Source organism: Uranotaenia lowii, chromosome 2 (assembly GCF_029784155.1).
Source record: "Uranotaenia lowii strain MFRU-FL chromosome 2, ASM2978415v1, whole genome shotgun sequence".
In the NCBI taxonomy this organism is placed as follows: Eukaryota; Metazoa; Arthropoda; class Insecta; order Diptera; family Culicidae; genus Uranotaenia; species Uranotaenia lowii.
The window spans coordinates 34,408,557-34,647,088 of record NC_073692.1 but is presented as its reverse complement, the minus strand read 5'-3'; the positions used below and the strand labels follow the sequence as shown (position 1 = coordinate 34,647,088).

General features: G+C 36.5%; 1 protein-coding gene and 1 long non-coding RNA gene across 11 annotated transcripts; both read right to left on the bottom strand.

Moving 5' to 3' along the window:
- Positions 1-32,269: 32,269 nt before the first annotated feature.
- LOC129744111 (nuclear pore complex protein DDB_G0274915-like) lies at positions 32,270-193,874 on the bottom strand. Of its 9 annotated transcripts, XM_055736495.1 has the most exons (7): positions 193,529-193,868; positions 124,233-124,708; positions 106,466-106,578; positions 78,833-79,056; positions 78,230-78,475; positions 48,497-48,775; positions 32,270-33,223 (listed from the first exon to the last, which is right to left on the bottom strand). In XM_055736495.1, exons 2-7 carry the CDS (start codon positions 124,325-124,327, stop codon positions 32,771-32,773), a joined length of 1,410 nt encoding a protein of 469 aa, XP_055592470.1. In that variant the 5' UTR covers positions 124,328-124,708; positions 193,529-193,868; the 3' UTR covers positions 32,270-32,770. The 9 variants fall into 9 exon arrangements, with proteins under 9 accessions (XP_055592470.1, XP_055592464.1, XP_055592465.1 ...); XM_055736489.1 differs by having other exon boundaries at positions 78,230-79,056; positions 193,529-193,874; XM_055736490.1 differs by having other exon boundaries at positions 78,230-79,056; positions 193,533-193,874.
- On the bottom strand, positions 84,573-90,291 carry LOC129744112 (uncharacterized). 2 transcript variants are annotated; one of them, XR_008736814.1, is made up of 3 exons: positions 90,080-90,291; positions 87,061-87,182; positions 84,573-84,831 (listed from the first exon to the last, which is right to left on the bottom strand). It is a non-coding gene; the product is annotated as an uncharacterized LOC129744112 (long non-coding RNA). The 2 variants fall into 2 exon arrangements; XR_008736815.1 differs by lacking the exon at positions 84,573-84,831 and adding an exon at positions 85,132-85,231.
- Positions 193,875-238,532: the final 44,658 nt, after the last annotated feature.

Below are 238,532 nucleotides of genomic sequence, written 5' to 3'. Positions count from 1 at the left end.
TGGCTCTGCCTTCTGACTTCCACCGAATTTTCCGGCAAGCAAGTCCAAAGTACCTACCCGAGCTTGCTACCGTTTATTGCCTCGGACAAGATAGATTGCCTCATTTCAATTTAGTTTTTAAATTCTCGGCTTGTGTGTGCATGCCAGTTCGTTTTGTAGCAGCCAGCGCTAAATGGTGATGGGAACAACGTTTTATTGCTTCACCATGTGTGCTTGGATAGATTTGAATAAAAAGAAAAAGTGCCATTACTCATCGTGGAGTTAATTTGTATTCGTTTTCTGAAAAAAAAAAAATAAACGCAGATTTACAGCTCAAATTATTAATGTTTTAATCTGAGCAACATAGAAATAGTAAATGATTTTCATGGGCCTTGAAGCCATGTAAATAGACAAGGATATATTGAGTCAGAAAACGTTAGTTAAAACCATTAAGCATGGTTTACAGTTCGAGTGAAAATGAACATGACAAAATCTTATTCTATCAATAACTCAAAAACACGACACAACTAGCATGTGTAACACAGGGGAATCGATGAGAAATGGTCTAAAGTTGAAATTCCAGTCGGACTCGTTCATCAAAACCTTCTAGAATTGTTTTTATTTCGATTCCCCCGGTTAGCACCGCGGAAATTTCATCATGGCGGAGGAAGCGGAATAAAAACAGTTCTACACTGCAAAAAATCCACATATTTGGAATATGTATTAGCCTTATAGATTTTTGCAATTTGATTCCCATTTGGAAAATACGTGCCCACACATATAGAATTCAAGATTATAACTTTTATATGCGTCACATAAAAGTTATAAAATCCCACACTTAAAAATTATGGGCGTACACTGTACTAAAACATCTGTCTACTTTAAGGCGTTTAAATACTTGCCTACTCAAAGGCGATTTTTAATGTATGAATTCGTTTTTCGGAAGAAAATTTGAATTGATTTTGGCTATCGAGACATTCCTGTATAAATTTTTATTTTTTATTCCGTCATGATAATTTCATAACAATGAACTTTGCTCTTCCTCGTTCTTGCATAACTCGTACTTTTGTCTCGCGTTCCTATTTCACTGGAATTCGGATCCTCATCAATCTCCAGGAGTTTTTGTCGGGATTTTTCTGAAACATAATATGTGTTACAAACCTGAATTCAATCAAATGGACTATAAACTCACCTTCTGAATTGTATGAGTAAACGATTACCGGTTTTGGAAGGGCCAACCACCCTGCCCTGAGTGTAACCGGTACCCGACGGCAAGTCACCAGCTGGAACCCGGATGCGAATGGTATCAAACTTGGACCATTTCCGTGCATCCAATTTCTGGAACGAACGAATTTCACCATCTCGGTCAGTAGCCAGTTTTTTGCGGGGGAGAAAAGAATTAATCAATGAAGATCCACTTCTTTAATGTTTATAAACAATAACTTACTTAACTAGTTGACAATACGCCAACTTTCTCTTCAGGTCGGCCATTTTTATGACATGAAAATTTTCAAAGACTAAAATCATATAAATTATGTGTCAATATCATATAAACTTCATACTTTGAACATACATTTTATGTGTGACATATGATAATCATATGAATCATATAAAATCTAAGCGTAAAACAATTTTAAAGACGTATGTGTGGGGGAAACATAAATCCTAAGTGTGGTTTTTTTGCAGTGTAGGGGAAAAGTTCATATAACGCCCTATGTGGCTAATACGCGCCACAATTGTTTTGAAGAATCTGAAACATTTTAAACCTGCAAAATATTACCAATTTGTTTTAAATGCTGTGATTGGTCATGGCAAGTATGAATTTTTCCTTAAAATGCCCCTATGTCGTGATAATTTCACAATTTAGGTTTTTCTTCATTTCGATCTAAATTTTAAAACACTTTCAATAAGGTGTCACCAAGTAGAGAAAAACGAATAATATTTTCTGACACATCGATAGAGGAGAATCTAAAGTATGATTTTATGCTAAAAAATCATACTGAACTCGCTAAGGTATGCTTTTTATGGGTTTGTTCTATCACGGCCCATGCGCTCGTTATAACGCGCCAATCGTAGTAGGCTTAAAATAGCATTAATTTTTCAAAAAGGCCAATTTTCATTGAAAATGAACAAAAAGTTAAAAACCATATTTGGAGCGTTAAATCAGCCCAAAATATCTACTTTTCATTTTTTTTTTAAATTTTGATTAGTCCATTTTGAGTTTCTTTTCAGTCAAAGTGTCTGTAAGTATTGGTGTGTTTTCGGTCTTCGGCTGCTTTCGGGTGTGTTCGGTCGCTAGGCGCGTATTGAATACATAGCGGCGCGTATTTGCAACACAGTTTTGTTCTGTGGCTTTGAATATGGTTTTTAAAAATCAAGTTTTTGAAGCAACTATAGCAATTTGAGTAATAAAAAATCATAGGCATTTGTAGAAAACACTTTTCTTCAACGATTACACCCATTTTTAACACAATTTGTACGTGGAATACATAGAAAACCAGCGATTCGCTTAGGTGGCGCATAATAGGGCATGTACACGGTTTTAACGAACGAGTCTAGCTGCAATTTCATCTTTCAACCATTTGATTTCACCTTGTTTCAAATCTTGTTTTGTCGCGTTATGGAGTTATTGACGAAATAAAAAAAATAAACGTTGATTTTCACGAGTACTGTAAACAAGCTTTTAGACAGGGTTTTTTTTAAAGTCAGCATTTATTCAAAGCCAATCATTATTTCAACTCACTTCTTCGCCGAATGTTTCAAAACAAGTTTCTTTAACAATCCATACTATCGACAACTGTTTTGTAGTGAATACAGATAAAGAATAATGAAAGTGAGTAAAAGTTTATTCTAAATCGGTAAAAATGAACACGTTCTACTGAAACATGAAGAGAAACATTTTAGCGTGTGGAATCTCGATGCTGTCAGTCTAAAAAAAAGGAAAGAAAGCGTATAATAAAAGGTTGAAGAAAAGAGAGAGTGTATAGGTCATTCTGTTAGCAAATTGCGGAGAGCAAGGTCGCGTCTTTTTATTTGTGAAAAAATTGAATCGTAGGAAGTTTTATGTAGTGTCCGAAAATGTTATAAAAAGTACGACATGTTCAACAAGAAGTTGTCGAATTCTGTGACTAAGAGAAGCTTAAAAATATCAAATATCTTAACCTTCCCATGCCGTTCGCAAAATATCTGTTAAAAGTTTTACGGGTCTATTTGACCTGCAGTTTGTTATCGCTCCCCTGGCCACAAATAATAACCGATTTTGATGATATTATATTCGTTGATTAGGTAATTTTATTTAGTTTCTCAACATTATAAAATTAAGTCAATATGTTCTAGGAAATCACCGGTAGTCGGTTCCAAATGAAAAAAGTCCAAAAAAAGAGCTCTTTTTGAAATGGTTATAACTTCTGAATGATTTATTGTTTTGAACTAACTTAACGATTTTCGAAATTATTAAGAATTAACCTTTCTACAGATGTACAAATATGTGGGGGTCCAGTGGAAGGTTTGGCCGCTATTTCAGAACTTCCGGTAGAAAAAATACTTACTTAAAAAAAACTGTCTCTTAGACTGCCCCAAATTTGTACGGAAAAATCAAAACCTTCAAAATGTTATGCGCTGCAGGCTAAAATTGATCCTAGGCTTAGTGCTAGATCTCATGTCAAATTTGAGCCTGATCGGATCACGAGAAGGGTCGCTCAACGAGCCTGAAGTTTGTATGAGATTTTGAGTCATTTTGTTCAGGAGAAACATGAAAAACTAGTTTTTCATCAGTACCTTTAGTTTTCTGCGGCCGATTTCTTTTCAAAACGGGTTTTCTTAAAGCCCAGATTATGACAAATGACTGCAAAAGACAGCAAATCGATTCGAGTCAAAATAAAAAAGTTATTAGCTTCAAAAATGGGCTAACTTTTCTAAGGGTTAACGCAGGGCGAGATGCAGCATTAACCGGATCAGCCCATTTTTGAAGCCTAATAACTTTTTTTTATTTTAACTCAAATCGATTTGCAGTCCTCGGATAAAATATTTGTCATTTTTGGGGTTTAGGAAAACCCGTTTTCAAAAGAAATCGGCCGAAGCAAACAAAAGTTATCCATGAAAAACTGGTATTTCATGTTTCTCCCGAACAAAATGTCTCAAACTCCCATACAAACTTCAGGCTCGTTGAGCGACCCCTTCCCGTGACCCGATCTGACCCAAATTTGGCATGAGACCTTGTACTAGGCCTTGGATCAATTTTAGCCTGCAGAACATAACATTTTCAAGAGTCGAGTCATTTGGGGCACTCTACTGTCCACTTTTTATATACAGTACCGTACATAATTGTATAGAAATTGGAAGCACGCGCACTGTCACTTCGACTTTGAACTTCCATAACTTTTTACTCTGATGATAGTTTTTGATCAAATTTTCTTTCTAAGATAGATCATCTATTGTGCTATTATATCACAAAATATGTCCTCCTGGATTTTTTTGGCCTGAGCTACAGTAATTCTACGAAAATCGGACTTTTTGGACCTTTTTCATTCAAACTGCAATATCTCAGAAACTACGCTACATTTTTTATTGATATTTTGCAGAGTGTTTGTTGAAATATATAGCTAGCATGTCTGAAGTTTTTGAAAAGTTCTGTTTTGAAATCTGAATCTGAAATCTGAATCTGAAATCTGAATCTGAAATCTGAATCTGAAATCTGAATCTGAAATCTGAATCTGAAATCTGAATCTGAAATCTGAATCTGAAATCTGAATCTGAAATCTGAATCTGAAATCTGAATCTGAAATCTGAATCTGAAATCTGAATCTGAAATCTGAATCTGAAATCTGAATCTGAAATCTGAATCTGAAATCTGAATCTGAAATCTGAATCTGAAATCTGAATCTGAAATCTGAATCTGAAATCTGAATCTGAAATCTGAATCTGAAATCTGAATCTGAAATCTGAATCTGAAATCTGAATCTGAAATCTGAATCTGAAATCTGAATCTGAAATCTGAATCTGAAATCTGAATCTGAAATCTGAATCTGAAATCTGAATCTGAAATCTGAATCTGAAATCTGAATCTGAAATCTGAATCTGAAATCTGAATCTGAAATCTGAATCTGAAATCTGAATCTGAAATCTGAATCTGAAATCTGAATCTGAAATCTGAATCTGAAATCTGAATCTGAAATCTGAATCTGAAATCTGAATCTGAAATCTGAATCTGAAATCTGAATCTGAAATCTGAATCTGAAATCTGAATCTGAAATCTGAATCTGAAATCTGAATCTGAAATCTGAATCTGAAATCTGAATCTGAAATCTGAATCTGAAATCTGAATCTGAAATCTGAATCTGAAATCTGAATCTGAAATCTGAATCTGAAATCTGAATCTGAAATCTGAATCTGAAATCTGAATCTGAAATCTGAATCTGAAATCTGAATCTGAAATCTGAATCTGAAATCTGAATCTGAAATCTGAATCTGAAATCTGAATCTGAAATCTGAATCTGAAATCTGAATCTGAAATCTGAATCTGAAATCTGAATCTGAAATCTGAATCTGAAATCTGAATCTGAAATCTGAATCTGAAATCTGAATCTGAAATCTGAATCTGAAATCTGAATCTGAAATCTGAATCTGAAATCTGAATCTGAAATCTGAATCTGAAATCTGAATCTGAAATCTGAATCTGAAATCTGAATCTGAAATCTGAATCTGAAATCTGAATCTGAAATCTGAAATCTGAATCTGAAATCTGAATCTGAAATCTGAATCTGAAATCTGAATCTGAAATCTGAATCTGAAATCTGAATCTGAAATCTGAATCTGAAATCTGAATCTGAAATCTGAATCTGAAATCTGAATCTGAAATCTGAATCTGAATTCTGAATCTGAAATCTGAATCTGAAATCTGAAATCTGAATCTGAATCTTAAATCTGAAATCTGAAATCTGAAATCTGAATCTGAATCTGAAATCTGAAATCTGAAATCTGAAATCTGACATCTGAATCTGAATCTGAAATCTGAATCTGAAATCTGAATCTGAAATCTCAATCTGAAATCTGAATCTGAAATCTGAAATCTGAAATCTGAATCTGAAATCTGAATCTGAAATCTGAATCTGAATCTGAATCTGAATCTGAATCTGAATCTGAAATCTGAATCTGAATTCTGAATCTGAATCTGAAATCTGAATCTGAAATCTGAAATCTAATGTCTAATGAATCTTAAAGCTGGATATGAAATCAAAATCTTAAATCTGAACTAGTAATTTGTATCAAAATTTGAGTCTTAATCTGAATTCTAAACCTAAAATCTGAATCCAAATTTTTATTCTTTTAATGTGTTAACTGTTGGTCAATTTTATCACTTGTTCTACGACTTTCATGGATAATCAACTTGATCTGACAGAAAAAGTCACAAAATCTCGAAACTATTCCCGGCCAAAAAAAAATTGTGTCAGTTCTGAAATCTTAATCTGAATTATGATTTTTTTTATTGACAAATTGGGTTGTATGCATTCAATTTCCTGGTTTCGCTTGGTTTGTTTGGATTTTTATTGTTTGATGTGCAGCTTGTATTTATTTGTATATATTTTTCTTAAAGTTCTTTTGATTTTACTTTTTTTTCATTTTCAGATGAATTCTGTTTTACTCTAACAAACAATGTTTTTTAAATGTGTTTATTATATCCTATAGTATCTAGAATCACATTCAAAATTTTTGTAAAATAATAAAGCTCTTTCCAAAACTTATTTTGCGAAATTTCATATCTTTGTTCGTATCCAATCCAAAATTCCTTCTTCAATCAATGACAATTATACATATCTCCGAATCCACTGGAACAAATTCTACTAATTTTAGTATCTTTGAGCTACCCAGTGTTGTGTTCAATTTTACAGAATAAAGTTTCGATGTTAACTTTATAACATTTCGATTATTCTTATGTAGCATTTTCGCGGCAAGCAAAAAACCGGCAATTCTAATATTTGGTCCGCTATGTGTTAAGTTATATTTAATTCGCTTTAAACTTCCCAAATCCCTAAACTAAACTTTACTATAAAGTTTGTGGTGGCGCTGCTGTTTATTTAATAATTTTCATCGGCCAACCATCAAATAATTATTATATTACCCCGCACCGGACACGCGCAGAGTTATAAACAAACATCTACATTCAAATCATATGCGGGAAAAGGGAAAGAAACGGATGCGCATCGGGAAGGAAAAAGCCGAAGATCCAATCCCTTGTATGCACACTTCGGGCATCGTGCTCTGGTACGATGTCCGAGGGGCGTTTCTTCCGCTTTCGGAGCTTTCGGATGAATCACAAGGCACTCACTCGAAGGTCGCGTTCACTTTGAGGCGGCTCCGGCTGCAATTTTTGTTTCAACTGTTATTTCGCTGTTGCGCTCCGGATTTATTTCGCTGCGAAGCGGAAAATTCATTTCAAAAATCACTGGGTAGTTGAAAGTCATATGGTGGTAGCTCTGCTGCGGCGATTCCGCTAAACTTTTTGGTCGGCGGATTACGGCGCAGTTAGAGAAGATGTTCTCTAGCTAGCCGTCATAGTCTGTTTTGTTGAAAACGACGATGACGATGATGACCGCGGTTCTCGTATTCGCGAGAGGACCGCGGCGCGGTGGTTCTGAAGGCGTACCACTGTTTGGCTAGGGTGTTGGTGTCTGCTAGCCGATGTGTCGTTCAGGGAATCTGTCGGTGTTCTTAACGACGTGGCTCGGCGTAAGACGATCTCTCCTAGGTTGCTGCAGTGGATTCTTGGCGGAATCTGTCAGGAAGACGAACTGAGTTTTACACAGCGCTCCAATTCCGCGATCATCTTCAAGACATACCTTTTGTAGACAACACTTCTTAGCAACTGTTGCCACTTCAATACCACTCCCTATGCTTTCTAGGTCTAGGCTATTCGAGAGAGATAATTAATTAAAGGCACTGATGAAGGAAATCACAAGTGTTCGAAATTACCAATTCTGACTAATTTTCACGATGAAAGATAACCGATCTTGCCTACGCTAATCACCGGGAATACATTTATTCCCGGAATAAATGGGTTGGGAGATCTTTTCGTCATCTGGCTTACTGGATTAACTTAACTTCGTGACCGGAACTACCCGATCCGACTTAGTCGAATCGCGAAGTTAAACAATTAAATCCTCTCTCGCGAATTCTCGGATAGCCCTTGTCTTCCCCTTCCAAATCCGAAATTAGAAACCAATCTTTTTCTTCCCCAAACTTAAGGTTCACAACGCATCCCGAAGGAGGTCATTCACCTGATGCAAACAAAGTCTGCCGGCGGTGGTCTACGGAACACGGCATCTCAAGCCACATGTTTAAAGTTGTAAGTGTGTTGGTTGATCTAAAGCCTTCAACAGCGTGTTAATGGTTTCGATGATTGTTCGTCTAGGATGGCACTTGAATGTCGAAATGATTTCGTTTTCGAAATGAAATAGTTTAATTTTATGCTTATTTATTTGGTAAGACTATTAAGGTTCCGAATTAAGCTACTTTTTACAGTCGTTTATGTTAAATCAATGTGTTCTAAAGCTTAGTTCTTTTAGAAATGGGACACTTTAATTTGCTGATAGCTCGTTTACTAGTTATCGGATATTCAAAATTTGGACAGCATTTTGTTGCCTGTAAAAACTACTATTCGACCTATTTTTTTCAAAATTTTAAATTAACGCGGTTTTTAATTATCTACGATGCAAGAGAAAAAGAAAAAAAATATTTTGCACAGTTTCCTTTAAAATTCGTCATTATCAAATTGTTAGCTGACAAAACCGTTGATTATTCAAAGAATTACTGAGTTTTTGTGGTGGATAAGTATGCAAACACTGTCAATAATGTTCACAAAGTTCAAATCAAGCATTGGAGTGAAGCACAAGATTGGCAACTACGGTTGAGGGTAATCTGGGAAGTCAAGTCTCATACCAGTATTTTTAATTTTCAATAAGCGAAAAACTAAGGGTAGATCGCTGAAATGTCCAAAACAATTTTCTCCGATAAGCTGAAAGTGTTGCCTAATGATGACTCATTCAAACCGAACCTCAAACATTCATTTTTTACTAGTTCCAGAGCTCGTAAGCTGTATAGCCGGTACCGAAGCTATGGGACAGATGATTTCTGATGAACGACAAAACTTATGAAGTACCCTATTTTAAATAAATTCCAGCGTTTGAATCCTAACCATGTCTGCTCGTTGCAAGATCGCGAGTATATTAAAGTATGTATTTGCTGGTTATTTTGTATAAAATTATAATGATTTGCTAAAATTCTTCTCCTGCGAAAAATTAACAAAAAATTTCAAAACGAAACTTTGGTTTTCGCTGTTTTGAAAAGCCAAAAAAGAGTAATCTTGTATGTACCACCCGCAACCTACGATTTATACTAACCGATTTTATCTTATTATAACATCTTATGATGGTTTTACTTCGTTTTTGTCAGATTTTGTCAGAAGAAATTCCATTAAAAACGTTCAAAAATGTGGTCGAAAATAATCAAATTTGTTCATTTCGAAACTACTGTATCCACTAAAATGCTTCCAGTTTCTTTTAAAAGAGAAGTATTGGACCAAAAAGTATCAGAAATTGAAGAATGAGGGTGAATCCACCTAAAATATAGATTTAACGAAGTATAAGTTGGAAAAACTGATCAATACCATGACTGAAAAAAGTGTGCGCCGGCCAATGGGAAATACCAAGAATAAAATAGAAATTTCTCTAACAAAAAACTATAAACAATTTTTTTCAAATTTTTTCAGGAAATATCATAACATTACCTTCATTTTCTTCATAGAAAGTATTTCGATCAAACGAATGGTTTTTGAGATACACGCATTCGTAACTGTCCCATTTCTAAAAGAACTACGCTTTATGATATTGGCATTATTAAGAAAATGTTTTGCTTTATTAACCCGTTACAACTTGTTCATTGAAACCTTCTAGAATTGTTTTTATTTCGATTCTCCCGATTTTCACCGCGGAAATTTCATCATGGCGGGGGAATCGGAAATAAAAACATATCTACACGGTTTTAACGCACGAGTTCGGCTGGGATTTAATCATTCAACCATTTGATGTCACCTTGTTACAAAACTTGTTTTTGTCGCGTTGTTGAGTTATTGACGAAATAACAATTTAGCGTTGATTTTAACGAGAACTGTAAACGGGCCTCTATGCAGAGTTTTTTAAAGTCGGCAGGAATTCAAAGCCAATCATTGTTTCCACTTACTTCTGCGCCAAATGTTTCAAAACAAGTTAATTTAACAAGCCATACTATCGACAACTGTTTAACAGGCATGCATTGGGGTACCATTGATAAGTCTCTGTTTTGACGGCGGTTTTTATCGAGTTTTCTTGATCATAAAGGATACAAAACACCTCCATAATATTTACAAATGCTAGTAATTGATAAACTTAGGCAGTTCGTGTGTTGAGGCCGAACAACAATTAAAATCGAAAGATGGACCATGATACTGCATAAATTAAGGGGCTAAATTTTGTAATATTACTTTTAAAATTTTAACTTAAACACAATGAAATTTTGCTTTCATTAAATTCTCTAGGCCCTCGCACTATTCCCCTTTTATCATTTGATAGGGTTTCTAGCCTTTTGTCTTAGACTGGCTTACTATTGGAAAACGTCCCTATTTTTTAAATATCATAAATTTACCTCAAAACACAACAAAAACTACACCAAAACTATATATTTACTTAGGAAAAAAGTTGAATTGTCACATAAATCAACCTGCTGCTTCTAAACGCTTTGATTTCATCAGAAAGGGTGTTTGTTTGTGAGCCTTCGAAAAAATAGATGTTTCAAGACTTTCAAGTATCATTTTTACTTACTTTTGAAATTTTCAAAAACAAACCAAGTTTTATCCAATTTGAAACTAAAAATGTAGGTTTTTAAGCGAATAAGAAAGTTTTAAGATATTTACTTTACTTTAGACTTAGCCATTGATAACACTAGTTTACAAAATTTTAAAAAAATCGTGAACTTGATTAACTGACCAACAATTTTAATGTAAAATCGGGCGCTGAATCCGAAAATGAAATTCAAAAAAATCTCAGTAGAACCGTTTTTGAGTTATGCTCCAAATATGAAATTTCGTAAAAATAAAAAAAGTTTTTGTACTTAGATTAAAATATCTCGGACGGCATAACAGTAATTTTAAATCTCTCTTTTGCATATTGAAGGTGAATAAGTTTTCTATCGATCATCTGAACACTGTTTTAGCATTTGACCAACAGTATTGCTGATATAAGTGACTTTATGAGAAAAAAATTTATAAAAAAACGCATTTTTTTAGAGAAAATTTTGTTTCAACGAAGGTTTTAGACTCGATGGTAGCATTTAAAAAATCTGACTTTCTTTTGCGCTTAAATGTCAATTCAAAACAAAGATTTCAAGTGGTTATTTATCAAAATCGGTTGAAAATTGAAAAAGTTATGGCTACTTTACCATAACTGTAATTTTTGCAGTTTTTAATAATTTAACGAACCGCAGTACACTTATCATAGTATAGGAAGATTGAAACATGATAAATCTCACTCGCTCCAAGTCAAAATTATTTATTAGCTTACCAGAAGGTCACATGCCAAGTTTCAAGAAGATCTTACCGTAGGGAGGGGTTGCTTAAGTCTCAAACGTGAATACAATTTTGAGGTATTTTGCCCGGAAGGAACGAAAAATACAGGTTTTTCATCAATAATTTTTTTCATCACTAGCTGATGGTTTTTTATGGTTGATTTTCTTAAAGCCCAAGTTGAGACAAATATTTCACCCGAAGACTGTAACTCGATTGGATTCGAAACAGAAAAGTTATTGCGGTTCAAAGGCCGCAAATTTTGTCCAACACGCAATGAGTACTTTTTACGCATTGCGTTTTATACGACAATTTTCGACCAAAATACAATCTTTGAACCGCAATAACTTTTCTGTTTCAAATCCAATCGAGTTACAGTCTTTGGGTGAAATATTTGTCTCAACTTAGGCTTTAAAAAAATCAACCATAAAAAACCATCAGCTAGTAATGAAAAAAGTTATTGATGAAAAACCAGTATTTTTCGCTCCTTCCGGGCAAAATACCTCAAAAATTTAATCACGTTTGAGACTTAAGCAACCCCTCCCTATGGTCAGATCTTCCTGAAACTTGGCATGTGACCTTCTGGTAAGCTAATAAATAATTTTGACTTGGAGCGAGTGAGATTTATCATGTTTCAATCTTCCTATACTATGATAAGTGTACTGCGGTTTGTTAAATTATTAAAAACTGCAAAAATTACAGTTATGGTAAAGTAGCCATAACTTCTTCAATTTTCAACCGATTTTGATAAATAACCACTTGAAATCTTTGTTTTAAATTGACATTCAAGCGCAAGAGAAAATGAGATTTTTAAAATGCTACCATTGGGTCTAAAACTTTCGTTGAAACAAAATTTTCTCTAAAAAAATGCGTTTTTTATAAATTTTTTTCTCAAAAAGTCACTAATATCAGCAATACTGTTGGTCAAACGCAAAAACAGTGTTCAGATGATCGATAGAAAACTTATTCACCTTCAATATGCAAAAGAGAGATTTAAAATTACTGTTATGCCGTCCGAGATATTTTAATCTAAGTAAAAGAACTTTTTTAATTTTTCCGAAATTTCATATTTGGAGCATAACTCAAAAACGGTTCTACTGAGATTTTTTTGAATTTCATTTTCGGATTCAGCGCCCGATTTCACATTGGAAATGACCTTCAGTTTATTGAGTTCAAAAATGCTGTAAACTAGTGTAATTATGTGGCAAAATTTCATGTTGATCAAATCTACCTCGGTGATCGACAAACGTTCCCCAAACATAAAAAATACATTTGTAACGGTTGATTTGGCAACTTTAAGCGATTTTGCCAGCTTTGCGTGCTAGTAGTTGGGTTTTTCCGCGGTGCGCGAGAAAAATTTTGATACGCTGCTCTTCTGCCTTGGACGGCATTTTGACAACTGAAGAGTGAATTCCAAAATCAAAATAGGAGCAACATTCTACACACACACACACACACACACACACACACACACACACACACACACACACACACACACACACACACACACACACACACACACACACACACACACACACACACACACACACACACACACACACACACACACACACACACACACACACACACACACACACACACACACACACACACACACACACACACACACACACACACACACACACACACACACACACACACACACACACACACACACACACACACACACACACACACACACACACACACACACACACACACACACACACACACACACACACACACACACACACACACACACACACACACACACACACACACACACACACACACACACACACACACACACACACACACACACACACACACACACACACACACACACACACACACACACACACACACACACACACACACACACACACACACACACACACACACACACACACACACACACACACACACACACACACACACACACACACACACACACACACACACACACACACACACACACACACACACACACACACACACACACACACACACACACACACACACACACACACACACACACACACACACACACACACACACACACACACACACACACACACACACACACACACACACACACACACACACACACACACACACACACACACACACACACACACACACACACACACACACACACCTTCAAAATCAGGGGTGTTCAGGTTTTTAAAATGTAAAATTGAAAGAAACACGTCAAGTTGGTATTGAGCAAATTTTGACCGTATCACCCTTTACCAACTACTAAAACGTTTTTTTTTTAAACTAAGAATTTATGATGCGATTTTCAATTCATAGCCTTTCAAAATTTCAAATTATTCAATGATTCTTTATATTCTCAATACTTCAACTGAAAATTAGATTAATTATTGACCAATAATTAAGTCTTCGAGCATATTTCTTACTACCTTACTTTAGGGTTGCCATCCGTCCCGCAAAAGTGGGACATGTCCCGCTTTTTTGTTGAATGTCCCGCTGTCCCGCTTTTTCCTCAAAATGTCCCGTTTTTTTTCTTAGAAAACTTTTATAAAGTTAACTGACTGACACCGGAGAAAATTCAACTTTAGTCTTAATTTGAATTCAATGATGAACAGAAAATCTTTCAAATCAACTGTTTCCCAAAATAAACAGCATTTTTTATAGCTCATATAAGACAATACAGAATAAATCTATAGCTCTTAGCATTACAGTAAGATTCCGATTCAGTTAATTGTTCTTGCAGCACGTAAGCCAATGCATGTATGAAAAAAAATTGTTATAGTATGTTCCAGATACCGTAAAACGGGGTAACTTTGATCACCGGGGTAAATTTGACCAACAATAAACTTTTTCACATTATCATCAATAACTCAGTCGTAAGTTTGAATTTTTGAAAACTGTTTTCTACGTTTGAAAGCTTATTAATTGAGTATCGAATAGGCAAAATTTGGTTTGTATTTGAAATTTTTTTCTTTTAGTAAAAAACCTAATTTCGAAATCCTAAAATATATATTTTTCCAAGGCTCGCAAACAAACAGCTCTCCTGATGATACCAAAAAGCATTTAGAACCAAACGGGTTGTTTAATGTGAAAGAACAACTAATTTTCTTTGTATATCAACAGTTAGAGTGCTATTTTCATAGTCATTCAATGATAAATTTTTTATATTTAAAAAATAAGGACATTTCCAAGAGTAAGCCCTTATTGGACAAATGGATAGGAACCCTATCAAATCGTTAACTATGAAGAAAAAATGAAAATGGAAATAGTGGGAGGGCCTAAGGGAATGTGCGAAGGATAAATTTCTTTGTATTTTGAAGCTCTAACTATTTAGCAATTATAATTATGTTTGCCCCTAAATGTAGGCAACATTATAGTTCTTTTTTCGATTAAAAATATTTTTAAAATAAAAAGTTTCAAAAGCAAAAGGTAAATTGATAAACTACACCCAAAATTCAGCCTCTGTGCCAATGGCGTGTAGTCAATTTCATAGCATCATTGGTACAAGAAGATAACGCGACCGGCACTGATTCGATTTGCGCCCACCGGCATTAACCTCCCAGCGCAACCGAATTGCGTATGTCTGAATGAAACAAAATAAAAACGTTTTCGCGTCCCTCCCCATCGCATCACAAGCCGAAGAAGGATGGAAATAAATACCGGCCAACACCAGGCAGCCAGCGAACCGAGCACTGTGCGTGTGAATGTAGCAAAAGCAACAACAAAAACATCCTTCTAATTCAATCAACCGGCAAACACGGCTAAGCTGTGCGTGTGTATGTAGCAAAAGCAACAACAAAAACATTCCTTCAATTCACAGGCAAACAACACCGGCCAAGCTGCCCGGCTTTAGCAGCTGTGTATATGTAGCGTGTGTATGTAATAGCAGGCAGTAAGCAAAGCACAGTTCTCATTCAATGGGTTTCCCGTTCCTTCACTCCCGTTCCCTTTCCCGTTTCCATCTTACACTGAACCTCGAAAATACCCAAACTTGAGAACTTTCCCCGCCAACCCGAATGAAACTCCCTCCCTACAGGTTTGGCTATTTGTGGCATAGCACAAAGTTAAGCTCTTAAAAGAGAACTCATCCCCCAAACTCTGATACCGCAATAAAAAGGATCAAACAAAAATATTTACTGCAGGTACGAGAATCACACCCATACCTGCAATGGCACTGCGATTACCATCTCAGGATGCTAACCGCTCGACCACCGGAGAGTTGTTGAGAGAGGCAGCTACATCATCGTATATGCGAGACTTTCTGCGAATGAAGCGGGAATAAAAGTTATCCCCCAAAAAAACAGTTCTTCGCTTTGAACTTACCCCCCCAAACCAAAATCTGCCACGATGGAGGTAACAGAATCAGATTCGCTTACAACATAAACCCCCCAAAAAAACAGTTCTCCACTTGAAGGACAAGTTTGGCTTATTTTCAAGCTGTGATTTTTTCACAAACTTCAGTTGTCAATATCGAACTCAGGTTTGGCGGGTGGCAGTTCTCAAGTTTGGGTATTTTCGATGTTCAGTGTAAGGCAAAGGAATGCATTGAAAGGAGGCCAAACGCCGGGAAGCCGCTGTTGTACGTTTTTTGTGATTGATCGGTAACAGAAAGCCTATGACAAATATACCTCGACCTGCATGAAGCTCGAATAGTACACTGGTTAGAATGTCGGACTGGCAAGACGATACAATTGGTGATGTGAGTTCGATTCTCACTACAGCGCTGTGGTTTTAATTTTTATTTTCTTGTTTCTGGGATGAATTATCCAATAGGAAGGAAATCCCATAAAATGTTTTTCTTGTTTCGCTTGAATGTAGTGGTCATCATTCTGGTTGGGAGCCGAGTCCTTATGCCAGTTACGGTTTTTCAAACATACCGTCTTCGGCACAGTGCACATTTCAGAGCATTATCGGCACAGAGATTTGCTAAAAAGGCATTGGATTTTTGCAACCTCTTCTATGGGTGTAGCATTTTTATATTATTGAGGTGTTTTGTATTCTTCATGATCAAGAAAACTCGATAAAACCGTCAGAATAGAGACTGATCAATGTCACCCCAAAGCAATAAATTCTGAACAGATACGAAATCGATTTTTAAATCAAATTTAAAGAGGTCTAATAAACTTTTGCATTCGTGTTCTGTGTTCATAGGAGTCCAGTTCTGGTTTTAAAAATATAAGACATGCCACATTCCCCTTAACAGATAAAATAATCGAAATATATTGAAAAAAGTGATCAATATTACCCCGGATTACGGTAATTATAAATTATAGAATTGTAGAGATAAACTTTTTCGCCGGAATTTTAGTTGAATTTCCAAATATTATACACCACCTTTTTTACCCAATAGTCCAAAGTATGTAAAGATGGAAGTTTTCTTGATGTTATCAAACTTTTGAACAAATTACCAAAGAATCCTATTTTTATAAAAATTACACAATGGTTTTTAACGCGGTATATTTCCTCTCAAATGACGGGTTAATTTGCGAGAACCGTGGAAAAAAACGGTGCATATGGCAAAAATCACTGTAAATAGAAGTCATTTAAGAAAAACTGAGCAAAATCAATCTGCGTTAAAAAAAAACCTTAGTGTACTTTCTATGAACAACTTTGGCTGATGGTAAAAGCATAAGTTTGGGTACAAAATTAAGCTTTTTTTTTTAATTTTCTTAAACGTCCCGTATTTTTCTGCTGTGTCCCGCTTTTTTTCGTGAAATGTCCTGCTTTTTCTGAAAGTATCTGGTAAGCCTACCTTACTTACTTTATTTTTTATATTTAAAACTTAAATTACTATATAATCTGTTTTTTTTGTTAGACGTGCTCGGAAATTTCCTAATTTTTGTTGTAAATAAAAAAAAAAATTTCTAATATGTGTTGTGAGCCTACTTGGTTGAATAATTCTATTGAATCAAAGCAAGCGAAAGATTCTTCTTCTAACTGAATTTAAAATAAAACATTGAGTTATCTTTTGCAGTGAATGCGAAACGTGATAAACTATCTTTCCAATGAAAATCAGAACATTTTTTTTAATGATTTTATTAGAAAATTTTAACTTTGCTGGCAGTGGAAATGGCGAAAATGCGTGGCGCCAAAGTGAACTGGGAGCCACCTTAGAGGTAAAGATAAAAAGCATGTTTTGCATGTTAAACTTATGACACATTCCACGCGCTTGTACCGCTTAAAAGTGATTTTTATCCGTATGCGTATCAAAAAATCTCAAAATTGTCTATAATTTTGATAATTCAAATCCTACAAAACCAACGGTAAAAAAAGGAAAAAAGTTTTTTTACACATACTTTAGATGATTTTGAAAATTAGTTTTTTTTGTTGAAAAAAGTGGTGTTTTTGACAACTTTTACAAAATCATTAATTTTTATATATGGATGATTTTTTTTGGAAATATTTTTAGCATGTTCTGAAGCCAAAAAACACGGCTTCATTTTGTAGAAAAAAGAATTTGTTTATATCCAATGTAGTTGGTTTGAAAAGCGAACAAAAACAGTCGGAAATGAGTGAATTCACGTCACAAAAAATGGGAAGTTTTTAATTTTACGAGAAAACTCTGACTTTTTTTTAAATAAAAAAAATGAGATTTTCTTTGAAAATGATAAGACGATTCTAAAACAGCGCGAATGAGTGAATTCACGTCACAAAATTTGATTTTTTGTTGAATTTTATATGAAAAATGTGCTCAGAAAGCTGTTTTGACCCTCCAAATGGTCGGATTTTTACAAATCGAGCATGATTTAGTAATTTTTTTTTAATAAGTTCATTATTTTCAAATAAAAATACAAAAAGATTGAAAAAAAATATAAATCTTTTTTTGGTGAATCTTTAAATGAAGAGAGTATAATTTTAACATATGATCCCTCAATATGTTGCTAATCAAGTGCCAATAAAAATAAGGAAAAAGTTAGGTGCAGATACTGAAAATTCACGATTGTAAAAGTTGGAACAACAAAATATCGTTTTTGAAAGTGTATATATAATTTGAAGACTCCAAAGAATGGTTCAGTATAACCACAGTATAACTTTATATTTCGTGACGTGAATTCAGTCAACTGTTCTGTTTGAACTTAGTGAATCCACGACACAACTTCAAATAAGCATAACTTCGTTCGTTGTTGTTCAAGGTTCGTACATCAAATTGTGGGTAATTGTTTTCTTTACAACTCATTTGAAGATACCGATATTCTATTTCCACAGAGAGAACAGGAAATCAAAGATGTATGTAATAAAGTCCGAAATGGTCAATTCTAGCGTGAATTCACGTCACAAAAGTAATTAATCACAATAAAAATACAACTTAAATTTAAAAATGACCAAATTATATTCACTTTGAAGGAAATTCAATTTGCGATAGTAAGCTACAATTTTTTTCCATTTTCAAGTAAATTGGTTAACTTCTAGAATGATAACAGTGCAGAAAAGTTCGGAAAAGCGATTTCACGTCACGGTGGAATGTGTCTTATGTGTGTTGGTCTTTTCGATGCTAAACAGTTGTTTGGCTCGTCAAGAACTAATATCTGATAAATTTAATGTTAAGAAACGTTCCCGTGCCTAAAAACTTTATGTTGCGGATTTTTGGCATTTATTAAAATCTCGTACAGTCAGACTGAACCGAATCCCTCGGATTTAATTTTCTTATTTACTTAGGATTTTGAACATTTAAAGATAAAATATGCTTTATTTTATTGCTTACTATCGTTCAGATCGCAACCGGTAAATCGAAGATATTCTGCATTTCAAAAGTGCGAAAAGTACAAGCTTTCAAGCATCAGCCATACTCGTTGGGTGTATTTATTTATTTATTTATTTAAGTCTTTGACTGCTGTCATACAGACCGAGTGTTAAAACTAACTTATGTTTAAATTAAAGTTACGTTAAAGCTAGGGAACGTCACGGATTGCACATTTAAACATTGATTTTGATACATTGAAGTCAAACAAGTATGACACATCGTTGAAGACCTGACAACATCGATTAAGCGGGTGGTTTTGTCCAAAAACTGTTCTGCTTCTAGGTAGCCAGAAGGTGGTTTGGTTGCGCAAACGACGTGCTGGGGCGTGCAAACTCAAGCTTTGGAGCAATTGTGGACAGTCAACAGTGTTCGTCAGGATATCGTATACAAACATTCGCTGCAAATATGTTCTTCTTTGACTCAGAGACGATAGAGACAGAAGTGCGCACCTTTGTGGGTAAGGCGGTAGCCTTACGGGGTCTCGCCAGGGCAGTCGACGCAGTGCATAACGAAGAAATTTTTTCTGAATTCGTTCGATCCGTTCGATATGAACAGAGTGGTAGGGTGCCCAGACTGGTGCCGCATATTCCAAGACACTTCGTACTAAAGAGCAGAACACTGTCTTGAGAGCGTATGGGTCCTCAAAGCTCAAAGTATTTCGTCGCAGGAATCCAAGCATAGCAAAGGCCTTAGCTGTTGTTGTCGCGATGTGCTGATTAAACGAGAGCTTCTGATCAAAGGTTACTCCTAGATCCTTAATGGTGACAACTCTTTCAAGCGGAGTGCCACCAAAAGCGTATTCGAAGACCACGGAGGTTCTGGTTCTAAAAAAGCTGATACACTTGCATTTATCGGCGTTTACCTCCATCCCATGTTTTCCACACCATGCGTGTAGTCTATTGATGTCTTCTTGAAGCGCAGCACAGTCCACTCTCGAGTCAATGATCCTGTAGATTTTCAAATCATCTGCGAACAGTAGTTTTGGCGATTGAAGTAAAGTTGCTAGATCGTTAATGAAAATCACAAAGATAAGCGGTCCTAAGTGACTTCCCTGTGGAACACCAGACGGCATATCGAAACTAGTAGAATGAGTTCCACGAATATTTATAAAGCCATGACGATGTAACAAATATGAATGCAACCATTTGGTTGCCCATTCTGGGAAACCGTAGCGCTTAAGTTTCTCCATCACGACCATATGCGGCACTTTATCGAAGGCTTTGGCAAAGTCGACATATATTGAGTCCACTTGCAGTCTTTTGTCAGTTGCAGCATACAATTCACTGGCATAGCACATCAAGTTGGTCAACGTCGATCTTTTCCGGATAAACCCGTGCTGGACTTCGGCAAGTAACGGTGTAGCTGCTGAATAGAGCCTTTCGTACATCAAAACTTCAAGCACTTTTGAAAAACAGCAGAGGATTGAAATTGGCCGGTAATTCTCCACACGATGAGCATTTCCAGACTTATGAATTGGAGAAATTGAAGCGATTTTCCAACGGCTAGGAAAAACTCCTTCTGAGATGGATCGGTTAAAAATTAGACAAAGCGGTGTTGCAAGCGAAACAGCTATTCTCGAAACCAACGAAGATGGAATTCCATCTGGACCTGGACCTTTCGATGGATCAAGCGTACTGAGAACGTTTAGCACCTCCTGATCGGTAAATAGAGGTAGCGGTAGCCTGACGTCGTAGTTCGGCAGATTTCGAAAATAGGTATCAGCACAGTCAGGAGTTGAGGTGCTGTATACGCTGCTGAAAAATTCAGCAAACAAATCAGCTGATTCTCTTATACTGCTCGAGGTGCACCCATGAAACGATACAGAAGATGGAACCGTATTTTTAAGGCGGCGACTGTTCATGAACTTCCAAAAGCTAGATGGATCTTGTTTAACGTTGCGTTCGATGTTTGATATGTATCGTTTAAAGGCAGTATTTCGCAGGGCTGAGTACTCAACTTCTAAACGAGATAAGATCGATTTGTTTTGATCGGATTTCTCCTTGAAGTAACGTTTCCGGGCTTTGCGAACTGAATTACGGCTTCTTCGTAGTTCAGAGTTCCACCAAGGGAGCTTGAACGGTTTATGTCGGTTTGGTCGTCTAGGAGGGGTGTTCTCACGCAGTATACCCCAAAGTTGGTCATAAAAGGTGGAAAGTGCACTATCGATATCCAGATTGGCAAACGCTGAGTGCCAATTTTTTTCGGCTAGCGAATCTATCACACGATCGGTATCACAGAGCCGAAAATCTAAGCTGCAAGTATCGGGACGAACTGTGTCGATAATCTCTTCATAAGTATTGTCAATCAATAAAATTGAGGAATGATGATGTCGATCGGTGTTTAAAATGGCGTGTGGCGGGTTTACAACTTCTGCAAGATCTGGTCTATTTAAAAATATGAGGTCGAGGATTCTGCCATTGACATTTACGAGCGAACACATCTGAGATAAACCAGATGCAATAGTGCACTCAATTACAGCCAGTTCCTGTTCGGTTGAGGCGTTTACTGGCAGAAAACTATCAGTATCCTCGTCAAAACTCCAGTTTAAGTTCGGTAGGTTATAATCTCCAGCTACGACGATAACATCTCGACAAGTTGCGGTATTCGTTAGTTGATCAATTGCTGACATATGGGACGAATATTGAGCAGTTTCACTATTAGGTCTAAAGTAAACACAGCACAAGTAGACGAAACGGCATTGATCTTTGATTCGAACAACGATTTGCTCTAGATGATCACATCCAGGTACTGCTATAGAGACTGCCTCGATGCCATGCCTAACTGCAATCAATACGCCACCGCCTCGGTTTAGTTGACTTGTGTTTGAATTTCTATCATTGCGGTAGATGCTGTAGTTTAAGGCTAATTCAGAGTTTGCTATGTCGTCCTTCAACCAAGTTTCTGTGATCATGACAATGTCGTATTCACATGAAGAAAGCGCGAGCAGAAATTGATTGGTTTTTGTACGCATACCACCTGCATTCTGATAGTACACAGTTAATTGGCTGTTAACGATAGAGCGATTTTGCATAGATGAGCTAGCGGATGTTGCAGGAGGTGGTACTGGTGAAGGCAAGGTAGTGACGGCGGATTCTAATTCGGCTAAGTGATGGTTATCAACGTTCAGTTCACCTATCATATTGGCGTCGCAAAAGGCGTCTGTTGGTTCGATTTGAAATCGAGTCGTGGCTGTTTCGGAACGGGTAAAAAACCCTCAGGCGAATTATCGACAAACTGACGGAAACGGATTCCTGCTGGCCAAGTTTCGGACGACAACGCCTTATCTTTCAAATCGAGTGAAACACCAACTTTGAAGGATACAAACGAAAGCGTGCTGACTTCTCTGCCCCTAGGAACCAACTTTTTAAGCTGGACTTCATCGGTTCCAAGTTGAGAGCGCACGAATCGCAGAACACTATCATCGGGCGCGTTTGGAAGAATGCCAGAGAGATACAGCCAAAATGACGGAGGTGTTGTATAAAGATTGTTGTTTGTCGCGATTTCATTATTGGCTGCACCAGTACCAACCGCACATAACAAGTTTGGTTGTCGTGCAGAAACGCTTTCCGTAACTATGATTTTTTCACGGCGACGCTTAAGATGGGCGGATGAAACAGTGGCTGAACTCACGGAGGACCTATTTCTCGGATTAAGAACTGGAGTAGCGCAAACGTTCGCCGGAAGAGGATTTACTCGCAGTTCGTTTCGAATTTCTTGAAGAATACTTTCGCGGATCTCAGTTTTAAGTGATTCTTTCAAGGATTCGATCAGGTTGTTGTTGGCAATGTTTGTTGATACTAAAGCGTTGGAAAAGCGGGCTTTAGAAACCATCATTTTACAACTTTGACACATCCACACTAGATGTCCATTCGTGCGAAGGTCCGCTCGAGAATTATCGTGTATACCAGAACATTTTAAACAAACAACTGTGGAACAAAATACTCCACATTGCACGAATTCACCGTCGAAAGTCATGGCACACTTTTCACATAAATTCGCCATTATGAAAAGGTGTTACTTTTGCAGATTGATAGTTACCCAATGTGACGTTCAGATGGCGCTGCTAAATGACTTTTCGACGTAGTCTCTGCTCACGGACGCACGAAATGACGTTACCTTGCCTTTGTTGTCCTCGGTGGCACGAACGAGACGAAATTTTATAGTTGTTCGGTCGATGAGTCCTCGAAGGCGGGAGCGAGACGGAGAATGTTGATGTTTTGGTTGGTAGATCGGAGATCGAATAATAACAGCCAGAGCGAAAATGGTCTTTTATTGATCCGAAATCGGTACAGTGATGTTAAGTGAATTGGAATATACTGTGCAGTCGGAGGAATCGGGCGGTTTTATGCAGCGTTATGTTGCGTTCAGCGGAAGGAGCGTGATGGACGGTAAGTTGAGCGGTGGATTGGTGCGGGCGGTTCAGCAGCGGAAGGTAAATAGTGCGAGGTGGGAGAGTAATGGTGGATGGGCGCTCTATCGACCAGCCTCTAGCTACTATAAGAAATGTAAAAATTTCGTACCTTGCCGTGCGAGCTGGGGGTTTTTGGGGGGTGCTGCTCGTAAAGCGCCTACAAGTAGACTCATACTTTTAGAACAAATGGCCCAGTCAAATGATAGTGCATGGCAATATTTTTAAACATTTTGGCTCGACCAGAGTGAACTGGGTGCAAATAAATTGCTATTAAAATTCAGTTTTCTGCTTATTGTGTCATTTATAAGGTAGACCAGTATAGCCTCGAAGGCTTTATAAGAGTCTTAATGTGATGATAGAATCACCAGATGAGAAATCTAATGGTTCTAATTGGTAGGGCTGTGAACTTTGAACTCGATTTTATCTAAATCAAGTTAAGGGCGTTCAGTCTGGTCTGGTTGAATCCCGATCAATGTATCGCTATAGTTTGTTAAGGTCCCCTGGACGAAGGACGAAGATCAAGATCAAAACTTCCATTTTAATAAATCTTTATATTTTTTTTCTCTATTTTTTCGGGGATTTTTATACTTTGGAATGATTCATCCTTAAAATGTATTTCCCTACGCACGAATGCGAACATTCATTAACGAAGTTATAAATCGTCTGAATTTTAAGAACATGAAAACATAGTCTTATATGCTTTCAGAAACAAGAATATGAAACAAGAAGTAGTTTCCGCATTCTTTAGCTTTATTTTATATTTTTCATAATATTGCTAGATCCAGGATCAGAATCTTTACAAAAATTTGGAAACTGTTTCGGGATGTCTTTTGAAGAAACAATTTTTTAGAACACGAAACTTATTCAGGAAATTCAATTTATACGTTCTAAGTCTAACCACGTGTTTCCGTGAAACGTGATTTCTTTTTGCTGGCGGAACATGTAACGTTTTTCGCCAATTAACTGTGAGTCACACAGTTAAGTTTCACTTGCGAGTGTGAAGAAATCCAAAAAAAAGTAGGAAGCATCCTAGAAGACCGAAGCAAAATTCTCAACAAATCCACTTCCCAGTAAGTGGAAGTAATAAAGAGAAACGTGTTTGTGTTCCACCACCACAGAAAAGGCGAATTTGGTCCGGAAAATAATTTGCTGATGACGGCAACCTTTCAGGAGGATGGTTGGTTGCTTGCAAGGATGGGCCAGCTCGTACTTCCCTTTCTTTCATTGTGCTCGTCGTAAAGGCATGTGGGAAATGAACTGTGGACCGGAGCAAGCTTCCTATACATATTTTATTCAGCAGAAGAAAGAATCATTAAACCTAAGCCCAACAGCGAGTTGATGAGATTGATTGGATCCGGTAAGTGGATGGAAGTTGATTCCATTTGCGGGAAACGCCTTTTAGTAGGCAATCAAGCACTGGATTCGATTTGTAAGTATATTATGGTTAGAAAAATCTAAGCGGATCAACGAGACTGCAAGGGAAAGTATGAGAGTAAGATTAGAAGAACTTTCAATTTGTTTCATATTCTTAAGGTTGCCAGAATTTTTTCCACTCCTATCCGGGCCAGGCAATTCCGGGCATTTTTTCAAAAAAAACCTGGCAAAATCCAGGTATAGATTTCGTTTTTCAAATCCAAAAACCGGGCAAAATTGAGATGTTATTATATATAAAAGCAAAGAAAAATTGCAAAAAAAATTAAATTAATTTTTTATTAATGTAATTGCAGACTTCCAACAACTTTTTGGAACACTTAAATATTTATAGGTTTATAGAAGTAAAACAGCGAAATTATTTGAAACAACCGTTGAAAATTTCCATGCCGTCAATCGATTTAGCTCAAATATTGATTTTTTTTTTTGGTTTCTTTGTGAAAGTTGTGAAAAAATCCGGACAATATCCGGACTTTTTCCACGATATCCGGGCAACCGGGCCGGACCGGACTTTCTCAAAATTTTGCATCAAATATCCGGGCAAACCCGGATAAAACCGGGCAATCTGGCAAGCTTAGTGTATGACCTTCAAACATTCATACTGGCTTTAAAGAAAATTTACATCGAATGCCCGTATCTATCCGTTTCCACTCAATTGCCTATCACTAGGCGTTTTACTATCATTGCTTAACGGAAACTTTTTCTTTTAATGAAGGAAACCCAAATTATTTTTCAATAAAAGAGCTACTTACCAATTACATTTCTGAAACCTTATTATTTTAAATTAAAAAAGGGTCCTTCAATAAAATCCTGTTCAATCTTCATCTTGTTGGATTTAATCCCATCAACCATCGAAAGGCAGCTAACTAAGAATGCAACAAAATTCACTGCAACAAGCTCTTAGAGACGTACCCAGAGAATTGTGAAGACAGTTTCTTGGAAGCAGTTTTTCCTCCTCACTACCTTCGGGAAATTACATTTAGAGTTGGGAAGAAAAAAAAAGTGACTGCTGCTGCTGGCACTGTCAGATAGCCGGGGCAAAAAAGGATGAATACAAGAAACGGAAATAAATGCACTGGCCGTGCTCTGCTGTTCCCGGCATTTATATCCAACTGTTACTGCTGCTGCTGAATGACACTGGTGTAAAATTCAACCAACACTTTTGTTGAAAAATGATACATGAAGTTCATGCTTTCGAGTCAAGATGCACTACGATAGTCAAATACATAAACAAGATTCATTGTCCTATCCACTTTCCTGAAGAAATTTATAATCAAAAAGTCTAAACAAATTTCTAGGAAATGATTTAATTTGTAAAAACTTTGTTATCATTTGAAAAAAATTTCGTTCAACACTCTTGAAAAATGAAAACCAAAATCCATTTGTCTGTGATCCAAGGAAAAGTAGCATCCTTCAAGGTCCTTTTCATATGCAGAGCACATCTTGTCGTGTCGTGTGCCAATGTCAGCAGCTCTCCTCGGTACATGAGACGAATTTGTTAGCTTAAATATTGACATGTGTACTTTGGCATCATGCATTCGCTCGCGTTCTTCCTCTTCTGAGATAGAGAGAGCTGTGTTGTCATGGGATTTCTTAACGAATTGCATTTGGCATCCGACAAGAAATGCTTCTTGACTTCGCAAGGAAATAGGATCTCTTGTAGGATGCACCCTTACACGAGCCTGGAGATTGTTCCGAATTGATACGGAACGATGCAAATCATTTAGAGAAAAAATATTGAGGTTGTAAAACATTGATTTTCCAGGTCGTGCCGGTACACATTATTGATGGAAAAATTGCAATGAAATGGAAAATCGTAGCTTTGAACGCTAAAATAACGTCGATTGTTGGGGTATCATTGACAAATATCTCACAACATTCTTCAAGTTAAGAACCATCGACGATATTGAAATTATCCTAAAGTTTGATAAACGGAAAATTGAGTCACTTTGAACTAAGAAGCGCTACGCGTTACTTTCTCCAAATCGCTGTATAATTGTACTAAAAATGGTTTCAAAAACAGCAGTTGAACTAATATTAGACTACCTTAAGGCGCTAAGAACCAGTACTGTCTGTAAAATGAACTCAAAACAAATTTTGATTCAGACAAGCATGAGTGTTACAGAGGACGTTTTGATTCGTTGAAGACTATTTGTGTACTAACTAGCTTAACATTTTTTTACTTTTTGTCATTTTTGTCATTTTTGTCATTTTTGTCATTTTTGTCATTTTTGTCATTTTTGTCATTTTTGTCATTTTTGTCATTTTTGTCATTTTTGTCATTTTTGTCATTTTTGTCATTTTTGTCATTTTTGTCATTTTTGTCATTTTTGTCATTTTTGTCATTTTTGTCATTTTTGTCATTTTTGTCATTTTTGTCATTTTTGTCATTTTTGTCATTTTTGTCATTTTTGTCATTTTTGTCATTTTTGTCATTTTTGTCATTTTTGTCATTTTTGTCATTTTTGTCATTTTTGTCATTTTTGTCATTTTTGTCATTTTTGTCATTTTTGTCATTTTTGTCATTTTTGTCATTTTTGTCATTTTTGTCATTTTTGTCATTTTTGTCATTTTTGTCATTTTTGTCATTTTTGTCATTTTTGTCATTTTTGTCATTTTTGTCATTTTTGTCATTTTTGTCATTTTTGTCATTTTTGTCATTTTTGTCATTTTTGTCATTTTTGTCATTTTTGTCATTTTTGACATTTTTGTCATTTTTGTCATTTTTGTCATTTTTGTCATTTTTGTCATTTTTGTCATTTTTGTCATTTTTGTCATTTTTGTCATTTTTGTCATTTTTGTCATTTTTGTCATTTTTGTCATTTTTGTCATTTTTGTCATTTTTGTCATTTTTGTCATTTTTGTCATTTTTGTCATTTTTGTCATTTTTGTCATTTTTGTCATTTTTGTCATTTTTGTCATTTTTGTCATTTTTGTCATTTTTGTCATTTTTGTCATTTTTGTCATTTTTGTCATTTTTGTCATTTTTGTCATTTTTGTCATTTTTGTCATTTTTGTCATTTTTGTCATTTTTGTCATTTTTGTCATTTTTGTCATTTTTGTCATTTTTGTCATTTTTGTCATTTTTGTCATTTTTGTCATTTTTGTCATTTTTGTCATTTTTGTCATTTTTGTCATTTTTGTCATTTTTGTCATTTTTGTCATTTTTGTCATTTTTGTCATTTTTGTCATTTTTGTCATTTTTGTCATTTTTGTCATTTTTGTCATTTTTGTCATTTTTGTCATTTTTGTCGTTTTTGTCATTTTTGTCATTTTTGTCATTTTTGTCATTTTTGTCATTTTTGTCATTTTTGTCATTTTTGTCATTTTTGTCATTTTTGTAATTTTTGTAATTCTTGTAATTTTTGTAATTTTTGTCATTTTTGTCATTTTTGTCATTTTTGTCATTTTTGTCATTTTTGTCATTTTTGTCATTTTTGTCATTTGTGTCATTTTTGTCATTTTTGTCATTTTTGTCATTTTTGTCATTTTTGTCATTTTTGTCATTTTTGTCATTTTTGTCATTTTTGTCATTTTTGTCATTTTTGTCATTTTTGTCATTTTTGTCATTTTTGTCATTTTTGTCATTTTTGTCATTTTTGTCATTTTTGTCATTTTTGTCATTTTTGTCATTTTTGTCATTTTTGTCATTTTTGTCATTTTTGTCATTTTTGTCATTTTTGTCATTTTTGTCATTTTTGTCATTTTTGTCATTTTTGTCATTTTTGTCATTTTTGTCATTTTTGTCATTTTTGTCATTTTTGTCATTTTTGTCATTTTTGTCATTTTTGTCATTTTTGTCATTTTTGTCATTTTTGTCATTTTTGTCATTTTTGTCATTTTTGTCATTTTTGTCATTTTTGTCATTTTTGTCATTTTTGTCATTTTTGTCATTTTTGTCATTTTTGTCATTTTTGTCATTTTTGTCATTTTTGTCATTTTTGTCATTTTTGTCATTTTTGTCATTTTTGTCATTTTTGTCATTTTTGTCATTTTTGTCATTTTTGTCATTTTTGTCATTTTTGTCATTTTTGTCATTTTTGTCATTTTTGTCATTTTTGTCATTTTTGTCATTTTTGTCATTTTTGTCATTTTTGTCATTTTTGTCATTTTTGTCATTTTTGTCATTTTTGTCATTTTTGTCATTTTTGTCATTTTTGTCATTTTTGTCATTTTTGTCATTTTTGTCATTTTTGTCATTTTTGTCATTTTTGTCATTTTTGTCATTTTTGTCATTTTTGTCATTTTTGTCATTTTTGTCATTTTTGTCATTTTTGTCATTTTTGTCATTTTTGTCATTTTTGTCATTTTTGTCATTTTTGTCATTTTTGTCATTTTTGTCATTTTGGTCATTTTTGTCATTTTTGTCATTTTGGTCATTTTTGTCATTTTTGTCATTTTGGTCATTTTTGTCATTTTTGTCATTTTTGTCATTTTTGTCATTTTTGTCATTTTTGTCATTTTTGTCATTTTTGTCATTTTTGTCATTTTTGTCATTTTTGTCATTTTTGTCATTTTTGTCATTTTTGTCATTTTTGTCATTTTTGTCATTTTGGTCATTTTTGTCATTTTTGTCATTTTTGTCATTTTTGTCATTTTTGTCATTTTTGTCATTTTTGTCATTTTTGTCATTTTTGTCATTTTTGTCATTTTTGTCATTTTTGTCATTTTTGTCATTTTTGTCATTTTTGTCATTTTTGTCATTTTTGTCATTTTTGTCATTTTTGTCATTTTTGTCATTTTTGTCATTTTTGTCATTTTTGTCATTTTTGTCATTTTTGTCATTTTTGTCATTTTTGTCATTTTTGTCATTTTTGTCATTTTTGTCATTTTTGTCATTTTTGTCATTTTTGTCATTTTTGTCATTTTTGTCATTTTTGTCATTTTTGTCATTTTTGTCATTTTTGTCATTTTTGTCATTTTTGTCATTTTTGTCATTTTTGTCATTTTTGTCATTTTTGTCATTTTTGTCATTTTTGTCATTTTTGTCATTTTTGTCATTTTTGTCATTTTTGTCATTTTTGTCATTTTTGTCATTTTTGTCATTTTTGTCATTTTTGTCATTTTTGTCATTTTTGTCATTTTTGTCATTTTTGTCATTTTTGTCATTTTTGTCATTTTTGTCATTTTTGTCATTTTTGTCATTTTTGTCATTTTTGTCATTTTTGTCATTTTTGTCATTTTTGTCATTTTTGTCATTTTTGTCATTTTTGTCATTTTTGTCATTTTTGTCATTTTTGTCATTTTTGTCATTTTTGTCATTTTTGTCATTTTTGTCATTTTTGTCATTTTTGTCATTTTTGTCATTTTTGTCATTTTTGTCATTTTTGTCATTTTTGTCATTTTTGTCATTTTTGTCATTTTTGTCATTTTTGTCATTTTTGTCATTTTTGTAATTTTTGTAAATTTTGTAATTTTTGTAATTTTTTTAATTTTTGTAATTTTTGTAATTTTTGTAATTTTTGTAATTTTTGTCATTTTTGTAATTTTTGTAACTTTTGTAATTTTTGTAATTTTTGTAATTTTTGTAATTTTTGTAATTTTTGTAATTTTTGTAATATTTGTAATTTTTGTAATTTTTGTAATTTTTGTCATTTTTTTAATTTTTGTAATTTTTGTAATTTTTGTAATTTTTGTAATTTTTGTAATTTTTGTAATTTTTGTAATTTTTGTAATTTTTGTAATTTTTGTAATTTTTGTAATTTTTGTAATTTTTGTAATTTTTGTAATTTTTGTAATTTTTGTAATTTTTGTAATTTTTGTAATTTTTGTAATTTTTGTAATTTTTGTAATTTTTGTAATTTTTGTAATTTTTGTTATTTTTGTAATTTTTTAATTTTTGTAATTTTTGTAATTTTTGTAATTTTTGTAATTTTTGTAATTTTTGTAATTTTTGTATTTTTTGTCATTTTTGTAATTTTTGTAATTTTTGAAATTTTTGTCATTTATCTAATTTTTGTAATTTTTGTAATTTTTGTAATTTTTGTAATTTTTGTAATTTTTGTAATTTTTGTAATTTTTGTAATTTTTGTAATTTTTGTAATTTTTGTAATTTTTGTAATTTTTGTAATTTTTGTAATTTTTGTAATTTTTGTAATTTTTGTAATTTTTGTAATTTTTGTAATTTTTGTAATTTTTGTAATTTTTGTAATTTTTGTAATTTTTGTAATTTTTGTAATTTTTATAATTTTTGTTTTTTTTGTAATTTTTGTAATTTTTGTAATTTTTATAATTTTTGTAATTTTTGTAATTTTTGTAATTTTTGTATTTTTTGTAATTTTTGTAATTTTTGTAATTTTTGTAATTTTTGTAATTTTTGTAATTTTTGTAATTTTTGTAATTTTTGTAATTTTTGTAATTTTTGTAATTTTTGTAATTTTTGTAATTTTTGTAATTTTTGTAATTTTTGTAATTTTTGTAATTTTTGTAATTTTTGTAATTTTTGTAATTTTTGTAATTTTTGTAATTTTTGTAATTTTTGTAATTTTTGTAATTTTTGTAATTTTTGTAATTTTTGTAATTTTTGTAATTTTTTAATTTTTGTAATTTTTGTCATTTTTGTAATTTTTGTAATTTTTGTCATTTTTGTAATTTTTGTAATTTTTGTAATTTTTGTAATTTTTGTAATTTTTGTAATTTTTGTAATTTTTGTAATTTTTGTAATTTTTGTCATTTTTGTCATTTTTGTAATTTTTGTAATATTCGTCATTTTTGTCATTTTTGTCATTTTTGTAATTTTTGTAATTTTTGTCACTTCTTTTATTTTTGTAATTATTGTAATTTTTGTAATATTTGTAATTTTTGTAATTTTTGTAATTTTTGTCATTTTTGTAATTTTTGTAATTTTTGTAATTTTTGTAATTTTTGTATTTTTTGTAATTTTTGTAATTTTTGTAATTTTTGTAATTTTTGTAATTTTTGTAATTTTTGTCATTTTTGTATTTTTTGTTATTTTTGGAATGTTTGTAATTTTTGTTATTTTTGTCATTTTTTTTCCATTTTTGTAATTTTTGTAATATTTTTTATTTTTGTAATTTTTGTCACTTCTTTTATTTTTGTCATTTTTGTAATTTTTATTGTTTTTTTTTATTTGGATTTCGGCATAATTTATGACACTTGAATATTCATTATATTATTTTGTATTTAACTACGTATATAAGCTGCTGCATTTTCAAATCACCCTGTAAGGTTGAGTTTCTCAACCGTAAGCTTAATTTTGATCTTTTTTGTTATCTTCTTCTTTCTTCATCCATAAAATTAAAATAACGACCTAAGTACTTTCTTCTCAATACAAAAAAATCTTACCATAAAGTTTGCATGTCTTAATATCACCGTTCTCAGTTTTTGAGCGACCTTTTGTATTTTTTCAACATTGCCTAACTGCCAATCTTTCGTCGAGGAGTTTCAATAAAATGCGACCGTTATCGGATCACTTCCCTAATACTTCAAATGGTAATCTTTTCCCTTCGGTTTTTTTTTCACTCTTTCAGTTTAAAATACTTTAAAATATTCGGCAAGCGCTGCTTCCTAGGAATGCCTAAAACGGCAGGTTTTTTTTATTCTTCCTCATGGATGGATGGTGAAATCGGGATCGAGGGTGTTATCCAAAATTTGATTTGCCGGATCAGTTGAAGCTCCTCATGGCCCTCTGGTGGGCCTGCAGATGCGAGGTCACAATCACGTCCACCGTCTTGCGGAACATTCCGGCGATAACGTCGGCCGTGGTGGCCAGCTTATTCCCCAGCTGATTGAACAGCCCGACGATCGGGCTCCGGTTTCCGTTTCCGCCGCCAATCGGTCCGACGCCCTGCCCGGGAGGAATGAAAAAGTTATCGATCAGATTATTCGGGGTGTTTGTTTCGAATTGCGGCTGTTGTTGTGCTGGCTGTTGAAGAATCGGTTGACGTGCCGGTGCCGGTGCCGGTGCTAGGAATTGCGGTTGCTGCTGTTCAACAATCACTACATCCAGAACCGGAATGGCCGGTTCCGGTCTGAATTGGGGGAATTGCTGACCCGTTCCTGGGGGAAGTGCCACCGGAACCGATGGTACTTGTGGAGCCAGCTGAGGCTGTGGAATCTGTTGGGGTTGTTTTTGGTGTTTTCCGTGTTTGTTTTTGGGTGCGTGGATGAATGATGGGTGGAAAAGCGGAAGTTTTGGGAACAGGAAAAGGAAGCGTTCGAAGGAAAAAAGAAAGAGAAAAAAAACAAAAGATCGTGTTGGTGCCAATTGTGTTTGTGCCAATCGAGTCAGTGTTGAGAATTTAGAAGCCGTCCTGATACCACGTAGATAACTACAATGAGTTTCGATAAAAAAAGCCAAATCAACTATCAATATTGTCAATCGATTAGAAAATAAATATGTATTGGGTCTTTTCTGTTATGAACTACTTTAAAATATTAATATTTAGATTTTGGGCCACTTAAGGCTTTGTATGGAATATTATAGAATTGAATAACAACTCACTCCAAACGGCTTGTACTAATTTCAATATTTGTTAGCTATCCTTTACTTTTCTTCTCAACAGTAGTTCATTTTTCACTGAATTAGATTCAAATTAATTGATAATTTATTTGAAATAAAAATGCAATATTTGAACAACAAGTTATAATACCTTCAATGATTTTATGATAGTTTGTAACTCAGGCAGTGAATCCAGTAAATCCTCGTATTCCTGGGTCCAACTGGGACCTCTAACATTGGTTCCCACCCCAAACTGATTTGACACTATGCTTCAATGATCCTCAAATTCAAGATCCAACTTGTTCTCGTCATGATACGAGATTAACGCACTAATATTCCTCTTCCATACGACGTGAGATCTAGCCTCACCTCATAATGACTCAAGGTTAACACACATATCCCTAGGGCTTGTGATACAGTACAGTGGTACCAATGGGTAGGCTATCTGTCAGTTCCATTAGATCTTTGATCGCGTAAACACTCGTTTTCAACTTATGTGCAAAGAGAGTGCTTTATGTCTGACGTAAATAAGTGATATTCCTGCTTCAACTTCGCCAAGCCACACTACACTTCAACATCAACTGTCTCGGAAATTCTGGAGCTTAACAACAGATGACTGCTATCAGTAACGTTGATGGATTGCCGATTGTGCAAAAAGGGTGGACGTCACGACTTTAGGACACTGCGACGAGTCAACGGCTATTCTATCTCGTCATCTTGATCATCATTGCGTTTAGAGTGCAGCTGCAAGTGACAATTACACTTAGCACTCGCGAAAAAACCAGTGCTCCGAAAACCTTTAACAAGTAAATACCTAAGACGTGGGCCGTACAGAGACATCCAGCTAACCACTATAGGCCGTACCCGAGCTATGTCAGTCACCATAATCACGATTCTAATTCCCCATCATGTTCGCAGGACCCTAAATTTCATGCTTGAATCTTTTTGAACTCCATCTTTGTATAAGCATTAATACTCCTATCGTTCTCACGGCGATGTATTGGAAGCTCCCGTGGAAGGTACAAAAGTAGGAAGGAAGAAGTTCATCCTACCAATCGCTTTAGCCCGAGTCTCTTAAGCTATCAGGCAACGCTGGAACGAAGGTGAACTCTCAACCTTTGGAACGCAATAACCAGGATCCCGCACTCTAAGTTTAGCGGAGCACGCGATGTTCAACTGGCACACGATCAAATATACCCGTAGCCTGTGTTGAACTCCATCCGGTGGTAACCGGTGTCGATCCAGCTAGTCTCAAGGTCGTCGATTGGCGGGTGGATACTGTACCGTACGGAGAGGATCAAGATCGGAGGTTACCGTTAGTGACTGTGCCTTCTACTACTTCGTATAGTCACCGGCTAAGGTAGGCATAAACATGCAATTGGGAACTACCAAAATGAGGGATTCAAAAGTCAGTGGCTTCTATCTCCTTCCTCCTGTTATCATCTCTAGGTCTGAACTCTCATTTTGCGACTAGAGCTCTGACCTTGTAACTCGCGGTTGCTCAGCGGATGGGTGATTTGTCTATGATTTCAGATTTGTGAGTGGAATGGGTGGAACTCAGTTTCGTATATGGAATGGTTAGCAAGTATTTCGAATAATTTATTTGGAGGAACTGAAATAGGGATGCCCACGATGCGGGATACATAACCAGCGCCACATAGCAAGTGGTACCTTGCATGTTGCCAACCGGGTCAGACTTTTAAACATCAAACTGTTAAAGAATCTGCAAGGGATCGATTTGGAATGAAAAGTGTGGGAGGGCGCTTTCGGTCACAAACGCAACCACAGACAGATATGATGTAAAGGGATTAAAATTATCTACAAAAACAGAAATCCTAGCAGAGTTAATTTTACATTATTGGGGTTTATTTACGTTGATGGTCCCTAACGACGTCACTGACATTTCTCATATTTGCGATTAGATTAGTAAACTTGGCCGGAGTATACACTTTTAGGCCTTCCGTTGAATCCGGGAAATGGGGCGGATATTTTCGGTCCCATTTAAGTTATCATAGGCTCTTGTCCGGCGTCCCGGGTGAGCCCACGATCAGCAGTTTGAGGTTACCAGTCGAGGCGTCCTTCGCAAAACCATGCAGAGTGGTAAATCAGTCAGATGTGAGGTGTTTCGATAGCTTTCTTCTGACCGGATTAGAGAGAAGTGGCTGAGAACTTGGTCTGGGAATTTGGAATAAAGGAAGGAATCCCTGAGAGCCCTTGAGTGTCGTTGGCTTTGACATTTCTAAGAGGATTGAGGTCATAATTTTTCAATGTGTCGAAGACACATTTTAGATGGGTAACGAACGGTTACAACCTCTCCGTATTATGACTCGGGTTTGAGCATACAAAACCTCTCCTCTTGGCTACTAGAGGCCTGACATCTCCTCTATCGTCAGACTTCTTATCACCAGGATTCGAGTTTCAACATCTGTCATGTGTCAGTCAAAAGCAGCTCATCCCCGTAGCTTCCCTCGTATGCAGCGGCCCTACTCAGATACTACCCGACGATGGGTTATCCTACACAAGAACGTGACGCACTCACGACATCCACTACGCAGAAGAACTGTACACAATCTTCCCAGGGCCGATCTCCAGGCCACCACACCGTACCGCAAGATTGACGAGTTCACGCTCTATGACACCCTCCTTCTGCTGCTCCGGATTGCCGAGGAGTTCGGCCATAATCGTTGGCGCTCTCTTGCACGCGTACTAGGCTTTTTAAATGAGCCTGTCGTCGATCATCGCCTTGAGGTACAAAATTGCGCGTTTGGATTCGATGTCGCACGGTCTTCACATGACTTCCAAAAACTAGTTCAATACACCATGATATCGAATCAGAGGCAGCTCGATTTGTGGGGTTTTGTCACGCATCTTCTGAATTTTCCAGGGAACTAAAGGGAGGCGAAAAGAAATGCGGTGTCGTGCCTTTTCCGAACCTAATAGAGAATCATCCGGAAGTAGTAGATGAGCAGTGGATAGGTAAGGCCACTGTCATATCCATCCACAAGACTGGCAGAACCGAACTACACCAGAAGAAGGTATTCTGAACCACCCTGTGGTTTCGTCATTAGCCGAAAAGGGAAGAGAAAAGTTAGACGCATTAAACGTGTCCTAGTTTCAAAAGTATAATAAAGTTAATTAAATTATACCAGTGCTCTCTTTATTCCCTTGCTAACCGATCCGGATTCCGTTGCCCTATCCGTTACAACAAAAATCACAGGGCATTTTATCGTCCAGGAAATAGAAGTCTACATCGAAGATACATATCATACAGGGAGTATCTCAAGCCCAGAGCCCTGAGCAGCTTAGGAAGATTATGGTTTCGAGGTCGGCATGGTCTTACATATAAGGTTTGTACCCACGCGTACTGATAGCTGGACTTCAAAAGCTGCTGAGTTTCGTATCAGATGTTTGATCGCAATAATAAGAAAAACTAGAAGCGCTTAGGATTGATAGCGGTTAGCTGTATTTATTTGTACTGATTGGAAAGTTTTTGTGGCTCTAATTTATCTGCTGTACCTTTGTAATTTATCGCCTTGTTCCTACAAACTGACAGACCGGCAAACCGGTCATCGACAGGCGACATCCCGCCATAACCTTTTGTCTCCAAACCTTTGTACGATTAGACGTGAAAATATGAAGTTTTTTTTTCATTACGCTATAATCGGTCGTTTTTAGTTATATTTCGGTCGAAATTCCTTTTCCTCAGCTTTTACAATGCCAACAGGTTATGGGCCCAGTTGTTAGTGGCATCAAAAAGTTGTTTCAATCCGCGAAAATTGAATTTTTCGGAAGTAAAAGTCCGACGTCAACCTTGTAAAAATTTGACCGAAGACCGAAATGGCAGACCGTCTTCCGATCGAGAAATTAGGGGTTCATAACAGGCCTCTCGGGCTTGTGATATAGCTCAGTTGGCAAGTCTGTTGTCTTCTGAGCCGATGTCCGCGAGTTCGAGCCCAAGAGTAAACATCGAACGCAGTTGTACCGGATAAGTTTTTCAATAACGATCCGCCAACTGCAACGTTGATAAAGTCGCGAATGCCATAAAGATGGTAAAACGACTGTGATCGAAACAAAAAAAAAATAAATAACAGGCCTCTGGAAGTTTAAATCTATCTTTTGCTGAAAAAAAAGAAACGATCGAAGGAGCCATCGGTCGAATCTTCCAACGACAATCGATTATCGGATTGTCGTTGGAAGATTTCTAGACAAAATGGGGAAGACATCATCGAAGGCAATCGAAGGATGCATTACACCAATACCACGAAAGGAAATCGATGACCAGGACAGTATTTTTGATTCGTGAACTCATCTCACTTCGGTTGACAACGCGTACTGAGCAATCGTCTCGCGGCCGTCAGTGAGGATTTGAGAGAACATTTTCGTGAGCTCGCTCATAATGTCATTGGAATCGCGCTCAAAAGAAGAGTTTAAGTTAGCCTTTGTGAAGGGGCGTCTTCTGGATGAGTAGAGACGTCGAGGCAAAACTGTACCTCTGGTTTCGGTCGGGTATGGACAGATCGATCGTTGGACAGAAAGCTTATCGCTTTATCGATCCGTAAACGAATATCGTGACTGTGGGCCGAATGCCAAGTTTCTTGAAAAATTTTGTGGTCGAGAGCACACTTGGCAGATAATGAAACAAAAGTGTGAATCCGATCAAAACCAGGCGAGTGAAATAGTGATCAGTCGAAGTGACAGTGGTGCAGCTGAGTTTGAAGAACCGCCAGAAGAATCTGAAGACGACGTCGTTCCTGAAGAATTAGAGTTCGAGTTTGCAAACGAGCATGAAGAGGATTTCGAAGGCTTCAACGAGGATGAGTACATGCGACGTTCGGGACGGGCGAACAAAGGTCGGCCGCCTTCCCAAATTATCAAAGAAACCAACGATATTCGATTCAGGAGGAGAATTCATAACGAACGGCCAAGCTGTGAATTTCACAAGGAGTGGTTCGAAGCGATGACCGAAGAGCTTGAGTCACATCGTAAACAGAAAACATGGGATCTTGTCACACTCTCAAATTGCAAGAAAGTGATAGGAAATAGTTGGATATTCGTGATCGAGCGACCTTTCAGGTGGAAGGCACGATTGGTAGTCCAAGGTTACACTCAGCGACCAGGAGTAGATTTGGAGGAAGCGCACGCTCCAGTAGCAACCCAAAAAAAGTTTTGCGCCTTGCTAGCTGTAGCCAGTCATCGTAAAACGGTACTGAAGCACATTGATGTATAAACCGCCTATTTAAACGGTCAATTGCCAGAGGAGATTTTCATGCGGTAACCTCCCGGGTATGCAGAACCTGGTAAGGAAGAATAAGTATGTCGGATGAACAAGAGCGTGCAGAGCATGCCTTCAGCAAGCAGCGAGATACTGGAACTTGCGCAATAATGATGTTCTGCAGCAGATGGGATTTACTCCAAGTTCAGCTGATCCTTGCCTTTATTTAGCTGACCGAAATGGTAAGAAAGTTTACATTATTATTTATGTTGATGATGTTGTAATTGGAGGTGAAGATGAGGCCGAGATCGATACATCAATGAAGAGATCCGCAAGTAGTTTGGAACCACAGGTTTAGGTGAACTGAAAAACTTCCTGGCCCTAGATGGTAGCCGTGTAGATGGTCGTTTGAAAGGTTTCATCCGAGCAGTTCGGATTGGAGGAGGCCAATGCCGCGTAAACCCTCGCGAGGATACGCACGCGAAGATGTAGAGAGTCCGAAATTGCCGAATAACATCGACTATCGCAGTCTTGCAGGATCGTTGCTCTACGTGTCTGTTAATGCTAGAACGGACATAGCAGCATTGGATCGCCGCTAAGCGAGTTGTTCGATACTTACGCGGTACTATTAATATTGGACTTTGAAGTTTACTGGTGCCGATATGAACTTACGAGAGTATACGGACGCGGATTGGTCTGAGGATCAACGAACCCGGAAATCTACGTCGGGATACATTTTCACCTTGGGTGAAGCTGCTTTCCTTTTGTGTCCTTTTGTGTCGGAAATCCTTTTATGTCGGCCGCGGCTGCATCCGACCCCACACGTACTTACCAAGAGAGTTGCCAAGCGTTCTAAACATATTGAGACGAAGCAGATGTTCGTGAAGGACTTATGAGAGATGGGTCGAATCCGCTTGGAATACCTGTGTACCGAAGAAATGATTTTAGACGCGCTGACACAACCTTTGGGATCGGTCAAGAACCTGAAGTTTGCTAGATCGATGGGTCTGGTAACGAAGGACCCCGGAGCTGGAACACCTGGCGATGATTAAAGAGGAGTGTTGCTCTACATCATCTGCAGTACCTTTGTGATATATCGCCTTGTTCCTACAAAGTAATAGACCGGCAGACAGACAACAGACGAATTGCCACCATTTTATTTTGTCTCAAAACTTTGTACGTCCATCACTCTCATACACTCTTCGTCGAAGCAGTCGTTCCGTCGAGTTCGTTCCACATGCCCGGTGACGTTCTCCGCAACGCTGTCGATGGCTGTCTTGATGGTATCCCAACCGCCCTCGAGACGAGCTTCGTCAAACTCACCCTCTGCCGGCAGCGGTGCCTCGAGCGATTGCGCGTAGTCTGTTGCGATCTCAGGTTGCGTCTATTGTTCGACAAACAAAAGCGGGCCTCGTTTTCGTATGTTGTTCACATTTCCACCATCATCAGATAGTGGTCTGACTCGATGTTGATACCTCGACAGGATCTGACGTCGATGTTCGAGAAGTGTCGGCTGTCTTACAAAACGTAGTTGATCTGTGATTGCGTTTGATACGGTGATCTCTTGGTGTATTTGTGAGGGAGTTGGTGCCGAATAATGCTATTGTGGCATTCTAGATAGGGCTCCTGGCCAGAGTTGCCAGTTGGCAAACCACCCAAATCCGTAGAAAAATGTACCGGTTTTGGCACAATGGAACTTGATGACCTTTTTTCGGTTGTCAGTTTAAATTTTCGTTAATTCGTTGAAATCCTACACTTTTTCCTATAATCCATACAAAATCCGTAGATTTCAAGCATCGATCCGTAGATCCTTAGATGTGCTCAAAATCCGTAGAAGTATCCACGCTGCTCCTTGCATTCACCGCCAGAATAGTATAAAGAGACAACCTTCCCATCTTCAGCGAAAGCACACATACCTGGATCTATTCCGCCGATCTTTATAGCTAAGCGATATACAGGTTCCGGGAATTGAAGTGCTCTATTGCAATAAACATATAAATTGATAAAAACAACAACTTTTTATTTCAAATTCATTCAATTTCTCTTGAAAACAAGTTGCTTTTTCAAAATTCACTGGTAAAGTTAGACTTGTTCGCCCTTGAGTTTAACCACTCGACGCAGACGGTCAAGGAACGCATCGTATGAGGCCCGCAGGTGTTCTGTTCTTCTTATTTTATCCCAGGCTGCCACGAGATCCCAGGACCAGGACCTCCACACCTTCATGTTTCTTAGAGCAGACTTCGGCCTCCAACATACTCCAAACAGCGAAATCCATAGGGCCACTCGGAGCTCGAAATAAACCCTGGAAAATGTTGCGCAACCCAAAGTTTGGTTTTCTTCGCTTTGTGAGTCGGCACCGATTCTTGTTGGAAAATCCAATCCCTGGAACAAAAATGCCGACGTGCCCACTGTTCGACGACATTCTTTAGAACTTGTTCCCATCACCGATGCTGATTTTTGTCGCCGGGTGGCCGTCAGCAAGTCGGCATGGCTTCGTGATCTGTCTGGCAACCAAACTCAGTGGTTCTGCTTATTCACGAACTGCAGTGTTGGAGTTTCTCGTCGGTAAACACGAAATTCTTCAAACTTCCTTCCGCGGCCCTCTTCAGCAGCGCCTTCGCTCTTTTTACCCCTTCTTGTTTCTGCTTCACCGTAAGGTCTTGAACCTTTTGGATCTTGTAGGGCTTGGTCTGAAGTTTATCTTTCAGGATCCGACGGAGACTTCGATCCGATATGTTGAGATCCTGAGATGCCAATTTATTGCCACTACGACGAGAATTTCTCTTAAGGTGCTTCTTGACGATCTTCGCCATGGCAGGTGTCACCACAGTAGGTCGGCGTCCTCCACCATACCGTTTTTGGCACTTCCAGTCTCCAGGTATCTTTTAACTGTACGGTATACAAAACTTCTGCACACACTTAGATATATCGGACAGCTCACGAACTACGTCCTTCTGCCGTTTGCCAGCTTGGAACAAGGCATCCCCAGCGCTACGTTTCTGTTCGAGATCCATTTTTCTGGATAACACCTGATAACAAAAGTAACACTTACATCCAATGATAGCTAAGACTTAGGTCGAATTCACAGTGAGCGCGAAGCGAAGTGCGAAGCGAATTTCCAATTCGCGCGAAAAACCGCTTCTCATTGAAACACGTTGAAAAAAACATCGACCGGCCAGAGTGCAAGCGAATTTTCGTGCGAAGACCCGGCTGAATCGCGCGAATTCATCTTGTTCATCCGGACATACACTGAAAATATTCTCTCGGATATTTTTTATCGTAAAATGATTTATCCAAAAAATCTTTTTCAAAAGTTTATTTATTTAATTATCATTGCCGTTTCTATGTTGGTAATGAAAAATGCACGGTTTTTTTTAGCGCGAATTTTCGCGGTTTCAGTCTTTTTTAATTGAAACAAATTCTAACTGGCAATAAACGACCGGTGGCATGAAAGCCCCACAATATGTGTATAGGGTGAAGAGGTTGAACGGATAGAAGTTGGAATTTGTTATCCGACGCCATCTTGAAATCCAATATGGTTCCTTCCACTCAACTTTAAAATGCTGGAAGTGACTGAAAAGCACATGAAACTCCCACAATATGAGTATTGGATGAAAGTACTCAATAAGTAGAAGTCGAATCACGTCGAATTTGGCTGTCCAACGCCATTTTGAAATCAAAGATGGCGGTTTCCGCTTAATTCAAAATGCAATATATAACTGAAAATCGTATGGTCCATCCACAATATAAGAAATAAATGAGTAAAAGGGATCAAAAAGTAGATGAAACATTACTGACAAAATTTTTGAGAAAACTGCAAAAAAGCACTGAAATGAATAAACTAAAATATGACAAGTGTTATAAAACTAAAGTAATATTGACAAAAATATAACAATAAAACTGTGGGAAAATATAAATAACCATTACTAAAATTAAAAAATATGACAAAAATATGACAAAAAATATTGACAAATGACAAAACTTTGAATAAAACACGCCAAATGTGGTAAAATAATTATGCCAAAAATATGACAAATATTACAAAGTTAGACAAAAATATGAGAAAAAATTCACAGAAATGGCAAAATATGACAAATGAGAAAAAAAAATTATGACAAAATTATAATCAAAATTTGACAATAAAATGACCTGACAGAACTAATATAAGGACCAATATTTGACAACAAATTAACAAAAATGACAAAATAAAAACAACAAATTTACAATAAAATCACAAAAATCTGATAAGAAATAAGGCAAATGGGCTAGAATATGACAAAGTTCTGAAAAAAATATGACAAAAAAATTTCAAAAATAATGACAATAATCCGACAAAATTATGAAAAATGAGATAAAAATACAACAAAATACTTTCAAATATATGTAAGGAAAATGACAAAATTATGACAAATACGACATAAAAATCACAAAATTAAAAAAAAAATGACAAATCCGAACATATAATGATGAATATATTAAAAATATATCGCAAATACGACGAAAAAATGCCACAATCTATACAAATCTATGGGCTTGTGATATGTGTAACTCAGTTGGCAAGTTAGTTCCCGTTTGAGCCAATGTCCGAGAGTTCAAATACAAGAGTAATCATCGAATGCAGTTGTACTGGACAAGACTTTCAGTATGAAGAGAAGTTGGTAAAACTACTATAATCGAACGAAAAAAGACAAATCTATAAAAAACATACAATCAAATGAACGAAAAATCTGACAGAACTATGACAAAAATACGACAAATGAAAACATGACAAAATTATGAAAAAAATTAAAATAAAATGACAAAAATCTTACAGTACTATAACAACCTTTGTCAACTGTTTGTCATAATTTTGTTTTTTTATCATAGTTTTGTTACATTTTTATCATATTTTTTCATAGCTTTTATACATGTATTTTTATTACATCTGTAAGATTTTTGTCATAGTATCGCCAGATTTATGTTATTTTATTGCAAAATTTTGTCATATTTTTAAATTTTGATTAGTAATTATATTTGTCATATTATTATTTCCATTTTCATATTTTCCATAATGTTGTCAAATATTTGTAAAAGTTTTTATTTCGAGTTTTGGAATTATTGTTAATTTTTTGTTATTATTTAGTCAATTTTATTAATTTTTGTAAGATTTTTTTTAAAATTTGGTCAAGGCTTTGCCATTTTAATGTCAAATTTATCATAGATTTGGTATATTTTTATCAAATTGTTGTAATATTTTTGCCACCTTTGCTATATTTCTTTAAAAGTTTTGTCAGCGTTTCGTAGTTTTTGTTGTTATTATATTGTAAATTTTTTTTCATTATTTTGTTATATTTTTGTCATAGTTTTCCACCGTATTGGATTTCAAGATGGCGTTTCATAGCGTCAGACTGCAAATTTCGACTTTTTCTAATTGATTCTTCTCACCTAATATCCACATTATGCTTGTTTTATGCGATTTTCAGTCATTTAAAGCATTTTGGTGTTAGGCTGAAGCCGCCATATAGGATTTGGGTGTCAAAAATCTATTCTCCGACGTACTCAGAAAGTCCAGGCACCGAGTATTCATGACCTTAAGATTCCTTTTCATAATCCCTGCGGTCCTAGAACGCGCAAGGTTTTTTTCCACGGTTTTCCGGAATTAACGTGGTTTTTAGGAATTAACGCGGATTAATTTTTTTGGCTCGGTACGTATCCCTCGCTCACAGTTTTGATTCTGCAAATTAATTTGTAAAGATTTTTTTCACGAGTGATTAATTTTTGCAAAACTCCGAAGGTTTTTTTCAGTGTTGAACCGCTTCGCAATTCGCGTACACTGTGGCCGGCCTTCAAAAACGAACTTGCGAAATTCATCCGGTGAATGAATATTTCGCTTCGCAGTTCGCTTCGCGCTCACTGTGTTTGTACCCTTAATCGCAGACACCAGATACCCAGACTGACCACTGAAGGCGGATTTTGGCGCTTGTTCCGCAGCGCTATCTACGGGTTATCGTGAAACTAACGGCCACATACACAAAAGGAAAAATCTCGATATACCACACACACCTTTGCATTGTGCTATTTGTTTTTTTACATCTAGCGATGAACACGGTCGTTTTTGATAACCTACTTTTGATAGAAAAAAAATATAACACGATATATACCAAAAACCACTAAACAACCTTTTTTTAATTGGAGCGCATTAACCAAATGTGGTTAGAATTCAACCATAAAGCTTATAAAGAATTACATCGACTTCGACAGAAATGAAAATTGACTGAAAAATTGAGATTTTCTGCTCCACTTCCTTATTGCGTTGTGGTTGAAAATTAGCCATTTTATGACATCTTTGGCTTCATTTGTAAAGACCACTTTCAACTGCAAGACTTCGTTAACCCCGAAACCTCCGTCAATGGTAAGTTCAACTTTCCCTAGTAGAAAAATATTGTGACAAACCCAATTATTTGTAAATAGTTATAAAACGATCTAGAACTTGTTGAGAAAACGACATATGACATCGTATAAACATTCCACTGATTGTATATTGCAAAACTACATTATATTGAATGTGGCTTTAAATTATATTACTGTTTAGAACTGTTAAATCAGTTGAATGGACGAGATTCTTACAAAATTTTGTTGAACAATCTGTTTCAGTTATCTATGAAAAATTTAGTCATATTTGAAAATTGTCTTCTTTTCAAAATATCTAACTAAACTTGGATATCAAACTAGCCCTTTTACTGCCCACTGGAAGAGGCAGTTGTGGAAAAAATATTTTTGGCTTCGAGATGATTCATTTCCCATCAAATTTAGTACAATTTCTAACAAAGTGCGTTGGTTGACATAATGATGATTCTTGACAAACAATCTCAATTATTCGAGTCTGTTTATTCTTAGCTATTCTTAGCTTAACTTTTCCTGTTCTGTTGTTGAGTTATTTTTTCATTATTATTTTTTTGGTTAGATTTCGAACCATTTTTTGAATATCGCACGTGTAATTGAATCTATCCATGGGTAAAACAAAACAAACGTGAATTAGTCACATCAAAATCAAAACATTAAATGAATTCACTCACACATACATACGATATTTGACATTCCATAGAACGACAAGAAAATAAAAATGACTTTCGTTTGCATCAAGATAGTACTGTTCTTTTACCATTCAAAATTCGTTTTGGTGGTGTGGAAAAGCATTGAAATTGATATATATAAGTTTAGTTACAGCGAAATTATTTCTTATTATTAGGCATCGGTTAAGGAACATTAAAATGAACCTTATTCAAATTATAGTTTTTTGAAGAATGGATTCATTTAGTAAACTAATTACTTTCGAAATATGGTTTTAAAAAAACTTTGAATCAAAGAATTTGGTTGAATGTCAAAGGTGAAAAAATTTCGGAAGCAGAGAGAAATGGATTTGAAACCTACATTTTGAAATATTCCAAGTTCAGTGCAGTTTTTCAACAATTTTTTTTTCGAATAAAAGATTTTTAAATTGACATTTCTCACGCGCACTTGCTCTCGTGTACGGATTAAGAAGGGGAAAAAAGTCTAAAAACATGGTCGCTTTTATTTCCAGTCCAGTCCAGAATTATGCCAAAAACAGTTGTTTTTTGACATTTCTCACGCACATTTGAGCAGGGAAAAATACCCGGTCGACAAACACGGTCGTTTCTGAGGTTATTTTTCCAAAAATTTATAAGTTTTAGTGAAACAACCAGCATTATATCACGAACACTTCCAGCGGCAAATAGAATTTAAGATCTTATCAATACATTCATCACTTTTAAATATTATTCAATATACCTATGTCGATAACTTATTTCACTCCTCAAACCTATCTAGGTACGAGCCAAGAAACAGTTAAGATAAATTAGAATTCAAGTTTTTCAAGGATTTATATATAGATTGTCTTTTTGGTCGCAGTCAACCTTTCAGATTAAGACAAACAATTCCGAACTCAATGAATTATTTATAACAGACATTATAATTTTCATACTGTTACTCAGCCGGATAAATTAATTTTGAAATCGAAACTGAATCTCAAAATTAATTGGCTCTGAACTAAGAACCGCTATAACGTTGCGTTTGTATTTTTTCCATCTCAATCGATCAACAGTCATTGTTTGTATAACATTCATCTCTTATTATGATACAGTAAATTAAAATAAACAATTAACATTGAAGACAAAAACGATAATGAAAATGTTTGAGATAGAATTTCAAATACTAATAGGTGATTCAATCGTGACGGTTTTCATTTGGCTTGTTAATTATCAAGTGTAATTTTTTTTCTTGATGTAGCACAGTAGTTTCACGATGCCCCGACAGATGGCGTATGATTCTGGGCGACTTGTAGTTGTATGGATTCAAGCGCCACTGATCAGTCTGGGTATCTGGTGTCTGCGCCTTAATGTAGACAAAGCGACGAGGGGTCGTTCGATGCTGTTTCGTGTGCAACGAAATAATTACTGTTGAAGTAATGTAGCAGTTCAATCGCCGGACCCTGTAAATAAACTTTTTTTAAATTTGCATAAATTGCTGTTAAATCTTAAGTTGAGGCTTCATTTTTAATTTCAAATTTTATTTTCCACGTGGTATCAGTAGGGGAGAGTGGGGATACTTGATCCCCTTTTCTTATTTTCACCATATCTTTTCGGAAAAATTTAGCAACTCTCCGTCTTTGACATTTTCTGACAGCTTGTAACTTCAAGTTTCTATGCTCCAAAAATTAGAACGATACTTGAACCCGTTGATGAACAAGAAGCATTTTCGTGGGAGTAAAAAAATTGCGATTTTTCTGAAGTTAGGGGAGACTTGATCCCCTATTGAAGGAGACTTGATCTTTTATTCAGGAAGCCCTAATCCTTGTACAGAAATCAAACAAAACCCCAAGATAGAATGTTAATTGACTATTTTGGTCATGTTTGTTCTCATTTCAGAATTTATAGCAGACATAAGAAGAAAATTCTATAACTTTCTCTCAACGCTAATATCATTGCATACTTAAAGGCGCTATTTTTTATAATTAAGAGAAAATTAATTATTTTTGCTCTTTTCTTCAGACAAATGTTTGATAAATATTAGTTATTGGATAAATATTAGTAATTTCGTAATCAGCAATCATAACGATCAATTCAGAAGAAGAATATGCCGTTTGGAAGGGGGATCAATTGTACCCAAATCTAGGGGATCAATTGTACCCATAATCAACGTTTTAGAAAACTATTTCTGAAAAAAGTTGAGAGTTTCCCATTGCTTTGAAAATATGGCATTATGAAGTTCATTTTACGCTCGAACGATTGATACATTGGAACAAATATTTTTTTCATAATTTTCCCATGTAAGGAACATTTTAAAGTGATGAAAAAAGATCTTCAAGTTACATTTTGTGAAATTTTTTCAAACAAAGATCAATTACTCAAACAATTATTTTGTTAAATTTTTTTTAACGACAAGCATTGTTATTTTGCTCATTTTGGCACATTTTTCTAGAACATTTGATCTTTGTAAGACATTTCAGTTTCGAGATATAGCTAAGGAATCAAGTATCCCAAGGGATCAAGTATCCTCATTCTCCCCTATGGCAAATAAGGTAGTGTTCAGAAGCAAACAAAATTTATCAAAAAAAAAAAGGGAGTATATTTTTTCCTACCAAGGATGGAGTTTCGCACCCAGAATAGTGGTCTACTTACAAAACGTGTCGTCGTCGTCCTCGGAGCAGTGGTTGTGGTTTGCCTGCTCGAAGTAGTCTGTGGAGGCCTGGTCATCGCCGGCGCTGGACGTCGGGTTGTGGTCGTCGTCGTCGTCATTCTGGCCGTGACCGCAGCCGCAGTTGTCGTGGGCCGCGCCGTACTCGTAGTGGTTCCGGGCCGTTGTCCCGAAGCTCCCGGTGCTATTGCCATTGGGACACCACCATCTTCGTTATCGAAGCCGAATCGATTGCCCAGGTTGATGGTCGACTCGGTAGAAACCTAGATGGATTTTTTGGGTTGTTTTTTTTTTTTGTTATCGGGAAATGGGAAAACATGTATTGCATTAGTGAGATTTGCTGAAACTGGTTGTGGGATTCATGTGGGTATGGGGCATGACGATGGAATCTCCAAGGACAAATCTGTATGGGAATCGAATTTCGCTCATTTGTCGATGGATTTCCGGTGAAGAGCTTCCGGTGGTGTGTGTGGATGTTCCATGATTTGCGGTTTGATGGAAGAATGACTGGTCGACATAGAAGCTCTCGGCTCTGATGGCAATCAAATCTGATACACCATCTCTATCCAATGAGTATTTATACACGCGAAAGTTGTGGGTGGGTGTGAGGGATCAAATTTCGAAATCACAGTGCACAAGTTCTACCGTATTAAAGTTGCTACTGTTGTTTGTGATGAAGGAGGTGAGTCTACTGGCAATCGCCGGCCTTTCCCCTAGGATTAGTCTACTGAGAAGCGTCATGATAGGATCAGTACGGTTGGATGCTGCTGATGCTGTTGCCGACATTTGGGGGTCGCCCGTCAAAAAAGCGGGACGCAGAATTTCCATTTGGGGAATCAATTGCGGTTCGATAAAGGCTGATTGGATTAGTTGGAAATTTTGTTTGCTACCATCGTTCGCAGCGACCAGATCCGGACGACTTGAGGACTGCAAGGGATCTATCCGCACTACCGGGTTAGGAACGAGAACCTGTTGCCATGGGAGTTGTACGTATTAGTTACAGGAGATTAGAGGAAAAATAATAAATGGGTCGTTTAGTTAAAACCTACACCCAGTTTTTAAATAACATGTACATTAGACTGCCCCAAATTTGTAAGGGAAATTCAAAACCTGTGAAATGTTATGTGCTGCAGGCTGAAATTGATCCTAGTCCTAGTACAAGATCTCATGCCAAATTTGGGGCAGATCGGATCACGGGAAGGGGTCGCTCAACGAGCCTGAAGTTTGTATGGGATTTCGAGACATTTTGTTCGGGAGAAACATGAAAAACCAGTTTTTCATCAATAACTTTGGTTCCCGTCGGCCGATTTCTTTCAAAAACGGGTTTTCTTAGAGCCTAAATTATGAAAAATATTTCATCCGAAGACTGCATTTCAATTAGAGTTAAGATAAGAAAGTTATTAAGCTTAGAAAATGGGCTAACTTTTTTAAGGATGGTATTCATCACTGTTAATGAGTCGAGGCGGTCGAACATATTGACGCCTCATTAACACTGATGAATACCACCGTTAAAAAAGATAGCCCATTTTAGAAGCTCAATAACTTTTTTATCTTAATTTTTATCGAAATGCAGTCTTCGGATGAAATATTGTTCATAATTTAGGCTTTAAGAAAACCCGTTTTTGAAAGAAATCGGCCGACGGGAACCAAAGTTATTGATGAAAAACTGGTTTTTCATGTTTCTCCCGAACAAAATGTCTCAAAATCCCATACAAACTTCAGGCTCGTTGAGCGACCCCTTCCCGTGATCCGATCTGGCCCAAATTTGGCATGAGATCTTGTACTAGGCCAAGGATCAATTTTAGCCTGCAGCGTATAACTTTTTAAAAGTCGGGTCATTTGGGGCACTCTAATGTACATATCTATAACTAATTTTCTTTTTTCATACACTTTAATTCTTCGAGTGGTTTGGTCCCAAAATCGTCTTTAGTCTTTTGATATTTGTGCTTCATAATTGTAAATGATTTTTTTGTTGTCAAGGTTTGATATCTTATTTTTTTTATTTTCGATCTGGAAGTTTTCAAATCCTCAACTGAAAAAAAAAGAATCAAATCCTCAACTGATGCTGTCAACTTGAGATAAAAAAGATATTTCGTGTCGAGATTTGTTGATTTCGACACGACATGATTTGTTGATTTGCTGAATGGAATTGTCTATTGTCAATTGTCGTATGCCAACTTACAGTTGGTGATAGTCTAATTTTGCCTCTCAAGTTATTATGTAGATTCTTTTAAATTGTCGACTGTCGTTTTTAAACTCAGAGTCTAACAAATCCTATATTTCGCAAACCAATTTTCCGATATTTTTGATTATGATGTCTTCATGAAGTAACTACAGAGATATGTATGTATTGAAATTATTAAAATTTTCTACAGTCAAAAATGATCAACAGAGAATCTGCATATAAATTTTCCTGTGCTTTCAATTCTTTATAAATTTTCTCCTTATTCATAGACTGTTCGGCTTTTAAATTTTAAAGTCGCAATGTTTGTTTTTGGGCAACAAAGATCAATGTTCCCTGATGCCCAGCACCATATTCTCTTTTATAGTTAACTGCTCACATAAACAAATCTTTACAACATTTAGTCGCACTCATCCTCAATAAACACAAATCATCCCGATAGGCAGAGGCCGATAGACCATCAAAATCTCATCGGTCTGCCATTCGGTCAAATAAATAAACCTAATGAATAACCCAACAATCGCCACAACACACAGAACCCAAAAAAGCCCCTGGAATAAGCATAAAAGTTTATGTTGTTCGGCAGTCCCAACTCGTAAACCAAAACCACATTTTGTAGCGGATATATACACGCAATTAACAGTACGGAATCGTCCGCCCAACCCCCTTTTTGGGTGGGTGGTTCAAGCGTATGTTTCCATCCCCTGACATCTTGTCATCGTTCCACGAACTATACATTTCATTTCATTCCATCACCAGACAGTGGAGAGCAACCCGGAAGGGACAGGACACACAAAACTGAAACCTGACAACCGCACTCTAAAGGATTCGCAAACAGTAGTGCGCCCGCATGTAGGCAACAAGCGTAATGTCCTGCCATACGGATGGATCGCGTATGTTGTTTGTCGTATTTTGTGTAGGCATTAGGTGCCTAGTATCTATGATTTAATTCAAAACTGAAACCCCGATGGTCTATAGAATCTGGTGAAGGGCTTTTGCTGCCCTGTGGCCGAATGAAGCAATAGGGTCTGTCGCAGATTTACGATTTATATTGTTTAGAAAAATATCAATCAATCCATGTGTAAAATTTGAAATAACTCATTCTGAGTTTTGCTTGGAATACACTGAAATTGAGAAAAAACTTTTAACAATTAAGGTAAATTTATATTCGGTATTTTACGTTGCTTGTGCACACCAGTGCATGAAGAGTTTTTGCATTTCAAGCAAAAATTTAAAAATAAAAGGTTATATGCTGCTAAATAATGTACCTACGTAATTTAATTTTTGAAATTAATACGTTAATGTATAAAACAAAATCTTAGAATCTAAACTTTTATTTTTTCTAAGCAAGGGCGTTTTACATATAGTCTGGAAAGAGCATCGAACTTATCACAGTTGGCAAAACACTCGCCTTACCAGCTGATAACCATACGTTCAAGCCAGGGGGATTGCATCCTTATCCTTTGTCATATAACAGGTAAAACAAACCTGACATTTGACTGCCAATGACCCGAACTAAATATCAAATGCTAGAGGAGTATGATTGATAGCACACCAACACAACAATCATTCAGAGTTGTCTACATTATTTCAGAAATTCAGGGAACCTTGAGTATGAAAATCAGGGTAAATAAGGCTCCAATAAAATAAACAAACTTATCACTTTTTTTGTGTTTACTTAAAAAAAAGTTTAATTAACGATGTGATATCATGAACAATCGACTCAGCTCGATGATTCACTAAGCTGTAAGTTTATTAGTGCTTCAGTTTGTATTTCGTGCACATTTTCAAGAAAAACTGGAATAAGATTTCTTTTATCAAATTAGCCTCCTCTTATTGGATTTTTTCCAACTTTTTCACGGGATTCCTGGTGCTGAAAAAACTAAAGTGTGAGAATACCAATCCTGCTTTACGATAGAATCTGTATCAACAAAAATCTTGAGGAATCTGAACGTAAAGAAAGGTCCTTTATGAAAAACGTATCCGTCAAAAAAAAAAAATTACAAAAAAAGTGAGAAGAACAAAATGAATAAATCTGAGAACTGATAAGCAAGCTCATGAAAAATATTTTCTCATAATCCAAAACGTAGGAATCCCGTTGATTTAAGGTTGTTGAGAATATTATTGTTGTGTGGGTACAGAGAAATAATATCGCCCGTTCGTTTTCCCGTTTGATGGGAAAATTCTCTTTAAACCAAAAGATTTCTGCTGCTGCGTCCGAAATATTTTTATTTGTTATGATGGTTGACTCGTCTGTTCGCATTATCGAATGAAAATTTTTTTTTTCGTTTAAAAATGTTTTTGCTATTTTAGTACCAACAGACAACCGTTCCGAATTATTCTACGTAAAACATGTCCTTTAATTGGAAAATTTTCGTGACGCGAGATCTGTTAGCAAATTTCCATTTGTACCCCTATTAGGATATATTGACAGTTCTACACGAACACTACCTTAGCAGGAGGCCTCAGCCCTAACCTCAAACAATGGGAGAACAGAAATGATTTTTGAGAAGGGCGCACGATAACGCGACTTTCCGGTACTGATATCGACAAATTCTCCCTGTGGAGAGCGATACATGGATGTTCGTGTTGTGATTTTTTTAGGTGATCAGAGATCAGATTTTTCGTGATTGTGAATGATTTTGCAGAAACAACTCTTTTTAATCTATCAAGCAGTACATGAAAATATATTTCAGGTGTTTTAAATTTACCTTGAAAATTCATTAGCAAAGGATTGCTTATCTTCATCCATTTAGGGACGCCCCGTAATGAATTCAAACGTTTATCTGTTTATTATTAAAAATTTAATCAATTCAGGAATATTATCATGAGTTCCAAACAAGCAAATAATGCTTTTAGTAACGCACCTAGCATCACTGGTGTGGCCGCCAGCAAATCAAAATTTGAGGTTATGGCTGAGGCCAATTTTTCGCCAATACTATCGTCCGTGTATAGATCGATTCACACACTGCCTGGCCTCACTGTTTTTGACACTTCGCGATTCCTGTTTTGATTCCTTATTTTCCGATTCTACACGCTGAGGAAACAAAGCAAACATCTGGGTCCTCATTAAATTTCCATTCACACGTTTTTAGCAATAGTTCTCAGCTCAATTTTGAAATTAAACCCATTTTTAAAATAAAAATAGTTGTTAAGAAATAAAATGTTTTAAGTATCGAATAATGAACAATTAAACAGTATGTTTGTTAATCCAGCTGAAAACAGATATATTAGAATAAATGGATTTAAACTTAAAAGTTAAACTATCCGAATCGTCGAAAATTTTATAATAGTTTCGGTAAAACCGTATTTTTAGCGGAGAATTTTTCTATATTGGATTTAGTGTTGTCAAACAAGTATGTGCATTTGTTTAAAGATTCCGATCAAATTAATATGAAATTTCCACATTGGACATTCGATGGGATTTTTTGTTACAAGTAGTCGGGCTTTCCCAGAATATTCAATGCAAAGTGGATTGGTCCAGAAGCAATATCAGCACCAACATGTGCAAATTGTACAAAAGACAAAGTAAACAAAACCTGTTTTCTGTGGATTCAAATAGTCTCATATGAGCTCTACTTAACACGAAAACCGTTTTGAGTTTTTCAGTTTTCGTAAGATTTATAATGTAGTTTGAGCAAAGGATCTAAAAAATTTAGAGCCATAAAATGACATTATCCTCACACAGATTGTTTTGTACACCCTTTACTCCACAACAAAGCAAACGGTCTAGATGCAAAACATTAAAAGGGGAAGCATGCGGAAATCTATTCACTCACTCCTATAGCGAAAACCACAAGCCTTTGTCAAAAAATAGGTGAAATTTTATCTCCATCTCACTCACACATATGAGACATACAATACAAAGCGAAGGGTGTATGAAACATTTAAACGAATTTCAAACTCCAGCTAGGGTCTATAAACAATTGCGAGCTATTTTTTCATGATAACAACATAACTTCGTACCGATAAAAATATATTTAGAATGATCCTACGCACCGTTTTGACCATATAGACTTGGAAGATTCCTCGTGAATTTTTATTAGCGATTTAAAAAAGATTGAAAAATTTTCAAACGCGTTTTTCTCGAAACGTCATTCATGAACATAGACCCTTTTCACGTGTTGGTGCTGATATGTTGAAAAAAAAACGGTTTTGAAACACTTTAATAAACAAATACTTAACTGCAACTTTTAAGAATTTTCAACTTTCTGTTGATTTCCGAAGAGATAACCGTTAAGAAACCAAAAAATGTGCTAAATTTAGTTCACAAAATGGAACTTGGTTTTTTACTCTCCTCAAACTGAGTTTTGAGTTAAATTTCTTGACCGTGCAGCTACACGAAAAATTTCGCCGTACCCCATTTCTCGTTCGTAAAATTTTGTAAACAGGACGCGCGAACTGTCACCACAAAAGGGAACATACGTCATCGTGAATCGACCCATAGTGTTCCCGTAATACGTAATTCACGTCAAAGAAACAGATTTTTAAATTTTCGATTTGTTTTTGCTTTTGTTAAATCCAAAATTTATATAAATAAAAGGAATTTCAAGCCAACAGCTTGCTTCATTTTTGAAAGAAAAAAACAGATTGATAAAATATTACCAAAAAAAAAACAAAAAATTTCATTTTCGTGCGAAATTGATAATTCTTGTTTTTATTTAAAAATCATCAGGTGCACTTTGAAAATCATTACTGTAATCATCATTAGTAACGTCAATTTTTTAAGGCTTTTTTTGTTGATTTTTTTTTTTGAAATATTTCATAGTTTTCTGAAGATATGCATTTGCATCGAACGTGTACTATGCCTGTTCTCTGTTTAAGTAACGTTAGTAGTCCCAAAATTTCTAATTGTTTATTTTTTGATAATTATTCAGTAACGTAAGAATGCTTTTCTTATAAACTGTCAGATTTTGCTTTCAAGAATGTGATATATTCATAACGGATTTGGTTTATTTACAATTTTAACAAAGTGATGTTTGTTACGGATCAAATGTTATTAATGGGATTCGAACTCCAAATTTCGGATAATGGCAGTATTCGATCTGGAATTATTTTTAAAGCTCGATCAGATTTAAAACTCGACTTTTAAACAAAATTTAGATCATAAATAGTTTATCTGTAAATTCGATACATACAAATCAGTTTGTGCTCTACATGCTTTGGGCGATTGAGCTTTATGAATTTAATCGATTCAAGTAAAGAAACATAAAAAGCCTCACTCATGTGATTCAAGCGGGAAAGTATATTTTAAACGATTTCAGGAAAAGCATTAAGCAGAAACAGAACTTAAATTGGACATCATACTTCTTATTGAAACTTATAATTTCCGTCAAAATAAAAAAATCAGGTAATATCAGGCTTATTTCCAAAAATTTGAAAAAACGGAGGCTTATCAGGTTATCAGGATGGGCCTTTAAAAATCAGGCAAATCCTACAAAATCAGAAACATTGGTAACCCTGCTCATGCTTAAAAATATATCCATTAACCAAACAACGCTAATTACAACATGATCCATAATAAATACGAAAATCTGTGATCAAGGTTCCAAAACAGTTTTAACACAAATTAACATGATTTGAAAATCTTTTAATTTACTCAGGCATGATAAACATATGAGGACACAATCAATCGATGTGTCCACTTTCGTTTTCAAATACTCCCTCCAGGCGAGATCTGAATCGGGAGCATACTTCCCCAACATAAGCATTGTAGATTGAAGCTCACACCTCAGAAATGAGAGTCTTCACAAAATCGACACTGGGGTGCAGTCTTGTCAGATCTACGGATTTAAAGCATTTCAAGGGAAATACGGATCGATGCTCGAAATCTACGGGTTTTCAGCATTTCTTACGGATATTCCACGGATTATCCAAAAAAATTCAAGGGATTCTGCGGATAAATGAAAAAGCCACCTAACGACCAAAAAAAAAGGTCATCAAGTAACAATTTGCCAAATTTTCGATTTCAGTAAATTTCATTTCAGTAAATTTTTCGATTTTCGTTAAATCTACGGGCTTGGGCGGTTTTTAATCTGGCAACGCTGCTGGGGAGAGAGGATCCACAGGCCTTCGCTTAAACATACGTCTATATCAAAAAGCCGAGGGAGTTTCAAGCCGGACTGCTCGCAGGTCAAAAATCCTTCGGTTAAAATTTCATATTCTCCTCCAGCCAGGATTGAGTCCTTTCCGAGGTATGGCATGGGCTCCATCTTGTTGAAAAAATTACATTCTCGGATTCATCGAAATTTGCCTAAATCCAAAGAAGCACCTGATTCTTCTAAATGTCCATGTTGACTTCAGTATTCACTTTTAAACCAGCTTTCTTGCAAACAGGAGGCATCTCCAATCCATTGGAAGCAACCGCTCCAAATACGACTCCGGTGGGATTTTTGATAGTAAACATAAATTTCTCATTCTCTGGAACATCCTAAGCCATGGTAGGGTAGAACAAAGGAAAATTCCGTGGCAAGCATAAAATAAAGCATGGGTGACTTTCGACAAAAGTAGCCATAAGTTTCGAAAAAGGTTGAATGTTTTGATTGAAAAGCATAGAACTTAGAACTGACTTGGAACATAACTTTGTCAGTCATTATCAATGGTAGGTACAACAAAGGTCTGTTATATATGCGATGCATAACCATGATCGTGAGCTTTCACAATACAAATCGTCCATATGAGCGGCGTTGCATATAGAAGTCATGCTTTCGTTCTGCATGTCGAGCTCGGCCCACACATTAGTAGGGGAGAGGCGGGCTATATGCGCATATTAAGGAAAACACTCACTTCCATCTGTACCGTTGAGCCGTCAACACGTACGCCGGAGCATCGTATCGTTGCTGTGTACCTGCAGGAACATTTTACATTATTTATTTTATCCTTACCTGTATTTCAATCAGCACTTTTCAGTGCTAAAATTATTTTCATTTTCTTTTATTCATATTTTCTCTTTTCTTTCCAGCATGGGGAAGTCTTCGGCCGGCTCAAGGGCCGGAAGAAAACGGATTGCTGAACCTAATCCAGGGCCATCTGCCAAAAAAGTTGAAATTTCCAATTCATTCGATGTCCTTCATAACATCGGTGATGAGGAAATATTCATATTTAATTCTGATAAGAGTACTAAGAAACCTTCTTCTTCTTCTTATACTCTTAAAAACGAAAAGATTCCACCAATAACGGTCACGATTCCCGACTTCAATGCCTTTCGAAAAGAAATCGTCACTTCCGTCAAGGATGTGAAGATTTCTTTTCAGATCGGTCGAAGGGGAACTGCTCGTATATTGGCGGAATCTTTTAATGATTTTCAAAAGGTTTTAAATTATTTGAATAATAAAAAACACCAATTTTTTACGTACGACACTAGAAGTGATCGTCCATTTAAAGTTGTACTTCGTGGTCTCACTGGCGATCAGACACCGGATGAGATCACAGCTGAATTAAATTCTTTGTTAGGTTTTTCTCCAATTCAAGTAATTCAAATGAGGAAAAGAACCAACACGAATAATATCAGTAGTGTTGGTTTTGCTCCTGAACTTTATTTGATCCATTTTAAAAAGGATCAGGTTAATAATTTGCAAATTCTTGAAAAGGCTCGTCTTATGTTTCATTGTCGAGTCAAATTCGAACCTTTTCGTAAATCTTCTACCAATTTTCTTCAAAATATTACGCAATGTCGTCGTTGTCAAGCTTTTTGTCATGGCACTAAAAATTGTAGAATGAATGCCAGATGCATGTTTTGCGGCTCATTCGATCATGAAAAATCTAAATGCCTTTTTGGTGGTGATAAGCCAAAAACAGAATTTTTTAAGTGTGCGAATTGCGCAGGTAATCATTCCTCGAATTCTCTAGATTGTCCCGTTAGGGCAAAAATTGTTGCTTCTAGGAAAAACCCCAAAGTTTCCAGAAAAGTTTTTTCTCCTCCTTCCTCTTTTTCGTCTACACACGTCAGACCGGCAAACAACCTGCCTGTTCGCAGTCAGCCTCGGCCTACATTGGAATCACGGCTGGGTAATACCCGAAGTGATTTTAATATTTAAGAGGAGAAATCACCGTGAATTTGTTTTATGAAATGAATTTGCGGCTTTATCGGTGAGGGTTAAAGAGTTGAAATGAAAGACGGATAGAAGATCAGAAGAAAATTCTAAGGTGGTGAAAAGAGCGAAGAGCATTTGAAATAGAAGCTTGACCACATACTAAATTCTTTGTCCCACACCAATTAACTGTATTGAAGAAGTAGTACCCAATAGAGAAGGCACTACGTTTTTCGATACAGTTAATTATGGATGGTTCGACCGCCATGTGAGTGTGCACATGTGCCGAACGGACAAAAAATTTAGCATGTGGTTGCTCTGTTAAGTCTTCTATTGTGCGATATCGTTCCATCGATGGCTAGGTAGATTTCTTATTTTCGTTTTGTGCGTATGTTCCAACTGGATTGAGTTGTCGCATACGGTCAACGGTCAGAAATCTTGGCCTAACTATTTTCGATTATCGGAACGATGTTTTGTAATTGATTTTTATAGCCGAATTATTTTTTTTTTATTATTTAAGAGGAGAAATCACCGTGAATTTGTTTTATGAAATGAATTTGCGGCTTTATCGGTGAGGGTTACCACCTTAGAATTTTCTTCTGATCTTCTATCCGTCTTTCATTTCAACTCTTTAACCCTCACCGATAAAGCCGCAAATTCATTTCATAAAACAAATTCACGGTGATTTCTCCTCTTAAATAATAAAAAAAAAAATAATTCGGCTATAAAAATCAATTACAAAACATCGTTCCGATAATCGAAAATAGTTAGGCCAAGATTTCTGACCGTTGACCGTATGCGACAACTCAATCCAGTTGGAACATACGCACAAAACGAAAATAAGAAATCTACCTAGCCATCGATGGAACGATATCGCACAATAGAAGACTTAACAGAGCAACCACATGCTAAATTTTTTGTCCGTTCGGCACATGTGCACACTCACATGGCGGTCGAACCATCCATAATTAACTGTATCGAAAAACGTAGTGCCTTCTCTATTGGGTACTACTTCTTCAATACAGTTAATTGGTGTGGGACAAAGAATTTAGTATGTGGTCAAGCTTCTATTTCAAATGCTCTTCGCTCTTTTCACCACCTTAGAATTTTCTTCTGATCTTCTATCCGTCTTTCATTTCAACTCTTTAACCCTCACCGATAAAGCCGCAAATTCATTTCATAAAAGTGATTTTAATGTTACCTGGGCTGATTCTGCGCCACAGACTCGTTGTTTATCGTTCTCAGAGGTGGTTGAAAATGGGTTGCCCTCTTCAGGTTTAACTAATAAAAATGGGAAAAAACCAAGTCTCAACGTTCATGCGAAGGCTTGGGAAAATCCCCGAAATTCAAATACTTTTTCTTCTCCTTCCTCTTCTGATTCTAACAATTTTGTTGATTTGGGTGAGATTACTGAGGAAAAATTAAAATTTTTGCATCAAAATTTAATGGAAATGATGCAACTTATGTTGAAAGCAAATTCAATGTTTGAAGCTTTCCAAACTTCTTTTAATTATGCTAACAAAATTATTATGACTTTACGATTCCCTCATGGATCCAAATAGATGTTTAAATATTATGAATTGGAACGCTAGATCTTTGCTGGCTAACCAAGACGAGTTCTTTTTATTTTTGAAAACTCAAAACATACATATTGCTGCCATCACTGAAACTTTTTTAAAGCCAGACAATAACTTGAAAAGCAATGCTTTCTTTAAAATTTTACGTAATGATCGACTTGATCGACAAGGTGGGGGTGTAGCTATTGTCATCAATAGTCGTCTCAAATTTAGACTTCTTCCTTCTTTCAATACAAAAGTCTTAGAAACAATTGGAATTGAATTAGAAACTTCTATGGGGAAAATTATAATTGTTGCCGCATATTTGCCTTTTCAATGTAGCGGTGAACAGAAAAATTTTTTGAAGGGAGATTTACAAAAACTCACCAGAAATAAATCTAAATTTTTTATTATTGGTGACTTTAATGCAAAACACCGATCTTGGAATAATATTTCATCAAATTCAAATGGGAATATTTTGTTTAATGACTGCTCTGCAGGTTATTATACTGTTGAATATCCTAATGGGCATACTTGTTTTTCTTCAATTAGAAATCCCTCCACAATTGATTTGGTTCTAACGGATTTAGGCGAGCATTGTAGTCAATTAGTTACTCATGCGGACCTCGATTCAGACCACCTTCCAGTAACATTTTCTTTATCTCAAAGTCCCATTGAAAACCCTTTAAAATCAACTTTTAATTTTCAAAAGGCTAACTGGGAGCGATATATGAATTTTATTGAACGTATTTTAGATGTAAACGTTCCACTGAATTCAATAGAAGATATTGATTTGGCTGTAGAAAATTTGACAACTTCAATAGTCAATGCTAGAGCCGCTTCAATACCTAAAGTTAAACATAAATTTAATCAACCTTTAATTGATGATGATCTTCAGTTTTTGATACGACTGAAAAACATTCGTCGACGCCAATTTCAACGAACTAGGGATCCTTATTTGAAATTAATTTATTGCGACCTTCAAAAAGAGATCAAACGTCGTTTAAATTTCATTCGTAATGAAAATTTTGCTAAAGCAGTAGAGGACATAAAACCCTACTCAAAGCCATTTTGGAAATTAACTAAAATTCTAAAAAAGCCCCAGAAGCCAATTCCTACTTTGAAAGATGGGGATAAACTTCTTTTAACTAATTCAGAAAAAGCTCAAAAATTAGCCCAACAATTTGAGTCTGCTCATGATTTTAATTTAAACGTTGTAAGTCCAATTGATGCTCAAATTTCCCTAGAATTTGATGATATTATTTCTAAGCAAATTGTGTTTGAAAGTTCTTGTGAGACAAATATTGATGAACTTAAATTGATTTTCAAAAAATTTAAAAATATGAAAGCCCCGGGGGAAGATGGGATTTTCTATATTCTTATTAAAAAGTTGCCTGAAAGCACTTTAAATTTTTTAGTTAAAATTTTCAACAAATGTTTTCACTTGGCCTATTTTCCCAATAAATGGAAAAATGCCAAAGTAACTCCAATTTTGAAACCTGGAAAAAGTGCTTCAGAGCCTTCAAGTTATCGACCAATTAGTTTGCTCCCTTCTTTAAGTAAACTATTTGAGAGAGTTATTTTGAATAGAATGATGATTCACATTAATCAGAATTCTATTTTCCCTGATGAACAATTTGGTTTTCGTTATGGACATTCTACTACACATCAACTTTTTATTTTTTTTTTATTATTTAAGAGGAGAAATCACCGTGAATTTGTTTTATGAAATGAATTTGCGGCTTTATCGGTGAGGGTTACCACCTTAGAATTTTCTTCTGATCTTCTATCCGTCTTTCATTTCAACTCTTTAACCCTCACCGATAAAGCCGCAAATTCATTTCATAAAACAAATTCACGGTGATTTCTCCTCTTAAATAATAAAAAAAAAAATAATTCGGCTATAAAAATCAATTACAAAACATCGTTCCGATAATCGAAAATAGTTAGGCCAAGATTTCTGACCGTTGACCGTATGCGACAACTCAATCCAGTTGGAACATACGCACAAAACGAAAATAAGAAATCTACCTAGCCATCGATGGAACGATATCGCACAATAGAAGACTTAACAGAGCAACCACATGCTAAATTTTTTGTCCGTTCGGCACATGTGCACACTCACATGGCGGTCGAACCATCCATAATTAACTGTATCGAAAAACGTAGTGCCTTCTCTATTGGGTACTACTTCTTCAATACAGTTAATTGGTGTGGGACAAAGAATTTAGTATGTGGTCAAGCTTCTATTTCAAATGCTCTTCGCTCTTTTCACCACCTTAGAATTTTCTTCTGATCTTCTATCCGTCTTTCATTTCAACTCTTTAACCCTCACCGATAAAGCCGCAAATTCATTTCATAAAAGTGATTTTAATGTTACCTGGGCTGATTCTGCGCCACAGACTCGTTGTTTATCGTTCTCAGAGGTGGTTGAAAATGGGTTGCCCTCTTCAGGTTTAACTAATAAAAATGGGAAAAAACCAAGTCTCAACGTTCATGCGAAGGCTTGGGAAAATCCCCGAAATTCAAATACTTTTTCTTCTCCTTCCTCTTCTGATTCTAACAATTTTGTTGATTTGGGTGAGATTACTGAGGAAAAATTAAAATTTTTGCATCAAAATTTAATGGAAATGATGCAACTTATGTTGAAAGCAAATTCAATGTTTGAAGCTTTCCAAACTTCTTTTAATTATGCTAACAAAATTATTATGACTTTACGATTCCCTCATGGATCCAAATAGATGTTTAAATATTATGAATTGGAACGCTAGATCTTTGCTGGCTAACCAAGACGAGTTCTTTTTATTTTTGAAAACTCAAAACATACATATTGCTGCCATCACTGAAACTTTTTTAAAGCCAGACAATAACTTGAAAAGCAATGCTTTCTTTAAAATTTTACGTAATGATCGACTTGATCGACAAGGTGGGGGTGTAGCTATTGTCATCAATAGTCGTCTCAAATTTAGACTTCTTCCTTCTTTCAATACAAAAGTCTTAGAAACAATTGGAATTGAATTAGAAACTTCTATGGGGAAAATTATAATTGTTGCCGCATATTTGCCTTTTCAATGTAGCGGTGAACAGAAAAATTTTTTGAAGGGAGATTTACAAAAACTCACCAGAAATAAATCTAAATTTTTTATTATTGGTGACTTTAATGCAAAACACCGATCTTGGAATAATATTTCATCAAATTCAAATGGGAATATTTTGTTTAATGACTGCTCTGCAGGTTATTATACTGTTGAATATCCTAATGGGCATACTTGTTTTTCTTCAATTAGAAATCCCTCCACAATTGATTTGGTTCTAACGGATTTAGGCGAGCATTGTAGTCAATTAGTTACTCATGCGGACCTCGATTCAGACCACCTTCCAGTAACATTTTCTTTATCTCAAAGTCCCATTGAAAACCCTTTAAAATCAACTTTTAATTTTCAAAAGGCTAACTGGGAGCGATATATGAATTTTATTGAACGTATTTTAGATGTAAACGTTCCACTGAATTCAATAGAAGATATTGATTTGGCTGTAGAAAATTTGACAACTTCAATAGTCAATGCTAGAGCCGCTTCAATACCTAAAGTTAAACATAAATTTAATCAACCTTTAATTGATGATGATCTTCAGTTTTTGATACGACTGAAAAACATTCGTCGACGCCAATTTCAACGAACTAGGGATCCTTATTTGAAATTAATTTATTGCGACCTTCAAAAAGAGATCAAACGTCGTTTAAATTTCATTCGTAATGAAAATTTTGCTAAAGCAGTAGAGGACATAAAACCCTACTCAAAGCCATTTTGGAAATTAACTAAAATTCTAAAAAAGCCCCAGAAGCCAATTCCTACTTTGAAAGATGGGGATAAACTTCTTTTAACTAATTCAGAAAAAGCTCAAAAATTAGCCCAACAATTTGAGTCTGCTCATGATTTTAATTTAAACGTTGTAAGTCCAATTGATGCTCAAATTTCCCTAGAATTTGATGATATTATTTCTAAGCAAATTGTGTTTGAAAGTTCTTGTGAGACAAATATTGATGAACTTAAATTGATTTTCAAAAAATTTAAAAATATGAAAGCCCCGGGGGAAGATGGGATTTTCTATATTCTTATTAAAAAGTTGCCTGAAAGCACTTTAAATTTTTTAGTTAAAATTTTCAACAAATGTTTTCACTTGGCCTATTTTCCCAATAAATGGAAAAATGCCAAAGTAACTCCAATTTTGAAACCTGGAAAAAGTGCTTCAGAGCCTTCAAGTTATCGACCAATTAGTTTGCTCCCTTCTTTAAGTAAACTATTTGAGAGAGTTATTTTGAATAGAATGATGATTCACATTAATCAGAATTCTATTTTCCCTGATGAACAATTTGGTTTTCGTTATGGACATTCTACTACACATCAACTTTTGAGTGTAACTAATATGATTAACGCTAGCAAATCTGAGGGTTATTCAACTGGTGTTGCTCTTCTTGATATTGAAAAAGCTTTTGACAGTGTTTGGCACAAAGGTTTAGTAGCTAAATTAGCTCGATTTGATTTTCCTGTATATCTCACCAAAATTATTCAAAATTATTTGACTAGCCGAACTTTGCAAGTAAGCTATCAAAATTCATGCTCTGAAAGGATACCCATTAGAGCTGGTGTCCCTCAGGGTAGTATACTTGGGCCTATTTTATACAATATTTTTACTTCTGATCTTCCTGATGTCCCAGAAGGAAAAGGTAGAAGATTATTTGCTGACGATACTTTGCTTTCAGCCAAAGGTCGAAATTTACGGGTGGTACGCAGTAGATTGCAACAAAATTTAAATTCCTTTTTGAATTACTTGAAAATGTGGAAAATTTCTCCTAACGCTTCCAAAACTCAACTTATTTTATTTCCCCATAAGCCAAGAGCAAATTTTTTAAAACCTAATGAAAATCATTCCATAACTTTTAATGGGGTTTCATTAGAATGGTCTGATCACGTGAAGTACTTGGGACTTACACTTGATCGGAATCTTACTTTTAAAAATCACATTGAAGATATTCAATCTAAATGTAATAAATACACTAAATCTCTTTATTCTCTCATCAACAGGAAATCCCGGTAGTGTCTGCGAAATAAGATGCTCATCTACAAACAAGTTTTCCGACCAGCGATCATGTATGCAGTTCCCATTTGGTCTAGCTGCTGCGCGACGAGGAAGAAAGTCATCCAGAGGATTCAGAACAAAGTTCTGAAAATGATTTTGCGGCTTCCACCTTGGCACAGCACCGAAGATCTTCATCGGATTGCAGGCATTGAATCTATCGAAGAGATGGCCAACAAAATCATCTCCAACTTCAGAGGCAAATCGATGCAGTCTTCCATCGCAGAGATTCGTTCTCTTTATGTTTAGTTTAATTTTAAGATAGTGTTTAGTTTTAAGTATAAAATATTTTTGCTATTACTGGATGTTCTCCTACATTAAAAACTTGATTGCGCTCAGCAAATTTAAATCTTATAAATAAATTTTTATAATCTAGTTACTTATAGGGCTATGAACAGTTCATTATTGAGCTGAACACCTAGTTTAATGCAATAATGTAATATAAGTGTAATCATGATTTGATACAAATAAAGACATATTTTAAAAAAAAAAAAAAAAGGAAAACACTCATTTTCTCCCATACTACAATAGATAGGAGTCTGAAAACTATATACACATGAGCGGACATCTGTTTTATATAAGTCAGAACAATTTTTCTGTTAAAATCTCTAACAGTTTTCGAGAAAATAATTATATAATGAAAGAAGTCAAAATAGCCGATTTCCGAAACTGGCGGGCTAAATGCGTATATTTATGTTATTAGTTCTATTTCATTAACACTAGCAATATTTTGATATTATTTAATTGAAAATGGTAGAAACGGATGTTAAGCATACGTCAAGGCTGAAATTTTGGTGAAATTTTTTACATCACTAGTTCTTTTGCATGAAACATATTTAGGTATGTCATATGGCCATATTTCATAGTAATATTTTGTTCATATGTTATTTTAATCGGATCAGTATGAAGTTCTTCTTTTTTCGCTGTAAGATCGTGATTTGAGCGTAGATTTAATGTTTAAATGATATAAAGTAAAAAATTTATAAGACTTATCTATTTTTCTTGATATAGGCATTTAACCTGCCATGATATAGGCATTCAGAACCTGTCTCTTATTCCAATATCTTATCATTTCAAACTTTGCCCAAAGCTTCAATTTGTTGAATTTTCGATTTCCAGGTGAATAAGAAAGAAAAACCTTTAAAACTTTTGTTCACAGAATCTGTACGCACGATAATTAAAGTTCAATATATTATAACAAAACTGACAAAAATCTTGTTTGATTTTTTTATTTTTTTTGACTTCATATAACAATTTAATTTTTTCATGCCATGTGTTAGAAGCGTATTACCCTCAAACTGCACTTATTAGATATGATGAATCTCCAGCCATATCGCCAATCGGCTGTATGCGCATATTACCCAATATGCGCATTTAGGAACACTTCCCCCTAACTTAATTTAACTTTCTCGGAAGTCAGTCGGAAGTCGAAAGTCCTGACTACCGAAGTAAAATTTAGTGGTGGCCCTATAATATATTGCGGTGACAAAACACAATTTTGAATGGGTTTTTATTCAACACGTTGTTCGGATTACGCGGCAGTTAGAATAACCATAGCTCGGATTAGCGGGTTTCTACTGTGAGAGAGCAAGCTTTTGCTAGAAAGCTGTCTTCTCAATTAATATAAAAAAAAAATAATTTAGCTATAATAAAAGTCAGTCACATTCTTAGTCTTAGATGTAAAAGACGTGTTATGCTTGAGCAATCCGAAATCCTCTTCTTGGCTAGCATTTGTCAAAGGTAGATTTAAAGAGGTAAATTTAAGTTGTGACATACTGTAGTTAAAAAAGGGAAAAAGGCGAAAAAGTTAAAGAACTGGAATTTCATATTGAAAGAATTTAAAGTCCCAACAGTGCGTGAACGTTTACAAGTTCCTACTAGTTTGGCTTTGAGATGCTCGTTAAAATCTTCAACCACTTGTTCCTCGAAATGCTGTTCTTGGCCATGTAGTGTTACTGCAAGGTTCTGTAATATTTTTCTCTTCTGTTATGATGATTCTTTACATTTGCTATTCACAGTGCAACCAGCAGGTAGTGACACAACGATGCAATGCTTCAGCTACTGAAAAATATCATGTGAATCTTGTTTGTTGTTCGTTGTAAGGGTGGTGCGAAGGAAAGTCGAGGCAAATTTAAAAAGTAGTAGTCGTACTAAACTATTTGAAGTTGTTCGTTTAGTCAACTCTAGATGGTTTCGACCATTTCTTAGACTTCATATCTGTCACTTTATTTGAAAAGTATTAACAATGTTTAAAAAAAAGCGAAGCAGCCAAGTACACTTAACAACGTTGGCAGATGTGAAAAAGTAGGTAATTAATTTCAGTTTGTTCTGCCGCTGAATCACCCTAGGAAACGTTTTATCACGATTGGAGTTTGGCTGAAAGTGCGCCCGGTGTGTGGGCCCCATTTTGTTGGCAGCTGTGCTAGCTTAACTGTTGTAGGAAGGCGAAGAAGATCTGTGTGGAAGCTATTTGTTATGCGAGTTGCATAAATTTAAGCGTATTCAATGGGTGGTGGTGAATTTGAAACGCTCGCTCGTCGGCCCAGTTCTGCCGATTCGAGGAATACGAAACAGCTCTAACGAACGTACGGCACCAAAGTTCATCATGCAAAGCCGCCGCCATTGCTTGATGGTGGTGCGGCTCAAATAGTTTTCAGAACTGTGAGCTACATATGCATGTGCGGGGGTGTTTCCGGTATTGTTTACACCGGAAAGTTATGCGGTACAGTTCCGATAAATGCAATGTAATTCGAGATGGTTTTCGGTGTTGAAATAGAGCTGACTGGCTGACGCGGGAACAACATCTTTGATGATAAAAGGATTTTTTTTATTCTGATTCTGATTTTAACAAGCAACCGGGTTTTGGGCATGCTGCTCCAGATTTTGTTTTGGGCAGTCATAGATTTTTTTTCTAAAATCTATGAATTTCAATGTTTAATCCCACTGCTATTTGGTAACCATGCATTTCGTATTTAAAAGAATTCAAATTCGATGATCACGAAATTTTCAATCAAACGTTGAATTATGATAACGTGTTTATTACAGTGAGCGAAACAAGAATAGTACCACTATGTGTTTTGCTTGTTGAAATATGAACAATTGAAAATCACCAACGTTTTTTTCTACAATTTGTTTTGACTTGTTTAACGGATAAATCAAGCATAAGTTTACTTTTTTTGGATGTAGCAGTTGTTTGAGGACCAAAAATATGCAAAAAGAGGTGCGAAATAAGAATAGTACCACTTGTGTTTTTCAACAAAAACAAGATTATTTCTAAAAATTTACTGTGAAAAAGTGAATAATAATGCTTCTATGAATTATTAAAATAGAAAACTGCAATTTAAAGAGTATTCTAGAATTCCGAAGGTTTTCAAAGTTTTTAAAATGGGATTTTAAGAGATGCTCTTCTATCGTTAAGGAATTTGATATTTTAGCTTTAGTTTATTAAACTGCTTAATTTCTTCCATAACATTCATTAGTATGAAGCAAAATGATGAAACATAGATTTGAGGCTGAATTGGAATTAAAAAACAGGCTTCAAATTCATAAATACTAATGTTTTAGATAGTCAAATACCTTTTCTGTTTTCAGTCATAGATGGCAGCACTATCTTGCAATTAAACTGAACTGATGCCCGTTTCCGAATATCCGGGATTAGTTCAGGTGTGCTGGATGACTTTGGTCAAGAAATAAGTACTTGGTACAGTGTGAACGCCTTGGAAATTTTAAGATTACTAAATCAAAAAAATTAGAATTGCATCAAGGTCACTAAAAGTGAATTTCTTGGACCGATGTTAATGTTCAAGAATATGTTGTACATTCTGATTGAGCTTGATGGAGGCTAGCAGTATTATTGGTATGATTTGCGATTTAATCCGAAGTTGAGATGAGCAGGAATTTTGGCGGTGGTATGTGTTCTTGTACTGGTGATTTTTTTTGCAAATTCAGAAAAGCTTTTCGCAGCGTGAACTCCAACAAAACTGTGTTGGAAAAGTATCTCGAATTGATGAATATGGAACTAAATAAATCTGCAAAATCAAAATTGACTCTGTTGTGTTGTGAGCCTACTTGGTTGAATGATTCAACTGAATCAGAGCAATCGAAAGATTCCTTTTAATTCAACCACGGAAATTGAAAAGTTCATATACCGGTATTTGATATCAATCGAAAACGCTCACTGAAGAAGGTATTAAGTTCCTATCGAAATACCGGTATATGAACTTTTCATTTACCGTGGTTGAATTAAAAGGAATCTTTCGATTGCTTTGATTCAATCAAAATTGAGACTTAATTTGGTTTTAACTGCAAGATACTTCTGCCATTTACGCTTGAAACTGAAAATAGTGAGGTTTACTGAAAAAAATCAAAATTTTTTAATTCCAACCTGATTTTTTCTCATCACATCAAGTTATTTTAATGGAAATAGTAAGAAGTTTGGTAATGAATTATAGCTCAAATATCGAATTCCTAAGTTCTAGAAGAGCATCTCTTAAAACCTTCTTTTAAAAACTTTGAAAACTCCTTAATTTGCAGTTATCTATATTCAGATAATTCGTAAAAGCATTGTGCAGCTTCGCTTCGTGTTCCACAGACTGAACGAGAGACATGCGTCCTATCTCACTGGAAGCCGTTTGCTAACTGCCGACTGCACGATACGACAGGTCAGTCGTCGTGTGTGTGCGTATAGTGTAATATGGATGATCAGTGTTACCACATCAAAATCTGTACCGCTCATCGAAAAATTCTTTTTAATCTGTACCGAAAACTCAAAAATCTGTACCAAAATCTGTACCAAAATCTGTACCGAAGAAAAAAAAAGTTCTGTATTGAACGTGTTGATATGTGAAGATTGTGTTTCCTTATTTTTAATCTTAAAAAGATATATTCTTTATTGCATATAGTTCAGTTGAGATTTTTGAGCGCCATGTTTAATACACCATTTTTAGATCAGCCGTTTAATCTAACACTTTAATGCATAGTGTTGTTTTAAAACAACACTAATCAAAATGCAAATATCTCGAAAACGCGTGAATATTTTAAAATGATGTATTCACAAAAATCATTCTAGAGATTAAAAAAATTAGCTCATGGTATTTTTATTACGATATTTTAATGTATGTCTGAGATATCGAACAAAGTATGCAAGAAAAAAAAACTCAAATCAAATTTATTTAATTTTTTGAAAAAAAGTCGTTTTTGGATAATCTCTGATATTTCTTCAGATTTGCAAATTCTAACAAATTTTTTAATATCAATCAAGCTTAAACACCTTCCTGCCCCCAAATAGCAAGGTTTTGAAGAAATTACCATATTAGCGTATTGAAATCAACTACGAATTTAAAAAAATATTTTTCAACTTTAATGGGCCATAACTTTTATAATACTCAAAATAACGACTTCAAACCTGTTGAGTTTTGTTATTTGAATTAAAATGTCATTATTTTACTGAATCAATAACTGCAATTATCATTAAAAAAAAAAGTCATGCATTAAAGGGTTAAATAACTTTTCGTTCTAAGGATAGCGTCCAATGTGTCGACTTTGAGACGATTACGAACTTTGGTTTTATTGGCATTTACTTAATCAGATATTTAATTATTTGTAGTAAATTTAGAAATCTAATATGTAGTTACATCGTGTACTTCCTAGTAGAGAACTCCTATCGTCAGAATAATAAAGGCTAATTTGTGACTTTTTTTTCCATAAAGTTTTCAAAAAGCTGGTTGAAAGCAAAATGTGGAAACTTTTTTCAGTTTTTAAAAGCCAAAAATCTGTACAAATCTGTACCAAATTTTGAAAATCTGTCATCTGTACGTACAGATTCTGTACCAAAAATGAGCTCAAAAATCTGTACCTGTCTAGATAAATTTGTACTTGTGGCAACTATGTGGATGATAGTGAGAGATAACCGACTCGGCAAGGCCTATCGGCTGAGAGAGTGCGGCGCTCGCAATTATCGGCTACACAAGCATTATTATTCACTTTTACACAGTAAATTTTTAGCAATAATCTTGTTTTTTTTTTGAAAAACACAAGTCGTACTATTCTTATTTCGCACTCGTTTTTTCGTATTTTTGGGGGACCAAACGCCAATTGCTATATCAAAAAAGTTAACTTATGCTTGATTTATCCGTTAAACAATTCAAAACAAATTGTAACAAAACTTTTAAGTTTGAATCCATTTCTAGAGTTTGTTTTGATTAGGTCGTATGAACCACCTGAGGCGTTTCGAGAAAACAGCTGCTAAAGTTTTACACCACAATTTTAATCCTCATATTTAAAATATGACTCAGAATTGTCTGAAAATTGTGTATGAAATTAAAAAATTGATGCCAAATATACTAGTGTATTCAACTAATGTTTTAATTTAGTTGTTCGTATAATAATGCACTTACAACCTTTTGCATTACGTGTTTGGCGTAAACGTCGTTTTGCAAGAAGATAAAATTTATCTTAAAATTTGATTTGTTTTATCTTAAACTTCGCTTATTCCTGCTCACTAGCTCCAATTACTTAAGTTCTAAACATAATACTACTTTCTAAAAAGTTGCTTCATTATTGGCAAGTGATTTGGGAGGAATCTTCATATGTGCAAATTATCCAAGCACCCCAAAAAATAACATAATAGAAAGAGGACTTACGTTTGAATCCTTGGGGTGTTGTCCGGAACCCTGCAGGTGATATGCGCTCTACAAAATTTTCATTTGAATTGCACAACAATTGTATATATAGAGCAGGCCTTGTCCAAATCTTTACCGCTTCCAGCGAAGCAATCTTTTCTCCATCGCTGCAGCATCCAAATATTGGTACTGCAAGGAACTGTCCATCAGGTTTCTATCCGGATGTATATTGCTTGTTACTATTAATCTAACCGTTCTATTACGAAAACTTTTCCAAAGCTGTTGCCGCTGCGATAACAAAATATCAAGTTAAAATTTGTTTAGCGATGAAACTGTCGTTCATTCAACTTACCCAGCATAAAAATGGAACCATCATTCTCCTAAAATACCTAGATTCACCATTGGTAACTAATTTCATTGAAAATTTTTAACTTTTTACACTCACCGAAGCATTTTCTGATGAAAATGCATTATGTCGCAAGAACCAACAGGCCGAACTGTTTTTTGCGACCTTTGTTTTGCACGCTAATCCAGTGCAGTGCAAAAAGTCGTAAAAACCAAATTGCACTCGAAAATGAGAAAGTCATCATGCGTCCTAATTTCAAATCATTGTGTAAAAGTTATTTAATGATAAATTGAAACCAATTTTTTACCAAAGATTTAATACATGTTTATGAATGGTTTGCAGCAAATAACTCAATTTTGTTTATATTGGTTTATACGACCTAATCAAAACAAACTCTAGATTTATTCTAATAGTTCTGTTTTCAGCTTGATTAACAAACAAAATTATTGATTTTTCATTATTTGTTGCTCAAAACATCTAATTTCTTAACAACGAATTTCCATGTTAGATTTTTTTTATCCCAAAATTGAGCTGAAAACTATTGCTTAAAACGTGTGAATGAGAATTAAATGAGGACCCAAATGTTTGCTTTGTTTCCTCAGCGTGTAGAAGTGTCAAAAACAGTGTAGCGAAGTGTCCGCGAGTCGTTGTTCAATGAAGCAAGTTTAAACTAATCGAAACCGATCCAGCTCGGCAGGAGGATTCGTTTCGACCTGGTACAAATCGGTCGAATCGATTGGATACTGGTGATCAATTGTCAATCCATTTCTACTTGTATCGACCTATTTCAACCAAACTCCATTGAACAGACTTTCACTGAGCCGAAAATTCCCGACTTTTCGAAAGAATTACCGGCTTTATCCCGCATTTTCCCAGTGGATTTCAAATCCCGCATTTCCCGAATTGGTGGCCACCCTGCTTCTACTGGAAGTCCTAAGAAGGCTGAAAGTAGACCTGGAGAATGTAGGCGATACAAAGACCTACCACAGGAATGTGACCGAGTCCATCAATGGCGTCACTTTCTGCAGTCCGGGCTGGACGGGAGGGTGAGCGATGCGTTCACCGATAGCGATCACTTCGCGAGCCGTTATCGTGTGGGCACAAGTACGCGGACAGGTAGAAGGAAAACTTCCGCGGAAAACCTGACGAGGGTACTCGCACGCGCATGTGACGCTGCGATAACGAGAAGAGCCAAGCGGAAAGACACTCACTGGTGGACGACGAAAATTGCTGACCTGCGTACTAGCTGCCTACGGGCTAGGCGATATATGCAAATAGCGAGGACCCCTTCATCGAGAATGGAGCAAAGAGTGCTCTACGCAAGCGCGAGGTCTGCCCTCTGCAGAGCAATCAAGGCGAGCAAAATAGCACGCTTCATTCAATTCTAAGAGGACGCCAACGACAACCCTTGTGCGAAGCTTACAGGATTGTCATGGCCAAGACGCGGAGTAGGGGTTTGTGCCGCAGGAAACGTGCCTGAACAAATTGCGCGAAAATATTAACGAGCTGTTCCCACAGCATGAGGAAGTTACATGGCCGGGTGTCTCATATGACTGGGATACTCGAGGAGCAGATTACGCGTGACATTGCTAAGTGCCTCCCGCTGAACAAAGCTCCGGGTTCGGATGGCATCCCCAACGTAGCAGTGAAGGCCGCGCTCATGGAACACCATGAAATGTTCCGGTCATCAATGCAACAGTACGTGGATTAGAGGGTCTTCTCAGACGTGTGGAAGCGACAGCGATTGGTGCTCCTGCCAAAACCGGGTAAGCCATCAGGTGACCCATCAGCATATTGCCCGATATGTCTCCTGGATACTGCTGGAAAGGTGCCAGGGAAGGTGGTCCAGAGCAGGCACAGCTGTACACCGAAGGTGCGAACGGCCTATCTGATAAACAGTTTGGTTTTCGGAAAAACCGCAGCACGGTGGATGCCATTCAACTAGCCATCGAAGGGACAGACCAAGCCAGGCTGAAGAAGAGGAGAGGAGACCTTTTTTGCGCAGTGGTCACCCTTGAAGTGAAGAACGCCTTCAACAGCATCAGTTGGGCAGTGATTGCATCGTCGCTCATTTGTAGGAGGATTTCGGCATGTATCTTTAGGATGGAGGAGTGTTACTTCCGTAATCGCCAACCACAGTATATGACCAGTAAGGGAATGGAAACTGTGAGTGTCTCGGCAGGGATTCCACAAGAATCGATACTTGGCCCGGTATTGTGGAACATCGTTCACGACGAGCTGGTGAGACTGCGTCTCTCCACGGGAGTTAGATTTGTAGGATTCGTAATTCTCCTGGCATCGGGCCCATCAATTCAATCAGGTTGAAAGTTGTTTGGTGACCGAGATGGTGCTGATCATCAACCTGATTTCAGCACAATCAGGGACGATTGCAACTAAGCCGTGCGCAATCAAATTCAAGCGTGCGATCAAGTACATGGGGGTGATGATCGACGACCAACTGAGTTTTACAGCCCACGCAAAAGAGCGGCAATGCCGACAGCAGCCCTCTCGCGGGTCATGTCGAACAACTCGGCGATCCGCTGCTGCAGAAGGAAGGTCCTGGCAAGCGTAACCTAGTCCATTTTTCGGTACAGAGAGGCAGCCGAGAAGGCAGCCTTGGGCATGCAGTGTAATCTGCGGAAGCTCTGCAGTGTGCAGCGGCTGATGAACCTGCGAGTTATCAGCGCATACCGAACAGTGTCCTCGGTAGCTGCTGATATTGTGGCGGGGGTCATGCCCATCTCAGTCTTACTAGAGTAAGATATCTTTTGCTACGAGCACGAGCACATGTTCGAAGTGCGGAAACATTCCAGAGAGACCTCGATGTCCAGCTGGCAGCACCAGTGGGATGGCTCGGAACGCAGCCGGTGGACCCACGCTTGATCCCTAACGTCGAATTTTGGATGGATCGGAGACATGAAGAGGTGGATTTCTGCATGTTACAGTTCTTGACTGCTCACGGATACTTCTTGCAGTACCACCATCGATTTGTAAACGTGGCCTCGCTATTCTGCCCATCCTGCGGTGACACAGTTGAGACACCAGAGCACGTAGAGCAGATGTGTGCGGTCCTGTAACACCTATAGGACTCGATGATGTGAAGTTTTTCGTAACATTCATTTCACAATGGTTTATCTCCTGCGTACCAAAGATGAGGTGTTTGGTTGCTTTAAGGACTATGAAGCACTCGTTACCGCCAAGTTCGACACCAGAATCTCACGGGTAAGATGTGATAACGGTGGTGAGTGCCAATCCAATCGTTTTCGTAGTTTCAGATCGTAACGGCGTGTTCAGATCGTAACGGTGCGTGATGTTGATTTTGTGGAAATCGGGAACAATGATGGGAAGCAAGTCGTTCAGTGGAAGCCGCAAATCAATCGGCAGTATATTGCGAGATGTGGTGGTTCCATGTCGAACAAGCAATCATTTTCGGAATAGGATGGAGATTCCCCAGTGGGGGTTGAAAACGGTGTTTCAGACGATGAGTTTGATAGTTTTGTGAATGACTCTGATCCTGAGGGGGGAAGTGATGGGATTCTTGTGGACGCTGATAGTGGGGGTGAACCTGCGGAAAGTAGTGAACTTTCAAGGTCAGTGAACTCTGGGAAGAGGCCAGTGCGTATTCGGAAGCCGCCGGAGTGGCATAAATACTTTGAAATGGAATATGCCAGTTTCGCGTTGAGTGCTATGAACTTTGTGGAACATATATATATCGCGAACAATTGCTGGACTGCGTGAACGGGAAGATTGGGAAAAGTGGAAGTGTGCCATACATGAAGAGTTGGAGTCGTTGCGGAAGAAAAACACTTGGATTTTAGTGAAGTTGCCCAAAGGCCGTTCAGTGATCAGTTGCCATGAAGAAAGGATGCAGAGGTGAGCCATGAAGAAAGGATGCAGAGGTACAAGGCTCGTCTAGCAGCAAGGGGCTTCAGCCAGCGGAAAGGATTTGACTACACGGAGACGTATTCACCAGTGGCGAAGCTCGATACGATTTGCACAGTGTTGGCGATAGCGAATCGGAATCGGTTGCATCTGCACCAAATGGACATGAAGGCAGCTTTTCTAAATGACTCTCTAGATGAAGAAATTTTTATGAGCCTGCCAGATAAAGTTCAGCAGGGGAAAGGCTTGTGTTACGGTTGAACCGATCCATTTACGGTCTGAATCAGGCTTCGCGACGTGGAACACCAAATTCCACGAGTTCGTGCAGCGACTTGGATTGTTCGAAGTGAATACGATCAGTACCTGTATGTGCGAGAAGATGGAAAGCAGCAGATTATATTAGTTCTCTATGTCGACGATATCTTGTTGGCTAGTTCCTGTCCCGAAGCACTGTGTACGGTGAAGAAACTCCTGGCTGGTGAATACGAAATGGTTGACAATGTGCAACAATTCCTCGGGATGCAGATTAGACGGAACATGCAAGAGGCTGTTATGACCGTCAGTTAGAAGGTGTACTTCGAAGGCTTGCTTAAGCGCTTTGAAATGTCGGAGTGTAAGCCAATCTCGACACCGATGGAACATCTGCTGAAGTTGACGAAAGGAGTTGAGGAGTTGCGTATCGAGAAGCCGTATAGAGAGCTAGTGGGCTGTCTAATGTATGCGTCGTTGGCAACTAGTGGTGTATTTTGAGAACACGAATTAGATTCTCTCGTGTGTTTTCCCATAATTATCGTAATGATGATGTATGCGTATCATAACAAGAGAGAGAGAGAATATATTGTTAACTGAACGAACGGGTTCTTCTGTGTGTCGCAGTTATCGAATAGCGAGTTTTTGGAGTGATGTTAAAGAGTGAAGATGTTGGGCGTAGAAGACGGTTCAGTTTTGAAGAACCAAGCGGACTTTGGAGAAGTCGAACGGACACGACAGTGACTTTATTGAAAATTTTATCATTTTCTATCGATGCATTCAAAAGTTATTTACAAAACAAAGTGTTACATTTTTTTTTCGAATATTCTCCTTAGATTCAAAAACATGCATTTTTTTAATAAGTTCATGCCAAGTATTCATCCTTTTAGATATTTGATAAACAAAATGTCTTTTTCATGTCCCGTTTTTCATTTATCTTTAAATCCAAAACAATACGTTTTTTAACGACTTAATACAATTGTGCCTCACATCAATGTCATGCAATAAAGGGTGCATAAAAAATCGATTTTCGTTTACTTACTCTTCAGCTGGTAAAGTTGAACTACATCCGACGAACACGAAACAATAGTTTTTAACAAAAAAAATCACTGTCAATCCTTGATTAAGATTGACTTTTGGTAGAGCCTAACATCTTTTAAAAACCAAAACTTGAGTTTGTTGCATTTTTGCTCATAAATACAAATACATCAATAGTTTCTTTTTTAAATGGTGTTATTTCGATGGATAGAATTACAATGCTAAACAACCGATATCTACAGGGGTTAAAAAAAAGTTGTTAGAGATTTTGGTTTATTATATTTATCATTATTTTATTAAAGCATCAAGCGACTAAGTTAATAAGGAGTTAAAGCTAGGTTATAATGCATATTTATATGTATGTATGTCGTAAGCATTTTGAACAGTTACCGGCTTGTTATCGAATGATATTTGTTTTGTACACTATTTACAGAGCAGGGTAGCAGAAAAAGCATGAGTATAATACAAAAATGGATATTTTTAACAGTAAAAAACCGAAACGAACGAAAAACTTAAGCCAAATGATCGATCAATATGAGAGGGATAATCATTTTTGTTTGTTTTCGAAATGATAAATTTTGATTTCTAGCTCTTTTTCAACAGTTCATTCTTTTTCTCCTTCAACACCCTCACTATGTTCACCAATCCGTTAGTTATACTTAGCGCTAGGTTCTGTACCGAGTCTATGGCCACCGACAAGGACGTCGATGTAGGGTTTGTGGCCGGCGGCGGTGAAGTATTGTTAGGGACGTTCGGTTCAGAACCGGCGGCGGCGATTGGGTTGAAGTTCGCTTCCGTTTGTTGTGATTCTCCTCCAGGACTTCTACTACCAGGGTTATTATCCGAGGGGGGGCCACCAGAACCAGAACCACCAATTTCGGATACCGTAGTGCTACTTGGGACAGTAGAGCTACTCGAAGATCCCTGAGCAGTAGTAGTAGTAGAAGTGGTAAGAATGGTAGTAGAAGTGGTAGGAGGAGCTATGCTAGTTGTAGTAGAGGTAGTAGTAGTTGTGGTACTAGAAGTAGTACTACTGGTATTGGTTCTTGAAGTAGTAGTGGTAGAGGTAAGTGTAACGGGTGCTACCGGTAGTGTTAACTGTGCTGACGAGGAGGCCAATTCTTGGGGACGTTGCTGCTGATCGGGACGACCACTCGGGATCGTGTTGGGTGTGGGGGACACATTGTTGTTCGGTGCCAGGAGTGTGGCGGGACTCGTCGAGGACAAGATCAGCGTTTGCAGTAGGATCTGGGACTGATCCCGGTCAAAGTCGTTTCTTACCGGACGATCGCCATTGCCATTGCTACCGATTTGATTGAACTGCAGCTCCCGGAGGTACTCCTCGAAGCGGCGATTGTATTCACCGGTCGGATCCCAGCGTTCCCGCAGCGACTGGTACTGGTCCGGGTAGTTGAGGTACAGGGTGCTGATGATCTTCAGCGCGTTCTCTTTCTGGGTCGTCGAGCAGCGACCACACTTGGTGCGCAACGCTTCCGGTAGGATCCCTGCGGAAAAAACAAAGAATATTGATACCAAATTAGCTTTTTTATGAAGTTCAGGTCAGTATGGCGCAGAACTAAAGCTAAAATTACTTTTTGTAGAATTTATAAACATCAGTCCAACAATGACGAAAAACTGTTATCTGCGTGGTATGAAAATGAATCCAACCTTAAATCCTGAAGCCTCTCGTTTGTTTTGTGTTTAACCCCGAGTTTTATGATGGAAGGTCGGATTTTGAATCGCCAGAGAAGACTTCAGGTCTTGAGTCGTTGTGAGGAAAAGTATGTGTATCTTAGCTCCGTGTTCGAGAGGAGAATTCAGGCTTCGAGTCTTAGTGTTAAGAAGGATTGCAGAAAGTTGTCTCGACTATGAGTATGCCGTGGAGCGCACTAGCGCAAGGACCTCTCACCATTAAAAGATTGCGTTTAACAGTTCGAGGAACTAAGGGGTACGGTCATTCGTGAAATTTAGGGGGTAGGAGTAAACCGTCAGTCAAGGGTGCAGAGTAACAATTTGGCTTGACTTGATATTTAGCAGCCTTTCAAAAAATCCTTTTCCTGAACTATAAAATCAACACAGAAAAAGAAAGGAATGAAAGAAATGCATGTGTCCAGGATGCATCAAGAATTACCTGTTGTGTCCTCGAAAAACATTTGCCATTACTTGACTTTAAAAAAAAAACATTTAGGTACGAAAAAATCGCATCTGTTCGATTCATTATGTTAATGAGGCATTCAATTGATGTGATTTTTGTAATTTATGTAATTCTTGTAAATTTTGAAATTATTGTAGATTTTGTAATTTATTTCATTTATAAATTTTATGTAATTTTTGTGATTTTTTTTAAATAATGTATTTTTTAAAATTTTTGTTATTTTTAAATTTTGTTAATTTTGCCATTAATGTATTTCTTGTAACTAAAAGATATTTAAAATTTTTGTGATTTGTTGTAATTTTTGTAATTTTTATAATTTTTGTAATTTTTGTAATTTTTGTAATTTTTGTAATTTTTGTAATTTTTGCAATTTTTGTAATTTTTGTAATTTTTGTAATTTTTGTAATTTTTGTAATTTTTGTCATTTTTGTAATTTTTGTAATTTTTGTAATTTTTGTAATTTTTGTAATTTTTGTAATTTTTGTAATTTTTGTAATTTTTGTAATTTTTGTAATTTTTGTAATTTTTGTAATTTTTGTAATTTTTGTAATTTTTGTAATTTTTGTAATTTTTGTAATTTTTGTAATTTTTGTAATTTTTGTAATTTTTGTAATTTTTGTAATTTTTGTAATTTTTGTAATTTTTGTAATTTTTGTAATTTTTGTAATTTTTGTAATTTTTGTAATTTTTGTAATTTTTGTAATTTTTGTAATTTTTGTAATTTTTGTAATTTTTGTAATTGTTGTAATTTTTGTAATTTTTGTAATTTTTGTAATTTTTGTAATTTTTGTAATTTTTGTAATTTTTGAAATTTTTGTAATTTTTGTAATTTTCGTAATTTTTGTAATTTTTGTAATTTTTGTAATTTTTGTAATTTTTGTAATTTTTGTAATTTTTGTTATTCTTGTTATGTTCGTTTTTTTGTGATTTTTTTTTTTCAATTTAGTTTTTGGAAACTTTGATATTTTTGTAATTTTTTTTTTCTGTCATTTTTGTCATTTTCGCTATTTTGGCCATTTTTTTTTAACTTTTTGATCTTTTATTCTTATAATTTTTTTTAATTTTTGTTATTTTTTTAATATTTGTAATATTGGTAGATTTTGTAATTTTTGTACATTTTGTTATATTTGTAATTTTTGTAACTCCTGTATCATTAGAATTTTAGTTGTTTTTTGTCATTTTTGTGATTTTTTTTTTTAATTCAATTTTTGTAAAGTTTGTGATTTTTGTAATTTTTTCAATTCTTATCATTTTTGTCATTATTGCCTTTTTGGTATTTTTAACAAATATAATTTTTCACCCAAACGGATGTACGAATTTCCAACAGGTGTATTTTTCAAAAATCTGTCTATTGAAACCACACGGGCTGGCAGCAAACAGTCCTAATTAGCATATGCTAACCGATTGTTTCGAATGCGAAATGCAACAATCCGCAGAGCAAACAAGTGGCACCGGATCGAAATGGGAAAGCTCATTCATGCTTCCAGCACTTTGGAGCGGATCGGATATTGTTCCTCCTTCGCGGCCGTCCGTCGCTCATCAATGAGCTTTCAATTACACGTGTAATCGAGTTATGTATATTGGATGAGCTCTGGTTATCGAGAAAAGCATATTTAATTAACCACAACAGCTTTCTGTTGTTTCCCGGGAAATGTTTCCTGTTTAATTGAACTGTTGTGGTTCGTGGTGGCTCTCCTATTGTATATGAATATGAATGTGTATTCTGCCTGAGCCGTGAATAACAATGGGATTTAATAACATCTGCCTACGATGACGATGTGCGGGGGAGTAATCAACAAACCACAGAATGCATGAGCCGATGCTCATCGAATACATTGGCTTATTAATAAAGTTGAAATCGGTGGTAGGCTGAAGAATTCCATAAGTATTTGCGATTCAATAATTTTCTCAATTGAGTTCATTTCGAGAAATGTAATTATTGATATGTTTTCGAATCCTCGTCGAATTCGAAGTACATACAAATATTCTCATCTAAGGCTGATGCTTAAAGTTACAATCTCTCTAAACGTCTAATCCAATCTACAAGACAGTGCAATTCATTCACCACGACCTTTGCCAAGCTGATTCATGTTTCAAGTTATTTTAACGATCATGCTGAAAAGCTCTATCCAAACTCTGTATCACATTTCCATAAGTGTAAAATGTTAACCCTCGCCAAGCATCTCATCGTTAAATTTTTCACACAGTAGCTACCGAACGAAAAAATCTTTTCGCATATGATGGTGGAAAAACGTTTTCCATGTCACTATTAGCATAGCCAGTGTCGAGGTTAATCGCTTAATTGTAGATTAGATGCAGTATGGGAGCTTCAATTTGTTTGAACGATTTTTTTCACGCTTGTTGCTGTTTAGTTGCCTACCTGCGATTCAATCACCTGTCGATAATTATTGTTTTACTGTTTGACGTTTAGTTCAACATCGTTTGGTGTTGAATCGATAGATTTTTTCGATCGATGTTCTGTTTTTCCGATGGCATAACTAAATTAACGATGGGTGGCCGCTGTTTCGAATCAAAAGGATTTAGAAGGATTAACTGATTGTGATCTGTTCAAACAGTTTTGTTAACACGGTCGTGAAAGGTAGTTTTTTGTTCGCGATTCCCGGGATATTCACATCGATACCTCCACTAGTTTCTATTGATGAATTTAATTGGATTAGTTTTCAATTGACGTCGAGGAAACGCGACGTGGATATTGTTGTTAAATTTTCATTGAAATACTCTCACACATTTATACTACGTGCTTTGCGCCTGTTGAAATCTAATTAAACCTATTGTAACCAGCATAACCTGTGCTGCCTAGTTTAGTAGGGATCTTTGATAAAAGCGCGTACTATGCTAGGAAGCGCCTTAGTGAGCAACGAAGGAGGACCACCTGACATTTCCTAGCGCACCAACAACCAGCGCGATTAGGTCAACGAGAGCGTATTTGGCGGATAGATGGTGCTGTACTTCTTGGTAGCACCATTACCAAGAATGACAAGAGGGCATGATGGGAGGAATCCATGGATGTACCACAAAGCCTTTGACCTGAGATCGGGGTCAAAGACCACATGCAAGATCCGCTTCATTTGGATGGAAGATCTCGACGAAGCCACACAATCCTGTGAACGCCATTTAGCAGTCGTGAAGAGCGTTCGAACGTCCAGGTAGCAATCCGACTCCACCCCGAAAAAGGCAAGAATTTAACGCTGGTGCAATCCTTTCTCCCATCATGTTCCTACAGGACCCCGAATTGTTGGCTTAGAAAACCATCCCGCCGCCTTGCCAGCGTCCGCCAACCCGTGCTGGCCATTGTAGGCTTGATTCCAGCCCACCGCCTTGTCAGCATCCGTCTACCCATGCTGGCCGTTCTAGGGCTTTAACCGGTTTGGCCGCATTACCAGCATCCGTCAAATTTGCTGAACGCCTTGGGATCCGTGCTGTGCCTGGCCTGGCTCTTAGACCGCCCGTACCTTAAACGCGGGAGCCGATCATCTGCACCAGAATTCCCCCCTCGTGGTGTTCGGAATTGGAGTAGTGCAACCAGGCAGCCCGCAACGATCGTCGGCCTAGACGTCCATAGGTGGACAAGCCGTGCAAGCAGTGCCAGCAGAGACCGTTGACCTTACCTGGGACCAATATTCAAGAGTCCTTCCGGCACCCGTCGTCTTGGACAAGACATTCCGAGGCCCATGCCTTGGCTGATCCCGCCTGTAAGAAGCAACCACAAGGTAGGACAACCCAATATTCCTAGGGGAAGTGCTAGTGGCCATAATTGTAAGCCAAGATAAGGAAATAAAGGTGGGAATTCTTTAATGCGCATTTAAGGTGTTTCCTTGTTCCGAATTTTCGAGTGTGCCGACCCTGAGGCTTAGAGGGGGGTTCTTGCTCGGCTGAGCAGTCTGGGGAACCGTTGGTTACACTCTGGCGCCCAACTCAAAATATACTTTTATATTTTCGGTAGTGCAAGGGAACACTCTTTGAGCGCAATTTTTAACTGCTTTGGAAGTCTCTGGGAAAACACCCGAGACCTTGGCAGATCTTTTGGCATTAGCACAAAAAAAAAGCCAACGAAAGTTAGTGGAGAAACCACACGGAAGTTGAATAGTTCTATAGGGGTCTTGGTTAGTTCACAAGAGTTGAAACCAGCCAGTCGTGAGTTTCAACTTAAATTATCAACAACAATTTACACTTGTGTAAATTGTTGGTATAACGCCATTCAGTAATCTTAATCTTTGAAAGCTTTGAAAAATTATTTTCTGCTTAATATTCGTTTTCAAAATAATAAAAAAAGCAAGCAATAATTTTCAATCTGTGATACAAATTTCGTTAAATAGTTCATTAATAATCAACCAAAAACTTTAAAAGCCGTGGTTTGAGCGTCCAATCCTAAAAGAAAATTAACGATGAAATTCGATTCTTTCTACGCTGTTTAAAAAAAAAGCAAGCAACGCTGTCTGTATACAAATTGTTACAATAACCAACAAATTAGAATGTCATATGGTGGTAACATAATACCGTAAAACAATACAATTTTACTAATCTTAAATTTTTGATTGCTGTGGGAATTGTATGGAGAATTAAAACACCAAAGGAGAGTAGAATTTATTCAAATCGCGATAAAAGTATTCGAGTTATACTAAACTTAACTTAATGCTATCAATTTACTCAGTTCTTAATTAGTATATGAATCAGTGGTTAAATTTCCGTTCCACATTTCATCTAACTTTTAATTTGTTATTTTTATGATTCGTAGTATTTATTTAGCATCAATCAATTTAGTTTCGATGTTAATTAATCAATTACTTAATAGTTTTAATTGAGTAGTGTTGTTGAATTAATTTATTTATTCTTAGAGTTTTAATTGTTTTGTGGTTCAGCTTTAAGTTGGTTGTTTCTCAATAATTTCTTTATATATTCGTAATTTAAATAGAATATAAAATAAAATTCATAATTTAATAGGTTACCTTAAGTCTAAAAAATGGACATGCCTAATTTGTATGTCCAGTACCATAGCATGAACTGTGCACATTTAGCAATCGATGAGTTAGACTATGAACTCGCGATTCGCAACATTGATCGATTGGAAAAGCGACAGCTCAACGAACGCAATCTCCGGTCTCACCTAAAACAAGAAAAAGAAAATCCAGATATTAGAAAAGAATTTGTATTCACGAGCACTACAATTGATGAGGAATTAGAGATATGCAGGGATAAGGTGACAGGTATGAAACTTCACTTGGAAAAGCGAGGAAGGAAAACTGCACCAAGTCAAACTTTTAAAACCAGGTTAATTCACATAGTCTTCCGGTTGGAACGGCTGAGAGCCGGAACGAACGTCAAAGACTATGTGGATGATTTGGCTGAAATAGCTTCAGACTGCGTAAAGTTACTTGGGACATACTTTTCACTTACCTCGCCTTTTCCGGAAGTGAGACAGGCCGAGTTAGACATCGTCAATTCCAGCCTTAATCAATTGCGTGAAAATGCCAATCAGGAAATTCAGGAATATCCTAATTCGGCCTCTGCAAGAAATAAAAATATTAATGATCAGGAAGTTGCAGATCAACGTGCACCAGATACCTTGAATCGCATCGATCCAAGTGCAGAAGCAAACAACAATATTGAGATGCTAGTAACAGAAAATAAAAAGCTAATGCAAACTGTAACGCAATTGCTTCAGCGCATACAAGTCCTTGAGGCCAATCAATCAAGTCAGCGAAATGAATCACAATACAAAACGATACAGAATACTAATAATTTTGAAGAACCAGTTGCCCCAACAAATGGAAAAACTCAGCACAAACCAGAGGACTTTTTGGACTGGTTAAAACAGAGAAATAGTTCTGTCCAAAATTCTTTCAGCTCTATAAGAGACGAGCCTGGAAAGAACACTATCAAAATGTCAGAAAGAAACATTCAAACTCACAAAGTAGCTGACATGAGCATGACACATGCGAAGCGGCTTCCCATCCATAAGTGGAAGATTAGTTATGACGGGATGGATAATGGCCGTAGGTTGAACGAGTTTCTGAACGATGTCGAGTTCATGGCTCGTTCAGAAAACTGCTCCAGGGAAGAACTTTTCCACAACGCCCATTATCTATTCACTCATAAAGCTAGATCTTGGCTTATGGATGTGAATAGCCTAGGCGAGCTGGTTTCGTGGGATAATTTAGTCTCAGAACTGAAATCTGAATTTGTCCCATACGACGCGGACTATGTCTACGAAAGACAGGCCACCAGCAGAAAGCAAGGTACTAAGGAAAAATTTCACGACTATTATATGGACATGATTAGAATCTTTCGTGGAATGCTAAACCCTTGGGATGAGCGTAGAAAGTTCGACTGTCTGTTTCGAAACACTCGGGAAGACTTCAGAACTGCGCTTCTCTCCGCCAATGTTAAAAACATTCCCGAAATGAAAGAGTTTGGAAAGAAATTCGACGCCATAAATTGGCAAATTTACAGAAATAGAGACACTAGGCGAGACTATAGAAGTACGCCAGTTGAAGAAGTGGAATATGAAAATGAATATAGGGAAAACAATAACACTTACGAGAAAAGTTACAGAAATGAATATCTAAACCAAAACGACAATAACATAGACAGGAATTTAAAACCACAAGGAAAGAGGAACACGGCACATGGGAAAGAATTTTGGAAAAATAAGGATGGCTACAGTGGAAAACAAAATGCTTACAAGACAAGGGACGAAGGAAACCCTAGCCGTTATGCTTTACAGAATGGACCAGAGCCTGTGGCAGGGCCCAGCGGAAACAGTGCCCTCCAACGTGTTGTTAATGCATACATTCCTTTAAAACGGAATGTATGTTTTAACTGTCATGTTGAAGGACACTCTTTCGAAACCTGTCGCGAGCAATTGATACTTTTTTGTAAAACTTGCGGTTTTCCTGGTTTCTCTTCGCCCGAGTGCCCGTACTGTCGTTTAAAAAACGGGAAAAAGGCTGCTCCTTGAGGCGAGCCAGTCTTGTTGGGAGCTCCACAAGACCTCAAGAATCTGATATACCGGAAATTCTTCATAATCTCGGCTATTCGCGAGTGGGTGGAGGCATAGTTGAGAGTGAGGAGATCGCTACTGTTCTCATCACCTTAAGCGATGACCCCAGACCATTCGCGAAAATCGACATTATGGGAATTTCGGTAATCGGACTGTTAGATAGTGGTGCATCTAAAACCATTTTAGGTGCAGGAGGTATCAAATTGATAGATTCATTAAGATTAAAATTAGAAGCATCCAAATTAAATCTAAAAACAGCATCTGGGCAAGATTTGAAAGTCGCAGGTGAATGTGTCTTACCGATAACATTTAATAATAAAACTAAAATTTTACCTGTCGTTATCGCTCCCGAACTCAATAGGCAATGCATCTTGGGAATTGACTTCTGGCAAAAGTTTAATATCAAACCGGTTGTCGAAAATCCAATCGATGTCGTTGACCAGATTCAGGAAACCCTAAAATTGGAACACAAAATTAGTAAAGAACAAACCGTGGAATTAGAGAAAGTAAAAAATATGTTTCAAGTGGCAAATACGGGCCCCTTGGGTAAAACACACTTGCTTGAACATAAAATTGAGCTGAAGGAAGAGTTTACAAACGCCGGACCCATACGAAAAAACCCATACCCGTGGAGTCCAACAATTCAAGCTAAGATTTATCGGGCGGTAGATAAAATGCTCGAGGACGGAGTTATTGAGAAATCGACTTCAGATTGGGCCCTACCAGTTGTCCCTGTAACAAAAAGGAACACGGAGGAGGTAAGGTTGTGCCTCGACGCACGACTTTTAAACGAACGGACTAAGCGTGACGCTTACCCACTGCCCCACCAGAATCGTATTTTAAGTCACTTGGGACAATTTAAGTACTTGTCAACAATAGATTTGACGCAAGCCTTTTTGCAAATACCTTTGGAGCAAAGCAGCCGTAAATATACAGCATTCTCAATTCCGGGCAAAGGCTTGTTCCAATTCTCGTCCCTCCCCTTCGGCCTCGTCAATAGCCCCAGTACACTTAGTAAGGTTATGGATATGGTTCTTGGATATGGTGCTCTTGAACCCCACATTTTCGTCTACCTCGACGATATAGTGGTGGCGAGCAACACATTCGAGGAGCATATCCAACGCCTTACTGATCTGGCTCAAAGGTTGAGAGCAGCCAACCTAAGCATAAATCTGGGGAAATCGAATTTCTGCTGCAGTGAACTGCCCTACTTGGGCTATATTCTATCCCGCGAAGGATTGCGACCTAACCCGGATCGCGTTCAAGCGATCCTGGGGTATGAGGTCCCGAAGTCGGTGAGGTCCCTGCGTCGATTCCTCGGTATGGTGAACTATTACCGTAGGTTCATCGACAGATTCAGCGAGCTCACTGGACCACTGACGGATTTGCTGAAAGGCAAACCCAAGAGGGTCCAGTGGAACAATGCAGCAGATAATTCATTTCAGGCCATCAAGGAGATGCTGATCACAGCCCCAGTGATGGCCAACCCAGATTTCGCTCTCCCCTTTAGTGTACAGACCGACGCTAGCGACGTAGCCATAGCCGGAATCTTAACACAAATTCAGAATGGGGAGGAGCGGGTGATTGCCTACCATTCTGAAAAATTGAAAGGAGCTGAACTCAATTACCATGCAGCGGAGAAGGAAGGCCTAGCCGCCCTCCGCTGTATAGAGAAATTCCGGGGCTATATAGAGGGGAGGCGATTTACTCTTGTGACCGACTCTTCAGCTCTTACTTTCATATTGAAAGCCAAGTGGAAGTCGTCGTCCAGGCTCAGTAGGTGGAGCATCACGTTGCAGCAATACGACATGGAGGTCAAGCACCGGAAGGGCAAAGATAATGTCGTTCCGGACGCTTTATCCAGGTCCGTAGAAGCTGTTGATGTGGAAGAAGACAGATGGTATGCAAATCTGTACAAAGCTGTTGAGTTGGACCCGGAGAAGTACATGGACTTCAAGATCGACTCATCAAAATTGTACAAATTTGTCTCCGCTCGATCGGATGTGCTCGACTACCGATTTGAGTGGAAAGAATGTGTACCTAAGTCTTCTCGCCCACGTATTATTCGAGAGGAGCATGACGACAACTTTCACATCGGCTATGAGAAATGCTTGGAGAAAATAAAGCGCAGATTTTACTGGCCAAGAATGCACGCAGATGTTAAAAAGTTCATATCTAACTGCGATACATGTAAAATAATAAAACACTCAACAGTTGCTTCTAACCTAGAAATGGGAAAGCAGCGCGTAGCCACCAAGCCCTTCCAGATTATTTGCATGGACTATATTCAGTCACTTCCCCGGAGCAAGCAGGGAAACGCACATTTATTAGTAGTCATGGACTTATTTTCTAAATATTCCTTGCTTGTACCGGTGAAGAAGATTTCAAGTTCTAGTCTGTGCAATATTCTGGAAGAGCAGTGGTTTCGCAAGTTAGCAGTTCCTCAATTCATTATTTCCGACAACGCGTCCACTTTCACGTCAAAGGATTTTCAGGATCTGCTGAGGAAGCATGAGATTCAGCACTGGGCTAACGCAAGACATCGAAGTCAAGCTAACCCAGCAGAGCGGTTGAACAGAACCATAAACTCCATGATACGGTCTTACGCAAGATTGGACCAACGACAATGGGATGCGAGGATTTCAGAAATCGCATTTGTACTCAATAACACTGTGCACAGTTCGACAAAATTTACTCCGCACAGAATTATTTTTGGTCACGAGATAACGACCCGTGGCTCGGATCATCGGATGGAACAGGGAGAAGAGGTTGATGATGACGAGCGCATGAATAAATTAAAATCTGTTTGTGGTCGTACGTATGAACTTGTGACCAAAAGCCTTAAACAAAAATATGAAAATACAAAAAAAAGGTATGATTTGCGTCATAAGCGTTATTCGCCAACGTTCGATATAGGTCAACGCGTTTTTAAAAGAGCGTTTCAACAATCGGTAGCTCACAAAAACTTTAATGCCAAGATCGGACCACAGTATGTCCCCTGTGTTATAACGGCTAAGCGTGGAACCAGCTCATACGCTGTTTCTGACCTAAAGGGAAAACCTCTGGGGGTGTTTTCAGCAGCGGATTTGAAAATATAAGTTTAAAAAAAAAATCCTCGTAGCAAAACAATAATCAGTTCGACAACGAAGAAAAATGACTGGCGAAAAGTCATCTAATGGGATTTAACGTAAGTCCGAGTTAAAAAAAAAAAAAGGGAAAAAACAAACTCGCGCTAGTCTTTGTTCACCCGCGGATATAAATTTGCGATAAGCTTCGAATGCACGGATCTGAATATAACCCAGAAGAGACCCCTATTCCATGAAGTTCAATAATAATGGAATTAAATATTTACCTGATGAACAAGACATGTCGATACTTCTTTTCCTCATCCATTGCTTGAGCTCCAGGGTTATAATTCCTTTAAGACACATAAGTCCAGATAGGCCAGGTCTTCCTTAAAAGAGCTGCATAAAATAGATGCTTCTCTTAAGTCACCATCTCCTAGACATTTTTTTAGGTGTGTAAATCCGCGTTTGGGCACCGCTGAACGTACGGTAACAGCTGGTATTCCTAAAAAAAAAAGGAAATAATAATAAGGAAAAAAGAATAACATAACATCTTCTCCAGGTGGAAAAGAAGACCAGATGAAAACCAGATTTCGGAATAGGTTTAAAAAAAAAATAAAATAAATCAAAAGCTTTCCCGTTAGCCAATTTTCTGGGCTTCGTTTGCATCAGTCACACTTGGAGGTGCCAAGCGAAGTTTCCTAATTACCCATCGCGGAGTCGCTTCTACGGTCGTGTCCGGGAAGCCTCTACCTAACCTCACAAATGCCTCTAGCGAACCACGTCAGCACTAAATACGATTCCATATTACCTACCGCTCAATTATCCATAACTGTAACCAACTACAGCCCATGGTGTGACTTCTTAGACAGGCTTTCGGAAGAATATTCCAGGGGTGGGAGATGGCTAATTCCATCTTGTCGAATCCATAAGCGAAATAGGATGCCATGCTCGCAGAAACCAGGATTCTCCGTAAGAAAAGCAGCAGCAGATCAACGTAACACTCAACCAACTTTAGTTATAACTGTAAATTTTCCGTTTGTTTTGATATCCATATTGACAGATTGGAACTAACTGTCACCCATACACGTTCCCATGTAGCAATCAAATCGGGTTCCCAGAACAGAAATATTTCAAACGCAAATCGAAACATTTCAAGCCGTACTAAAATTAGTATTTGAATTCACCGTTTATTGCCGTGGCTTAAATTTCTATGTTATTTATTTATTTATAGTGTTAATTTATTTAGTTTTAAATTAGCTTTGCTTCTCATTTGATGTTAATTTATTTGTATCGCGAATTTAAATTATTTGGTGCATGGTTATTGTTTTTTAGGCTAAATATTATAGATTTTTATTATGTTATGAATGGCGTTATAAACCTATTTTTGGAGATTCTCACGAATCTAGGTTAGTAAGTAGCTGAAGTGGGTTGCTGGAGACCGGAGTCGAAGACGTTGATGGTCAGTAACAGGCCGAGGCCTTTAAACAGCGTGGAGTTGACCTAGTCAATGATGATACCTTATGACCCCGACCCATGTAAACGCTAAAGAATTGGTTCTCTTCTCGAGTCAGCTTCTCGGGACCTTTTATGGGATTAGGATAACTTTGCGACCAACTTATCGTTGAAAAAAAACTTGTGCGATGTCAATTTCGGTCTGTCAAGTGTCTGGTTCAGAGGTACACTTTAAATCGGCGTCTCAGAAAAGTGGTAATATGAAAAAATATTAGCGTGCTAATATTTTTTCAACCCGAGCCGGAGGAGAGTGTAACCAGCATAACCTGTGCTGCCTAGTTTAGTAGGGATCTTTGATAAAAGCGCGTACTATGCTAGGAAGCGCCTTAGTGAGCAACGAAGGAGGACCACCTGACATTTCCTAGCGCACCAACAACCAGCGCGATTAGGTCAACGAGAGCGTATTTGGCGGATAGATGGTGCTGTACTTCTTGGTAGCACCATTACCAAGAATGACAAGAGGGCATGATGGGAGGAATCCATGGATGTACCACAAAGCCTTTGACCTGAGATCGGGGTCAAAGACCACATGCAAGATCCGCTTCATTTGGATGGAAGATCTCGACGAAGCCACACAATCCTGTGAACGCCATTTAGCAGTCGTGAAGAGCGTTCGAACGTCCAGGTAGCAATCCGACTCCACCCCGAAAAAGGCAAGAATTTAACGCTGGTGCAATCCTTTCTCCCATCATGTTCCTACAGGACCCCGAATTGTTGGCTTAGAAAACCATCCCGCCGCCTTGCCAGCGTCCGCCAACCCGTGCTGGCCATTGTAGGCTTGATTCCAGCCCACCGCCTTGTCAGCATCCGTCTACCCATGCTGGCCGTTCTAGGGCTTTAACCGGTTTGGCCGCATTACCAGCATCCGTCAAATTTGCTGAACGCCTTGGGATCCGTGCTGTGCCTGGCCTGGCTCTTAGACCGCCCGTACCTTAAACGCGGGAGCCGATCATCTGCACCAGAATTCCCCCCTCGTGGTGTTCGGAATTGGAGTAGTGCAACCAGGCAGCCCGCAACGATCGTCGGCCTAGACGTCCATAGGTGGACAAGCCGTGCAAGCAGTGCCAGCAGAGACCGTTGACCTTACCTGGGACCAATATTCAAGAGTCCTTCCGGCACCCGTCGTCTTGGACAAGACATTCCGAGGCCCATGCCTTGGCTGATCCCGCCTGTAAGAAGCAACCACAAGGTAGGACAACCCAATATTCCTAGGGGAAGTGCTAGTGGCCATAATTGTAAGCCAAGATAAGGAAATAAAGGTGGGAATTCTTTAATGCGCATTTAAGGTGTTTCCTTGTTCCGAATTTTCGAGTGTGCCGACCCTGAGGCTTAGAGGGGGGTTCTTGCTCGGCTGAGCAGTCTGGGGAACCGTTGGTTACACTATTCAATGAAAATCTATTTTTTCGGTAATATTTTTGGATCTTCTCTGTAAATAAATAAAAACTGGAAATCAATTACCGTAAAATAGGCTCAATAGGAACAACATAATAGGAAAATTTCAAATTTCCTTTAACCCTAATCCGCTCTTAAGTGTCAATATGGCACTATTCGAAATTTAACTGCTTGTAACTTTATAAGAAAGCCTCCAAATAAAAAAAAATCTCCGGGGACCCTTAATTAATGCTTGAAATCTTTAGTTTTGCATCATTACTTTATTTATGAACGCACCCTGAAAGCCCAGGAAAAAAAAACTCCCTAATCAGATCTTTAGTGTGAATTTGACACTACTCGCTTTAATCTCTATTGTTTCAAAAACTATTTTTACAAAATCTATAGTCTTGGAAACCTAGCAATGTTACTCAAATTATGAGTGTCATATTTTTCTAAAGTATCGCAGCGCTAATGCTATATGAACATTTGAATCCACATAAAATTACTTTTCTGGTGAATATAAATTAACTATGGAAATCTCGCGTGAATATACTCAAAATCCAGTGCAAATTGACAAAAAGTTCGAAAAACAGCATACTTTGAAAATTTATCTAAAATTCTGGGTATCGTATTTTGAAAATCTAAAGATGCAAAAATGTGCCAAACTACATCCTCTTTTTAATATTTATCTGGTGTAACTTTTCTAAATGACACAACATTTTTATATTCTTTGTGGTCATGATCTTGAAAAAAAATTATTCTTATGTGCAACGTATAGTTTCTAACTTCAGCTTCCTCGGAGACTAATAGAATTTTTTTTAGCATTCCGTTGCTACATCCGATCTACAATCTTTTTTCCGAAGCATGTATTTTCTTTCTTAGACTTGGTAACGGAAAATTGAAGTGATGTAGCTGAATATTGTCTGAGAAACATATTTGAGTTTCACTACGAGGTTTCCAAAACAATAAATTCAGTAAAAATCGGTTGGAAAACAAGGAAGTTATATTGGATTTAGTCTAGAGTGTCAAATTGCATTGCATGGACTGTAACGGGTAAAAATTTGAGGGATGTATGAGGATTAATGACCAAGAAGTTTCTTGATTCTTTGCGTTAAAGCAAAAATTAATACACTTTACATTATGTTTTTTCTAAAAAAAATTTAAAAAAAATTATTTTATGCCATAACAAATGTTGTTTGGAAACGTGCAAATAAGGGTGAGCCGGAGGTCTGCAAATTTTGGCGAAAAAATAAAAACAATCTATTCACACTACTTAGAACGGGGACACATTTCCAGAAAACATTCTTTAGCACTATAAATCACGCTGTTAGTCAGGACATGTACAACACAGTGTCTAAAAATACATGTAAAAAACTGATTAAATTTTACAAGTTGATCCCAGAATGATTTGCGAAGAAGAGTAGGCGATGCCTTCTACGCACCGCACACGTTTTTTTCTTCGTCCGCGAAAATTTTCGATAATCATTGAGTTTTCATTTTAAATTAGAATGAAATTATTAAAAAGTCTAACCACCGGATTGGGAAGAAGCAGTGACCACCGTGGGACCAGGGACAATTGGGAACATTCTGTGCTTTAAGTAAAAAAAAGTTGCCAATCAGGGGCAACTGCGAGTGTTTAAGTTTGGTTCCGAAAGCTGATGAAAGGAAGTTCAGCATATTTTTACTCCATTACATTGACTAAGGAACGTCCTACTTTCTCGAAATGTGTAATTTAGAACGAAGAAAACTAAATAGATCCCACTAGGTAGTTCCGTTTGTTGTTAATTCTTTTTCGAAAGTGTCTTTTTAAGAGTTCGGTTGTGTTTAACCCAACAACGAATTGTTGTTTTTGAATTACTACTTGTGCAGGAACAAATGTGATGTTAAATTGATTAAATCACGTGTAAAAAGTTAGATTGCTATTAATTGTTTAGTGAAAACATGAGATCTGATGGTTAATAGAAGGTTCGTTGAAAGTGGCTAGTAAGATGTTCGTGAAGGTTCCTCCACCAGAGCTTTTTTTTTCGATTGTGACTTTCGGGCTGTAACGATGTCACATATACTTTCCGTGAACTAATAATACCTCAAGCAATTCTCTTAACGTTCCCGGTCTCTGAAAACAACCAAGCTAAGAGCACCTGTATCCTTGGTCCAAACAGCCTGTTTAGACCCAAATTCCGACCCGAGCAACCGCACTGGTGATCCATTATACCAGTTTCAACTCAAGTTTTTTTAGAGCTGGTATAAGGATTGATCCAAAACTAATGAGATTTGGATCCAATTTTGAAAATCATGGACAAGAACGGCTTTTTCGGGAAGCTGATCAGACTGATCAAGGCGACGATGGATGGAACGCAGTGCTGTGTGCAGATTTCGGGTGAATTGTCGAGTTCATTCGAATCGCGCAGGGGGCTTCGACAAGGTGATGGTCTATCCTGCATGATGTTCAACGTGGCGCTAGAAGGTGTTATTCGACGAGCGGTGGGCGAAATGCGGGGCACGATTTTTAACAGATGCAGTCAACTTATCTGCTTTGCCGATGACATTGATTTAGTCAGCAAATCATCTGCGGCGGTGGAAGACATCTACCGCAAACTGAAACGCGAAGCAGGAAGGATTGGGTTGATGATTAATACGTCCAAGACGAAGTACATGCTGGCCTGTGGATCCGAGACCGACCGAACCCGCTTGTCCATTAATAACAAGGTCACGATCGACGGCGAAGAGCTGGAGATAGTCGAAGACTTTGTCTATCTCGGCTCACTGGTGACCGCAGACAATGACACCAGCCGTGAGATCCGGAGGCGAATTATCAGCGGAAGTCGTGCCTACTATGGACTCCACAAGCAACTGCGGTCGAGAAGACTTAGCCCTCGCACGAAGTGTAACCTGTATATGACGCTCATTAGACCGGTTGTTCTCTACGGGCACGAGACATGGATATTGCTCGAGGAGGACCTGCGTACACTCAGAGTATTCGAGCGACGAGTGATAAGAACCATCTTTGGCGGCGTACAGGAGAACGGAGTGTGGAGGCGAAGGATGAACCATGAGCTCGCGCTACTCTACGGCGAACCCAGTATCCAGAAGGTGATGAAAGCTAGCCGGATACGCTTGGCGGGACATGTTGCGAGAATGCCGGACGACTGTCCTGCAAAACAGGTGTTCGCTACGAATCCGGTAGGAACAAGACGAGCGGGGGCGCAACGAGCGAGGTGGTTAGACCAAGTGGAGCGTGATCTGGCGAACGTGGGATGCCCGAGAAATTGGAGAACGGTTGCCATGTGTAGGGATGAGATGAAGTATATACAGAAAATAAATCAAATTTAATTAGGAATAAAATAAAATAATAGTTGTATTCGGCAACACTGTAGATGAATAAAATAAAATAAATTTCTATGACAACATTTGCTACAAACAAACAAAACAAAGTCAGTCATTGATCTATTCTTGCGAGCGACAGACGTGTTTAAGTGAATCTCTGAATTGAGATTCGTAAAATCACGACACCATGGACCGAGTGAATTTTAGGAATTATGTCCGTCGAATAGACCACGGGTACAGGTGCTCTGGGGATGTCAGATAGAACTTGGCAGTAGAAATGCGTTCAAGTATGGGGTCGTCATTAAATGACGAACCCAAAGAAAAAGGAACTGAAACGGATCCAACGACGATCCTCGCGTCGGATCTCGTCCCACGCGAGGATTAAAACTGTAGCACTTGACCACGAAGCTAGTGACAAGAAGTGCTACATTTTTAAGGAAAAACGTGCTTTACCTATATGTGCTATACTTCTTGTGAGTTTAGTTATCGGGAAAAAGGTAACCAATAAGCTTATCAGTTGAATTTTATTCAGGCTTATTATACGTCAGCTAGGCCAATCTTGTAGTGAAAAAACACGACAGGTGTAAATCACACAACAGGTAATTGAGCAACCGATACTGAGCTTATTTTGGGCAGTTCGGAAATGTTACAGCCAATATGTTGGTTCTAAGTCGCCTTTGTTTGTTAAACAACATTATTGATTCCTGTTTGTTGAGCTTCGGATAGTTGGTTTCACTTTACTTTTGTTGTGAAAAATATCCTGGATCCTTAAATTTCTTATCAATCTAAGGTTTCTAATCGTTTCTTCTAATTAGAAAACCCAAACTACAGTCGGAATTGATTTATTCAATTTCTGAATCAAGTAAAGGGCAAACACGAAATTATTGCGGCACATTCAACAGGGCATAACTTTTTTATCATTGGGTGAAAATCAACCAAAATTTGCACACTTTCTCATTGATGTGTATTGTTTACATGCTGTCAAACTCGAAGTCGTGTTTTTCGATTCAACGAAAACGGAGGTAAACCAACGCGAGTCGAGAGAACAAATTCTTTTCAAACACCTGGAATTCCCTGACCTGTCGCACCTACAGTTGGGAAAATTCACAATTCAACCGTCTCCAGAGTGTTAAAGCGGTTCCAGGAGCGGTTGACGTTGGGCCATGGCTGGAGCTGGAAGAAAACCGTGAGCGGAGAACACAAAGACGCAGAGAAAGGCAAAACGGCTGATTGAAGCAAATCCCAACGTCTCAAGCCGTGATTTGGCTAGAAAGATCGGCATGTCGCAGAGCTACGGCACAGGACACAGTAAATGGCGAGATCTACAAATCTGAGTGCCCCGAGAAGCGCCTTTTGTCGTTCTTGTAGCAGCACGACGAAGCTCCGCAATTTGGTCAGATTTGGCATCATGCCACTATTATAAAAGTGTCCTGGAGTTGTATGAGGTCAATTCCATCAGCAGTTCACTTTCGACTTTCGTGCCGAACAGACGTGCGTGATTCTCTTTCGTCTCTTAGCATAGTGCTAATGATTCTTTTTTCTCGCGCCACCGGTGCATCGGTGTTCTCAATCACGGACATCAAATAGACCAGGGGTGAGCAACCTTTTGAACCAACGGGCCAATTTAAATTTGAAATCTTGTCGGCGGGCCGCACTTAAAAAAACTTTTTTTTATTAATAAGCAGAACCTCACATCAGTTTTTATAACTACAAATTTTTGGTGAAGACAAATCTGAAATAGGAAAGATAAACTGAATTCACGAGTTCAAAAACAGAAATTCAACACGACTTTTTAAATACCCGATATTGAAAAGGTACATCACTAAATCTTTGTCATTTTTACTCTCTCTCAATTTTTCAATAGTCAATCACCGTCTTCTTAGCGTTGGACGTTGAATTGCTTATTGACTTTCTGTGTTTTGTTTTTCCATAATTAAAACTTGTCCTCAAAGCCTAGATTTTTTTCCAACGAACGATAAGAACCTCGTTTTCCAAATCGTAGTTCTGTATTGGATCATTTCATTGAGATGTTGAGCAAGGTTGTATAGAAATCACAGAAAAATTTTCAATTTCACATATTTTTAAGCAACTATCTACAAAACTACATGCTTGATTCTAAAATTTTTATCCAGATTTTCATAATTTTTAATCTTATTTAGATATCATTGGGATAGGATTTCAAAAGCTATATTATGAGTGAAACAACTCAATTTATCGATGTTTGTTATAAATATTCTATCAAATTTCTGAAAAAAGCATCACAGATTATCGTCAAATAACTTTTGGGTCAAATAACAGAATTTCCGATATCTATGGTGTTTATCAAGAAATAATAATTTTTGTCGGTAACTTGCCGGCTGATGCATGTTTATACAAAATCTAAAATCGTTCACCCAGGCTTTCTTATTGAACTTTCGTTTTTCGTCAATATTCAGAAACAAATAATATTTAACAAGGTTTTGGTTTGAATTTTTTTGCCAGTATTTGAATGCTAACAAAACAAGCCTTTTTACCGCATTAGATATAAAATTATCTGCTGGGCATATTTTTATCATTCAATTTTATTTTTGCTTGAGACGAAAATAATGACATCACTAACGGACTGCGAAATTCTTTTGATCATGTGTTTCCTCACTTTAATGGATTTTGCTTTTCAAGGTGGTCAGAGTAAAATTATTAGGCAAAATGTATCATGAATTAAAAAAAACCCTAAATTAAGTTATGCCAATAACAAATATTCCATTTATGCTTTGAACAAAACATAATAAATGCTTAATAGCCAGAAAAAGTTAACAATCTCAATGATTGTGGGCAAATGCAGATAACTAAGAGCATATTTTCATCAAGTCATTTAAATTTTCCTAACAATCCATTGTTGAAAAGGCATAAAAATTTTATAAAAGCTTCGCGGGCCGCACAAAAGGGTCTCGCGGGCCACATGCGGCCCGCGGGCCGCGGGTTGCTCACCCCTGAAATAGACAGTTCATTCCCAAATCGTCCCGCTAGAGCGTAAATCACCTCAATATGGGGGAAGCTTCCTCCGTTTGGAACGGCTTGCTAAAGCCACCTGACAATCGGCTTCTACGTACTGTTCCCACATGGATGGACCCCCGTGGAGAATTTGGAGATATCCAATTCCTCCGACTTCGACCTTCCGGAAAAGCCAAGTTGCCTAAAAACCCCTTTCTAGTTTCCACAACGGTGGAAAAACTCGTAGGAAAAATCGATGGAGGTAACCCAGTCGATAGCGGTGAGAATTATCTGCTCCGAGTCCGCAACCCTGCCCAAGTTAATGCCCTACTCAAGCTGATCAACGGTACCAATCAACATCAAATATCATCCCACTCTGAACCTTGTCCAATGCGTTGTTTCTTGCGACCATGTCGAAGGCATGAAGGATGAAGACCTTCAAGCCTTCCTCGCCGACCAAGGCGTCGTCAAGGTTTATCGGTTCCTCAAGAAGTCCGGCGAGCGCACCATCCCAACCAACTCAATGGTGTTAAGTAAATCCCAACCAACTCAATGGTGTTAACCATTAAAGGCACCGTAAGCCCTCGCTACATATATTTTGGATTCATCCGCACCGAAACTCGACCGTGCTACCCCGCCCATTGATGTGCTATCAATGTGGCAAGTACGGCCACACCAAAAATACGTTGCAGCTCCTCCACAATCTGCCTTGAATGCGGCGGGCCCGGCCCCCACGAAGACTACTCAAATCCACCTCACTGTATCAATTGCGGTGGCGATCACTCAGCCATCAGTCGACAATGCCCCATCCACCAACAGGAGCAAACCATCGTCCGGCTCAAAGTAGATCGCGGCATTTCTCAATCCGAAGCAACCAGAATTTTCCGGAACCATTTGGCCAATCAGGAGGAAGTAATTCGACGGTCTCAGGCCATCACAACCGAAGCAAAAAAAGACAAGAAAATCCAAGAACTCGAAGGTCTTGTCTCTCAGCTGATGAAGGAGCTCGCCAACTACAAACAATCCGGCGAAGAATCCACATTTGTCGACAATTCTACCACCACCCAGGAATCTGATGACTCGGAACCCGACACTGCCCGTCAGACGATGACACCCCGTCCTCCAAACTTCACCTCTACCCCGAAATGGAATCGCCAGGACAGTTCCCTCGAAAGCCCCCCTACCGCAACGATAACTCTGACCAAGAAGAAAAAGCCAATAGCCCAAGGTAAACCCGAACCGGTAAGTTAAAACAATCACAATCTCACCATTCTTACCATCTGTATACGATATTTCCCCCTCTGAATTCTTAATGGCTGACTCTTCTCTTGACTCATTAAACAACCCCCCCACTACCAATCACAATGTACCTCCTAATGGTAAGAAAATCAAAGGATCCCCCACCCCAAAAAAATCCCTAAATTTCTCCATCCATCCATTCATCCGCGGCCTAACGTGCCGTCTGCCTGAAATTCAACTACTACTGAATAAGTTTTCCCCAGTTGTCCTGGCAATTCGGGACATACTCCACAATACAAACATCCCCCAAAACCTAATCAAAGGATACACCCTACATACAACATCAGATCCTAGATCCCGTCAAGGAGCGGGGCTAGCCATCAAAAATAACATCCCTTACAATATGATTAGTGTCACATCTAATTTGCACGTTGTATGTGCCAGATTGAATTTCCCGTTCGACATGACTGTCGTGTCGAAATGGAAGTACAAAGAAGCCAACTGGCTTGAATATCAACTGGAAATAGACAATCAACTTTCCATACACCAACCAAACTGCATTCCATCCTTTTCCAAAATATTGCTCGAATCTGCCGAGAAGCACATCCTCCGAACCAGTGGTAAACCCGGCAAAAATGCAGTCCCATGGTGGGGTCCAGAGGTCAGAGATGCCATTAAACTACGTCGTAAAAAACTCCGTGCCCTGAAACGTCTTCCCCCTGATCACCCTAGTAAAACAATAGCCCTCGATGAATATAAATTTGCCAACTCCCTAGCCAAACGAGAAGTAAGGAATGCCAAAGCAGCCTGCTGGCAACAGTTTACGAGTGAAATTCACCCCAGTACCTCTGCTAGCGTACTCTGGTCCAAAATTAAAACCCTAAATGGCAACTCTCGAAAAGATCCATATCACCTTCTACTAAACAATCAATACAACAATGATCCTTTAAGCCTAGCCAACTTCTTCTGCAATCATTTCTCCTCCGTCTCTTCCTCTTCCCTTTCCCAACCTACCGATTTCCCCCCAACATCAAACCACAATAACCTGGATTACAACTACCCATTCACCTACGAAAAACTGGAGTTTGCACTCTCCAAAGTCAAAGGACTTTCTGCAGGCCCTGACGATTTAGGTGACCCCCTGCTCAAGAACCTCTCCCTTCTGGCCAAAAAAACATTTTTAAAAATACTAAACCAAATCTGGTCAAATGGAGAACTCCCCGAGAGTTGGAAGATAGGCCTGGTAATCCCGATACTCAAACCCCAACAAAACCCTCATTCAGTTGATAGCTACCGACCCATTACCCTCCTTGATTGCTCAGGCAAGATTATGGAGAGGATGGTCAATCGACGCCTTAATACTATCCTGGATTAACAAAAGCTCCTCGACTCACGACAGTTCGCCTTCTGCGCCGGCAGATCAGTAGACGACTACTTTGATGATCTCGAATCCATTCTGACCACCACCTTAAGGGGGGGGGTAGGGTCTAACACTTTCAAAAAATCGATTTTTTTATTTTTTTATTTTCTTATTGTAAAACATTTCAAGAATGTTGTGTCAAATTTTCAAGTCAATTGAAGCAAAACTGTAGAAATTATAGGCCTTTATCTCATCCTATCTAATACTGCAAGAAAGCAAGAGCAGAAACTTCAAACGCGTTTTTCTCGAAAGCACATTTTTAAAGTCCGTGGACATCGTCATTTGAAAACTACTTATCCGATTCTTTTCAAATTTGGAACATATTTTCTACATATAAAATACCAGACCCCAACGTTTTTCTTTTTTGTTTTTATTACTTTGGGGAGATTTTACAGGTGAAAAATGGCGGATTTTTTGGTGAAAAATCATAGTTTTTACTTCAAACAGCCACAAAAATTTCATAACATTTTTTTTTAAGTTAAATAAAATCGTTGGGGTCCAGAAAAACATCTATTAAAAATATTTTGCTCTGATTTTTTGACTTCAGATAATTCTGTGCTGAGATACAGTGTCCACCGCAAATCCTGTTTTCTAAAAGGCATCCTAGAACGTGCTCCGTCACCGGCTCATTTTTCAATATTTTTCTACGAAAAAATTACTAAATGTTCTTTTAACAATGCTTTGTATAATGCAAAAATTTTGAATATATTTGTTTGAACGATAGCTATAGAAAAAAATCGTGAAAATGGTGTTTTTTTATACCCGTTAGACCCTACCCCCCCCCTTAAACCAAAAACACCACGTCGAAGCACTTTCACTCAACCTATCCAAGGCCTTTGGTCGAGTCGATCGCACAGCTATCTCAACCAAATAGCCAAGTGGAACATTGGCGGCCGGATGTACCTATTCATTAAAAATTTCTTTATTCTTTATCTCAAAGATACTTCCATGTCCTCCGGCCTGTTCCGGGCGTTCCCCAAGGCTCGGTCATAGCATAGCCTTGTTCCTAATCGCCATTAATACCCTTTTCGAAACAATACCCGACAACATCAAAACTTTAATATACGCCGACGACATCCTCTTGCTATCTATCTCCCCTTTCCTTGTTATGGCCCGAAGAAGCCTCCAACATGCGTTGAACCTAGTCGCCTAGTGCGCCCCCAAAATGAGCCCCCTTCTCCACTTCTGCCCCAACAGGAAGAACATAAAAAAACTGCAAACCCTCACGATGTCAAGCGAAACCATCCCACTGGCCCGCTCCACCCGCTTACTGGGAGTATGGATCGATGACCGCCTTAATTTCCTGTGTCATCTGAACAATATCCGTAAAAATGCCGTCAACAAAATCAATATCCTCCGTATTCTGATCAACAAAACCAGCCTAGCCATCGTGACTCTCTTTTCCAGTTCCTCCACGGCTGTCTCATTCCCTCAGTCCTACATGGGATCGGAATCGTGAGTCTAGCCACAGATGAGGTGATAAAAAAAGCTAGAACCACTGTACAACGACTGTATCAGAATCATAAGCTCCGCCTTCAGATCAAGTCCAATCCCATCACTGATGGCCGAAAGTGGTCAACTACCCTTCATCTATCTCCTCACTAAACACCTTTCCCTGAAAGCTATAAGGTCACTCGCTAACGGTGGCTCCAGAGATACCCCACTAGTTGAAAGAACTAACAAACTACTAGTCAAGCTCATCGGTGAACCCCTTCCCCCTATCTGTACAAAAAACGGCCCATCAACTAAATATTGGAACGACACTAATCCAAAAGTAGATCTGAGCCCAGGCAAAGTAATCAAAGCCGGCAAGCCTCAGCCATTGTCCTGCCACACTTTTATCAACTCGTCGAAGACAAATACTCCAACTCCTTACACATCTATACCGACGGCTCTAGAACACCTGATGGAAGGGTGGGTTGCAGCATATATGACGCAAAAATGATAACCTGTAATAACTCACTTGAAGATTCTTAAAAAAATTGAATAATTTGAATAAACCCGGGATAAATAAAGCATGGATAACGATGAATAATAAAAAAATATTCTGATAGTGTTTTGATGTATTTTCGAACTTTTCGTCGAGTACCACTCATCATAGTTTGGACACCCTATTCGCTGACCTCAGCGGCCATTTTTTTCCACAATCTCTTCATCTCTGTTGCATCCCGAGTCGTCCTATCATTTTTCTTCATCTTCTGCTTGACAATTGCCCAAAATTTTTCGATAGGGCGGAATTGAAGGCAGTTGGGTGGGTTGATGTCCTTTTCGACAAAATCCACCCGTTGTCCCGGTACCACTGGCACTGTAGTACCTCTTTGCTGTAGTTGCAGCTTGCCAAATCTGGCGAAAATTTTAATGGTCCTTTGTTAGATCTAATGTACGGAAAAAAACGTTTTTCAGGCACTCCTCCTTGTGCATTTCGTAGTCCATGGTCTTGTTTTTCACAAAAACCGGGGTTTTCGTCCGCAGCTGCAAATACCTTGCCAGATCAAGAAATTTCTTGCAAACTTTTCGGCAAAAACGAATTCGAACTTGCCGAGAACATCACCCCGACCAGTTCAGTGCACCACTTTATAAAATTTTTGGCCAGGAAACTGCCCAAAATCCATCTTCACGTACGTTTCGTCATCCATGAGGATACATCCGTCTTACTTCATTGTAATCTTGTTGTATAACTTCCGGGCACGTCCTTTGGCTACTAAATTCTTCTTCAATGTCCGTTTTTGTTGCTTACTGACCCGATAGGATCGTATTCCATCGCGCAGACGAATCCTTCTGACGGTGAAATGGTCGGCATTAAATTTCTAGGCTATGTCATAGTCCGATTGCCCTGGGTCGTTCTCAACACCTTCAAATGCAGTTTCCGATCCTTAGTTCCACTATGACGCTTGGTATGTACCTGCCGATCGATAGTATGCATCTCACGAAAACGTTTGAGAAAGCTGCACACGGTTTTTGAACCCGAACACGTCGGGTTTTTGACGTGGGTGTCCAAAATTTATTTTCGTCTCGCGGCTTCCATCACGTGAAATTTTTTGGAACAAAACGAATCGCAATGCAATTTTCAGCACTGATAGAGGACACATTTCCAAACAAAGTACTGTCAAAACATTCCAGATTCGACAACTAGGAGCATTATGGTATAGAAAATAGTGCGTCTAGATTTTGGGTGATCTATGCTTAAGTGTTGAATCTACACTTTTTTCTACAGTCAAATTTTTAAAAATAAAAAAGGTATTCCCAAATTAAATCTTTGTTCGCCACATCAGCAGAAAGCCTCGGTCCCGTTTAGCTAAGAAGATTATCTAAACTACAAAAGACGACGTCGAAAACGACGACGACGGGTGGAATCTTTTCTGACAACGAGCCAAAACCACAGAAGGGTTAGTTTGCAAAATAAACAACGGAATGTTTTGCCTGTTGTTTTCGTTTCCCTAAGTCTATAACTCTATCCGAAATAACATATTCTCCCTAGGATGAAGGCGTACTTCCTATAGAAGATTATTACACTCCACAGAAATCGAAACCAGAACCCGCTCGTCCGCCCTGTTTTGATTTCTCAATGAAGAGAGCCCATGTTAGTTTAGGAAGCAAACTTTGAAACTTTTCCAAACCAAGCTTGGAAACTTTTTCATTATGGTGTGTCATCCAGAGAGTAGACACATTATGTAGGATTCACATTCAAGAATTTTTACGTAATTTGAAATTTCATTTTAGGAGAACCAACTCTCAGAATTATGAAAAGAAAAAAAAATAGAGGAATTGTCAAATTTGTACAAGCTTATTTTTCGGTTGGTTTCAACTTCAATATCATGCTTATTTAGGCTCAATGGTTCGCAGACACCATATAAAAAAAACACTGAAATCCAAATCTGAGCCGTATATTTTGAATTCGTCATGCCTGAGACTATTTTGGAGCGAAGCATACTTCTAATCACAGAAATGTGAATAGATCAATCGGAGGCGTAGTTGTAGTTGAGAAATTAATAATCCGCACTCACAGTGTTTAAGTATCGATCAATCAGAACATGTGTTCTTTCAAGGGAGGGAATCCAAAATTCGAAGAAACCATGACGAATGGATATAAATTGATGTTGTTTTATCTTGAGATGATTAGCTGAATGCGGAACTTTGAGATATCTACTACCAAAGGTGGAAAGTTCAAACTACATGTATCTAGTTTGAAGTAAAAAAAACTCATTCAATGTTTTTTTTCCTCCCTATCAACTCAACCCAGTTATTGATTCGGAAACGCTCGGCAATCGATTCATTAAAAATTCATAACCTGCATCAGCCTGCGAAAAACAGCAATTTTATTATGTCTATAACGTGGCGCCAATTCGATTCATTTTTTTTATTATTAACCATTTTGTTTTGCTCCGGCAGGAATAGTTCGAAAATAGGACCTCATAAAACTTGCCTCAACAACAACAACAAACCCAGAGGCAGAGGGAATCCGAAAAAGAAAGCTCAAATTATTAAAACAAACACATTGGATAGGAATCAGCTCCATTGTATGATGATACCTAACATTTCCGCTTGAATGTGTTTCCTTCGCGAAAATCATGAATAAACATATCACAAACTCGTAACGAATCCACCGTTATGACGCAACCGAAACGAGCTGTTATAAGACTTTTACAGCTCCTCAAATTTGCTACTGATTAGCAACATTTTTTTCAACGCAGATTGTGTTTTTTTGTGTGTTATTTTTGTTATGCCATCTTTGGCCATCGGAATTTCGTACCTTTAGCTTTGGGAGCCGTAACGAAATCTTTCCTCTAGAGCCTAGACCTGACTTTAGTCATTTATGAACTAGGTAGGTACTCACGTTTCAGATCTTTGCCTTCCGGTGGGCACGGTTTTCGACTCAGGAGACAATCGACGTAGTTGTTGACCAGACGGGTGCTGCCTAGAATGGTGTCGATGTCCAGGTTGTCATATCTGCATTGAGAGAAAAAAAAAGATATAATCACAAATGGCCGTTAATTAGGGTAGACTTTGAACTTTGAATAGTTGAAAAAATATTTGGATTACAATTTGGGTGGATATCAAATGACTATAATGAACCTTTCGACCCACAATCACAATTCAGAGATAAGGTCGTTGAAACCTTTACTTTTGTCTCCTTTAGATTATTTTTTTTTTAGTATCTAAGGTTTTTGTCATATATCCGTTCGAGTATGCTTCAATGTTGTGAATGAACGGTCTACAATTTTCTCAATCTTGAAAGTATCAAATCTGGGACAGTTAATTCAACTAAAAGCTGTTGAGTGTGGCGGAATAAATTTACTTCGAGTAATCCCAGTGCCCGCCTTGATTGCTTCTAAATGGAGCGCGGGTTCTCCGCATTTTTTTTCCGGGAATTGAACAACACGGTCATTCTTCCCAAATGGGGTTCTCCGCAAAATTGTCTATTACCATTTGTTTTGGGTTTGGGGAGGACTTTTTTTTTGCGCGTTTTCGTATTTTATGTCACAGGTACATTTTACCCCTAAGCTAGTATGTGATCTGTATTGATAATACAGAGAGAAAAGTACTGGCTTGGGGAAAGGATTCGTCCCGAAAACCTGTGACCTTCAGGTGGAACCTTTTTGTGATATTTTGTTCCCCTTATATACATAAATAGAAGTGTTGAGATTAATGCTGCTAACATCAAGAGTTAGATGTTAGTTGTCTTATTAAGAAGACGAATTGTTGGGAATTGGTTTCTGAACACCCTTGAGCAACTTTTCTTGGTTTTAATCTGAATATTTGAAATTTAAAGTACGATGATTATAAGAGTCGGTCGATTGAAGTGAGAAAGGGCTAACACGAAATTATTGCGACACTGAAAATGTCATGCCTATTTTCTTATGTTTATAATCAAACCAAAATTTCAGGGTAGTTTTATATATGAGGCCTAGACTGGCCCAAATTTGTATGGAAGAATTTTTACAACATTTTTTCCAACGCGGCACCACCTAAGTTGGTGCCTTTAGCTGAAAAAATGACTATCTGAAAGTTTCAGATCATTTGGCAGAATCACAAGCTGGCGCAAAGAACTTGAAATTTGTATGGAGATTTTCGGCAAAATGTATGAAAAATCGACATACTTTCACTCTTTGTGTTCTAAAATATGTTTCCAGTATGCCAGAAAGCTCAGAATTTCAGGAATTGTAGTTCAAACAATGACAAACAAGTTTGTAGAAGATTGTGATAAGATACTAGTTGACGGTGATGAGTTATCCGCAATTAAATGTGTGATTTTTTTCACATTTCATCGATATATCGTGAACGGTGTATAGGTGGGTTATATTATTAGTATTAACTTGATCGCATTATCACACAATGAGAATAACAGATAGAAAGTTTGTGTCCTCGGCAAAGTCTAAATGCCCCACAATAATGTTTGTCAGAGCTTTTTTTGCAACTTTGCCCCAGGACACGAACTTTCCATCTTTTATTCTCATTGTGCGGCAATGCGATCAAGTAAGTACTAATAACCCACCTATACACCGTTCGCGATATATCGATGAAATGCGAAAAAATCACACATTTAATTGCGGATAACTCATCACCGTCAACTAGTATCTTTTCACAATCTTCTACAAACTTGTTTGTCATTGTTTGAACTACAATTCCTGAAATTCTGAGCTTTCTGGCATACTGGAAACATATTTTAGAACTCAAAGAGTGAAAGTATGTAAATTTTTTATACATTTTGCCGAAAATCTCCATACAAATTTAAAGTGCTTTGCGCCAGCTCGTGCTTCTGCCAAATGACCTGAAACTTTCAGAAAGTCATTTTTTTAGCTAATGGCACCAACCTAGGGGGTGCCGCGTGGAATATAAGGATATTTTTTGTTATGGGCCAGTCTAATGAGGCCCTCAGAGCCAAAGGGGTATAAGTGACAAAATGGTCGGTTTTGAGTTAATGATGCCAAACGATTTTTCATATTTAAAACTATTATTGCTGATTTTTTCAGATTTTTAGAATTTTATCTACGTACTTTAACATTCGAAAGAAAAATTCAAATTATCGAAAAATATATGGAAAATGACCAAACACAACAACTTGAAAGCGTGTTTTCTCGAAATAAGCTTTTATGCACTTATACCCCTTTGGCTCCAAGGGCGTCATATACATTTACTTCAAAAATCAAAAGAAAAATTAGTCAATGGAGCATTGAGTGCAAAATTGAACGCATTTTCGCTCGATGTCCTCCATCAAAGTCTTTACAGTGTCATCCGGTACCAGTTTTTCAGTTTTTTTTTCATTTTCTTAACATGTTCTTCTCGTCTTTGAATGTCTTCTTGCTCTTCCGAAGTTCCCGCTATATTATTGCCCAGTACTGCTTCTCCGGGCACAGTTCCGTACGGTTTGACAGGTTCATGTCCTTTGGAACAAAATGGACAGAATTGGCTTCATACCACTACAGGACAATTTTAGAATAGTGACTTGATGCCAAATCTGGCCAAAATAGCGGAGCTTCGTCGTGCTGCGGCAAGAACGGAAAAAGGCGCTTCTCGAGGCACTCAGATCTCTAGATCTCGCCATTTACTGTGCCCTTTGTCACGAAAGGCTCACTCCTCAGTCAGCAAGAGCAAATGGCCTGCCAAACATGCCTGACATTTTCTTCTTCTTAAATTTGTTGTCCACATCGAACTTGCTCTTGCCGGGGAAAAACTCCAACTCCGGAATATGCATAAAACTGGCTTTTATATACGTTTTGTCGTCCATCACACAGCAGCCATATTTTGTTAGCATCTTCTCGTAGAGCTTCCGTGCCTGAGTTAAAGCCGTCGATTGTTTCCACTCATCGCGATTTGGGAAGTTCTCTACCTTGTATGGTATGTATGTAATGCAGCTCTCTTCTTTGCATTCTGGACGTAGCTCTGCGACATGCCGATCTTTTTAGCCAAATCACGGCTTGAGACGTTGGGATTTGCTTCAATCATCCGCTTCACCTTTGCCTCCGTCTTTTTGTTCTCCAGTCCCGATTTTCTTCCAGCTCCTTTGCCGTGGTTCAACTTCAACTGCTCCTGGAACCGCTTCAACACTCTGGAGACGGTTGAGTTGTGAATGTTCAATATTTTTCCCAACTGCCGGTGCGACGGGTCAGAAAATTCCAGGTGGTTGTAAAGAATTTGTTTTCTCGACTTGCGTTGGTTCACCTTCATTTTCGTTTAATCGAAAAACAAGACTACGCGTTTGACAGCATGTAAACAATACACATCAATGAGAAAGTATGCAAAATTTGGTTGATTTTCACCCAATTTTACATAAAAAAAAGTTATTTCCTGTTGAATGTGTCGCAATAATTTCGTGTTCGTCCTTTAAACCAAAGATAAGTATTTAAAGAGATAAAGTACCGTCAAACGGGGCATCATGCAAAAGCAGGGTTAGATTAGGGTTGCCATCCGTCCCGCAAAAGCGGGACATGTCCCGCTTTTTTGTTGAATGTCCCGCTGTCCCGCTTTTTCCTCAAAATGTCCCGCTTTTTTTCTTGGATTTTTTTTTTACAAAGTTCACTGGCTTAAACTGGAAGAAATTAAGCTTTAGTCTCAATTTGAATTCATGAGTTGAATACGGAAAAAGTTTCAAATACGTCTTTTCTCGAAACAAGCAGCCTTTTTCAAAGTTTATATAAGACAATACAAAATAACTCCAACGTTCTTAGCATCCCAAGCAACCAAAAGTCGCATACTAACTTGAACACAGGATTCCGAAGTTCTCATTTGGTTCCACTTAGGTGTTACGGTACTTCCAAGGGACTCATATTACGTAAAAGTTACTCAGAAACTTCTATCGCCTTCTCAAGGGCTAAAGAATTAAAAATGGAACTTCAATGCACCTTTTACGCAACATCTCCTTAAAGGCAATCATGGTGTCTGCTGTGCTCTTTCTAACGAATCAATAAGATCACATCTGGAACCTTCAGGAGAATTTCAAGCGATTTGTCAAATATTTCTGACATTTCTGTCATTTTTTTTGGATTGTTTACATTGGCAGAAAATTAAATGCAATTCAATTATTTTAAGTTTGTGCTAGCAGGAAGTAGTGGGATTCACCTCCAGGAGGAAAAAATTACTTTTGAGCCGCTGGGGTGCATCAACAACTGACTGGACCTAGTCAGGAAACCCTTTAATCGTCATGGATACAGTGAAAACCAGGCAGCTCCGCCTGGGCGGACCTAAATATTAATCATAATCAACAATTTTCCCGTCTGCAAAATATGGAATCCTTTTGGTCAAGACCGGTGTACTGGAGGCCCCCAGTCTGCGCTATTACGGATCATCTTCACCAAAAATGCCCTCCGAAAATCCTAGAAAATCTGTGATCCATTCAAAGTGTAAATTATTATGTGTAAATTTGATTGGTGATAAAACAGGTGCGATTGAGAAAAAAAAACGAATAAATAAAGATTATGATTTGAATGTTTTGTGTTTTTTTTTTAATAAATGCAAGTCCATTGATAGTGAAACCAGTAAAACTTTTAATTTTGACAACCTTTAACTTTATTTTATTTATCACTAGCTGACTCGGTGTGCTTTGCTACACCTTTCAAAATCAAATGAAATTTTCAAAAATTATTTAATTTATTGGCATTATTTTGAATCAAATTATAACATAATTTATAAGCACCTACTATAAAATGAGAGCTACAGCTGGAGTTTCGAATGGCAACACAAAGATAACTTAAACAAATATTCTAAATCTTGCTCTATAAATTTGTGTTAAAGATCTGATAATTTGAATCTGCCTGGAGGGTCTCAAATTAATCGTACGCAAACAATTTAACTTTTAAAATATGGTTGTTTTTTCTTAATATTATCTGGATTTATGCTGAAAAACTGAAAAGAGAGTCCCTCACCTGTCCTTACTTTCACCCCCTGCTGAATGGAGGTCGCGATTTTTAATAATCATACCTAATTCTTTCGTTCCCGAAAATCCTGTTATATCAAATATAGTTCCATTGGTTGATAAGTTTTTAAGCTTTACAACAAAATGTTTATGGAGCCTCCTCCTTCCTTCCCCTCTCTACACTGTAAAACGTAAAGATCTATAACAATCGTAGAAACATATCTAGTAAGCAAATACCTTTCCATGCCATATTTGATTCCATTTGTTGGCTTCGTTAGCATAAATTGAGAACTTATGCTAGCACTATTGTATTGGGCTCGCCTCCCTTCGCCTATGTACCTACTAATTGAAAAGAGGATGGTGTGTCAGATAATAATAGAATCATACCAAAATGATTTTCCATGTTAAGTTTTGCCATTTCTCGATTTTGTTAAAAAAAAGTTAAATGTAAGCCTCCTCTTCCCTTCCTATATTCCCAAATCTATCATCCTACTGCAAGAAAGGAATTGTTTCACATAGAAAAAGTATTTTTCGTACTCAAATACTTTTTGATGCCAAATTTGCTTTCATTTGCTCGATAAATTCTCGAGTTATGCAAACAAAAATATATGGAAGCTCCCCTTTCCCTCTTTATATCTTTCCGCTAAAAAAAGGTGGGGCTTCAATTTATGATAGAAACATTTCTCGTATCCAAATACCCTCATATGCCAAATATGGTTTAATTTGCTCGATCGACTCTCCAGTTATACTGAAAATTGTAAGGGAGACCTTTCCTCCCCCTTTTCATCCACCTCTTTGAAGGAATGAGGGATATCAAATATTCAGAGAAGCATTTCTCGTACCCAAATATCGTCCCATGCCAAATTTGGTTCCATTTGCTGTTGTAGTTTTTATGCTGTAAAAATTGTATGAAACTCCCCTCGCTCTTTTCTTTCTCCTCGCTGGAAGAAGGAAGGGGTCTCAAACAATCATTAGAACATGTCACGTTCCCAAATACCCGCCCATGCCAAATTTGGTTCCATTTGCTTTATTAGTTTTTGAGTTATGTAAAAAAATACGGAAGAGGACCCCTCCCTCTTTCTATTGGAAAGAGGGAGGGGCCTCAAATAATCATTGAAATATTTTTCGTATCCAAATACCTTCCCGTGCCAAATTTGGTACCAATATCTTGATTAGTTTTCGAGTTATATGAAAAATTGTAAGGTAGCCCCCCTCCCCCCTTCCTATCACCCCACTGAGAGGCGGAAGGGGTACCTAATATTCATAGAAATATTCCTCGTACCCAAATACCACCCCATGCCAATTTTGATACCATTTGCATGATGGGAGCTCGAGTTATGCAAAAAATTGTCTTTTGTTTGAGAGGCCCCTCCCTCCCTTATTGAGAGAGGGAGGAGTCTCAAACCATAATAGGAACCTTCTCCTGCCTCTAATACCCCCACCTGCCAAGTTTCACGCAAATCGGTTCAGTAGTTTCCGAGTCTATAGGGAACAGACAGACAGACAGACAGACAGACAGACAGACAGACAGACAGACAGACAGACAGACAGACAGACAGACAGACAGACAGACAGACAGACAGACAGACAGACAGAAATTCATTTTTATATACATAGATATAAATTTTTTTCTAACTCTAGAGTTTAAAAAACTCTCTAGTTTAAATACATCTTTAGACAGCAGATGAGCATGAGCTGGTATAGTCGAGCGGCTAGAGGTTATAACTTCCAACCTAGAGAACAGTGGATCGAATCTTGAGGCGGTAAGCAGCGGTTTTTGGCTTCGAAAGTGAGTAAACGACAACAACAAACCTGTAATTATGTAAACATGTCAATGAGAAAATTCTAGATAGACCGGCCATTCAGCAGTCTGTCATCTGATTGTCAGAACGATCTGTCAACCGTTTTTTTTCGGTGCGTTGAGAGTTTCTTGATATTCCCTTAAAGGTTGTATAGCGTTCCCTACAGCCAGTGAAAGGAACTTGAAAGTAGCTTTAATAACTTAGATTTTGGGCTGATTAGCATTCTCTTCAGACAGAAACGAGAGCTGATTAAGCTTCTATGGAACCTTTCTAAGGGAATTCTGGTTGCTTGGGATTACAATAATATTCTGATTCAATGATGCTTTCTTGGAGCACGTTGGACCAATGTATGAAGAAAATATTGTTTTAGTGGCTTCCAAATATTTTTTTCGCTGGAATCCTAATTAAACTGTCTTATACTATACACCACCTTTTTCGACTCAATTGTCCAAAGTATATTAAAATGGAAGCTTTCAAGAGTTTACAATTTCTTATCCAAATTACCAAACAAACAAATTTTTATACAATTTGCACAGAAGCTTTTCATGTGGTATAAAATCCGCCGTTAACATGTACGACTTGAAATATTTTCCCTTAAAAACGTGTTAATTCGTAAGAACCGTGGAAAATAACGGTGCATATGGTGAAGACCGTGTTATTAAAAGTCATGTAGAAAAAACTGAGTGTAGTGTTCTTTCTATGACCAACTTTGGCTAATGGTATACGTATAAATTTAGCTATACAATTAAGTTTTTTTGAGAGTTTCTTTAATGTCCCGCTTTTTTCGGCTGTGTCCCGCTTTTTTTCGTGAAATGTCCCGCTTTTTTCTGAAAGTATCTGGCAAGCCCAGGTTAGATGCAACATTTGTATACCACAACACCCATTGAATTTTCATTTCAATATTCAGTAATAAAGTTATCATTGAATGATAACAAAATGATGATTACATAGCTTTTAACATCGTGAAAGAGTTATTAAAAGTTTTTGGTTCTCATAATAAATTTATAAAATCGAGCAAAAGATGTACAATTTTTACATTTTTCAATGCCGTAAAAAACTTTTTCCATTGACCTACATAATTTATATTGCTTTTATTATCCTATACCAACACTGTTTGTATAAAAATATTTTTCAGGCAATTACTAAGTTTTTTTAAACAAATATTTTTATAATTCAGTTACCTGTCTAGGGCAAAATGCAGCAAAATGAAAATCAGAACTAAACCTCATAAATCTCGTTTCCATATGCTGCGATATGATTGTTTTGCATTATGCGTTTGTTAACATTAAAATTTCATCCATCCTAAGATTTATTTTCACTATTTAAACTAATAGAATATTTTGTAATATTTTTATCCCTAAATGTAAGCAGCAAATTTACACTTTTTCCTTAAAAACATTTCTGTCAGAAAAAATGTAAAATTTACTTCGAACAAAACTAAAAGTTACTGCAATTGGTGCTTTATGCGTAATAGCATCACAAATGTATCAAGGGCTATAAGTTTTCAAAAGTGTTCATTTGATTTTTCATTAATTACAGATTTTGTTACAACTTACCCCTTTTCCTTTTTTTCTGTTTTTTTTTTGTCTTAATTTTAGAGGTTTTCAGTCGCAGGCTGGTTCACCTCTGCCTCATTTTCTTGGTAGGGTGAAAATTGCATGTTTTTGTTAATTTAATAATAACTAGCAAAATTAATAATTTTTCTAACTACGTCAATTTGATGTCCCATCAACCTTAAAACTTAACGTTGTTTAAGAGATTTTTATCTGGCAGGGCTTATTCATCCCATAAGGATCAAATACATAGTTTGGTTACTACAGTGAAAATTAGGTCAATTTCATGGTTTCCACGTTTAAAAAAATAAAATCATAGTAAAAATTTGTATATTAAACTAAGAAAACCACTCTGCAGAACGAGATTGTTCAAAACAAAAAAATACAATTCATAAACTTGAGTTGTTCTTTGGTAAAATCTCAAAACTTACTCGTACCTAAGCTAAATTTAAATTCGATAAGTGAGAGAGCCGTCCATAAAAAAAAGTAAACATATTTTTTTTTTTTCAAATTATCGTTGCCATTGTATTTTTTTTTTCTAATAAAAAAAAGCAAAATGCTTTAAAAAAATGTATTTTTTATATATTCTTCGTAGCATGTAAGTACCAAATAAGTTCCAGTTGAAATTCATATAAATGTTACCTAGCTAAGTATTTTAATTGCTGAACCTGGCTTTAAAAATGTAATCACTTATAAGGTCGCTAATTTGAAGATTTCTAAATTATTTTCTCTCTCAATTTTTTGGTGAACTTACTGATAAAAAAGCTCCACAATCAGAGGGAGGCTTTTCAACAACCATCTCGCTTGTAAAATTGTCTTTGGCAGAGCTTGCTTATCCGTAAGTTTACAACAAATTTGGAGAGAAAATGAACTTTGTAACAAAAATAAAACACATTAATTGGTGATCAGCGTTTCAATCCTGACAACTGTCTATTTGTATGTATTACTTTGCACGTAAACTAAAAATACGTTACCAATACTAAGATATATCATTTCTATTTAATTTTACATATGATAACCATTTTCCGCTGAAGTTTAATAAGTATAGAATTTTTATTTTCTTAAAATCAATTTTAACAAGCTAACTAATTTTGATTGGTAAACAAAGTGCCCAAAATAGAATTCGAATTATAAAAAGTAAAAGTTTTGTACTAACTTAACTCTGATAGTGGTGTGAATATAATATAATGGCTGATATAAATAAAGCTCTAGTAATTGCTTTTGCTACTTTCGGGCAGTTTTGTGAGTCAAATACTTCGGATGGCATGCATATTTTCAAACCTGAGCTGGTTGAAAGTAAATTTTCTACACTGCTTTTTCATATCTAGTTGAGCAAATGCTTTCAAATTTTGCCAATCTAAAATTCGAGCTAAGTAAAAGCTATCGAAGCAATTGCTATTTTCTTATTCATACCACCTGTGAACATTTTACAACCTGGATTTCAGTTATTCTGAGCTTTTGCTTGTTATAAAATCGATTTCTTATAACAAATATATTTATTTGTTATGGTATTTGCAGATGATTTTTTTCCTGTTTAACTTGTTCAGTAGAAGATGACAAATGAAATTAAAACTGCGGACTACAAAGTTAAAAAACTACTAAATTTATGTTGTGTGAAAATCTTGTAAGTGACTTTGAATTTCGGTGTAATTTACAGCTCAACATAATCATATATTTTTTACTTTCTCATTATCATTTTAGTGTAGTTAGTTAGGTATTCGAGTATTTTCGTAATTTATAAACATATCTCCCTGACGCCTTCCAAACTCCTCAAAATTTTACTAGTTTCCGTGGATGACTCTCAACACTCGCAGAATAGTGGAGGCCACTTCAATTCCACTGCACTGGTATGAAGTAACCAAATAATAAATATTTATTGCATTATATGCACGTGCAAAGCATAAACAGAGTGGAAAATTTAATAAAAAAATACAGAATGTAAGAAAAGTTTCTCTTTTGCTTGATACAATTGGTTTTTTTTTAATGATGGAGAAGAAAAACGCTCAATTCTAAAAAAGACAGAGTTCCAGCTTATAATCCATTTTTATTTACATTCGGATAATTTATATTTTTTAACAAATTGCAGAGTAAAATTCACGATTTTTAGTCATAAATTTTGACGATCAGTATAAATTCTAATGGGTGGAGTTCATCTCTGCAAATGTTTTAAAGATCACTTTTTTGAACGAGAGCACCTAAAAATAAAATAAATACCGTCAACTGGAGCATCATGCAAAACTTTTCAACTTCACTAGCTTCTAGAAACTCAATGTCCACAGATAATCATACCGTTTGTACCTTAAATGTTTTGAGGTTGATGGGACATCAAATTGACACAGTCGGAAAAAATATTGGAAAAACATGCGATTTGCGAAGGGTATTCTAACAAAAATGGATAAGCTGCAACAAACTTTTTTTCATTTGTTTCATTTGTTTATTCATAATTCATGTAACTTAAGATACAAATCTTTTAAATTGTTACACTTTGAAATTCAATTAGATTGTAATCGTTCCTTCGATTTTCGTACTTGGTTTAATACTATTTATGCAGACTAACTATCCTAATTTGTGAACCTCGCCAGCAAACGTCTCTTAAAACTAGATCTCGTATTAGCAGATTTAACATGATACGGAAGATTGTTCCATTTTCTAATACCTCTGACAAATAAAGAATTGTTATAGTAAGCAGTGTTATGGTGAGGAATAAGAAAGTTCATAGTTCTCGAGTTTCTCAGCGGTACTATCAGAGAACGCAAATAATCAGGTTTCCCAGTAAGGTGAATTCTGTGAATCATTTCTCACGAACGAATTTCATATAATGATTCAAAGCGACATCCGATCAAGTTTGACTGAAGGTGGGAGACATGACCAATTCTTGGTAGCCTATAAACGTATCGAACGCACGCATTCAAAGCAACGCGGAGTCGATCTAAAGATTGAACTTGAACATTTAGGAATAAAAAAGAGCAATACAGGAATAAGGGATAAACATAAGCTTTAAAAAGTTTCAGTTTGGTTTGTGTGTCGAAATATCTAGTAGTTGAGTTCAGCTTTTTGAGTGTACCATATATTTTGCCACATTGAATAGTCACGTGCTTTTTCCAATTAAACTCTTTGTCAAATATAACTCCAAGATTTTCAGCATACTCCACGAAAGTTATTGCTTCATTACTAATATGCAAAAGAGGTGGCTCGATAGGAGATTTACGTGTGCTAAAAAGCATTGCTTTAGATTTAGCTGGATTTATGGGAAGATGGTTATGAACTGACCATTCGTAAATATTCTTTAGATCAACGTTAACTCTACGGCTTATGTCAGCAATAGAGTATAAGGTATCATCACATATGTATATTTGAACATCGTCAGCGAACATCTGAACCTTACAATGTTTAATAACATTAGGCAAATCATTGATAAAAAGAGAGAAGAGTAGTGGGCCTAATATTGATCCCTGAGGAACACCAGAGAGGATAGGAATAAAATTCGATACTGTTTCATCAATAGATACGGCTTGAGTGCGGTCTTGTAAATATGAAAGAATCATTTGTGCTGCTGGTTTGCTGAAATTAAACTGAGTGACGAGTTTGTGTATTAGTTTTACATGGGAAACACTGTCGAATGCTTTGGCAAAATCGATTAGAATTAGAATAGATACTCCTTTTTTGTCAAGGGCTAGTGAAATGTCATTATGAACTTTCAACAGCACTGTTTCAGTGCTGTGTAATGATCTAAACCCTGATTGAAAATTAGTGAGCAAATTATTAGTATTAACATATTCAGTAATTTGAAGTTTAATAAAATTTTCAAATATTTTTGAAACTGAAGATAAAATGCTAATTGGTCGAAAGTTTGTTATTTCGTTATTATTAGGTTTCTTAGCTATAGGAATAACTTTGACCTTTTTCCACTGATATGGAAATATGGATGTTGAGATTATCGTATTGAATATGTGGGAAAGAACGGGTAATATTTGAGGAAGAATTAAACGAATCAGCTTTAGAGGAATGTTGTCAAGACCAATGGCATCTGATTTTATAGAAGAAACAGCATTCACGATTTCGTAGATTTCAACGTTTCTGAATTGGTAACCTTCTGTGCTTCTAGGAATTATAATTTCGGCATAATTTCTTTGCGAAAAATTCGAGGAGAAGTACTCATTGATCTCTGAAGCAGAGTAGTTTATAGAGTGGGTGTCAACCTGCCGTTTACTAAGTCCAAGTTTTTTAATATTGTTCCAAAAATTTTTCGATGATTGGTTTATATCAAACAGTTTTTTATCGCGGTTGAGTTTAGCTTTATGAATCAAGCTTGTTACTTTATTTCGCAATGTTTTATAAACATTTCTATTTTCAAAGGTTTTTGATGCCTTCCAGGAGCGATAAGCTAAATTTCTATTGATAATGGCTAATTGGATTTCATTATTGAACCAGGAGTTCTCTCTAAATTTTCTGAATTTTAGGGGAAAATAAGTTTCATGAAGGTTAACTATAAAGTCATTGAAAATTTCTACCAACATATCGGAATTATTGATGCTATAAAAGAAATTCCACGAAAAATTAGAAACATGATTGAATAAATCTCCGGCATTATAATTTTTGTAGTCTCGGAACCAGTATCCATGGGGTTTTGAAATGGTAGAGAGGTTTAAAGAAGCAAATATCAAATCGTGATTCGAAACGCCAGGCAAAGAAATCTGATTAAATCTGGAGATTAAGTTTGGCGAATCAGTAATCAAAATATCAAGGAGAGAATGCCCATGGTTATGGAAATACGTTGGTTCATAGTTCACGCATTCCATTGACAGGCTGGATATAGTTTCATTGAAGTTTTGAATTCTTCTCGTATTTTTAGAAAGATCCATGTTAAAATCACCAATACAAAATGAGTGATTGAAGTTCATTGCAAACTGTTGATAGTGAGTCGCAAGTAAATTCGAGCAATCAACGCCAGGGGGATTGTAGTACAAACCAAATAGCATTTTACTAGAGTTGGAAACCAATTCAATCAATATAAACTCAGTTCTTTCAAAATCAGGAGAATGCTCAATATTAACAGATTTAGCTAAAACCATAAAGCTTTGGTTACTTTTCACATAAGCACACACTCCACCACCATGCCTATTTCGATCATTACGGACTAATCTGTAACCGCTAATAGCTACAACGGAATCATGTATCGAGGCATCAAGCCAAGTTTCGCTCATCAAAATAATATCGAATTTACTCCCTGAAAATATATTTTTAAGCTCTTCAAATTTACTGAAATTACGGGCACACAAACTTTGCACGTTGATATGGCAAATGTTAAGCTTGTCATGACATAATGCAGCATGAAGTACTGCTTTAGGAATAGCATTATCAGAGGTATTATTCAATGATTGATCATCCATCACAATAGTTTGAATATTTGAGGACGAGATTGGGTTCTAAAAGAAGTTCACTAACTAAGTTCACAATTAAAACTATAATCTGCATACTAACACTTAAGGCTCTAAAGTTCATTTTTGTTAACCATTTACGGCATCTAGATCACTTCGACCAGCTTGAGAATAGTTCTGATACTTGGTTCAATTTTTACGGATATCTAAGTTTTTGTTTTGGTCGATATTTTCTCACTACTAAAAGCAGTTTTTGTTGTGATCATTAGATTCTTCACTGAATAGCAACAATACCACAGTTGAGCGGTGGGGATCTCGTGAGATCATAGATTCTCTGAGAAGCAGCGAATCAAACAGAACATCCAGCAGCAACGTAAACAGCAGCGCATCCACAGTAGACAGCAACACAGCAACTTACTTTTAGGAGGGGTAAAGAGGAGTCATGGGATAACGTAGGATGGGAGTCAGGGGATGAATGGGAAGGAGAGTGAGTAATATCGAGGAGAAGGTTAGTTTTCATGTTTTTACTTTTAGGAGCGGAATAGGAATCAAAGGAATCTCGGGATCGGAGTCAGAGGAAGTTGAGGTAGGAAGAGAAAAACTATTTGGAAAGGGGGTTTTAACTTTACAGCAGAGAGCAGATAGTTGACTTCTATTTTTAACGGCGATAAATTCTTCCTGCTCATTACGTTGGATCCAGACAAGCCCATCCCGAACTCTCACTTTGCAAAGTCGACATGATTTCTTAAGCTTGATCGCTTCATTGCGGATATTTCGAGCGAGCGGAGTAAGATTTTCGTGTATGAAGATTCTTCCATTCTGTTCAAAACCGATGTCACGGAGATTGATAGCTCTTCTCCTAATAAAGCGCTTGAAAAACTCCCTCTTCGAACTATTCAAGGCAAATTCACACAATATTGGAGGACTTGATCCACTGGGGATAACACCACGACTCAACCGCTTAAGATTCGATATCGGGAACACACGAATATCCAGATGGGTCACTAGTTTCTGGAAGACCGCCTGCAGGTCTTCATGATGATGGTAGGGAATTCCAGTTATGATGACTTCGTTAGCCAAAGAACGTACAGCCTCTGTAGAAGTTTCCATTTCGTGACGAACGTTGTTCACCACTAACTTCAGTGAGTCAGCCTGCTTCGCATTCTCAGTTTTCACCGTAGATAATTGATTTTCCAACAGCTTGATACGATTATCAAGATCGGAATAGCATGTATCAATTCTGGCTACAACGCGTTCAAGGGACACCGCGATTTTCGACCACAGCTCATTAAGTGACGACGTTATTCGGCAATTCTCCTTATCACTTAGCACTCCTTTGTAGTCCTTTCCGTCGAAGTTTCCGAGTATCTCAGCCATTGAAGAGACTTTGTTATTGGTTTCTCTCCACTGTAGTTTTTTTTTCTGAAGGGATAATTGTTCACGAGTTGACGGTTGTAAACAATCCAACGAGGTATATACCGAAGTTTGTCTTTTCCGAATGGAAACTTTGCACAGACGATGATTCTCCTAATGTACAACAGGAAAACACCTTTATAGTCAATTCACGCTCACTTTTGAGAATTTTTATCAGATTTATCAGGTAGTAAAATCGAGATAATCTAGAGCACTTAACACTTTTACTCTATTTTATACATCCCTTTCAGGAACTTTGTTTTGAATGAAAAATTAAATGAAAATATTTGGAAAACTATAGTTTATGATAAATTGTTGATGTCATTAGGCAAAAAATACCAATTGCAGCAACTGCTGGTTTTGTTCGAAATAAATTTTACATAAGGGTGCTGAATAAATTCAGGGGTAAACATTACTACAAAAATTCTATTAGTTGAAATCATAAAAATCAGTGTTTGGATCAAGGCCGTGCGAACGTTCAGTATCGGGAAATTACATGATCTTAAAATGTGTTTATAAATAAGGGTTGACGAGCAAAGCAGAAATTTGGCTCGCATTAAGCGGTATTTAATCTTAAACATCCTAGGCTAATGATATTTTATTTTACGACACTACATGACGTTAACGAATTGAAACTTATTTCTAATTGTAAATTTTGAGTTTTATTTCAATTAACCTTTTGTGTTAAAACTCTTAGCTAGAAATACAAAAACCGTACCTCGTCCTTAGAATGGGTTTTTATTAAAAAGTGCAACTTAAAAAGGACAGAATTTGAAACGAACCCTTTTGACTTTCAAATTAATTCATCGAATACTAATTACATACATCGACAAGTTAGACACCATGTAACAGGTTTTTTTCCTCTCATATCCTCTACTTCATTACTTAAAATTTGTATTAAAAAAGTCAATTATTTCATTACAAAGTATTGTCTGATATGAAGTATTCTTCCGAAACCAATTTTAGCTTCAATCAAAATATTTTCCTTGTGCTTTCTAATGCTAAACTTCAAATTTTAAAAGATTTTGATAAATTGCACAAGGCCACAAAATTTACATTTTTTCGAGGTGCAATGAATTTGAAACGTAATTTTGACTTACTTGGGTATCCTGAATTTAAATATGCTATTTTTTTATCAGCTTTTGTAATTGATATAATTTTTGAAAATACGAATTATGAAAGTTCTGCACTTTTTTTTAACAAAACTTTAAACCTTTTTTTATATAAAAGTTTTAAATTATTACTTACCTTTCTCAAGACTTCAGGTAAATTTGAGTTTTGCGAAAAAAAAGGTATAGAAGTATTTATTCGTATACTTTTCTTCATTAATTGATTTTTTTTTAAGTTTCAAACGAAATTGAATTTTAGATATTTTTTAAACAATAAATCTCATCGTTTGGCAGGTTTCAACAAGTTTGTTAAATGATATCATTTTTTTCTATCTTTTCTGCAGTAATGTCAAAAATATTTGTACCTAATCATATTTTTTCAAATTTTTAACAACTGTTGAATTGAATCATGCATCATAATTATAGTTTTATTTCTTAATTGAATGAAGAACATAACATAATCTAAATCAGATTTATTCTTTGATGCAACTTCAATAGCTAATAAGTTATCAAGGGTTGATTTCACTTAAAACTGACACATTTTCAAACTCCTTAGCATCAAAACTAAATTTGATAGACCAAATTTGTCAAAAGATTCGGATTCAGGACGCTAAAATCTACCAAAAACATTATTAAAACATGAGCACCAAACTGCTTCTCTCTTGAGTGATCATTGATACTCTAAAAATAAGATTACATACTGGTAAGACATGTTTATTGTAAAAAAACTTCTTAAATGGTGAACATTTTGTCTTAGTAATATTTTTATTTATTTTAAAAAGAATTCACCGCATTTTAAATTTAAACTATTTTGATTTTTAGAGACATTTTTCATGTTTTTCAATTCGAAATTTCTGGTGTCCTTAGAAAATAACCTTGATTTTTATCCTAATCAAAAGTTCCCATTTTAAATCACGATTAATTTTTCATTAAATTCAAAACACAGTGACAAAATTTTGCAATCAACTTTCAGTTGAAAATGTAAATTGAGATGAAGAATAAATAACAATTATTATTGTTTTCTTTATCTGTGGTTTTTATTAATGTTTATTTCAAGTTATAAAACTAGACTGCTAAGAAATTATTTTGGAGCAAATTTCTAGTTTAGAATTAGAAACATTATTTAGAAAAACTTATCCATGAATTACCGAAAATATCATTGATTCATCATTGTTTTGGAAGTTTTGATGTAAGTAATTAATTTTTTTATTTTTTTAGTTTGTGTGATAATTATGAGTAAGAAAATGATGTAAGAAAAACATTGCCTGATTTATTGTGTATTTTGGTATTGTTATTATTTTAAGCTAAATTTAAGTTTTGAAACCCCCTTCCACCTCCCCCCTCCCCCCCTGTTTAGTCCTAGACATGGATCAGTAGAGCTTAATTGTACTGAAATTTTGGAAATTTTGAACAGTAAAATCACATATCAGGGGAACTTACATCAACAGTTCCACATACAACAAAAACTTCCATCAACTTTGTCCCGCCTCACTTACCTTGAGCTGTACAAATTGCGCGCCGTCTCTTGGGATTTGACGAAATTGGCAAATGCCAACAGGGCACTGGCAACCAAAATCCACAGCTTCCGCATTTCTCACTTCAGTTTCGATCAGCTGATGCTAATGATGATGGCGCTTATAAAAGCTCTGTATTTGGTAGATTTTTTTTTCTTCTGACGATTGACTTTTGACCGGCTTACAATCGTTTGCTGGCAATTATCACTGTTTTTTTAACTGAATATTGGACCACGAAAAGACCGAACGACCTTCTCAAGTGCCCTGCTTCGAGATCACTACACTGCACTCTTCCACAATTCTTCAGCCAATGTTTTTTTTACCGGAGACCGGCAAGCTCGATCAGACAAATCGACGATCAGGTACCCCACACAGCACTTCCACTTAACTTCACCCCAAGGGCGGGCAACTTAAAGTGCATCCAATTACGATTGCAATTTTCACATTCAATTCATTCACTGTGGAAAAACAACACATTATTGCATTAAGATATGTATTTTTATGATAAAATTAATTCATACACTTTTCCACACTTCCCCTTTGCAAACACTTTAGAGTGGGTTTGCAATTTCCACGAGGTGTGAACGTTCGCAATTCTCGCCTGGATCCGATAGCGAATGGGTGGCATTATCTCACGCAGCCCACCGAAATGGCGTTTATTTACGTGCCGATCCCGATCGGAAAACAGGAGGGATTTCCCAATTCGGTAATTAACGGCCCCAGTCTATGCAAAGTGAGACCCCATCTTCCTTCCCCGTGAATGCTGCCGATTGATTGCTGAATGAAGTGCGTTCCAAATTCCAGTTTTCACCCCCCCTTCACTTAGTCAATGGGGCTCGAAATCAGCAATGATTGTTTAAGAGAAGAATCACACGTGCGAGCAGCCTGAAGATTTGTTTGTTTTGTATTTTTTATTTTGAATCGACTAATAGAATGACTGAGATAAATATAGAATGTCTGGTCGGGAATTTACCGTTTATTCAGGTGATTAATTACACGCTAACGCTTTTGTCGATTGATCTGATAAGGATCCACATGGGTCGATTTGTGTGAAGCAGAACACTGGTTCTCAGTTCGATATATTTAGTTTTACCCGCTCCATATCGGATGTTGTATCTACAACACCATGTAAGACTTGATACAGATGGCGATTGTAGTTGAAACATGAGAATTATTGTGGTTTGCCGGCTTGCAATCGCATAACTATATGGAAACAGCACAAGCAGAGTTGAATCGTAGATTTAACGCTCAAAAATACGCCACTGCGCATAAAAACGACTAAGTATATTTGTGGGTGGGTGCTCGCTTGCACCTAGCCTTTGCGATATTTAGCTATGCGTGTAGGGGGTCTTGCACCTAACTTGTTTAGAAACACGTATTTAAAATGCAAAAAAATTGCCCCACTTTTCATTTCTAACAGAAGCTGCATTTGATCGAAAAGATAGAAACTTTATTAGTCTGTAAAGTTTATTCAAATTGTTGCAATTGAATGTTTTGCGCTACCAGACTTGAATTTCAAAATAAAGGTGCTTAACTTTTTGTTTGTATAAATTTTCGAGAGGTGGTAAAACTATTTACATCAAATGGTTTTTAAGATTATTAAACATAAAACAAAGTTTGAGTCAGAAGTAGCGGGAATTGTTGTCTAGTTTTAGGGATGGTTATTAGGTATTTTGTTTAAAAAAAGACCGATACCACAGGCGATACAGGTTTTGAGTTTTTATTCAAAAATCATCATCAAAATTGAGGATGATAGAGTGTTTGAGTTGAACTGTAAGCGTGTTTTAGCTTAGCTTAGCTTAGCTTAGCTTAGCTTGATTGACTGCTCACATCCACCTTAAATAGTTGAACCTGAAATGCTTTATCGACAAAACTCAATTTTTAATACAAGTATTTTTCTCCCTCTTTCAAAACCTTTCTTGATTAAAAATAAGTTCCTTTAATGAAATTATCATTACAAGCTATGCATTTCAAATCCCACGATCACATGCGTGGCTAAGTAGAACAAGTTCCACATCGCCAATGGTTGCTACTCCGTGATTGACCGAGGCCACCAATTTTGTTCAAAGGTCAAATGAATGGTGTCTGGGACTGACAGCACATTCACATTGCCCAAAACTGATGCTCTCTCTTTGAACATCAATAACGGCGCCGGCCACGTCCTAGCAGTCAATTGATAGATTGGAAGAAAGAGAAAGGGATGAAAGAATGATTTCGTGCTTTAGGACCGAGGTCACCTCTGCATCCTAGCAAAATAATTTTGGTTTGGAGTGTGGGTATAAGGATATTTTCTGGAGACACTTTTGACTAGTGCCATGGTTTTGGTTGTAAACCTTATCTAATATGCTTCTGATGGTTGATGTATTTGAACAAATAAAGAGAACTATGAACCCTAAGATAATGAAGAATTTATTTAAAACAGTTATTTTATAAAAAAAAAGGTTTTAAAAGGGATGTAGCTAAGTCCGTAAATAATAAGAGGTTCCACGTAGAAGAAATATTCCTTGATAGGATTAAATTCCTTGTGTTTTCTGTTTCCCGACTTATACTAAATAGCACAACATTAATCGAAATTAACTCCAAACGATAAAAAGCTGATATTGAAACTCCGAGAAAAAAAATCCAAAACAAAAAAAAACTGACAACCTAAGCAGGTCACGAAATTTAAAACATCGACTAGGATAGAAACGAGCGAAACTCACACCACGTTGGATTGCGTATTTCGATGTTGGCCTAATAATTTTTCTCCGAAACACGAGAACCAACAATCATACACAAAGTACACTATTTTTGGCACTGTTCCGGAGTAAACTTTGAAAAAGGTCAATTTCGCAGGATAAATCTTATTTTATTCACCTTGTCTGCATAATCCACGGAACGGATTAAAGCGGGTAAAAAAAACATCCTACAAAAATACGAAACGTGGATCTCGACAAGTGCCGGGCGAACCCGAACTCCTTAGTTAAAAAAAGAACTATGGAAATAAAACTCAATATTTTGAAATAACATAGAGAACATTAAGATTGTTATCAAAGTTTGTTTGCAGATGCGTTAATAAAATGCCGCAAACACACATCGAACTAGCTCATCGACTCTTAAAAAAAAACCTGCCTGCAAAAACTATAATGAAACCTACTATTTTCAGATGTTTGTTTCATTTCACACACAAAATGTACAGAAAAGTTAATGAAAACACAAAGAGAGAGTGAAAAATGCCATCATGGAATATCCTCACCGGATTTTTTCCGTATTCGTCAGAGATGTTGCCTTTTCTCCAACCAGCGGCGCATGACTTTGCTGTTGATCAAGATGCGAGGTATACTCCTGCCACAGCCACACACAACACTTCAACACAAAACGAAAAAATTCCGATCAGCCAAACATAATTATAATTTTTCTAGAAAACACATAACGACAAGACCAGGAGAATGACGTGTTTTTTTTCACGCTCTTAATTCAGTTAAATTCCAATTGAAATTTTTAATATAAAAATGTCAAAATCCAGAGTAATTCTATCCAGGTCGGTGTAGAAGACATTAAATGGAGCAAGCAATGTCTGTCCAAGGGTTGTTCCTGATGATGACTCATCAGGCACGGACTCCAAGAGTGCACGTCGGTCGTCAAACGGAAGATTGTCGAGTGTGCGAGAAACGAGCAGTGGAGATTAGGAAGCTCCCTCTCAGCAGATTGTAGTACTAGACTGAGTCGATTTGGGGTCATTTTCGAATTTCTCAAACCCTGGGGTCTCAAAAGCTTCGTTTTGGTCCAAAACTCATCCATGATTTTTTGCAGAATTCTTAAGTTACGTTTACATGAGTAAATTTGGACTATTAGGTTTGTATGGGAAAATTGAATATTTTGTACTGAAAAATCAACATCATTTTTGAATCTTCTGTGCAACCGAGCCTGCTAATGGTTTTTGTGCCAATTTATAAATTCTTCAAAGGAAATTTTCCGCTGAACAGCTTTGTCGAAGACCATAAATTCGTATCTTATTAGACAAAAAAGTTATTAGCTGTTTAACAGGGGTATGTCTTTTGGCATTGATAATCAATAAATTCAATTGACACCACTGCTTGTGCCCCGCGAAGTATTGCATGAAAAGTAGTCATGCAATACCTCGCAAGGCTATTGCAAGGCATACGAATTTACGGTCTTCGACAAAGTTGTTCAGTGGAAAATTTCCTTTAGGAATTTTATAAATTGGCACAAAAACCACCAGCTGGCTCGGTTGTACAGAAGAAACAAAAATGATGTTGATTTTTCAGTACAAAATATTCCATTTTCCCACACAAACCTAAAAGTCCAAATTTACTCATGTAAACGTTACTTAAAAATTCTGCAAAAAATCATGGATGAGTTTTGGACCAAAACGAAGCTTTTGAGACCCCAGGGTTTGAGAAATTCGAAAATGACCCCAAATCGACTCAGTCTATTGTAGTACACCGGTACAAGGGAGCTAGTTACAGCATAGGTCAAATAGACGATGAGTACCCGAAGGATTGTTCGAGCTTCAAGCAAAATCCATTTGGAAATCAGCAATGAAAGTTTTAAGATAAGTATTCCCTTTAAATTTAACTTTTGCGTCTTCCCAGATTGTAAACGAGTTATTTAGGTGTTTCAATTTTTCAATTTCAAAAATAAAACTTTCTCTAGTTTCAACTTTTTATGTGCTATTATAAACTCAGTTCAATTTTCACCGAGAAATTGGTCTTTGGGGGAGTCGAACTGTTAAAATAATGATTAACATTTCACTAAATTTCACTTCAATTCTATCGAAACGTTTGAAATTTAAAAAAAAAATTACTTTCCTATTTTTTTTAATTTTATTTCTCTTCACTGTATTTTTAGAATATATATAACAGAGAATTCAGTTATAACCATTATGATTTTCTTTAAGGTATCATTTGATTGAAGAAATGATCAAAACTCAAATGGAGTGTATGGATTCATCAGTAAAGTTGAAGAAATGATCAATTGATCAATGGATTTTCTGGAAGCGAACCAGTTAAAAGATTTAAAATTTCACGAAGCCATTTAGGGAGACAGAGAAGTACCCTTTCATTGAAGATGTTCTAGTATCCTTTTAAAATGGTACGAGGTAAGATGTTAAAAATGTGCGACTTTTTTTACTATATTCCTACAATCAAAATATGGAAAACCATACCTTTTTATACAAGATTTTTTTCAAAACCGTACTTTCAAAGTACAGACCCCGTTCGTTTTTGGCAACATTCGATTTTGGCAACATTCGATTTTGGCAACATCCGATTTTGGCAACATCCGATTTTGGCACATGTGCCAAAATCGAACGGTTTTTAGAAGCGAGATTCCCTTTTATGTTTCTCTATAACATGACCAATATAATTTGTACAAACACCAAAAATTCCTTTTTACGTTCAGAAATGGTGATAGAATACAACAACAAAAACAAAATTTTGAAAAAAATTTAAAAAGTACTCAAAAATTACAAAAAGATGAAAAATTTAAAAAATATCAAAAACTAATACAAACAAAAGTCTAAATATTACAAAATCAACTTAAAAATAACGAAAAACGACAAAAACAGCAAAAATGACAAAAGAAAACAAAGATATAAACAAAACAAAAAAAGTTCAAAATGCATCAAAAATATGAGAAAAAAAATTATGAAATTTTTAAAAATGGTCGGAAATTGACTTTTAATAACGTTAATGATAGTAAAAAGTGTTATTTTGTAAAAATAGGAGATGAAAAATTTCAGAAAAAAAACCGTTCGATTTTGGCAACATTCGATTTTGGCAACACATAATGTTCGGGCATGTTGCCAAAAACGAACGGGGTCTGTACTAGTCGGCCAACAATTCTCGCATCCAAAAACACTACGCAACGGTGTTCCTCAAGGCTCTGTGCTAGCTGTAACTCTTTTCCTAATAGCGAACTCTTTTTGATCGGATTCCACGAGGTATACAAATCTTTGTGTATGCTGATGACATTGTTACTAGAAACAGGGTCGCAAACAAGATCCATTCGTAAACAAATTCAACAAGCTGTAACATCTGTAATTGAGTGGGCGAAAGAAATTAAGTTCTCTGTTTCCGCAGAAAAATCTCAGATACTTCATATTAGCCGTATACGACGACATAAACCTTTACCAATAGTTTCTATTGAAGGAAATGCTGTATCGGAAGTTAAAAAAAAGCCCGTATTTTAGGCATTACATTTACGAAAACTTTAAATTTTTCTGCGAAAATTCATGAAACGAAAACAAATTTAGAATCTCATCTAAACTTATTGAAAGCTATCGGAGGCCGTTCTTACGGTGGGTCACGCAAGAGCATTTTGAACCTAAGTCACCTAAGAACCTGGGTCACGCAAAAGTATTGGGGAATCCAAGCTTTTTTACGGAATCAACACTGTGTGTCGAAAAGGAATTGATTCATTGAAACATCTAGCCGCTAGCTACAATGCTGGTGTACGCATTGCTTCAGTTGCTCTCCGTAGTAGCCAAATTTTATCCTTACATGCAGAGTGTGGTGGTACCTTGCCATGGAAATTTCGCCTTTTAGAGCGCTTAGCTAAAATGCAGTAAGTTTCGTTGATAAACCCACAGGAAATGCTACTCCCACCTGTAAGAGATCATTGGAATCATGGAATGCAGACTGGACAATAAAAAATCAATATAAAGTTGATGAAAATAGCAGCAAAGCAGTTCAGCTATACAATAATCACTTGAAAGTTTCGTACAATCACACTATTTCAATTTACACGGATGGATCTATGTCTAATGGTAGCGTGGGCTTTGGAGTATTGAGTGAATCTAAGGAATATGCTTTTCAATTAAATGAGGAATGTTCGGTATTTTCGACCGAAGCCATGGCTATTCTCTTCGCGCTGACTACGATAGCTGCCAAATCAAAGTTCCATGCGGTTATATTCTCCGATTCCGCTTGTGTTCTGTCTGCTGTTGAGTCTGGAAAATCGACCCATCCTTGGATACGCAGCATTGAATTTGAGTTGACACGATTTAACGCATCTCTTTGTTGGAAACCTGGCTACGTTGGAATCACTGGCAACGTTTTAGCTGATAATCTAGCTGCTAGAGGAAGAACTTGTGAACAAATAATTTTCGCTCAGGATATAAGGAGAATGATATCAAGGGAGATACGAAAAACTTGGGAACAAACGTGGTTCAATAGCAGACAACTTTTTCTTCGAGAAATCAAAAACACCATCCTTGGTGTGATAGCACAGATACTTTGGAACGGCGATCACTCACGCGTCTTCGGATTGGTCATACAACTCTAACTCATTCAAGCTTTTGGACAACTGGAACATCTATATGCAACAGCTGTAACGAACCTTTAACTGTAAAGCATTTGATTGGAGAATGTCGTTTGTATGACCAGGAGAGAAAAACTAACGACATTAGTCACGACGTTTCCTCTGCTTTGAATCCAAGGAATGAAAAAAAGTTGTTAGATTTTTTGAAAAGTGCTAATTTATTAAGAAAACTGTAATGTAGTGTATTTGTGTATGTATTTGTATTTCTTCTTTTTTTTCTTTCTCTCAGAGGACGAAAGACTAGTATTAGTTAAAAACCTCTATAATAAACTATTATCTAATAATAATAATAATATTTTCACATGTGCAAATTTTTATGATGGTCTGTCAAGTGGTTTTTCAGATAGCGTCCAAAGAAGAAATTTTTCTACTTTAACTTTTGGGAAACACGTGCGTCATCTATAGTGCAAACTATGAACCACCCTTTTTACAAATCAAGGCTATTTTTGATAACGTTTTCTGTTTCCTGAGATTTGAACTTGAGAACAACTTAATAAAGTGGATTTAGTTTAAGTTATTACAAATTTAGCCAATAGTCTTCCTTCGGCACAAAAACAACATACACATTTGACTTTTTATTCTTCCACCACGTTTTTATGCGTAATGGCACGATTCCAGATCCAACTAGACTTTACGGGACCTTTTGAAGTGCTTTGCAAGCTTAACCGTGCCGATGTACCTGGAAGGCTGGCGGGTCGTTAAGTCCCGCCAGTCTCTAACGGTTGCCTGTGGCCAACCGGGACACACCCCACAGTATCCCAGTACTTGCTGCGCTAAGCAGGTCACTGGCGCAGTGGATCGTTTTTACCTAGCTACTCGTGGGATTCAAAATGAGAAAAAATTTCAATAAAGAAAAAAGGAACGGAACGGATAAAGGCGAGAGCCAGAATCCGTTCGGCGGGAGTGGCCTTGGGCGTTTGCTGATTAGGCAATCTGCCAACCGAGTGGACCCAACGGCGACGTCGGTGGAAACACCGAGCGAGGTTCGAGCGGACCCGTACGATGAAGCGCTGGAGGACCTACTGAGCTCCCCGGAACGCCAAGTGTTGGTCACGGCCATGGCTGGCATCGCTGACCTTGTGGAATGTGTGAAAGGGAAGTCCAACATCCACAAAGAAATACGCGAGAAGCTTGCCGGGGTGATGCAGCTCTTCATCGCAGCCAACAAAGCCCGAGGCCAGACCAAAGGAGCGAGGGCCGGCAGAGACCCTACTGAGGGCGGATACCATCCACCCGAAGAAGGTCAATGCCTTTGCCCAAACTGAGGGCGGTCTTGGGGAACTCAGAACCGGTGACCCTGAAAAAAAGAGCGAAGGATCCGTCTGTCCGGCAGTATCCTGCGGCCAGCGCTTCCAAGCGGGTGGAAGGCCCTGCAGAGAATGCAGGTGAGCCGACGAGCGCAAATACCGGATGGCAAACGGTATCGCGCAAAAGGGGGAGGTTCAAAGGTGTAGAGACGGAGGTGTGGGCGGCTAAAGGACTATCTGTCAGATATCCATCCCCCGGCAACCGGACATGTGCTACAAGTGTTTGTTGAACGGTCACAAGTCGTTCGACTGCACTGGGCCGGACAGAAGCGGCATATGCTGGCGCTGCCACGAAACCGGCTACAAGTCGGCTGACTGCACGAAGCCTGCTAAATGCCCTGACTGTGCTGGAGACCACGCTGCTGGCAAAAAGGCCCAGGCGGTACCATCCCGGGTGCCAAGAGCATAGAGGCCGTCCAACTTAACCTCAACCACTGATACACAGCACACCAGCTGTTGCGGCAGATGACAGTTGAGGAAAAGTTGGACATCGCGCTAGTAGCAGATCCAATTGGGTGACCGATGATGTCAAGCTGACCGCGATATGACTAACAGGTAGTTTCCCCATACAAGAGGTGGTGGAAACTGAACACGAAGGCATGGTGATAGCCAAGGTTAACGGGATCAACTTCTGTAGCTGCTATGCTCCCCCAAGATGGTCCTTGGAGAGGTTCGGCACTATGGTTGACAAGATTGTTGAGGTGCTTACGGGGAGAAGCCCCGTCGTTATAGCTGGCGACTTCAACGCGTGGGCCGATGAATGGGGTAGCCGCCTCACAAACCCCAGAGGTCAAATACTCTTAGAAGCCCTGGCGTGGCTTAAGTACCAAGTACCTAGGGGTGATGATAGATGACAGGCTCAGCTTTACGAGCCATGTCGACTACGTGAGTAAGAGAGCGGCAATGGCCACGGCCGCACTCACACGGATGATGTCGAACTCCTCGGCAATCCAAAGTAGTAAAAAGGGGATCCTGGCAAGTGTGACCACATCAATCTTGCGGTACCGAGCAGCGGCCTGAAGGCATGCCCTGGGAAGAAACTGTAACCTGCAGCGACTTAGCAGCGTTCAGCGACGGATGAACCTGCGGGATATAGGGCGGATACCGGACCATGTCGTCCGAAGCCTCCTGTGTATTGGCGGGTGTCATGCCCATCTCGGTTTTGCTAGAGGAGGATGTCTACTGCTATGACAACGAAGACACGCCCAACGTACGAGATTTCGCCAATGAGGATTCGATGTCCAACTGGCAGTAGCTGTGGGACAGCTCAACGAGAGGAAGGTGGACCCATCGTCTGATTCCGCACATCGGTAGCTGGATCGGAAGAAGGCACGGTGAAGTGGACTTCTATATGACTGCTCATGGATGCTTCATGAAGTACCACTACCGATTTGGACATGTGGCTTCGCCATATTGCCCAGATTGTGGGGATGTAGAGGAAATACATGTGGTGTTTTTTTTCGTCCGAGATTTGCGGCAGTACGTACTTCCGTATTTGCCGCCTATGCGCCCGATACGACTGCAGACAACGTTGTACAGAGGATGTGTGCGGATTCCAACACTTGGCATGCGGTCAGCGATGGGTTCACCCGGATCATGACTGCCCTGCAGAGGAGCTGGAACTAACGGCAGTCCGCGAACGGTGTAGGATAACTCCATCGACGGGGAGCATCTGAGTAGTGTGCGTCCGACCCCTTGATCGAAGCTACAAAGATAAGGCATCATCTTCTGCGTATGATATCCCAATGTCGGGGGGTATCTGAGTAATGCCGCTTCCTAAGGGGGAAACTGCGGAGATAAGACTTCACCTTCCTCGTAGCGGACCTCGAAGAAAGAGGGTTAACCACTGTCGGGGGATACCCACGGGTAGAGAGGCTCTCGATACCGGGCGAGCCTCTCGAATCGGTGTAGGATGCCGTCACCGTCGGGAAACATCCGAGTCGTAGCGTTTCAAGTCCCGTACGTGTGCCGTGACAGGCGCGAGTCCAGGACAAGCTGCTTTCGATCTGGCACACAACGGGCAGTAAAATCCGCGGGCCAAAAATCCTAGGGTTGCCAGCCAACGGGGATAAAGAAGACCGAACAAAGGTCGGAGTAGACTGACCCCATCGGCGGGGAGCTGTCGAGTAGAGTGCGTCCGACCCCACGGCTTGAAACTACAAAGATAAAGCAACACCTTCTGCGTAGCGGATGACGTGAGTGCGCCGCGTTCGTGCGTAGGATGCTCCACCTTCGGATAGCATCCATGTAGGGCGGTTCTCAACGACAGAAGCTGCGGGGATAAGGCTCGACCTTCTTCGCAGTGTAAATCGTTGAGAAAGGGTTATTCCACGCTCGGGGAATACCCACGGGTAGAGTGGCTTTCGACGCCGGGTGAGCCATTCGAGTCGGAGTAGGATGACGTCTTCGTCGGGAATCATCCGAGTCGTTGCGTTAACCCATTCGAGACCGATTGCACACCGTGTGTGCAATGGAATTTTTGTGCCTTTGTCAGAACAATCTTTCATTGTGAGTTTACTATTGCTCGGAAAAATAATATTCTTTAACCAATGGAATCCGCAAATGTCAAGCAAAATGTATTGGGAAATAATTTTGATGAAACTCAAACGACATAAAAGTTATCTAAGAGTAAAGTACTGTGAGTTAGAATGTCGTGAAAAGGCCTCCGTCTCGAATGGGTTAAGTCTCGCGCGTGTGTCGTGACAGGCGCGAGTCTAGGATAAGCTGCTCTCGATCAAGCACACGACGGGCAATGTAGCAAACCTCGAGCCCTGAAGATAAGAGGTCGGGCCTCGAGTCGTTAGAGGAGAGGTCAGGCCTCAAACCTTCAGGTGGAGAGGTTTGTGTGGTCGACCCCGAGTCTTTATGATAAGGGTTCGGGTCTCGAGTCGTAAGAGTAGGAACCAGGCCCCTTACCAACAAGAGGAGCGGTACAAGTGGTCACCTCGAGTCATTACTAGGAGAGGTCAGATTTCAAGTCGTTAGAGGCCTTGAATCGTGCAGAGGAGAGGTAGCCTCGAGTCGATGCGAGGAGGGGTCGGATCTCGGGTCGTTAGAGGAGAGATCAGGCTTCAAGTCACGAAGAGGAGAGGTTTGTGTGGGATTCTCGAGTCATTGCGAGAAGATGTCGGTTCTCAAGTTGTTAGAGGAGAGTTCAGGCGTCGAGTCGTAAGACGAGAGGATTTGCTGAAAGTGGTCTCGTTAATGAGTATTGCCTTGAAGCGCATTAGCGCGAATAGACCTCCCACTATTGAAGCATAGTGTACTAAACAGTTCGAGGTGGGAACCAGGTCTGCGGCCCCAGGTGGAGTTTAAGGAGTAGGGGGTATACACGGAGTATATCATGAGTCTTCCCGTTGTACCCATGGACCCAGAGTAGCAAACTAGGGGACGCAGTGGCTCGCCGTGCCTTGGAATACAATCCGTAAACCTGGATTTACCACCTGTGGTTATCAACTAAAAAAAAGTCATTCATCGTGTCAATCGTTATGAAACACTGTGTGGTTTGCAGTTTCCATAAATCGTTTGCCTGCTCACGTACTAGGCACAAGATTTCCATTTTTTTCTCAATGGTTATGCCCGGAAAAGAAAGACAAGACTTGTCAACGAAAAGTTTCTGGTTGAAAACCTGCCAGGTGACCGCTAAAGAGTTCCTTTTAGTGTCCATTACGAAAATATCTCTCCTCTAGCAGTCCCAATATTTTGCGCACGATTTTACCACCAAATTTTGAAAGAAACATGCCTCAACTTCATGGAATTAGTCATGTTCATATTTTTCAAATTAGTATGATTTTGCAAGTAAGTTTTGGTACTTTTTGAAGATTTTGTAATTTTTAAAGTTTTTGTAATTTTATAATTTTATAATATTTGGAATTTTTGTACCTTTTTTAATTTTTGTAATTTTTGTAATTTTTGTTATTTTTGTAATCTTTGTAATTTTTGTCATTTTTGTCATTTTTGTAATTTTTGTCATTTTTGTCATTTTTGTCATTTTTGTCATTTTTGTCATTTTTGTCATTTTTGTCATTTTTGTCATTTTTGTCATTTTTGTCATTTTTGTCATTTTTGTCATTTTTGTCATTTTTGTCATTTTTGTCATTTTTGTCATTGTTCAGTCCACCCAGCGGACTGAAGAACAGGAGAAACAGAGAGAACGGAGAAAATCCGATGCGCGACGCCCGAGTAGCGAGCGCTATAAAAACAAGCGGTCGCGCTCCTGTCGGGTGAGTTTTAATCCAACCGTCGAGCGAGTAACATCTTCTCGAGAGAGCCGAGAGCGGCTTAGGAAGAGAGCCAGCCAGCAGTGGGCTGCATCAAGGCCACCAGAAGAAGGCAGCAACCAGTGTTGCTCGGCGAATAGGAAGAAGAAGAAGTGTTATTAAATAAGTGTAAATAGTTCAAGAGAAATGAAGTATGAAGTGCATTAATTAAACACGAGTTCTCTCTTTGCTCGCTCCAACTGCTGCTAGCCGATTCCTCAACCAATCGGCTCTTTTCAGAGCCATCTTTAGAAAGAGTTTGCGATCACTGTAGAAGACAGTGATCGACCCGGCCTTGGCCCGCTCAGGTACAGTCCGAGGACTTGCCTCCACCGGTGAGACAACAACTGAGGTTGTCTGGGAGAGACTCACTTCCACGAGGGGAATGAGTCCCATCGGTGGTTGTTTTCCAAGCGCCGCCCCACGTCCACTAAAGGTTGTTCATGGCCCAACAGTCATTTTTGTCATTTTTGTCATTTTTGTCATTTTTGTCATTTTTGTCATTTTTGTCATTTTTGTCATTTTTGTCATTTTTGTCATTTTTGTCATTTTTGTCATTTTTGTCATTTTTGTCATTTTTGTCATTTTTGTCATTTTTGTCATTTTTGTCATTTTTTTCATTTTTGTCATTTTTGTCATTTTTGTCATTTTTGACATTTTTGTCATTTTTGTCATTTTTGTCATTTTTGTCATTTTTGTCATTTTTGTCATTTTTGTCATTTTTGTCATTTTTGTCATTTTTGTCATTTTTGTCATTTTTGTCATTTTTGTCATTTTTGTTATTTTTGTCATTTTTGTCATTTTTGTCATTTTTGTCATTTTTGTCATTTTTGTCATTTTTGTCATTTTTGTCATTTTTGTCATTTTTGTCATTTTTGTCATTTTTGTCATTTTTGTCATTTTTGTCATTTTTGTCATTTTTGTCATTTTTGTCATTTTTGTCATTTTTGTCATTTTTGTCATTTTTGTCATTTTTGTCATTTTTGTCATTTTTGTCATTTTTGTCATTTTTGTCATTTTTGTCATTTTTGTCATTTTTGTCATTTTTGTCATTTTTGTCATTTTTGTCATTTTTGTCATTTTTGTCATTTTTGTCATTTTTGTCATTTTTGTCATTTTTGTCATTTTTGTCATTTTTGTCATTTTTGTCATTTTTGTCATTTTTGTCATTTTTGTCATTTTTGTCATTTTTGTCATTTTTGTCATTTTTGTCATTTTTATCAATTTTTTTTTCATTTTGGTCCTTTTTGTCATTTTTGTTAACTTCCACCTTTATGATTTGCTAAGCTTTTGTACAAAATTTCGTTTTATATCGCATTTTTAAAGTATTTCTTGTCCAAAATTAATCTTTTTACTTAAAAAAATGAAAATTTGGAAAAAAAATTTCACATTATTCAATAACATTTTCCGTTATGCTAGAGTTAACTGCAAGCAAATGGATTTTCCTCACTAAACTTTTGCGACGTAATAAAGAAGAGCGTACGAAAAACGGAAAACGTTTCCGCTCGACTTAATTCATGGCTATGATAATTATAATTAGTGTGGTACGATCATCATCATCGGTCAAATTGATCAAACCTACACCCAATCGATTTCACAACAATGCAGCCGTAATAATGGTTGGTTTTTCGGGTGTAAATATAAAATTGTCAGTTATGTGTAGGTATCACGAAGATTCGGCCGATTCGATTCTGCTGCTGTTCAATAAATCAAATGGAAGAATCGCATTCGGCACCATTATTGGTAACAAACAACTTCCTAAAAAAGCACATACAGACATCGTATCGTTTCGTGTCGTGATTCGGTGCATTCGAAGCTCCAAAGCCTTTGCCCATAGACCGGTTCAGCCAGCACGAGAGTTCCCATTCTAACGTACGGCGATAATTGGCCGCGTGAATCACTGTTAAGGTCAATATCGCCCCGATATGGCGGCCATGTGCAGCCTCTGAGCTCAACATACTTAGGTCTACCAATACAAAATAGAGCTACTTCCAGTAGCTACAAACAAACTAAAACAGAAGATGAGCTCAATGCCTTAATAATTAGTTTGTAAACAAACTGCCGAATCATAGCTACGCATAAACAACATGTAGTACATGGCCGAACATCAAGAAACAACAAAGAAATTGAACTTGAATTGAGATAGTTTTACTCATAGGTACTTAGGTAGAAGGTGTAGATTCTACTACTGAATGTACTTTAACAATCTCCTCAAGACCTTAACATTATGCGGACAACTACAAGCGATTGCATCCAAAACTTAAAGTTGACTTCAAAAGTTTTAGTTTATCATCATGCATCGAGACGTCCTGATTTCCGACCGTTGACAATACACTTCTACCATCTCTGTTGTAACAAATTCCGAAGGCAGCCCAAGCTCAGGGATGGATGAACCATCTCTGATACTATATTGTATTTTCTGTGCTTGATTAATAAACGCCAAAGTGAATACAGTTTAATCTTACACGGAGCTCCGAAATCTTGTAAAACAAGATTCTAAATTGAAATGTAGGTCGATATCGATTTAAAAAAAAAAAATAGCGTCAAAACAAAAAGTAAACCAGGTATTTTCTATGATTTTTCACAAAAAAATCCAATTTGTCAATTAAATTGTACTAACATTATCAATCTTTTAAAAGGACATATAAATTAAAATTTTTGCATTCCAGTGCATCGCGGTCTCTCAAGAAATCACTTGCGCGATATAGCAATCTTGGATGTTCCCTGTAATTATAATTACGATTAGACAATCTAAAGTTCAAAGTGCTCCCTAGATGCAAGAGTGCTGATAGCAGCGCACTACCATGACTTACATCAAACAGGTGACGAGGCAGCATCGTTTCTGGTTATTGATATAAAATCTACCTAAATACCTACTTCTGTTGTCAGTTTGATCAGTGGTTTGGAGATAAAGTTGCGCCCTTGAAAATAACCGAAACGAATCCACTTTCAACATGATCAACATATGTTTGTCTCTCAAAAGTGTTTGGGTTTGGAGCCAAAAGGATAGAGGTGAAAAAATAATCAACTTCGAGTTAAGAACGCCAAAAGATTCTTAAAAATTAAATCTTTATCTGTAAAATTCAGATTCTTAGAACTTTTTGTCACATACTTTTTTTATCAAATGAAAACTTCTTTTTTCGAAAAACATATGGTAGTTTAGTTTTAATCACTGCACGTATTTATAATCTTTTCTGATTGATATTTTTCGGTGAGCGCAAGATGAAATTAAATTGCTGTTTTTAACGTTTTCGGCCTACTTATCTTTCGGCCATCTTTAAAAAACTATATTCATTAAACGAAATTTAATGGATGAAAATAAATACATTCTTAATTTTATATTTGAATTTGTCAATGCACTGTGCACTCGAAAATTGAAACTCTCAAATTTTTTGCCGCGTGTTCTCTCAACGGCCGTCTCCCGATTTTTGAAATCAACGTCAGCTAATTGCTCCTGGTCAGCCATCGTCCTGTGATGATGACGTCGAGTGCGTTCCTGGCACAGGGCTGCAATGATACAGAATCCGTGTGGAGCACATCTCCCCAGACTGGCCACAGAACCGGGAAAACCGGGAAAACCGGGAAATTGAAAATCGCACCGGGAAAAACCGGGAATTCAGACCCAAAATAGGGAAAATTTACAAAATGAAACCAAAATTCAGTTTTGGTTCAAAATTCGGGGATGTAACCCAAATTCAAAATTTAGAATTAGTAATTCAATTTCCAGATCAGAATTCAACTGTTGAAAAAATGTGTGGAAAGGAGTTAAGAAATTTAAAGGTTATCGGATCTCTCTTCAATTGCCTTTGAATTGAAAAAAAACTTGATTTTCACTGGAACCCAGAATAAGATAATAAATTCAAAAAGCCAATTAAAATTTGTTCAAGTATCGCTTGTGATTACAATCATTTAAAAAACTATAAATCATGTGAAAACATGTGAATAAAAGTTAAATTTTGAATGCAGAACTGTTTGTTCAAAACTTGAAAATGTTAAAAGAGACTTATACAGTGAGCGAAATAAGAATAGCACCACTATGTGTTTTGCTTGTTAAAATGTCAATGCTTGAAAAATACGAAAATTTTCTTCCACAGTTTGTTCTGAACTGCTTAACGGATAAATCAAGCATAAGTTGACTTTTTTTGGACGTAGCAATTGGCGTTGAGGACCAAAAATGTGAAAAAAGGGTGCGAAATAAGAATAGCACCACTTGAGTTTTCAACAAAAACAAGATTATTTTTCAAAATTTACTGTGTAAAAGTGAATAATAATGCTTCTACGAATTATTTAAATAGATAACTGCATTTTAAGGAGTTTTCAAGAATTCCAAAGGTTTTCAAAAGTTTAAAAGGGGGTTTTAAGAGATGCTCCTCTAGCGTTCAGGAATTTGATATTTGAGATGTAATTCTTTACCAAACTACTGACTTTCTTCATAAAAATGACGTGAAATGATGAAACAAACATTTTGGATTTATTTTGAATCAGAAAAAATAGGTTGGAAATCAAAAACTTTGATTTTGTTCAGTAAACAACTCTTTTTCCAGTTTCAAGTCGTAGATGGCAGCACTATCTTGCAGTTAAAACCAAGTTTAGTCCCAATATTGATTCTTTAGGTTTATTTAGGCCCATATTGATCATTTTGAGGTATTTTTCCATCACAGTTTTGTAGAACTTCACGCTGTAGAAAGCTTTTCCGGATTTGAAAAAGAATCACCAGCACAAAAATGTACAACCGAAAAAAATCCTGCTCATCTCAACTTCCGATTTAATTGCAAATCATACCAATAATACTGCTAGCTGTCTGCTCCATCAAGCTCCATCGCAAAGTTTAACTTTATTCTGACAATCGGTCCAAAAAATCACTCTTAGTGACCTTGATGCAATTCTATTTTTTTTTTTTGGATTTAGTGATCTTAGAATTTCCAAAGCGTTCACAAGGTACATGTATTTATTTCTTGACCAAAATAATCCAGCACTCCCTAATTAATCCCGGATATTCGGAAATGGGCATGAATTTCGTTAAATGGCAAAATAGTGCAGCCATCTATGACTTAAAACTAGAAACTAGTGTTTGACTATTAAAAAATATTAGTATTTTTGAGTTCCAACCTGCTTTTTGGATTCAAACTCAGCCTCAAAACTATGTTTCATCATTTTGCATCATATTTATGAATGTTAATGAAGAAATCAAGCAGTTTGATAAAGTTTTAAGGCTCATATATCAAATTCCTCAACGCTAGAGGAGCATCTCTTAAAACCCCCTTTTAATACCTTTGAAAACCTTTGGAATTCTGGAAAACTCCTTAAAATGCAGTTATCTATTCAAATAATCCATAGAAGCATATTATTCACTTTTACACAGTAAATTTTGAAAATTATCTTGTTTTTGTTGAAAAACTCAAGTGGTGCTATTCTTATTTCGCACCCTTTTTTCACATTTTTGGTCCTCAACGCCAATTGCTACGTCCAAAAAAAGTAAACTTATGCTTGATTTATCCGTTAAGCAATTCTGAACAAACTGTGGAAGAAAATTTTAGTATTTTTCAAGTATTCATATTTTAACAAGCAAAACACATAGTGGTGCTATTCTTATTTCGCTCACTGTATTATATTTTCCTATTATACTTTAATTTAAGAGTTAAATACAAGACAGTGTTACATATAAGTTTTTCTATACATTATTCATAAAACTTTCGATACGATATGAGCGAATGGCAACATTATTTTTGATAAAACCCATCCCTTAACTAAATTACATTAAGCGTACAACAGAAACCGATCTCATCCCTGATCGGAAAAAATTCGAACACAAACCAGCAAGGTTTGACAGAATTCGAGCAGAAGACGGCAAATTCCTACAGGGACGAAAAAAGAAAAAATCCCGTCTGACAGATTCAGTTCCGGGTGAAAATTGAACAGCATCGAACGAAAAGTTGGGACAGCGTGCTTGCTGTCGGGGAAATAAAAACGCGAGTGCGCCGAATTTCGGGCAGAAAAAGCGAGTGGGACGGAAAAGAAGCTTGTGATCCGCAACAGAGCGACAGCTTCGGAAAAAAGCGGACCCACGCTGCAAATATCGCTTTCCGATTCCGAGGTCCACCAACGGCCGAACAAGCAACGACGCCGATCCAATAGGGGAATCGAAAAAGAAACCCTCCGCCACGCCCGGAACGATTTACATCTAGGAAAATCCCATGCAAAAGGGGGTCTACAAAGTGAGTAGCCTCAATATTGTTAAATACCGGTCCGGAAAGGAAGTGACCAAGTTGTGTCCCGCATTCGCAGGGCCCCTTTTTTATTTCTACCCCAGTGCACTTCATCACCACACGTCTCATCCGGCGATTGACTTCCGGCGGAGAGAACCTCCGAAGGAAAAGAACGGCAAATAAGCCAAGGTGGTGGTCAAGATTAGCTGCCAGCAGAAACGACGGTGAAATCATCCACAGGGTGATTTGGCAGCTTCATCAGCAGGCAGTTGGCTGTACCAGTGGCAGCACAAGGGTAGCATCTCCAGTTTCGTCCCCACTGCACCGGCAGTTGCATCATCGGTAAGCGGTCCTATTTGTGATCGTTCCGATGCTTTAGCAGCACAATTTAAGACGGTTTCGGCAGGAAAATCACCACCTGCGGCGCCAGCACGTTTTCGATCCCATCGTCGATCGAATCAATTGGGACATCGCTCCCTGAGGGGCTCGCAATCCGCTGAGTCCGCGGCAGCATCAGTCGAGGTGATCTGTGTCGTCCGATTAAAGCAGCTCTAGCAGGAATCTTATCGCCACATCAGCATTCACTGTGGTTCCTCGGTTCGACCAACATCTCCGGGGTCCGAGTGCTACCGATCGGTTACTACGTCAGCAGGATTTCCCATGCCGCACTGTCAGCTGTGGCAACCGTGGCCTGGTCGGCCGCACAGCTTCAACGGAAGCGTAAACCGCGCTCACTCAACAGGTCAGCTAGCAGCAACGACGGTGGTGCCCAGACGCATCAGCTCCAGCAGCACAAGCTGCTTTCCAGTTTGCACCATAGCATCAGCATTTGCGTTGGCCAGCGAACGTCATCAGCAGCGCAGGCTGCTATCCATCAGTGGCATTGGCCACTTGGGCAAAACGAAGACGACAGCAGATCCGAAGCCAACACCGAAGGCGGCGAAGAAAAGTTTGCTCACATCAGGACAGAGGATGAAGCGGAACCGTGGCCACACAGTGCGCTGCAGCGCTTTCATGGAGGATGCCGTGAGTAACAAATAATATTTGATAGCAATGTAATAGGGGAATGTGGGGTAAAATGTTGCCAAAATTATAAATCAAACTAAAATTTAAAGTTTTTTGAGAATCATTTATTCGTAGCTTTGTCTACGGTCAGCCCTTCATAATAACAGTTATTAGAAATAATCTACAAAACATCGTGCGTCAAGCACGACACTGTTTATTTTTTGTAGCTTAATAACAAGAGACTCGACATCTTTGGTTCTAATGAAAATTTACAAAAACTTCGAATGAACTAAACATAAAATTTAAGCAAATTGAAATAGGACTTTGTGTAACAATATAAACCTTGCAATTGTTATTATTTTTCAACATTGCATAGTACCATCCTCAAAATATATTTGTGTTTTGAGTGAAGTATATCAGGAAAATATCATTGTATTTGGATTGTTTAAGGAAGGTTTTTTTCGAAAAACAAACAAAACAACAAAATAATTACATTAGAATTGATTCTTTTTACTTTTTCTCTGTTGTTCGATAACACAAAGCAAAAAAAATCAAATTTTCCCGTGGTGCCGAAAGTTTTATAACTTTTACTAATTTGAGGACGCTGAATCCAAAGTAAATTTTTGTCTTTTCTTACCAGCTCCAATTTTTTAGATCCTACGGTAAACTTTTGAAAAAAAGGTAAAAATCTATTTAATATGTATTTTAAAAAAATTAGAACATTTTAAAGATACTCGAAAGAAGAAAGAAATCGAGCATTTTGAATCAATCATCACCTTTTTCGAAGGCCGCAAGTAGTTTTGACTTTTGAGAGAACCGAAAAATTTCAGTTCTATCAGACTTGATTTTAAGATGCCTCGAAGCGCCCAAAGTTTGGGTTTTTTGACCCTCAAGAATAACCAAAGGAAATCGTAAAAATCTAAATTTGATGCCAAATTAATTAGAAATGCTTGAGACGTTGAGATTTGATGTTATCTCGAAAAAAAATCAAGTACGATTTAGCTGAAATTTTGCACAGTTTAGTTTCAAGGTTAATTTTTCAATTTCGATTTTTTTAGGTCCGTTTTCGAAATTCGATCATGATTTTTTTTTTAGCTGAAATTTTGCACAGTTTAGTTTCAAGGTTAATTTTTCAATTTCGATTTTTTTAGGTCCGTTTTCGAAATTCGATCATGATTTTTTTTTTCATACAACCATTGCCACCATGCACTATTCAACTAAGTATTAGCTTATCAAGCTTCCCTTAGCTGGATTTAGCAGAAATCATATGAAATTTGTCATTCTGATACAGAGGTTGTTTCCAAGACAACATTACACAAAATTTTATAACTTTAAACTGACTCAAAATAAACATATATGTTAAATAATTAATTGTAACTATTTAAAATGAAATCATATTTACATGTGTCTGCATACCAAAGCTAACCCTCTGCTGTAAAAATTATGGATAAGTTGAGAAAAAATTATCGATGGAAATGACTTGAATCCCCTCTAATTTAGAAATTTATTCACAAAAAAAAATGAATTCTTTAAAAAGTGTAAGAAATGAGATAATTGTTATTAAACTTTAAAATTAGTTTGCAACGTTTAAAAGCTGTAGGAAAAAAAATTGAAACCATATATGTATGTGGTTGTATGCAGTAGGGAATTTCAAAATGCTCTACAATATTTAGTTTAAAAATTTAATGACTACTTAAAACTTCATTCAAATGGTCATTTTAAATTTTATAATTTCTATATTTGAAATGATAGACTGGTCTATGGTCTATCTGTCTATAATTTCAAACCTGTAATCTCGTCAATAGAGCCGCTTAATTTTTTTCCAAAAACAAATCCACGGTGATTTCCTCTCTTAAAGATAATTTATATTAAAATATTAATATATTCGGCCGAAGATTTGGCACAACTTTTTGGGGCGCTGAATATTCGACAAATTAAAAAATTGGGTTTAATTCGTCCCAAATATTCGATACAGGTTAATCTGAATAGGAAGAGGTTTAAAATAATGTCTTATTTCTAAAATTATATATGAAAATTTTATCTTGAACTTCAAATTAATGGGTTCTGAATTCAGTGTTCAGAGTTTTGAAATAGCATAGGAAAATTCGAGTTTTAACAGACTTTATCTGCAAAATTGTGAATTTCAATTTTACTACGCTATGAAATAAAACAATAAATGTTTTTAAGTGTTTATTGGTCTACGAACTTTGATTTTATTATCTTCAACTTAACTGAATCAAAGCAATCGAAAGATTCCTTTTACTTCAACCACGGTAAATGAATAGTTCATATACCGGTATTTCTATAGCAACTTACTACCTTCTTCAGTGAGCGTTTTCGATTGATTCTTCGATTGATTCGAGCGATCTTCAACTTAAAAACCGTGGGTGAATCTAAATTGAACTGAGTCGACTTGGGTTCATTTTTCATTTCTCGAATTCTTTGGATTGAAAATTTTCTTTTTGATTCAAAACTCAACCATGATTTTTTGCAGAACTTTTAAGAAATGTTTTATGAGTAAAATTGGACTTTGAGGTTTTTTTGGGAAAATTGATGGTTTTATTCTGAAAAATCAACCTCATTTTTGTTTTTTTTTTTTGTGTAGAACCAAGCCTGCTCAAGATTTTTGTGCCAATTTATAAATTCTTGGAACATAATTTTGAAATGAACAACTTTGTCGAAGGCTTCGCATCTTATTAGGCAAAAAAAATCAGCAATTGAAAAGCGATATGGCATGGCATTGCAAAACAATTAATTCAACTGAAATTGGCCCAACGACCATAAGTAAATGAGGTTGATTTTCCATTTTGATATGCTTTTAAATTCTAGAATGTGTAACATATTGCCTTTTTTTTAGATTTGAGTAATGAGAATTCTAAAGCGAGATCGTGATTTCAAAATTCTGCAATGGGAACTTTGGAAGGATGATGCAAAAAATTCTTTATCAAGGAATTAAAAATGTTTGTTTTTTCTAAATTTATTGGCTTCTCCATAAAAAGAAAAGAAATCTTTATTGAATTGAAATGAAAACAATTTTGTTTTAAAACTCTTCTTCTTCTCTTTCTTCTTCTTGGCTAGCTGATTAAGCTAAACTGCCAAATTTTAAAACTCGGTTTAAAAAACAGAAGACAAGTTAGTCGGAAAATGGTAACCACTTTTAGAAAAGGCGATAAAAACCTTAAAATAGAATCGAGTTCGTCTAAATGCTATGAATATAATGGAATAACCAATTCAATGAAATAAGTTGAAATTTGGCTATACTTCGACGGAATTCGACCATCAAAGCCTGGAAAACCTCAAATTTATTTATGACCAGGAAAACCGGGAAAAACCGGGAAAAACCGGGAATTTCAAAATGAAAAAGTTGTGGCCACCCTGCCTCTCAGATTGAAGTTTTTTTGTCAGATTCATGCTTTTTTTCGCAGATGTAAGCTTTTTTCTCTGATTTGATCTTTCATCTTCAATTCTCTCAAGCAAAAAAAGCTTAAATCTTAAAAAAAAGCTTGAAAACGAGATTCACTAACACTTAGCAAATAGATGTTGGTCACATGATATATAGAAAAAACCTGTATCATTTATAAGTTAAGACCTTTTTTTGGTCGCCACATCGCAATATTGCAGTGTTGAAAATAATACTCATTACTTGATAATAATCATAAATTCTATACACTATCAATGCCTGTGGTAATGTCGGCAGTACTACGTTTTAAGCCTCACTTCCTGTTATACAACCATTTTCGTGACATTTCTCACTTTTTTCTACTAATTCGAATCATCTCTTGCCATTTTGCAACGAGAATTCATAATTTTTAATGTTTTGTCAATTCATGTCGAAAACCAAAAGTCTGGAATTGTATGAAAGAAATGACAAAAGTTATGAAGTCTGCAAACCTAAAAAAAATGTCTGATAAAAATCCAAAAAAAACTGGAAGATCCAGACATAGTCTGGAAGGTTGATATCGTTGGTTTACTAGCGCGTGGTATACGAGGAGCTGAAAGAGAAGCAAATTTTCCGAACTGACGTTTTAGTACCACTCTCACGCTTTGGAACCAAATGCCATCCGCGATGCCAGGTAAATGTTTGACGTTTTGTAGTTAGGACAAATGTATGGCCGTTTTCAAATGCTTTTAAAAACTCTCAAACTAATTTAAACTTCTATGGAGGGCATGGTGTCGCTAGTGTTTGCATAATAACTTCCATTGAAATTGAATGGGAACTGACGTTTTGATTCCAAAAAGTCGGTATACGTTTCGTTTGTAACGGGTGTTAAATAAAAAATGAGAATGTTTTCAATACCTTTCAGTAACTCAAATAAAGAGCTTAAAATTTTCTTTCTCCAAGAAAATTGCTCTTTGGGCTTCCTAGAAACAGTAGGCGTGTTTGGTTTTGCTAGTTTGAATTTAGTCAAAGCAAAGATGGCGTCGAAACAGCACGTGCTCCGCGAACGCATTGTACGATTCTACGAAACGCATTTCCAGCAAGGAAAAATGTTCACGGTGGCACATTTTAAGGAAGAAAATGTACCTGTCAGTACGGTATCGTGGGTTCCCTGAACGCAGAGCGGAAGGTCGGAAGTGGTCGTCCGGTGACGATAATGACGAAGCAGAGGAAGACATCGTTAAAGAAGCTGTTTGACAACAAAGACGCAACCAGCCTGCGTGACACCGGTCGGAAATATGGCTGCTCCCACGTATTGATCCATCGTACCCTCAATATGGAAGGAATCGTCTGCAGGAAGAAGACGAGGTCGCCGGAGTACACGGAGGAGCAGAAGCAGAGAAATCACAGTGTCGGTGGATGAGCAAAAAATACCGCGGGACGTCATTCGTTCTGGCTGGCTGGCGTACCTTGAGGAGAAAAAGATACCGTTCGTGCCGAAAGATCGTAACCCAACAAACTTGCCCCAGTGTCGCCCAATAGAGGATTTCTTTGGCTCACTCAGTGCCCTAGTGTATAAAAACAATCGGAGGACCAAAGACACGAAGCAACTGACTACAAGATTCCGAAATTGTATCCGGAAAATGGACGTAAGTGCCGTACAACGTTCTTGTGAGAGCATCGCGATAAAGTTGCGTCGAACATCAGACCACGGCCCTTACTCAAACATTCACTGATATTTTTTGAAGAAAATACATTATGTTATTAATAAAAAAAACTGACATCGATGAAAAAAAATAAATATGTGATTGAAAAAATTCTCATTTTTTATTTAACACCCGTTATGTGTGTGATTTGACAGTTGCTTCAGTCATTTGTTGTATCATCAACCTTCCTTTGTACATATCGTTGTAGTTGAACATGTTATGGTTTTCCACCGCATGCTATGTTAACACGTTCGTCGCCATGCTCATTTTGATAGTTTTAGGCTAGCCGGGCCCAAATAAATTCTCGAAGCGACAGAATAAAGAAGGAGAGCTTCCAGTTTTGCGACGTGTGGCTTTGATGAAGCTCACTTTTCCACTCAAATGAGGAAAACAATGGAAAACGAGCAAAACGAAAACTTTGAAGTGTGTTTTCTCGAAATCAGCTTTTGTGCACTTGTACCCATTTGGCTCTGAGAGCCTCAAAGAGGAGTGCATTAATTTTAAAATTATAAACAAAAGCTTTGAAAAAAAATGCAAACCGGAGGTTTTTTTTCATCGAGTAACTATTTTAATTATTCATACTCATTACAACAATATGCCTACAGGCCGGTTGAATTTTAAATGAACAGAATTGTTCAACCATCTGTCACTGAAAGTGCTATAGTGACTGTCGATTGGAATGTAAGTGGTATTTCTTCGAGCATGTAAAGACGTGTGCTGTAAATGTGGCTAAAAGTGAATGCTTTACGCCTTAGGATTTCCTCAATGGATTGTTCACAGTAATTAGGTTAGCATTTTTTTTAACTATATTCAATAAAAGTTGAATAGATAAAATCAAATTCAAATCTAATGTTCTGGGCTTATTTTGGTACACCTTCGTACCAGAAAATTAACCAATTTTCGAAGGTGATTGAAAGTAAAAGTAAAACATGAGATACCTATCAAAAAAAGAGTGAACATAAGACGTAAATATGACGAAATTTTCAAAAAAGATACAACGGCTCACCGAATAGTTTCCTCCTCCCTGTTGTACAGACTTGTAAATCATAATTTTTTGTGGTGAAGGAAAATTGAATTCTAATTTTTGTTAAGTTGAAATAAAGAACTCTCAGTACATTGCCTGTTGAATAATCACAGTGTTTAAGAACAGAATTGATGAAAGCTTAAGACATCTTGATAGCTCGTAGCTTCGTTTTGACAAACAAAACTTAAATTCACAAAAGTTATTTAAAACCAGAATAGAAAAAAATCTGTTCTAAATACAAAAATGTACTAAGACATTTTTTCATTACTTGAATTACTCGTATGGAGACTGGAGACTGACCAATATTTCCAGTACAATTTAGCTTTATGCTTCCCAAAGCTAACAATTCTACGGAACAACATTTCGTGGAATTTCCAATCAACCAACTATTCAAATATTTGGTTCCTCACAAAATCAACCTGTGGTACTCGAAAATAAACGATGATGGTTTCCTCTGATATCAACCGGTAACTCGTGTGTCATTTTGGAAATTCTAATTGCTTCCTCAAACTCAAACCCTCGTAGAGATGCTTCAACCTTGCCAGTACTTGTTTGCGGATTAGCACCTATTAAGTAACCATTTTCGGTAACTGCTCAAGAGTAAAAAAACCTAACCTAACCTCCCCTAATGATCATGGAGAATTTCGGCAATCATCATTAACAAATTAAGGAGGAAATCATGGGGTTCGATCTAAAAACTATTAGAACGCGATTTTTGGAGGGCACTGTGCTGTGACAGAGAACTGAGAAGAGGCGGGAAAAAAAACCATCGAAAGCTCCAAGTGGCCGAAGGTTCCGTTCGAATCAATCGGAAGTCTTGTCTTGAGATTAAGACGACAACGGCGACGGGTAATTACTCCTTTTTGGCTACTCGCGCCGGCACACACCCAGTCATAAAAACGTCACCCTCCGAGAAGTAATCTCCCGGTGAAATCAGCACCCGGTCTTGCCGTTTTTACGCGGTGAATCGAAGCAGTTGGAAGTCTGTGTACCGCAAATTAACTGAACCAACGACGACGACAGATTCGTCCGTTGGGATGGAATGACCTTAGAGCGCTACTGCTGGTCACTTCTGGCTGGAAGATCATTAAGACCCTCTGATCCCATGCGGAAGCTTATTTTGGGTTGGAAATTTTTTTATGAGTTGCGTGTCAAATTCTAATTTCTACCGCTAATGTCAACTACCGGCTAATTTTCCCAGGTGACTTCCCTCACCTCTAGACGTGGCGTGGTGGTCATTTTCTACCGGAAGCCGGCTGAGCACAAATGTTTCACCTACCACGGTACCACAAATAGTATGATAGCAGCGAGACACCATTATTGGGTCAAAAATAAAACGACACCGAAACCTTCTTGTTCGTATCAGAAAGCGACTTGCATTGAAGAGGCCAAATTTAAACGCCGCTGGCCGATATTATTTAAGAAGCCACATTGAACTTGATCTTCGACGCGCTTGAGTTCGGCCGCGGCATTGGACCGAAAATTTTCGACCCACCATGCGCATTCATCAGCAGCAGCAGCAACTCCGAAAGCGCGAAAGAAACCACTTGAAGATACGCTTCAACGAAAGATCACAACCAACCCCTTTCTGCCCTGGTCTGCTTACCCCCAAAAACTTTTGTCAATCCTCACAGCTTCTCGAGATGCTCGAGTTAATGGTGACGATCGCGAGCCGGTTGACCGTGTAGTTACCAAGTAGGGGAAAAGTTCATATAACGCCCCATTTGGCTAATACGCGCCACCCTTGTTTTGAAGAATCTGAAACATTTTAAGCCAGCAAAATATTACCAATTTGTTCTAAATGCTGTGATTGGACATGGCAAGTATGAATTTTTCCTTAAAATGGCCCTGTGTTGTGATAATTTCACAATTTAGGTTTTTCTTCATTTTGATCTAAATTTTAAAACACTTTCAATAAGGTGTCACCAAGCAGAGAAAAACGAATAAGACAATATTTTCTGACACATCGATAGAGGAGAATCTAAACTATGTTTTTATGCTAAAAAATCATACTAAACTCGCTAAGGTATGCTTTTTATGGGTATGTTCTATCACGGCCCATGCGCTCGTTATAACGCGCCAATCGTAGTAGGCTGAAAATAGCATTAATTTTTCAAAATGGCCAATTTTTATTGAAAATGAACAAAAAGTCTAAAACCATATTTTGAGCGTTAATTCATCCCAAAAAATCTACTTTTAATTTTTTTTAAATTTTGCTCAGTCCATTTTGATTTTCTTTTCAGTCAAAGTGTCTGTAAGTATTGGTGTGTTTTCGGTCTTCGGCTGCTTTCGGGTGTGTTCGGCCGCTAGGCGCGTATTGAATACACAGCGGCGCGTATTTGCAACACAGTTTTGATCTGTGGCTTTGAATAAGGTTTTAAAAAATCAAGTTTTTGAAGCAACTATAGCCATTTCAGCGATAAAAGATCATAGGCATTTGTAGAAAACAATTTTCTACAACGATTGCACCCATTTTTAACACAATTTGTACGTGGAATACATAGAAAATCAGTGATTCGCTTAGGTGGCGCATAATAGGGCATGTTCCCCTATGTGCCGGTTTTGTTTATGCATCTAGCTTTTTTTTTGTACCATGTGGATAACGTAACCAAAGATAACACCCACCCACCCACAATAGTGGCTTAAGTGAGTTCACACCGAGGGCACTCCATGGTTCAAGGTAGAGTCGCGCCGGTGAGAATTTTGAAGCTGATCCAAATTCAGCGAATCGCTGAACTAAGCAGTTCCTCAGATAGTCAACGAATACCGACTAATTAAATATTCGGTATTAAATTTTTAGAATAATTTATTGAGGTATGATTTTTTTCGGTCACTTTTGCAGTTATGCAGGATGATGAATCATCCATGTGGAGCTGTTAAGTCTTTTTATTTTAACATTGGTTCACTTAACACCGCAGTGAACATGTAAAGAACTCATTGAACGTGAAGTGAAAGGAAATGGCTTGGCAGCAATTTTAGCTCATGTTTATTTTTAACTTGTTTCGAACGTCCAATGTTAAGGTTCTTGAAGTTTCAATGCAGATGAGTGTGATCCAAATGAATTAATAATTAAAAAAAAGTTTTTTGCAACAGATTTGCAACATACGCCAGTTGTCTAAATGAAAAGATTTATTTAAATGACTGATTTAAGTCACGATTGAAGATGAATGAATAGGCTTTCTAAAAATTTACTCTAAATTAGTGGTGAATAAACCTTTTGAAGCAACGGGCAACATTCAATTTAAAATTCTTTCGGCAGGCCGCTTTAAAATAAAATTTAGGTAATGAAAGTTTGCAGAGCTTTAAGTAATTTTTAAACGACAAATTGTTGACAAAAAAACTGAAAAAGGATAAATAAAACGAATTCATGTACTTGGATAAACTTTGTTATATTATTTAAGGCGATTAAGCAACCGACATTGAATAGGTTTCTCAATAAATCTTGGTCATTTTTCATTCATTTAAGTTTTTTTTTATTGATTTGAAATGTTTAGCGAATAGTCTTTTTTTACAAAAAAGAAACATCATTTGCTTCCCTTTTATTTATTAAAAACGAAAAATTTTGAATGTCTTTCTATGGTTCGTAAAAAGATTTGAATCGATTTCTGAGAAAATCATTTTTTGTTCGTACCGATGCGGTGGTATTTTTTGTCATCAATCACTCCCATTTAAAAGTTACTTGGAGCTTAACCATAGCGATTTTTTTCTGTGCCCGTTTTCGTAAAGTCATTTTACAATAAATATACAAAAATTTTGTCGTGAAGCGTCATTTTTTTTTCTATGAACATTGATTTTTTATTTATTTTTAGTAACGTTGAGTAAGGTTTCAAAATCATGAAATATTCATTTTATCATAGATTTTTTAACAGATTTGTCAATGTTACAGTTAACATTTTTAATTGTAGAAATTCTTTTCAGAGTTCATGAATTTTATTAATTTAATTTAGATACCACTGGGATAGGGTTTCTAAGGCTGAATCATGAAAATCTTATAACATTGGTAATGTGGAATGCAAATTTTGAAGTAAAATTACTTTTTTTTTCATCAATGCTTGGCATGATTTTTGAAAAAAAAAAAAAAACATCACACATAACACAAGACAACAAACGTCACATGCGAGATGCAAAAAAAACTCAGAACTGGTTTTGACTTATTCAGGTGCGTTGAATCCAAATATTGAATCTATTATATTTTTTAACCATAAGACCAATCATTTCGCAGTCTTCAACAAAGTTGATGAATGAATTAGAATCTTCAATATCCTATATTCATTTACTTTCTTAAATGATGTCAGAATAAGTTGTAATCTTATTTTTAGTAATTTCTATAAATTGTAGAATTCAATTTTTTGAAAGCATTGTATCTCTGTTAAAATATCTTAGTCCTTGATTTAATGAAGGGTTGATTGAAAATCAGGTTTTGATTTTGTTCGATTTCTCGTGTGTTAAACAGAAATAGCAATAGCCTTCACTCCAATTTCACTCCGATTAGCTGTCATTCTTATGGAAATCTGTGTAAAAGTAAAGAGCAAGCTTTATTCTTTTTAGCTGGCCCAAACCCAATTACTAATCGAGAACAATAGACCGATGATTGCTGATGACAGGGGATGATGATAAATGCGGTACAAATGTTTACATCATCACACGGTTAAGCGAGACTACTCAAATTGGGTTCGTGGTAACACAACAGTGTTGCCTAATATTCTGGGTAAAGCATCAAATTATTCATTGAGAAATGAGTACTTTCCCGGTTAGGGAATATGAAAAGTGGAAAGTGAAAGGTATCTTTGTTTGTTGGCTTTTCAGTCTAATATAAATGAAAATGAAACAATAATGTTTACATTACGTCCAACGTTTCGGCCTTGGGTCTTGGCCTTCTTCTAAGGAAATCTATAATTTATTTTCAAAACATTTAAAAAATCTTTTCTAAAAATTGTTTATCCTAAATGTCGTACTTTCTATGTATCATACTCAAGGTTGCCAGATTGCTCGGTTTTATCCGGGTTTGCCGGGATATTTAATAAAACATTTTGGAACAGACCGGCCCGGCCCGGGTGCCTGGATTTCATTGAAAAAAGCTCGGATTTTGCCCGGATTTATTCACATTATTTGACAAATCAAACAAACAAAAATGCAAATTGTGTTGTTATTTTCTATTTATGCGTCCAAAACGATTTTTTTTCGATTAAATTTTACAAAAATAATCATAAGAGGTTTAAAAGCTTTCTATACAATTTAAAATCAGTCGATAAATTTTGATAAAAAAAAAATATTTTTCAATTTTTTATTCATGATTTTTGTTGAGTGATTTTTTGGGTTTTGACAAAATTTGCCCGGCTACGTGCTGAAAAAATTCTGGCAACCTTAATCATACTGTACTGTACAAGGTGGTATCTTCTGTGCTTAAAAGCTTTTGGATGGGTTGACGTATGTGAAAATATACTGTGATTGTTTTCTATGTTGAATGTGCTACAGGGTATGTATTACGTACTACGTAACCCTCTTGATCGGTGATGAGAAACTGAATTTTCGATAACTGTATCCACTTAAAAACTCTTATCGGCATTGAAATTTTGCAACTTCTTCTTTGGATGTTTTGATGGACTTGAAAAAAACATGAGCACTAATGCAAGGTTGCTGAAATCAAAGAAAAAACTAACTTAAACTGAAATCACTTTAATAGATTTCACTGTGACTGAAATCGCCGAAAATCAATTTATTGATTTCACTTTTCTTCAAAGCGTTGAACGTTTTTCAAAAATCATGAATTTCAGATTTCTCACTTTAAATTGGAACATGAATTTCAGATTTCTCACTTTAAATTGGAAAAATATGATATTGTGATTGTTATTGTTGATTGATTTTTCTCAAATGAAGGTTAGTTCTTAAAGAAATGGGACACTTTTTTTTGCTAATAGCTCATCTACTAGAAACCGGACATTCAAAATTTTTACAGCATTTTGCTGCCTGTAAAAAGTACTACCAGACCTATTTACGACGAAAAAGATAGAGAAAAAAATAATTTTGCACAGTTTCCTTAAAAATCCGTCATTATGAAACTAATAGTCCTATTTGCCGCTGGTAGTGTTCGTGATATTATGCAGGTTGCTTCACCAATACTTTTCAGTTTTGGGACAATCAACCTCAAAAACGACCATGTGCGTCGACCGGCTGCCCGTTTTTTGTACCGAGAGTTTTTGAGGTTAATTGTCCCATCTCATCTGTACACGCTCAGCAAGTGTGCGTAAGAAATGTCAAAAACAACTCTATAGCTGACAAAAACGTTGTTTATTCAAAGAATTACTGTGTTTGAGTAATGGAAAAGTACGCAAACACTGTCAAATATGTCCAAAATGTTCAAATTAAGCATAAGAGTGAAGCACTTGATCGGCAAATACGGTTGTGGTAGAGAAATGCTGGAATGGAAATAAAAGGTTAAACAATTAAAAAAATTAAATAAATTACCTTACAATGCATCGAACCGACAGCAACCAGAACCTTAAATGAAAATGATTGTTTGTTTTCTGTTATGATCGAATCATTCTTGGTCTTGGATGGCGAGATAGCCCATTCGAACCTAGCAGGCGAATAAAAACTGTTATACTGCACTGAAGAAAATCGCTATTTTCTTATTAGATTATTTCTTCTGTAGTGGTGTGTGTTGGAGGTAATAGAGGTAAAATAACACAAATACCTGAAAAACCGTGGTTTGAGAGGAGTGACTTTCGAAAAGTAAATTCAGTCTATGAACGAGTTTAGGCAACGAAATACGCGTGTCTGCAGCAGTGCATTCTTTTAAGAACATGATTTTAAGGTCTACGACAATGGCGCAATTAACGCTCCCGGACACATAAGATTGGAGTTAAAATTAATATAAAGCTAGGAGCTATAGGTATCTTCGATAAATCCAATGGTGAGTAAAGGTAAACCAGTTAATTTCGAGCAAGATGGCGATCTTTACAGATCAAAGTCTGCATCTTGTGAACAAAATGGCGGTTTAAAATGGAAGATGGAAAATCGTGCGGAAGGCCACGTAAATAGAATTGAGTGTCAGGACCCTGAATTAAAAAAAATTATTTTGATTGTGTGGCAGGACGCAATCTTTAAGTATATTAACGTAAATAAATCGTGCGGAAGGCCACGTATTACGAAAATAAAATAAGACGGGTGACAGGACCCTGATTAAAAAAAGGATTAGTTTTGCGTGTCAGTACGCAATCTAAAATGTATGTAAATCGTGCGGAAGGCCACGTATTACTAGAAAGAAAAATCGGGTGACAGGACCCAGAGAGAGCAAAAAAAAGTTGAACATGATTTTAAAAAAAAATTTGGTTGTGTGACAGGACGCAATCTTTGAGTATATTAATGTAAATAAATCGTGCGGAAGGCCACGTATTACGAAAATAAAATAAGACGGGTGACAGGACCCTGATTGAAAAAGAATTATTTTTGCGTGGCAGTACGCAATCTAAAAAGTATGCAAAAGTATGTAAATCGTGTGGAAGAGAAATTGGGTGACAGAACCCTGTGAGAGAAAAGAAAAGTTGAAAATGATTGAGTATAAAGAGATTTTTATTTGTATGGAATATGAATGATTGGGTGATGGCACCCGACATGTAAATAAACACGACTTTTAAAATAAATTCAGAGAATAAGCAGATCAACCAATTTTATAAGAATTTTTAAAATTGACTAGCCGTCAACTATTGTAGTAAAATATTTGTAAGGGATACATAATTCTGCAGTAATAGTATCATATTCATTGGATCAAATTGTTAAGCTTGAAGGTTCAAATGTGGAAAAATTCAGGTCAACGAAAAAAAAAGAACTGAATATAATCATTATCTCAGTCGAGAGTTGAAAATATTTGAATCGTATAGAAAAAAAAATGCACAGTTTGAAACTGCAATCTGAGTATAAGACCTAAATCTGTAGAGCGAATTGATTCAAATCTAAGTTCGCAATCTCAAGATACTTGGATTACTAATTTTTTTATATTCAAATTTAAAAAAAACCTGGGAAGTGACTATGAATTAACTATGAGAAAGATTGATTTTTCTGATAAAAACGATTTGGAAACTCTTTTGTCTTTGTTGCTGATATCTAAATTGCTCTATAACTCAGAATTTGAGATCTGATGATCAGGTCTGAAACATAATCCCAAGTCGTAATCGGGTACTGCACCTTAGAGCATAATCGTACTTCGAACAGTGAGTCCTTAATCTTTAATATTATTGCTAGTTGAAATATCAGTTATTTCATAAAGTGTAGGTAAGTCTAACAACGAAACTAAAACAGCCATCGGGATATATAATAGAATATATAAATAACATCAACGATAAAAAGTTGGAAGAATTTACCTGTGATATTATTAGCTCCTCAAATTGATTAAAATTTCATCTTCATCGATTAACCTCAAGAAAAAAATATTAATTATTATTCTCATTTCAAATCAGATCATGATTTTCAGTCGTAAATTGGGTACGAAATCTGAACGGCCCCATATGATACCTAAGTTTGCAATGTGAGCCAGAGGTGGTGGTCAGTAATTTATAATCAGAGGGAGGAAGTTTAAATAAGAAATTTTAATTTTAGATCTAGATTTGTTGAGAGAAAGAGTGGGTTCTGAATCAGAGGTTGAATTGGCAATTCGCGTTATTTGGCTGAATTTTCACTCTGAGGCTGAGTTCGATTGCTAACTGCGCAATAAGAGTTCTGAAGTTTTAGATCTAGATTTGTTGAGAGAAAGAGTTGGTTCTGAATCAGAGGTTGAATTGGCAATTCGTGTTATTTGGCTGAATTTTCACGCTGAGGCTGAGTTCGATTGCTAAATGCGGAATAAGAGTTCTAAATTCCGAGATCAATTAAAAAAAAGGGTAATTGAACATGGCATTGGAAATTCAAGGCGCTACAAAAATAAACTTGACACATGAATAAAAAAAAAAAGACTGTTGTAGTTGAAATCTCGCATTAATTTGAATTTCTTTAGACAGACATGTGCATAGGTAATACTTATAGTCATGAAGTAGTTCAATACGGGGAATTGGAAATTAAGTCAACCGACGTATCAATATCGAAATACAGATCTGAGCACAAAACCTTACATTTCAATCGAATTGAAATCACTCTAAGGTCGATGAATATAAAGTCTGCATTTGAAGGCATATTTTATAAACGGATAATAATAGGACGTCTTCATCTTAAAGGAAATTCACCCTGAAGTCTCAGCAATCCGAATCAAAACGAATCGAGAGTTTAAATTTGGACCCTGAATTCAATGCATAATCTGAGCCTGAATTGGAGTTTAAATTGAGAGTTACAAATTGAACAGTTTCGCACAGTACGAAAATAACCGAACTAGGCGACTTCAAGTTTACTGTGCATCAAAAAGTACAATTTCTAATTTCCGAGTAAGCACTAGCACTAGCAATTCATACTTTCGTTATAATTTCAAAATAGGCTCTAGAATTGCTTACATTATTGGTTGTGGTGTAACATTTTGAACATCAAAGTTCAGCTTTGATTAAGCACCCTATTCAAACGACGAAAAACTCATACGAAACACACTCCAAAACGAACGAGCAAAACACCCGAGCGAAGACCTTGAGCGTCGACCAAAACTGTAGCAGCATCAACACCAAACTGCACTAGATCGGAATCGATAAAAGGGCAATGATTGCTGCGATCGAGTTTCATTCCGTTCTTGGGCCTTCTCCCGTGTGGTCGGTGAGTGCGACCGAAAGTTTTGTGCGCTGCTGTTTCGCTGGTTCGCTGTCGCTACGACCGATTTCTCGTGCCGATGCTGTCGTGTTGGACGTTTGGAGGCCGTTCGCGTCCAAGGTGCGATGTTGCCGTGGGAGAAGAGTGCGGGAGCGATCTGGGTGTCAACCCGTCACCCGTTTATAGACCGCTTTACGCGGAATCGGCAATTTTCATTGCCATTAATTGGAGAATGAAAGAGATCCAATCTTCGTTCGATCGCTCTCGCCAGCCGGAGCAAGGAAATCCAGAAGGGCCACGTAAGTTGTGAAACAAAGATTAATAGTGCAATGCTAAGTTAGCCGTGGTATTCCCCAGGAAACCAGTGGCCCTTTTTGGTGATCTTTTACTTTTGCGGAACGAAACGCTGGAATCCGGTTGAGCCGACGGAAGCTGAGGCTGACCGTGAGATCTCACGCGAGTGTGTTGTTTTTTTTTTATTATACTTGGCCAATTAGAAAAGTTGTAATTCTGTGAAAATTAAAAGGGTGTAAAATCTAAGCTGAACCTGTGTTATGAACCAGCTGCGGATCCACGACTTCCCGCTAGCCGCCGGGCATCTAAACGAAGTGTTGGCAAATCTCTAAAAGGTTTGGCGCTTAAGCCAACATTTTTTTTAAAGCCTTGTTTAGCCGAATTGAACCTTTTTTTGCAACATGAAAACGTTACATTTGGCGCCCAACGTGGGGCATAATTTGCTTTTGTTTTGTGTAATTTGTTGAACTTGTAGTTGTCCGTGACCTTGCTTGTGAACAAATTTTAAATTGGAAATGTTTCGTTCATTTTCGCTTTGAATCAAAATATTTCGACTTGTTTATGTAAGCTTAACGATGTTTCATTTCATCAATATTTTGAGTAAATAATCTTGTGAAATTTCTCAAGATAATTTGAATTTCGTTTTTGGAAAAAGTCTTTGCTGAATAGCGGAGCACCCCAGGTAGTATTTAAGTAAAGTCTTTTCTAGTTTGGAGGAGCAAATTTATTATGTTTGAGTTTTGATCAATTGATTTATGATGAAAATTGCATCACAATTGGATCAATTACAAAGTCTCTAATGATGTTTTGGAGCATGTTTGGATATTTTAAGTCTCCCATCGGAGCATTCTATTAGTATGATGATGGTTAGTTTTAAAATTTAAAAAATTAAATTCTTCAAGCCAACAATTTAATTTTTTCGTTGGGAAGGACGGTAGTGTAACATTTTGAACATCAAAGTTCAGCTTTGATTAAGCACCCTATTCAAACGACGAAAAACTCATACGAAACACACTCCAAAACGAACGAGCAAAACACCCGAGCGAAAACCTTGAGCGTCGACCAAAACTGTAGCAGCATCAACACCAAACTGCACTAGATCGGAATCGATAAAAGGGCAATGATTGCTGCGATCGAGTTTCATTCCGTTCTTGGGCCTTCTCCCGTGTGGTCGGTGAGTGCGACCGAAAGTTTTGTGCGCTGCTGTTTCGCTGGTTCGCTGTCGCTACGACCGATTTCTCGTGCCGATGCTGTCGTGTTGGACGTTTGGAGGCCGTTCGCGTCCAAGGTGCGATGTTGCCGTGGGAGAAGAGTGCGGGAGCGATCTGGGTGTCAACCCGTCACCCGTTTATAGACCGCTTTACGCGGAATCGGCAATTTTCATTGCCATTAATTGGATAATGAAAGAGATCCAATCTTCGTTCGATCGCTCTCGCCAGCCGGAGCAAGGAAATCCAGAAGGGCCACGTAAGTTGTGAAACAAAGATTAATAGTGCAATGCTAAGTTAGCCGTGGTATTCCCCAGGAAACCAGTGGCCCTTTTTGGTGATCTTTTACTTTTGCGGAACGAAACGCTGGAATCCGGTTGAGCCGACGGAAGCTGAGGCTGACCGTGAGATCTCACGCGAGTGTGTTGTTTTTTTTTATTAGACTTGGCCAATTAGAAAAGTTGTAATTCTGTGAAAATTAAAAGGGTGTAAAATCTAAGCTGAACCTGTGTTATGAACCAGCTGCGGATCCACGACTTCCCGCTAGCCGCCGGGCATCTAAACGAAGTGTTGGCAAATCTCTAAAAGGTTTGGCGCTTAAGCCAACATTTTTTTTAAAGCCTTGTTTAGCCGAATTGAACCTTTTTTTGCAACATGAAAACGTTACAGTGGATCGATCAGCTAAGACAATTATCGCCATTGCCACTGCTTGACAGCTTGCAGGAAGATTTGAATGTTAGGTTCTTTGAGATTAAACGTTGAACACTTGGCAGTTGAGCTGAACGTCAGCTTCCACAAGGAGGAAGAAATATTAACACAAGGTATCCTTATGAACTGATATGGTATCTTCTAAATGGCATTATATAATCTATATTTATAAAAAAGCAAAAAAAAAAAAGAAAAAGTATTTCGTACTGATATGTGGATGATTTCGTTTCGATAGACACAAACATAGGGTTCTAGACAGGGGTGCCAGGTGGTTTCGTCAAAAATCAGGACATCGCGAAGCTAAAAATCAGGATTTTTCAGGACACCTCTGGATTCTTGAAAATATCAAGGATTTCTGCTTAAAATGCATAAATAAAGGTGCAATACAGGTGCTGTAAACGCCTTGATTTATGTAACAACAGTAAGCAGCTTCTTGGCTGGCCTGTAGTTCATATCGAAAAACACCATTTAAATATCATCGCTGATCCGAAGATTGCCATCTGTTGAATGGGTTTATCTATTTTATAACCTATTTATTCAATTTTCTTATAATTTAACTACAAATTCGATTATATTTGTGAAGTTTTTATGAAAATCAGGACAAATCAGGACATTTTGAGGACCAATTTTAGAAAATCAGGACAAATCGAGAGTTTTTGAAAAATCAGGACGGTCTCTCGAAAATCAGGACAAATCCTGATAAATCAGGACACCTGGCACTTCTGGTTCTAGACACCATCCTCAAAACTGTGTCTTTAAGTAATTGTATATTACGACAATGTAGAAAGGTTCCGGTATGGTTTGGCCTAAGTTGCCCTGATCCCTGCGCTTTTTGTAAACCAATAATCTTCTTTGTATGTCGAAAGATGCTAACAACAAATCTTCAAATATAGATCGACTGCGACTACAAAATTTGTCTTGAGAATGATCGTCATAAGATTGCCAAGTTGAATGAATCCTTATAATTATTCCCATGGTTTCGGGTGTGTCACAGGTTATTATTTGCATCTCCATAGAGTAGAGCAGCAGGCGAATGTGGTAGAGAAATGCTGGAATGGAAATAAAAGGTTAAACAATTAAAAAAATTAAATAAATTACCTTACAATGCATCGAACCGACAGCAACCAGAACCTTAAATGAAAATGATTGTTTGTTTTCTGTTATGATCGAATCATTCTTGGATGGCGAGATAGCCCATTCGAACCTAGCAGGCGAATAAAAACTGTTATACTGCACTGAAGAAAATCGCTATTTTCTTATTAGATTATTTCTTCTGTAGTGGTGTGTGTTGGAGGTAATAGAGGTAAAATAACACAAATACCTGAAAAACCGTGGTTTGAGAGGAGTGACTTTCGAAAAGTAAATTCAGTCTATGAACGAGTTTAGGCAACGAAATACGCGTGTCTGCAGCAGTGCATTCTTTTAAGAACATGATTTTAAGGTCTACGACAACGGTTATGGGTCATTAGAAAAGTCAAGTCTCATACCAGCATTTTTAGTTTTGAATAAGCGAAAAACTTAGTGTAAATCGCTGAAATTTCCAAAAAATATTTGTTTCGATAAGCTGAAAGTGTTGTCTAGTTAAGAGTCATTCAAACCTAACCTCAAAAATCAATTATTTTGCTAGTTCCAGAGCTCGTTAGCTGTATAGCCGGAACCGAGGAATGCGACAGGTGATTTCTGATGGACGACAAAACTCACGAAAAACCATATTCCAGACAAATTCCAGCGATTTAATCCTTGATTTATTGAAGTTTACAATAATAACTTTCTAAATTTGTAATTCAACATATTCAACTGATCATCTATCTCTAACAAATTACAGGGAAATTTAGGGATTACAAGAAATGGGTGATTTCTTGTATGATCAAATACGAAACTGATAAAAATAAAACATAAGGAATTCCAAGACATGTTGTAAATATTGAGAGCACAAAGCATTAATTTAATTAGTATTTGCTTATTAAAATCATCTCTTGAAGTTACTATTTAGAATCGTTTTTCGAACCTTTCATAAATGATGGTCAACTCTTAAAAGATTATTTAAAATAATTAAAATAAAGATAAGCATATTAAACTGATGAACTATCAAATCTACATAAAAGCAAAAACTGATTCTGAATATTATTTATTATACTGTTTCAATAAGAAAATAATGTTTTGATGATGACGATGAATGATCTAAAAAGGTAAGTTCTTCATATTTTTAAGTTTGGAAAAATAAGCATTTTAAACATTACTGAAGAAAGTTTAAAAAAAAGTTTTTATAAATTTGTTGAAGTCTGCAAAACGATTAGACTTTTGCTTGTAAAAATATTTTAAATTCAATTTAGTTCATTCTTCCTGTAAAATTCCTTAAAATTCTATTATTTCACAGATTTGGACAAATGAATTAAAAAGATATCATCTTAAGTTCGCAGAAGTATAATTTAATTGCAGTCTTGAAGATAGTTGATATAACATCAGCTTATTAATTTTTTTTAACTTTCTTTAAGGATTTGTCAGAAAAACGCAGAATTTTCTTATACAATTTTACCTATTTTCAAAAGTTTTACTGACACTGGAAGCATAATTGTCACATGTTACATTTTGATATGTGAGGTGTTTTGGTGTCTACAATATCAAAAACCCGATTTAATACACTTATCAGTGGATTGGAGGCTTTCTTACAGAGTGTCAATTATCTTTGGAAGTAAATGACACAATAATGGATTCCTTATTTCTGAATTATTTATTATTAATCTATAAAAAAGATTATGATTAAAGAAAATCGATAGCAAAAATTACTAAACTCAATATAAAAAAAGGTGCCCAGTACGTTTTTTGGAGGATAAACGAACTTATATTCAACGAGTTCATTTATAATCCAAATAATTCAAACTGTTAAAGTTTGAGAGCCACATATCTCGACGCTCACTAGTGGTCAAGGGGTTAACCTCCTAGACTCTCATGCTAGATGGCGTGGGATCGATTCTCTGCTGTTTTATGAAATTTTTGTCAAATTTTTGATCGCCTGTGTAATTAATTTAGCGATTGCTGGCTACTGCTGCTGAGCAAATGGCTACCTTTTTTTGGAGCCAACGTAAGCATGATATGTTCTATGGAATAGAAAAATTTTAAACAATTTTGTTTTTTTTTGGTTTTGAAATAAGTCCTACAGGAAAAAAAATCCAATTTTTTGATACTAAATTCATCAAAATCGTGAAACCTAGAATAGGAGTTAATGTGTTAAGAACGTTTTTATGAAACATACAAATTTCCGGACATCATCGTAATTCGTCGAGCTGAGTCGATTGGTACCTATAAAGTGGGGTCTTGGACCCTTAATTAATGATATCCCCAACTGACCGTTCCCTATGCCTTTCTGTAAGAAAGCCAAAAATAGCAAACACAAATTTTGAAATAAGTCCTCTAGACACCAAAAAGTAGAAAATTTCAGAATGTAACATGTGACAATTATGTTTCCAACGGCAGTTTAGGGCATCAAAATTTATATGAAAAAAAAAATTGGGGCCTTAATTCTTTGCACCTCAGAAAAAGGTGAACTTTCTTGAATTTTTCAAAACCCTTTTGAATTTAAAATTGAGTTGGATTTAGAAGAACAAGAAAAACCAAATAAAATTGAGGTATAAAATATTTCACATTAGCATTAAATATGTAATGAAAGAAACAATTTTAATTTTTTTTTTCTAAGAAATAAGTAATAAAATAATGGATGAAATGGTTAAGATAATCATCTTAATAAATACCAATTTTTAAGACGAGGTAGGGTTTTTGTGAGTCAAGATTTAAGTTTCAATATAGAAGGCTTATAAAATTGCTGATCGAAATTAACAATTAAACATAATTTTCAGTTCTTGCACGACATGTCGTGTCGTTGAATGAAATTTGTAAGTTTTAGAGTGATATAGGATAAAATACCGCCGGAGGCGAGCCAATTTTCGTACATCTGTTTATTCACACTTATTTTTAAACGCCTTTTAGTATCAAGTAATTCATTTCTTGAACAGAAAATTTTACTTGGAAAAAATCTCCATGGGGGGGGGGGGGTCAAACCCCTAAACCCTCCCCCCCCCCCCCCCATTCGCTCGGCCTTGATACTAGCAGTAAGTTCAATCTCATGGCGGTTTTGCTTCGTTATTGTCAAATTTTGTCAGCAGATATTCCATTCTAATCGCTCAAAAATAATAAAATGTTGTTATTTTCGAAACAGCTGTACCCACTATATTGTCCTCAGTTTCTTTTAAAAAAGAAGTATTGGAGCGAAAAGTATCAGAAATCGAAGGAGAAGAATGTAGCCACCTAAAATACAGATAAGAAGAAGTAAGTTTGAAGTTTGAAAAACTGATCAATATCATGGCTGCAAAAAGTGTGCGCCGGTCGATGGGAGGTACCAAGAATAAAATAGATTTTTTTCTTACAAAAAACGATAAATTTTTTTTTTAATTTTTTCATGAATTATCATAAGATTACCTACATTTTCGTCATAGAAAATATCTCGATCAAACGAACTGTTTTTGAGATATACGCATTCGTAGCTGTCCTATTTCTAAATGCACTAAGCTTTAAAATGTAAAAAAGACCCAACTTTTTAAGGCTTTTCAATGAAATTAACGAAAAAAAAAACATCACAGAAAACAATCACTGATTTTTTTGATAAAAATCACAGAAGATCCGAATAGTTTTTCGCAAAAAAAAAATCCCGACTATTGTTTTGGCAATCTTGGACTGATGTGAAGTTGATAATTTTTGGAGTAAAAGATTTTATGTTGACAATCTTCAAAAAGTAAGCAATTTATGAATGTACATGGTTAAACTTTTACTAGAAAATCAGAATAATTTTATGTTTTTTCTATTCTTCTTAATGTGCTAAGAGCAGTTACATCAGCAAAAAATAAAAAATAAATACCTTCGATTTTAGCAGGAGAAAATTCCATATTTAAAGTGAAAGTTTAATTTCCAAGGGCACTGTTGTCACAAAACACTCTCTAGTTGAACATCAGTAGCAGCAGCACCCGTTTAGTACCAAACTTTCTCCTGACACAAGACTTGTTTGCACGAGGGCGCAAATATTAAACTGACAATCCTTCATATTTAACCTTTTCCCCCATACCGATGCTCCAACTCCCACAAGAGCGAGACCCTTTACTTGGATATCGCTCCCCCGGAGGAAAGGGACGTTAATAGAACCCGTCGCGTCGCTCGCTAGATAATGGCAATCATTTCGCTACATCTTATCGTCTGTTTTTTTTTACTCTCCGTTTTTTTTTTTTGCAGCAATTGAGCGACGTGAGGCGGGCGGCACTTGATGCTGTTCACAAAGTTAGTCTCTCTCTGGCTTTTTGAGCCCGACTCGGATACCTCTGGTGTGTCTATGCCGGAGCGTGATTAGCATAAATTAATGATAAACGATCTCCGCTGCCTGGTTTAAGCTGTGAAGAAGCGGAAATCGGGTATGTCTACATCGGCTCACATAGAGCTTCCTTTTCCCAGTCTAATCTTTGGTATCCAGCATAGTGGGATAATCTCACTTTATGATTAACGATTCCTCCCTTTCAAGTACTTTTATCGCTGTAACAAAAGAGTCAATCTTTTAACGACAAAGTCAAACGTTAAGGAAATTTCTATTTTGAAATATTCCCCCCAAAACTCACTGTGCCCTCCCAGAGCAGCACATCTGCTATCCTACAAATGGATGGGATCGGCTCTGGGACAAGCATTTAGCCATTTTTAAGCAGCAGCATCACGAGGTGTTCCATTGTAATGGCTGGAAATTTGTCATTCCCCCGGTGTCGGTGCTGTAATGAGCTCTTTCGGAGGGTGTGGGTGGATGGATTGCGAAATCCAACGATACCCTATGACAAGCTTTAAATTTGATGACACTTGAAGCAAGTTTGAATGGGAAATATTCCGAACGATTGTTAGGTAGTTAGTCAGGAGTTAATTAATCTCGTCAAAATTCCATTGTAATACTCAATGTGACTGTATTAGGACAACTTAAAAACAAAACCAAATAGAATTGAAAGCACTGGAAATTTGTCATATCTTTAAAAAGAATCAACACACTACAACTCATAGAAAAATGCAAAAAGTGACAGGAACCAAACGTTCTGCTGTTAAAATGAGAGAAGATAATCGTAGAAACTTCAAATTTTGTATAAAAAATCTTTTTTTCAATCAAATCTTTGGAAAGAATTTGCTTATTTTTGTTCTGGAAAAAAAAGTTTAGGTTTTAAAAGTTTCTGACACTTTTATCGGAAACCATTGATAATATCATAAATATGTGTAATTTTATGTCATCTCATAGATTTTAATGTAATGTAATTTAATGTAATGTATGTAATAAAGGCATCCCCTCCCTTTAATACCTTTTGAGCGAGGAGGGTGGCTATCAAACAATTTTGTACATAAATCACTTGAGAACTAATCGAGCAAATAGAACCAAATTTAGCATGGAAGGGTATTTGGGAACGGGAAATGAAACCTCCCTTCTTCGAATGAACAAATAGGAGAGGGGAGGGGTTCTTTCTTACAGTTTTTTTTACCTAACTGAATAACAAATCGACCAAATGAAACCAAATTAGCCGGTGGGGATATAAGGGGAGAGGGGGGGGGGGGGCTCCGGTACAATTTTCTACATAATTGGAAAACTATCCAAGCAATTGGAATACGGGAAATATTTTTATGATTATTTGAGACCCCGCTTTTCTTCCACTGGGAAGATAGAAAGGGAGGAGTGATGCTCACATACAATTCTTTGCATGATTTGAGAATTTATCAAGCAAATGAAATCAAATTTGGCATGGAGAGCATATATGAAGAGAAATGGTTAGATGATTTTTTGAAACCACTTCACTCTTCCATTGGGTATATAGGAAAGGAGATGGGAGGCTCGCATACAACTTTTGCACAACTCGAGAACTTATCTAAGAAGTTGCACCAAAATTTTACATGTAAAAGATTCTTAGATTGTTATAAACCCTCCCGCCTTGCAGGGAGGAGAGGGTAGGGAAGAAGGGGATTCTGTATAAATTTGTTGTATCGCTTAAGAACTTAAGAATTAACCAATGGAACGAAACTTGATATGAAAGTGCTTTTGAGTAAGACATCATGGGTACTGTTATTAGAAACGCCTACCTTTTTCAAGTTTTGGGAGGATGGGGGGGGGGGGGGGGGGTTGGACATACAACTTGTTTGGCATAAATCAAATCAATCAAAGGAACCATCTTTTATAAGAGAGAATGTTTGCGTATTAATAATTTGAGACCCTCTCTTTTTCAAGGTGGAGTAGGAAAGAAGAGAAATGACGATGATGAGATATGGAATAGTTTTTTAAGTGATGATTTGAAAAAAAATTAATTCATATTTTTCATGAATTGTTTGAGGAAAAATATCATAGTAAAAAATTGCTGACCAAAACCCTCCCCATGAGGCGGTTCTTACTGCGGCCCTGATTCTTAATGAAGAATAAATGTAAAATAGAATTCTGAAGGTTTTTTTTATTAGTTCCATCCTTTTAAAATAAAAGAAGAATTCAACTTGATTTTTTTCTAAAGCCTAAATGACAAGTTCACCAACGTGCAATGAGGTTTGATCTTGGAGCGATAGGTTAAGTGTGTGTAGGCGTTCATTATCTCCAGCACACACTCCCAGGGATTCAAAACGAGGCACCGAGATCCAAGTTCCAGGCAACGATGATGGCGGTAAATCGACTTCCATTATTCTTATATCCAACAATCGGCTGCTATGTATACGACTTCGACAAAAAAGACAAAAAAAACTCCAACTATTATTGACAACGGAAACCGGTTCGCATTGAACTCTCCTAGCTGCTGCTTCAATAGGCAACCCCTGAGAGCTAAAGCACTAGGGAATCTCCCGGGAGTCCTAAAATCCATAGGATAACTTTTGGTAAACGTAGAAAAAATGTTAATGACTTCTCGAACAAAGCTTTTCGTTCTACATCAGAACCGCATAAGCTTTATAGTTATGAGGAGATGTTTTGCAAAAGAATTCAATTTGCGGTACCGCGCTGTCGTCAAACTGTTAAAGCCAAAAGTTTATGGCCAGTTTGGTTGCTTGTACCTGATCGCACATATGAGCATGACCGACGATCGACCATCATCAATCCGAGCCTATTTGTCTGAACCGATAGTTGAAGAACAGTCATTTGCGGAATTAGTACCTCTGAACTACAATAAAAGATATCGGAAGATTTACGATTCAATTGTACATACATAGCTCTGTTGATCGTATCTTATGTGGTGTTTTATGAACTTTGAGCTTCCCTGAAGCTTCGATCGGTTAATTAGATCTTTATGATCACGGACTCATTGGCTCATTGACTTATATGAATAGAAAACTAAATTTTATCGGTACATGAGAAGATGGTGATGTTTTGCTTTGTAACTCATCTTGCTACGTGCATAACTCGAAAGATCTACAATTGTTTGTCTGGAACAACGGCAAAACGGTTTGAAATATTTAACACTAAACATACCGACACTTTGTATATACCTATTCATACCGCGAGCGGTCAAATGACGGCAAACACCGTTTTCGCTAAAACTCCCTTGTTTCTCAACCGATTTCTACCAAATTTAAAGTTTTGAAAAGCTTATAATTCGACTCAAATATGTTTTTCAGACAATTTTCAGCTATAATCAATAACTTTAAAGTTATTTACAGTACAAAAAAATTTTTATGAAAAAACATGCTTCAGGACAAAGGTTGTAAATCAGTTATTAAGTGCTCGAAAGCTGAAGTTAGAAGCTATATGTTGCACATATGAAAATTTTTTTTAAAAATTATCTAAGATTATGGCCACAAAAAATGTAAAAAAGTTGTGTAAAACCCGTACTTTTCAATCAATCAACTGCCAAAGCTGTTCCTGTTACAGTAAAAAATTTTGAAATAGTGAATTGAAAAGTAGACGTAATTTGTCACATTTTGGCATCTTTAGATTTTTAAAATACTAAATACATAATTTTTGACGCCTTTCAAAAGTTGTTGTTTTGCGAACTTTTTATGAATCTGGATTTTCTGAGACAATCCCTACATCCAAATTCAGCTTTGCACTGGATTTTGAGTACGTTAACGTATAGTTTAGGCAAAAAAAATATATGCAAAAGAAAGAAAATTTCATACCGGTTCTAGTGACGTAACTACATTGGCGGTGCGATGCTTGACAATAATATAATAAATATATTTCTGAAAGTAAAACCAGAAAATTTGAGCGAATGCTCGTTTGTTTTTTCGTTTCCTTTCACCCGTCTTCGTGTGCAAAATAGCTTTGAGATATTACCACCCACTGCGCCCGTCTGCCAAGCAAGAATTTGTACTGACTTCTCAAAATTCAGAAACTAGTTCACTGTTTTATTTATCATATTTTTGCCAAGCATTGCATCGCCAATGCAGTTAGGGGAAAAGTTCATATAACGCCCCATGTGGCTAATACGCGCCACCCTTGTTTTGAAGAATCTGAAGCATTTTAAGCCTGCAAAATATTACCAATTTGTTCTAAATGCTGTGATTGGTCATGGCAAGTATGAATTTTTCCTTAAAATGCTCCTGTGTCGTGATAATTTCACAATTTAGGTTTTTCTTCATTTCGATCTAAATTTTAAAACACTTTCAATAAGGTGTCACCAAGCAGAGAAAAACGAATAAGACAATATTTTCTGACACATCGATAGAGGAGAATCTAAACTACGATTTAATGCTAAACAATTATACCGAACTCGCTATGGTATGCTTTTTATGGGTATGTTTTATCACGGCCCATGCGCTCGTTATAACGCGCCAATCGTAGTAGGCTGAAAATAGCATTAATTTTTCAAAAAGGCCAATTTTCATTAAAAATGAACAAAAAGTCTAAAACCTTATTTTGAGCGTTAATTCAGCTCAAAAAATCTACTTTTATTTTTTTTAATTTTGATTAGTCCATTTTGATTTTATTTTCATTCAAAGTGTCTGTAAGTATTGGTGTGTTTTCGGTCTTCGGCTGCTTTCGGGTGTGTTCGGCTGCTAGGCGCGTATTGAATACACGGCGGCGCGTATTTGCAACACAGTTTTGTTCTGTGGCTTTGAATAAGGTTTTAAAAAATCAAGTTTTTGAAGCAACTATAGCAATTTGAGTAATAAAAAATCATAGGCATTTGTAGAAAACAATTTTCTTCAACGATTGCACCCATTTTTAACACAATTTGTACGTGGAATACATAGAAAATCAGTGATTCGCTTAGGTGGCGCATAATAGGGCATGTTCCCCTACACCACTAGAACCGGTATGAAATAAGCTTTCTTTTGCATATAGTTTTATTGCCTAAACCTTACGTTAACGTACTCAAAATCCAGTGCAAAGCTGAGCTTAGGTGTAGGAATTGTCTTAGAAAATCCAAATTGATAAAAAGTTCGAAAAACAGCTACCTTTGAAAAGTCGTCATAAATTATGTACTTCGTATTTCAAAAAATCTAAAGATGCCAAAATGTGACAAATTACGTCTACTTTTCAATTCGTTTTTTCACAATTTTCTACTGTAACAGGAACAGCTTTGGCGGTTGATTGATTGAAAAGTACGGGTTTTACACAACTTTTTTACATTTTTTGTGGCCATGATCTTACAAAACTTTCAAACAAAATTTCCATATATGCAACATATAGCTTCTAACTTCAGCTTTCTCAGGCACTAAGTGAAATTTTTTTCGAGCACTTAATAACTGATTTACAACCTTTTTCCTGAAGCATGTTTTTTCATAAAATTTTTCTTGTACTGTAAATAACTTTAAAATTATTGATTGTAGCTGAAAATTGTCTGAAAAACATATTTGAGTCGAATTATATGCTTTTCAAAACTTTAAATTTGGTAGAAATCGGTTGAGAAACAAGGGAGTTTTAGCGAAAACGGTGTTTGCCGTCATTTGACCGCTCGCGGTATGAATAGGTATACCACATACGTTATTCGAAAACCGTAACACTTAAAAAAATTTTAAAAACGCAAAAATACTTGCATTTCAAAAACAAAAATAGTCCTGTCTTTAAATTTGCGAAAAAACAATTGTATAAGGCGTAATCATCGTTTAAAGTTCAAAAACCGTCATTTGACCGCCTCCGGTACGTTTAGTGTTAATCAGCACTGATTAGGGTAAAAAGCCTATTCAAGGAAATTCAGAAGAGCAGCTTTAAAACGAACACAAACACATACAGGATATCAATGAACTTGATGTTTCCTCGAAGAGATTCCTTTTACTTAACATTATATGTTGACTGAATATTGCATTATGGATCGTACTGAGTATTCACTATAATGTTAAACAATCTATATATATAAAAATGAATTTCTGTCTGTCTGTCTGTCTGTCTGTCCCCTATAGACTCGGAAACTACTGAACCGATTTGCGTGAAACTTGGCAGATGGGTGTATTAGAGGCCGGGGAAGGTTCCTATAATAGTTTGGGACCCCTCCCTCTTCGTGGAAGGGGGGAGGGGGTCATATAAATAAAAGTGATAAGTCTTCATAACTCGAGAACTGAAATTTGGCATGGGAGTGTATTTTGGTACGAGGAATGTTTCTATGATGGTTTGGTACCCCTCCCTCTTTCCACTGGTAAGATACGAAGGAGGGAGGGGCCCAACCTTATAATTTTTAACATAACTGGAAAACTAATCAAGCTAATGGAACCAAATTTGGCATGGGAGGTTAGTGGAATACGAGAAATGGATCTATGATTGTTTCAGACCCCTTCTTCCATCCAGTGGAGATACAGGAAAAGGGGGGGGGGGGGGGTTTAACCTCTTTGTCACTGCATAACTTAAAAACTTTTCGAGCAAATGGCACCAAATTTGGCTTGGAAAGGTATTTGGGTACGATAAACAGTTCTATGAATATTTGGTACCCCTCCCTCCTTCCAGTGAGAAGATAGAAAGTGGGGAGGGGGGTTATTTCCTATTTTCAGCATTACCGGGCGAATAATCAAGAGAATGGAATCATATTTGGCGTGGGCAAATATTTGATAACGAAAAATGTTTCTATATTTTGAGAAAACTCCGTTCTTTAAGTAGGAAAATCTTAAGGGAGGAGAGTGCTCCCATACAATTTCTTCTTCTTTCTTCTTGGGAACTTACCCAGCAGATGGGACGAAATTTGGCTTGGGAGAGTATTTAGGCTCAAGGTATATTTCTGTGAATATTTGGTACTACTACCTTCTTCCATTGGGATGGTAGGAAGGAAATGGAGGCTAACTCGAGAACTAATAGAGCTAATGGAAACAATTTTGGAATGGGAAAGCATTTGGATACGTTAAATGGTTATTTGCTTATTTGAGACTTCTTTTTCCTTCAATTGGAGATACAGTTAGGGAAGACGGGAGCTCACATTCGATTGTTTTTCACAAACCAAGAACTTATCTTACAAATAAAACCAAATATGACATGGAAACAATCATGCAATCGATCAAATGGAATAGAATTGGGCATGGGAGTGTATTTATATACACGAAATGTTTGACCTTGATCCCCTCCTTCCAGGTAGAAGATAGATAGGAAGTGGGACTCCGATACAAATTTTATAGCATAACTCGACAACTAATGAAGCAAACGAACAACTCATGAAGGTAGTGTCATGAGAGGGTACGTTCTGATGTTACAAGACCCCCTTTCCTTCCATTAAAGATAAAGGAATGGGGGAGGGGGTCACTCTCACAATTTGTATATTGATTCGAGAACGAATAGGTCAAAAAGGTGTCCCGTGACGGGACAATGAAGATTCCATATATGAAAAATATGTTGGCATAAGTTATAAACTTTTGAAGCTAAGAAACCCAGAGTCATAAAAAAGATACGAACACGGATTAAAAAAATAATAATTAAGATTTATAAATAAAAAAAGGTTGCCATTTAATTTTGGAAAAACATTTGAATGATTCTAAAATTGAATTGAAATTTTTTTGCAAATAAAAGAAAATTAAATAACAAGTTAACACAAATTTCAATAATTTTTGGGGGTGTAGCAAAGCACACCGGGTCAGCTAGTATAATATAAATTTTATTCTGAAATTTCATATTATTTTCTATTTATGACCTGAAATATATCTTTTTTTAGTCAAAATTAGTCAAAAATTTTGTCAACGATTCGAAACCGTAAGTTGAAGGACTATTCTTGTGTGATATTTTCTCAGTAGCGGCGATAAGAGCATAACGAGTACCCGGGGCCCCTCCTTTCTAAGGAAATACGCATTTTCTCAAATAAACTTTCACGAGGAACAGTTTTGTAGTTCCGATAGTATTAATTTTCAAGCAGAAAAGAAATCTTCTTGTCATCTTCACAGAAATATTCAGAAACAACCAACTAGGTTCTCGAGTGACGAAAATATTATAATTTTCGAGCACCGGAAAATAAGCTCTTATGATCGTTAAATCATCTTGATCTATAATGTACGCACTGCAACATAATGTACACATTTTCTTCAATTTTCAGATTCATTTATTTTTTTTAAATTTTCACCATAATCAATTTCAAAACGCGTTTTACATTAACTTATTAACTCGGGGCGAACAGAGCACCAATGATCGGGGCATGATGAGCATTTTCTACCATAGAATCTAGCAGCGAATTTAACACTATCATGTAAACTGACTTATAGAGACACAATTCAACTTGTTTACATCTGAAATTTAGCCTACTGTTAAGGTGTCGGAAAGATAATGATAAGACTCGAGTTCGATTCCTGGTTGAGGCGATTTTTTTTTATTTACTATTCTTGATCGATTATTTAGATCATTGCATTCTACGGCTTATAGCATCATCCGCCAAACAAAACATCAGAAATATAATGTATAAGTGTGTGAATTGTTTGAATTCTACGACTCACCGTTTAGTGCAAAATGCATCAAAAAAATTTCGCCTCGACCAGGATTCGAACTCTAGTCGTTTGATTATCTCTTTGACACTTTACCAATAAACCAAATCGTCAGATGAAACAAGCCATCAATTCTATACTGCAAAAAATCCATACTTAGAGTATATGTTTCTTCGCACATACGTGCATTAATTTCTTCAACCATATGATACTTTTGAAATTTATGTTTAAGTATTAGCTTGGACTGGAATAAAACATGAAGTTTACTTGTTGACACATAACTTTTATAATTATCGTCTTTGAAAAATTTCACACATTCAATATGGCTGCAATTGGAAAAAAAACTAAGTGCCGTAGAAGCACGCAATTTTGTTTGAGCCAAATTTAGAACTTTTTCCATCACTGTAAGTGTGCTACACATCTTGATTACACCGTTTTGGCTTGAGGAGTGATCGGCTCTTCAAAGCTATCAAAATAAAGGTAAGTTAAGAATTTTATTTTCCTGATTCATGTAAAAAAATGTATGCGCATTTGCTTTCAGAACTTCTGGCCCGGATTTGGATAGGAGCTTGAAACAGGCAATTCGGACGATGGGCTACCGATAAAATGAGTGTGTAAAATGTGAATTTTGGTGAAAAATTAAGTTAGTTTATTTTTAAATATTTTCTGTTTTAATAAATTTCAACAACATAAATGTCAACAACATGCAAACAAAAATATCATAAATGACTGCATCTGTAAACGCCGGAAAGTAGATTTGAAATATTTACATCTAGAAATAAAAATTCGCTGCCTATTTTAAGGCGGTTTTCGGACTGAAATATTTCCTATCCATATGTGTGGCACATATTTTTTAATTGGGAGACAAATTGCAAAAATCTATATAGGCTGACACATAGCCCCAATGTGTCGATTTCGTTGAGTGTATAATTCAGTTGACTTCATCGAGTAGAATTCGCTGCTAGATTCGACGGCAGAAAACGCTTGTGTAGCACCCCCAGGGAGGGGGGAAGGGTTCTACAGTGACTGATTTTAAGCTTTCGGCAAAAATATTAAAATTGTCAAACATTTTTATCTACTTTTTTAAATTGAAGCCAGTTAGGAAATAGACTTTTTTTAATGTGTGAATACGAAACAATGACGTAACTCACATATTAATAATTGTTTTCTATGGTTAAATAAGCGTCCTTCTTAAGGTGGCTATTTTGTCCTTATCTCCCCTACTTTATAAATATCTGCTTTGAATTTTGACGGATACCATTTGTATGACCTGTCCTTGTCAGAATAACTCAAAAAGAAAATAAGTATTCCTCATCTTGTCATCTATTTTTTTTATCTTAATTTTTGTTTCAACCATTTATCACTAAGATAACGGAGAGCGTGATTTTAGGAATTTAAAATTCAATCTGCCATCTTTTTCTAGGTTAAATCATTTCAATTTTACAGATTTTACATATGAAATTGAGAATATCATCACCTTATGTTGAAAGAATTTAACGCTTGGAATTATTTTTTTTATTATAACCAATCATTCATTTGAAACGGATTGTCGCTTGGAAGTCTTGTTTGGATGAAATGGCGTTTCGAAGATAACAACTGCATTTAGTCTAAATTTAGTCGCATGAAGATAGTCATGTGCCCTCAACTCTTGTTATAAATGTCATTTTGTAGATCTTTGTCGTTGAAAAGAAGAAAATTTAAAAAAAAAATTCTATTTTTTCCGAGCATCTTCATATCAGTGCAAGGTAATTCCGCCGAAACTTTGAAGATTCTCATTTCGCAAATATTTGTTCAAAAAAACAAAGTTTTTGACTATAATTGCTATGAACTAAATGTTTTTTTTTTAAATACTGATATACATTTATGTATATTATTCAGAGTAGTGAATAGGTATCAAATACGAAATTAATTTTTCACTGTGATTTATTGTCCATAAATTTTATTTCAAAATTTAAATATTTGAAGACTTTATTCAATCCGAAACGGGTGAAATTTATACTTTAAACATTTGTTAAGAAAAGTAACAAACTGGCAACACAGAGGATATGAATAAAATTTTAAAAAATTTACTCGCAAGTATTCTGTAATCAAAGATTTGTTACAATATTTTGATTTTGAATCTGGATTCATGATTTACCTTCGATCATGAAAGAATTTAAAACTACAGAAATTCTAATAGGTAATTTACGGTAATTTCGGTTTGTTTTCGATTCAATCATTCGATCTTTTGGATTCCTTTTTTTCGCTGAGCCGAGTTTGTTAGATCTGAATTTTAATTACCGAATCAATGTCAAAAATTGCCATTTGTTTGGATTTAGTGGAATTCAATACTGAAAATTAGATTGGCTTTTATTTTGAATTTTTATATGGAATTTTCAATGTATTGAGGAATTAGAAATAATTTTACAAAATACTACATTTAGTACATGACGTACGAATCGAAGATGTGAAATCTAAAAAAGGGCGTGTTGTGACGTCACGACATCAATCTATTAGAAATCAATAACTGCTTTATCGAAAAATAAATTTTTAGTTTCAACATGTAATGCTTGAAATTTTGAATCTATTGATACATATGTATATTTTTTATTTTGTACGCTAGTAACATTAACTTTAATACACGATTTAAAATGAAAACGGAAAAAGCAATGAAATCGAATAGTTAGTGAAAAATGTTAAAAGGGGCTTTTCATCAACCCTCTAGATCCACTTTTATACGGGGAATACTACAATCGACATTGAACCCAAGTCAATGCTTATTTAAACTTACTTTTTGCGCAGAATGATTCAAAATATGTTAATCTAACAATCCATAAAATTTGTTTCCAAACGATAAAGTAATTCGTAGTACTTAATTGGTTTGTTATCAACAGACTTAATTTATGTGACTTTTTCAGCGAAAAAAATTGGTTCGAAGAGGTTTAACATTGAATACTAGTTATCATGTTACAAGAAAGATAAAAAAGTTAGACTGCCGGTAGAAGTTCCTCCTATGGGAAAATCGATCATCCTAATGGGAAATTAGTATATTTTTAAAGAATTTTTCCCGCTTAGGGGGGTGATCATCCGAATTTTTTTAATACTTTCGCAAAGCTCACTTTGAGATGAATATTTAAACTGTTCTCTCAACGCACTAAAATTTCTCTTCTTCTGACTAGGTACAAGACGAGATGTTTTCTCGAAACGCTTATTTTGTCATTTCAAACAATTCTCTCAACTCGCTTGAAATCAAACTTTTTTTTTTTTACTTTCCCAGAGCTGTCCTGTCAGCTTCATTTGAGACGACAAATCAGGCTGTCGTCATAATTTCTCTGTTTCTAATTACTTAAGCTGTTCTCTCGACGCGCTTTTGCATCCTTCCAAACTGAAACGTCTGCTCGCTTGAGAAGTTTTTTTTCTCAAAGCATGCCTCTCAACTTGCTCTGAGATGAAAATTTCAACTGTCCGTGACCGTGTATTTTATTTTTTTTTTTTTATTCAACACAGCTGTCCTCTCAACTCACTATGAGACGTAAATTCAAGCTGCCCTCCCAACTCGCTTGCATTTCTCTTTTTCTGATAAGAGGCTTAAGCTGTCCTCCGAACGCGAATAAATGATCAATTAAAGTGCTCTCGACTCGCTAGAATCCTTTTTTCTGTGTGTTTTTTTTTCAAATCAGTCCTCTCAACTTGCTTTGTGATGTAACTAAAATTCCTAATAAATAAATAATAAATAAATCTACGTCTCGGTGGTCGAGTGGTTAGCGTGGTACGATGGTCGCTGGTCCACTGATGGCATGGATTCGATTCCCATCTCGGTACTGGGTGTTAAATGTTAATCTTAAGTTGTCCGCGTCATTTATTCAGTCTGTAAAGCCTAAATCGGCTAAGACGGTGTATGTCTTTTTTTATTAATAACTTGGATTCCTACTTAAGGGTTTTCAAATCTGGGAAAAATGGGTAAAAAGAAAACTTCTGTATCTTTTTTCTCAGAAACCAAAATAACTCGCGATCTTCACGAAAATTGATCCTTTTATTTGAACCATTTTTTATTTTGCTATGCTCTATGTTTTTGCCGAAAAATGAACAAATTTATTGTATGAGTTTATGCCTGTTTTCAAAAGTTATCTCGAAAATAGGAGCTCATAGTAGAAAAAACTAAATTGGAACCCGCCCCCCTATATTATTTAAAATCAGCAGTTAGATTTTTTGCACTTTAGAAAAATGTGAATTTTTGTTGACTTGAGTTATTCTTATCCATTTCTCATTCTTTGAAATAAATAAATAAGTAAAATTCAAAATTTAATAAAAAATCCAAAGTGAGCGATTTCATCTTGCAAACCGTATCGCAAAGGTTCACGGACATTTTTCGGACGAATTTCGCCCGTGATGGTAGAGTGTTTTTCCCAAATGGCTGCGCGCTTGTTTGTTTGGGTGCCAAAAATTCAGACCACAATTGCAAATAGTGGGTAGATGGCAAGCAGAATTATTGTAAGGCAACCAAATGTGTGGAGAAAAACAAACAGATGCGGTTCAAAAGATGGTTTTTGCAGATGATTTTTTTTACTTCCAACTGTTTGCCCACACGGGGTTTCTTTGTTTGCTCGTGAAATATGATTTTTGGCGGTTGATTCTCACATTCGAACGCCATTCATACAGGTAGGAGGTATGTACGTTCGTTCATGTTTGGCTAACCAAAAGTCCATAGAACGAATAACGAGCAGAGCTGAGAGACCGGCTCAAGTCGGAAAGTGAACAACTACCGGTGAAACCCGGCAGAAGATCTGCTTGGATGATGGCTAGCAACTAGTAAGGTCGCTTCGCTTTGCTTCTGAATTCGATTGCCATTTTTACGGGTCGCCGGTCAATGCAATTTCGCGCAGCTTTGAACGTCTCAAATTGGAACTGAATTGGCGCGTGTGTGTTACCCTGATTTTCTATATTGGCTTCGAGCGTTTCCGATGATGATGGCTATCAAAATCGAATTAGTTCCGAAAAAAAAATAAACGAGGAGGGGACTTTTGCTCCTCTGATGGCCTTGCATCAGTGCAGATTTGCAGAGGTAATGAGATAATGATGCACAAATGACGCAGAAAAAAAACGCAGTACAATCTAACGATCAACAGTACTGTCAAGAACGGTTTTAAAGATTTGTTCATGCAGAGCAACATCCTTGGAGAGGATGCATTCTACATTGAAATTTGAAGCACGCCAACGATTAATTTGTTTTGCAAACAGAAAAACATTGAATCCATTTATTTTCGTGCTGGGTGTGTTATGAAGAGGAGAGTTTAAGTAGGCGTTGCCTTGTAACGACGTCAAAATTTCACTCCTAGAAATATGTATTTACTGAAGTAAGAAAATAGTTTAAAAGAAAGTTTAATTGAACACCCAATACTGTGAACATTATTGTGAAGTGCCCTATGATGATTGGAATATACTGTGAATATTTCAAACACCGAAAAGATGTGAGGAGAGGCTTAAGAAGTTTGGGTCGCCAAAGTTCCCAGTAAAAAAAAAGCTTTAGCTTGTTGCACGGATCCGGATCTGTGAAAAATGAATCCTCACTATGAAAACTTATTTGGTGAGATCCGACTTTTACAGATTAATATTTAAACATTGCATTGTTTTTATAAAAACCGATATGAAGCATTTGGCGTATATCAAGGAAGAACAATCATTTACCTAGATAAATCTGAGCTTTTTCCAATTTTGATTAAATGAATCGTATATATGTACCTCCATTTTATCGATAATCGAATAGATCTTCTAAAAAAGGCTTTTAAAACGAAACTTTTACTGAAAATTTGAAACCTGAACCTGAGAGTAAAAAAAAGGAACCCCGAATCCGATAATCAAGGAGCATGTCGGTGGAGCAACAATATTACTATTTTCTGAAATTTTAATTTGTGGTCTTCGTAATCGAAAAAACTTGTGTGAGTTGCTGCTTAGCTCAAATTACGTTGATAGAGGGTATCAAGTTCTTATTTAAAAAGTAATATTATGTGTTAGTTCTAAAACCGAAAGGAATTGCAACAGCAACTACACTTATTGAAAATCCTGTTAGTTCCTTGCCTTATACAATGCTGAGTAATTTGGGCTCAGAAATACCTCACAAAACTGATTCTAGATTAACATTATCAGAATCTGATGCTTACCCAGGTCCCCATCATAATTCTGATCTTCAAGCTAATCCTTATTCTAATCCTGATCCTTATCCTGATCCTTATCCTGGTCCTTATCCTGATCATTATCCTGATCGTTATCCTGATCCTTATCCTGATCCTTATCCTGATCCTTATCCTGATCCTTATCCTGATCCTGATCCTGATCCTGATCCTTATCCTGATCCTTATCCTGATCCTTATCCTGATCCTTATCCTGATCCTTATCCTGATCCTTATCCTGATCCTTATCCTGATCCTTATCCTGATCCTTATCCTGATCCTTATCCTGATCCTTATCCTGATCCTTATCCTGATCCTTATCCTGATCCTTATCCTGATCCTTATCCTGATCCTTATTCTGATCCTTATCTTGATCCTTATCTTGATCCTTATCCCGATCATTATCCTGATCCATTTCCTGATTATTATCCTAACCCTTATCCTGATGCTTATCCTGATTCTTATTCTGATCCTTATCGTGATTCTTATTCTGATCCTTATTCTGATAATTATCCTGATCCTTATCCTGGTGCTTATCCTGATCCTTATTCTGATCCTAATCCTGATCCTTATCCTTGTTCTTATCTTGATAATTATCCTGATCATTATTCTGATCCTTATCCTGATCCTTATTCTGATCCTTATCCCGATTCTTATCCTGATCCTTATCCTGATCCTTATCCTGATCCTTATCCTGATCCTTATCCTGATCCTTATCCTGATCCTCATCCTGATCCTTATCTTGATCCTTATCCTGTACCTTATCCTGATTCTTATCCTGATCCGTATCCTGATCCTTATCCTGATCCTTATACTGATCCTCATACTGATCCTTATCCTGATCCTTATCCTGATCCTTTTCCTGATCTTTATCCTGATCCTTATCTTGATCCTTATCATGATCCTTATCCTGATCATTATCCTGATCCTTATCCTGATCCTTATCCTGATCCATATGCTGATCCTTAGTCTTATCCTCATCTTGATCCTTATCCCGATCATAATTCTGATCCTTTTCCTGATAATTATCCTTATCGTTATCCTGATGCTTATGCTGATTCTTATTCTAATCCTTATCCATATCCTGATCCTTAACCTTATCCTTATCTTGATCATTATCCTGATCCTTATTCTGATCCTTATTCTGATCCATATCCTGATCCTTATCTTGATCCTTATCCCGATCATTATCCTGATCCTTATCCTGATCCTTATCCTGATAATTACCGGATCCATATCCTGATGCTTATCCTGATTCTTATTCTGATCCTAATCCTGATCCTTATCCTTATCCTTATCCTTATCCTTATCTTGATCCTTATCCTGATTCTTATCCTGATCCTTATCTTGATCCTTATCCTGATCTTTATCCTGATCATAATCCTGATTCTTATCTTGATCCTTATCCTGATCCTTAGCCTGATTCTCATCCTGATCAAAATCCCGATCCAGATATTCAGATATTCAATCGTTATCTTGATCCTGGCCTTAATTTGGGATACTGATCCTGATCATCCTGATCCATATTCTGATTCCGTGGTCAATCTTGATCAAATTTTGATGATTTTTTCTAAGGCTTTTTTATACTCATCACTTTTAAGTGACTTCTCTAAACTTCCCAATAACCAAATACCGTATTCCAATAACATGATATTGAATTCTCTGTTCACAACTCTGTTTGCTATCGAAATGATAAAAATTGAGCGAAAAGATTTATTATGACACATACTATACTTACAGTGTAGTTATTACACTAGTTAACAGAATTTTTTAAACTAAGTGAACTGAAGATTATTTTTAAATGTAAAATCGGGCGCTGAACGAATCTCAGTAGAGCAGCTTTAAAAGTTATGCAGCAAATAAGAAATTTTAGAAAATGAAAAAAAGTAGTTGTACTTACATACAGTACAGTTCATAATTGTATAGAAATTGGAAGCACGCACACTGTCACTTCGACTTTGAACTTCCATAACTTTTTACTCTGATGATATTTTTCGATCATTTTTTTTGCGTTGAATAGATCAACTACCACACGATTATATCATAAAATTTGAGCTTTATGGAGTTTGTGTGGCCTGAGAAACAGTAATTCTACAAAAATCGGACTTTTAAGACTTTTCTCATTCAAACTGCAATATCTCTGAAACTACGCTACATTTTTTATTGAAATTTTGCACAGTGATTGTTGGAATATAAAGCTAGCATGTTTTGAAAAGTTCTATCGATGAGATCAAAAGTTAGAAATGTGATTTCTATAGAATTTTGGACGAATGTTTCCATAGGAAAATCATATTCTCTGTTTAACAACCAGTAAATCTATTTCAACCAAAAAATCAGAACAATATCGCGAGATTCTGATTTCAAAACACAAATGGATCATTTATTCCATTTTTTCTTTTCTTCATTGCTTTTGCCAGACATTTTTTGTCTGATTGATGGAGGAAACGATATTGTTCTCATGTATCGTCCAAAATTCTATAGAAATCGCATTTTTAGGTTCATGCCTGAAATATTGTACCTCGCGTAACTTTCGATCTCATCGATAGAACATTTCGAAAACTTTCAACAATCACTGTGCAAAATTTCAATAAAAAATGTAGCGTAGTTTCAGAGATATTGCAGTTTGAATGAGAAAAGTCCAAAAAGTCCGATTTTCGTCGAATTACTGTATCTCAGGCCACACAAACTCCATAAAGCTCAAATTTTGTGATATAATAGTGTGATAGTTGATCTATCTAACGCAAAAAAATTAATTAAAAGATATCATCAGAGTAAAAAGTTATGTAAGTTGAAAGTCGATGTGACAGTGTGCGTGCTTCCAATTTCTATACAATTATGAACGGTACTGTATATCAAAATATTTCGAATTGCTTAAAAACAAATTGAAATCTGTTTATCGCATATTGAAGGTGAAGAATATTGCTTACCTTTCAAAAACTAACACAACTCCTTCCTTGGATACTTGAATATGGATTCGCAGACGTATAGGCGGTTTCCACAGTTGGTGATACTAGCTCGTCTTTTGTTCTTACTATTTCAAAAAATATTTTTTGGAGTATTCAGGAACGAAAGGTTGCTAGTTGAACTTAAAGATTATCTTACTAACAATCCTTCCCTTTTCCCAATAGACTACTAGGACGTGGCTGGCGCTGTTATTAATCATATAAATCATATGAAAAAGGAAGAGCATCCAGTTTTGTACAATGAGAATGGCTGCTAATCCCAAGTACCATTCTTTTGGACTTTGTGCAAAATTGATGGCCTCGATTGATCACGGAGTAGCAACCATTGGCGATGTGGAACTTGTTCTGCTTAGCCACGCCAGCGATCATGGAATTCGAAATGTACAGTTTGAAATCAAAATTAAAACACACGCAGTTCTTCTAGAATCGATTTTAATAAAAAAAAAACCTGTAAATGAAGCATTTCGATTTCAATGATTCAAGGTGGATATGAGTAGTCAATCAAGCTAAGATATTGAAGGTGAAGAATATAGCTATCGGTCATCTGACTTTCATTTTTGTGTATGATTAATAGTGATGATGATATTTGTGATTATGATTAGAGTGTCTATCCCGGGATTTCTCGGTCGGGAATTCCCAGGAATTTGACTAATTCGGGAATTCCCGATTCCCGAGAATCATTCTTATTGTTCTTTTTGAAAATGTAGTCATACAAAACTCTTTAAAAATATGCCATTGGAATTTTTGCAGCCATTTCAATACCGTTTTCATTGTACGAAAACTTATAACCCTACGAAAAATATATGGTAAATCACGCAGCAGGTAGGCAGATTGTGTTTTCTCAAAAGTAACAATTATGTTCTTGTTCCCCTCTGGCTTTGAAAACCAGATGAATTTCTGAACTTAAAAATGACCAAGATATCGTTTTTTCATACAAAGAACAAAGTTGTAGTGTTCATAAGAACGAAAATGATGGATAGATCAAACAATTAAAAAGATAATGTTTTTATTAACCTCTAAATGCATGAATGAATTCTTCATTTGACCTATTATTCAGGTTATATTAGGCCGGAACAAATAAAACCTACTGGTCCAACACTCCCGGAAAACTAGCTCAGCAGCAGGAGACCCCTGAACTGTGTCTCAGGGTCGGCCTACTACTGGGTACCCGGAGGGAACGCGGAACAAAATTTAAGGAGCTAACTGTGGTGTTTCTTGCTAAATCAATAAAAGTTTAATTTGAATTGAAACCGAAAGATTTTATTCTTTAGCAAATTCTGGGGTTTTATTTTACGTTTCGAGAAGTGTGGGTGTGGGTGTGTGGTGTGGTTCAGGGGAACTTCACAAGTTTTTATGGGGTTCAATAGTACCTACCGTCGACGGTTTTCTACGTTGGCGCGCTTACCGGATTCTGGCTGTAGCTCTGCTCTCGATGATTTTCGGGTTCTGGATGGGTGGGAACGTGGCTGATTTGGGCACAACTTGGAGGATGTTGCACTCTGAGGATGGTTGGCAATGGCGTCTTCCCTCTTTGATGCAATCGGCGGACCACAGCAAGGCCGTATTGGTCGCGCCGAGAGGGGGTCTCCTTAGGAATTAAGGCACTTGTGCCTGAGACAACTCTCCTTTGCGTTGATGGTTCCTCGGAACCAGAGAGTGCGAGTCCTTTACGGGTAAGACGTAGCCAGTCTAGGACTGACTAGGCCGACTCGTGTGTGGTGTGAGTATTCACGGGTGAAAAATTGATCCAAGATCAAAAGGTCCTATCAATAAAACCATTAAGCGGTTAGAGGACAACCATATCGGTCAATTTAACAGCATCATTACCTGAATGATCCTAAACGACCGACACTAAAGGCCACATACAAAACAAAACGTACTTATTTTTGAACACTCACAACATTAACACACGAACGCCAAGATGGAAATGACTCATAACGGAAGCTGAGTCATTTCCCTCTTCTTTCTTCTTATGCCAACCTCCGATTATGCCACCCAAGATGGAGGACCACCCCTCCCTGTTCGTGGTACTATGAACGCTTTATTTTGAAGCCCGCCTGCTTAAATTTAACAAATTCTGTTTTTGTATATTTTTTTGAAATTAAAGAAAAACTAGCTAATATAATAAAAAAGTTCCCTATTTTCCTAAACAATTAACAAAATACACTACAGTTTACATCTAACATTAAGCAACACTGAAAAAATATCTAATGCGTTTTGTAACAACGGTTACACAAATTTCAAATCTATCTGATCCAGAAACCAGGAAGACAAGTATCGATGCGGTGAAAAACATCCTCGGCAGAAACAACTATCCACAAGACATACTACATAACGCCTTCGAGAAAAGGACACATGCAATATACAATACACTACAAAACCAGAACCCCCCTGAATCTACATCTTCAAGAATGGCATCGATCCCGTACATACCCGGACTGAGCGAAAGGGTGGCCAGAATCCTTCGCAAACATGATGTGATTGCCGCCTTCAAACCATGTGACAAAATAAAGTCAACAGTTTTCACGAAATTGAAAGACCCGATCCCCAAAATGATGCAAACCAACGTCGTATATTCAGTACCATGCAGCTGCGGTAAAGAATATATCGGCCAAACGTCGCAAACCTTGGAAAAAAGGACCAAACAGCATGAAAACAGCATACGGGTGAAAAAACAAACAAACTGGCCTAGCGCAACACGCACTGGAAGACGACGCTGACCACACGTTCGATTTTGCGAAAACCCAAATTCTGGAGAGGATCAGCCACAAGTCGCATAGGTTGATTGCGGAAAAACTACACATCAAACTGAGAGGGAACCAATCGGTTAATCTCCAGATTGATACGAAGGGAGTTTCCAATGCCTACAACGGACTATGGACCAAACTCAGAGAGGAGAGAGAACGAGAGAATCCAAAAAACTCTGATAAACCGACGTCCCGACGACAACCAGCAGCAGCAGCAGCAATAGACTTGACTTCCTTTCCAATTTAAGCGACGACCTTAGCAGGCGGAAAAATAGCTTTTTTGTGAGTGTTTTTACTTTTGTACTTTAACGTTTTATAAATTAGGCTATAGTTATTATAAAAAATATTTTTTTTTCTCCTCATTTTACATTACAAAACAGTTTCTGAAGATGGTTGAAATAAAGCAGTAAACCGAAACGTAAAAAACAAGCAAATCTTTTTTCTAAACATCACCGAACAACATCAACGAGAACCCCCAAAAGAAAAAGAAAAAATTTCAAATCCTTCTTTTGTCACTCGGAGTTGGAACATCGCGAGGGGGGGGACAATAAAAAATAATGTGAAAAACAAATAAATTGGAATAAATTTCACGAAAGCTTGTATGCAACTAAGTTGCTTACAATATCATTACACAAAACCTATAAAACAAGTAATTTTTTATCGAACAATTCAATAAAACCAAGAATACAAAAGGTGAAGTAACTTCCATTTTCCAAAATTTGTTATTTTCGTCTTGTAATCTTTTGGATTCTTGATTTTTTTTTTCGAAATTTACACCCTTCGGATTACCCTTCGGATTTTTGGAAATTTCGAAGGGGGGTGACAAAAGAAGAAATTGATATTTTTTCCAGCCTTATAGTTTGTATGACTGTTTTTTAATTTATGATTGATGAAAACAGCTTGATTTAATTGATTAAAAAAGTAAAAAAAAAAACATCACTCTTCATGATGTTGAATTTTTGAACAAATTATGGGCTTGTATGCAGGAAAGATTCGATAAGCTATATTTCAATCGGAGTGCATATATTTTACATATTTCCCGGGATCCCGGAAAATCCAGGGAAAAAGGCCACCAGATTTCCTGATTCCTTGGAACGGGAAAACGGCCAGGAAATGGGCACTATAACTATGATTGAAAAAGGTAAAAACCCATTTTTTAAGGGATTTTTTTCGTCGATGGTTTGAGACACGTTGCTAAGATTTTAAAAATATAATACTCTATAAACCTTAAATGTCAATATAAAACAAAAATTTTAAGTGGTTTTTATCAATATCCGTTGAAAATTGTAGAAGTTACGCTTACAGAAAAGATTGAAATTTTAAATAATATGACGAACCACAGTGTACAGTAGACCGTAATAACTCTGGGTATACTGTGGTTCGTTAATTTTTTAAAATCAAATATTACTGTTAAAGTAAAGTGAGCATAACTTCAACATTTTTTCACTGATTATGATAAATAACCATTACAAATCATTGGTTTAAATTTAAATTTAAGTTCCATTAAAACAAGATTTTTAAAATGTTACCATCGAGTCTTGAACCGTCGATGAAAACAAAATTTGCCTAAAAGAATGCGTTTTCAACGGGTTTTTATATCATAAATTCACAAATATAATCAATACAGTTAATCTTACGCCAAAATGTTGTTGAAATAATCGATAGCATAAATATTCACCTTAAATATGCAAAAAACAGATTTCAATTTGATGAGAGACAATTCGAGATATTCGGTTCAAAGTACTTTTCCACATTTATCAAATTTTCATATTTGGAGCATAACTCAAAAACAGTTCTACTGGGATTTTTTTGAATTTCATTTTAGGATTCAGCACCCGTTTAACATCAGAAATTTGGATCAGTTAATAAAGCTAACGATTTTTCAAAATTTTTGTAAACTAGTGCATGAGAAAAACCTAAAAATAATTCTCAACGCCAAGACCAGGCATGAAATTTGCACGACTAAGCTTTTGATTTTAGAGCATTGAAACTTTCGGCACGGTTTATTACCAAAAAAAAAAGTATCTATTGTGTGTATATATTTGATCAGGATTATCTGAAGTAAAGAGCTTCTATGGCGTTTTATGTTAAAAAATATATATATCTTGCATTCGACCCTCAAAAAAATGTTCTAAATAGATACCCGATGGATTATTAAAATTTGGGCTAAAATGAAAGAGGAAAATTCCAGCTTTCAGATTACAGCTTTCAGATTTCAGCTTTCCAATTCCAGCTTTCCGATTCCAGCTATAGATATAAAAAAATCTCCTTGGCACATCGTGAAAGATTGTTTTTCGGAAAGTCTATCTTCCAACGGTTTCCTTCTAAGAGAACAAATTTCGTCCAATGCGGCATTGTCTTCAAATAAAGTGATTTTTGATTTCAAATTTGAAAGTTTGCGCCGGAGTTTTCAGAATTTTTCCAAAATATGGTTCATTTTTGCCGGCTAAAAATCGTATGATTATCTGAAGATGTTAAGAAAAATTATTTTCTTAGATATTGGAGGTTCGATTAAAGAAAGTAGTTAAACCATATTTTAAGTGCTCATAACTTTTTTCTTTTTTTCAAATTAAATCATAAATAAGTATATCAAGTAGTAATCTTCCACATGAAAAATCGTAAATAAGCTTTGAACATGTTTTTTAAAGTGCCGCCTGCATCACCAAATATTTTGCAAAAATTACAGTTTTGTAGCTTAGTTCATAATAAAACTTTTATTTGAACACTATAATGCGTCATTCACTCTTTTAAAAGTTTTAAAGAAATAATTACTAGAAAACTACATTTTTGGATGAAAAATAACAATTCTCAAAAAAATTTACTACATACAGGCTGTATAACTGTATGATACAGCGTTGGAGCAAAAATACTTATCAAATCAGGAAAAAAATATGCTTTGTACAGAGTTAGCAGCAGGGTTGATTTCAAGCTTAAACCAATTATCGGAATAACCAATCATGAGAATGTTGCTTTCATAGCCTGGTCTTACACTAAGCACCTTCAGTGATCATTGTAAAACATAGTCAATGCAATTCGGTGAAGTTTTCAATTCCCGTGTTCAGTAACCCCCAGCACTAAATTTCATTTAAAAAAAATCTAACGAAAACATTTCGGGAGTGAAACACTTGCCAACAAAATGTGAGTTGAAGATCATTTTGTTTATGTTTTACACATGAAAAAATTGCAATAAAAATATTTATTCCAATATGTCAATAGTAAACTTTCATGTATTTTTCTTCTGAATGGATCGTGATCTTTGGTTATCACGAAATTACTAATATTTATCCAATAACTAATGTTTATCCAGTAATTATCTGTTAAAAAGGATTCAAAATTCTGTATTTATCTAAAAACTATAAAATTGCGCCTTAAAGTATGCAATGATACAAGGGGAGTAGACAAACTTTTAGAATTCTCTTTGTCTGATACTTACAAACAGTGAAATGAGAACTGAAATACTCAACGGACCTTTCATCTTTGGATTCTGCTAGATTTTTACCTAGGGTCAGGGCTAATGTTGCCGATAGAAATTCTTTGTTTTTGCGAAAAAAAAATTCTGGCTTTCTGTGATTTAACCAAGAAATTCTGTGGTGATTTTCTGTGATGGAAATAGCATTAATTTCAATGAAAATTCAAGGAATTTTTTTTTAATTTAACTTAAAAAAATCTATTTAAACTAACAACAACTAACAATAAATCATGATTTTTTAAAACAAAGTTAAAAATCCAGAATTTATGTTATCAAAAAAATTAGAAAAATGTCCAAAATTTTAAATTGTGAATATTTTAAAAATTCTGTGTTCTGTGACACAGATTCCGGGATGAAAAACTGCTCAAAATTCTGTGAAATTATAGATTTTTTGTGATTTCGACAACCTTGGTCAAGGTAACCTGAATTAGGATCAATCTCCTTTAGTAAAGGTTTAAATCTCCTTTTGCTTGAAAAATATCACTTTTTTTTTCGTCTTAAGAAAATGCTTTTAGTTTAACTATGGGTTCATGTATCGTTCTAACTAGTTGAGAATATAAGCTTGAAATTACACGCTATCAGAAAATGCAAAAGTTGGGCGATTTCCTAAATTTCCCAAAAAGATATGGTGGAAATAAGATATGGGGATCAACTCACACTTCGATCAAAATTGAACAAAGTTACAGTTTTGTTGTTGAAGATATTGCTATAGTTTAGATAACTTATTATAATTACGTAAAAATATCTAATGATTTCATTAAAAATAAGTTTCAAATAACAAAGTAAGGAAAAATGCTCAATCCGTAAATGTTAAAAATTCAATTATAAAGTTGAAAAATTTAAATTGAATTACAAGCTTACACCTTTTTGGAAGGCCAATAAAAAATGAGAAAAAAATAGTTTTAATATGCTTTGGATTCTGTCAATCAAGAAGCTGAGATCCTGCGGGCTGAAAAATTTCTTGTTTTAAAAATACTACCCGTCTTTTTGTGAACAAGTTGATCTATTGACATACATGTATGAATACTTAATTAATTTCTTAAGCTTAAAGCTAAACGCTCAATGAGTAACTGGAGGAATTTTTGTGGAAATGCTGGGTTTCTTGTTGGGCCATGTTAGCAAAATTCTATCCGACAAGTTAATAAGTTTAAAGAAATGGGCTCGCGTTCAGTGCCACAGAAAAAAAAACGTGATTTTTTTTTTTTAAATTGTATGTATTCTAGAGAGTGGTCTACGATTTTAGTGGTGGAGTCTACGATTTTAAACCTAAATTAGTTCATTCCGAAAAATTCACAAGAAACATTCAATCATTTTTTTTTTTATTTTGAACGTTTGTTTGTGAATTTCTTGAAAACTATCCGATTATTTCGAATCACGCATAACATTTCATCAACATTTCCTCGTTATATTTCCGAACCAAAACAAAAACAACATATTCCAAAAGATGGATGTCAACAACGTCGTTTACCGTTTCCCATGCCAAGGCAGCTGCAAAGCATGGCCAGGTGCTAATAAAGGGGACTTTCTCACTTTCCATTGAGGCCGGCCACACACTCATCTGGGTCCAGGGTGGATAAGATTCTCATCATGTGTATGTACTTTGCGAAATTCTGCAACTTTCATACGCGCCTCGAGACATTCCTCAGTCGCAAAAGGAAGGCAGTTGGATTGGGGAAGGGCAAGACATAAATATCAAAATTCAACTCAAACATGCTCGCACGAGTCATCCATCCCATTCACTGGAAGCGAAACAGCGGCAGTATGTGTCACCCACCGGAACGTTCTTTCAATCCACGAAGAATTAATTCCCTTCACGTTCCTTTGGGGGGGCTTGGGATTTAAACACTACTAAATAACCACACTTTGGGACGTTTGGAACAACATGCAGTAATGCGATTAGCATCGATTAGCAATAAATATGAGAGGCAGAAACAAATAAATTTAAAAAAAAACCCACAAACACTCAGGTCGGCGCGGCTACTTTTTCTAGAATTGTCTGACAAGCGCAACCGAATTGTGAATTCAGGGCAGCTAGACCGAATAAATCACGGTGCGCAACACTCTACTAGGTATTTACTCGGCAAATCGCTCACGCGCCACCAGACAAAACAGTTCCAAATTCAAATAAACCGATCACCACGCGATGAGAACAAGCACCCACAACACGTAGAACAACGCGGCCGTAACTGGTCGATTTCGGTAAACCCTGATTCCGCAGCTAAGAACCGCCGAAAAGCTGAATCGCGCGCGTGAAGCTCGAAAGTGCAACTGAAGGCTGGCTGCCCTCGTACGCTATACGCCAGCAAGCAAGCACCGACTTCAACAAGTCCATCAGATGGTGCGCCGCCAACCGCCACGCCGGCCGTCTTGGTCCCGATCGACGCTCGATCAGCGCTCGTCGCGATCGCGCAAACTTTTTAAGATGAAGACAAAGCATGGGAGTACGAAAAAATATACACAGCACAGGTGTAGGCTCACTTGCTTACTTAGCTCTGAGCTGAGCTGAGTAACCGGCTGCAGACGAGGGGTCTTTCGATGGAACTAAAACACCCTTCGATTCACATCTAGCCAAGAGTGTCAATTTGACACTACAGATCGGACTAGATGATCCGGGCATAAATAACAAAACATCATGTTTTATCAAAGATTAATTTTCTTATAATTTATTTTGACTTTTTAAGTCAGGTTGCATCGACTTCGTAGGTCTAGCAAATAGGCTGATAAGTTGGATGATTGTCAAGAACCTTTTTTATCAGGTGATTGATATGGCGACAAGGTAACCCTACAAAAAGCGACTTAATTGGTCAGTTGTTCGAGGAACTAGTTTTCATGATTTTTACCATCCTTCCTTATTTTTTGATAATGATCCCGAAAATGAATCTTTTAATTGCAAAATGTTTTTTGGTTCCCAATCTAGTGAATTGAATGATATTTGACAAAATTGACAGAAATTGCTAAATTGTCAAATTTGACAAATTTTGCAATTTTGACTAATTAAACGATTGACTGGATTATTGAATTAATGACCAAAATTGACGAAATTATTTAAATTGATAAAATTGACGAAATTAAGGGTGGAGTAGGGTCTAACGGGTAAAAAAAACACCATTTTCACGATTTTTTTTTTAGAGCTATCGTTCAAACAAATGTATTCAAATTTTTTGCATTAAACAAAGCATTGTTAAAAGAACATTTAGTAATTTTTTCGAAGAAAAATATTGAAAAATGAACTGGTGACGGAGCACTTTCGAGGATGCCTTTTAGAAAACAGGATTTGCGGTGGACACTGTATCTCAGCACAGAATCATTTGAAGTAAAAAAATCAGAGCAAAATATTTTTAATAGATATTTTTCTGGACATCAACGTTTTTATTTAACTTCAAAAAAATTTTATAAAATTTTTGTGGCTGTTTGAAATTAAAACTACGATTTTTCACGAAAAAATCCGCCATTTTTTATCTGTAAAATATCCCCAAAGTAAAAAAACCAAAAAAGAAAAACGTTGGGGTCTGGTATTTTATATGTAGAAAATATGTTCCAAATTTGAAAAGAATCGGATAAGTAGTTTTCAAATGACGATGTCCACGGACTTTAAAAATGTGCATTCGAGATAAACGCGTTTGAAGTTTCTGCTCTTGCTTTCTTGCAGTATTAGATAGGAGGAGACAAAGGCCTATAATTTCTACAGTTTTGCTTCAATTGACTTGAAAATTTGACAAAACATTCTTGAAATGTTTTACAATAAGAAAATAAAAAAATAAAAAAATCTATTTTTTGAAAGTGCTAGACTCTTTGGTTTGGTTTGGTCAGTTTTGCAAATTTTGTCAATTTGGTTTTATTTTAAAATCAAACAAAGAAAAACATATTGTGCTGATTTTTTTTTTTTGATAATGTGTCCAAAGCGAATATTTTTGAGCAAGTTTTATAAAAATAATCATGACACATTTTTAGAAGCTTAAAATACAATTTAAAATCTGCTGATAAGTTTTGATGAAATTTTTATTCTTTTTTTTTATAAGTTTTGACCAAATTTGCCTAGATAAAATAACCCGGAGTTGTCCGGCCCGGATACGTGCTAAAAAAGTTCTGGCAACCTTAAAGCTCTCTTCAACATGAAAAAGCTACTCTAAGTGCGGCTGAAGAGCATCTACATAAGACTAAGTCGATTTGGGGTGATTTTTGAATTTCTGAAACCCGGGGGTCTTAAAAGCTTCGAATTGGTTCAAAACTCATCCATGATTTTTTGCAGAATTTCAAAGTAACGTTTGTGGTGACCTTCCTTTCACTACTCACTTCATTTCTAAATTTCACTACTCCTAACTATAATCTTTTCGGACCACTTAAAAACTATCAAACGCGTATGTACTATCGTTCAGAAATTCGAATCCAGAATGATCCAAAACAGTCAGTTCGTCCGTCTCTTTCATCCGCGGATCTCACCAATTCACTCTCCGTAATCTCATTCGGTCGAGCGTAACTCAAAATACACATTCCAATCGCGTGTCTAAATATGTTTTAGTTTTAAATCATTTCCTACTATATATTCAAAATCAATTCGCTTACATTTTGATAACATTTTCAAGTAAGGAGGATATACCAAATCGAGACGACTGAGATAAATATAATATAACGCTTCAATAAAAGTTAATCTAATATATATATGCATATATTTTAACCACTTATTTATCATAAATATTTCTCTCAGGCTATATCTACCACATTCGCCTTCTTCTCTACTCTATACTTAACAAGAAATTTATATATTTCAAATTTTTTTTAATATTCATTTTTCTTATTTGAAAATATATCATGATGAAGATTAGATTTTACTCTTTTTTTTTAAGCTGACAAATTAAATAATAACCGATAATGATAATATTTAAGCATTCAAAAAGCTACTAAAAATGGCTGTAGAATAAGCTTGAAAAATATTTACGAAATTGCAATTTTTATTCAATTTCAATCTAACTGTATGATTTTCATAACTCTCTTTAATATGTCGTGTTATTCAATATGAGATGTTTACTGATACCTGTTATTAGTATCATTATTAAGATTTACCATTCTCACTGCTTTCGTGTCTACTAATAATTCAGTTTCAGTTTTTTTTTTTTGACAATATACCATTTTTTACACTTTCTATTTTTGTGTTGGTGTACTTTCGCTAAAAATGAAATGTTATCCGTCTATTTCATAACTCTCTACGAAATCTTATTCCTTTTTTGCATCGAATCCTTTGCTGAGTGTATTAGTGCCAGGGGTGCCAGGTGATTTCGTCAAAAATCAGGACAACGCGATTCTTAAATCAGGGTTTATCAGGACACTTCTTGATTCATGGAAATATTAAGCAGCTCTGTTTAGATTGCATAAATATAGGCGCAATACAGGTTCTTTAAACGCCTTAATTTATGCTACAGCAGTACGCAGCTTCTTGGCTGACATATCGAAAAACACCATTTTAATATCATCTGAACCGAAGATAACCATCTGCTAAATGGGTTGGCTATTATATTACAGATATATTCGATTTTCTCATAGTTTAACTAAAATTTCGATTATATTTGAGAAATTTTATAAAAATCAGGACAATTCAAGTCATTGAGACCATTTTTCAAAAATCAGGACAATTCGAGAGTTTTTGAAAAATCAGGACGGTCTCTCGGAAATCAGGACAAATCCTGATAAATCAGGGCACCTGGCACCTCTGATGAGTGCTGCCGTTCTCAGTCACTCACTCATTTGACAGGTAAACTAAACAAGATGATGGTTTTGATGTTTGTTTTGTTTGATCGACAAACTACCGAGTCCCTACAAGTGAAACTGGCGACCAAATTCCTAAGCTTCTTAGTCGAATCCAACTAGTGAACAAGAAAACTCCGATGCGTCGCCAAAATTTGCCGATAAGAGAAAGTAGGAACCTATCAAGAATGTACCAAGACCCCGAACATACACAAATCAGGCTGAGCAAAGTTTTTCAGTAAAAATCTAGCCAACGTTTAATGGATCTAAAATGTATCCCGTTTCAGTTCCATACGACAACTGTAGGTCCTTTTATATACGATAACCATTCCTGCGATATTTGAACCTTAAAAGAATCTCAAGGAAACCCATTCGAATAAAGCGTTGCACTTGAACAATTGAACAGGCTGCTACCGGATGATGACGATGGTAAGTGAATCTGATTGTCCATGGTCGGCTATGTAAATGCTGCCCCCAACTGCTCCTTTTGACCACTGTAATTCGCTCAGATACCAGATATTTGAATGAAGAGTCTTCAAAACAACAGCTTCCAAACCTGTGAATATTTTTTTTTTTCAGAAAAACTTCGGAGATACTAGAACCGATTCAGACAACAGCTGGCAAGAAAACACATTAGTGCCACAACCGCCGCAACTCATGAAATCAATCAGCGAACACGGCAATATTGAGGCGATGATCCGAAGCAACCGGACCAATATTAGGCAGCTCCATGCTGGAACAACCCGAACGCTCGCACTACTCGCTCAAAACATAAGATTGTCAGAAAATTTCAAATTTGCAACCATTTATCCCCAACAACCTCTGCAGCGAAACAACAAATCGCAACCGAAGTTCACATACCACAAGAAGCGAAAAAGAACAAATGAACCTTTTACCAATAAGAATGTATAGCGCAAACCTGTGAACGGATTTATGGCAATCCAGCTTGCCAAAATCCGACTTCGGAGAGTTAACAACCGCCTGCTGTTAACAATATAAAACTGGACTCTTGACTTTAGACTTTAGTTTCTTAAAAGTTGAATTACATTACGTAATTAGTTCATAGTACAAATCAGTATTGTTCTAGTATACTTTTCTTTAATATGTTGTGTTATTCAACGTGAGATGTTTACTGATATTTGTGTTTATAGTCTTTTGTATTTCATTCTACGATTATCGTTTAACAATTGGAAAATAATGAATTTTGGATATGTTGCATATCGCAAAGATGAGATTACTTCCCCTGTCTTAAGTTGTTTCTTAACTGTTTTTTTTATGACGATATACCTTTTTCAAGTTTTCTAATGGTCAAACTAATTTCAATCAAAGTTCGATCCGTAGTCTACTTTTTGTGTTGGCGTGCTTTCGCTTAAAATGAATTGTTATCCCTCTATTTCGAATGATGATCTTGTTTTTAGTCATTGTATCTTTTCTAATTCATATTGTTTCATACGAAACTGTGAAGAATACAATTGATTGCGACGGAAATTTCAAATTTTAATTGACTTGTCTGTGTATTTTTTTTTTTTTTTTACTTTCTTCTCCCCATTTCATTATTTTATGTGTTGTTCAACCTACGAACGTCACAACTATCAAACATGAACGTTGAATCGACACTTCGGTAGGGAAAAGACTGTTTAACTCTGTGCCATTGAATCAAACACTCAACGGTAAAGCCATTCTATCCTTGAATGCTTGAGGAATGACTTCTCTTATAATTATAGTCTAATAATTAAGTTTCAATAATTTAAAGTTATAGTTACTCAAAACAATTTAACTCCACTTATTAGAATTTTTTTTTAAATATCTCCAATCCCGCGAGTCAGTTGAGAAAACGATTCAATTTAAAGATTATATTCGCTAGCAAGGTGACTTTATGAATTGAAAATTAATAAATTACAAGTTTCAATTAAAATGATCATGGATGAATATCAATCTATTAGTATATTTTTTTTTTGCTTGATGAAAATGTCACAGGCCAAACAAATAATACAGGTTCTGTCAATGAGGAGGTTAAACGTTAGTTTAATCACGTGGTCCAAATTATGTTTTTACTACTATGAATACAAATCCAAATTGCTAATTTCATAAGATACGCTTAATCGTCTTTCTTTTTTTTTTGTTAGGTTTTAAAAAAGGAAGCAATATTTCTATTGCAGTGTGAAGTCTTTTTTTTTAATCTTTTGTAACAATCATGTTATTACCAAATATTTAGAGGTTTCGAAAACAAATGTAAATTATCTTATGTTGAAATAACACTAATAAACGGACATTATCTTATGTTCATCTCGTGAATGTTGAAGTTGGTGTTGAACCAACATGTAGGGAGAAGATAAACAGTTCACCTGCTAAGTTTTTTTTTTGTGACTGCCAAATAAATTACGTTCATATCCTTTAGCATGTCCTTTTATGAAACCTTTATTTTATGGTTTAGGAGCTTTGGCAAACCCACTCTAAAACTTCACTTATACGAATTTGACCGCAAATAATAAATTTCGAAGCGATCCACTCAGCTTTTAAAAGTAACTATACAATCGAAGCCTTATATTCAAGTTTGTTGCAACATTAATTTTATAACTCAATACATCCGCTTTTGTTACAGTTTCATTCATCATAAGTTTTGAATTACAACTTGCATTCGTATTTCGTGATAAGAAAAATCAACACATAAGTTATAAAGAAACCCATCATTGTATCGCGCACATAAGTTCCTTTTCTTAAATTAATTAACCTGAGGCGGTCTACTATATTACATATTAATTTTTTTTGTTATTAAACAACAATTGAAAGTGATTGGTGGAATGCTACTGACACGCATACGATGAAAAGTTAAATATAAAGGGAGCTTGCCTATTGGCAATAACTTATTATTATTTTTTTTTCAAGCAATCCAATTTGAAGTTTCGTCCTTTCGAAAGTTTTATTTTTGTGAAGACTTGTCCTCTAGTTAGCCATTCTTTTTAATGACCGATTACATAACATTCCAATAGTTTGTGATCTCTGGCACAAAACTTAATGGGACTTGACCTCTCGCTAATCGTCTTTTGATGAAATCATTTCAATGATTGATTAAGAACTTTTTTTTTTTTTTTAAACGTCATTTAGATTGTGACCTCTCGCACAAACTTAAAGGGACTTGACCTCTCGCAAGTCGTCTTTTGATGAATTCATTTCAATGATCAATTACAAACTTTACTTTCTTTTTTTCATCTCATTTAGATTGTGACCTCTCGCAAGCCATCTTTTGATGAATTCTTTCAGTGATCAGTTACTTAACATTCCTTTACTCCATCTTATTAGTTTGTGACCTCTCGCACAAAACTTAATGGGACTTGACCTCTCGCAAGCCATCTTTTGATGAATTCTTTCAGTGATCAATTACTCAACTTTTCTTTATTTCATCTCATTAGTTTGTGACCTCTCGCACAAACTTAATGGGACTTGACCTCTCGCAAGCCATCTTTTGATGAATTCATTTCAATGATCGATTACAAACTTTACTTTCTTTTTTTCATCTCATTTAGTTTGTGACCTCTCGCACAAAACTTAATGGGACTTGACCTCTCGCAAGCCATCTTTTGATGAATTCTTTCAGTGATCAATTACTCAACATTTCTTTATTTCATCTCATTAGTTTATGACCTCTCGCACAAACTTAATGGGACTTGACCTCTCGCAAGCCATCTTTTGATGAGTTCATTTCAATGATCGACTACAAACTTTTCTTTCTTTTTTTTTTCTCATTTATGTTGTGACCTCTCGCACAAACGAAATGGGACTTGACCTCTCGCAAGCTATCTTTTGATGAATTCTTTCAGTGATCAATTATTCAATATCTTAATATTTCTTTATTTCAACTCATTGAAAATGTGACCTCTTGCACAAAACTTAATGGGACTTCGCTAGTCATCTTTCAAAATTTCAATTATAGTGATTTGTGATCCCATTTTATGTGAAAGTTAATTTACTTCTAACCTACTGCCAGTAATACTTGAGCTCAGACAAAAATTGTAAAACAACAAATTACCAAAAGCCATCTTTTGATTACATAGCTAAATGTATGAATAAATGGATTTTAAGTAGGTAAGTGTTATGTAAAAATGACTTCGCTTCTATTAAGCAACTATTGAATTATTGAAGTTGTAATTATAGATTATGAACTTAATTTTGTCTTTATCTTTTCAAGCCAGTCCTTGATGATAACCAAGAACAAATGACTGCTGCGCTAAATTACAATCAAACAAAAAACCTGAAATGTCAACACTTATGTGTGAATTATTTCACAGGGCTACCGAGGAATTACTCAAAGATTATTTTACGGAGTTTCTTCAAGTCCAAATCTAACCTTCTTTTATATATATTTTTTTAAACTAATTTTTCAAACAAATCTTTGTAAAATTTCATTCCAATTGTTACAAATTACAATTTTCTACAAAATATTTAGATAGCATTCTAGTGGTCCTTACATTTTACATCCCACGTGCACTTTGCAATTATTGAAAAATTACCCATTTTGATCATTGCACAGATACTCATTTGATATGCGTCTTATTACCTAAGCCTCACGCATGTATTAGATTTAAAGATAGCCCAAAGAGCTTTGGAAAAATTTCATTACTCAATATAGAACATCATTGCGATAAATAACAATTTATTTAAAATCCCTAAAATGTTCATCCGAATAGTTTTCAAATCATCAGTACAAACACAATTATATCTTACCGTATGGCTGAATCGGGAATTTGGCATACGGTAACACCTTCTATATATACACACACCTTGATCTGGATTATTCTTTCAAAATTATTTTCCAAGTGACGCCATTTTGTAAATTCAAATTCAAATTCAAATACACATTGATAGAAGTACTCACCCTAAGGAAGCGTAAGCTGCGCCATTGTGGTGACCTTCCTTTCACTACTCACTTCATTTCTAAATTTCACTACTCCTAACTATAATCTTTTCGGACCACTTAAAAACTATCAAACGCGTATGTACTATCGTTCAGAAATTCGAATCCAGAATGATCCAAAACAGTCAGTTCGTCCGTCTCTTTCATCCGCGGATCTCACCAATTCACTCTCCGTAATCTCATTCGGTCGAGCGTAACTCAAAATACACATTCCAATCGCGTGTCTAAATATGTTTTAGTTTTAAATCATTTCCTACTATATATTCAAAATCAATTAGCTTACATTTTGATAACATTTTCAAGTAAGGAGGATATACCAAATCGAGACGACTGAGATAAATATAATATAACGCTTCAATAAAAGTTAATCTAATATATATATGCATATATTTTAACCACTTATTTATCATAAATATTTCTCTCAGGCTATATCTACCACAACGTTTAGATAAGTAAATTTGAACTTTTAGGTTTGTATGAAAAAATTGAATGTTTTGTACTGAAAAATCAACATTGTTTTGGTTTTTTTCTGTGGAGATGAGCCAGCTAATCATTTTTGTGCCAATTCAAAAATTCTCTAAAGGAAATTTTCCGCTGAACAACTTAGTCGAAGACCTAACTTCGTATCTTATTAGGCAATAAAGTTATAAACTGTTTAACAGGGATATGTCTTCTGGCATTAAAAAACAATAAATTCAATTGGCATCGCTGCTGGTGCCTCGCGAGGTATTGCATGAAAAGTAGATGCAATACCCCTCTAGGCACCCGGCAGTGATGTCAAATAAATTTGTTGTTAATCAATGCCAAAAGACATGCCCCCTATTAGCTTATTTGTCTTATAAAAGCCGAAGTTACGGTCTTCAACAAAGTTGTTCAGCGGAGAATTTCCTTTAGAGAATTTGTAAATTGACACAAAAACCATTAGCAGGCTTGGTTCCACAGAAGAAACCAAAACAATGCTGAATTAAAAAAAAAAGTTAAATTTACTCATGTAATCGGTACTTAAAAATTCTGCCAAAAATCATGGATGAGCTTTGAACCAATACGAAGCTTTGAAGACCCCGGGGTTTGAGAAATTCAAAAATGACCTCAATCGACTCAGTTTAATCTACATGCATTTAGCGCTGTCATATTCAACCAAATAAGATGCACAAAAGAAGAACTGGAGCACCTGAAAAAATACATGCTGAAAACGCGACTGGAGGACGAAAATATTCTCCAGCAAAATAATGACCCAAAATAAACAGCTTAGAAAACAGAAGCATTTCGCGATCTTCATAGTTCAAACCAAACTTGTTTATTTATTTATTTATTATAAATCAACGGATCACATTTTGGTCCAAATGAAAAACTAAAATTAAAGACAATGTACATACAAGCGGTAATCTACGTTAAACTTAAAACTCTAGGAATTTTTCTTCGGAATACATCACGCGAAACGTCAAAGTCGAAGTACTCTGAGTAGCGGTTAAATGTTTTTATAATACCGATTAGTGCTGTGTTGACCCCATAATTGTTCAGCCGGAGAGGGACAAAGAGCTGAAGATCACGGTTCCTCAAAACTAGTGGTCGGACGTTGAGTCGAAGTTCCTTTAACAATGCGGGGCAGTCTAATCTCGATTAGAGCAAATCCGCAACGACCGAGGCTCGTGTGGTGGTCCGGCGGGCTTGCAGCGTGTCGATGTCGATTAGACGACAGCGGCTCTCGTAGCTGGGAAGTCGGAACGGGTAGTGCCAGTTGAGTTGTCGGAGAGCGCATCGCAAAAAACGTCGATGGCCTCAATACGCTCTGAGCCGTTTTGATAATATGGGCACCAAACAGCCGAGCCATATTCAAGGGTCGATCGAACCAAACCAGTAGACATCCTTGAAGTCTTTCGTCATGCGGAAAAGAAGACCCAGACATCTGAAGGCTTTGTCGACGATGTAGTTAGTGTGAGTCTTGAAATTCAACTATGCGTTAAAGATCACGCCAAGATCTTTCACTTGTTCGACGCGAGCGATAGCCTCGTTTCCAAGATGATAAATGGTTGATAATGGGAGCAGCTTGCGGGAAACCGAAATTACTGCGCATTTACTACGATTCAAGGGAAGGCAATTTACATAACACCAAGAGGTGAAGAGGTTCAACTGATTATGTAGAAAGTTTACATCCTCGGGACCGTTGATGCGGCGATACAGTTTCAGGTCGTTAGCATACGCTAGTTTTAGACCATCAAGGAGCAACAGCACGTCGTTGAAGTATATCAGGAATATTATTGGTCCTAGATGACTTCCTTGAGGCACTCCGGATTTGGCAAAGAATTGACTGGGAAATAATTCAATGAGTTTTCGTCCAACTAAGTAGCTGTGGAACCATTCCAGTAGAAACCCGCAGATACCAATACGATCGAGTTTGGCGATGGCTATGGCATGGTTCAGCTTGACGAAAGCAGCTGACAGGTCAGTGTAGATGACGTCGGTTTGAGATCCCATGGCAAAACTGTCTTGCACAGTAGACGTGAATGTCAGCAGTTTTGTAGTCGTAGAGCGATTAGGCATAAATCCATGTTGTTCATTTGAGAAATAAGGCTTGCAATACGAAAAAATGGGTTCCAAAACAACCAGCTCGAACAATTTGGCTATCGCACATAAGGCAGAAATGTCACGATAGTTGTTCACATTTCGTCTGTCCCCTTTTTTTGCACCGGAAACATATAGGCCTCTTTCCATATGGACGTAGACTGATCGAGTGAAACTTGGAAGATTATTTTTAGAGGTATCAGCATATGCCATCTGGTCCTGCGGAAAGGCTGTGTTTCAACTTAGCGGTCGCTTTAAAATAATATCATCGTCTACAACAATTTGATTTAGCCATGTGTTCAAATGCGGATATTGAGTTTGAGTCCAGGAATATCAAGTGAAAGCAACAGAGCAGGTGTGCTCATTTCTAGCCCTAACATTAATATTTTTGACCATTAATTATAACATATTCAATTCAAACATGAGCGAGATAAGGATGTTTCTATTAAGATACATATGTACATACCTAGTAGCGAAATATTTATTTCTGTATGTATGTAGATAATCCACCTCGGGAGCACGGATTCACCTCAGTTTCGCCAACGTATGCGCTAAATTGCATTCTTTAGATTATAAGTTCGGCCAATCTTCAATGCAAATTACCACATACCCGACACCATGGCTTCGTGTGAACTGTCATGTAATGAATTTGTTTTGTGTATATGTGAGTCTTATTTGGAGAACGAGACAATCAGTTTCGCAACCGTTTAAAATTCATCACATTTTCAGTGTTATGAATCTACGACAGGTATTCCGCACTCGTGTATAGGTATACCTGGCCAGCTGACAACTGATTGAAAATTCTTATTATATAGTCAGCTATGAGAGGAAACATATATTAACTGTCGGCCACTAATGGAATTCGAACCCAAAAGTTTTCTTCCCGATACCGGGAATCGAACCCAGTAAGCCTGGCATACCAAAACCAGACTCGCACCACATAATTTATAATATTTGAGTTATACTCTTAAGAGCAGACCACTTGCAATGTGTTACTTTCAACGGGTTGAAAAATCTGGTACAGTTTAGAGTTTACTATATAAAAAGAAGCTGAGCTGAGCCTGAGAGAAGCATCGAACGACCCCTCGGCAATCGGCGAACACCCAACAATAAATAAATGCATTTCAATAACTAAATAGGTAGAAGGTAGCGCTCGACGGTAGGAATGCACCTCAAAACTACCCCAATGGATGCCGGCAAACAGGTTATGATATTGAGAGACGAGCATATCACATCGGCATCAAGCAGCGGCCGCTCCGTTTCCGAGTGGAGAGCAATTTCAATGTTGCTCCCCACGAACGACGATGAAGACGACCAGTTCAAAATAAAAACAAAACCCCCCTCGTGCGCTCGAATTCTCTCGCGCAATGGCTGACGCGGACTCACGACTCACTCTAGAGCCGGCTTGTTTGTTTTTGTTTTTTTTCAATCAGAGATCACGTTAAAGTACGCAGCCAGTTCGTCGCGATTGGCCCCTAGCGCGCTGAGATCCGAATAAGGCTGAGCGGACGTTCGACTTGGCGGTGCTTCCACTCGAACAAAACGGCTACCTAGTACGTACCAATCAATAAACAAAGTAATAAAGCGATTAGTAGAAGCGTTTAGTAGGCACCTACATTCATAACTGTATTAGCATGTTTACGGACAATGAACACAAACATAAAACCTTTGCTAAAACAACAATGGTCGATCTAATTTCAACTTATTCCTTTTTAGATTTTGAGAATACACAACCTGTTAAAATTGTCAAAATTGTGAAAAATTGTAAAAAAATTCTAAATTATAAAATTTGTCGAAGTTGTCAAAATTGTCAAAATTGATAAAATTTTCAAAATTGTCAAAACTGCCAGAATTGTCAAAATTGTCAAAACTGACAAAAATGTCAAAATTGTCAAAATTGTCAAAATTTTCAATATTGTCAAAATTGTCAAAATTGAATTGAAATTGTCAATATTGTCATAATTGTCAAAATTTTCAAAATTGTCAAAATCGTCAAAATTGTCAAAATTGTCACAATTGTCAAAATTGTAAAAATTGTAAAAATTGTAAAAATTTTAAAAAATTGTAAAAATTGTAAAAATTGTAAAAACTGTAAAAATTGTAAAAATTGTAAAAATTGTAAAAATTGTAAGAATTGTAAAAATTGTAAAAATTGTAAAAATCGTAAGAATTGTTATTTCAAAGTAGTCGAAGATTCCTTTGAATTCAGCTACAGTATTTGAAAGACCCAAATACTAGTATTTCACTAGCTACTTGCTAGCATCCTCAGTGGGTTATCGACTGAAGAAAGTGTATCATATCCCTCCCTTAAATTGTCCAAGCTAGGTAGCTCTGAATTATTTGTAGGTAAAAAGAACCTTCGAATGCTCGGCAAATGTGCCGTTGTCAGTTTCTTGGGCCTACCTACCCTTTTCTGGGTGTTGTCAGGTAGATTATTATTGTTACCCGCCCTATTTTGGGCGTTGTCAGGTAAATTATATTTCTTCCTACCTAAGAACTTGAACAGCCAACTATGACCTGGTCCGTTGTCCCCGTTCAACAGTTTAGCTGAATTTTGATTGAAAATTTCAATACTTTCCGCTACATCTAACTTCAGCGAATTACTGTTCAACGATCGAAGTAAAGAAATATTTTCTTGATCGATCAAATGGCCTGTTTCACAGATGTGTAATGCTACTGAAGATCTAGGATTCTGTGAAGGGAGAACTTTTTTCTTCGAATCTGATTTGGCAATTGCCAAATGTTCTTCGAATCTCTCTATTAACTTCCTTTTTGTTTGTCCAATGTATACCTTATCACAGTCAGAACAACTGATCTTGTACACACCGGATCTATGCAAAAGTTCCACCGGATCTTTTGTTGATCCTAAAATGGATTTCAATTGATTATTGGAACTACTAAAAACCAATTCAATATCAAGTTTTGTTAACTTGGATCGTAATTCAAGAGCATTGAAGCTATTAAATTCCATCGATCTCCGTTGAAACTCGTTTTGAATTGGAGTTAAAGTAGTGAAGGATTTTCTCTGAAGAATTTTTTGTTTTTTGTTGATGATGGCTTGAATAGAACTGGATTGGTATCCATTCTTATTAGCCGTTTGGAAGATATATTGAAGTTCCTTTTCTTCCCCTTCTTTTGAGAGAGGAATCGAATTCATTCTGTGGATCATATGATGGAAAGCGGCCATCTTATGTCCTAATGAATGATTAGAGGTACTCGGGATAACCCTCATAGTATTGGTTGGTTTCCTATAAATCTCAAAATTGAAAAGATTATCTTCTCTCTTTATGAGAACGTCCAGGAAAGGGATTTTCTTATCCTCTTCCACTTCACAAGTGAACTTGATATTCTTATGTAAACCATTTATGGCTGTCAGGAGTTCCTCAAGAAAATCTTTGTTTACTACACAGAAAATATCGTCGACGTATCTCCACCATTTTTCGGGTAGTAAATCCTGTTTTTCAAGAGTTTCCTCCAAGTGAGCCATAAACAGTTCACAAAGAAACGGAGACAACGGGTTTCCCATTGGAGCCCCTTTTGTCTGTCTATAGAACAGATCCCTAAACTTGAAATATGTCTGTCCCATACACAAGTCAACAAGTTTCTTGTAGTTTCGCACTTTGAGTCTCCAAGCGCTGCCACTATGTTGTTGAAGCAACCAATCCTCTAACAGATTAGAAGCTTCTTTAACTGGGACGCTTGGAAATAGTGCTGAAACATCAAAAGAAACCATGATATCATCCTCCTCTATGTTGCCTGAGGCTTGAAGTCTCTTGACAAATTCCAAAGTGTTGGTTACCGATCTAGTTCTAAAAGGTTTTGGCATCCTTTTGAACTCTTCTAGTAACCATTTTGCCACTTTTTCTGTGGGTGCGTTTACACCTGAAATTATCTCCCTCATTTCATTCCCCGGTTTGTGAATCTTAGGTAAACCTTTGATTCTGGGGACGATAGGGGCTGATACTTTCAATGCGATCGGCGCAAACCCCAGAATGGGCCCACACTTTTTTAGTGTTTTTTCTACTTCCTTCACCATTTCTGGCAAAGGATCGTCTCTGCGAATTCGATAGGGGCCCTCATCGATCTTACTTTGAATTAACTGATTGTAATCAGTTTTATCCAAAATAACTACTGAGTTACCCTTATCCGCTTTCACAAAAAACACCGGTTTCTTTTTGAGCTCTTTCACCACATCAAGCTCATCCTTATTCGAGTGTCCTTTGATACCTTTCCTCAAGACTTCTGCTACTTCAGCCCTCGCACAGTCCTTTTGGGTTGAGGACAACTTGCTAGACCTAATAGCTGTCTCGACGTCCAGGACTACCTGGTCCATTCGCGGTTTCCTATGTACCGCATAGTTCAGCCCTTTGTTCAGTAGGCTCATTTGTTTATCCGTGAATTGTTCCGAAGAGCGATTCACAACAAACCCGTCCAAATCGACAACACTTGGTATTTCCCTCGATTTGACCGGTTGCCTCACCTTCAAGAGCTTCAACTTTTTGTCAAGCGTCAACTTTTTTCTTCTCGCCTCACACTCTTCAGCTACTTTCACTTTCATCAAAAAAGAAGGAAACTCTGCTTCGTATTGTTTCGCTAATTTAAGATGAAGTGCGTAACACTCCAGAGTTTTAGAATTCAACTGGGCATACATCTTTTGGATGCTGTCCCTGATGAACTCACACTGTAACTTTTTCACTAACTTATTTGGCACTTGAACACTCACTTTTATTTTATGGCTAACAGGAGTTAACCCAAAACGTAAACATTCCTTAAGAAAAGAAATGCTTTTCTGCAACCCCGCGATACACTTTTTCAATCTAATAAATTTGTTTGGTTCACTAGGCGTGGATGCCATTGTCACTAATAATCAAAGGTTTGAAGAACCTCTTAGCTGAATGAAACTATTATTTCAAAGTAGTCGAAGATTCCTTTGAATTCAGCTACAGTATTTGAAAGACCCAAATACTAGTATTTCACTAGCTACTTGCTAGCATCCTCAGTGGGTTATCGACTGAAGAAAGTGTATCATATCCCTCCCTTAAATTGTCCAAGCTAGGTAGCTCTGAATTATTTGTAGGTAAAAAGAACCTTCGAATGCTCGGCAAATGTGCCGTTGTCAGTTTCTTGGGCCTACCTACCCTTTTCTGGGTGTTGTCAGGTAGATTATTATTGTTACCCGCCCTATTTTGGGCGTTGTCAGGTAAATTATATTTCTTCCTACCTAAGAACTTGAACAGCCAACTATGACCTGGTCCGTTGTCCCCGTTCAACAGTTTAGCTGAATTTTGATTGAAAATTTCAATACTTTCCGCTACATCTAACTTCAGCGAATTACTGTTCAACGATCGAAGTAAAGAAATATTTTCTTGATCGATCAAATGGCCTGTTTCACAGATGTGTAATGCTACTGAAGATCTAGGATTCTGTGAAGGGAGAACTTTTTTCTTCGAATCTGATTTGGCAATTGCCAAATGTTCTTCGAATCTCTCTATTAACTTCCTTTTTGTTTGTCCAATGTATACCTTATCACAGTCAGAACAACTGATCTTGTACACACCGGATCTATGCAAAAGTTCCACCGGATCTTTTGTTGATCCTAAAATGGATTTCAATTGATTATTGGAACTACTAAAAACCAATTCAATATCAAGTTTTGTTAACTTGGATCGTAATTCAAGAGCATTGAAGCTATTAAATTCCATCGATCTCCGTTGAAACTCGTTTTGAATTGGAGTTAAAGTAGTGAAGGATTTTCTCTGAAGAATTTTTTGTTTTTTGTTGATGATGGCTTGAATAGAACTGGATTGGTATCCATTCTTATTAGCCGTTTGGAAGATATATTGAAGTTCCTTTTCTTCCCCTTCTTTTGAGAGAGGAATCGAATTCATTCTGTGGATCATATGATGGAAAGCGGCCATCTTATGTCCTAATGAATGATTAGAGGTACTCGGGATAACCCTCATAGTATTGGTTGGTTTCCTATAAATCTCAAAATTGAAAAGATTATCTTCTCTCTTTATGAGAACGTCCAGGAAAGGGATTTTCTTATCCTCTTCCACTTCACAAGTGAACTTGATATTCTTATGTAAACCATTTATGGCTGTCAGGAGTTCCTCAAGAAAATCTTTGTTTACTACACAGAAAATATCGTCGACGTATCTCCACCATTTTTCGGGTAGTAAATCCTGTTTTTCAAGAGTTTCCTCCAAGTGAGCCATAAACAGTTCACAAAGAAACGGAGACAACGGGTTTCCCATTGGAGCCCCTTTTGTCTGTCTATAGAACAGATCCCTAAACTTGAAATATGTCTGTCCCATACACAAGTCAACAAGTTTCTTGTAGTTTCGCACTTTGAGTCTCCAAGCGCTGCCACTATGTTGTTGAAGCAACCAATCCTCTAACAGATTAGAAGCTTCTTTAACTGGGACGCTTGGAAATAGTGCTGAAACATCAAAAGAAACCATGATATCATCCTCCTCTATGTTGCCTGAGGCTTGAAGTCTCTTGACAAATTCCAAAGTGTTGGTTACCGATCTAGTTCTAAAAGGTTTTGGCATCCTTTTGAACTCTTCTAGTAACCATTTTGCCACTTTTTCTGTGGGTGCGTTTACACCTGAAATTATCTCCCTCATTTCATTCCCCGGTTTGTGAATCTTAGGTAAACCTTTGATTCTGGGGACGATAGGGGCTGATACTTTCAATGCGATCGGCGCAAACCCCAGAATGGGCCCACACTTTTTTAGTGTTTTTTCTACTTCCTTCACCATTTCTGGCAAAGGATCGTCTCTGCGAATTCGATAGGGGCCCTCATCGATCTTACTTTGAATTAACTGATTGTAATCAGTTTTATCCAAAATAACTACTGAGTTACCCTTATCCGCTTTCACAAAAAACACCGGTTTCTTTTTGAGCTCTTTCACCACATCAAGCTCATCCTTATTCGAGTGTCCTTTGATACCTTTCCTCAAGACTTCTGCTACTTCAGCCCTCGCACAGTCCTTTTGGGTTGAGGACAACTTGCTAGACCTAATAGCTGTCTCGACGTCCAGGACTACCTGGTCCATTCGCGGTTTCCTATGTACCGCATAGTTCAGCCCTTTGTTCAGTAGGCTCATTTGTTTATCCGTGAATTGTTCCGAAGAGCGATTCACAACAAACCCGTCCAAATCGACAACACTTGGTATTTCCCTCGATTTGACCGGTTGCCTCACCTTCAAGAGCTTCAACTTTTTGTCAAGCGTCAACTTTTTTCTTCTCGCCTCACACTCTTCAGCTACTTTCACTTTCATCAAAAAAGAAGGAAACTCTGCTTCGTATTGTTTCGCTAATTTAAGATGAAGTGCGTAACACTCCAGAGTTTTAGAATTCAACTGGGCATACATCTTTTGGATGCTGTCCCTGATGAACTCACACTGTAACTTTTTCACTAACTTATTTGGCACTTGAACACTCACTTTTATTTTATGGCTAACAGGAGTTAACCCAAAACGTAAACATTCCTTAAGAAAAGAAATGCTTTTCTGCAACCCCGCGATACACTTTTTCAATCTAATAAATTTGTTTGGTTGGCCCAAGAAACTGACAACGGCACATTTGCCGAGCATTCGAAGGTTCTTTTTACCTACAAATAATTCAGAGCTACCTAGCTTGGACAATTTAAGGGAGGGATATGATACACTTTCTTCAGTCGATAACCCACTGAGGATGCTAGCAAGTAGCTAGTGAAATACTAGTATTTGGGTCTTTCAAATACTGTAGCTGAATTCAAAGGAATCTTCGACTACTTTGAAATAATAGTTTCATTCAGCTAAGAGGTTCTTCAAACCTTTGATTATTAGTGACAATGGCATCCACGCCTAGTGAACCAAACAAATTTATTAGATTGAAAAAGTGTATCGCGGGGTTGCAGAAAAGCATTTCTTTTCTTAAGGAATGTTTACGTTTTGGGTTAACTCCTGTTAGCCATAAAATAAAAGTGAGTGTTCAAGTGCCAAATAAGTTAGTGAAAAAGTTACAGTGTGAGTTCATCAGGGACAGCATCCAAAAGATGTATGCCCAGTTGAATTCTAAAACTCTGGAGTGTTACGCACTTCATCTTAAATTAGCGAAACAATACGAAGCAGAGTTTCCTTCTTTTTTGATGAAAGTGAAAGTAGCTGAAGAGTGTGAGGCGAGAAGAAAAAAGTTGACGCTTGACAAAAAGTTGAAGCTCTTGAAGGTGAGGCAACCGGTCAAATCGAGGGAAATACCAAGTGTTGTCGATTTGGACGGGTTTGTTGTGAATCGCTCTTCGGAACAATTCACGGATAAACAAATGAGCCTACTGAACAAAGGGCTGAACTATGCGGTACATAGGAAACCGCGAATGGACCAGGTAGTCCTGGACGTCGAGACAGCTATTAGGTCTAGCAAGTTGTCCTCAACCCAAAAGGACTGTGCGAGGGCTGAAGTAGCAGAAGTCTTGAGGAAAGGTATCAAAGGACACTCGAATAAGGATGAGCTTGATGTGGTGAAAGAGCTCAAAAAGAAACCGGTGTTTTTTGTGAAAGCGGATAAGGGTAACTCAGTAGTTATTTTGGATAAAACTGATTACAATCAGTTAATTCAAAGTAAGATCGATGAGGGCCCCTATCGAATTCGCAGAGACGATCCTTTGCCAGAAATGGTGAAGGAAGTAGAAAAAACACTAAAAAAGTGTGGGCCCATTCTGGGGTTTGCGCCGATCGCATTGAAAGTATCAGCCCCTATCGTCCCCAGAATCAAAGGTTTACCTAAGATTCACAAACCGGGGAATGAAATGAGGGAGATAATTTCAGGTGTAAACGCACCCACAGAAAAAGTGGCAAAATGGTTACTAGAAGAGTTCAAAAGGATGCCAAAACCTTTTAGAACTAGATCGGTAACCAACACTTTGGAATTTGTCAAGAGACTTCAAGCCTCAGGCAACATAGAGGAGGATGATATCATGGTTTCTTTTGATGTTTCAGCACTATTTCCAAGCGTCCCAGTTAAAGAAGCTTCTAATCTGTTAGAGGATTGGTTGCTTCAACAACATAGTGGCAGCGCTTGGAGACTCAAAGTGCGAAACTACAAGAAACTTGTTGACTTGTGTATGGGACAGACATATTTCAAGTTTAGGGATCTGTTCTATAGACAGACAAAAGGGGCTCCAATGGGAAACCCGTTGTCTCCGTTTCTTTGTGAACTGTTTATGGCTCACTTGGAGGAAACTCTTGAAAAACAGGATTTACTACCCGAAAAATGGTGGAGATACGTCGACGATATTTTCTGTGTAGTAAACAAAGATTTTCTTGAGGAACTCCTGACAGCCATAAATGGTTTACATAAGAATATCAAGTTCACTTGTGAAGTGGAAGAGGATAAGAAAATCCCTTTCCTGGACGTTCTCATAAAGAGAGAAGATAATCTTTTCAATTTTGAGATTTATAGGAAACCAACCAATACTATGAGGGTTATCCCGAGTACCTCTAATCATTCATTAGGACATAAGATGGCCGCTTTCCATCATATGATCCACAGAATGAATTCGATTCCTCTCTCAAAAGAAGGGGAAGAAAAGGAACTTCAATATATCTTCCAAACGGCTAATAAGAATGGATACCAATCCAGTTCTATTCAAGCCATCATCAACAAAAAACAAAAAATTCTTCAGAGAAAATCCTTCACTACTTTAACTCCAATTCAAAACGAGTTTCAACGGAGATCGATGGAATTTAATAGCTTCAATGCTCTTGAATTACGATCCAAGTTAACAAAACTTGATATTGAATTGGTTTTTAGTAGTTCCAATAATCAATTGAAATCCATTTTAGGATCAACAAAAGATCCGGTGGAACTTTTGCATAGATCCGGTGTGTACAAGATCAGTTGTTCTGACTGTGATAAGGTATACATTGGACAAACAAAAAGGAAGTTAATAGAGAGATTCGAAGAACATTTGGCAATTGCCAAATCAGATTCGAAGAAAAAAGTTCTCCCTTCACAGAATCCTAGATCTTCAGTAGCATTACACATCTGTGAAACAGGCCATTTGATCGATCAAGAAAATATTTCTTTACTTCGATCGTTGAACAGTAATTCGCTGAAGTTAGATGTAGCGGAAAGTATTGAAATTTTCAATCAAAATTCAGCTAAACTGTTGAACGGGGACAACGGACCAGGTCATAGTTGGCTGTTCAAGTTCTTAGGTAGGAAGAAATATAATTTACCTGACAACGCCCAAAATAGGGCGGGTAACAATAATAATCTACCTGACAACACCCAGAAAAGGGTAGGTAGGCCCAAGAAACTGACAACGGCACATTTGCCGAGCATTCGAAGGTTCTTTTTACCTACAAATAATTCAGAGCTACCTAGCTTGGACAATTTAAGGGAGGGATATGATACACTTTCTTCAGTCGATAACCCACTGAGGATGCTAGCAAGTAGCTAGTGAAATACTAGTATTTGGGTCTTTCAAATACTGTAGCTGAATTCAAAGGAATCTTCGACTACTTTGAAATAATAGTTTCATTCAGCTAAGAGGTTCTTCAAACCTTTGATTATTAGTGACAATGGCATCCACGCCTAGTGAACCAAACAAATTTATTAGATTGAAAAAGTGTATCGCGGGGTTGCAGAAAAGCATTTCTTTTCTTAAGGAATGTTTACGTTTTGGGTTAACTCCTGTTAGCCATAAAATAAAAGTGAGTGTTCAAGTGCCAAATAAGTTAGTGAAAAAGTTACAGTGTGAGTTCATCAGGGACAGCATCCAAAAGATGTATGCCCAGTTGAATTCTAAAACTCTGGAGTGTTACGCACTTCATCTTAAATTAGCGAAACAATACGAAGCAGAGTTTCCTTCTTTTTTGATGAAAGTGAAAGTAGCTGAAGAGTGTGAGGCGAGAAGAAAAAAGTTGACGCTTGACAAAAAGTTGAAGCTCTTGAAGGTGAGGCAACCGGTCAAATCGAGGGAAATACCAAGTGTTGTCGATTTGGACGGGTTTGTTGTGAATCGCTCTTCGGAACAATTCACGGATAAACAAATGAGCCTACTGAACAAAGGGCTGAACTATGCGGTACATAGGAAACCGCGAATGGACCAGGTAGTCCTGGACGTCGAGACAGCTATTAGGTCTAGCAAGTTGTCCTCAACCCAAAAGGACTGTGCGAGGGCTGAAGTAGCAGAAGTCTTGAGGAAAGGTATCAAAGGACACTCGAATAAGGATGAGCTTGATGTGGTGAAAGAGCTCAAAAAGAAACCGGTGTTTTTTGTGAAAGCGGATAAGGGTAACTCAGTAGTTATTTTGGATAAAACTGATTACAATCAGTTAATTCAAAGTAAGATCGATGAGGGCCCCTATCGAATTCGCAGAGACGATCCTTTGCCAGAAATGGTGAAGGAAGTAGAAAAAACACTAAAAAAGTGTGGGCCCATTCTGGGGTTTGCGCCGATCGCATTGAAAGTATCAGCCCCTATCGTCCCCAGAATCAAAGGTTTACCTAAGATTCACAAACCGGGGAATGAAATGAGGGAGATAATTTCAGGTGTAAACGCACCCACAGAAAAAGTGGCAAAATGGTTACTAGAAGAGTTCAAAAGGATGCCAAAACCTTTTAGAACTAGATCGGTAACCAACACTTTGGAATTTGTCAAGAGACTTCAAGCCTCAGGCAACATAGAGGAGGATGATATCATGGTTTCTTTTGATGTTTCAGCACTATTTCCAAGCGTCCCAGTTAAAGAAGCTTCTAATCTGTTAGAGGATTGGTTGCTTCAACAACATAGTGGCAGCGCTTGGAGACTCAAAGTGCGAAACTACAAGAAACTTGTTGACTTGTGTATGGGACAGACATATTTCAAGTTTAGGGATCTGTTCTATAGACAGACAAAAGGGGCTCCAATGGGAAACCCGTTGTCTCCGTTTCTTTGTGAACTGTTTATGGCTCACTTGGAGGAAACTCTTGAAAAACAGGATTTACTACCCGAAAAATGGTGGAGATACGTCGACGATATTTTCTGTGTAGTAAACAAAGATTTTCTTGAGGAACTCCTGACAGCCATAAATGGTTTACATAAGAATATCAAGTTCACTTGTGAAGTGGAAGAGGATAAGAAAATCCCTTTCCTGGACGTTCTCATAAAGAGAGAAGATAATCTTTTCAATTTTGAGATTTATAGGAAACCAACCAATACTATGAGGGTTATCCCGAGTACCTCTAATCATTCATTAGGACATAAGATGGCCGCTTTCCATCATATGATCCACAGAATGAATTCGATTCCTCTCTCAAAAGAAGGGGAAGAAAAGGAACTTCAATATATCTTCCAAACGGCTAATAAGAATGGATACCAATCCAGTTCTATTCAAGCCATCATCAACAAAAAACAAAAAATTCTTCAGAGAAAATCCTTCACTACTTTAACTCCAATTCAAAACGAGTTTCAACGGAGATCGATGGAATTTAATAGCTTCAATGCTCTTGAATTACGATCCAAGTTAACAAAACTTGATATTGAATTGGTTTTTAGTAGTTCCAATAATCAATTGAAATCCATTTTAGGATCAACAAAAGATCCGGTGGAACTTTTGCATAGATCCGGTGTGTACAAGATCAGTTGTTCTGACTGTGATAAGGTATACATTGGACAAACAAAAAGGAAGTTAATAGAGAGATTCGAAGAACATTTGGCAATTGCCAAATCAGATTCGAAGAAAAAAGTTCTCCCTTCACAGAATCCTAGATCTTCAGTAGCATTACACATCTGTGAAACAGGCCATTTGATCGATCAAGAAAATATTTCTTTACTTCGATCGTTGAACAGTAATTCGCTGAAGTTAGATGTAGCGGAAAGTATTGAAATTTTCAATCAAAATTCAGCTAAACTGTTGAACGGGGACAACGGACCAGGTCATAGTTGGCTGTTCAAGTTCTTAGGTAGGAAGAAATATAATTTACCTGACAACGCCCAAAATAGGGCGGGTAACAATAATAATCTACCTGACAACACCCAGAAAAGGGTAGGTAGGCCCAAGAAACTGACAACGGCACATTTGCCGAGCATTCGAAGGTTCTTTTTACCTACAAATAATTCAGAGCTACCTAGCTTGGACAATTTAAGGGAGGGATATGATACACTTTCTTCAGTCGATAACCCACTGAGGATGCTAGCAAGTAGCTAGTGAAATACTAGTATTTGGGTCTTTCAAATACTGTAGCTGAATTCAAAGGAATCTTCGACTACTTTGAAATAATAGTTTCATTCAGCTAAGAGGTTCTTCAAACCTTTGATTATTAGTAAGAATTGTAAAAATTGTAAAAATTGTAAAAATTGTAAAAATTGAAAAAATTGTAAAAATTGTAAAAATTGTAAAAATTGTAAAAATTGTAAAAATTGTCAAAATTGTAAAAATTGTTAAAATTGTAAAAATTGTAAAAATTGTAAAAATTGTCGAAAATGTCAAAGTTGTCAAAATTGTCAAAGCTGTCAAAATTGTCAAAATTGTCAAAATTGTCAAAATTGTCAAAATTGCCCCAAATTGTCAAAATTGTGAAAAATTGTCAAAAATGTCAAAAATGTCAAAATTGTCAAAATTGTCAAAATTGTCAAAATTGTCAAAATTGTCAAAATTGTCAAAATTGTCAAAATTGTCAAATTGTCAAAATTGTCAAAATTGTCAAAAATGTCAAAATTGTCAAAATTGTCAAAATTGTCAAAATTGTCAAAATTGTCAAAATTGTCAAAATTGTCAAAATTGTCAAAATTGTCAAAATTGTCAAAATTGTCAAAATTGTCAAAATTGTCAAAATTGTCAAAATTGTCAAAATTGTCAAAATTGTCAAAATTGTCAAAATTGTCAAAATTGTCAAAATTGTCAAAATTGTCAAAATTGTCAAAATTGTCAAAATTGTCAAAATTGTCAAAATTGTCAAAATTGTCAAAATTGTCAAAATTGTCAAAATTGTCAAAATTGTCAAAATTGTCAAAATTGTCAAAATTGTCAAAATTGTCAAAATTGTCAAAATTGTCAAAATTGTCAAAATTGTCAAAATTGTCAAAATTGTCAAAATTGTCAAAATTGTCAAAATTGTCAAAATTGTCAAAATTGTCAAAATTGTCAAAATTGTCAAAATTGTCAAAATTGTCAAAATTGTCAAAATTGTCAAAATTGTCAAAATTGTCAAAATTGTCAAAATTGTCAAAATTGTCAAAATTGTCAAAATTGTCAAAATTGTCAAAATTGTCAAAATTGTCAAAATTGTCAAAATTGTCAAAATTGTCAAAATTGTCAAAATTGTCAAAATTGTCAAAATTGTCAAAATTGTCAAAATTGTTAAAATTGTCAAAATTGTCAAAATTGTCAAAATTGTCAAAATTGTCAAAATTGTCAAAATTGTCAAAATTGTCAAAATTGTCAAAATTGTCAAAATTGTCAAAATTGTCAAAATTGTCAAAATTGTCAAAATTGTCAAAATTGTCAAAATTGTCAAAATTGTCAAAATTGTCAAAATTGTCAAAATTGTCAAAATTGTCAAAATTGTCAAAATTGTCAAAATTGCCAAAATTGTCAAAATTGTCAAAATTGTCAAAATTGTCAAAATTGTCAAAATTGTCAAAATTGTCAAAATTGTCAAAATTGTCAAAATTGTCAAAATTGTCAAAATTGTCAAAATTGTCAAAATTGTCAAAATTGTCAAAATTGTCAAAATTGTCAAAATTGTCAAAATTGTCAAAATTGTCAAAATTGTCAAAATTGTCAAAATTGTCAAAATTGTCAAAATTGTCAAAATTGTCAAAATTGTCAAAATTGTCAAAATTGTCAAAATTGTCAAAATTGTCAAAATTGTCAAAATTGTCAAAATTGTCAAAATTGTCAAAATTGTCAAAATTGTCAAAATTGTCAAAATTGTCAAAATTGTCAAAATTGTCAAAATTGTCAAAATTGTCAAAATTGTCAAAATTGTCAAAATTGTCAAAATTGTCAAAATTGTCAAAATTGTCAAAATTGTTAAAATTGTCAAAATTGTCAAAATTGTCAAAATTGTCAAAATTGTCAAAATTGTCAAAATTGTCAAAATTGTCAAAATTGTCAAAATTGTCAAAATTGTCAAAATTGTCGAAATTGTCGAAATTGTCAAAATTGTCAAAATTGTCAAAATTGTCAAAATTGTCAAAATTGTCAAAATTGTCAAAATTGTCAAAATTGTCAAATTTTCAAAATTGTCAAAATTGTCAAAATTGTCAAAATTGTCAAAATTGTCAAAATTGTCAAAATTGTCAAAATTGTCAAAATTGTCAAAATTGTCAAAATTGTCAAAATTGTCAAAATTGTCAAAATTGTCAAAATTGTCAAAATTGTCAAAATTGTCAAAATTGTCAAAATTGTCAAAATTTTCTAAATTGTCAAAATTGTCAAATTTGTCCAGCCAAAATGGTCAAAACTGCAAAATTTTCAAAATTGACATAATTGTTCTCTTTTTCAAATTAGACATAAATGGCAAAAATGACAAAATTCATTTATCTGTTTATATCCTGTCAAAGACCAATGGTTATTTTGGGTCATTAAATTGAAGAATGAATTAATTTTTTTCGTTTTTCACAGAACTTTTAATCGATTTTTCATGACTTAAATACACGGATGTGTAGGTTATACCCGTCTTGAAAACAAACACAACACATTGTTGAAGATATTTTGCCGGCAGCTAATCGAGAAATGAACCCCTTCAGACGTTGAAAACAAAACGCAAATTAGCAGGTATGTATACCTACTGGAATGATGACTGCGCCCCAAACCCTACAATCGGCAGGGGCTGGTCCAAATCGAGCCCAGTTGCACTTCTCGGTCAAGGGTAGCCAGAGGCCAGAGCAGGCTTTTAGCTTCGTTTTGTTTTGTCCATCCTGAGGTCAAAGGGTTGCTTGTTTGTTTTGGAATTCTGACGCAGTGTTTATCGCGCTCAGCACCCATATGAACGTGTAAGGTATAGTTATCTGACAGCTCATAACCGTGACCTTCCGATTGAATTGGAGGAGAGTTTTCCCTTTCACTCCGAACGAAATTGACCGGATAGTTTAAGGTAAGACTTAATCATGATATTCGAGTTCCGCTGCTTGTCTCAAGATAAATGAGTTCCAATCACAGAATGTTCTCGGAATTCTCTGAATGCTTAATTTACCGATTCTTCCAGAAATGTTCGATTGGCACTTACTGAAAAATCCGCAATTCATCCCCATAATTATTCATCATCAGATCATCACCATCGATCCAAAGTGAGGAAGAAGAAAAGACATTCAAATGAGGCGCCAGTTTTTTGTGTGTCATCTTCTATTGGAAACTCATCTTGTTTTATAAAAACGATTAATATATTTTTGGAGCCTGCAAAAAACAACTGCTGAACGGATTTAAAATGTCAATAGAAATTATACAATGTGAAATATTTTCTTCATAAATTTATGCAGAATTTTCTAAACAGTTTGTTTATTTGTTAACATTCCCAACGCAAAGAGAAAATCCCTAAGATTTCATAACTTGCAAATTTCTTACTTCCGATCACGCAACAAAGCTTTCGCGTCGCCTCTCGGGAACTTCCTATCGACTCAAACTGCGAACTACTGAACAAAGCTGTGGTATTTAGGTTAGTGGCGCCGTTTTCATTATCGGTGTCCGCTCGCTCGGATTGAAGCGCGTGTTGTGTTTTTTTTTAAAGACAACCAAAATATGTCCACCCAACTCAAACCAACAGATGATTCATTTAAAGTGGTTTTATAATTTATGCAACTTCGATCAGCCGATCAAAACACAACAAACAGAGAAAGGAATTCCCAACACTTGAAAAACGGTCGCCAGGTTTGATGGTTTTGTTGTTTTGTTGGATTCTTGGTTTGATTTCCATGAGCTTAAGATGACTATTCAAAATACCAAAGATTTTATTCAATTTGGATAATTCTTCTGGAAATATTATCGATAAAAAGCCAAAAATTTGTTTTCAATCCATGTCATTTTTGTCATTTTTGTCATTTTTTTCATTTTTGTTATTTTTGTCATTTTTGTCATTTGTCATTTGTCATTTGAGTAATTTTTGTCATTTTTGTCATTTTTGTCATTTTTGTCGTTTTTGTCATTTTTGTCATTTTTGTCATTTTTGTCATTTTTGTCATTTTTGTCATTTTTGTCATTTTTGTCATTTTTTTCATTTTTGTCATTTTTGTCATTTTTGTCATTTTTGTCATTTTTGTCATTTTGGTCATTTTTGTCATTTTTGTCATTTTTGTCATTTTTGCCATTTTTGTCATTTTTGTCATTTTTGTCATTTTTGTCATTTTTGTCATATTTGTAATTTTAGTAATTTTTGTGATTTTTGTGATTTTTGTCATTTTTGTAATTTTGTAATTTTTGTAATTTTTGTAATTTTTGTAATTTTTGTAATTTTTGTAATTTTTGTAATTTTTGTAATTTTTGTAATTTTTGTAATTTTTGTAATTTTTGTAATTTTTGTAATTTTTGTAATTTTTGTAATTTTTGTAATTTTTGTAATTTTTGTAATTTTTGTCAATTTTGTAATTTTTGTAATTTTTGTAATTTTTGTAATTTTTGTAATTTTTGTAATTTTTGTAATTTTTGTAATTTTTGTAATTTTTGTAATTTTTGTAATTTTTGTAATTTTTGTAATTTTTGTAATTTTTGTAATTTTTGTAATTTTTGTAATTTTTGTAATTTTTGTAATTTTTGTAATTTTTGTAATTTTTGTAATTTTTGTAATTTTTGTAATTTTTGTAATTTTTGTAATTTTTGTAATTTTTGTAATTTTTGTAATTTTTGTAATTTTTGTAATTTTTGTAATTTTTGTAATTTTTGTAATTTTTGTAATTTTTGTAATTTTTGTAATTTTTGTAATTTTTGTAATTTTTGTAATTTTTGTAATTTTTTTCATTTTTTTCATTTTTGTCATTTTTGTCATTTTTGTCATTTTTGTCATTTTTGTCATTTTTGTCATTTTTGTCATTTTTGTCATTTTTGTCATTTTTGTCATTTTTGTCATTTTTGTCATTTTTGTCATTTTTGACATTTTTGTCAATTTTGTCATTTTTGTCAGTTTTGTCATTTTTTTCATTTTTGTCATTTTTGTCATTTTTGTCATTTTTGTCATTTTTGTCATTTTTGTCATTTTTGTCATTTTTGTCATTTTTGTCATTTTTGTCATTTTTGTCATTTTTGTCATTTTTGTCATTTTTGTCATTTTTGTCATTTTTGTCATTTTTGTCATTTTTGTCATTTTTGTCATTTTTGTCATTTTTGTCATTTTTGTCATTTTTGTCATTTTTGTCATTTTTGTCATTTTTGTCATTTTTGTCATTTTTGTCATTTTTGTCATTTTTGTCATTTTTGTCATTTTTGTCATTTTTGTCATTTTTGTCATTTTTGTCATTTTTGTCATTTTTGTCATTTTTGTCATTTTTGACATTTTTGTCAATTTTGTCATTTTTGTCATTTTTGTCATTTTTGTCATTTTTGTCATTTTTGTCATTTTTGTCATTTTTGTCATTTTTGTCATTTTTGTCATTTTTGTCATTTTTGTCATTTTTGTCATTTTTGTCATTTTTGTCATTTTTGTCATTTTTGTCATTTTTGTCATTTTTGTCATTTTTGTCATTTTTGTCATTTTTGTCATTTTTGTCATTTTTGTCATTTTTGTCATTTTTGTCATTTTTGTCATTTTTGTCATTTTTGTCATTTTTGTCATTTTTTTCATTTTTTTCATTTTTGTCATTTTTGTCATTTTTGTCATTTTTGTCATTTTTGTCATTTTTGTCATTTTTGTCATTTTTGTCATTTTTGTCATTTTTGCCATTTTTGTCATTTTTGTCATTTTTGTCATTTTTGTCATTTTTGTCATATTTGTAATTTTAGTAATTTTTGTGATTTTTGTGATTTTTGTCATTTTTGTAATTTTGTAATTTTTGTAATTTTTGTAATTTTTGTAATTTTTGTAATTTTTGTAATTTTTGTAATTTTTGTAATTTTTGTAATTTTTGTAATTTTTGTCATTTTTGTAATTTTCGTAATTTTTGTAATTTTTGTAATTTTTGTAATTTTTGTAATTTTTGTAATTTTTGTAATTTTTGTAATTTTTGTAATTTTTGTAATTTTTGTAATTTTTGTCATTTTTGTAATTTTTGTAATTTTTGTAATTTTTTTCATTTTTCTCATTTTTGTCATTTTTGTCATTTTTGTCATTTTTGTCATTTTTGTCATTTTTGTCATTTTTGACATTTTTGTCAATTTTGTCATTTTTGTCAGTTTTGTCATTTTTGTCATTTTTGTCATTTTTGTCATTTTTGTCATTTGTGTCATTTGTGTCATTTTTGTCATTTTTGTCATTTTTGTCATTTTTGTCATTTTTGTCATTTTTGTCATTTTTGTCATTTTTGTCATTTTTGTCATTTTTGTCATTTTTGTCATTTTTGTCATTTTTGTCATTTTTGTCATTTTTGTCATTTTTGTCATTTTTGTCATTTTTGTCATTTTTGTCATTTTTGTCATTTTTGTCATTTTTGTCATTTTTGTCATTTTTGTCATTTTTGTCATTTTTGTCATTTTTGTCATTTTTGTCATTTTTGTCATTTTTGTCATTATTGTCATTATTGTCATTTTTGCATTTTTGTCATTTTTGTCATTTTTGTCATTTTTGTCATTTTGGTCATTTTTGTCATTTTTGTCATTTTTTTTTTTTTTCAAAATACGAACGAAACGAATGAAACGAATTGAAAATGTGACTAAAGTGACATAAAGGAACAGGCTCACCGGGAATGCACCGCCGAGGCGTAGAAAACGTGGTGCCTGACATGCTGTCACGGTCGATCAAAGTTCTTTCTGCACCAGTTACAGGTCAAGATTGGTACAGTATGGTGTACAGAGGAGTACAAGACGACCCTGAACGATACAAAGATTTTTCGATAGAAAATGATGTTTTAAAGAAACTGCCCGCATAAATCAGTATTATACAGTGATTATTCCCATTATCTTCTTCCCAAGACACCCAAAAGATTACTTCTATAGTTTTGGATTATTAATGTAAGATAAGGCTTATCATTTTTTCATGATATGGAATCGTTTGGACGCACTTTACGATACAGGGAACGGGTCGTTAAGTAGAGTAACCATACATTTTTTTTGCTTTTTTCTACTCGCTCTGAGCGAGTTGTACCGTACATGGAATCTTTCCTCAATGATTTTCGCATAAAAAAATAACGATACAACATATCGTGTAGCTTTGATAAAATTATTAGACTTAAAATTATTGAAATGAAAAGATGTTTTCAACATTATATTATTATATTTATTATAAACTCACAACAGATTCATAACATTCACTAAAAATATATAAAACACACTATTTGCACCTTGAAACATCTCATCGTGTTGCTGTTTCCGATTCTTAACCTGTTCTGTTGTCGGCTACCGAGCACTCGTTCCATCGGAACACCATCGGAACCGGTGCTATTGCCTATCGGATCGCGCCAAAATATTAATGTGATCTTCAGTTCAATATAACCAAATTCTGGCCTAAGCTTCTGGATCTGAAGACAACCGGCTGCACCTGGAATAAAATAATTTTCATTTAAAAAAAATTGAAAATTACCAACAAAAAAAAATCAGAATACTTACCCTCGTACACACGGAACCGGCGTTGTCGTCAACCCATCCATCGCACCATCGAAACCGGTGCCTACCGAATATGTAAAATTTTCGCGAACTGGTCCGGGAGATGATATTTATTTCCAGCACAATAACGGCCACGTGTGGTGACAGCAGAAAAATTCGGGCGCGTTGCAAAAAATAATCAATTTTTCTTTTGACTATTGACTGTATCTTTCAGAAACAATTTTTAATCTTATCGTTGTGTTGCTAAATTTCTCAATTAGTTCCTTGGAAGATTAATCGTAACTTTGAGAAATGGTTTTCATTCGTTTCTAGCAAAGGCACATTCAGCGAGTACCCAAAACTAATCGTAACTATTAATGTAATCAGAACCAAATAATTCGAAAGATTCTGAGTATGGTTTTTAGCTATGCGGGTGGTTACTTCTCAGGATGATTCACTCGACTACCGTTTCGTTTGGAAGACTTGCGTGCCTTCCGATCATCGCAAAAAAGTTCTCGTAACTGAACATGACGATTCGCTACACCTTGGCATAGATAAAACCGTCGCGAACATTAGAAAAAAGTATTACTGGCCCAAGCTGGCCCAAGACGTAGCTGCTCATGTTCGACGATGCACCATTTGTCAACAGAGCAAGCCATCCAATCGTTCCCAACAACCGGAAATAGGATCTCAACGTGTCACTACCAAACCATTCCAAATCCTTGCATTGGACTTTATCCAATCGTTGCCGAGAAGTAAAGCAGGCAATTCTCACCTTTTGGTCACAATAGACCTGTTTTCAAAATACTGCTTACTCTTTCCGGTTCGCAAAATCTCTTCCCAACAAATTTGTCAAATTTTGGAAACCTCTTGGTTCCGCCGATATTCCGTGCCGGAATGCATTATAACGGATAATGCATCGTTTTTCCTCTCCAAGGAGTTTAAAGAACTACTTGATAAATATGGGATTCAGCATTGGTCCAACTCACGGCATCACAGCCAATCAAACCCCGTAGAAAGGTTAAATCGCACGATAAATGCGTGTATTCGAACATACGTTCGCACTGATCAAAGGCTGTGGGATACTCGCGTTCTCCAGATTGAGTACGTGCTCAATACTACGCCCCACGGTGCTACCGGATTTATCCCATACAAAATCCTCTTTGGTCATGAGATTGTTGGCCATGCCGAAGAACATCGCATAGACAAAGACACAGTTAACATTTCGGATGATGAGCGCGTATCTAAAAAGATAAATCTCGATAAAAAAAAATTCACGATCTAGTGTACAAAAATTTACGTGAAGAATTCACGATACTATAACACTCGGAACAAAACCTTTGCTCCTGTTTATAATGTTGGACAGGCAGTCATGAAGCGGAATTTCCGACTCTCTTCGGCCGCGGACAACTACAACGCGAAGATAGGTCCTTGTTACGTTCCTTGTAAAATATTAGCCAGGATAGGAACCAGTTCATATGAGCTGGCCGACGAGAAGGGAAAGCCCATTGGTGTATATTCAGCAGCTGACCTTTAACCTATCGATGCCTGAAAAAAAAAAAGAAAAAATTCCACAAAGTAAACTCGCTTTTTCCATTTGTAAATAATTTCACTTATCTGATCGCACTCATTGGCTAGAGCGCAACATGGCTCAGCTGATGCAAACCTCCTGAAAAGAAAAAGAAAACAGCAGTTAATTTTTGTCATGCAACCAAACTTTCCATAAATCAATCTTTTCTTTCTTATTCTACCAAAATAACTTGTTTTCGCGATTTTTGGAACTCGCGCGATACAAAGATCGATAAAACGACTGATTTTTCACTAAAATCTCACTGAATCAGTAGTAATTTATCCAAACTTACCTTGATTATCCGAATGCATATATTACAATATTTCTTTTCTCTCCTGATAGTTTTGACAGTAGTTTTAGGAATATATCTTTGTGTTGGTGAGTGACCAAAAGGTGTGTTCAACAGAACTCAATCGAAATCAATTGAAATAGATTGACAGTTGATCAGCTGTTTTTCCAATTGACTTCGATCGATTTCTATCAGGCTGCTGAATGAACAGCCAGACACTAATACTAACGCGCTGTGTTTATTGTCATTTTCTTATAAAGCTGCAGTATATATGGTTTCGGGATTATTTTTTTATGAAAAATCATCGTAATCGTCTTAGAATACTTTTATTTTTAATTAATTTGTCTTTTCCCGATGCGTTTTCGCTAGGATTGAAAAAAAACCTGAGTGTATGTTTCGTCCCCACCAAAAGGAAAACAAGAATACGAATAAGAATATAATTTTAGAAGAAAACTCGTGTATTATTAAATGAATTTTTCCTTAATTTTTTTTTATGTCTGTTTTGGCTGAAAAATTTGGCTACTAAATACTGCATCACTGACACGACAGCACCGCCGGCACCACATCGACCGACATCAATTTCACTGGCACAGCACCACCGACTCAGCATACTTGACAGAGCACGACTGGCACAGCAACACCGACTCAGCATGATTGGCACAGCACCACCGACACAGCAGCACCGACCAGCACAACTGGCACAGCACCACCGACACCGACTCAGCATGACTATCACAGTACCACCGACTCAGTACACGACAGAGAACGCCGCACCGAATGACATCACTTTCAAACTTAAAATTTAAAAAAAAAAAAAACAAACCATCATCAGCTGTTTTTTGACAGTAAACAACTGCATTTGTATTAGTGCGATAGAAACCGATAGAAACGAATCCTGCTCTCGAGCTTGATCGATTTCGATTGGTTTCGATTGATTCCGATTGGCTTCATTGAACGTCAATTGGATTAGTTTCGATCACAACATTGGCTGAGTGAACAACAATTTACCAATCGAAATCGATTGAAACCAATTTCAATTGCCTGTTGAACGGGCTTAAAGTAAACCAACTGGTTGTAAAAGCGTTATACACAGAGCATAGTTGCTAGTTCCACGAATCCAATTCCAAATCTTTGTAGATATAAAAGTTTGCTTAATTGTTTCTGAGACATTATTTAATAAACCCTGATATAGTGAAAATGAACTGAGTTCATTTTCCTCTGGGAGAATGGGGTAATGTAACCATATGTTCCAAATAGACTTGAAACTTCGCCACAAGAATTATTTTTGTTTACTATTTAGTTCTCGATTCCCATGAATCACCCTAATCCTTACTTCCCGGACACTCTCGAGTTGTATAACAGTTACACACTCATGGGCGTCGGTTGCTTTGTACATGTGATAGGCTGCATCAAGGTGGATGTAACTGGTAGTCATGTGTGAACATCCTCAATTAAGCCCTCTATCGGTCACTAGCTGAATCGTCTCATGGAGACGAATTCTGAGTGAGATGGACATAACTGTAGAGTTTCGGGTTCTTTCTTGTTTTATCTTGCAACACAATTCGCTTCGAATACGACATCCGGGCAATCTTCTACCTTTCTGTTCGCAGCTTTCTTCGACGACAATTGTGTGTCTCAGCTTCATTGTTTATAAGGTTAATTAAAAAATAAACATGTGTTGTTGGAAGTTTTATTATTTTCAGTGTTACATTACAGGTTTAAGTCAAGAATAAAATACTTAAAACTAGGTAGAGTACGATTAGTAGGTTAGTGATATTAAAGGTGTGTAAAAATGTTATGAAATAAAAATGTGAACCTAACCTAATTGTATACAATGTAGGGTTGTCCAACATCCAGGTGTATTTACAAAACAAACAAAAGCTCAGGAAAGGTAGCAGCAATTCAAAGGTAATTGTTTGTTATTTACTATTACTTATCCTAGATATTCCACCATATAAAATATTATACAAAATTTGTAAAAACAATACTTGCGTAAATTGAACTTGCTAAAATTGTCTTTTGAGCAATGGAGTGGGCGTATAAAGGAAAAACATTTGTCAATGTGAAATTAATGAGTCGGGTAGGTCCAAGAAGGGCCTTTTTTGCTTTCTTCCATCAAAAATCCAGATACGGCTACCCAAACACAACCACGTGTAACCTTGGGCTTACCAACGAGTACGGCTGCTGATTAGTAGTCGACCTAACCTCAATCGTACTCTGCTCAGCAAACAGAAAGACCACTTGGACGGAAAGAACGGTCCTCAGCCGTCAAAAGTGCATTTGGAGGTCCCAATATTACTTCAAATGCTAAACGGAACCGTTCGAACCGCCATTTTGTACGACCCGCTACATACGTCGTGCATACCTTGCATTGAAACCCAGAATGTTATGGCCGAAAACACCGAATAGACCACCGTCATCGAGATCATCGAGGGATCTGCCGATCAACGCCCACGTATGAACTCCATTAAAGACAAAATATACGCAAGTACCATTGTGACGTCACATTTATGTAACATTTAAAAGCGCTATAATACATTAAGTTATTCTGTTATGATTGTAAATTTGGTGGAATTTTGACTTGGAGTGTAGCCCTGGGGGTTTAAAAGTTTCCCACAACATTTTCTCAGCTTCTTTAACATATCAAAATTGTCATTATTTACCGTTTAATACAGCGTCATTAAGATAAAAGATTGCCTTTATTTATTGCTAGTAGTTTTAACTTCAGGTGTTGAGCACCACTGTTATTGTCATAAAGGTTGTAAGAACTCACAAGGTTTTCTACGGACCGATAGCCGAATCGGTTCGCGACCGTTTTGAATTTCCTATCCCTTGGTTCCTTGGTTGTCAGTAACTCAGCTTTTGACAGTTTTTACCATATGTATAAGCGACCAAGGAATATTTAAAGAAGGTAGTGTCGAGGCAGCCCTGCTTTAGTATTAGTACACACTGCGACGTCACAATTACGAAAAATCTGTTAATTTACTAGGAAATTTGCCTTTTTCATTGATAATTTGAAGAATTTGCTGGAAATGTTCCACTTTTAATATCTGTTATTCTAGAAGGATTCTTGCTCTTCAAGATTGGCACGAAAAAAGTTGGATTTTCGAGTAATTTTTGTATGAAATAGACCATCGAAGTTCGAAAAAATGGTGGATTTTCCCTACTCAAATTTGCAAAACTTAAAAATTAGTTCAAAGTCTTCCATGAAAATGATCAATTCAGTGCAGTTTAAGATCCTTATTACAAAAAAGCTATCAAAAAACAAACTTTGATATAAAACCACAATTATTTATTCGCATTTTAGGAAATCGAGTTAACAATAATCAATTGATGTTAATTGTTCTACATAAGAATTGAATATGGTAAACCGATTGGATAAAAATCATGACAATCAGTTGAACACTCAATAACTACCAGCTAGACCTTTTTAAAGTAGATTTTATCTTCGTTTTTGAACGTTTTAGCTTCAAGATGACATTGCGTTCATTATTAAAATGAGAAAAAACATAATACAATCTTCACAGGACCAGAAAATTTCATAACATAGTGAAATAGAGGTCTTACAACACAATCAAAATGAAATTGGAATTCATTTTCCTTCTAAAACATGTTTTTCTTTGAAATTTCTGCCATTCGCATATAAATTTTCGATATATTCGTTTTTGTGACTGTAAAAACCGACCTTTACCGCGCGCTGGAAATCTCCGGTTGCCGGATTGTCCTCGACCGGAACCGATCAAACTGCTTGTTGGTGTCCCCGGACGCTGCCTATCGAGACGGTTACATTCTTCGAACTGTTGCAAGGAAGTTTTGTGTGTTTGTGTGAGAGCAGATACGGATAGTCGCGTTCGACGTAACGAGGAGCGCTCAAATGTAAATGTCAATATGCAATCATAATTTGATACATTTCAAACTAGCCGTTACTCACATTCCCCTTCTACTCCATAAAAAAATCAGAAAAAAAAGGAACAAAACTGAACTAAATAATTTCCATTGCTTTAATCTTCTAAATCCAAAAAAAATATTTTGTTTTGCGTATGGCCACCTTGTTACTTTATTGTTTCAAACTGTTCTGTAAATCATATCTATGCAAAAGTAGTAAAACTTGGTACTGTTCCTCGCTAAATATTTAGATCAAACCTATTTACATAAAGAGAATAATTATTTTTACGTGTTGGCCGGCAGCCCACTGTTCAAACTCATATCCCAGATATTCGACTATCAATTTTTTTACACGCCATTCTAAGAATTAAAGTTTAATGTATGACTTTATCACGACCAGATTTGCTAAGTTAGATCGCACCAAGAAATTGCTATCATTATGCAGTGTTAAGAAGGTTTTCTTGATTACGGGAAAGTCTTAAATATTTTATTTAACATGCCCTCCTATTTCAACTTTTTCATAAAACACAATTTTGGGTTGTTCATTTAGCTTTGTTTAGTTTCTTAGCTGAAACTAAGTTCCAACTTATCACCATCACCATCACTCATCACCATAAACGATACCCATTAACTGAATATTATACGTTTTACGTGAACAAATGATGACAAACTGTTCAACACTATCCCTCACTTCGATTTCAGTTCAGTTTTAACCAAACATTACATTTTCTCACATTTATCGCTCAACCGCAAACCAATTTAGTCCAACTCAAAATAAGCAATAAAAAATTTGAAACTTTCAAATGGTTAATTATTATCTATTCCCAAGATGAAAATATTGTTTCGTGTGTTTCACACTGAGGGAATTAAGTTCACATTCGTGTCTTCTTGGTTAACCGTGAGCAAATGCCAACTTTCGGCAAAATAAACAGGGGGTCGTTCACAGAATCACAGCAACCAGACCAGGGCGTGTAAAGCCTAGTCCACACTAGGAGACGGCTCGTCTCGAGACGGTCTCAGCGTCTCCCATTTTCTTCGGGAGACACTGAGACCGTCTCAGGTTTCCAACAACAACAACAGACAACAAAGTTCGTCTCATAACAAAAATCGCAGTTCATGTTGCCTAGTGTGGACTAGGCTTAAAGCTTCGGTGTGTTTTTATACTAATGCACGGAATCGTCCGTCTTGAAACAGGCAATCGTATTCGTAGGTATGGTCGGCGAACAATTGGCTTTCAAAAAGCGCTCCGTCTTCACCCTCCACCAATGAGAAACTTTTGGTACACCTTGCCTACTTTTCCTCAATATGCATCCACCCGTGGCTGGAGGCACTCTGAACCAGACCTTGACGGACAAAACAACAACACTTTAAACGAAAATCGAACTTCCTCAAGCCGAAAACATCAGAATAGGAATCTTAAGAATGTGGCCAAGAATGCCAGCGTATCAGACAACCTCCAGCCTTTTACGGTACTCGATCAGGAACATTCTGCATCAAGTAAGTATTTGTCAATATGAAACTCCCACAACCCGAACCTATACATTGTGCCATCATTTACATCTAGGATTCTGTGCTATGCACCGTCTCTCGTTTTGCACTCGCATTATTGTTGCTCCTGGACCTACTATGTTTGAGACCAAAATCTACCACAGTTCTCACAACAAAGAGGACTGCATCTGTCTTAAACTGAACGGGTTAAGAGTCGATTGACAATTTCAACATTCCCAACTCGGTGTCAAGTACCATCAATGTTCAACTTTAAAATCAAATACCCTATCTCGTTGAAAAGGCATCTTTCCGATGAAGCAATACAACGCTGGAGTATTTACGTTGCCAGGATCAAGTGTGCGTATCGAAATTCAGAATATCAAATTATTACCTCCGTACTCTTTCCATGACTGCGTTGAATTAATGAAAGACATTTGCGATTTTTTTCATTTCACCAGAGGTTTGACTAACTAAAACTCCTTTACGATGATTGTGGATGATTCATACCTTCTGACTAATAAGAACTTCTTTTTTGATTGGTGACCATTATTTTAGACATCAGAGATATAGACTGTTGAAAGTATAAACTTTTGACTGCCTTTTTAAACAATTGTACATACATTCACCAGATATGGCAACGCTTTAAAGCTTGAACATAATTGCGACGCTCTTCATACCTTCATAAAGCTTGTTCACAAAAGAAAAATGCTGACATTTCCATGTCTTGATGATTTTTTTTTTTTGGAACTCATTTCAATCATTCCACCAAGCCTTGAGGAGATGAAATTCAAATCATATAAACTGATTGCTTTGGCGATTGTACTGTACAAGAACATTCTTGCACCGCATACAAATTTGATGCTAGCTGTCTAATCCACCAAATTGAAGATTGCAACATACCTGACGAACTACAGATTTTCCATAAACAAATTTAAGCTGGCGTACTTCAGCGTACTTGACGTATTCGCCTGGTTATAATTAGTAATTTAGCAGGGGTATTCACCTGTTTTACTTAGCTGGCGTACTAGCCTTGTTGAAACTTAGATATAAGCTGGCGTTCTCGCCTTGTTATTAAGTTAGCAGGAGTTCGTTTTAAGAGATGATTTCCTTAAAATAGCAGAATAAACTAGCAGACGTAAATCTTTTCTTACTACACTGTTGAAGGATTTTCCTGTAACCCAGCATCCTACTTCGCTACTCGACATCCTCGCTGGCTTTTCTACCGAACACAGTTCTACGCTTAGCCAGCATCTATGACGTTTAGAAATTTGATTCAACTTAGCTAGCGTTTTTGCTACTTTAAAAAGTTCGTATCGTCAACAAGAAGTCTTAGAGTAATAAACCCTTTTACAGAACTTCATTAATTTCATTGCTGGCGGAGTTGAAAAATTGGCATTTTACGTAAGGATGAGCTGGCTTATATTTTTGGAAGCTGGCGTTTCCGCCTGAGTTCGAGCTGGCGTTTTCGCCTAAGTTTAAGCTAGTATTTTCACCTAAGTTTAAGCTGGCGTTCCCGCCTTAGTTTAAGCTGGCGTTTCCGCCTCAGTGTAAGCTGGCGTTTCCGCCTGAGAATAAGCTGGCGTTTCCGCCTGAGAATAAGCTGGCGTTTCCGCCTTAGTTTAAGCTGGCGTTTCCGCCTGAGAATTAGCTGGCGTTTCCGCCTTAGTTTAAGCTGGCGTTTCCGCCTTAGTGTAAGCTGGCGTTTCCGCCTCAGTGTAAGCTGGCGTTTCCGCCTTAGTACAAGCTGGCGTTTCCGCCTGAGAATAAGCTGGCGTTTCCGCCTGACAATAAGCTGGCGTTTCCGCCTGACAATAAGCTGGCGTTTCCGCCTGAGAATAAGCTGGCGTTTCCGCCTGAGAATAAGCTGGCGTTTCCGCCTTAGTGTAAGCTGGCGTTTCCGCCTCAGTGTAAGCTGGCGTTTCCGCCTTAGTACAAGCTGGCGTTTCCGCCTGAGAATAAGCTGGCGTTTCCGCCTGACAATAAGCTGGCGTTTCCGCCTTACAATAAGCTGGCGTTTCCGCCTGACAATAAGCTGGCGTTTCCGCCTTAGTTTAAGCTGGCGTTTCCGCCTTAGTGTAAGCTGGCGTTTCCGCCTCAGTGTAAGCTGGCGTTTCCGCCTTAGTACAAGCTGGCGTTTCCGCCTGAGAATAAGCTGGCGTTTCCGCCTGACAATAAGCTGGCGTTTCCGCCTGACAATAAGCTGGCGTTTCCGCCTGAGAATAAGCTGGCGTTTCCGCCTGAAAATAAGCTGGCGTTTCCGCCTTAGTTTAAGCTGGCGTTTCCGCCTCAGTTTAACGGCGTTTCCGCCTGAGTAAGCTGGCGTTTTCGCCTGAGTAAGCTGGCGTTTCCGCCTCAGTGTAAGCTGGCGTTTCCGCCTGAGAATAACCTGGCGTTTCTTCCTATGTTCATGCTGGCGTTTCCGCCTGAGTTGGAACTGGCTTTTACTGGTCCTTTATGCTGTCACTTCTACCTGATTTTCTTTTGGAGAAACATGAGCCGACTTTTACCTGAATAAAATTGATTGCACTCTTCAGTAAACAACCGCTTAGTTACATTTTACGGCTTATTCAGTAATCATTTTGACTAACATTTGCGATCGAAAACCTTTCGAATTCAATGGATCACGACCTTCTGTTATTAACTGTCTAATGCGATTAACCTGTACTAACCTGATTTTCCATTTAGTTTCCACTGTTTTCGCAAGATTTAGAAAATTGTCGCCATTTTTTTTTTCGCGACCGGAGATTTCCTTTTTTATCAGATACAAACGCATCTAGCAAGTTAAGATTAGTTTCGGCTCCTGGCAGGATCGCCAATGTAAAAACCGACCTTTACCGCGCGCTGGAAATCTCCGGTTGCCGGATTGTCCTCGACCGGAACCGATCAAACTGCTTGTTGGTGTCCCCGGACGCTGCCTATCGAGACGGTTACATTCTTCGAACTGTTGCAAGGAAGTTTTGTGTGTTTGTGTGAGAGCAGATACGGATAGTCGCGTTCGACGTAACGAGGGGCGCTCAAATGTAAATGTCAATATGCAATCATAATTTGATACATTTCAAACTAGCCGTTACTCACAGTGACGTCACAAAAAAATCCAATATGGCTCTCGACACTACCTTATATAAATATTCCTTGATAAGCGTCCCTGAGATACACCCCACCACCCCGTGAAGCATAAACATTTAGTTTCCCTTTTCCCGAGAGCTAGAAAAAAAAAATGTTGGCAACCCTGCTTATAAGCCAGAGGTCCAGGGATCGAATCCCGCAACCCTTAAATCTAAGTTAAAATTTTTTTGTATGTCTTCGGACGTAAAACGAACCCATACACAACAAAATGAAACAATATAACAAAAAAACGGAAATTGTAAGCTCGACGGAGTAAAAAAGATCGTAAACTCTACGGAGTATAAGCGGATATCGCTGGTCATATAGTCTCTGTAACTGGACTATAATAGGAGCTAGTCGATAAGGGCTGTCCCAACGGTGTATGCAAAACATGGTTTTCGACCACGCTAAAACAGTCAATCCGGCACCGGAGGCGAAAATTGCTGTTTTAGCACGTTATCGATTTCAAAATTCCCAACAGTTATACGCCTTTGATCCAAATTCATGCAAATTTGGAACAGGATTTCAAAATATACGACAAACCGATTTAGACGTTTGGGGTTCACGGTGAGAAAATTTTAGCCAATGATGATTATTTTCACTCATGTTTGGGTAGCATTGGGTGTAATAATTGTTTCTTTTTGAGAAATCATTTGAATGTTTTTCCCGCCAAAACCGGTCAATACGTAACACAAATTGAGAAAACATGTTAACAAAAAACCGTATCAAGTATAAAAAAATTATGTCACACTATTCTTGACTTTATATTTTAATAAATAGCTTTTGGCCTCAACGAATTAGTGAGCCCAGTCAGCGTTTCTTAAGATCAAATGTTATATGAATAAGAAAAGGAAAATAACAGAAGCATCCTAATGAAATTGACGCAAAACAACAATAAACTTTTAAAAAAATTCAAAAACAATTTAAATATTAGTGTTATGACCGATTTTTATCAAAAGTTGTTAACAATATTTATAATCTACACGAACAATATATCATATTTCACGGTTTTAATATAAAAACCGTGAAATATGATAAATTGTTCAATAACATTGACTAAACTGACATGATGCTTATAAAAAATTCCTTTTAATTTCTGGCTAAAAAAGCCGTCTGCTACATTACAAACTACTGATAATCATGAAAATTTTATTAAGAATTCTTAAAAGGAGCATGTTTGTCAATCTGTTTTGTTTGCCCAAACAAAAGCACAAATATGTTTAATGAATTTTTACCTATAAACAAGAACTGGTAAACTAAATTAATATTTGGAATCATTACCCCAAAATGAGTCAATTTTTAAAAGAAAAATGTTTTTTTTTTTTGTTTCAATTAAGCTTTTTTTTCTCGCTGCGTATAGTCATTTTGGCTTTTTAAGCTTCGTTCAATCATGGATAAAAATCGGTTTCAACTGGTTTCTGCCAACTGGTAGTTGTTCAATGAGCCAATGTTTTGGTCGAAACTAGTCAGGTCGTTGTCAATGAAGCAAGTTGAAACTAGTCAAAATAGTCAAAACCGATCCAGCTCGATAGGGGGTTTCGTTACGGCCTGGAAGAAATCGGTCGAAGTCAATTGGAAAAAGAAAGGTATTCAATCGTCAATCCATTTCTACTTGTTTCGAACAAACTTCATTAAAAAGACTTTAAGTTAATGAAATACTGGTAGAATAATGACGGTGTAAAACTCAAAACTTAGCAATTTTTCAATTAAAATTAGTTTTTTCTTCTCAATTATTGAGTGTCTGTAATAAAAGTGTACCCGTTTTAAATTTTCTATCTAACCGGTGGGGAGCGCGTGTTTTAGCCGATTCCAAAATTTGAAATTTTGCTAAAACTGGTATACCTAAAACCAATATTTAGACCTGAACCGTTACAGGTGCTCTAAGGCAGTTACTAGTCGTGTTAAAAATTGCATCGGCGAGTAGAATGATTATTAGGCTTCCCATTAACCAACTGAAAGAAACCCAGCGAATTTGGTCAAATGGCTTGAACAAAAAAACGTTTTGAAAAAAAAATTGCTATGTCGGGAGAGGGACATTTAAGGTCGGGTAAAACGGATATATAAGTTACTCCAGGTATTTCAAATTTTTCATCCTTCTGATCTTCCATTCCAAATGCGTTCAAAAGACCTTGGCAAGTGCAATTGTCAATTAAGTTATTCCTATCGACAAAAAATGTTTTCTCCACAGATTCATAGTTCATGCAGTAGAGGGTTATTTTTTCCGCTTAAAATAAACGGTGATTTACACAAATTTATCAAACATCAGAGCACTGGACTGGTAATTTGGTTTTCACGACAAGAAGCCAAAATAGAATAAAATAAATAAATCAAGGTAAATTTACAGAAATAAATATTGATTGCAGGTTCCTCCAACAAAAAATATATACGCAATTCAGCAAACAATAATCCAAGTAAATAAGAATTTAAGGCAAGTAAAAAATATTATTTCCATTATCGTGCTTTTCCAATTAACGGGAATTCGCTCTGCTTGTGCGGTTGATGAGAACCGGGATGTTCTGAGTGTTCTGTTGTTGTTCTTCTTCTTGTTGGTGTGGTGTAATCCTCTTCTCCAATTCCCAGAACAGTGATTTACTGCCCCCTGTCGATAAAATATTAGTCCAATCAGCTGTAGGTAAGCTGCCGGCAGCACCGGGGCAATTAATCCAGCCCATCTAATCACGATTTGCCTCTCTGATCTCCCCGGAACAATTCAGGTATATATGCATGATTCGACTTGTTAGGAGCCTTTCGTTTCTCAACGTAGCTCTG

What these genes read in the sequence shown, in the direction of transcription:
- LOC129744111 (XM_055736489.1), bottom strand. Translation starts at nt 124,327, where the DNA reads ATGCGGAAGCTGTGGATTTTGGTTGCCAGTGCCCTGTTGGCATTTGCC. An exon ending in TGTCGGTGGCCATAGACTCG is followed by an intron (nt 48,776 to 78,229) that starts GTACAGAACCTA and finishes AAATCCATCTAG; the next exon opens with GTTTCTACCGAGTCGACCAT. An exon ending in GGACGACGACGACACGTTTT is followed by an intron (nt 33,224 to 48,496) that starts GTAAGTAGACCA and finishes CAACCCCAACAG; the next exon opens with ATTCCACAGCCTCAGCTGGC.